General features: G+C 40.3%; 1 protein-coding gene across 5 annotated transcripts; it reads right to left on the bottom strand.

The window, feature by feature from the left end:
• Nucleotides 1–330: 330 nt before the first annotated feature.
• Nucleotides 331–125,233, bottom strand: ATP2C1 (ATPase secretory pathway Ca2+ transporting 1). Of its 5 annotated transcripts, none has more exons than XM_082625186.1 (29): nucleotides 110,554–110,660; nucleotides 110,112–110,293; nucleotides 72,889–72,952; nucleotides 71,489–71,599; nucleotides 69,919–70,035; nucleotides 67,441–67,530; nucleotides 65,409–65,444; nucleotides 62,079–62,140; nucleotides 61,406–61,514; nucleotides 49,802–49,957; nucleotides 48,983–49,051; nucleotides 47,920–47,995; nucleotides 45,012–45,078; nucleotides 33,749–33,873; nucleotides 32,563–32,660; nucleotides 29,109–29,204; nucleotides 28,930–29,019; nucleotides 26,937–27,041; nucleotides 21,870–22,026; nucleotides 18,718–18,888; nucleotides 17,532–17,629; nucleotides 9,245–9,295; nucleotides 8,142–8,308; nucleotides 6,782–6,850; nucleotides 6,033–6,149; nucleotides 5,081–5,228; nucleotides 4,456–4,551; nucleotides 2,846–2,987; nucleotides 331–1,124 (listed from the first exon to the last, which is right to left on the bottom strand). In XM_082625186.1, the coding sequence occupies exons 3-29, from the start codon at nucleotides 72,922–72,924 to the stop codon at nucleotides 994–996; spliced, it is 2,790 nt and encodes a 929-aa protein (XP_082481312.1). In that variant the 5' UTR covers nucleotides 72,925–72,952; nucleotides 110,112–110,293; nucleotides 110,554–110,660; the 3' UTR covers nucleotides 331–993. The 5 variants fall into 5 exon arrangements, with proteins under 5 accessions (XP_082481312.1, XP_082481313.1, XP_082481314.1 ...); XM_082625187.1 differs by having other exon boundaries at nucleotides 110,112–110,179; nucleotides 110,554–110,638; XM_082625188.1 differs by lacking the exon at nucleotides 72,889–72,952.
• Between the last annotated feature and the right edge of the window lie 109,178 nt (nucleotides 125,234–234,411).

Genomic DNA, 234,411 nt, shown 5'->3' with positions numbered 1-234,411 from the left:
ACACATAAAAAGATATTAAAAAGTAATAAAATTCAGACATTCAGGTGAGGTACTTAGATTTATATTTAGGACATGACTTTGTCAAGGTGCTGCTTGACAAAGTATGTATTGATATTTAACTCTAAAAGAAGGCATAACACATTAACATAATCTGCTATAAATATCAGCCCAACCAGTCTTAAATTTTTTTGACTCCATGACTAAGTGTTAATTACAGAAATGGCTACCCTACCTAGAATGCCACTCCACAGCCCTGTATTAACTGTACTAGACCAAAGACTCATACCAAAAACCAAAAGAAGAAGAAAAAGAAAAGGCAACCATTTACACTTACTAAGAAAAAGCAAACATTTACTTCAAATTGCAGTATAAGCTTTTCAATCACAAAAAGAAAGAAAAGAACAGTAATCTGACAGTGGTCACACCCTGTGCAAAAAAACTTGAGATGACAAAAATGGTAACACAAGGTGGCTGAGCTGCTTACACTGCAGGACAAGGAAATACAGTAGCTGAAATATGGCGCTCCTGGGAGTCAACGTCTAAACCAAACAGAACGCCTTTGAAAGGATTGAATTTATTTGTGTAGTATAGTAGTAAGAAAGCCCCACCACCATAAATAGTACAATATTTAAAAATTAAAAAAAAAATCATATTTATCTAGGATAGATTGTGTATTTGAACTGTTAGACCTCTTTAAGTGCAGAAGGTGGTTCAGGTTTTGCCTGTTTTTTAAATTAAATAACTGCCCATACACTTTACGAAGTTCCACTCAATCGCAAAAGCCAATTTAAATCAAGGAATATGTTATCAAAGTTGCATAATTTCATTTGCGACTGTCAGCAGGTTAGAATCTCAAATCAAGTCTTCAACACTCATTTTTAGTCAATAAAAAGTTCAAAAGTTCTCAAATCTTCATTATCCTCTTGAACTTGCCCTTCTAAATGATCCTCAGACTGCAATTCCTAGTTTGCAAATAAAAGAATGCAATATGCATCATACTTCAAGAAAAGACGACGATGTCGAGCTAACAGGCTTCTGGATCTTCTCCCTGCTTCTTTCAACCTTCTTGATAATTTCTGCCACTATGCACACTGACGAGGTGAGACCCAGAAGAAACAGCAAATCTGCAAGAGAAAGTAAGTTGGGTTTTACAATTCTTTAAACTTACAGTTGCAGAGCTTAATAACTTATGTTTTTCTAGCATTTTACCACAGCTTTTAAAATACATTATTTCTCAACCATTCCACAAAGTAGCCACAATTGGCCTCAGTTTAAAAATAAGGGAAGTAGGGCTTCCCTGGTGGTGCAGTGGTTGAGAGTCCGCCTGCCGATGCAGGGGACACGGGTTCGTGCCCTGGTCCGGGAAGATCCCACATGCCGCGGAGAGGCTGGGCCCGTGAGCCATGGCCGCTGAGCCTGCGCGTCCGGAGCCTGTGCTCCACAACGGGAGAGGCCACAACAGTGAGAGCCCCGTGTACCGCAAAAAAAAAAATAAATAAATAAAAATAAAAAAATAAAAATAAGGGAAGTAGGGGTTTCCCTGGTGGTGCAGTGGTTGAGAGTCCGCCTGCCGATGCAGGGGATACGGGTTCGTGCCCCGGTCTGCGAAGATTCCACATGCCGCGGAGCGGCTGGGCCCGTGAGCCATGGCCGCTGAGCCTGCGCGTCTGGAGCCTGTGTGCCGCAACGGGAGAGGCCACAACAGTGAGAGGCCCGCGTACCGCAAAAATAAATAAATAAATAAATAAGGGAAGTAAGGCTCAAAGGCACTAAATGACTTATCTAAGGTCACACAGCTAGGACAGGCAGCAGCCAGAGAACTAGAACTCAAGTCCTGACTGCTTCCCCTGAACCATAACCGAGAACCACAACCTTTAACAGCAACACAAGAGGAGTTTTCTATTTAATAGATCACACAGCCTTTTTTAAAGGCTCTTCAAGCAGTGGTGACTAATTTGATTTTTTAAATGTCTATCTGAAGATTACTTAGAAATCTGCATCTTATTCCACTTGAAAGTCACTGTTTAAAGACCATATCTTTACAATGGTATCCACACTATCTCGTTCTTATTTACTGCTTCAAACAACTGCACCGGTCTCCTTAAAACTCCATTTTTTTTTAAAGAGGAAGGAATATGAATATGAAATTAAAATCTTGAAATTAAACTAGTTCAACTCTAAGGTACACTTTAACTTACAGCAAAAAATACAGTGATTTGTAAATATCCAAATTACCTTTAAAAACCCAAGAAGTAGAACTAGCATTATCATAAAATGCGTCCGTTCTCACACTTACATAGGAAGATGAACTTTTAAATGTACTGTATGGTGATGCATTTAATGCACAGGCTGTGAAAGAATAATGACTGTCTTCACATCAGCTTAATAAAACTCTCTGCTATTAGGGCTGTTATTTCATAAAATAAGAATGTGCAAATTAGCAAATAAGAATAGGAAAATATTAGTTTAACAAGCAAAATGGTAATTTTAAAGAAGAGCCATTTGGTTTTCAGTGAGCTTAAGTCTAGTTTCTTCTTCATACAAGATTAAAAACAATTACTCTGTAACACGTTTTGATTTGCTATCTTTCAGAATCACCAAATAGGATTTTGACAAGTGACAACCTATAAAAAATTAACAAGAAAAAAATTACAAAAAAAGTTTAAAACCTAGAGTTGGGAGAGTGACTCCCCTAAACATTTCCAAATGAGAAAACAGAGCACACACATTTTTCAAAGCAAGCCACTTATTTCACTTTTTAAAAGAAAATTTTTCTTAGAACAAATGCATTAGAAAATACAGCTCATTTATAATATGTAAATTATAAAGATAACATTTCCTTTACCCAGTATACTTAGGCTCTCGGTCTGAAAAACTTTCTGAAGTGGAGGAAAGTAAATAACTAATAACTGTCCCATGATGGATCCAAGAACTGCGTAGCAAAACATTTTATTACTGCAGAGTCCAATCTCAAACACAGATTTCGTCTGTTGGGAGAGCACAGAGTTCAGTTATTACTCCTTGGTCACAGAAACAACTTCTTTATTATTACACCCACCTCCAATTTTTAGTAAGCTGGACTGAATTCTACAATAGTAGTACCATGAAATCTCTAAAGTTTAACTATTATTTTGGAATAATACAGATGGAATAGGGTAAATTTTAAAGCAGCTTCTCTTCATCAGGGGCTTTAAGAGTGATGCTATTAAAAACATAAAGATCACAGAAAATTCTTTTAGTCCTCCAAAGCATAAGAAACTTTATTTGTATATGATAATGTTGCTAAATCATTTCTATCATTCATTGAGGTACATAGTCTAAAAACCTTTCTCGAAGAATGGACTTAGTTACGTGTGTAGTGAAAAAGTAAAAATGCCTTTCATAAAACAAAAACCAAATACTAAAGCGTCTTCAAAAATTAGTCTAAATTAATGACAATTCCCTGTACTTGGGAAGTTCTAGCACGGTGAATGGTAATAGATACAGTTAAGGATTTATATGGTGCTCTTAAATTGAAATGAACAGTCAGCCTCAAATGTAGCTAGTTTCTAAGAACAACATGCTCTGAAAAAGTACCATGAGGTTCTAGCCCATTATTTTCTAACAAAGCACTTCAGTCAAGAGAAGGCAATCCAGGGCTTCCCTGGTGGCACAATGGTTAAGAATCCTCCTGCCAATGCAGGGGACATGGGTTCAAGCCCTGGTCTAGGAGGTTCCCACATGCCGCGGAGCAACTAGGCCCATGCGCCACAACTACTGAGCCTGCGCTCCAGAGCCCGCAAGCCACAACTACTGAGCCCGCATGCCTAGAGCCTATGCTTAGCAATGGGAGAAGCCACCGCGGTGAGGAGCCCGTGCACCACAACGGAGAGTAGCCCTCACTCGCCACAACTAGAGAAAGCCCACGCGCAGCAACAGGGACCCAACTCAGCCAAGGATAAATAAATAAATTAATTTTCAAAAAAAAAAGAGAGAGAAGGCAATCCACCTAAAGATAAAGCATGGGAAGAAAAGAAAATTTTAAATGTCCTAAGCTTTGACACACTGATGGAAATAATGAGAAAAAGTTAATATGCACAAAGCTGTTCCCGGACTTCTAACAATACTTGCTTCTATAATGAGGCGAATACCATCTTAGCACAAGCCATGAGCTTTGTCCTATCCTCAGATAATGTTAACTTGAACCTATCATATAGCTACAGATAATAAGAAAATGAAAAGAAGATAAATCAGGTGATGACACCTGTGATTTACTTTGATCTCCTAGCCAAAGTTAAGGCTTATCTCCCCAAATGCCCCATCCCTCTTAGGACACATTTTGGAGGCACATGTTTGTAGAAAGGCTATATCCGGGGCTATAACCATGGCTACAAAAGCAGCTAAAAACCCTGCCTACTTACAATTAGAGAGTACCTTACCCAATTGAATTAGTCAGCTAAGATCACCTAAGCCTACCTGGGATCTGGAACTTAGTGCATTGAACATGTCAAAAAACACAAAGCATGTGAAGGTCATTGTTGTATCCCGAGGTGTTATCACATTGTCTCGCAGCTGTCAAGAGGAAAAAAGATTTTCAGCTGGCTGAATTTAATGAACAAATACTATATGCTTTTAAAGGGTTAATATTTTCTTCCTCTCAGAATGAAATAGCTTTAGTTTAAGATATAAAACAGATAAGCAACCTAAATTTCCCATACACCATTTAAATAAGTCAGCTAATGAATAGCTGTAGTCTACATAAAGTAGAAAGTCTTTTCCCAAACCATAAACTGGATACTAAAAGAACTTTTTTGATGACATGAAAGTAGCTATATTAAAGACTCAGATTTTCTACCTTCTTCCCGAGTTTTCATGTTAATTTTATTGTATCTGATATTTCTCTGCAGATTTAAATAACTCTAATATATAAATCAGTGATTCTATTAACCCATAAATGCTGAAATCAAACTATTTTTACATGTTTTTATTCTATTTTTGAAAGAGCTCTCCTAACTTCCAGCCTTCTGCTTAATACACAAAAATAACCGAGTCCTATTGTACAGAATGAATATTAATAAGGCAGCTTATCCAGTGAGTATACCTCTCGCCAGAAGACAAACAAAGTCCCACAAACAATGATTATTGAGGAAACAAGTATTTTAAGTATCAGGTTTTTGGTCAAAATGCTGTCCTTCCAGTTGCGTGGAGGTTTACGAATGACATCTTTATCCACTGGTTCTACTCCAAGGCTTCAAAACAAACAGAAAAGTGAATTAAAGTTTTAAGTAAGATTTGGATTTATTACTTTCACAACTTCATTGACCTCAATTATCCCAGAAACTAAATGTCTTTTGGAAACAAAATGTTGAATCATGAAGAAAACCTTGGCTATGATCACTTGAAAATAACCAAAGATTTTATCACTTTCCTTTTTTGTTTATTTGGCACAGTTTGGGAGGCGACTGATAATCAAATTCAAAAAACTGCCCTATTTCATTTACATATAGCTTTACTTATTCCAAATATGGCCTGAAATATATGACCTACCAACTGGACTTTGAACTATCTTTCATGCAAGGAAGTTTCAACTAGGATAATCTGTTGTAACGGTCACTGACATGTATCACTCTGTGTTGGGAAAGCAACATCTAGGGCCCCATTATTATAAAAGAAGATACTTCGATGCTTAGGTCCTTCAGTACTTTCCCAAAGTCTCTAAGACTGACAACAGAACCTTGGTAATAGCACTAAAGCCAGAGAATTCTCCATTACAACCTATTCTAAGAAACAGAAAGCTTACTTCGAGGACAGGGACTGCAACTGTTCCCTCCCCTGTTCTCAACTTAAGGCTGGGCATCTAACAGCCTAAAAGCTCAGATCATAATGCATGAATGAGCACTCCAAGAGAATAAATGATATGCTCACATCACACAATTTATAACAAACACGATGCTGCAGAGATTTCCAACGCTATCCGTGATGAAGTCTTAGAGCTTAATTATCAGGATAGCATGCCATCCTTGTCTTTCTAATTTACATGAGAAAACTCTCACCTCTGAGCTGGAGGTCCGTCCATAATAATATTGATCCACAAAATCTGCATGGCATTGAGAGGATTGGGAAAGTTCATTAATGTAGCCAGTGAGATTAAAGTTAATGCTGCTATACTCCTATCGAAAGAAAGAGTCATTTTAAAAAATGTGTCAGCATAGTATAATTCTTGCTAATTTTATGAAATCACTTTCTTAGCATTTAAAACTCTCATGTTACTATTGTTCTTTTAAAGGAAGCCCATATTTCCACGTAACCTACTGCTTCATTAGTGTGAACATTTTGAAGCTAAGAGTTAACCCTTATGATCCATAGCATTTTAATAAAGGACTTTCAAATAGAGGAAGATTTTTTTTTAAATTGAGTTCAGATAACAGTTAACAGTTTCAGTGATATTTTCGTAACTGTTTTTGGACTACAGAAAAGCCCTTCTACTTTTAGAAAAAGATACCAAGAAGAAACATTAAAATTTGACACCCCTTTCTTAGTTATTTCAGGAGCTATTAAATAAGCCACAAAGGTTTATATATTTTGATGATGATACAGACAAATAATTATCACATTTAGAACCTCTTTATCATGCCGTTTTTAGATTTAGGACAGAATTCAATTTTCACACTGGAAAACTTTTACATATGGAGAACCCTCAGAAATAGAGCCCAAAAGCTTGTAGGCATTCTGCTTGAATTCTACTTTGCAAATAATTTATCTGTAAGACCCATAAGTTTGTCACAACTTCTTACAAACTTACGTGCTCAGCTGGAATCTAACAAAATTTTTAATGTTATTATAAATCCCTTTACCCTCCTCAATTGCAGACCTGAAAGTTAAAAATAAAATTAGGTGAGAAAATATTATCACAGAAAAATAAGGATATATCAATACTGTGGAACTAATTTTGAAAACAAATTTCCAACTGATAAAACACATACATCAATAAGAGAATCTATTATTTTCTTCACATAATTAAAACTAGAAAAAAAAAAGGAAACACTACTGTGGCAAGGAATTGAAGTCTGGCCTGCTACACTCTACCAGAACTAATTTCATAACAGTAATTTTTATTCTTAAAAAGACATTTCAACATTAAAATCACATCTTGTGTTTCTACACGAGACAATAATACACATTTATAATACTAAAATAATGATCTTCTTTACCCCTCCAAGTTTATTTTTCTTCAAGATACAAGAGGCATGCATGGTAAGGGGTTAATTTAATGTAGGTCAGAAATTAAAAGGCAATGAGACATATAAAACTTATAGAATTTAAGCCATCTGTTCCTCCTACACACAATCAGATATATGTTGTACCAGAATTATAAAAAGAATATGGTTTACAAAGATCCATGTAAATTCTCTCATTCATTTTGCTCAACCTAGGAAAATATGTGTTTTATAAACATATTGCCCTATCTTCCAAGATTTTTATACAATTCTAAGAATGGAAATTAAATATCTTATATCTTTTTAAGAGCCTAGCAATTCTGGGTCCTGAGGGCCCACATGCTCCACTTGAGGCCACGATGGGTTAATGAGGCACACAGGGCATCGCTGAACTAAGACTTAGATCACTCAAGAGGTGATTATCAAGTGACCTCCACCTGAACACTGTGAAACAACCAGCAGGTATTGCAGAATCGTAAAGCAATTAGAAACTGTGGATGAAACAAATTTATTCAAATGACAAATTGCGTCATTAGTAACATGAACAATTCCTGACATAAGGAAACAGATATGGATGGGATCTTTATTTATAATACTTACTGTAAGGCCAGGCACATGCTTATTCCTGTGAGCCTGAATTTAACTAGAATAAAGGCCAGCAGTGAAGGTTCACTGCTGTATCACAACACTAGTGGCCAGGAAATGTGACACTTGGCTGGTACTCAGTAATACTTCTTAAATGAATAGTCCTGCCACTTATTATGTCCATTCCATACAAGTAATTTTCCCCCAAACTACACACTAGTACACAAAATAAGGTAATTAATCTAGTAAAAAAGTTTAGTTTATCCTATGTCTAAAACCGCTAAACTCTTTTCTATGAATGGGGTGCAAGAAAGGACGGGAGGAGACTCTCTGATGTGCATTCATTGAAGGAAAACTTACATGATGGTTTGGAAATCATCATCCACCAGGATCATGTCTGCTGCCTCTTTGCAAACATCTGTGCCAGTCTGACCCATTGCAACTCCAATGTCTGCAGCCTTCAGAGCGACTGCATCATTTACTCCATCTCCTGTCATGGCCACAACCGACCCGTTCTTCTGCAGAGACTGGGGGCGGGAGGGGAGAAGCGGGAGGGAGGAGTTCTGATTAAAATGTTGCTTCCACACAGATAAGGGGATAAACAAATCCTCTCTCTTTTTCTTTCCCACATAATTAAAGACTGGAAATAAAACAGACAGTCACTTTTTCAATAAACTTCAATAAATATATGGAGGTCTGAAGATAAAGCTTAGAGAAAGCTGCCATTAATATTTCCATGTGTGAAAATTCTATGTGTAGAGCCTGATGAAGAGTCAACTACACAGTTGTTCTCAGGGCAATTTTGTCTCCCAGGGGACATCTGGCAATGTCTGGAGACATTTCTGATTGTCATGACTTCAGGGACGCTACTGGCATCTAAAGGATAGGAGCCAGGGATGCTGCTAAACTTACAACACACAGGACAGCCCCTCACAATGAAGAATTATCCAGCCCACAGTGTCACAGTGCCAAGGCCAAGAAACCGTGACCTCAGCACAACGGAGCACTACTGTGATTAATAAGTCCATGAACTGATGGTACCATGTCAGCTGCTTTGTATATATTTGACTAATATAAACAATCATAGCCCTTTAAACATTGTTCACACTCTCAAAACATTTTTTTCTTGCTGTGTTTATTCAGTTTCTCAGTAATTATTCCTATTCACACTGGGATGATTTGGCTATAGCCTCCTGTCAGAACATATTTCTACATTATTCAAATGTTTAAAGAAGGTTGTATTTGCAGATATTTCCTTAAAGTTTTCTTCTACATCTTCCTTTGCAAACTAAATTCTCTATTAATGTTTCCATCTCAGGCTTTAAAAAACCACCTGTTTTGCTTCACAATACTTCTGACTTTAATGCTCTATCAATATTCCCAGTAGTAATGCAAACATGATGAAAGACAAGCAGTAGCATTTTGGATACAGAGATAAAACAGTGTGATTCTTAGACACCCACCTTAATAATTTTCATCTTGTGCCTTGGACTAGCTCTGTAAAATACCGCAACCTGTTAAAACACGGGATACACTAAAAATCTTCAACATTAAGAAATATCAGAATAACCTATGCACTTATAACTAAGAATATTTTTTAAATTATCAATTTAAACTGTCTGTATTTTGCCACAGAGATCAAACTTAAGAATATGCCATACATTTGTTAGGACACTCATTTGACAGGGTCATTTCAAATTTTTAGGTACTATAAGAAATGCACAATCTAAACAATTTACCCAGTTTATCCCATTATATTTAAGCTCTGAAGAGAAAACAGCCTTATTCTTGAAACGTTCAGAGACAGACAAAGGAAAAACTCTCCTGCATCAGTTTCCTCGACACTGACACAACTAAAATGGCCTTTTCCCTTTGTCCTGTCTTCAGGAGGTTTAAAGAACAATGTCCCTCGAGCCTTTTTTTGTTGTTAAGCACCATGGAGTGTCTGCTCATGCTCTTCTACTCAGCTTAACTCATTAGGCTCTGTCTCTTACACTATGTCTCCACCTGCTTATACCATCTTCTCTCTCCAAAGAATATATTTAATCCCTTTTCCTGATCCCACCTCCTGGTCTCCTGAAACCCTCCCACTGTGCCCCAGTCATCGACAAATGCCCTGGCCCTCCACTCTTACCCACACTGCTCTAACCTCATTTATCCACAAGACAGGGACTGTTCCCACAGTCCTCTCCAATAGCACCACCAGGAGAGCACAGAGGGGGCAGGTGCCCTCCATTCCCTTCTTCAGTCACAAATCCTCGGTTCTGAACATCACAGAAGACTGTACTTCACTGCCTGTGCCCAGTCACTGCTCCCGAGGCCACCCTCCATGTTCCACAGGAATTTCTAACCACTGCCTCCCATCCGTCTTTCCAACACCCCCGAGCCAGGTGACCTTAATACCCACGTAACCCACCGTTCTCTTTCCTGCTCTCCTAGAGGACAGGTTACAATACATGCTTCCAATTTATCCCCTTCCCCAGCCTCACTCTCAGCTGACAACCTTGTTTTCTACTTCAAAGAAAAGAGAGTCTGGAGAAAACGTTCACAACTCCCACCATCCAACAGCTGTATCCAGACAGTATCCCCTCCTTCTCTCCTTTTACTACAAATGAAGAACATGAATATGTTTCTAGTGCAGGTCAAATATCCCACCTTCTTACCAATCAGAAATTCTCCCCCCCTTGTATCAAAATTTTTCCCTTGCTGCTGCACCTTTACCATCATTATACAAACATGTTGTCATTCCTTCCATTTAAAGAAAAACAAAACCAAAAACTTCCCTTCCTATCTCAGCTGCTACCCTCCTTTCCCCTTCTCTTTATAAGCGGAACTCCTCTAGGGAGCTGCCTGTACTGATGTCTCCCATCTCTCTCTTCCACTCTCTCCTGAATCCCTCCTGATTAGGCTGCTACCCCCACCCCTGCCCTGACACCCCTCAGCAAGAGCACCAAAGACTCCCCGCATTGCTGACACCAGTGCCACTTCTCCCCTGACTTACCCCCGCACACAGCCGACCGCTCCCTCCTCCCGAGGCGCCCTCTCCTCCCGGCCTCAGGACCACCCTACTCTCTCCTGCTCCCCCTCCTGCCTCTCCAGCTGCTCCTCTTGTGCAGGTTCCCCCAGGCCTCCCTGAAGTCTACACGCTGGAGGTTCTAGAACTCAGTTCTTGGGCTCTTTATAATATAAGAGGTCTCTCCCTAGGGGATCTCACCCCACCTTAGAAATCTGGCTTTTATTTATATGCCTTTTTGTCTCTTCTGAAATCCAGATTGATAAAAATAACCCACCTACCTACTCCACATTCGCTCTTGGACATCCCATCTCAGACGTCAACATGCCAAACAGAACCTCTGTTACTTCCCCAAACACATGCTCCCTCACATCCTCTGCCAATGGCAAGTGCACTCTTGCAATGGCTCAGGCTCTAAATCTGGGGAGCCACCTTGATTCCTCCTCTTCTCCCACATGCCACACGCAGTTAGGCCCCATCCTCAAATATATCCACACTTCAACCTCCTTACTCAAACATCGAAACCCACTGCCAACACACTGGGTTAAAAACACAAGTGAAACCACACTGTCCTCTGCTGAAAACCCTCCAAAAACCTCCCATCCCTCTCAGGACAAGCCAATGGTGCCCAAGTCTTTTACTGTCCACCAAACCCCACAGGAAGTGCATGCTCCCAGGTTAGTCTTCTCCCCCCACCGCACTACACTGGCCGCCTCATAGTTCCTGAAACATGCCAAGCGCACTTCCCTTGAGGCCTCTGCCCTTGTGTTCCCTCGGATATTACACAGCCGCCCCTTTCATCACACAGGACCTTCTCAGTGATGCCTTTCCTAGGCATGCTGCCTAAAGATCTCATCCTCTCTGTTCCCTGCTTTTGTCAGTGCTCTCCCCTCCTGCTCCCATACTACAGTGATTGTATTGTGTGCTTATCTTAAACCAGTATATTCCCCCCTTTTTAGCTGGAGAAAGACATAAAGATGAAAAGAGTATTAACAGAGGAATTTTCAGTTACCCCCAAGTTTAGTCCCAGCTCTGTGATAAAATGATACAGTTCAATTTTTAGACACTTCTGTGGGTTTTTTTAATACCTAATTTCTTCAAGCCATAATTTGTGTCACTAAATTTCAATATTTTTATTCAACCAAAAAGAATGACCTGCTCATCCTGGTGCTTTAAGGAGAACTTTTACTCTGTGCAATGCTATACTCCACATGAGTCTTATCTCAGACTATAAGCTCCATGAGGCAGAGATTTTGGCCCAGTACATCCAGTGCTCTAGAAACACGTGTAAGATGAATGAATAAATGACTGAATCTTAGGACCATCATAAAGACTATTCCCAGGTTCTCTCCCAATTTTAAAAAAGGTCTAAAACAAAAGAGGATTATTTTCTTAGGTAAAAAAATTCAGTTGACTTGTGCTATCACGTTACTGACTACACTTAGTTCCTCTACGTACCATGAATCACATAACTCATATGTGGAAAGCATTCATTCTTCCTTTAAAACGGTTCAAAATCCATTTGGAAACTCTTTATCGTGTCCTTAAAAAGTACTAAACATACAGATGGTCAAAAGGCACATGAAAAGATGCTCAACATTGCTAATTATTAGAGAAATGCAAATCAAAACTACAATGAGGCATCACCTCACACCAGTCAGGATGGCCATCACTAGGAACTCTACAAATAATAAACGCGAGAGAGGGTGTGGAGAGAAAGGAACCCTCCTACACTGTTGGGGGGAATGTAAATTGGTGTAGCCACTATGGAGAACAGTATGGAGATTCCTTAAAAAACTAAAAACAGAGCTACCATATGATCCTGTAATCCCACTCCTGGGCACATATCCAGAGAAAACTGTAATTCGAAAAGATACATGTACCCTAATGTTCACTGCAGCACTATTCATAATAGCCAAGGCATGGAAGAAATCTAAACGTCCAGACAAGTGAATGGATAAAGAAGATGTGGTATATATATATAATGGAACATTATCAACCATAAGAAAGAATGAAATCATGCCATTTGCAGCCACATGGATGGACCTAGAGACTTTCGTACTAAGTGAAGTCAGGCAGAGGAAGACAAATATCACATGATATTGCTTATATGTGGAATCTAAAAAACAAACAAAAAAACCCATCAAAGTGATACAAATGAACTTATATACAAAACAGAAATAGACCCACTGACATAAAAACCAAACTTATGGTTACCAAAGGGGAAAGAGGGAGAGGGCAAATTAGGAGTTTGGGATTAACAAATACACACTACTACATATAAAACAGATAAGCAACAAGGACCTACTATATATTGATAACACAGGTAACTATACTCAATATTTTGTAATAACCTATAAGGGAAAATAATCTGAAAAAAAAAGATATATAGGAACTTCTCTGGTGGTCCAGTGGTTAAGAATCCACCTTCCAATGCAGGGGATGCAGGTTCGATCCCTGGTCAGGGAACTAAGATCCCACAAGCCGCGGGGCAACTAAGCCCACATGCTGCAACTACAGAGCCCACGTGCTCTGGAGCCCTTGCGCTACAACTAGAGAGAAGCCCGCACACTGCAACAAAGAGCTCACACGCCACAACGAAAGATCCCATGGGCTGCAACTAAGACCTGACACCGCCAAAAATAAATTAATTAATTAAAAAGTGTTCACTTAAAAAAAAAAAAGATATATATGTATGTATAAATGAATCACTTTGCTATACACCTGAAACAAACACAACATTGTAAATCAACTTCAATTTAAAAAAAATTTTTAATAAAATAAAAAGGACTAAGCTGCATACATATTTAAAATGTACTGGTTACCTTCTAAGTGAAAATTCTACATTACTGCAGAAATTAATCATGTAGCACACAGCACTGAGCAAAGACTGTGGATTTTACAGAATATTTTACAAGAGCATCTAGCAAAGACTGTGGATTTTACAGAATTTTTAAATAAAAGGCTAATTACTAATTACAAATACTCAGGTTGTACAGAGTAAAATTTTGCCTTTGTTCCACTATAAATCATTCAAACCACTGCAAATCACTCCTTTACAGCCAATGCAGCTTATCACTGACAATGGCAATAATAATAACAAACCAACTGTTGGGCTGAAAACATACTTCTTTTGTATAGTAACAAACTACTTTGGCATGCATCCAGTATACCTATTACTTGATATAAATTTCAGCATTTCAAAGCTTTGATGGCAACTCAAAAATAAAAGCAGTTTCTTTGAGACTAAGCAGATCTCAATTCAAAGCTGACGAATCATGTGGAATATAATATTGCTCGGAGTAAAAATTCTCCTTAAAGCATCAGGACTAGCAGGTCAATCTTTTTGGTTGAGAAAAAATATTGAAATTTAGTGACACAAAATGATGGCCTGAAGAAATAAGGTATTAAAAAAAAACACACACAGAGAAGTGACTAAAAACTGAATTATATCATTTTATCACAGAGCTAGGATTAAACTTGGGGGTAACTGAAATTCCTCTATTAATGATCTTCTCACCTTTATGTCTGTTTCTCTACCTAAAAGGGGGGGAATATACTGATTTAAGATAAGCACACAATATAATCACTGTAGAATGGGAGCAGGAGGGGAGAAGACAGAATGAGGACAACAGGATGGTGAAAGGACAACGGGAAAGAAGTAGAACTGCGTCAGCAAAGAGAGTTCAGGGAATATTACGGAGGGAAAGGGAGAAAGGCTGTGTACTTTCAGAAGGAACCTGCAAGAGGATTTTTCTCTTCTCATGGGTCCATCTTTTCAGTATCATATTTGTGGTCAACACTCACAGTTCTTTTGATCAACATTAACAGAAAGTAAGTTATGAAGAGAAGAAAGTAGGTAAATATGAAAAGGAGAGGCTAATAGAAAAAAACTATTCCTGGCATTAAAATAACCTCCCAAAGGTCCCCAAATCTTCCAGAACAGATTAAAAGATACCTGATGCACTGCAATAAGTACTGACAACATACCAAAAATTAAACAGCACACAAATTGGGATTTTATTATAGGGACTTGGTTAACAGGTTTGGTAAAAACAAAAATGGAGGCAGTGCTATAAAAAACAAACAAGAAAAGAAAATGTCCATTTTTATCAACAGGAAATGTAGAACACACTCAAGAAATCATAAACAAAAAACACTGAGAATTCCCAGATGGACTTTATAAATAATTAAGCAAAATTCAGTTTCCATACTACTTTCTAACTGGCTCTAGGTCAAAAGGACAGAGAAATGTTAAGGGATTTGGAATGTGTGACAGAATTATGGAAACAGGAAAGCCAAAAAACGTTTTAATGAGGAACAGAATTCATTAATATGATTTTTAATACATGTGGGAAAACCTCAGTGAGCTGGCAATTTAGAAGTTTTGTTTTGTTCTAACACTAATAAAAGAAAAACTTTTCAAAATGATCTGAAGTAAAAGCATAAGACCAAGATTTAAGAGTTACATGAACACAAGATAAAAATGGGAAAAAAGACAAAGTAGGGGTTGGGGGACTAAAAGGACCTAAAGGAAAGAAAAGACTTGGGTTTTCAAAAGACACGATAAACCAAAAAAAGCCCTGGTATTTATGGAATTCCTCCGCAGAGCAGGATGACGCCAAGCAATTCAATGAGCTTTTCTCTTTGAAAAGCATCAGAGCATCTGCCATTATTGATGCACAAAAACTCTTATTTGAAAATGACCAATGATGTAATTTGTCCAGGCTGATGATGCAATTTGTAACTTACTTCTTCCTTCCCTAACTGCCTTTACATTGGTTTTCAGAGTTCATTAGCATTTTTATCAGAGAGCCAGAGAGTGAACTGAATAAAGCAAATAAAATGAAATTTCAAATCTGTCCAATGTCACTACTTGTTAGCATCTCTGGGAAAAGGTTTGGAAGAAAAGGTTGAACAAAGGTTAATGGGAAAATGTTTAATTAACTGCAGATTTCACATATACTTACTAAATGTACATTCTGTCTCAATATCCCCAGGGAACTTAACACAGGATTTATTCTTTCAGAAATAAATGTCAGGAAGAAACTATCAGGATAGGACACACACACACACACACACACACAGATACACAGAGTCCTGTTCAAATATGGAAAAACCTACCCCTAAATCTAAAACAAATCAGACACCCACACTGCTCCCAGATGCTCTGAAAAGGCATTTCAATGTAAAAAAAAAAGGACAGTCTTTTCAACAAAAGGTACTGGAACAACTGAACACCCATACATAAAACAAATGAACCTTAACCCACTTCTCACACATAGACAAAAATAATTCAAAATGGATCACAGATGTTAGTGTAAAACCTAAAAGTATGAGACTTAAAAAAAAAAAAAAAAAGGAAAAAAATTTTTGTGACCTTGGGTTAGGCAGAGTCCTTAGATAACATATCAAAAGCATGATCCATAAAAGAAAATGATAAACTGGACTTCACCAAAATTTAAAACTTCTGTTCTTTAAAAAACAATGTCAATAGAATAAAAAAATAAAACCAGACTGGGAAAAAATATTTTCCAATCAAATATCTGATAAAGAACTTTTATCCATAATATATAAGTAACTATCAAAATTCAAAAATAGAACATTTTTTAAAAATAGGCAGGGTAGACTGTTCACTAAAGAAAATATATGAATGGCAAATAAGCACATGAAAAGGATACACAAAATCAATAGTTGTGAGGGAAATGCAAATTAAAACCACAATAAGATACCATGATACACCTATTAGAATGGGAGTGGGGAAACTGACAATGCCATGTGCTGGGGAGGATATGAGCAATTAGACCTTTCAAACATTGCTGGTTGGAATGCAAAACAATAAAACCACCCTGTAAAACAATTTGGCACTTTCTTACAAAGCTAAACATACAGAACCATATGACTCAGCAATTACTCTTAGGTATTTATCTAAGAGAAATGAATATTTATTTTCATATAAAACCTATATACAAATGTTTAGAGTAGATGTAATCATAATCAGCAATAACTGAAAATAGTCCAAATGCCTTTAAACTAGTGCATAGGTAACACAAACCCAATACAGTGGAATACTACTCAGCAATTAAATTAATGCATTATGCTAAGTCAAAAAAGCAGATTCAAAGCCCTCATACTATATGCCTCCATTTTTAGAGCATTCTAGAAAAGGCAAAACTATAGGGACAGAAAACAAATCAATGGTTGCCAAACAGTGGAAAAAGAGGGAGGAGCTGACCACAAGAGGATTTGGGGTGGGAGGAACCTGTACCCGATTGTGTGATGGTTACAAGGACCACACACATTTGTCAAAACTTAGGGCTGTACATTAAAAAGGAAGAAGTTTACTGTTTGCAAATGATATCTCAATTTTTTAAAAAGCATTATACATGCATTCAATTAAAATAGAACACAAGGGTAAGAAGTATGAAGTGATGGTCTCTCTCCACTCTGTACTTTATAAATACAAAACACCACTGTTAATTTCCACAGTACCTTCCTCAAAGGAAACTTGGCTCTTGCTAAAGTACTGATATTCCTAACAATCACATCATAAATACTCTTAATGATAAGACTGATTTCAATGATAAGATTTCATCTCATGATTTGGACCAACGAATCTGGTGGTCATGTCCCAACTGTTTTCAAATGTTTCAAACAGCTTCATTAACACAGCAGCAGAAGTTGTCTAACACCTAGAATAAGGCCTTTCAGTCTGAAAGGCTCTGGTTTAGGCCTACCTTTGGCACCATCTGTGAGAGCTGCTGGACATCCATCGCATCTATTTCTTCTCCTGAGACTGACTGGGAGGTTTTGGAATATAATCCCAGACGACTAGCTGAAGTGAAATGGGAAAGAAAACATAATTAACCAAATTGGTTTTGCTTGATAGGCTAGTCAACATAATGCTCACTTAATATGATTTGTTATCAACTCACTTTCTCTTTAAGTATAAAATGTCTTTATATGAAGGGATCACAAGACAGACAAACAGAACTGAATTAGTAAATACTGTGGCGTTTTCTGTTTGACTACTTTATTTTTGTTTAAATTTAAGAATAAAGAGTTTTCACAATTTAACCCACCACACCTAAGAACTGAAACAAGGCCAAGCAGGCTCTGCTTGGGAGCTCAATTTTAATGAAGATCAGAGTGCATTTTAAATAAAGTAAACAAAGCCAGGCAAAATGGTGGCTCATCTGTGGTATCATGCAGTTGTATGTAAATGAAAATAAATGTTGAGAAGTTTCTCTAGGAACAATCTTCCCAACAATATTATGTTTCCAGTGACATATTTTTCTTAGATCACATAAAGTGTGAAATTCCTGTCTCAGTCTCTTTCCATATTAATAAGATAAGAATTAATGAACTTTAGCAAATTTTAAATTTATCAGTATGAATTATAGTTTATAGGTTCTGGGAGATTAACTTCCATGTTCATTTTATTTCCTTATACTTGTTAAGTAATCTTAAACAGCATTCAAACAACATAGGAATATATGTATTAGACAACAGAAATACAGACACAAGTTACTTTCTTTCAAATTAGGTACAAAGTCTGCTTTTAAAAAATTATACTCAAGTTGAAAGAAAAAACTAAATTTCATATTTTCTTTCACATTCATGATCTAGCACTTTTATCTGTCAGCATAGTGGACTATGAGGTTAAAAATAATCAACTATTCTTTTGTAAATAAAATAATGTGATTTCACAATGCTTTAGTTATTTTCAACTAATAGTATTATTTTTTTTAACTAAAATAAAATTTTGCCCACAATTTTAGAGTATGAGCAAACAAAAGCGTCAATTTTAACTGTATAACTCAGTATTATGTAAACACACTTCATGTCAAGTGATTCACAAAACTATGCACTGCAGTAATTTAAGAAAAACTATGGAAAACAAAGGAAGCAGCCTAGTTATACCGATTGCAATTGCAGTCTCCTGTGAGTCTCCAGTAATCATTTTTATTGACACTCCCGAGGCAATGAGTGTTGTAACAGCTTCTTTCACACCAGTTCTAGGAGGATCAATGATTCCCACCAAGCCAAGGAACGTCAGTTCTCCCAATTCAGGACCAGAAGCCAAAGCAAGAACTTGGGAAATAATAATAAAATCCGAAAAAGAAAATGTGAATCACAAAACCATTAGAATTTACTCCACAAAAGCTGGAGACCATAACACTCCTCAGATAAATGACTTAAGATGACAATGTCATTGTGGTAATTACAAAAACTCTAAAAATCAAAATTATTACATGCAAAGATATTCTAGTTTAATGGTTCTTAATATGGGGTTGCTTTAACTTATTAAAAATTAAAAAGAATAAGACTAAAGAACTGTTAAGCAGAGAAGGCAAGTGAGGAGCACATAAGAAATGTTTTCACATAGCAAACATGCAGCTCCTTTCAGCAGAAACTACTGACTCTTAAGAAAAATACAATTAATTATTTGGAAAACTATAGGTTTGTTGAGCTTTTTAAAAAAATTTTTTTTAATAGATTTTATTTATTTTTTGGCTGCGTTGGGTCTTCCGTGGCTGTGCACAGGCTTTCTCTAGTTGCCGAGGGCTTCTCACTGCGGTGGCTTCTCTTGCTACGGAACACAGGCTCCAGGCGCACGGGCTTCAGTAGTTGTGGCGCACGGGCTTAGCTGCTCCGCGGCATGTGGGATCTTCCCAGACCAGGGCTCGAACCTGTGTCCCCTGCATTGGCAGGCAGATTCTTCACCATTGTACCACCAGGGAAGCCCCAGTTTGTTGAGCTTTAAAGTCAGTTTTAAACAGACACCTTTGAAGGTGGCTTCTCCTAATGTATCTTCATCTTTCCATCTTATAGTCCTCCAGAACAATTCAATAGCTTGAAGAGAAGGCTATATTAATTATACACAACATGTAATAATTTTGTACACAACGAACCCTGGGAGGTAAAGTTAATTTGTAAAGTGATTGTAAAACCACTAATACCAACAATCGTTTATATTCTTTCACTCTTTCTATAACATTAATAGGATTTTCTTATTTGTTACTTTGGTTCTCTTAAAACTATATAAATAATACCACCATACCATCATCTATAGTTAGTTTCCTGTCACCCTCGGGAACTTAAGATATAGCGCAAAGTACCGTTCATTTCCAAATACCATTTAGCTTTTTCTCAGAATTCTGGAACCTCTGGTAGCTACCTTATGAGCCAGAGGGATGTGTCTCCATCTGGGATATTATAAGACTGAACAACCTACCAAAGAAAACACACCAAAAAAAGCACACAAACTAAACATATGTATCTCACAGGGAAACTGAAAAGTCCCAGAGAGATCACAGGAAGTAACCATTCTTATTCAAACAGAAGGTATGAAGGATGAGATACATTTGGAAAACGATGGTTAGAGGCAAATGACTTCTATTTTTCCAGTGTACGAGTCATACCTAACTATTTACGTAGATGTGAGCCCCAAATGCTTTCACTCTGGAGAGAATGAGCCACTTGACAGTCCCTGTGTTGGAACAGAGGCAGATGGCAACAGAAGGGGGGCACTGAGTATCAATCTGTGTGTCAGCAAATCCTAAGAAAGGGACACCAGCTCCTGGCACTCTCAGTGAAGGGGTGGTATTAGCCCAGAGGTCAGTATCCTGTATTTATTTGTTTGCTTCTTTAGCACAAATGAAGATCTATTGTTACTGTTTGGGACAAAGGTATGTAGACCTTTTCTGAGTGGAGGGTCCCCAACTTCCTCCTTTATATTTAAAACATAAAAACGAAACGTACTCTAATTTTAAAATTAACGACATGTATTTTAAGAAACTTAAGTTTTATAAACTATAAAATAAGTTCATATCAAGTTAAACTTAAAATCTTTATTCATTTATTCTTTACTCTTCATTACGGTAACTTCAGCAGGAGGAGGAAAATGGAGCATAAGCAGAGAAGAGGAAAAGATGTGAAGCAAGGGACAAATGCCCAGAATGTTTCCCAAAGCCCTGTGAAACAAAGATGTTCTCCTCCACCAAGTCTTGTCTATTTTACAATGTTACGACACCAAACCACACATACACAAAGCTCCACAATCTTTCAGATGAAGAGAATTAGTCAAAAAAAAAAAAAAGTGTGAAACCTATGTTACAAAAATTAAGGAAAACAGGGAGCACATACCAGACCTTTAAGACTCTCTAAATGCAAGCCAACTTTGAAACCCTTTTGCTGTGAGCTGCTAAGAATAACAAAACACTGCCCTCAAATGAAGCCACAAGAATACCTTTCTAAACCTATCTTATTATAAGAGCAGAAGTCCTGTAAATTATACTTGTTTCCTGCTCCCAGGAACTGTGGTGCTTGACTTCCATTTTGTAAATAACAATAAAATTAAGGAAGCCAACTCTTCCAATCTCCTTGAGAAAGACTACATAAGTGCATGGGTGTGTGTGTGTGTGTGTGTGTGTGTGCGCGCGTGTGTGTGTGTGTGTGTGTGTGTTCATTCTCCCCACAAGCCAGATACGACCCCAAGCCCTGCTCTTCAACCCTATATACACACGATCTCCCTAGAAGACGCGGCCGATGTGTGTGTGGCACAGCAGACCCCCTTTCCCTGTCACTGTCCAGTCAGCGTCTGGGCACCTCTTTCCTCTCTGGTGATCAGCAAGGGAAGGAGTCAGCAGATGAGGAACAAGTAAGTAACCACCTCAGTTTAAAGAATTAGAGGCTTAAGTCTTTAAATATTTAGGAAAGTATTTTAGATTAACAAACAAGAGCCAGTGATAACATAAGGAAGGAGTAACACCACCTTAATCTATCACCCTTCTCACAAGATAAACTTGTCTAAAATAAAATTTCTATCACCTGCTCAGAGACCACAGCAGGTCTGTAAGAACTAGAGATTTCATATTTTGCTACGTTCCCAACTTTTTGTGTTTTGGGAACACAGAAACAATTAGCCAACTAAAACCTAACACTTCAGAAATGGCAAGCTTCTACGAACCCTGGAATAGAGCTGTGCAGCTCAGATGTGAAGCATGAATTCATCTGCAATTAAAAGAAGGCATTACCTCTCCACCTAGGGGACTGTGCTGAAATGGCCTTACCTCTGAGCCCTGCAGAGCCCATCTGGGCCTTCTCTTGTTGGTACAGATCTCTCTGCTGCTGGGTGAGTGTCAAGGTCTGCCCTTTGCTGTGATATGTAGTACAATACTTAATCACCTGTTCATAAGCACCCTTCATAAAACAAATCTCTGGTCTGTCCTAAGAAGAAAAAACACAGCAAATAAATTCAAGTTTATTTCAATTTGTATGTATCTGCCATTGGAATCAAAAACAAGTGGCATGCATTCCCATAATCCCCAGGGAAGTTACTCAAGCCTAAGGCTTTGAACAGCACTTGAACTCTGAAGATTAAAAGCTCACATGGGAGTTTTCTGCATCCTCTTTAGAACACAGCATCTACTCCACACCTTCAGCCCCACACTGAAGGCAAGGCTACACTCAGCTCCGCACTAGGCACTCTGAGCTCACGATGTAACAGGAAAGGGAAAAAGATCTAACGTCAGCCCACAAGCAATGGTTTAGGCTTTCTACTACTGCTATTATATGTATACACGTGACCCCATTTAATTCTCACAACCACCTTGCAATTATGGGTATTATCAGACTTTTTATTTTTTACCCTAGTAAAGTAATAAACAAAAACTTACAATGAAAACCCACAGTCCCCTGCCCAAAACCTCCTCACCTCCAGTCCTACTCCACAGAGGCAAACCAATTTTATTTTATTTCTTTATAAATTTATTTATTTATTATTTATTTATTTATTGGTTGGGTTGGGTCTTCATTGCTGCACATGTGCTTTCTCTAGTTGTGGCGAGCGGGGGCTACTCTTCACTGTGGTGCGCGTGCTTCTCATTGCGGTGGCTTCTCTTGTTGCGGAGCACGGGCTCTAGGCACGTGGGCTTCAGTAGTTGTGACACGCGGGCTCAGTAGTTGTGGCACACGGGCTTAGCTGCTCCACGGCATGTGGGATCTTCCCAGACCGGGGCTTGAACCGTGTCCCCTGCATTGGCAGGCGGATTCTTAACCACTGTGTCACCAGGGAAGCCCTTAATTATGTTTTTATTGCTACTTGTTCACTTACCAATTTTATACTCTGTCTACTGTGACCGTCCGGCCACCCCCACTATCTATTCCTTCTCCTTACTGTTATAATACGTGCAGAGCAAAACTCACCGGTATTCTGCTCACTTTCTAACTCCTCACTGCTGAGCCAAGTGGCTACCAGAGCAGTTCACAAACGTCCCAGCTCTCCTTGCAGGCACACGGTAGAAATGTATTTCCCTGCACCTCTTACCACTTTGAAGTCAGATGTGATTTGCTTTGGCCAATAAACATGAGCAGTACTTGCGTCACTTCCAAATGGCAATTTAGGAACTAGTGCATAACGTGGTCCTCCTCTGCCTTGGTACGACAGTGTGAGCTCATGTTGAGAGGAGCGTCCATCTCTGTGGTCCCCAAGTGAGCAGTAACCAGATGTTACGGGGAAACAGGGAGCAGAAAGGTACGATGTTGTTTCCATGGCCTACAGAAGCCCAATATATTTCTTCCTGTTCAAGTTTTATCTTTCATAAAGTTAATAACTGTCTTTTTTATTTGCTTAGTTTTCTTTACACCTATTACTCATTATTCCCAAGCTCCTCCATGTCATATAAAGCCCTTCTCAATGTATTTTTCACATGATCCAATAAGTAGATAAGCCATTACTCCCATATTATGACTGAGACCTCCCTCCTCGGGCTGTGCTCTCTCTTCCTTTTCCAGTGTGAGCTGGCTCATTTCCAGGCTTGCTGCATGACTGGCATCCAGGAGCTTCCCTCCACCCCTCTGCTGGTTAGAACTCACGAGGTTCTAAGTCTCCCTGTTCCTTGATTTATACTCTTACCTTGGAATAACACATCCATCAGTATCTAAGAAAAGCTGTGTGGGCTATACACTTTGAGACTTGTGTGGAAACATTTTTATTTTACCCCCACATATGTAAGCTCAGCTGGGAAGAGATCACCTCTCAGTTGAAGGCTCTCCTCCACCATCTTCCAGCCTCCAGTGTGCAGAGCCGCATTTGGAAAGTCCTAAACTTTGGTGTAGGACCTCCTCCCCCTTGCCCTTCCTTCCACCCCACAACCTCTGGAAGCTTTTAGAATGCTAAGTGCCCTCAAATTACTTGATCGTGGGCCTTGGTGTGTTTATTCTCTCACCCCCACCCCTCTTTAACATACACATTGTGCCGAGCAGCTGGTGGGCAATTTTATTCTAGAAGCTGAAGTTCTTCCTCTAGAAAATTTCCTGATGTTATTTGCTAAAATCTTCCAATTTTCTGTCACCACTATTAGGTGGATATTGGATCTCCTACATCAATTTTCTGATTTTTACACCTTACCTTTTATATTGTCCACCTCTTTGACTTTTCTACTTTCTGATAGATTCCTTGACTTTATTTGAAAAACATTCTATTTAAAGTATCTTGTCATTTTTTGCGGTCTTTGGAAATTTTCTTCAGCATCCAGCACTATCTTTGTTTCTCTGAGACCCTTTTCTCTGTTGGCTTGGTCTGTGTCTTTCATACTGAAGACTTTCCCCAAGTATCTCGCAATCCCTGTCTGTCCATTTACATTCAAGATCAAAGCAAATAAAGGTCTAGAAACTCCATGGGCACTGCAGGGTTTATCAACTGGTAGCCCTCACAGTAGAGTGACAAGACAAAGACCAGGAGCAGGTAAACTCTACCAATGAGCAAAGAGCTTATTTAGGACTACTCCATACTGTAGGGATCTCCCCGGGACCAGTCAGCTTCTCTAAAACTCTGCGATCTTCTGACTTGGAGAATGAGGATATGGGGATACCTACCTGCAAGCATTCTGAGAAAATGGAGTTAGGACCTAGGACAACGGCTTGCCCTTAATCACCCTGTGTTTAGTCTTAAACCTTAATTCTGCCTTCCACTCTTGTCCCCAAGGTGACATTTCTGGTCTGGCCTCAAGAAACAGAAAAGTAAGTGCGGGAGTTCTATTGGTTCCTTATTAGAATTTTAACCTGCTCTCCTCTTTTTAGCCCCATGCCTTAGGCCCCACCTTCAAATATACCTGCCCCCCTAAGTCTTTCCCATACTTCTTCTTTTTTAGTTCATCTTTTATTCGTTGGTTGTCATTTTGGTAGGTTCCAGGGAGAGCAGAGATAAATGCAGATTGTCATGTTCAAATGAAAGTCCTCTAAAGACAAACTATTTGAGCCTGGGGCTGTTTTTTGTTTGTTTGTTTCTGGCTGCATTGGGTCTTCATTGCTGCCCGTGGGCTTTCTCTAGTTGTGGTGAGCAAGGGCTACTCTTCTTTGCAGCGTGCAGCTTCTTGTTGTGATGGCTTCTTGTTGCAGAGCAGGGCTCTAGGCACGCGGGCTTCAGCAGTTGCAGCACGCAGGCTCAGCAGTTGTGGCGCATAGGCTTAGCTGTTCTGCAGCATGTGGGATCTTCCCGGACCAGGGCTCAAACCCCTGTCCCCTGCATTACCAGGCAGATTCTTAACCACTGTGCCACCAGGGAAGTCCCGTGGGGCTGTTTTTTGGGGGGTTTTTTTGTTTTTTTTTTTTGCGGTACACGGGTCTCTCACCGTCGTGGCCTCTCCCGCTGCGGAGCACAGGCTCCGGACGCGCAGGCCCAGCAGCCATGGCTCACAGGCCCAGCCGCTCCGCGGCATGCGGGATCCTCCCGGACCGGGGCACGAACCCGCGTCCCCTGCATCGGCAGGCGGACTCCCAACCACTGCGCCACCAGGGAAGCCCCGGGGCTGTTTTTAAATTGGTACATTTTTCATATCTGTGCCAGGCTGACCTCTTCTAGATCCTGAGTCAGGTCAGCGGGTTTGGGTTTTGTTAGTTACATCGGTTGATTCTGTTTTCTAAGAGAAACTCTTCAAGTCAGCAAATGGAAAGAATAATCACGCCCTTTCTATACTTATATCCCGCCACTCCCTACCCCTACCCCCAACTGAAAAGACTCAATGTACAACTTTGGTGAGGTTAGATTCAAAATTGCTGAAGTCAAATCTTCAAACTTTACATGAGCCACATTATCTTGAAGTAGTGTGTGATCATATATAAAATGTAAAGAAATACACCTTCCAAATAAACTCATATATATATTCTTGCTATGTAACTATATAGACAAGGGACATCAGCTAAAAATTACCCAACTCTGATGCAATTTTTGAAAGCTTTACATTACAAGGTTTAAAGTAATAGGCATTTTATTTTTATAGTTTTGTTTCCAACTGTATCCCTTCCCTGAAGTTTATAAAAGTTCCTTTAAAGACTAAACAGAAATCTTTTTTCCCCTCAACATCAGAGTTCCTGGCACAAGTTCAATGTTGAGCAATTTAAAACCAATGTTTCCTACTTATTATGGGCAAGGGGGAATCCTCTCACTAATTCCCATCTACAGAGATGTAACTGGTTTCTAAAGTTTGCTCACAGGTAAAAACACATAACTAATAAAGAAAATGTAAAAACAGCTATATATTTTTAAGGCCAAAGTAAGTGTAAGCATCAAGCTGGTAATAGCAACTATGAGTGATATGATTATACACTGTAGATAACTATTGTACAAACTCTTACTGCACTGTGTAAAAATTTCTAAAGTACCCAGAGATAAGGTAGTAGCTTGAAATATCAGTGCATTTCGTTTTGCCAGTTTGTAAGCTGGATCAACTAACATGAATTATACACATTTGGTAACCACGTTTCCACAAAATAATGTAGTTTTTGTTCAGTCTGAAGACAAGACATTCTTCAGTGAAAAAACACAGACAACAGACAGCAGAAACCTGTCATCAAGAACAAAAAAGATGTCGAAAGATTGATGTCACAATCTCCAGGAGACTGAGACCAGGCTCAAGGTCATTTGAGCTGTTTGCTCATGCAGCAAAACTGACATGTCTATGCATAAATTCAAAGAGAACATGAAAACAACCAGGGATGAGTGTACTATGAATCATACACACTTCAGAGCTGGTCTGTGTTATGCTCAATGACTGCTTAAATCTTAAGGTGGATAATAAATGAAAAACAGTAATCTAGTTAAACAACACAGAGAAAGTTTTCTATAAATGGAAGGATACCTGCTGTGTTCGGTGCACACACTTAACAGCCATCCACTTCTGCTCAGAGCTAAAAGGGTATTCAGCTTTTCTGATATAATCCTGTTGAAGTCCATCAAGACCCATCTGTATGGCACAAAAGGAAAGTTAATTCTCACCAACACGCAACTACTTTTTCCTTTAACAAAGAAACAAGGGTCACAACTTGTAGGGAGGCTGGCTAGAGATACCTGGATTATTTTTCAAACAGCTGTGCTCCATCTATACCTACCATATTTCTCTGAACAGCAGCACACATGTTCAACATGAAAGCCTAGGTGTTTGATAAAGTCTAGGGCATGCTATTGAACTACATACAGAGCAAAACTTCAACACTGACTATATTAAAATCTCAACTGGCTCAAACTCTGGAAGGAAGCAGGATAAATAAAGGTGCCCGGCCAATACATACTTTATCATCAACAGAAGCTTCAGATTCAACTCCTCGCTTCTCTGGGATTCGAATTTACCCTGCCTGCTGCTGCCATGCTACTCCCTTTCACCCCACCCCTTGACATGCCGACTACTACCAATGCCATGTAGCTCTTCTCCGTCCTTACCCTTTGCATTTCCCACCAAATATTCAAAAATATTCTCTAAACTATTCAAAAACCTGGCTTATTGCTTTTTACTGTCTACTGAAACGTGTTCAGACTCTCCTTCCTAGCTTTCAAAAATCCTCCAGTAACCCCCGACCCAGCCTACTTAACCACCCTCGGAGCCACTCAAACTGTTCACTTCATCCAGGTTAACCAATTCATAAGCCACAATCCAGTCCATGCTTTTTTATTTCTCTGTGCTTTTATTCTTGCTCTTTCCTTAGCTTATCCCCTCACCCCCATCTAAATCCTTCCTCCCCTTCGAAGTCCAGGTCCCAAGTCCAAATGTGCACTCTTCTTACATACAGCTTGATGTTAAGACTGTCTACTACCTTGGTCTGCCTTTTATTTGTTCCAAGCATGTCACTATTAACTCCCTACCTAAATTGTGAGGTCCCCACACATAAAGAGGTGGTTTCACACACTTTGTTTCTCAAAGAGAAAAAGTTAAATATAACACAATAAATACTTGTTATTTAACTTTTGAATATCTTTTAAAAAGCTATACTATGCTGTTTTAGTTACAAGGAGAACAAATGATAAAGGAATGAGACTTTCTGTTAAGGAAACAGAAATAATGTATATATTACAGAAATACCAATTTTACTTTATCAAGTTAAATGTTACAACAACCTACATTTCTAAATTGAATCTCAATTCAAGCAACCTCATTTAGAGGCATCCTGTTTTATGTAAGTCTCAAAGTTTCCTAAGACTGCTCTTAAAAGTAGGTTTATTTTTGTTATGGGAATGCCAGGTTGGACTTTTAGGTTTCTCATTTAATCAACTGTAGGACTTAGAAGAGGAGATCAATTGGGACAGATAAAAGGGTCACTGAGAGCAGCACCCCTTCTCCCCAACACAAACTCTAACTCTACACTCATTGTAAGAAACTGATAATGAGGAAGGGGAAGGAAAGGAAATGGAAGACTGGAAAAAGAAAAGCTGACTTCTCATGCTGGCCTTAATACCTTCATGTGGAAATACTAAAGAATGCTGCCTCTTACGCATTTGAAAATTGGCATTTATCAGCAATTACGCACATTTATACAGCTTTTCACACTACACTGAATATTATGGAAGACAAGAACATTACTTCATAAGAACAAAACCGTCACTGGTCATTAGTTTGTATGCTGCATGTAGGAGATATAAAGTTATAGTGAAAAACCTCTATGCTCTGTATTTCCAGGAAGAATAAAATTGGTTCCCAAAAGGCAATAAAAACTATGAAATAATGTCATTCTTCTTCACTCTAATGTGAATCTTCTTCACTCTACACCTAAAAGCCAGTAATACTGAAATTTATGGCTTTACATTCTCTTGTGAGGGTGATATTTTCATATGTCAAAGAAGAGAGAAGACCAGGCACATACCTTCATTGCAAGAGCAATTAAGGCTCCTTCTGTTGGTTTCCCCATTAGAGTGTTGTTTCTAATTACAGCATCATTGCACACACAGCCCGCCTAAGAGAAATACACATAAACTATGAACCCGTCACTGCATCCTAAGTCTTTATGAAGAGAGCCACTTTCTTAGAGAATGCAGTACTTACCTCGACAATTCTGCTAACAGATGGGTTATAGAATCCATGAACAACATCACCACCAACAATCACTTCCCCAAATGGATTGTAGCCAACTCCAGTAACCTAAGGAAAGTAGAGTCATAATACCAGCAGACAGTGACAATACTTACAAAAACCAAAAGCTATGAGTTGCGTTCATTTCATTTTATACATCATGACACTGTTAGTGAGTACACCTAGAAAAGCATTTAGATTTGTCTAAAACAACATTAATAAAAGAATATAGATAGTAATTTTCACCACAATGGTAAACCTACAGTTAATTATACTAATAATTAACTACTAATTATGCTAATTAATAATTATAATGCATTGTATATTGTAAATAGAAACAACGTAATTGTTAATATAATTAATATAATCTTATATTGCGTCTACTTACAATATACTATAAAAAGAATAAATAAACCATGAAAATCTCTATATAAGAGTGAACTTAAATTTATATAACATTACATTTATGTAACATTACAATTTGCAAAGCATTCAAATCTATTACCACATCTAACATTCATGACAAACTTGTGACCTAGACAAAAGTAGAATTCTTTTTGCAAATATGCAGGCTCAGAGACAAGTGATTTACCCTAGCACTTACAAACTACTTTAACATAGTATATATTACATGCAAATTTTTAAAATCAGAGACAAGTCAGATACTTATCCTATACAGCTAGAACAAGCCAAGCCACATAAAAGTTAAATATCACAATAAAAATAGGACAGTTTAGAGGAATTAACAAACAGTTAATGTTTGTCATATAAAATTATGGGCTTAAAACAAAAGAGAAACCTGTATCTTACCTTTCATACCTGGACCATATAATATAAACACATGTAACCCCAATGACCCTTCTGAGTCATCCAGAAAAGGCACATTCAACACAGCACTGGGTATCCTTAACCAAATCTAACACCATAAATATCAACAGTCTCATTTTAAGACCTAGTAAAATGGAATTAAATAGACCTAAGTACAACTTCTGTCAATTTGTGAAATGCTTCCTTTGCTCAGACAATTGGCTATAAATACATTTTAAAATACTGTTCCCATCATGAATAGTGTTAATGAAAATTCCAGCCAGAAATCCCACAAGGTCCAATCCCAATCCAGAGATTGGAATGTGTCCTCACCCAGCTTCAAAATTAACCAACGCACATGCACTGACATGCACTTCAGGGGCTGCCAATGTATAATTTTTAAAGTAGATTAATTCATCCATTCATTTATTCTTTCGACAAGTATTTACCAGTATAAGGCAGACACTGGGCTGGGCAACAGAGTTCCTGCTCTATTATGTTGGGTTGGCTGAAAGGTTCGTTCAGTTTTTTCCCTTAGATGGCTCTAGTAGCACTTAGTTGTCTTTAACTTCATTCAAAACAATTCTGTTAGACTGTATGTGACAGCTGTTATACCAGCGTGCGTTTAAAATAAGGCTTATCAAAATTGGTGAATTTTTGTGTAGCCATTTTAATACTGAAGATTGAAGGAAAAAAGAAACATTTTCAGTATATCATGTTTTATTATTTCAAGAAAGGTAAAAACGCAACCGAAATGCAAAAAAAGATTTGTGCAGTGTATGGAGAAGGTGCTGTGACTGATCAAACATGTCAAAAGTGGTTTGCAAAATTTCGTGCTGGAGATTTTTCACTGGACGATGCTCCACTGTCGGGTAGACCAGGTGAAGTTGATAGTGACCAAGTCGAGACATTAACTGAGAAAAATCAACATTATACCACGCAGGAGATCACCGACATACTCAAACTATCCAAGTCAAGCGTTGAAAATCATTTGCACCAGTTTGGTTATGTTGATTGCTTTGATGTTTGGGTTCCACACAGGTTAAGCGGAAAAAACCTTCTTGACCGTATTTTCACAGGTGATTCTCTACTTATAAAGAAAACATTTCGTTTTTAAAACAAATTGTGACGGACAACAAAAAGTGGATACTGTACAACAGTGTGGAATGGAAGAGATTGTGGGGCAAGTGAAATGAACCACCACCAACCACACCAAAGGCCGCTTCATCCAAAGAAAGTGATGTTGTATATATGGTGGGATTGGAAGGGAGTCCTCTACCATGAGCTCCTTCTGGAAAACCAAACGATTAATTCCAACAAGTACTGCTCTCAATTAGACCAACTGAAAGCAGCACTCGACGAAAAGTGTCCAGAACTACTCAACAGAAAACGCATAATCTTCCATCAGGATAATACAAGACCTCATGTTTCTTTGATGACCAGGCAAAAACTTTTACCGCTTGGCTGGGAAGTTCTGATTCATCCACCGTATTCACCAGACATTGCACCTTCGGATTTCCATTTATTAAGGTCTTTACAAAATTATCTTAATGGAAAAAAATCTCAATTCCCTGAAGACTGTAAAAGGCACCTGGGGGCTTCCCTGGTGGCGCAGTGGTTGAGAGTCTGCCTGCCGATGCAGGGGACACGGGTTCGTGCCCCAGTCCGGGAAGATCCCACATGCCACGGAGCGGCTAGGCCCGTGAGCCATGGCCACTGAGCCTGCGCGTCCGGAGCTTGTGCTCTGCAATGGGAGAGGCCACAACAGTGAGAGGCCCGCATACTGCAAAAAAAAAAAAAAAAAAAAAAAAAAAGGCACCTGGGACAGTTATTTGCTCAAAAAGATAAAATGTTTTGGGAAGATGGAATTATGAAGTTGCCTGAAAAATGGCAGAAGGTAGTGGAGCAAAAGGGTGAATACGTTGTTCAATAAATTTCTTGGTAAAAATGAAAAATGTGTCTTTTATTTTTACTTAATAACCAAAGGCACTTTTTGGCCAACCCAATACTTAGAGTATCATGGGAGGAGGGACAGAGGATTTCACCTGAACTAAGAGGTATGGAACTATGAAAAGGTGTAACACGGGGTGAGTTCTGGGTGGTCAGCAAAGCTTTTCTGAAGAAGTGGGTTGGAAATGAGGTGCAAAGGTTGAAGAGGCATTAGACTGTCCTAAGTAGTGACAACAGCAGCAAAGGTCCTTTAGTAGGAGGAAGTTTGTCACACTGAAAGAACCATAAAGTCAATGTATTGGGGGTATGGCGAGCAAAGGAGAGATACAGGCTGAGGAAGGAAACAAGGGACAGAACACGTAGGGCTGTGAGCAGCCCCATTTCAGGACCCTGGTCACAATGGGAAGCCACTGAAACATCTTCATTTAGGCATCCAGAGTCTGGTAATAGATGGATGTAGGGGAGACAGAAAGAGAGGTGTCAAGGGGGATCAACGTTTCTGGACTGCACAGCTGGAGCGGGATCAAGACTTGGGAGAATCACGCAGGACAGAAAAGCTCAGCTGCTAACTTGCAGCCCTTCTAAAGACACTAGAATGGTTAGGAACGCTAAACACCAAAACTTCTGAAAGGGAATTCTGCTATTAAAAAAAAAAAAATCTATAGAGTACCTCAGCACGCAGGCCATCCGAAGTAAATACGTGGGTAACAGTCATTTCGTTCTTTGTCAGGGTTCCAGTTTTATCTGAACAAATCACATTACAGCAGCCTAAAGAATAAATCACAAGTCACCAAGAGTCAAAGAAAAATGCAAGTTCACATTAAAAACAAATCAAAGACTCTGGAAACCTGCCCTGCTTCTATGAAATTTTGTACATATCAAGCTCATGGATAATTTTAGGTTGTTTTCTCTCCTGTGCTTACTTCATCATGAGGTATGAACAGTTTCTAGAATTAAAATTAATTAGATACTGATAAATGCTGACTTTTTATTTCCAGTTGAATTTCTACAAAGCTACTTGATAATAGCTTTATGTAGTGACTTTATACATTTTCTAGAAAGTTTCAAGGTTACCTTAATATAAACCCATATAATTTTTTCAGCCATTATTTTAAGGAATTTTTGCCTTCTCAATATTAAAATGCAAACTAGAAGTTAAATTCAACATTTTTGAATTCCTAAATAAAAAGAAGTTTCATGACATACATAAAGTTACCACAATTTTCATATCACACATAAAATTATGTTACAGCAATATAATTACTGTATGCTACTGTTCTTAATAAATTCAACTCAAGAATGACACTTTAGGATCTATAATTATCAATTATCTTCCTTGAGATGTCAAAAGAAAACATTTCTTTGTCACTCTATGGTTTCATTTGTTACTTTTTTTTTTTTTACATGATTTAAGCATTAGAACAGTCCATGATGCAGAAAGATTTAAAGCTCCCTGACCTGAGTAATATGAATTTTTAATGACCTTTTTTGGTTGTTAAAACCATACTCAACATTGCTACAAGCCAGACACCACCATGTAAACCTCTAAGACAGGGGTCTCCAACCCCCAGGCCAGACCAGTACCGGTCCGTGGCCTGTTAAGAACAGGGCCGCACAGCAGGAGGTGAGCGGCGGGTGAACGAGCGAAGCTTCATCTGCTGCTCCCCATCGCTCGTGTTACCGCCTGAACCACCACCACCCTCCCCCCGTCTGTGGCAAAACTGTCTTCCGTGAAATTGGTCCCTGGTACCAAAAAGGCTGGGGACTGCTCTAAGACAAAAACTGTAAAACCCAAAGACCCCTGTTGATGTAAACTATCATGTCAATGGATAAGCATGCTCTAACCAGAGACTTACCCAGAGTTTCAACAATAGGTAGTTTTTTCACAATGGCCCTTTTCTTCACCATTCTCATAACACCAAGGGCTAGAGTCACTGTGACCACAATGGGAAGACCTTCAGGAATTGCTGCTACAGCCAAACTGTAACCAGTAAAGATATAGCATTGAAGTACAAATTCAGTAGTATCCATAGCAATAATTTCAATTGGCTGTTACTTAAAGTAGAGGTTAAAAATGTAAAATTGTTGCTGTCAAACCCAAAAAAGGCCTCAAAATGAGGGAAAACTGATTAACATTTATTGGACACCTACTAGCTACCAGGTTAAGCACAGTGGTTAAAGAATATAGGTTCTGACATCAGACTGCCTAGATTTGTACCCCCAGGTTCAATTTTCACCTGTGTGACCTCAAGCTATTATGCCTCCACCTCTGTAGTTTAGTTTCTCATCTATAAATATAGACAATAACAGGTGTTCAGACAAAAACTTGTACATGAATGTTCATAGCAGCATTATTCACAATAGCCAAAAGATGGAAAGAGCCCAAATGTTCATCAACTGATGAATGGGAAACTGTGGTGTGCCCATACAAGGGAGTACTATTCAGTCATAAAACAGAATGAAGTACTGATTCATGCTATGAATGGAAAAACCTGGAAAACATCATGCTAACTGAAAGCAGCAAGACACATGTTGCATGATTTCACTTATATGAGATATCAAGAATAAGCAGATCCAAAGAGACAGAAAGCAGTTTAGTGCTCACCAGCTGGTAGGGAGAGGGAAGAATGGGGAATGACTGTAAAATGGGCACAGCGTTTTCTTTTGGGGGTGATGAGAAAGTTCTGACACTAGATGGTGGTGATGGTGGTAACATTATGAATGTATTTAACTCCACTGAACTGTATACTTTAAAATGGAAAGTTTTATGGTATGTGCATTTTATCGCAACAAAAAAATTAATTACTTCACTATTTCCCTTCGTAATACTAAAAAAGAAAAACCACCTCAAATTAAATCTCTACTTTTGTCCCATTCCATATCTCCTGATTCTGCTACAGATAAGGACAGGTGCATGCGTATCCTTCATTCTAACAATGCTCCCTGAACTCCCTCTACTGCCCAGTTTCTACAATATAATCTAGATCCAATGGACCTTCTCATTCCTTTACATTTAAATCATTTTATAAATAACTTACAGAGGAATAAAATGGATTGTGAAAAACTTCAATAGAAATTTTCATTTAAATTTTAACCCCAAACTATATTCCTGGATTTGAAAGTATATATATCTGAAATGGACAACGCCCTTTGAATGCAACTGCTCAACTGTCATGAATAAACCTGGAACATATTCACCTTTTAAAACAGTGATTTCAAATTCAGAAACCATTTCTAACAAGTTTTAGCTTTATCAATTCTGGTTCTTCTTTTTGCATTTGTCTCTTCAAAATGCAACACTTCTGAAAATGTTAATGGTCTGTAACTTTTAGGACAGTCATCTTCTCAGTAATCCAATACTGCATGATAAATTCCTTGCTGTAGAATGACTAACTATAAGAGAATGCCTGTCCTTCCCTTTTCATCTCTAAAAATAAACAGTTCAGGGAATTCCCTGGCAGTCCACTGGTTAGGACTCGGCGCTTTCACTGCCAAAGGCCCGGGTTCAATACCTGGTCAGGGAACTAAGATCCCACAAGCCACGCAGCACACGCAAAAAAATAAAAATAAAAACCCAGTTCATGGGCCTCCCTGGTGGCGCAGTGGTTGAGAGTCCGCCTGCCGATGCAGGGGATACGGGTTCGTGCCCCGGTCTGGGAGGATCCCATATGCCACGGAGCGGCTGGGCCCGTGAGCCATGGCCGCTGGGCCTGCGCGTCCGGAGCCTGTGCTCCGCAGCGGGAGAGGCCACGGCAGTGAGAGGCCCGCGTACCACAAAAAGAAAAAAAAAAAAAAAAAAAACCCAGTTCACTCATTAAAATTCAGGAGTTTGAGAAAATCTAGAGGACCATCATCCAAGGATTCAGTGTTGAGATTACACATATATGATTCAATTTCACCTTCATCATTAGAGCCTACAGTGGTTGTCTCTTTGCAATCATCTTCTGGTTTGTCTAATAATTATGAAAATTCTTATGTCAATTCTTCTTTGCCATTATGGTAAAAAAAATTAAAAATTCTTAATTTCTCAATTTTGTTTAATGAATGCAAAAAAAAAAAACTACCAAGATTTTGTCTCCAGACTTTTTTTATACCTTTTTAAATGATAATGTAATGCTTTGGGCAACATAATAAGAAAATTAAAGGATAACAGAATAATAATGATTTATTTATTATTAGAGTAGCCTTATAAGCTACTTATCCTTCTGCTTTCTCATTGTTTTACTCATTTTTAGCACAGTTGGAAATAATTGTTAAAATACTTGCTAGGGGAATAAAATAGCCAAGATGTTTCAACATGCAGGAAAAATAAGTTCACTAAAGATCCCACATGTATTTTAGCACATATAAATGTACAGCAGACCCATATGGTTATTGCAAAATAGAATGAGTTTTATTTTATTAAAAAATTCCTAAATATTTGGTCCTTTGGAAGATCCTGAGGTAGGAATAAAAGTCATGAGGTATTAATCTTCACAAATAGTCAGAACTGCTCCAAAAAAAAAATACTCAAAAACATGAGTCCAATAGATAATAATATGCCAATGGTTAATAAAATTCATGCCCCATTTTAAATTCATTTCATATTTAACCCAAGTCTCCTTTACACATATTTAAGCCAAGAGTTTCAAGTTGTATTTTTGCTCCTCCAAGGACACACTATAGTCCTTCACTATATCACAAACATCTTTTAACTTCTTATTCATCCTACTTATTCCTTGTACTCCACTTGACTTTTTTTTAATCCACTGGTTTCTTTTCTCTTTTTTCTTTTTTCTTTTTTTTTCTCTTTGCGGTACCCGGGCCTCTGACTGTTGTGGCCTCTCCCATTGCGGAGCACAGGCTCCGGACGCACAGGCTCAGCGGCCATGGCTCACGGGCCCAGCTGCTCCGCGGCATGTGGGATCTTCCTGGACCAGGGCACGAACCCGTGTCCCCTGCATTGGCAGGCGGACTCTCAACCACTGCGCCACCAGGAGAGCCCCAATCCATTGGTTTTTATTCTGAAACTTGAACTATTACTTGCTAGGCCTATTACAGAGCTGTCATCCAGGGTTTCTTTTCCTTAGAGGACTAAGTGAGTTCTACTTTTTCTTACACCCTACACAACATCATCTTCCTTTCTTTCACCCTTGTTTTGCTGGAATTCATACAAGAATAGGTAAGGGATAAATTTTCTGATTACTTGCTTATCCATTTGTAATTACCTAAATTGATACTTTGGCTAGACCTAGATTTATAGATTTAAAATCATTTCCCCCCATACTTTAATTGTACTGCCCCACTGTCTTTTTTTTTTTTTTTGCTTTATAACAAATTTAATCAGTTATACATATACATATGTTCCCATATCCCCTCCCTTTTGCGTCTCCCTCCCACCCTCCCTATCCCACCCCTCCAGGCGGTCACAAAGCACCGAGCTGATCTCCCTGTGCTATGCGGCCGCTTCCCACTAGCTATCTACCTTACGTTTGGTAGTGTATATATGTCCATGCCGCTCTTTCACTTTGTCACAGCTTACCCTTCCCCCTCCCCATATCCTCAAGTCCATGCTCTAGTAGGTCTGTGTCTTTATTCCTGTCTTACCCCTATGTTCTTCAGGACATTTTTTTTCTTAAATTCCATATATATGTGTCAGCATACAGTATTTGTCTTTCTCTTTCTGACTTACTTCAGTCTGTATGACAGACTCTAGGTCCATCCACCTCATTACAAATAGCTCAGTTTCATTTCTTTTTATGGCTGAGTAATATTCCATTGTATATATGTGCCACATCTTCTTTACCCATTCATCCGATGATGGACACTTAGGTTGCTTCCATCTCTGGGCTATTGTAAATAGGGCTGCTATGAACATTTTGGTACATGTCTCTTTTTGAATTATGGTTTTCTCAGGGTATATGCCCAGTAGTGGGGTTGCTGGGTCATATGGTAGTTCTATTTGTAGTTTTATAAGGAACCTCCATACCGTTCTCCATAGTGGCTGTACCAATTCACATTCCCACCAGCAGTGCAAGAGTGTTCCCTTTTCTCCACACCCTCTCCAGCATTTATTGTTTCTAGATTTTTTGATGATGGCCATTCTGACTGGTGTGAGATGATATCTCATTGTAGTTTTGATTTGCATTTCCCTAATGAGTAAAGATGTTGAGCATCCTTTCATGTGTTTGTTGGCAGTCTGTATATTTTCTGTGGAGAAATGTCTATTTAGGTCTTCTGCCCATTTTTGGATTGGGTTGTTTTTTTTTTGTTATTGAGCTGCTTATAAATTTTGGAGATTAATCCTTTGTCAGTTGCTTCATTTGCAAATATTTTCTCCCATTCTGAGGGTTGTCTTTTCGTCTTCTTTATGGTTTCCTTTGCTGTGCAAAAGCTTTTAAGTTTCATTAGGTCCCATGTGTTTATTTTTGTCTTTATTTCCATTTCTCTAGGAGGTGGGTCAAAAAGGATCTTGCTGTGATTTATGTCATAGAGTGTTCTGCCTATGTTTTCCTCTAAGAGTTTGATAGTGTCTGGCCTTACATTTAGGTCTTTAATCCATTTTGAGCTTATTTTTGTGTATGGTGTTAGGGAGTGATCTAATCTCATACTTTTACATGTCCCTATCCAGTTTTCCCAGCACCACTTATTGAACAGACTGTCCTTTCTCTTTCTCTTTCTCTGTACATTCCTGCCTCCTTTATCAAAGATAAGGTGACCATATGTCCGTGGGTTTATCTCTGGGCTTTCTATCCTGTTCCATTGATCTTTCTGTTTTTGTGCCAGTACCATACTGTCTTGATTACTGTAGCTTTGTAGTATAGTCTGAAGTCAGGGAGCCTGATTCCTCCAGCTCCATTTTTCGTTCTCAAGATTGCTTTGGCTATTCGGGGTCTTTTGTGTTTCCATACAAATTGTGAAATTTTTTGTTCTAGTTCTGTGAAAACTGCCAGTGGTAGTTTGATAGGGATTGCATTGAATCTGTAGATTGCTTTGGGTAGTAGAGTCATTTTCACAATGTTGATTCTTCCAATCCAAGAACATGGTCTACCACTCCATCTATTTGTATCATCTTTAATTTCTTTCATCAGTGTCTTATAATTTTCTGCATACAGGTCTTTCGTCTCCTTAGGTAGGTTTATTCCTAGATATTTTATTCTTTTTGTTGCAATGGTAAATGGGAGTGTTTCCTTGATTTCACTTTCAGATTTTTCATCATTACTATATAGGAATGCCAGAGATTTCTGTGCATTAATTTTGTATCCTGCAACTTTACCAAATTCATTGATTAGCTCTAGTAGTTTTCTGGTAGCATCTTTAGGATTCTCTATGTATAGTATCATGTCATCTGCAAACAGTGACAGCTTTACTTCTTCTTTTCCAATTTGGATTCCTTTTATTTCCTTTTCTTCTCTGATTGCTGTGGCTAAAACTTCCAAAACTAGGTTGAATAAGAGTGGTGAGAGTGGGCAACCTTGTCTTGTTCCTGATCTTAGTGGAAATGGTTTCAGTTTTTCACCATTGAGGACGATGCTGGCTGTGGGTTTGTCATATATGGCCTTTATTATGTTGAGGAAAGTTCCCTCTATGCCTACTTTCTGCAGGGTTTTTATCATAAATGGATGTTGAATTTCGTCGAAAGCTTTCTCTGCATCTTTTGACATGATCATATGGTTTTTCTCCTTCAATTTGTTAATATGGTGTATCACGTTGATTGATTTGCATATATTGAAGAATCCTTGCATTCCTGGAATAAACCCCACTTGATCATGGTGTATGATCCTTTTAATGTGCTGTTGGATTCTGTTTGCTAGTATTTTGTTGAGGATTTTTGCATCTATGTTCATCAGTGATATTGGCCTGTAGTTTTCTTTCTTTGTGACATCCTTGTCTGGTTTTGGTATCAAGGTGATGGTGGCCTCCTAGAACGAGTTTCGGAGTGTTCCTCCCTCTGCTATATTTTGGAAGAGTTTGAGAAGGATAGGTGTTAGTTCTTCTCTAAATGTTTGATAGAATTCGCCTGTGAAGCCATCTGGTCCTGGGCTTTTGTTTGTTGGAAGATTTTTAATCACAGTTTCAATTTCAGTGCTTGTGATTGGTCTGTTCATATTTTTTATTTCTTCCTGATTCAGTCTTGGCAGGTTGTGCATTTCTAAGAATTTGTCCATTTCTTCCAGGTTGTCCATTTTATTGGCATAGAGTTGCTTATAGTAATCTCTCATGATCTTTTGTATTTCTGCAGTGTCAGTTGTTACTTCTCCTTTTTCATTTCTAATTCTATTGATTTGAGTCTTCTCCCTTTTTTTCTTGATGAGTCTGGCTAATGGTTTATCAATTTTGTTTATCTTCTCAAAGAACCAGCTTTTAGTTTTATTGATCTTTGCCATCGTTTCCTTCATTTCTTTTTCATTTATTTCTGATCTGATTTTTATGATTTCTTTCCTTCTAACTTTGGGATGTTTTTGTTCTTTTTTCTCTAATTGCTTTAGGTGCAAGGTTAGGTTGTTTGAGATGTTTCCTGTTTCTTAAGGTGGGATTGTATTGCTATAAACTTCCCTCTTAGAACTGCTTTTGCTGCATCCCATAGGTTTTGGGTCGTGTCTCCACTGTCATTTGTTTCTAGGTATTTTTTAATTTCCTCTTTGATTTCTTCAGTGATCACTTCGTTATTGAGTAGTGTATTGTTTAGCCTCCATGTGTTTGTATTTTTTACAGATCTTTTCCTGTAATTGATGTCTAGTCTCATAGCATTGTGGTCGGAAAAGATACTTGATACAATTTCAATTTTCTTAAATTTACCAAGGCTTGATTTGTGACCCAAGGTATGATCTATCCTGGAGAATGTTCCATGAGCACTTGAGAAAAATGTGTATTCTGTTGTTTTTGGATGGAATGTCCTATAAATATCAATTAAGTCCATCTTGTTTAATGTATCATTTAAAGCTTGTGTTTCCTTATTTATTTTCATTTTGGATGGTCTGTCCATTGGTGAAAGTGGGGTGTTAAAGTCCCCTACTATGATTGTGTTACTGTCAATTTCTCCTTTTATGGCTGTTAGTATTTGCCTTATGTATTGAGGTGCTCCTATGTTTGGTGCATAAACATTTACAATTGTTATATCTTCTTCTTGGATCGATCCCTTGATCATTATGTAGTTTCCTTCTTTGTCTCTTCTAGTAGTCTTTAAAGTCTATTTTGTCTGATATGAGAATTGCTACTCCAGCTTTCTTTTGGTTTCCATTTGCATGGAATATCTTTTCCCATCCCCTTACTTTCAGTCTGTATGTGTCTCTAGGTCTGAAGTGGGTCTCTTGTAGACAGCATATATATGGGTCTTGTTTTTGTATCCATTCAGCCAATCTGTGTCTTTTGGTGGGAGCATTTAGTCCATTTACATTTAAGGTAATTATCGATATGTATGTTCCTATTCCCATTTTCTTAATTGTTTTGGGTTTGTTATTGTAGGTCTTTTCCTTCTGTTGTGTTTCTTGCCTAGAGAAGTTCCTTTAGCATTTGTTGTAAAGCTGGTTTGGTGGTGCTGAACTCTGTCAGCTTTTGCTTGTCTGTAAACGTTTTAATTTCTCCATCAAATCTGAATGAGATCCTTGCTGGGTAGAGTAATCTTGGTTGCAGGTTTTTCTCCTTCATCACTTTAATTATGTCCTGCCACTCCCTTCTGGCTTGTAGAGTTTCTGCTGAGAGATCAGCTGTTATCCTGATGGGGATTCCCTTGTGTGTTATTTGTTGTTTTTGCCTTGCTGCTTTTAATATGATTTCTTTGTGTTTAATTTTTGACAGTTTGATTAATATGTGTCTTGGTGTATTTCTCCTAGGATTTATTCTGTATGGGACTCTCTGTGCCTCCTGGACTTGATTAACTATTTCCTTTCCCATATTGGGGAAGTTTTCAACTATAATCTCTTCAAATATTTTCTCAGTCCCTTTCTTTTTCTCTTCTTCTTCTGGAACCCCTATAATTCGAATGTTGGTGCGTTTAATGTTGTCCCAGAGGTCTCTGAGACTGTCCTCTGTTCTTTTCATTCTTTTTTCTTTATTTTGCTCTGCAGCAGTTATTTCCACTATTTTATCTTCCACCTCACTTAGCCGTTCTTCTGCCTCAGTTATTCTGCTATTGATCCCATCTAGAGTACTTTTTATTTCATTTATTGTGTTTTTAATCGATGCTTGATTCATCTTTAGTTCTTCTAGGTCCTTGTTAACTGTTTCTTGCATTTTGTCTATTCTATTTCCAAGATTTTGGATCTTGGGAATGGAATCTTGGATCATCTTTACCATCATTATTCTGAATTCTTTTTCAGGTAGACTGCCTATTACCTCTTCATTTGTTAGGTCTGGTGGGTTTTTATCTTGCTCCGTCTCCTGCTGTGTGTTTTTCTGTCTTCTCATTTTGCTTATGTTACTGTGTTTGGGGTCTCCTTTTTGCAGGCTGCAGGTTCGTAGTTCCCGTTGTTTTTGGTGTCTGTCTCCAGTGGCTAAGGTTGGTTTAGTGGGTTGTGTAGGCTTCCTGGTGGAGGGGACTAGTGCCGGTGTTCTGGTGGATGAGGCTGGATCTTGTCTTTCTGGTGGACAGGTCCACATCTGGTGGTGTGTTTTGGGGTGTCTGTGGACTTTTTATGATTTTAGGCCACCTCTCTGCTAATGGGTGGCGTTGTGTTCCTGTCTTGCTAGTTGTTTGGCATAGGGTGTCCAGCACTCTAGCTTGCTGGTCGTTGAGTGAAGCTGGGTGCTGGTGTTGAGATGGAGATCTCTGGAAGATTTTCGCCGTTTGATATTATGTGGAGCTGGGAGGTCTCTTGTGGACCAGTGTCCTGAAGTTGGCTCTCCCACCTCAGAGGCACAGCACTGATTCCTCGCTCCTCAATTTGGGATGATTTGTTGTCTATTCATGTATTCCACAGATGCAGGGTACATCAGGTTGATTGTGGAGCTTTAATCCGCTGCTTCTGAGGCTGCTGGGAGAGGTTTCCCTTTCTCTTCTTTGTTCTCACAGCTCCTGGGTCTCAGCTTTGGATTTGGCCCCGCCTCTGCGTGTAGGTCGCCGGAGGGCGTCTGTTCTTCGCTCAGACAGGACAGGGTTAAAGGAGCAGCCTCTTCGGGGACTCTGGCTCACTCAGGCCGGGCGGGAGGGAGGGGCACGGAGTGCGGGGAGAGCCTGCAGCGGCAGAGGTCGGCGTGACGTTGCACCAGCCCGAGGCGCGCCGTGCGTTCTCCCAGGGAAGCCGCCCCTGGATCCCGGGACCCCGGCAGTGGCGGGCTGCACAGGCTCCCAGAAGGGCGGTGTGGACAGTGACCTGCGCTCGCACACAGGCTTCTTGGTGGCGGCAGCAGCAGCCCCAGCGTCCCACGCCCGTCACAGGGCTCCGCGCTTTCAGTCGCGACTCGCGCCCGTCTGTGGAGCTCCTTTAAGCAGCGCTCTTAATCCCCTCTCCTCGCGCACCAGGAAACCAAGAGGGAAGAAAAAGTCTCTTGCCTCTTCGGCAGCTCCAGAGTTTTCCCGGACTCCCTGCCGGCTAGCTGTGGCACATTAGCCCCCTTCAGGCTGAGTTCTCGCCGCCAGCCCCAGTCCTCTCCCTGCGCTCTGACCAAAGCCCGAGCCTCAGCTTCCAGCACCACCCGTCCCGGCGGGCGAGCAGACAAGCCTCTCGGGCTGGTGAGTGCCGCTCGGCACCGATCCTCTGCGTGGGGATCTCTCCGCTTTGCCCTACCCAGGTATGTGGGGAGTTTCTTGCCTTTTGGGAGGTCTGGGGTCCCACTGTCTTCTAATTTAATCCAATGTTGCTGTGGATGAAGGTTTAATAAATGCTTTTTCCCTTCTGTATTTGGTTAAATAAATCTCTAGCTCTGTTCCCTTAGTGACGACAGTATAGCAACTATGTTGCTAGGCAACACTGCTTATGAAAAAAGGATCTCCTGACCGATAAATTATCCATGGACTGGGAGAATTATAATTATCTTACAGAAAGCTACAGCTTTGGGTTTCCTGAGTGTGGTGACTCTCATAACTGGGCATGTTTCTTGCAGGCATCCTGGAAAGTGTATATTTCCAGAGATGCTGGCTCCTGCAGATTATGAGGCATTTTAACCCAGGATAGCTCCTGCCCTTACATGGTCATCTCATCTGCTTGTACCTAAGCTGAACTGCTACAGGGACTGCTGTAGGAACTCTCTCAGAAGAGGACGTTGCCCTGTGGTGTTCAGGACACAGGTACCAAGTATGACCTATGAAAGTCTCATGAGTTGAAAATCTTAGTAGAGCCTAAAAAGACCCTGTGGTGGAAATTGTAGTTGCTAATGAGAAGTATGATACCAGTCTAATTTTCCTTCCTGTACAGATGACCTGACCTGTTTTCTTTAGTCTCACAATGATGTTATCTGGGTTGGAGTTTTTTTCGTCCTGCTTGGCACTTGGAGAATCCTTTCAATCTATAAAGATTCATGTCTTGCTTCATTTCTTATATAATTTCTTCTTACCTCTTTTTAAATCTTCTATTACTTAGATATGGCATTTATTGAATTATTCCTTGTCACTTTTATCTCATTCTCTGTTTTAGACTTTTTACTCTATTTTTGGGGAGACCACTTTGACTTTATATTATAGCCTTTAAACTGAATCTTTAATTCCAGCAATCATAACCTTAATATCTTAAAAATATATATTTTGGTTCTATGATCCTTTTCTACAGCAATCTGTCTATCATGAATGCAGTTTCTTCACAAATCTCTGAAAATATGAACGCTTTCTGTTTATTATTAATTTTTCGTCAATTCTTGCATATTTGGTTTTCCTCTGAGATGGATTATTCAATTTCTATATTGTGGTCTTTCTCTCTCATGCTCCTAGTTTTCAGTTTGGCAATCCTTAATTGTCTATTTAAGTATAAAAAAGCAATATTGGGTTGATAATACCAGACATGTAGTGTGGGGTTTCTCCACTGCATATACACAGGTTTTCATTTTCCTGGAGCTCATTTCAACATATGAATTCTGAACTATTTAAGTAGAGTTAATATACTCTTATGTGCTCGTATAATACCTCCATAATGGAACATAAGCTATGACTAACAAAGAAATGAGAGGCAAAAAGAGACTTCAAATTATAAACAAACTATCAGAACTTACCTTACACTAATAGTAAACATTTCCAGGATATCTTTTCCTAGTAACCAGCCAACCAACATGATGATACCTGTAACAGAATCAAACAGCTATTTTTCCCTTTTATATATAAAATCACCTGGGCATAGAACGGATAGAACAGAAAGCTGAGGGCAGCAAAAGTCCCTTGATATAAAAGGGAAAGTTTATCAGATCACAATTATAAGATTTTACAAAAATCCATTAAGCAGATGAGATTAATTTAATCTTAAGGTTAAAGCTGTGTACGCATGCACACGCCTACAGTTTCACCTTTTGTTGCCACTGCTGCCACCCATCCCTTAAAGTAATAATATCTGAGAGTTCCCAATATAAGAGGACAGTATTTTCGTACAGTGGGGGAAAAAAAAGAAGGCAGCATATACATATAGGTTTTCTCTTAACTATGAGGTTCGCAAAAATAAACCCTGGAACTTTACTTCTCATAACTCAGTATCCAGACACTGCACATTAAGTTTGTACTACAAACCAAGGAGTACTTAGGACTTGGCTCAAAGAATGATATAAGACATTGTTAAGACAGCCAAACTGCAATTAACATTTAAAAATTACTACCTTTACAGTGTTTAAAAGTTAGAAACAAATTAACATAAACCAAACAGCTGATTCTTTACTCTCTTCTTTATCTTTGAAAAGAAGGGGGGGGGGCGGCACAAAGGATGTACCACTGGTTTTGTGAGGAAAAACACTGTATCAGAGTTTTAATAAAATAACTTCGAGACTGTATTCTAGATCAATATGGACATTGAAAACAAGGTTTCCTTCATCTTTCTGCAACTACAAAATAATGATCCAGATCCCATCCCAAATACTATCCTGATAAAAGAAATTTTGTCCAGTGAATTATACCAGAGTCCAGCAAACTATACAATCTATGGCCCTCTTACGTGTTTTTGTAAATAGTTTGTTGGAACACAGCCACACCCATTGTTTGTAAATTGTCTGTGGTTGCTTTCGTGCTGATGGCAAAGTTGAGTATTTCCAACACAGAACGTACGAACCAAAGACTGAAACATTTACTATCTGGCGCTTTACCAAAAAGTCTGCTGACCCTTCATTTTGATCTTGATCCTTCTCCTATTCCATATACTATCCTAACAAGAAAAATTATGTCCAATGCATTTAAAACCAGGTAACCATAAAGTTGAAAATTTTTTATCACTAAATTTGACGTGGTTTAATGGTACAGTGCTAATATAAACTGGAAAGATTTAATTGGTTAAACTGCCCTTCAATTTACCAAATTCACTATAAAGTCTAAAAAATAAACAGCAATAACCAAATGAAGGGAGCTATGAGAACATACACACCATTTAAACAAAATAATGAAATACCTTCCCAGCTTCTACTGTATGTTTATGATAATGAGAAATGGATCAACAGGATTAATATTTAAGAAGTTATTTCACTGAAACTGTACAGCAGAAATGTTGTCTTAAAATTGCATTGTTATCTTAAAAGCTAGCAAGAAAAATTAAAATAACATATGGAAGAATTAAACAGAGAAGGACTCTCTCGCAGAGTTCATCCACGCATCTTTCCGCATGTGCTCTGCTTTTCCAATAAACATTTTACTTTTCTCTTTAAAAAAGGAAAGAAAGAAAGAAAGAAACAGAAAAGACTCCAAAATTGATGTGTTTAATGTCATGATAAAGATGTTGTTTCAACTCAGTGAATTAAGAATGGACTATGGAATTGATGGTACTAGGATAATTAACTTTTGAGTAATAAAGTAATAACTCTACCTAAAGTCTTATACTAAAATAAATTCTAAATAAAATAGTAAAATTAAGTGTCAAAAGTAAAAACTAAAGTAGTATAGTGATGTTTAAATAACTATAAACAAAAAACATTCTCCCACATGGGGTTGGGAGAGCCTTCATGAATAGAACACAGACAGAAACTTAACTGCACTAATTATCAACAGGAGGGTGATAATCTCAGGCAAGAGACCGTTTCATTACACACATCTCTCCCCTCCCTACCAAGTTTATTACACAGCCCTCAAAAGCAATTTAAAAATCAGGAGAAAAAAATACTTATAACTTAAACAACAAAAGGATTAATAGCCTAAGTATACAAAGAGCTGTGGCCAATCTAAGACTTATACCACAAAAGAAGAGGGACAAAAGAAATAAACCAGCAGGTCATAAAATAAAAAGGACTAACACATATGACAAAGTGTTCAGTTTCTCGAATAGTGAATTTTGAAATAAAACAATGAGAAGACTTTTCTTCACCTATTAAGTTAATGACAAAAAAGCTGGCAAGGGTGCTGGAAGAGAGACTTTTATCTTGTTGATGGAGGATATTTGGCAATATGAAACAAAAGCCTTTAAAAACATGCCAAAAATTTTAAAATCACACAGATACTCTTTGACCCAATAATTTCACTTTCAGGAATTTATCCTAAGGAAATGAGAGGTGTTTATAATAAGATACTTGCACTGAAGAATCACTTAACACAATTTTTTAAAACTTTAAAAACCTACACAAATGTCTAAAAGAGAACTGGCTTTTTATATATGTATACACACACATATTCACACAATGGAATACTATACAACCTTTAAATTTGTTTTAGAAGAGTAGTCATAACACAATACTATCATATTTTATTGAAGACAAGAAAGACAAATAGTAAAATGTTTATAGAAATGTTCTTTGATTACAGGAATTACAGAGTTCTATTTTATCTTTGTAGAAAAGAACAACAGCTGGGGATTAGTTTTATAGTTTAAAAAAAGTAATAGTAGCTGAATAAATGAATGAATGAATGGAATTTTTCTATGTATGTATCTAACTCCCCCTTCCCACTCAAAAAATAAACCTAAGTAAATATAGGAGATATACATACTCACTCTTCTCTTACCTATTATACCAAAGGAGTAAAAGGAAAGTTGTTTTCCTAAGAGGTCCATGCTCTTCTGCAGAGGGGTTTTTGGTGCCTTGACAAAGTGGAGAAGAATGTCACCACAATTACCCAATTACCTAAATTTAGTGAGCTTTACTAGGTGCCAGGGACTCTAAGTGTTTGACACACACATGCTCGTGCTTAACACACCCATGACATACACAACTCTCCCTTGAGGTAAGTTTTAGCTCCTTCACTGAGAAAACTGCGAGGCCTAGACTGTTAAAAACCCGTTTATTTGAAAAGGTCCGTGCTCTCTATGCCTCTATGAGGAAAAATCTGTTCTCCCTAGCAGCTTCCCCAGGACTTCATTATCATCAGCAGCCCCTCATTTTTCTACTCTTTCTCCTTACAAAGATGCTTGTAACCCAAGTCTTTTTACCCTGTTGGCTCCCTGATCTCTGGCGATCCCTTCACCCCCAAGCTTGGGACGGTTTTACACACTGCATCACATATGGGAGTCTTGGCAGGCTACCTGAGAAATCCAGATAATTTGAGAAGAAAATGATATTTGTAGAATGCAACTTCTTTTTTAAATATAAGAAGATATTTTAAATGAGAGAACTAATCTTCAATAACCTTCAACAAGGGCATCTTCCAAGTTATTTCACTTTGCAATCTTTTTTTCTCCAGATACTTGGAATTATGTAAAGTTGGGAATTTTGGTAGAAGACATGTTCTAAAGTACAAATATACTATTTAGTAATCTTTAAATTTAATATGATAAAGCTAATTTCTAAAAATAATAAGCCTTATAAATAACTGGCTAAACCTTCTTCTCCTATGAACAATCAATAAACATCAGAATATTTCAGAATATTACGTGTTAATTCAAACCCTTCCAATTACAGGCTTTCCAATTATGATTTTAAGCACAGACAACTGAGTGATATTCTGAATAAAATATTACCTCCAAAATTAACAAAATAATCCTCCAATATTCTCTTTTCCTCTACTTACAATGGAAAATATTTCGAATTTCAAACTAAAACATCATTAACAAACTAAGTTTGTTACTCACTTCCTCTGCTTGCATCATTTTAAAAACCTCTCCAAATTCAGAATTTTCTCCTGTTCCAATGACAATACCCTAAAGGGAAAAACAAGAAAACATATTTACATTCAGATGGAATCACCTCTCTCAACCAAAAAACAAAACCCCTTCATTCCCTTTCTCCAAAGCCACCCACAGTCAAGATGTCTGACATACGTATCCAAGGTTCCCTCAGCAAATTTACTTTTGATGTTACTACAGATTCTTGAAAACAAACATCTCATTAAACTTATTACTGACTCAATTCTGTGGCCCATTTTTTTGTCTAAGTTAATATTTCTGAAATTTGAACCTTTCTTATACTCAGTAGAGACATTTAATGTAGTTTCCCTCTGAAATGCTATTGAATGATGCCTTTTACATTTGTGTAATATTAAAATCCCGCAAATAAAATATTTGAAATCAATCAGTAGGAGAGTGATATGTAGTCCGAATATTATAGCCAGTATCATATCAACTAAATTGAAATTTTATTTAACCAATGGTGAACATATCCACAAGCCACTGGTTCTATCAAAAAAAGAAAAAAGAAAGAAAAGAACAGGTACTGAGGTCTATGATTTTACAGGATCCATTACCTGGTAAGTGGCAGAACTATGGATGTATTATACCTCAGGGACATGGCTTCTCCTTAGTCTCACAAATATCTGCCAAGGATTAGGTTCAATTCTGCCATTTCTTCGTCATATATTTTTAAAAGCTCCACATAAAACTAGCCAAAAAAGAACTGAGGAAATGGTTGAAAACAAAGGAACTGCTATCTTGAAAATGAGAAAGAAAATTTACCTTTGCTTTGCCACATCTGACCAGTGTTCCCATGAAGGCAATGTTACTTCTTGATGCAAGATCTCCATTAGTGGCAGCCAGCTGAGGAGCTGTCACCTTAGAACAAGGTGTTGTCTCTCCTGTCAAGCTGGACTCATCAATGGAAAGATCCACAGCCTTGGGGAACATAAAGACTCCAGTAAGTTCAAGTTTGAAGACTCTCTCTGCTAAACTTAACATCTAAGGAGTTTGTAACCATCACTCCTTCCACAGATATCCTCCCTTCTATAAATTAACCAAATCTTTTATCATATCCACTACTTTAAGACAGTAGACTAGACTAGTACAACCATATTTAAAAACGAAGCAAGGGACTTCCCTGGTGGCGCAGTGGTTAAGAATCTGCCTGACAATGCAGGGGACATGGGTTCAAGCCCTGGTCCGGGAAGATCTCACATGTCGCGGAGCAACTAGGCCAGTGTGCCACAACTACTGAGCCTGTGCTCTAGAGCCCGTGAGCCACAACTACTGAAGCCCATGCGCCTAGAACCTGTGCTCCGCAACAAGAGAAGCCACCACAATGAGAAGCCTGTGCACCACAAGGAAGAGTAACCACTCCCCCTCACAGCAACTAGAGAAAGCCCGCACACAGCAACGAAGACCCGATGAAGCCAAAAAAAACAAACGAAGCTAAGTCAACAAAAGCTACATACGAAGTAGACAGAACCATGAGACAAAATTAGCCTAAACTTCCAACTACAACTAGGGAAAAGGAGACACTAGCTGAGACAATCTTTATTTAGAAAAAACTCGACTCTCATGAGTTCTAAAATTATTTCCTAATTTTGCCATATCCTAAAGTCCTGAAAATGGGTTTGACAGATTTAAACCAACTATAACAGAAGAGAAATATGACTGAAAGATATAAAAGGTACTGAGAAATAAATAATTTCATCATTTTGGGTTTAATTTTCATGAAATTGTTTTTGCTATACATCCCTACATTTATTCTAAATTTATGTCAGCAAGAATCAAAAATGTATATAAATGTTTCCATGCAGATCATGAATATCATATCACCATCCAACTCTGCAATGGGGTTCAATACTGAAGGCTGCACTCCTAACACAATTAAGAATTCACCTACCCAAGCATGAAAAAAAAAAATCATCATTTTATACGTGGAAAATACTGCAGATGTGACCTGGCTCTGTTTCTAAGTATGGCCCACAGAACAACAGTTCCAAGGATGTTAATAGGCATTGTGTATAGTGTTATAGAGGGATGATCACTGATAAACCGACACACACATATATACACACACATCCAAGGGAGGAGTGCTCTGGTCAAGGAAGTTTTAGAAACACTGTGTTAACTAAACAGCTTCCCCTACCATAGTGCTTCTCAAAACTTACAATGCACCAGCATGAGGCACCTCAAAAGGAATACAGATACAGCAGGGGTTGTGGAAGTGTGGTCTTAGCAGAACCAGCATCACCTCTAACACCTCAGAGCTTGTTAAGAAATTCACTGCCCTACTGCAAACAAGGAGGTGGGGAGAGTGAACCTAACAGACTGCATTTACAAGCCCTCCAGGTAATTCTGATGTCGCACTCAGGTTTCAGAATCAACAGAAGAGTGTTTTCCAAACATCTTTGATCCATTTTATTCCAGAAGCTCTAGTTCAAGGATCATTAGGAGGTTCTTTGGGAAACTAGAAACTAGTTCATGATTTTACTCCTTTTATACGTTCATTCACTCACCTAAGCAACATTTACTGACTACCTTAACTATGTACCAGGCACTGGGTTAGATCCTAGAAAGAAAACAAGATAAGAAAATGAACCCAGAGCAGTTAAATGTGCAGTCTCACTGCTATTATAAACTGAGCTGGTGTTCTGAATTGGGCCTCCTGATTGACAATTCCTACTATGTACCAAGTACTCTAAATTTAAATCCTGTTTTTTCTTTTTTGTGGGGTGGGGAAGGGGAATAAATCTCATCTATTTAAATGGTTACTTTGTTATGACCATAAATACCTTAAAAAAATCTCACAGAAAATAATTATTAAAAATTGAGTTCATGAATTCTTTCTCCCCATCTACATAATAAAACTTTTGACTTGATCAACGCCACTGATTCATTCACTTAAAAAGTATTTATTAATACTTATAATATGCCAGGCCCTGTACTATATCACACAGAGTGAGAATCAGCAGTAAACAAAGTTTACTGCTGCCCTCAGCTTTTATTCTAATGGGAAACTGATTTGAAAAAATAAACAAGAGTGGATAATACAATGCTTGATAGTGGGGGAAAATACATGGTAAGAATGGAGAGTGACACTTAGATAGAAGGAGAACATCTCTCAAAAGCAGATGACCCTTTTGCAGAGCCCTGACTGGCGTGAGGGCCCCAGGTTGGGCCATAATCAGGGAGGAAGGGTTCTAGGCAAAAGAAGCACAAAGTACAAAGCCTGTAGGGGCAGGAACATGCTAGGTGCGTTCCTGTGCTAGGCAGGCATGTAACACTGCAAATATAATCCAAAGTTTATAACATTAGATCATAAAGTTTAAGAATGTTCAGAACAAAAATAAATTATATCATACAACTCCAGAGAGGCCAAACTGTGTTAGCATTTCCTGAAAGTTTAGTACCATGTAAATGTGATAGATTTTAGTATCAAAATAGGCTTATAAAAAGTATTCCTTAAAACACAGATCTGACAGTCCTTTAGTCTTTAAAAGGCTTCCCATTTTATATAATTATGTATGCAAAGATAAGCCAGGTAAATGTGGGTTCATTACTTCACCACAACTACAGATTCAAAAAAAAACACCTGCCATGTTCAAAAGCAATGAATTTTTTTTTATTAAAAGAACACAGTTACTTGACTCTTCTTCCCAAATTAATCTTAGGTCTATATAATTTTTCACACTAACACATTTATTACCAAGTAAGAAAAAAGTTAGATCTTTCTTCAAAGATGATGCTAATACTAACAACAGTCAGTTGACACTTCCTTGTTCACTATCTGCTAGGCACCATGCCACACACCTATACTAAGTTATCCACTAACAGCTACTTAGCTACTAGCAACTCCAGTGAGGCAAGCACTGGTAGTATTATCCCTATTTTACAGACATACTGAAGGATTAAGTGCCTCACCCAACATCACACAGCTTATAAGCTATGGAGATGAAACCCAAACGTTAAAATTAACTCCTATTCTTCTAAATTACAAAAAGTTTATTTTGTTTAGCAAGTTTCTCTTTAATGCTTGTTACAAAAATCAGAACTGCTTGTAATTTTCTAAGCTCTTAGTAAGAAAAACCTGCGAATATTTAAAAACAAATACTTGCATACAAGCTATAGAACTCCTTTGTCTGTGAGAAAGTTGAAATTTACGTTTTCCCACTGAAGAATTTTTATTTCAAATGTAAATCTTAAACAAGGATAAATACTAACATTAGGTGGTTGTCAAGGAATACAAAAAAAAAAATCTGACTTTTTAAAAAGAGGGGGTGGGCTTCCCTGGTGGCGCAGTGGTTGAGAGTCCGCCTGCCGATGCAGGGGACACAGGTTTGTGCCCTGGTCCGGGAAGATCCCACATGCCGCGGAGCGGATGGATCCGTGAGCCATGGCCGCTGGGCCTGCGTGTCCAGAGCCTGTGCTCCACAACGGGAGAGGCCACAGCGGTGAGAAGCCCGCGTACCGCAAAAAAAAAAAAAAAAAAAAAAGATGGGGGAAGCATGGCTTTTACTGACTCTGTCAGGGACCCAGCTCTTCAGTGTCAGCCTCAGCAGTGCAATAACCATTTAAGAGAGTAAGAATTTTTGTTCAAATCAGGTTTTTCTACAGAAAAGAGGCATGTAATTTTTTGTACAACAACAATCAGCCCTGTGTTAGTATACAAACTAATGTGGAAGGAAAGGGAGCTTTGGGTCCTTATCTTTTTTTCCTATATAATTATAAATCTGTTAAATTAACAACACATTATTAATGAAATTTGTCTAAATCATACATTGTAGCATAGCTCTCAACTGTCCCTTGAACAAGAGTATTTTCTAAGTGACAAGTCAGTTTCTCTTAATGGTGACTGCAAGTTTTCACAGGATGCAGTTTTGAGAGAGTAAGGGGAAGGAAGTCATTTCTAAGAAGGGTAGTACCTTAATAAAGTAGGCAAGCCTAATTATTACACTTTAACAAAGTCACAATTTAATTCACCTGAGAAGAAAGACATTAGAGTCATTTATCCATTGCATTCATGAGAGAAAGGTTAGGATAAAATTAGTCACAATTTAATTCACCTGAGAAGAAAGACATTAGAGTCATTTATCCATTGCATTCATGAGAGAAAGGTTAGGATAAAATTAAGTCAAAGAATCAGCCAGCTCCATGCCTTCCATCCAAGTTTAAACATAAAACCTTCAGAAAAGCTGTTAATAAGGAAACTGATTATGTTCTGCTTTCTCTTCATTCTTCCTCAGGCACTATGGTGGAGGTGTAAATAAGACACAACACAGTTCAAAAAGCAGAATGTAAATAAGAATCAAGATGCATACATAATCCCACAATCTGAATATTTAACACCTACAGAATTTAAATGGTTGAAAATAATTCACAGGATTATTCCTATAAAACATTAGGCAGAAATAAGGTAAATGCCAAAGTCACAAAGGTTTCCTGGAAAGCAAAAAGTGACTGCTTAAAAAAATTACAGTTAATATGGTACAACTGGTAACTACAAATAAGTTCATAAACTAGAGAACATCTTGGTATCCTGTATGCTGCTAGGTTAATCACCTCCAGTCCAGAATTAAAAGCAAATCAGAAATAGATTTCTTTCCCCAGAAATGAATCTTCCAAAATATTCATCTGCAACTGCCTGATCATGATAAAATTTCTTACTTATGCTCTCAAAAATTAAGATTCCTCTTACTGTTTATTCAAATGAAGGAAAATATAATTAAAAATTCTTCATGAGCTCTAGCTTATTAAGCAAAACCCAACCAACCAAGTGTTACATGAAATGAATTTTATCCCATGGTAAATGCTTGCAAACTTGACTTAAGAGTATGGATTCAGGGACTTCCCTGGTGGTGCAGGTGTTTGGTCCCTGGTCCAAGAAGATCCCACATGCCACGGAGCAACTAAGCCCGTGTGCCACAACTACTGAGCCTGCACTCTAGAGCCGCCCCCGAGCCACAACTACTGAGCCCGTGTGCCACAACTACTGAAGCCCGTGCACCTAGAGCCCATGCTCCACAAGAGAAGCCACTGCAATGAGAAGCCCGTGCACCACAACAAAGAGTAGCCCCCGCTCACCGCAACTAGAGAAAGCCCACGTGCAGCAACAAAAAGTGTACATTCAGTGGTTCTTATTTTTAAAAAAAAAAAAGAGTACAGATTGAACTTGATCAGGTTGTCAATAATTTAAAGGCAATAATTTAAATTCGGTTAACAATGATTTATAGGATATTTCAGTAAGACTATTAAAAGGAACAAAATTTCAAAAGGGGGGCTTCCCTGGTGGCGCAGTGGTTGAGAATCCGCCTGCCGATGCAGGGGACATGGGTTCGTGCCCCGGTCCGGGGAGATCCCACATGCCATGGAGTGGCTAGGCCCGTGAGCAGTGGCCGCTAAGCCTGAGCGTCCGGAGCCTGTGCTCCGCAACGGGAGAGGCCACAACAGTGAGAGGCCCGCGTACAGCAAAAAAAAAAAATTTCAAAAGGGGACCTATTTTTGCAACAGTCCTTTCCTACCAATGTAAAATGATACTCTTAAAACAAAGACACTAAGTCTCACTTCTAACCCACCCATATTGTCTTTTTAAATTCTAGTGACTTACTGAGGAAAAAAAGAGTTATTTCTCTTCAGCATTTTAAAATGAATAGCATTCCTCAGCTCACAACAGTTTTTAACCACTGAACTATAAAAATCAGACAACAAAACACTAAGCAGAGCTCCAGCTTATACAATCTTAGAGAACGAACACTCCTATTGCTCTAAGTATGGAATGGTTTTCTCAATTGTATGATACTATTAAAGAAAAATACATCTTTTCCAAAGTCAAACACAAGTGATTATATCAAATAGCTTTTAGTGAATATGAATATTTCCACATTCCACAAATACAACATACACCTTTTCCAACATTCTAGTCAATTTCTTTCAACAGCTAATTTAAAATCTCTACTTCCTAAGATGTTTGTAAATTGCTTTTTTACAAGTATGTATATAAGTTTAATAATTCAGAAATTTAAAAGCGAAGTTTCAGTGATAAATCACAATAAGGAGGGAGCAACATACTATAAATCAATTTATCAAATTTACCTGCCAAAAAAATACACTGAAGTCAATATAAAAACTTACAACTCAGGAGTAACATCACAGAAAATAGTAGAGCACGGCACTCAAACAACTGGTCCCTCCACTAAAAAATCATAAGCTGGCAAAAACTGACAGAATAAACTCTGGAATAAAAAAGCAACCAGGGAAATGCTTGAGAAGAAAAAGGCATTTTTATTTGCCTGTCTGCTACGCCTCATTCCCAAGAGAAGCAGCAATAGCTGTGGGGATGGAAGCTTCTGTTCCTGGACCCTGCTCCTAAAATACTATAGTTGTATGTTTTGACCTGTATGGCAGTTCTCTGAAGGACTGGTGCAGAGGCTGACTTTTAATTCACATCCCACACCCCTTTAATTCACAACTCCAGCTAGAGTAGCTTTCTAGGTATCTGCCAAAAGATTAAAGACATATACTAGCAGGCAAAGCACAGAACAGGGCAAGCAGCAGACACAACCAAAAGACTGAAAAGGAAGAGACTAAGGTGGAAGTTCTTTGAAGAAATAAAGGCTTGGAAGGGCTACCACATATACCAGGGAAGACAAAGTGTAAAATGCATACCAATTTAAGCATTATAAGAGTCCTAGAAGAAAAAAAAACTAGAAATGGGCAGAAAGAATATTTGAAGAAATATTGGGTGAAAACTTCCCAAATTTAATGAAAGACAGGAATCTATACATCAAAGAAGACAAATACACTCCAAACAGGATAAACTCATAAACATCTACACTGAGAGATATTATAACCAAACTGCTGAAAGACAAAGAAGCTTGAAAACAGAAAGAGCAAAGCAACTTATCATGTACAAGGGATTCTCAATAAGATTAGCATCCCATTTCTTATCAGAAACCATGGCAGCTAAAACCAGTAGAATAACATATTTAAACTGCTTAAAAAAAAATCAAAGAGAATTCTATATCCAGCAAAACTATCTTTCAAAAATGAAAAATTAAGACATTCCCATTTAAACAAAAATTGGGTTTGAAAAAAAAAGTGGTAACTGTACCCTGTGTGTAGATCTTGAAGACAGTTTCAAAGAATGATATGGGCTAATAACCCTAACACATGAGCCACAAAAGAAAGTATCAATAGAATTAATCATTCAGTACTCCAAGTGAAGGAAAATCTTGCTACATTTCAGGCAATATTTTGGGTTTAGTTAAAAACTTATAGCTAAGAGGTAAAATATTTTCAACAGCCAAAAGAAATCCTCTTTTCCTCTGACTCTTACATTGTTTTCCCTTACAAAGAATTCTTTGTTCAAATTTTGATATAGACTTTACCTGGAACATTATGGAAAATATGTTATGTTTCCAAAAAGGCAAAATGTACTGTTATGCAGATATGTATAGTCTATAAGATTGCTTCAACTAAAGTCACTGTCTGACCAATCCCTTGGCTGCCCCCAATTAACTAGCCAGAGGTATCTCTTCTCAACTACTACTAAAAAATTAAAATAAAAATCCTAAGGGAAAAAAATGGAGAACGTGCCCATAGCTCAATTCATCTAAGTTTTACTATCCCAGCTCCACAAATAATTCTGAGGTTCCTATGCTGGTAAGGTTACTGCCACCAACACATATTCGCTCATTCCTTGGCCATGGAAAACTGACTCAGGCAAGAAGACCAAATACAGAAATCCTTAAGTTAGCAATATTAATCTTCTTTAAAAAGGGTTTTACAAAGATAGACTCAGCCGGCTATGGACTGAATTCTGTCCCCCCAAAATTCATGCTGAAGCCCTAAACTCCAGTGTAATGTGATGATAACTGGAGATAGTGTCTTGGGAGGTAATCAGAGTTAAAGAAGGTAATGTAGGTGAGGCCCACATAATGGGATCAGTGGCTTTGTAAGAGGAAGAGAGATCACTCTCTCTACCATATAAAGACATAGCAAAGAGACTGCAAGACAAAAGAGCACCCTCACCAACAACCCAATTCTGCCAGACCCTGATTGTGGACTTCCCAGCACCCAGAACCATAAGATATAAACATCTGTTGTTTAAGCCACCCAGTCTACTGTATTTTATTACAGAAGCCTGAATTGACTTAAGACACAGCCAGAAAATACCAGATAAAAGTTATATAGCAGTGAGTCACTGAACTTGCTGACAAGATGCTACTACAGGCCCACGCAAGAATTACAGCCAAAGTCTGAACCACTGAAATTATGACAGGAACCCTAGAGTTGCAGCAATGACAATGCTGAAGTGGCAACCTTGGCCATGGGCCATGTCCAAACGAAAAGAACTATACTGCAAAAGTCCTACGCTTGCTTTTTCCAAAGTGAAATCCATGTGCTTTATTTGTGAAAAATCAATATATCCCAAGGATAACTGAGGAGTCTTCTGTTTCCTTTATACTGTAACAAAGAGCTTGTTTCATGTAGGAACATCGAATAACCAGCAAGTCTTACATAATTATTCACCACAACCAGATTCAGCAAACAACACTCCAATAAGCCAATTTAATTACAAAAAGTTAGTAACCTGTGTCCAGAAGAGAATTTCACTTTATCAGCTTTCTTATGTCTTCGGTCAGTACATTTAAATCTAGAAGCAGCAGGAAAGGCTCAATTCTTTTAGGAATGTTGTCTCAATCTACTATCAAAGTAGTTGCAAAAACATGCCTCTGGTACCAGGTAGGGGAGAGAAGTGACAGAAGGAATTAAAGATGTTCTACTATATATGTAAAGTGGATTAACTGGAACAAAATCAACCTAAGCACAGCACTGCCAAATAAAACGTGCTGATGAAGTGTCTGAAAAGTTAACAAGTAAGGGGAAAACAATCACAACTGATCAATTACTCCACAAAGCATACACTTCTAATTTTTACAGCATCAAGCTTTAAAATGTCAAAAATCACTCTTATTAAACTCACAGTAAGTCTTTGATATATACTTGCTCAATGGATAAAATATGTACTAATCCATATTCTGACAAGTATTTTTCTATATGAGAAAATTAATTTTATTAATTATCTGAGATAATTCTCAATTAACCCTTGTTTAAATGAAACCCTTAAATACTTTACCAAGTCAAAAGGTGTTTTGAAGTTTCTATGTCGTTATACTGCTCAAATTATTCAAACAATGGGAAAATCATCTTCTAACTATCCCACTGAGGAGGTCTGCTTCTGAATTAGAAGAGAAGCACTCCAGAATAAATGGTGACAAAAACTTCATGGATTCAAATTATGGTTCTTTGGGGGAGGGGAGATGATTTATATCAAGTGACAGGCCTACTACATCTCTAAGGAAGAATAATTCAAGGTCTTGTCATTAACCAAATATTAGGGATAGGAGGAAGGGACAAGAAATGAGTAAAAAAGATATAAAAAGACCTACTAAGAGGAGAAAGAAGGTAATAAAGTAAAATTAACATTCCCAATACTTGCTGTATTGTATTATTTGCACTCAACAATTAAAGCAATCTGATATCTTTCTAAGGATAAATTTTAAGTATTTGGAAGAAAGACCTTTCTTTATTTCAAGATTAAATGAAGCTTGTACTTATAACTCCAAATGTTCTTCAGGCTTTCCATAACCTCCACATGAGAATGCTCATGTTTTGGGACACACTAGGTATTCAAAGAATGACAGCTCTGTACATGTCAATTCCAATAACAGATGAGAGTGGCATTCTCATGGGCTATGAGGGCTTCTTATACTAGGTGCCTTCCTCCATCCCTTCAACATATTCTACACACGGTGGCAGGATTAAACGTAACATCATTGCCAGCTAGGTATGACCTTCAAAGCTAAATCCCAACCAATAAAATCTGAAGTGGAGCTTCATATCCAAGGCCCCCTGATTCTACCATACATTTTCTATCTTTAACATACTGCAGCTCTAATCACATACCAGAACACTCACAGGGATCTAAATACTGCTGCTGCTCCATCTCTGTTCAGTACTACCCTTCGATTATTAACCACCAGAGCAATGTTGTCTGAGGCATGCTCATTTCACTCAAATCAGAAGTAACCTCTTCCTTTTCTAAATTTTCTACTCCATTCTTTGTAGTTCTCTTTCACTTACGCAGTTCTATGTTATGGTGATTTGTGTACACCAACAGTCTGCTCCCTGGGGGCAAGAACTCTATCACACCATCTTTGTGTCTCCCACAATGCCTGACACTCATTTCCATAAAGATCTGCTGATTTACTACATGGATACCTCAAAAGACTCTATGGGAAAAACAGATACATTTTAAGGGAAAAAAAATGTTTAGATATGTCACTGTTTTAAATTGCATTTGCTTTTTATATCACTTTGATAATCTCAGTGTTTTAAGTGAATATTTAATCCATTTACAATTAAAATAAGCACTAATACAGTGGGGTTCTATAGCTCTTCCTACTATTTGTTCTCTATTTGACCCATCTATTTATTCTATGTTCCTATTTCTGTTCTTTTCTTATTTTTTGCCTTCTTTTAGATTAGAAAAGTTGTCTCCTTTCTTTATTAAATTAGTTATACATCTGTTACCATTCTTTAATTTTTTTATTTTTATTGAAGTATAGTTGATTAATTTCTGCTGTACAACAAAGCAATTCAGCTATACATATATATACATTATTTTTCCATATTGTTTTCCATCATAGTTTATTACAGGATACTGAATATAGTTCTCTGTGCTATACGGTAGGACCCTGTTGTTTATCCATTCTATATGTAATAGTTTGTGTCTTCTAACCCCAAACTCCCAGTCCATCCCTCTCCCCGCCCCCCACCTTGGCAACCACAAGCCTTTTCTCTATGTCTGTGAGTCTATTTCTGTTTTGTAGATACGTTCATTTGTGTCCTATTTTAGATTCCACATATAAGTGATATCATATGGTATTTGTCTTTTTCTTTCTGACTTACTCACTTAGCATGATAATCTCTAGGTCCATTGCTGCAAATTATTTCATTCTCTTTATGGCTGAGTCATATTCCATTGTATATATGTACCCCATCTTCTTTAGCCATTCCTCTGTCAGTGGACATTTAGGTTGTTTCTATGTCTTGGCTATTGTGAATAGTGCTGCTATGAACATAGAGGTGCATGTAACTTTTTGAGTTAAGAGTTTTGTCTGGATATATTCTCTAGCCCCTTCCACCATGTGAGGACATAGCAAGAAGGCACCAGCTATGAACCAGAAAAAGGGTCCTCACCAGGATGTGACCATGCTGGTGCCTCGATCCTGGACTTCCAGCCGCCGGGACTGTGAGAAGTACATTTATGTGTTATTTTGTTACAGCTGCTCAAACAGACTAAGACATCAAACTCACCTCAAACAAGCGCAAGTCAGCAGGAACTCTGTCCCCAACAGAAAGGCAAACTGTATCACCTGGAACCAAGTCTCGTGCAAGTGTATGTTCCAATTTTCCTTCACGCACACTGTAACATGAAACAGAAACAACCATGGCAGAAGAAAGCAAGCCAGGCCACTTATTTTAAGAAATTCCTTCCAGTGGGCTTGCCTGAGGGAAAATATATTGCATTATCACCACTTCTAAGGAGATAAGTCAAATACAGAAACCAAGAAAAGACTTATTCTTGTGCTCTCGGTAATTAAGATGCTCAGATGAATTTAAAAAACAAACAAACAAAGCACTGGAAAAGCTATCCAGTTGCTCAAATGTAAAATGCGAAAATTGTAGCAACCTTCTCAATCACCAGGGTCTGATTATACATCACTGCACCCACAACAGTGCTTGGCACATAGTCACACACAGAAAGTAACTGTTGAATAAATCCATGTCTCAAGAATCTCAAAATTAGAAGTAACGGAAGTTTTAATAGTACTATTTGCTATACTGAATAGGGCATGAATTTTTCATGTCAGATTAATGGTTTCTACCTTATGTTTAAACAAATATTGGGCCACAATGTACACTGTACTAGTCACATTTAATTTCTACTTTTAAGAGTAGAAATCCATATCAGAAACGAGGATCATACCAATGGCATTCTGGTGGCATAAGTTTACTCAGTTCTTCAAGAGATTTTTCTGAACGATATTCCTATTAAAAAAAAATTAAGAAAAAATATTTATAAAGAAATGCAAATATGTACATTCTTAAGAACATATACTATGTTAGACTTAACTAAATATTGACCCCAATCATTATTTTAACATTTCTCCCAATTTTTATCTTTTTCTTTACTTGCATTTATATTCCTACCCATAAAAGCTTGTCCCTTAGCTTAAATATATAGTGACCAATTTTTGATAATTAAGTATTCTCAATTTTATATATATGTATATATATGTGTATATATATATATATATATATTTATTTATTTATTTATTTATTTTGGGGGGGGCCGCACCACGCAGTATGTGGGATCTTAGTGCCCCAACCAGGGATTGAACCCACATCCCCTGCATTGCAAGTGCGAGTCTTAACCACTGGGCCACCAGGGAAGTCCCTCAATTTTATATTTCAATATTCAATGTGCAAACCTAAGGTCAAGTTACTTATAAGAAAGTGAAGAAAACTGATTAGTGTGTCCAAAGAGTAGAGTTTTCAGTCATTAAAAGTTAAGATCATTGAGCCTCATAATTAAGATCACTTTACTTTTAGTGTTTAATGACCAAGGAAGTCAAAGACAATTAACTGCAAACAACACTGGCGTTGAGGATTCAAGCCCAAGGCAACTGTAAAGGTTTGTGGTATGTTAAACAAGGAGAGAGATGTGGCTGCCCTACCCTGGACAGAAACCTTTCCCATGACTGAATTACCTGGAAGGGGAAATTCTCAGGGGCCCTAACTCTGTGAGGCTCCAGCCTTCCTCCAACCATACAATCACAGCTGAGAGTCAGAGACATCCTTCACCTCAGTAATGTGGGCTGTCTTGCGCTTCACACAACATCACTGCTATTTTTGTCTCATGTCTGCACTAAGTACACCAATCTTTTGATCTAAGGTTAAAAAGGGAGAAGAGGGCTTCCCTGGTGGCGCAGTGGTTGGGGGTCCGCCTGCCGATGCAGGGGACACGGGTTTGTGTCCCGGTCCAGGAAGATCCCACATGCCACGGAGCCGCTAGGCCCGTGAGCCATGGCCGCTGAGCCTGTGCATCCGGAGCCTGTGCTCCACAACGGGAGAGGCCACAACAGTGAGAGGCCCGCGTACCGCAAAAAAAAAAAAAAAAAAAAGGGAGAAGAAGGGGTAGGGAGAGTAGTGGGAGTGAAAGTCGGGGGGTGTTTTGAAATGACTGCAGTGCTAGCACTAATCAAAACTGCATACCCATCACAAACGTTTTCAAATAGAAAATGCAAAGCTGTATATGAATAACTTAGAGCTAAGTCTGCCTTTACTACTTAGGCAAGAGGAACAAATGTGAAAGTAAGGTAAATCTGTAACTATAAAAATCACAAGACACCCAGGGTAATATACAGCATCAGGAACCTTACAATAATCCTGTATGGGGACAGACGGTTACTAGGCTTATGGTGATCATTTCATAAGGCATGCAAATATCAAATCACTGTACACTGCACCTCAAACAATACTGCATCTCAACTATACTTCAATTTTAAAAAAATTACAAAGACACCCCTCCCCCAATCATACCAAGGATATTAAGGAATTTGGAAGTTTTACCCAAAAATTCCATGAAAGGCTAGAAAACACTCACTACTCCTAGATCCTACTAATAAATGACATAGAAGCTGCCCAATCTTTACCTCCCTATTCAGACTTCTTAGCCTTTACTCCCTACAACTAAAAAGATACCTCTATATCAAAATGATCCTTCAACACAAACTTGACAGCCATCTCAAATGAACACCTAAAAGTTAAATTTTAAATTTATTGTAAGGTGGCATCAATATATGACTATACAAAACAATTAGCTATTTTTATGACTGCAAGGGTGTACAATGAGGATGGGAAATTGAGATTAGAAAGGGGGGAAGGCAGATGTAAATAATAAAAAGCATCCTCCTCCTAAAACACAGGTAAAAACACAAATATAAATAATGAACCTATCAAATGAACCTATCATAAAGATATCTGGCAGATGGTTTCAGCCACTACATTTAAGGTGTGTAACACACTATCTTTGTGTAAAAGTCCACACTGAGTACGTTAAAATAGAAATTTTGTGGGATTTTTTCTGAGTAGGAGCTATTACCAAGCTACTAACGTCTTCCATACAAAGTGATAATACTGTAAGAATACTTCTGAAGCAAGCCACTCCATACATCTGTAGCATTATTAAAGATGCAAAAGGGTTCCAGTTACTGGTCCAGTGCGTCGTACCACCCACATGACCAAATGAATAGCTGTGTCCAATGAGGCTCAGCCTGGAATAACCTCTGCTAAACTAAGCCCGCCACCTGCCCTAAGGCAACTTTTATCTGTTCTAAGCAAAAGGATTCCCTAGATACAGGATCCCTGATGATGTACTGATGCAACTCACAAACTTGCTGCAGATAATCTGATTAAAACCGGCTTTTCTACACTGGGTGACTATAAAACAAATTACTAAATTAGAGATTACCACAGGAAAACTGGATGATGACAGGAAATACCCAAGGATTAAATCACAGATGTGAAAATAACCACAGCCACTTAAAATATAGTCTTAAGATTCAAATTAACATGAATTTCAAATGACATATTAATTTTTCCCTAAACTAGAATAATTCTTCTAGTCTTATTAACCATGCTTTAAAACTTTCAGCTAATCAAATGACACCTGCCAACACTGTTCTAAAACCTGAAGAAGTTATCAGATATTTAAATAAACATAAAACTAAGCCCACGTTTTTATTTATATCTATACTTGTCAACAGAAATCCAGACATTATCTCCACATTATTCACATTAATTTTTTAAAGGGGGTTCCTTTTTATATATCTTCTTTACTGTTTCAATGTCTATGCTGAACAGGGAGTTCAATCCAGATCAGAACATCCCTTCTACTGAGGAATGAGGAATTTGAACTCTGGCCCAATTTTTTAACTGGAAAAAATTTAAAAGCCTACTGCTGGATTTTATTTCTATTACTGTACTTTTTGTTTCCACCTGCTTCGGTTATCTTTAACATCATCAAATAAAAAACTAGATTTTCTTCATGCCACTGCCTAAACCAAAGCAGTCAAGTTGGTTCCACAAACTTCCTTGGAGAGTTATTGCTTTTGAAATTATTTCAAAAACAAAGAATAAATTGTTCTGACCAACATACCCATTAACTATACATTTTAACATAAGCCACCTTGATTTTTTTAAGCAATTAACTAAAATACCATTTTTATGTCATCAAAATCGGCTACTTACTCACCTGAACAAAGGCGACCGTAACGACGATAAGTATTGCCTAAACAAAACAAACAACCTTTTTAAATAAGACATTGTAATAACTGTTAATCATATCTTATTTTTCTGACTCTATCTGCAGCCCCAAAAAACCAGACACTAAGCACGAAACAGCCAGGGAAGGAATCATAACTCCGCCTTGAGGCCTGTGGGGAAAAACGGACAACTGACAGGGACCTGCCTCCCCAGGAAGGCTTCTCAAACTCTTTGATCTCAGGATCCCTTTATGCTCTTACAAACGGATGACCAGCTTTTGTTTATGTGACTTCCAGCTATTGATATTTACCATATTAAATACTTTTTCAATCACTCAGTTTTAATTTCTACTTATTATCTAAAAAAAAGTAAGCCCATTACATGTTAACACATACATTTTTTATGAAAAATATATTCCCCCCCAAAAATTGTGGGAAAAGTGGCAGTGTTTTCAATTTTTCTATCTTTAACGTCTGCTTTAATACAAAGCCAGATTCTCGTATCTGCTTCTGCATTCAATCTATTGATATGTGTTGATTAGGCTAAAGTATATGAACAGAATTCAGCCTCATTCAGATACTGTTGAAAAAGGGAGGAGTATTTTAAAAGCCTTTTCAGATGATTGTGGATATGATTCTTAGCTACTACACAAAAATTAGACAACTGTTACTTTAAAAGTAATTTGCAATATAGAACCTAAAACTATATCAATGAACTTTTCATAATCTGTTATATTAAAATCTACTGATCTCTTTTGCATGTTGAATGGCTCTTTTGTCATCAAATATTTTGTATCATCATGCACTGGTCATTTAGAAAAGATTGATTCACTTGGTTATTCAAATCTTTCAAGTGTTGACACATTTCATACTAGTTAAAAAAAATCACATTCACTACTGATCTCATTAGAATAAGGTCTTAAATACTGGGAAGCTGTCCAGCATAAAATAATGCATAAAATTTTTGCAAAATTCTAATTATCACTGAAAGCTTGAATTTTACCATTGGCAACAAATTCTGTCAGTTGTTTTTCTTGTAGTGAGAGGCTCATGTCACTCACTTTCAAAAAAAGTATGCCAGTTATCCAAGTCTTAATAACCATAGTTTGTCTATCAGTCATTCTTTCGAGTAAAAGGCTAGTTCAGCCCAGCACACAGCCTTTCCTTGAGACAACCATCATACTTCAATGCATACTTCCCATTTCATCACACAGAACATTAAAAAGGTATATATTTAAGGATCAAGACTTAATAAAATTAATTTTTACTGTTTTATCAAAAACACTGCTAAGAGAAACAGTGAAAGAAAACAATGACTACTAGACAGTTTGTTGCCATTATTTTGATTCAAGCTGAAGCTCTAACAGCTTTACCCACCATCACTTTTGCACCACTGATGCAAATGTCTATAGCAAAAAGACAAATAATGTTTTTAGTTTTATGAAAGTAGTTTTGACCTCATATGCTCCCTTAAAAGAATCTCAGAGACTCCTGGGAGTCCACAGCAAGAGCTGGTGAATCACAGCTAATCACGTTCATTTCTACTGTGTTCTTAAGCCTAACACACTTGCTTTAATCAATGCTTATACTTACTATAAATTTTTATACTACAATGAAACAGAAGGGCAAGGAAAAAAAAAAAAAGATGAAAGCCAGAATAACCTAACTGGAAAGATTAAAATACAGAATACACTGTTAAATAATACTTTTAATTTTTAAAATGTCAGGCTTCAGTTCACGGTTACTCAAATGTATTCTCAACTGGAAAGTAAAATAAATATTTAAATGGAAAATTATTATAAAATATTTCATATCTGTGAAATTATCGTACTGTTAAATAATTCTAGGGTGCCAATCACAGACCCTTGAATATTACTTGAGATCACTGCAACTAAAACCAGAATTTGGATTTTAACAAAAAAAACCTGAAGAAGCATTAAGGCATGTCTCAATTCATCTTCAATAAAAGCCAATCCTCATTTATATGATTAACAATGTTTAAAAATATATATTTTTTCTTACCACAGTGATACTGACAGCATCATCAAACTGATGCATTAAAACACTGATGACTGCAGAAGCCAGAAGCAGCATAATAAGGGGATTTTTAAACTGAAAGTGAAAAAGAAACAGCAATTCAACAGTTTTGTATGAAAGACAGTTGTGTACCAGCACAGCAAAAGCCTAAAAAAAACAACTATCAGGGCATTATTACTTAAAACTAAGAATTTACCAATTCCTTAGAGTACACATGTATTTTTAGTATACTATAAGCTGTTCTGAATTTCTACCTGGGCTAGAATAAATGGAAAATAACTTTTAAGCTAAAGGTTTACATTAAGCACTGGGTAGAACACCTAAATTATAAATTCCAAACATTCCTCAGCATTCCTATACTATAAGTAAGTGGGTGTAGATTACAATTCTGTGGTTGACCCACCCACCACAGGAATAACCACTCCCCACCAGGGGAGGGGCTGGGCAGCTAAGAGCAGACAGTAAGGTCCTCACCACAGAAGAAGCTGAAGATTTTCCCAACACTGGTTTTCCTGACATCTAGCTAGCAGAGACAAAAGTATCTAAAGAAACAAACCACAGCACCAACTCAATCAGGCAGCTCTTAAATGACCAAGCACCAGAGCCACCCCAAATTCTTCCAGTTGGACATCCTAGTTAAACGTCAGAGCTCTGCTGCCAGAGTGCCTTCCTCTGATGAAACAGTGCCAAATGCCGCCAATGTTGCAAAGTAACTTTGCAAAGAATCCATCCTAGCAGAGAGCCTCAGCCCCTGGATATCATAACTCTGAAGTTAGACGCCACCACCTCCCACTCTTTATGGCTCCGTTCCTTGGCACAGTGGTTGCAACCCTGCTTCACATCAGAATCATGTGAAGAGTTTCCAACAAATGCCCAGGTTCACACCAGAGCAATCAAATCAGAATCTCTGGGCACAGGGCCCAGGCTTCAGCATTTTTAAAGCACCCCCCAAGTGATTCTAATGCACAGAGGATTGAAAGTCACTGCTCCAGCAAAATAAAAGTGCAACCACAATGTGGCTCAGGGTTGACAAACTACACACAAACTGAGCCAGAGTACCTGGGTTTGAATCCAGCTCCAATTTTGTGTGACCTTAATTTTTTAAGCCCTGGGGGTGCTTCCCTACCTTGTACCAAAAACTGTGGAAAGGATTAACCAAGAATATATATTAAATCACTGTGTAAACTACAAACACCTCAAACATTAGCTGCTATCACCACACTTTGAGAGCAAGGCCCATGATCATTTTATTTCACCCTAAAACAGCTGTGCTGTGGTACTAAGGAAACCACCTGATAGATGGTAGGCTCCAAATGTTTGCAGAACAACAAATTCAGTGTTCTCTGTAGAGGAGTGAGGAGTCGTCCAGTGCTTTATGATTAACAACTGATATTTACTGTTAATTACTGCTTGCACTTAACTACATTACAGGCACTATTTCATTTCATTCTCACAGCAATCTCATGATGCAGGTACTCTAGCTTTGAAACAGGATCAAGAAAGCAAAACATTAAAAATCATATTGCCTAGTGATAAGTCAAATCACTGTAATTTATAAATCCAGAGTAAACTTCTGAAGTTTAAGGTAATGTGGAAATGTGGTAAATGTGAGAATACAAATATACATATAAAAAATATTCCAGGGCTTCCCTGGTGGCGCAGTGGTTGAGAGTCCACCTGCCAATGCAGGGGACATGGGTTTGTGCCCCGGTCCGGGAAGATCCCACATGCCGCGGAGTGGCTGGGCCCGTGAGCCATGGCCACTGAGCCTGCGTGTCCGGAGCCTGTGCTCCGTAACGGGAAGAGGCCACAACAGTGAGAGGCCTGCATACCGCGAAAAAAAAAAAAAAAAAAATTTATTTGTTTGGCAAACTAATCCTACTACTTGAAAACTGGCCATAAGAGTTTTTTAGCTTTTCACTAATATACTTGTCATAAAGATAAGAAAAATCCTACAGTAAATCTTTCTGAAAAGATTAGGACATTAATAAAATATAATTAAAAATAGCTATCATCTATTGATAGCTTACTATCTCCTAAGATTATTATCCCCATTTTATAGATAAGGCTCAGAGGATAATAAAGAGCACAGAGCTAGTAAGAAATAAAGGTGGAACTTGTACCCAGGCAGTCAAATGACCTAACTTTTACTAATTAACTAAGCTAGCCATATTACTTTAAAAAAAATTAGCATTTCTATAATAAAAAATATTTAAGTTAAGACACCTGCAAAGGAAACTACTGTTAATAGTATCACCTCCATGTAATATGTCCTTAAAGATTTGTAAACTAAAATCATAGAAATTCCAATGTAACAATAAACTCTAACAAATGAAAAAATTTAGGTAAAAAACATTTTTAAAAATTATTTCCTTTCTCCATAAATAATTTCACAAAAGTAAACAACTACATTTACAAAAATACATGTAAGTTACACAGCAGGAGAAAATAAAAATATCTCACCTGAGAAATATACTTCTTCCATAGTGGCTCATCTTCACTGATATCAAACTCATTCCAGCCATGGAAGGCTCTCCGATGACTTACTTCACATTTGTTTAGACCATTCTGAAGATCAGCCTATGAGATTTTACCCATAAAAGTCATTGAGAATATTAGCAGAGAAAAAAAAAAGAAAACACAAAAAAAGTACATACATATGATCACACTTACAGGAACTTCTATGACAGTCAAAGCTAATCTATGGGGACAGAAAGCATATCAGTGGTTGCCTGGGGCCAGAGCACTGGGAGGGATTGGCTGCAAAAAACATGTGGAAGCTTTTTGGAGTCATGAAAATTTTCTACATCTTAATTGTGGTGATGGTTACATCTGTCAAAATGCAAACTGTATATTTAATATGAGTACACTGTATTTTATATAAATTATACCTCAGTAAAAAAATTTTTAATGTAAGCAACAAGATAGAGTTTAATAAACAAAAAAATTATGATTTTCTTTGGAGAAAGAGAAATAACACAAACCAGTCAGGATGTACAGAAAGCAAAATACCAGTACATTTTAACTAGTTTTCTTCATTTTCACTGTTGTCTTGTTGTTTTCTAAAATTAGTTTCTCCAAAAGATCATGCATCTTTCTTGTTCTCTGAGTCTATCAAAATTCTGAGATTGGTGTTACCTTTTGTTCTTGGACTGTGTATTTATTCCAAGCAGAAAATCTGTGGTTCCTAAATTACTCAAAATAATGAAGTTAACATGAACTGGTTCTTGGGATATTTTATGCCCTATGAACACCACCTACATTCTTCAGTCACTGCCTCTCATGATTTATTATTTTAACTATCATTAAAGAATAAATTACTTGCATCTCTAAAATAATTAAGTTTCTCTGGCCAAAAGCTTTATAATAGAGTTCACTAATAGAGTCTTGTGACACAAATATATTTAGAGTAAGTGGTTTTAAAACAGAGTATAAATACAACTCGCCCCCCAAAAAAAACCTCAAAAAAAGGATACCCGATGTTTTTAATGCCGTTGTTAAAATATGTGAATTCTGAAGGAAGAATTTTAAATATTCTTTTCCCCATGTTTCATTAGACTGTGCTTTTTTAAAACTAGGAAGAGGTTAAATTACATAACCAAAGTTTATTTGCAGTTCTGAACTTGCACTTAGCTTTTACATTAGAAAACACATTAAAAAAAGATAAACTCCTAACTCTACTTATGTTAATAATTAAATTATTTTCCTAATCCAACTAATCCTCACACAGCACAAATAGTCCCTAGCAATACTAACGATCTAGAGTTGCACTGTCCAATCAGGTAACCACTAGCCTCATGCACCTATTTAAATTTCAATGAATAAAAACTAAATTAAATTAATTTCAGTTCCTCCCCTAAACTATCTGTACTTTAAATCCTCAATTGTCATGTTTAACTAGTGGCTACTGCACTGGACAGTGCAGAACAAAATATTTCTGTCATTACAGAAAATTCTGCCAGATAGCACTTATCTATAGAGTCTAAGTGACTCATTCTACTATCCACTCCCTTCCTCCCCACCAAGCACTTACTTGGAGAATGCTTGCAACTTCACTGACTGGTAATTCACTTGCTTTTTTTGATGTCAATACAGGAATCATTGTCTCATTTTCAGCATTAGGAATTTTTTGAAAACGTGCAACCTAGGAAATAAAACCAAAGGAAAAATATTTGAATATACTAAACAATTCTAATGCGGTCTAGAATAAATGAAAATTCAAACGTTCCCAGAAACCTTTTTTCACAGTTAGAAAACAAATATTTTCAGACTAATAATGAGTATCCAGTCCTATTAAGATAATTTTATACTAACCAGGTGCTACTCCAGAAAGCACATTTCAAAAATTAAGTCACCAGTGCTAGCTAGAACACAAAATAATTTTCACATTAAAAAAAAAAAAAAGATGCTATTTCTACACCAGTGTAATGAGTAAAAAGTAAAACAGATGTCCTGTCTAGCAGATCCCAATGATTACATGGAGTCATAATCCTCTAAACTCATTATGTTTAACACGAGGGACAAGGAACAGCTAAGCTCGCTCCATTTTAACTACTCCTGTTGACCAGCTCACTATCCAGAAACGACACCAGGCTACTCTACAGAAGCACCATGACAGAACATCAGACTTACAAACCCATTCTCAAACGAGGGGAAACAGAACGAGGGGAAACAGAAAGCAGAGAAACCAGACAAGCACAGGACACACAGGTGAGTGAAGGGGTTGTGAACAAGCAGAGTGAGTCACAGAGATGATGGTTGTAACCATAGCACCTACTTGATGCAGCTTCATAAGCAAATATCTACAGAAAAGTGTTTAACACATTTCTAGAAATAAATCCCCAGACTTGAATCTTTATAGACAAAAAGTTTTGAAAAAGTATGAGAAAGGGAGACAAAAGCTCCACGATGAAACTTTAGAGAAGAAAACATTTCAGCTGCCACACATCCACTGATGTAAACAATACTGAAAGTGAAGTGATCATCTTATTGCCAAGATACAAATCTTTAAGCTTTCAAGTGAAATGTTTTCAACCTTGGATAATCAACATATTTAGGATAAAATACTTCCCTAAAAATTGTTTTTGAGGCAGCACTTCTTTAAGACAACAAATAAGGTCAGAAAAATAATAATTTAAGTTTCTATTATTATTAAATTATTATTATAGAGACCTGTATCCATTAAAAAAAAAAAAAAAAAAAAAAACTTTGTACTTACTCCAAAAAAAAACAGTAAATAGCTATGGAAGAAAAAAAAAGGGGTTCCCAATGCGTCCAAGTTCTGGAATAATCATATACACATTTTCTAATCTCATCTATTACAAAGGCATTTTTAAATATTTAAGTATTTTAAAGAAAAGAGCATAAAGTATTTTTCTTTTAATGAGAAGATACTAGTGACCAAAAATTCTGAGGAAATTGGAAACAGATTACCTTTCTTGACATGTTTATTTTATCTTCTGAGATCATTAAGAAGGATCAAATATGTTTACACTGCCTGCAGTGACAATAAGATTAAGAAAACCTTTTATTTCTAAGATTCACGTACATCAGTTTCTTCACATATAATATGAGGATAGTGCCTACAGTTGTTTGAGGATTACATCCATTAATACAGCATTTGACCCACTAGTAATAAACACTGAAATAGCTATTTTCTCCCAAAACTGTTTAATATTTATACGCACATACTCAATAATATAATGAGCTCAATAAATTATTAAGGTTAGTAAAGCTAGATTTGCAGTAATTCTTCTATTAGACATACTTCTATTATTAAACATATCATTAATATATTGGAAACTGCCACCTCCGGTACAAGAGCCTTACTCATAAAAGTCTTTTTTAAAAGTTACCCTTTGGTAGTTGGTATATAAATAGGGTCTATGTTGGAACACACTTTACATAAAATCCCTCAGGAGCATTACATGGGCCCAAAAGAGCTCAAAAATCTCAACAGAAGGAAGTGAGACTATATTTCATTTAGTAAAGGATAAGATAACTCTCTACATATATGAAGGGCAAGAGGGCAACCCCAAACCCAAAGGGTGAGTTTACAGCAGACCAACTTCAGGACTTAGAATGAAGAGTGCCAGATGCTGTGGGTGGTGGCAGAGGCTGGATGGCCATCCACGATAAGGACCGGTTTCCACAACAGAGGGAGGCCACAGCCCAGTAAATTCTTGGCCAAAGGCAGTGATGCTAACTGTATTTATGCTTACTAGACTCTATATCAACTTAAAATTATGAAATCATTAAATTTTAATCCTATTTTCTTTTTAAGCAAATGTTACAGATATTTACCAACTCAGATGGGTTGTTAGTTATATAAATCATAAGAATATTTTAATTTGTTCATTCATTTACTCTTTTAACAAACACCTGCCATTTACTGAGAATCTGACTCTGTGCTAGGCCCTTAGAATTTAACAGAGAGCAAAATAAGGGGGAGGGCAGCTGGAGGGAAACAGAAGACAGGTATTAACAAAGAATAGCAAAAATGAATGGAAACTGACATGATCACTACTATGAAGGAGTCCACGGCTAAGGGCGCTTGCGATCAGAGACTACAATCAGGCCAGGAAAGGTCTGATGAGGAAGTGGTGCTTAGGGAAGTGAGAGGCAAGAAGTTGCCTGAGGGAGGGGATGGAAGAACAGAAGGAACTGAACATGTGAGGAAGGGCGAGCACAGTGAGAGTGAAGCACTAAAGATGGCCAACATTCATCCACTCATTCACTCAGTCCTTCGACACATAATCGATGCTTATTATTCTTGGTACTGGGTGACCCAACAGGTAAGAACTCTATCCTCATGGAGCTACATACCAATAGGAAGCAAAAGACCATAAATAATACATGATAAATGTTCTAGAAAACAATTAAGAAAAGAAGGATAAGCAAGGGAGGAGTTACTTCATTTTACATGGTGGGGGCTGGTGGGCACCACAAGGAAGACCTCTCTAGTCAGGTGACATTTGGGCAGAGACCTGAAAGAAGCAAGGGAACCAGCTATTAGACATCTAGGTAGATATGTCCAGGAGGAAGGTGGGTACACGTGCACCTAGAAGAGGTCCGGGCTGAAGCAAGCACGTGTCGTCATGAGCATATAAATGGTATTAAATGGTATTAAATCTGAGGATAAACATACACACCAGCACAGAAGAAAGGGAAGAGATCTGCAGGCTGACCCTAGGGCATCCTCCCAACAGACAGAAATCCAAGATGAGCAGTGACCAAGAGAAAAGACCAAGAAGGAGCAACCAGTGAGGTAAAAGGAGAACCAAGAGAGAAGCAAGTATTTCAAGGACAGTGTAATGGGCTGGGCCAAATGTTACTGAAAAAATAAGATAAGAACTGAGAACTGACCACAGGACTTGGTGACAAGGAGATAAATAAATGAGTTCAGTGTAGTATAGTGGGATCCAAAAATCAGGAGTGGGTTCAGCGGAAACAGCAGGAGAGAAGTTAAGAGACAGCCAGGTATAAGTAATTCCCATTCTGATGCAAAAGGGAAATGCAGGGAAATGGGATCATAGACAGAATGAAATGTAGGGTCAAGAGCTGGGGTGTTTTTTTTTAAGATGGAAGAAATAACATCATGTTTGTATGTTGATTAGAATGATAACTGACAACGCAGAAGAGAGACAGGACAACTGATAAAGCGACATTCTGGACTAAATGAGAGGGGTGGAATCTGGCCAATTTCGAATAGGGCTGGCCTTAGATAAAGGGATGGACAGTTCATTCAGTTACAAATGGGAAGGCAGAGTAACACAAGTAGGATGCAGGCACGCTGGTAGCTATGGTGGAGGGAGCATATTGAAACACTCCTCTGAGAAGTATCTGGATTGAAGAAATCAAGACAACATACAAAGCAAAAACAGGCTAAAGAAGTGGGTGGGGATCCTACAGGGTCCTATGGGCTATACTGTAGAATTTCTATATTTATCTTAAGAGCAAAAGGAAGACCCTGAACTGTGGTCTGAAAAATAATAATAATAAATAAAGGCTACAAGTTGGAAAATAAAAGGAGTGGAGAGTAAGAGTGGTGAGAATACGACCAGTCTGGAACCTATTACATAAGTCTAAACAACAGCTAAATGTAGCTTGGACAGGGTGATGAGGTGCAGAAATAGTAGAAGTAGAGGTAAAAGTGACAGGACATGATGATGAACTAGATTTCTAGCTTGTCTTATATGCTAAATAGTAACACTATTCACCCTGGTAAAGAATACTTGGAGACTCTTTTCAACAAATGGTGCTGGGACAACTCGATAACCACACAAAAAAGATTAAAGCTATACCCCTCCCTCACACTATATATAAAAATTAATTCAAAATGGATCAAAGACCTAAATGTAAGGGCTGAAACTATAAAACTCTTAGAAGACATGGGCTTAAATCTTCTTGACCATGGCATCCTAGACATAATGCCAAAAGTACAAGAAACAAAAGAAAAAGATTGCACATCATCAAAATTTTAAAATTTTGTGCTGCAAAGGACACCATCAAGAAAGTTAAAAAGATAACCCACAGAATGGGAAAAAGAATCTGCAACTCATTTATCTGATAAGGGGCTTATATCTACAATATATAAACTCTTACAATTCAACAATAAAAGAAAAAAGGACCAATAACCCAATTAAAAATGAGTAAAAGATTTGAACATATATTCCTACAAAGAAGATATACAAATGAGCAATAAGCACAAGAGAAGCTCCTCAACATCATTAATCATGAGGCAAATACATATTAAAACCACAGTAAGATAATACCTCACACCCACTAGGATAGCTAAACTTAAAAAGACTGCCAATAAGAAGTGCTGGAGAGAATGCAGAGAAACTGGAACGCTCATATGCTGTTGGTGAACTGCTAAAAGGTGCAACCACTATGGAAAAGTTTGGCAGCTATTACGTATTATTGTGCTATTATGCAAACATTTCAGCTTAAAAACAATCTTTGAGTGATTTAGTAATGCTTCAATTTTGAGACTTATAAAATACAAGTAAGTTCACAGAAGTTGAAGGTAACCATCTTAACCACCTGAAATAAACCATTTTAAGAGATAATATGTCTTTCACATGTTATTTAGAAGTTCGCTGTCTATAGATTCAGGTTTCAGGGAAAACTTCCCTGAGCTAAGCCATGAAGAATGGACAGCAGAGAATAGCTAAGATATGCCAAGGAAGTATTCCAAACAAGAGATGAACACTACTAAGAGTCACAGCAATAGAAATTTAATTTGTATGTAAGTAAGCCAATCTGGCTAAAATGAAAGAACTGTTTTATTATGTACCTCTACCTCTACTAAATGACTCAGATCTACCCAGACAGTAAGACAAGCTATAAATTTTTAATTGGATACATTTAAAAACTGCAGAAAGTTTCAGATCTTTAGGATGTTATAATTCAGTCAGATATGGGTCCTATAAACATAGTCCCCATAACAGACCTACTGAACGCATATTTCCATTTTACCAGGATTCCCAGGTGTTTCACTCCTATTTTTGAGTCTAAGCACCATTATCCATCAGTTTCCAATTCTGATACAAATCAGAATTACATGGGGGTTGCTACAGACTGAACTGTGCTCCTCTCTATTCATAAGCTGAAATCCTAACCCCCCAATGTAATGGTATTCAGACATGGGGCCTAAGGGAGGTAATTAGGTTATATGGGTGGAACCCTCATGATAGGACCAGGGCCCTTAAAACAAACACCAGAGAGAGCCTGCATGTGCATGAGCAGGGCAGGCAGGCAGGCTCTCCCCCCGACCCCCACCCTGCCCCACTCCCACCATGTGAGGACACAACAAAAAGATGACCAGCTGCAAGCCAGGAGAGGACCCTCACCAGCACCCTGATCTTCGACTCCCCAGCCTCCAGAACAATGAGCAATAAATGTCTGTTGTTTAAGCCATCCAGTCTGTGATAGCAGTCAGAGCAGACTAAGACAGGGGTCTTCTGTTTCTGTTTTAATCCAAGTGTCCAGGCCCCATCCTAGAGAGTGTGAATTATTAGGTCTGGGGTGAAGCCAAGACATTTATTTTTAAAAGCTCCCCAGGGCAGGTCTAATGTGCAGCCAATGTTGATAATTACTGGCCTAGAGAATGGGGCTGAAAGGCACAGTTAGATTAAATATGAACATTATAATATTTTATTTTTAAAAGGTAAATACCTTCTAAAATGAGCTACCACCAGAAGTTTATACACTATCCCTGGGGAAAATTTAGTTTTACAAATTCTGTTACTTCATTCAGCACATGAGCAGAAATCTGATTTTTAAAAGAAAGTCTGCAAAGGTAGCCCAAATTACCCAAAAGAAATCAAGCCATGGGGGAAAACTGAAAATACTTCATCCCTGCAAAGTTGTGGAGTTATTAAACAGAGTTATTAAAAGTTTTCAGGTCAACTCTTTGACAGTAAGTTTTCCAAGTTTCACTTGCAAGTAATCAGAAAGACCTCTAACACCCAAGAAAATCAAGTCTGCCAGGCAGTGAACTTGAACGAACCAGGCACCTCTCCACAGTTGTTTAATAACTGTAGCATGGGAAAGCAGGGCTATCCTGGGAACTCTAAAGGCCAAACCATACAATGCTATTATAAAAATGTGAAAAAGGTATACACAGGCAGAAGAAAACAACAGTGACAAAGCAGTTCCAACCACACTGAGGACAGCAGTTCCAAGAACTGCAGGTTCACAGTGCTTTACAGAAACCAAGTAGACCTGCCCAACCGCTTGTTGATTAAAGCTAAAAGTGAATGAGACTAAACAATCCCACCTAGATGTGGTTGTAATTACTAACACAGAGGAGCTTATGTGCATAAAACACTCTCCAGGTAGAAGGGAGAATTTGCACTTTTGGTACCTGCAAGTCATAATTGTAAGAAAGGCCCATGATACTATCATTAGAAATAGTAGCGAATTTTGGTCCCAAAGGTATTCACCAAATGACTCCTAGTTTCTTTAACTGACCTTCTGGTTGAGAACAAGGCAGCCAATATTTTTCTGTAACCCTGTATAAGTGTTTATATCCACACCACACCACACTCAGCAGGCGGGGGGCGGGGCTGGGAGGCGGATAACAGTAGAGTACAGCAGGTATCAAACCAAACATCCCCTTCAGAATGGCAAGACAGGACAAGGTCCCATGCCCACTCCAACTTCAAACAATAGTTTTGTTTTTATGTATTCTATGTTTTAGCTTTGGGGGAAAATAGTATTTAAACAAAGAGTTTTACAGCTTTAAAGGGGGGGTTGGGGGAGGGGGTGAAACACTCTAGTACAGTGATTTTTCAAACTTACTGGTTTCAGGTCAACTCTCGACAATAAAGATTTTCCAAGGTTCACTTGCAAGTAAACAGAAAGACACTGGTAATCAGAAAGATTACTAGTGAACCTCAGAATCACCTGGAGGGCTTGTTAAAACACAGGTGACTGGGCCCCAGCCCGAGTTTCTGAATCAGCTGGTCTTGGGTAGGTCCAGAAATTACATTTCTAACAAGTTCTCAGGGAATGTTGATGATGCCGGTCCAGGGACCACTGCTCTGGTCAAGGTCAGACTTGACTAGATCCCAGTTTATAATCCCAATTCTACGTCTTGCCATGTCTGTGTCCCAGAACAAGTTACTAACTTCTCCGTGTCTTTTTTTCTCAGTGGAAAATCAAAATATTACCTACTTTCATTTCAATAGGAGCTAAAAGAAACACCATTTATAGAAGTGTGTAGCATGGTGCCTAGCATGTGGTTCCCTTCCCCTAAGGTTAACACTAGTGATATAACATTTATGCATCTGTCTCGCCCCCACTCTAGATCTTCACATGAGTATGACATGGTTTTTGTCATCTTGGTACCCTCTGCGAAGCTCTTAACAATATCCAGCATCAGAAGTACTATTTGAAAAAAAGAAAATACTGGGTTTTTCTTAATGGACAATGACACAGCAATAGAATAGTGTTATCCTGAGACATACTATGCCTCTTAAATGATCTTTCACTGAAAGTACAAAAAGGTGACAGGACTGATCAGAAAGAGTGTATGTAATCATCCACAAATTTAGTCTACTGTCTTCTACAAGGACTAGGCAAGTCCATGTATTTCAACTTTGAAAGTGTTGAGATTAAGGTTTCCAACTGCCAGACACTGTATTTTATTGGCAAATGTAGCAGCCATGCAAGCAGGAAAAGTCCGCCTGTCCCGGATGAAGCTCTCCAAGGATCAGACTGATGGCACGGAGCGGAGCAGAAGCTGGCAAGGGTCTCCTGGTGGGCAAGTCTCAGTAACAAGTGAGGCGTTTATCAAGAATAGAGGTTCTAGAAGTATTCTTGGCAAAAAAATTAAAGCTGCACCCTGACCAGTGGTAACTAGGTCTAGGACAATGGTTCTTAAGCCCAACTGTATGTTAAAATCACCTGGGGAGCTTTTAAAAATTCCTACAACAGCCAGAACTCCAGACCAATTAAATAAGAATCCACAGGAATGGTGGGTCCCAAGGATAGGTGGGTACCAGGGATATGGTTCCTTTTTAAAAAAAACTCCCGAAGCGATAACATACAGTCAGTGCTCTTATTAACCCATCCATCAATTTACAAGAAATACAGGAGATAGAGAAGCACATTAAATTACCTCAAAAGAATGTACTCAGCAAATTCCAGGCTGTGGGAAAGTCTACAGAACAAACAACCTGATTTTGTAAACAAACTACAAGGAAAAGAAAAGAAGGAACATTCTTAGACTAAGAGATATTTAAGAGATATTTACGGCCCAATTACGGTGTGTGGGCTGTATTTCAATCTTGATTCGAATAAATAAACTTAGGGGGGAAAAAAATCAATCTGAGATCACAGTTGCATTTAACTGTTTTATCTCTTTCTTTAAATCTGGAACAGTTCCTCACTCTTTTTGTCCTTCAGGACCTTGACACTTTGGAAAAGTACAAGCAGGGAGTACTATAGTGATAGTCTACAAACTACAACTTGGGTTTGATTTTTCTAAATGGATGCAAGTGATGCATTTTGGGGGAAAGGGAAACACCACAGAAGTAATGTTGTATCCTCCTCAAAACATCATTATCAAGAGGCATATGATGTTTATGAAAAATGGAACACTGTCTGCCATATCAGTAAACAAAGGATTTCAGTCATCACTGACTGCAGCCACCAGCTTACAGTGAGCTGGTGAGCCCTGAGGAAACTCCGGATATGAAAGCACAGGACACTGGCCCCAGATAGCTGAGGTACGTATCAAAGGAATGATTTCAGTGTGCCCAGACTCTTACATCTTCCCATACAAAGAACGGTGCTAAATTCCTTAATTTGGGATATCTGGCTTTCTTTAATTAATAATCATCTTTTGATGTTCAGAATACCTGCCCTTTGTTGCAAAACTCCTATATATCCTGGATCCCCCCTCCGCCTCCTCGGAGCAGTTCTCTCAGGGTTACTTGGGATGCTGCCTCCCAGACTTCAAGTTCTAAAAATTCCCACTTAATAAAACATAACTCTCAACTTTTAGGTTGCGAAGAATTTTTAGTTGACATTTATTATCGATTTGTCTCCCCAGAATTCATATGTTGAAGCCCTAACCCCGACGATGTGACTATATTTGAGACAGGGCCTTTAAGGAGGTAATCAAGGTTAAATAAAGTGGTAAGAGTGGGGCCCTAATCCAAGAGGACTGGTGGCTTTGTAAGAAAAGGAAGACCAGGAGCAGGCACACACAGAGGAAGGGCCACAAGAGGTGAGAAGGCAGCTGCCTGCCGCCAGGAGGCCTCACCAGAAACCAAGCCTGCCAACACCTTGATTTTAGACTTCCAGTCTCTAGAACTGTGAGAAAATGAATTTCTGTTAAGTCACCCAGTCTGTGGTATTTTTGAGTACTTCCTAACTTTCTGGCACCAAAAGACGTTCAAGCTTATCTTTGCATCTTCCTTGCCCCTACGTTAGAATCAGCCCCTTCTCCAGGGAGCCTTAGTTCCTTTCATTGACAAACGTTATTCGGAAGTGTCATGGTGTTAAGGCCTTCACCACAGGCTGAGTTAAGGAATATATACATATATGCACAAACACATATCTATATTTTTAGATTTATCTGTAAATATGTTAAAAACCATGAGTCCATACTGAAGCTGCCAATACCAACCTAACTCTACAGAAGTTCATTACAGTCTTTTCCCTTTCCTTATCTGGAACACTTTTCTCTTACAGTGAAAAACCTGACTTTCATTATCACCATTATATATATTTATTTGCTCTCATCTAGAATACACAGAGTAGTTTTGGAGTTCTAACCTATCACTGTAAAAAAAAAAAATCTAACTCGAGTACAGTATTTGTTCTGTCTTTAGTCTCAAGTTTGTTTATAGTTCTTTTGTCAACAGCCTTATATAGTCAAAACCCTGTATTCCTAAATGACTTAGGTTAGCTCTTCCCATGCCCACCCTTCAGTGTGGTTATGTTGTTCATTTGAAATATAGTTAGGTTCATTTGTTTCTGTTTGTATTATTCCATTTGGGATTTGGGGCATATTTTTTTCCCATCCTTGTTAATCTTATTTATTTGAGTATATAAAACATTAATTTAGTTCTAACAGTTAAAACTACTCAAAACAGGTAAAGTCAGAGAAGTGTCAAGCCCTCTCCATCCTTTCAATCTCTCTGTACCCCACCCTCTTTATGTAACCAATCTCGTTTCTAGTTTATCTTTCCTATGTTTCCTTCTGTTCAAATGAGCATATGTGTGTATATTTTATTTCCTCTTCTTTTGCTTAGAGTAACATAACCTATATAGATATTCTCTTTTATCCTGGAGATCAATTTATCAGTCAGAGTTCAGTTCAGATATCTTCCTCATTCTTCCTATAGCTGCATACCATTCTGTTTTACACACACACACACACACACACATACTCTCTTCATACACCATAGTTTATTCAACCACTCTCCTACAAAGGAGATTGCACACAATGACCCATAAATAACCCTGCATATGGAATATCATATATTTGGAGTTGTACCTTCAGGGAAAATTCCCACAGTTGAAACTGATAGGTCAAAAGGCAAATGCATATGTAGGGCTTTGTTGCATATTGCCAAATTCTCAAAAAAAGTTGTACCAGTTTGCCTTATCAGGAATGTATAATATGTGTCTGTTTCCTCATACCCCTGCCAATAGGATGGACTGTTATACTTTAATTTTTGTCAATCTGACAGCTAAAACATGGTATCTCAGTGCGCTTAGATTTGCATTTCTCTAATTATGAATTTTAAATCATTTCATATGTTAGGGGCCATTTTCATATGCTGGGGGGGGATTATCCTTAATGTATTTTGATCATTTTTCTATCAGGTTACTGTAGTATATTCTCTCAATTTTTAAGAGTTAATTAGATATTAGAGATCTCAGCCCTTTATCTTGATATATTGCAGATATTTTCTTCTAATCTATCAGCTGTCTTCACTATACGTTTTTTGCCATGCAAAAAAAATTCATTTTAATGTAATAAAATTGATCAATCCTGTCTCTTACTTTCTTTGTATTTTGAGTCATTCTTCAAGACTCAATATTAAGAACATATTTTAAGAGCTAAAATGCCCAGTTCCATGAACTATCTGGTACTCAATAACTAAGGGTATAATAACTAAATACTACACAAGGTAGAACTTAGAAAGTAACTGCCAAACTTAACAATACAGAATCTTTAAAGGAAAAAAAAAAAGAGTATGTCTTGGTCATAATTACAAAATTCAATGATCTACCTCACACAATATACAAATATTAGATCAAAATGGATCAGCTACCTAAATGTAAGTACTAAAAGTCATAAAACTCTCAGAAGAAAACAGAGGATCAATCTTCATGACCTTGGATTCTTGACAATGGACACTTAAATAAGACACCAAAAGCACAAGTAACAAAAAGAGAAAAAATAGATAAACTGGACTTCATCAAATTTTAAAACATTTGTGTATCAAGACATTATCAAAAAAATGAAAAGACAACCTATGGAATAGGGGAAGTTATTACAGATTATTTATCAATAAGGGTTTAATATCCAGAATATATAAAGAACTCCTAAAACTAAACAACAAAAATACAAAAAACCCCATTAGAAAATGGTCAAAGGACCTGAATAGACATTTCTGTGTATGTATAAATGGCCAATAAGCAAATGAAAAGATGTTCAACATCATTAGTCATAATGGAATGCAAATCAAAATCATAATGACATACTACTTCATATATACTATTTTCTTCTTAATTAAAAAAAAAAAAAAAAAGGAAAATGAGAAGTGCTGGTGAGGATGCAGAGAAACGGAAACCCTTGTTTATTGCTGATGGGACTGGAAAATGGTGCAGTTACTGTGCAAAACAGTTTGATGGTTCCTCAAAAAGCTAAACATACAAAAATCATATGACCCAGCAATTCTACTCTCAGGTATAAACCCAATATATAATTAAAAACAGAGACTCAGGGCTTCCCTGGTGGCGCAGTGGTTGAGAGTCCGCCTGCCGATGCAGGGGACACGGGTTCGTGCCCCGGTCTGGGAAGATCCCACATGCCACGGAGCGGCTGGGCCCGTGAGCCATGGCCGCTGAGCCTGCACGTCTGAAGCCTGTGCTCTGCAACGGGAGAGGCCACAACAGTGAGAGGCCTGCGTACCGCAAAAAAAAAAAAAAAAAAAAAAAAAAAAAACAGAGACTCAGATATTTGTAGACCAATGTCTAACACAATATTATTCACAACAGCCAAAAGGTGGAAACAACCCAAGTATCCATCCACAGATAAACAGATAAACAAAATGAGGTATATACATATAATGGATTACTATTCAGCCACAAAAAGAAATGAAATTCTGATACATATACAACATGGATAAACCTTGAAAATATGCTAAGTGAAATAAGCCAGAAACAAAAGTACAAATACTGTATGAGTCCACTTACGTGAAATATCTAGAATAGGCAAATTCATAGAGGCAGGAAGTAGATTAGTGGTAACCAGGGGTAGGAAAGCAGAGAAAATGGGAAGTTATTATTTAATAGGTACAAGAGTTTCTATTTAAGGTGAGGAAAAAGTTTTGGAAATACACAGTGGTGATGACTGTAAAACGCTGTGAATGTAATTAATGCCACTGAATTATAGACTTAAAAATGGTTACAACAGCAAACTTTATATTAAATATATTTCACAATTTAAAAAATGGTTCGCACATAAAAATATTCCAATGATGTTACCACCCCTTTGAATCTAAAGACCTAGGTTACGACATTTATAAATTAACCAAGTGAATCTAGCTTATTAGTCTGGCACACATTACTACAAATGTATGCAAGCAACAGAGAACGTTGATGGTTTGGTCAACTCCCTGTAGCTGAAACCTGCAATTCAGACTACACACACCATGGTCACTGTAACATCCTCAAATACCTAAGAGCCTAAAGGTAAAGGTTTGTTCTTCAAGCATTCCTAAGACCTGAGTCAAAATGTAAAGGTGAAGGCTGTTCAAAATGAAAGCACAATCCGAAACAGTGGTTTCCATCAAAGTCCTGGTATTTCCTCCCCTAGTTCTATTCTTTCCAATTAAGTGTTTTATTGATAATTTAAATCTATCCACTCAATCTCAAGTTTTTGCCCCACATATTACAACTTTCTCCCTCTCCCAAGGGAGACATTTTCATTGCCAAGCTTATCTATTAATTCATCGTTACCAGATTGCTACATACTTTCTTAAAATAAAACATGTAAAAATAGTAAAGAATATGACAGCTACAATCCCACCAACCACCCTTTCTATGTATCTAGTTCATTATACATTCAATAATGTTTGACATGGTGGCAACTGTACTTTCTTCTGAGCCACTTAGTCAATGTTTAACTCTGGTATTAATGCTGGCAGCCCTCTGGCAATTCTTCTAACCCAGGAGACAGAATTCTTCTTGGTTCTTCCCTCCTTCCTTTGGCAGATATTTCTTATCCCATAATGACACAGAGCAGTAAAGAACAGAATCACTGACCCTTTTCAAGTTTACCTATATTAGCCGTATTACCTCCAACTTAAAAAAAACCTCCAAAATATACACTTCTTTGAACAAAAGTGCTTCTTAAAGTGCTTTATAACGCATATTTGTAGCTTTTTTCCTGCAACAATGTTGGTTAAAAAAAAAAAAAAAACAATCATACAGATTCTCCTGCCAACTTTCATCCATCTGATCCCAAGTTTTAGTAGACTTTTTAAGTGTCCAAGTAAAATAAGTATTTCATTTGAATTTTCAGCACACAGAACTCTTTTTCTTTAGTATCTTTAGTATTTGACATAATCATAATACAACAATGAGTATGTTGTACTATTCTATATAACGAAGTTATCCTATTGTAGGAGAGAGACTATAGAAATAATTCACTGTTTATAAGTTCAAACTGGGTTCAATACACACAGAAATATTTTTCTGGCCCTGTCCATTTAATAATCAAAAATTCTTGCCTTCAAAACTATGTGGTATAAAAGCAACTATACTCCAATAAAAATTAATTTAAAAAAATTAAAAGGAACGTGAATTCAAGAAAAAAAACCAACTATGTGGTATATATAGATTTTAGATAGCAAAAGTGAAGTGAGAAGACTCAAGCTTTTGTCTTGCTACTGAGAACTGATTCACCTTAGAGCCATATACTCGCCTGTTTCCATCTCAGTTATCTAATTCTCAAACCGTTCTCAAAAAAGAAGCAAAAAGGAAAAAACAAAAAACAGGATAAAGGATTCAAAGCTCTTTCAGAAGGTGTAGGTAGATACACTCCCCTTTCCACTGCTTTTTCACCACTTAGGTAGGCTATTTAGTTCTCTTAAGATTTAACATTGGCTCATTATTTTTAAAAATATTTTTCATATTCATAACAAAAATTTCAGCAGTAAAATAATGCATGAACGCCTTATAAATATGCAGTTGTTTCCCATGCCATAAAAGGTTTTTTTTAACATCTTTATTGGAGTATAATTGGTTTACAGTGTTGTCTTAATTTCTGCTGTATAACAAAGTGAATCAGCTATATGCATATGTATATCCCCATATCCCCTCCCTCTTGCGTCTCCCTCCCACCCTCCTTATCCCACCCCTCTAGGTGTTCACAAAGCACTGAGCTGCTCTCCCTGTCAGCACACAGAACTCTTTAAGCAAGATTCAGAAATAGACTCTGGCATTCATTCCCAGCTGTTGTCTGTTGAATACTGTTGTAAACCATCTGTAATCCAACAGAGACTAAAGTCTTACATAAAAAACAAAAAACAAAAAAAAACCTCTTACCTAGCTAGGTTTTTTTGGTTTTGTAAAATCCACTACTCAATACTTTGCTTCTGCTAACCACGACGGCAGCTGCTTCCAAGGACACAATTAGGGGAATGAATTCCTAATAGTACACGCCAAGAAAAGCCATATTTTGAAAAACCAATCCCCAACATGAACAAGAAGAGCAGGCAAGAAAACACCATTTTTGTATATGGATAATAAAAAGATAAAGAAAACTGGGGGATCAAGTTACACAGAAAAGGTAAGACATCATAGATTCAGTCTCCCACTTCATTAGCCAGACAACTTGATTTCTGCACTGGTATCAGCTGTTTCTTTTCCAAGCCCAAAGAAACTGGTACTGCAGTAATGTACAGTAGTTTTGAAAAGCAAAAAGAATAATAATAATAATAATAATACAAGTCTAAGCTTTGACTAACTCCATTAAACAATCACATTCTAAGCCCAACCCCCAAGGAAATCATAGTTCCTACCTCACTTTAAACACTCACAACCCATGAGTATCTCTAAAGGGAATGTTACCCAATAGGAGACCATAAGAATCCTATTAGCTATAATTAAATATTTCATTGCTTGACACAATTAAGTTTGATTTACATGTCCTAATAATGCTGCCTAACAGAGGATATAAGAATGGTGTATCCTCTATTATTAGTAAGATATATAACTGATACATTTAGTGACAACTGAATTTGGACTGACTCAGAAAGCCTCAGAGATGGCTAAATAAAAAGTCCAAACCCACACCTCTGTAAGTGGCCTACGTAGGCCAAGAAGTCTACCACTTAGTCCCCCTGCCTGAAATGCCTGCAGCATATCTCTACAGACAAGAGGAACCAGGTCCAGCCTGCATGCTCGACACCCCACTAAGCTTCAGACCCCATTCATTCCCTGAGACTTTTTGTGACAACTCCTCACAACACTGAACTAAGTTACTCACCCCCTAGTATCCTACTTAGCTACCACAGCTCCTCCAAATGTCTTTATCCCTCCACTACAATGTAAATTCAATGGCTTCAAGAACTGCAGGCCACACAAACCAGTATTGGCCACGCCTGGCACATACCTGGTTCTCAGTAACTGTTAAAAGGACAAATGAGGGCTTCCCTGGTGGCACAGTGGTTGAGAGTCCGCCTGCCAATGCAGGGGACACGGGTTCGTGCCCCAGTCTGGGAGGATCCCACGTGCCATGGAGCAGCTGGGCCCGTAAGCCATGGCCACTGAGCCTGTGCGTCCGGAGCCTGTGCTCCGCAATGCGAGAGACCGCAACAGTGAGAAACCCGCGTACCGCAAAAAAAAAAAAAGACAAATGAAAAATTAACAGACTTCTTTTCTAACCATTTCAACTAACACTATGTCCCTAAACAAAAACTGGACACTCCTATAATTAAGAATTAATTAATCCCTTTAAGTTCATACTTAAACTTTCTCTTTCCTGATCTATACTGGGGGGAAACCCTCTTGTCATCCAAAGTAACTAATGAGTCAAAGAAAGATTCAGTGATCTAACTGCTTTCACTTAAATGTCAATGCTCTATTTGCTCCGTATTATAAACAGCTGCAGAATATTTAGATGGTTTTTACATTTGTTTATGAATAACTGGGCTTCCTTCTATTGAAATTCATGTTCCCATGCTAAAACTATGCCCTGGAGAAGAAAGGTGAAAAATAAAAGAAGAATCAAAGTTCTCTTAAGTTCCTCAGCATCTCCTTGCATAAACCTTTTATAACTTCATCAGTAACTCACATGTATGTTTTTAATTCCTTGCTTCAATTTTCAATTCTTTTATTAAGGTATAATAAAAGACACTCCAAAATGATACCACTGAACTCAAAGTGGCAGAAAGTAATTTCAAAACGTAATTTGAATGAATTTTTAGTTGTAAACCTAATGGCTTTAGCCCTAAACTAAAAAGAACAAAAATTTCCAGTTACGAGACTTTCGCAGTGCACTTTCACGTTAAAAGATGAATTATTTGTCCTTAAAAGGTCCACAAGAAATATGGTATTTTTATTATTTTGAAGCTTTGAGTTTAAAAAAAGTCTAAAATTCCTGATACAGCATAATAGTTTATAAATGTTATCACAGTAGTAGTTGGAAGAGATATAACAGAAAAAGAACTAGTAGTAGTAAGAGTAAGGCGATACAAAACATAGAAAGAAACCAAAAGGTAATCCTGGAGCTCAAAAGCACAATAATTGAAATTAAAAATTCATTAAGGGGACTCAAAAGCTGATTTGAACTGGCAGAAGGAACCAGCAAACTTGAAGATATGACCATGGAAATTTAGAATTTGAGGAAAAGAAAGAAAAAAGATCGAAGTGAACAGAGCATTAAGGACCTGCAGGACACCAATAAGAAGGAAAAGACAGAGAGAAAGAGCAGAGAAAATATCTGAAGATATAATGCTCAATAACCTCCCAAATTTGATGAAACACATCAATATAAACATCGAAGAAGCTCAACAACCTCCAAGTAGAATAAACTCAAAGGGACACACACCAAGACACATTATAATCAAAAGATAAGACAAAGAATCTTGAAAGCAGCAAGACAGAAGTGATTCATTACATACAAGGGATCATTAATAATATAAACAGATTTCTCATCACAAACTATGGAGACCAGAAGAAGGCAGACTGATGTATTTAAAGTGTTAAAGAAAAAAACTAAACTAAGAATCCTGTATCTGGAAAAACTGTCCTTCAAAGTGAGGAAGAAATTAAGACACTCCTAGATAAACAAAAGTTGAGGGAGTTCATTACCACGAGACTTGCCCTACAAGAAACGCTAAAGAGAGTCCTGCAGATTGAAATAAGACGACACTTGACAGTAACGTGAAGTCATATGAAGAAATAAAGATGTCAGTAAAGGTAAATACACAGAAAATTATAAAACCTAGTATTGTTGAAACTTTGGTTTGTGACTCCACATTTTGTTTTCTACATGATTTAAGACACTAACGTATTTTTTCATGAGGTTTTTGGATACACAATGTATAACAATGTAACTTGGGTACATCAACAACTGAAAGGAGTGCGGGTGGAGATGTGGAGGAACAGAGTTTGTGTATGTGATTGAAATTACACTGGCATAAATCCAAATTATGGTGTTGTAACTTTATAATTATGCAGCACTCACGATAACCACAAAGAAAATAGCTAAAAAATATACACAAAAGTCAGGAAGATAGGAATTTCAATGTTTCACTACAAAAACATCAACTAAACACAGGCAGTAGTGTAGGAAATAAGGGACAGAAAAGCTATACGGCATACAGAAAACAAATAGGAAAATAACAGAAGTCCCTCATCAGTCTGCCTTAAAAAGGAAGGAAGTTCTGAACTATGCTATAATACAGACAAACTCTGAGGATGTTATGCTAAGTGGGGTAAGCCAGTCACAATAAATGACTCCACTTATATGATGTACCTAAAATAAACAAATTCATAGCGACAAAAAGTAGAGGTTACCAGTGGCTGGAAGGAGGGGGCAATAGGGAGTTACTATTTAAAGGGTACAGAGTTTCAGGCTGGGGTGATGAAAAAGTTTTGGAAATAGTGGTGATGGCTGCACAACATTGTGAATGTACTTAATGCCACTGAACTGCACACTTAAAATGGTTAAAATAGCAAATTTTGTTATTCCTTACCTTACAATTTAAAAGAAATAATGTAATAATACCAAAAACCATTGACTTGTACATTTTCTTTTTATACATTTATTTATTTTATTTATTTATTTATTTTTGGCTGTGTTGGGTCTTCATTGCTGCTCGCGGGCTTTCTCTAGTTGCCGCAAGTGGGGGCTACTCTTCATTGCAGTGCACGGGCTTCTCATGGTGGTGGTTTCTCTTGTCGCGGAGCACAGGCTCTAGGCACGTGGGCTCCAGCAGTTACAACACGTGGACTCAGTAGTTGTGGCTCACAGGCTCCAGAGCACAGGCTCAGTAGTTGTAGAACACGGGACTTAGTTGCTCTGCTGCATGTGGGAGCTTCCCAGACCAAGGGTCGAACCCGTGTCCCCTGCATTGGCAGGCAGATTCTCAACCACTGTGCCACCAGGGAAGCCCAACTTGTATATTTTAAGTGGGTGAATTTGTATCTGAATTTACAGCTCAATAAAGCTGTTTTTAAAGAAATCTAGGACTTCCCTGGTGGCATAGTGGTTAAGAATCAGCCTGCCAATGCAGGGGCAGGGGCTCGATCCCTGGTCTGGGAAGATCCCACATGCCGTGGAGCAACTAAGCCCGTGGGCCACAACTACTGAAGCCCGCGTGCCTAGAGCCCATGCTCCACAAGAGAAGCCACCGCAATGAGAAGCCCGAGAACAGAAATGAAGAGTAGCCCCCCGCTCGTCACAACTAGAGAATGCCCACGGCCAGCAACGAAGACCCAACGCAGCCAAAACTTTAAAAAAATAAAATAAAATAAAAAGTAAATTAAAAAATAAAAAATCTAAGAACAAAGCTTCTTTATAACTAAAAACAACCTTGGTGCAAAAAAGCTTCTCATCCTCCCCCTCCCAATACACACCCAAAAAATCTTGAACAGATACAGAGGTAATTTTTTTTTAATTGTGGAAAAGAGAAAACAACGACCATTTAAAAGCACTGCGTATCTGAGAATTTCTCACAAGGGTAGAATACTAAGACTGTACAGTCTCCTGATGCCAAAAAACATGATTTAAATTCTGTCACGTGCCAAAACCAGAAAACACATGGGCTAAACCTGGGTAGATTTCTGGCTAGGTGGGCCAAAAGTATTAATAACTCAGTGCCACTAGGTGTGCCACTAGGCTCTATCCACTTAATAGTCTCTCAACAACTCAAATACCTAAATAACATGCCTGTCCAAGATGACATCAACTCAAAAGCCAGAGAGGGGCAGCCACCTTGCCTCATAACTCAAACAAGCTTATCAGACTAAACCAATGGGTATAGACCATATACCACTATCTTCACATTTACAAAAGCATATATATACTTTATTAGAGATAAATGTAAAAACCAAAACTCAAAAACCAACTACTAGAGCACCAGATGCTAAGGCTCTATACTGCTGAAAAAGGTAAATATCATCTTAAACTGCATTATGAGAAGTACAACTTTTAAGCCAAGGGAGTAACAGCCCCAGAGTACTATCCGATCCAACCACACCCTGAGGATTCTATATTCAGTATAGAGCAACATTAGGGTCTGCCCCAAAGTGTGGCATACTATGGTGACATACTATGGAAGTGAGGTCTTAAGAAAACTGGTGGAATAAGTTAGGAATATTTGGCCTAGAGAAGAGAATTATGAAGGGCAGTGCATGACCATTAATTGGACTTCAATAAAAGTTTCTAAATAAATAAAGGATATGACAGGCACCTTCAAATATTTTAAGGCTGTTAAATGAAATACGACATTCTGCTGAGATTAAGGAAAGAACTAGTGTCAACAGACACAAGTGTAGAGTTTCCAATCACCAAAAACTTTCTAGGAGCGAATACTGGTGACTTTTATATGGGGTGGGAAGTTGGTCCCCCGAACTCTAAAATTCGACAACTTGGAAAAGTGTAGGGAGATACCACTGCCTCCTATCGCCTGTGGTATACTAAGGTTTCCGACAATGAACCGAGGTTACTACCTCGGTTAAGGAAGATACTGTGAAATGGCTACCTTCCACACTGAACTTTAAGTTCCAGAACATGGACCCAAAGAACACTGGCACAATCAGCCTCCAATGTAGACCAACACTTACATATTGCTCATTTGACAAAATAAAAACTAGCACAATCGCAAATCCTATTTTTCTCCCATACTTAGAATATTTGGGAATGATACAGTAGGTTCTAAATGCTATTAAATATTTGTATCCAAGAGCTAATTCTAATCCATTTTCAGTAAAGCAATACAAATCACACACCAAAAAAAAATCCATTTACCTCTGCAGACCAACAGGGATCATACACAAAATAATCAACTTGAGAGAAAAGGACAAATCTTTTACTCCTAAACTAGTATAAGTTCTTAACTATATTACTAAGTCATTTTTAATGATTTTTAAAAAAAAATAAAAACCTGCTCATTCTTTTTTAGAGTCAAGTAATAAGAAAGAGTTTAAAATAACAAGTGCATCTCCCCAGTCCTACTGCCCAGAAGTAACCTCTGTTAACTCTGTGTATACTGCCAGACATTTCTATGCCAATATGTTACCAGTTTTGTTTTGTTTTGTTTTAATTACAAATGGAATCACATAACCACACTTGCTTTTTTCACTCAGTACATCTTGGACCTCTTTCTATTTCACCACACATACTGATCTGCCCCAATTTTGTTTAATGGCTCACAAAGCATTTCATTATACAGTACTGCCCCAGTTTAACTAGTCCTCCTGATGACAGACATTTGGGTTATTCCCATTTTTGCTATTATAAATGCTGCTATTATATTTATGTTATAAATATACTATATCATTATACAAATCTCTTTATATGCTTATTCAAGTACAGATACAAGATACATTCCTGAATGTGGAATTGTTGGGTGTTATTTTTTATTCTGACAGCTATCACTAAGATGCTCTCCAAAGGAATTGTAGCAAATGAACTCCCAGTATCTGTCAGGAGCTTCTATTTTCCTTGCAATATAGCCAAGATTAAGCATAACCACATTTTTTCATCTTTGCCAGTCTGATGAGTGGAAAATGTTATTTTAGTTCTCATTTCTTCATTACTGAAGTTGGTGACCTTCTCGTATCTTTTGGCCTTCTGCAACCTTTTTCAGTGAAACATTTGTTCATGTCCTTTGGCCATCTGTCCCTACAAGTTACTGGCTATTTCTTATAGGTATAAAAAGCATTCTGTAGGAAGTAGACTTTTGTCATTTGTTTCAAGTGTTTTTATCATTGGTTTACAGTTTAGCTACTTACTTTTTTTTCTTTCTTTTTAAAATTTTATATGATCAATGTTTTGCATTATGGTTTTGGGGTTTCATCTCATGCTTAGTTTTTATAAAAAGCCTTTCTCATTCCAGCTTTACTTTTTTTTTTTTTAACCAGAAGTTAGCTAATTGTCCCTCCACCATTTATTGAATGATAGATACAGCTCCCCCCAACCCTGCCCGCTAACCACTAAGTAAGTTATTCTCTGGAGAAGAGGGCAAAGAAGAGAAGAATAAAATATTACTAACTCAAACTTTTAAAGCCATTCTGTACAGTTACCTAGAATAAAATGATACCCAAATGTTCAAGAAGATCTTCTTATGTTTGTACCTATGTAAGAACATTACATCCTTAAAGTAAAGGGCAAGTCAGCTCAATGCCTATGAAAATTCCAACTGCCTTTTTTATAGAAATGGACAAGCCGACTGATGTGGAAATACAAGAGGCTCAGAATAGACAAAACAATCTTTAAAAAAGAAGAACAAAGTTGGCAGACTCATAATCCCTACGTTCAAAACTTACTACAAGGGCCTCCCTGGTGGCGCAGTGGTTGAGAGTCCGCCTGCCGATGCAGGGGATACGGGTTCGTGCCCCGGTCTGGGAGGATCCCATATGCCGCGGAGCGGCTGGGCCCGTGAGCCATGGCCGCTGGGCCTGCGCATCCGGAGCCTGTGCTCCGCAACGGGGGAGGCCACAACAGTGAGAGGCCCGCATACCGCAAAAAAAAAAAAAAAAAAAAAAAAAAAACTTACTACAAAAGCTACACTAATCCAAACAGTGTGGTACAGGCACAAAACAGACACAGGTCAATGCAAAAGGACTGAGAGTCTAGAAATAGATCCATACATCCATGGTCAATTGATTTTTAACAAGGGTGCCAAGACAATTCAATGGAGAAAAAACAGTCTTCAACAAATAGTGCAGGGATAACTGGATATTCCATGCAAAAGAATGAAGTAGGACCCTCACCTAACAACATATATGAAAATTAACTGAAAATGAATCAAGTGAAAGCTATAAACTATAAAATTCCTAGAAGAAAACACAGATCTTTATCACCTTGAAGCAGGCAGTGGTTTCTTAGCTGTAACATCTAAAGCACAAACAGCAAAAGAAAAAAACAGATAAATTGGACTTCATCAAAATTTTAAAAGTTTGTGCTGCAAGACACGAAAGAAAGTGAAAAGACAATGTAAAATGAGAGAAATAGCTCAACTGGAGACTGGAGATAAGGGTGGCAGGGGCAGCAGTCTAGAGAACCTTTCAGCATCACCCGGACCTACTAGAAAACCATGAACTCTTCCTACTCTCAGGAAGCCCTTTCCTAAAGCCCTCCCTTTCCCTCCTCCCCCACCCTTTCTCCCACAATTCCCCCTGCAGCCATTCCGGCTACAACTCTCGGTACAATAAGGCTGAAGTCAGAGGGGGAGTCATGCAAAGGCTGTCCTAGACACACAGAATTAGAATTCCTACGTGGGATGTAGAGCCAGGGAATGTGAATTTACCAGAAACTCTCCGGTGATTCTCATTTGCGTGCTCTAGTGGAGGAAATTGTACCACACCATAAAAAGACTGGCAGGAACTTGAAAGTCAATTAAATATTTAGTTAAATGAAAATAACTGTTGTAAAAATGGTTACTAAACTGAATGCAAAAATCCAAAGCCAAATCTTGAGAAAGAACATTTATATAATAAATATAGCATAATAATTGAGTTTTATGACCCCAGATTACATTAGTAAAGACAGGAATTTGTGAGATGTAAAAGCAAAAACAAAACAAACAAAAACAAAACCCATAAAATGAGAGAAATATCTGCAAATACTAGGTCTGCTAAGGGTCTTATAAGTGCTGCAGTAAACACCTCTACACAAATCTGTTTGTATGCCTGTGCAAGTCCAGGTATAGTACATATTGTTACGCAGGATCCAGAATACAAAGAGAATCTTTACAACTCAACAATAAAAAACCAAATAACAAAATCAAAGGGGCAAAGGATTTAAATAAACATTTCCCCAAAGATATGCAAATAGCCAAAAAAGCACATGAAAGGATGCTTGATACCATTAGTCATTAGGGAAATACAAATCAAAACCACAATATGATACCATTTCGTACCCCATGGAATGGAAATTTTTTTAAAAAAGAAAGAAAATAACAAGTGTTGGAGAGGATGTGGAGAAATTAATCAGAGCCCTCAACACACTGCTGGTGGGAATGAAAAAATGATACAACCTCTGTAGGGGTTCCTCGATAAATTAAACATAGAATTACCATATAAGCCAGCACTTCCACTCCCAAGTATACACCCAAAAGAACTGAAAACATATTCACACAAAAACCTGTATAAGAATGTTCACAGCATTATTATTCATATTAGCCAAAAAAGTAGAAACAACCCAAATGTCCATCAACTGATAAATGTATAAACAAAATGTGGCATATCCATACAATAGAATATTATTTAACCAAAAAAAAAAGAAATGACACATGCTGTAACATGGCTGAATATTGGAAACATGCTAAAATGAAAAGAGTGAGACACAAAAGGTCACATATTGTATGAATCCATTTACATGAAATATTCAGAATAGGTAAATCCAGAAACAAAAAGTGGATTAGTAGCTGCCAGGGTTGGGGAAAGGAGAGAACAGGAAGTGACTGCTCACGGGTAAGGGGTTTCTTTCGGGGGTGACAGCAATGTTCTGGAATTAGATGAATGCATAACCTTGTGAATATACTAAAAAACATGAACTGTGTACTTTAAAATGCAGATTTTACAGTACATGAATTATATCTTAGAAAAGAAAAACAGTAAAGGACAGGATCCACAAAATAATTTAAGTCATGATTTACCCCAGCAATAAAAGAATTAGTATTCAGTCTGTAGGTGACTTTGGGTCTAAAACTATGCATCTAGAATAAAGAAGATTAATTGGGGGACTGATTTCAAGCACTTATAGTCATGGGACCATACACAGAACAACTTTCCAAGTGCAGATGTAGAAATGAGAGCTGTAACTAAGGAACCAGATGAGCAAGCCCAAGAGAATGATCTCCAGAGTACAGTTCCTTTCAAGTAAACTGCTATGAGCCAAAGCACACTACAGCTCTACCTAACTTTAATCAAATCCAGCCCTTTTATGAAGGTATATTCATTACAGACATGGAGGAGGGATATGATCACCATTTACTTCAAAAGGTTTAAAAAATTAAAAATCAAACAGGATGTGGAAAGAAACTAAAAGAGAATACAAACAGTTAATAAACATAATTTTATTACAAATGAGTAACACAACCTTACAGAAGTAGGTCGGGAAGAAAAGAACTAGCCTAAGTAACTTTGGAAAACAGATTTAGACTGTGTACTGTAAAGCTGAAGACAAATACTGTACTCTAGTTTAAAAATGTGTTTCTCAGACATCAGCAACATGGCAGAGTGAAAAGCTCCCTTTGTCTCTCCCTGTCAATCTACAACCAGTAAAACAGCCACAATACAACAAAAGTTGCCTCTGCCCAACACACCAGGACGCCAGAGAATTCCACACATTAGTACATATAAAGGTGAGTGGACTGGAACACACAGGGGAGGTGCTGCCTGCAGTGCCCACCCTACCACCTCAGCAGCTGAGCCCTCAGCCCCAGAGAAGCCAGTAATAGCAGGGGAGGCAGTACACACAATACAATTCCAGCCTCCCGGCCTCAACAGTCCCCAGATGAACTGGGCAGCAGCAGCTGTGGGGCCTGAGATGATACCCCTCCAGCCACTGAAGCACCCACATCTCCACGCCCCACACCCTACCTGCAGTAGCTGAGCTCTCACACCTTACAACACCCGACACAGCAGAGGCATCTGTGCAACCTCAACTCCCCCCACCCACTTCCTTCCTCCTCCCACAGCAGCGGAGCCTGCAACTCAGGGGATCCCGGACGCAAACGACGAGCCCACCATTGGGGCACACCACCAGGTAGCGACACCGTAACACCAGTGACACTGTCAGAAGCAAGGCACCAACAACTCTGGAGGCACAAGAGGAAATAATGAGGGCACTGAAGCCACACCACTGAAGCCACACCTCCGACAGAGGTGGTGGAGGATGGAAAGTGCTCAGAATCCAGCAGAAAGGCGGTCACCACTTCAAATGCACTGGCAGAGGAACAACTCATCAAGCACCGTGAATAACCACAGTAACACTGTACCACGAAAAAGAAAAGGACAATTCTCTAGAAACCAAAATTAAAGTCACAGAATACTGCAATCTGGTAGAGAATTCCAAATAGCTGTCATGAAGAAACTCAATGAGCTACAGGAAAACTCAAAGCACTTCAATGAGCTCAGGAATAAAATTAATGAACAGAAGGAACACTTTACCAAAGAGACTGAAACTCTAAAAAGGAACCAAACAGAAATTCTGGAGCCGAAGAACTCAATAAATAAGATGAAGAATGAATTATAAAGCACTGGAAATAGAGCAGACCATATGGAAGAGAGAATTTCTGTCTCAAAGACAGAAATCTAGAAATGACACAACTAGAAGAGGAAAGAAATAAGATACTTTAAAAATGAGGAAATTCTACAAGAGCTATCAGACTCTTTTAGGAAGGGCAACATTAGGGTAATAGGTATCCCAGGAGAAGAGAAGGAGAAGAAAACATAGAGTTTATTTAAAGAAATAATAACTGAGAAATTCCCAAACCTGGGGAAAGGAACCAGATACACAAGCCCATGAAGCTAAGAGAACACCTAATTACCTCAATGCAAAAAGACTTTCTCCAAGAAATTATATTAAAATTGTCAAAAATCAATAACAAAGAAAGAATTTTAAAGGTAACCTAGAAAGGAACCCCACTCAGCAGATTTCTCAGCAGAAACTCTACAACCAGGAGGGAATGGAATGACATTCTCAAAACAGTGAAAGATAAAAACTGTCACTCAAGAGTACTCTAGCCAGCAAACTTATCACTCACATATGAAGGACAAATACTTTCCCAGACAAACAAAAGCTGAGGGAGTTAATCAACACGAGACCTGCCATCTACCAGAAACAAAAAGGCAGAAGTACATAGAACTTCCAGTAGGGTGACAGACTCAGAAAATTGCAACTCTTTATCAGAACAGGTTCTTAAGCACTTTATTAGAGCATAAAGGTTAAAGGGAGAAAAAAGGTAGAAAAAATAACTATATCAACTTCAATTTGGTAACAAACTCAACATAAAAAGGGAAAATTAATTTGAGACAACAAAAACACATAAAAAAATGATGAAAACTGTATACATAATTACTTCATCTTACTAGAAAAAAAATTTTTTTTAATATGTTTCTCACAGGGGAAAAGGTTAGCAATTCTGAAACTACTTTTGTGTGTGTGCACAAAGATTGAACAAATAAGTAAATATACTGTGGATGAGAACAGATTTCTTACCTCTGGAGAAGGAAGTAAAAGCAAAGGGAAAAAGCTGGGGGGGTGGGGACTGGAATGAACCCTGAGGTATGGGATTGGAACTGGCAGCATCAGTATGAACTCATGGTTTTTAATCTACATGTAGATGGATAGATAATGAAATAAAAATATTTTTTATGTAAATTACAAATGTGTATTACTATACATGTATTTGCTAGCTCTGTCTACTGAGAAGACTTAGAAACAGTAACACCCCAACAGTACTGAGCACACCTGGCACCCAAATCTTGGTTTCTAGATACCATTCTCCAATAAAATGAATCTGCCTCCTTTAGAAAAATGGTTGATTTCATGGCTGCTGCAAACAGGAAAAACACAAGACGCATGGGGAACGCACTGTGGTACCAGAAAGTGAATTAGTACTCACAAAATGATGGGTACGCTGTAGAAAGGACACAGCAGGCAAATTTGAATGTGTTCTCAATAACCAAAGCTGGAACAATTTGAGCAAAAAAGCACTGGATTTTAACCCATATGGTAAAATAAATATCCACAGACCCATGTAAATAAATAATTGGACCACTGGTAAATGGAGGAAAAAGGACAATTCTTCCTTAACAGTAGAACTGCAATTAATAAATATAGAAGGAATGAGGGTGTAGGAGTTCTAATAGGTCTCCCCAAGATGTGCCACTTTGGCATGTGGATTATTTTGAGCTAAAGGCAATAGAGGGACTTCCCTAGTGGTGCAGTGGTTAGGAATCCACCTGCCACTGCAGATGACACGGGTTTGAGCCCTGGTCCAGGAAGATCCCACATGCCGCAGAGCAACTAAGCCAGTAACTATGCACAACTACCTAGCCTGCGCTCTAGAGCCCGCGAGTCATAGCTACTGAAGCCCACGTGCCACAACTACTGAAGTCCACATGCCCTAGAGCCCATGCTCTGCGACAAGAGAAGCCACCAAGATGGGAAGCCCTTGCAACACAACGAAGAGTAGCCCCCACTCGCCGCAACTAGAGAGAGCCCACGCACAGCAACAAGGACCCAACGCAGCCAAAGTTAAATAAATAAATTTATTTATTTATTTTAAAAGAAAAAGTATGATGAGATGCAGGATGTTTGCAGTTTCAAAGTACCTCCTCACAAGAGGAAGATATTAATTACAAATGAATTATTACAGGTGAAAACTTACATTTATTATTAAACATACAACTACTGTTTTTTTGTTGTTGTTGTTGTTGTTTGCCGTATGCGGGCCTCTCACTGCTGTGGCCTCTCCCGTTGCAGAGCACAGGCTCCGGACGCGCAGGCTCAGCGGCCATGGCTCACGGGCCCAGACGCTCCGCGGCACGTGAGATCTTCCCGGACCGGGGCACGAACCCGTGTCCCCTGCATCGGCAGGCGGACTCTCAACCACTGCGCCACCAGGGAAGCCCCATACAACTACTGTTTTTTAAAGCCTTCAGCTAGCAACAATTATTTTACCAGTAATATCAGAATTTAAAAGACTGTGGTCTTCCTTTATTAAAGGAATCACTGTCCTTGAAATCTATGGACTAGCCGGTAATTCAACCATACAAACAAATGGTAGATTCCTTAATTCCTTCTCCTACTACCTCCTACACCAATGGCATTCATTTCAGGCAGCAGTTAATTGATGGACTTAATTTTACAGGCTATGGCAAACCAACCCCTTATGAAATCAAAAACATGACTGTGGCCTTCTTCACACCCTGTACTTACCTGACCTACAGGGCTACAGGTACAACAGGGAGCTGTGCAAGCCCTTCCAGCAATCTGTGGTCAGATACAACGTAATGGCATCAAAAGCTACCAACTTTGAATCCTATAGATTTAAGTTGAATGAGAATTTCTTTGCTGCCACGAAATCAGCTTTACTTTATTCATCTCATGTGACAGATGGGAAAATTAATGCATAGGGAGACAGAACTGATTTTTTTCCTAAAGGAAAGACTCCTCAAAGTACCAGCAAAGGACTCCTCAAAAATGAGAATGCCACACAACTATGTACATGTAACTAAACATTAAATACAGTAAGGCTATGATTAGAATGCATTTTCAAGAGAATGGTCTCTTGTATTAGAATTGAAAATACATGTGTCCCGTCCCTAACATGAGTGGAACAGACGGTGGTAATGTCCACACTTTACAAAAGAGAATAAAAAGGTACTTGACAAGCAAAAGAAAGCCACCTGGGCTTCCCTGGTGGTGCAGTGGTTGAGAGTCCGCCTGCCAATGCAGGGGACACGGGTTTGTGCCCCGGTCGGGGAAGATCCCACACGCCGCGGAGCGGCTGGGCCCGTGAGCCATGGCCGCTGAGCCTGCGCATCCGGAGCCTGTGCTCCGCAACAGGAGAGGTCACAACAGTGAGAGGCCCGCGTACCACAAAAAAAAAAAAAAAGAAAGCCACCTATCCACACCCTAAATAAGTAAATCTGAAGGAAACTGCTGACTTCTGAGACGAGCCTACTTGAAATTTTGTAAATGGATAAAAAGGTAAAGGACATCACAGACATATGAGGTCTGGCATTTTCCAAAACAAGTAACTGAGAACATTTCAGTCTTAATTTCAAAGAACAGTAATACTGCTTTCAAATAGTAAAAGTTCTGAAAGCAAGTAAAATAATGAATTTAACCTATACGATTAGTAGGTAAAAACTTTTAATCCAGATTTTAACATTTTTGCCTACTGATAGAAACAAATCATGAAATACTCAAACCCCAAGCCAAAGTAGAGACAAAAATATAATTTGATGAAACCATGAGAAAAGCATTAAGATAATAAATGCAACTATAGTTTTGCTAGGCATCCCACTCGTCTCAGAAAAATATGTGAAGCCTTGAAATGAGAAGTTGTTTAAAAGACCAATGACAAAAATAATTTCCTCAAATCTACTCATCAACCAAGGTAAAGGAAATCAGTATTTCCTGAGCAGCTTTTTCATGCCAGGCACTTACACATCTTGCCCTATTTGATCCCAAAAAGCCTGAAGTAGAGTCATTACTATCTATTTATAAGTGAGGAAATCAGCGCTTAGAGGAGCTAACTTCCTTGCCTTTGGCTAGAACAATGTTTCTCAATCTCAGCACCACTGACATTTGGCCAGGTAATTCTTTGTTTTGGTGAGGACAGGGGACTGTCTTGTCAATCACAGGATGTTTACCAGAATCACTGGCCCCTGCCCACTGGATGGCAGAAGCATCCTCCCACAGCTGTGATTAACAAAAACCTCTCTAGACATTGGAAATGTCCCAGGGAGGGCAAAACTGTCCCCAGCTGAGAACCCCTGAGTTAGAGTGAAGAAGGCAGTATTTTCATTCAATAGACAAGGGCTACGTGCCAGACCCTGTTCAAACTGAATTAGGGACAACTGAGGGTCTTTGCCCTCAAGAGCTTGCTTTGAACCCTGGTCTTCTAGCCCAAGTGGTGTTCGATTTTAAAACAAGCCTCTCTGCACACACAGACAGTGTGACCTCCAACACCCTCCCTCTGGCCAGTGCCCACATGAGCTCACTCCTTCAGCCAGTCAGCAGCACCTCCACTCACCCATCTGCACTCGCTCAACAGTTTGTAGTCACTTCTGACTCAACCCTCCCCTTCATTCCCTGTTATCAAGATACTGCCCAAGCTCTGCTTGTTTTGCCTAGGAGTAAAATGTCTCTCTCATCCATCCCTATCCTCCATTCCCATCATTCTAATGTAGACACAAGGCCAACTCTCTGCCTTTTTTCTACTACCAGTAGAAATCAGAAGAAATTCACCTCTCTTGGTCCCTCAAATGAATTAAGAGTATACATCAAGATATCATAACTGAACTACCAACCTCTAGGGTAGGGGGCTGGCAGATATCAAAGAGTAGTCAGCAAAGACCACATCCTCTTTTTCTGGAGTGGGAAAGGAAATTGAAATTTCCCATCCCATCACAGACACTTTCACTCAGATGTTAACTTGCAGTAAGGAGCAGCCCTGACAAGCATTAAGAAAAGGACACAGGAGAGATTAGTTCACGTGACATTAAAAAGTGGCTTGCATGCTATTTCTGGCACTTGTGCCATGCACCACTTTTGCCTGCTCCAAGGGAATGGAGAACTGACACTCAAGAGGGAAGTGAGGTAAGATTCCCAAAGAAAGCTTGAACCAACGAGCATTTCTGCCCCTCCCAATGTTTAAACCCAGAGGTAGGTACAGCAAACATTCCACTAGGGAAACTCTAAAACAGATAGTCAAACAAAATCTAGTGAAATAACTGCATACTAACATATATAAACATATATATATATATATACATATATATATATATATATACACACACACACAACACATTCGTAGCATAATATACAGCACAAAAACATTAATTTATTTATACTGTAAATGAAAGGCTTTAAGATGAGAAAAAAATCCAGGATCTGTTTTAAAACTGATCTCTCGGGACTTCCCTGGTTGTCAAGAGGTTAAGACTCTACACTCCAAATGCAGGGGGTCCAGGTTCAATCCCTGGTCAGGGAATTAGATCCCGCATGCCGCAACTAAAATCCCACACACCACAACTAAAGATCCCGCACACAGCAATGAAGATCATACGTGCAGCAACTAAGTCCCAGCGCAGCCAAATAAATAAATAAAATTTTTTTAAATAAAGTTTATCTGTCTCCTAGGCAGAGAACAGAACTTCATTATATTAATGGTTCTTAGGAAGTGCTTTGTCCTTTTTGACTTTAAGACATCACAATCAAAATAACTTTAAATCCAATATCTGAAATTCACAACCTAATCAAAAGTCTTAATTTATACTTTACAGTTTCAAAAAAATAATGATCAAGAAAAGTATTATGGGTAATATCCTAAATACTTCTGCCTTATTATTTCTGAGTTTTCCTGTAAAGAACTGAAATCTAACACCAGTACAGGGTAGCAAATATATTCAGTGTCAGGGTCCTACTGCTATTCCAACTTTATCAGGTTATTCGTTTTATGTAACTAAATAAATAAATGAAAATAATTTCTACAAGGATCCTTCAACATCTCAGAGTTTTCTGAAAGAATAAAGAATGTGTTGTGCTAAATTTCTGTTATTTCCTCTTGGGAGACACAAGTTTAGGTCAGTAATTGATGAAATGATCAAAAGTCAAGCCAAAAGACCTCCCTTTACCAAGAAATTATCATTAACAGGAATATTAAAGACATAATTCCAGTTCACACATTCTCTAACATCTGATGCAGGAAGAAAGAGATTGAAGTTGAATTAGATGCCCAGTTACAACCATCTTAAAATGATGTTTCTGACCCCTGCTATTACTGTCTTTCTCTGTCCATAACCTATGATAGCCTTGTAACATTTCATTCAATTTTTTTCTAAATGTATCCAATAAGCTTAGTCTAAACCAATCTAACTGAACACAATTTGAGTAACTCGGTCCTCCTTATCCACAGGTTCTGTGTGGCAGATTCAACCAACTGCAGATCAAAAACACTAAAAAAAATTCCAGAAAGTTTCAAAAAGCAAAACTTGAATTTGTTGCATGCTAGCAACTATTTACATTGTTTTTTACAACTATTTATATAGCATTTAGATTGTATTAGGTATTATAAGTAATCTAGAGATGATTTAAAGTGTAAGGGAGGATGTGCACAGGCCATACGTAAATTACTACACCATTCTGTATAAGGGACTTGAGCATCCTCAGATTTTGATATCCATGGGGTTCCTGGAACCAATCCCCTGATACTAAGGAATGACAGTAATTCTAAGATGTATACCTTTGTCAATATTAACTTAAAACCTTGAAGACGGAAGACATATTAACCAATGCATATAAATACCAGCCATATAAAGGAAATTGCATTGATGGCCTGACATTTCTTTTTCTGAGAAATCCTTTCTTGTGTGAAATGATGGCATTAACCTAGAGTTCATCCAACCAGTTTTTACTTTACCGCCTTTTACTAACACTTGTCCATATGAAAACTGTAAAAATAATCTTGTCACAACTGATGCCTGAAATCACTATAAAAAGAACCTGTTATTTAACAAAGTAAACATGGGAGGAACTTTTGAACTTACAAAGAGATCTCTAAGATGTTACATGTAACAATGGTCTAATTCAAAATTTTCCCAGCTAACTTTACCATCAAGCTAAGGTGTTCTTTCCAGCTCTAAAACAAAATTTTACCTTGTTAATAAACAGATTATGGTTAACCAAGATCTCAAAAGAAAATCAGCCTTGAGCTCCAAGGGGAATGTTCCCTAGGAGACTATTCTGATTGATACTGCTTCAGTTAACAGAGTTGAGTTCTACTGACATTAAATGAATAATAAAAACATTAAGACAAATCATGTATTTAGGACTCAACTGTCAGGAGACCACTACTTACAAATATTCTCTGCAGCATCCTTCCTCTGGGTTAAATTACTACAGTTTATCAAATGCTATCACATAATCTTTTAGTTTCAACTCTTTTCTAGAAATACTGATTAAGAATATTATTTTAGGGCCTCCCTGGTGGCGCAGTGGTTGAGAGTCCGCCTGCCGATGCAGGGGATACGGGTTCGTGCCCCGGTCTGGGAGGATCCCATATGCCGCGGAGCGGCTGGGCCCGTGAGCCATGGCCGCTGAGCCTGTGCGTCCGGAGCCTGTGCTCCGCAACGGGAGAGGCCACAACAGTGAGAGGCCCGCGTACAGCAAAAAAAAAAAAAAAAAAAAAAAAAAAAAAAAAAAAAAAGAATATTATTTTATCAACAAAACTGCAAACATTATAAATTATATTTTCCACACCTAAAGATATAAAATATTTTTAAAACCTGGTTTCTTATTTTTAAAGAAATACAATTAATATGGTTTCTCATCCCTTTTTCCTTACCGTTCCTCCAACTATCCTAACACAATCTTTCCTTAACATATTTCTAGTGACTAACAATTTGAACTTGAGTAATAAACTATTTTAAAAAGTAAAGTGTAGGGGCCTCCCTGGTGGTGCAGTGGTTGAGAGTCCGCCTGCCGATGCAGGGCACATGGGTTCGTGCCCCGGTCCGGGAAGATCCCACAGAGCGGCTGGGCCCGTGAGCCATGGCCGCTGAGCCTGCACGTCCGGAGCCTGTGCTCCGCAATGGGAGAGGCCACAACAGTGAGAGGCCCGTGTACGGCAAAAGAAAATAAATAAATAAATAAATAAATAGTAAAGTGTAAAGAAACGTACTATCATTTTCAAATGCTATCCAAAAAGATCAGGGGAATTTATTCTAGATGGATTAGCCATGCCTCTAACCTTAAATTAAGCATGTCCTAAAATCTTGAAGATTATTATATTTCTATATTTAAGGCTATGTTAAATAGTTTCATGTGCATTAAATTTATAGTGGTTTTTCTATGAAACAGACCAAATTTATTCCAAAGAAAAAAATCCATTACTGGGAAGGAGAAATTATTTGCAAATTTCTCCAGCTAGAAATATCTTTTCTAATAAGCCATCCCTTTAAACATACAAATGATTAATTTTTTAAAAATCAGAAAAAGAGCCATTTACTTGTGCATCTCCAGTTCCTAAATGGTATCTGTTTAGATCTGTGATAAACATGCAAAAAGGAGCTCCAAAGGATGTGGATAAAATCCTAACCCATAAATGGAAGTCTAGAACCAGTCCCTGAAATTCCAGGAAACTAATACTTCAGATACTTCTAGTGACTGACTCTAAGTATTCATGATGCATCCTGGAGGCTAAGGCTAAAAACTGATCAAGGTTTGCCAAGAAAGTTTAAATGGGTCATGGGAGAAAGGTCCAGAAGAACTGAAACTGAAGTACCAAAAGAAATTAAGCACAGTGGTTGAAAGGAGCCACATGGATGAAGTTGTAGACACGACACACTCCCTAAGGACCTCCAGGCTCCCACTCCCAGGGCCACTAGCAATTCCATCCTATGCACACCTAGAGGTAGCTGGAACTTACCTACACACCAACTGGAGGAGTCTGTTTCTGGGGAACAGCAGCAACCACTCAGTCACTCGGCAGGCTAACTGTGTATCAACCATCCTTCTCTGGCACTTTACATACCAGGCTTCATTCTTTCCTCACACCCACCCTCCAAAAGAGGCCATTATCCCATTTCCAGATGGGAAAACTCAGCAGCTAAAAAAGCTGAGAAACATAGTAACTCATGAGATATTTACGAGAGGAAAAACATTACCTATTCCGATTCAAATCCAAGCCTGTCTCTTTCTACACTGTCCTCTGGTTTGTTGGTAGAGCCCCAACATCTCTACAGGCTTAAAGCCTTACACTATAGAAAATTCTGCACTTAAATCCACCCACTCCCTAACAATGAAAACTTCACACACAGCATTTTGGCCACTACTGTACCCCCTTTCAACATTCAATGTCATGGGCTTCCCTGGTGGCGCAGTGGTTAAGAATCTGCCTCCGAATGCAGCAGACACAGCTTCAAGCCCTGGTCCAGGAAGATCCCACGTGCCATGGAGCAACTAAGCCCGTGCGCCACAACTACTGAGCCTGCGCTATAGAGCCCGCAAGCCACAGCTACTGAAGCCCGTGCACCTAGAGCCCGTGCTCTGCAACAAGAGAAGCCACCGCAACGAAGAGGTGCCCCCGCTCACTGCAACTAGAGAAAAGCCCGCGTGCAGCAACAAAGACCCAATGCAGCCCTAAATAAATAAATTAATTAATTTATTAACCAAAAAAACATTCAATGTCGTAACAACATTAATGGCAGGTGGCATATTAGTATGCAAACACTGGGCTAGGCTATTTACAATTAACATTTATTGAGCACTACTATATATGCCAGATACTATTCTAAATGCTAACAACCTAAATGCTACTAATAAGGTAGGTTCTATCAATATCTTTATTTCACAGATAAAGAAATTGAAGCACAAGATGCTTTACTAATGTGCACAAGGCCAAATGATGGTAAGTGGGGATCCAGCATTCAAATCAAGTTGCCTGGTTCCACAGTGTGCTCTTAAATGCTAGCCATCCTCTCTCCCAAGAGAATTTATAGTTTCTCATTTAACCCTCCTAACTATGTAAGCCAAGTATTACCAATCCTGATTTATAGATGAGGAAACAGAGGCTTAGAAAGGTTAATTTGCTTAAAATCACACAACTTTTAGTGGTTAAGGTATAATTCCAGTCTGTTTTTGTTTCACACCCCTAAGATGTTACTATATCTCATATAAAAGAGAATACTAACTGTAAAAAGGAAAGAGACAGTAATCTATGTATTTCAAAATGGCCAATTGGTTTTGAAAATTTCTAGGCTATATACAAGTTCTTAAAAATGTTTAAGAAAAGAAAAAGAAGTGTTATGGTAATGAGAAACTGACAAAAATGGCCTCAATCATTATGAGGCGGAAAACCTCCACTAGTTTTTAAGAATTGTATAATCTTTTACTATGAGGCCAAATCATTATTTGGCCATAGAGTACAGAGACTCAGACACAAGCGTGCACCATGCTCCCATCTCACAACCACTCCCTACCACCTGAACAGACAATGAGAGCCAGCTTTATTAGTCATGCTCCTTTTCCTAAGAGATCAAGAAACAGAAAAGCAACATCTAACAATCCACTGACTTGAGGCTACACTCTTAAATCTGGTAACGTTCTAAAAGCAGAAGCTCAAGTTTAACATGTTATTTAAGATTCAACTACCAAGAAACAGGTATATGAATGCATTTAATATTCTTTGTCTCTTGTACAGAAAGGATCTGCCTTCCTTAAATCTATAAACTAAAAGACAAAGTGGAAAAAACCTCAGAAAACTGATTTTCCGTACCACCAGACAAAAATTACTGCTTTCGAATGCTGTTTCTAAAGATCCAGTTAGACAGTGGAAGTCCGCTGCAGTTATATACATGAGTATTTCAGAAAATGTCTTCCACAAATTATCCATCCAGAGTAAAATTAAGCAAGATAATCATGCCTTTCATCGTATTTCCCTCATATCCCAGGGGTCTCAGATAGCAAAACACATTATCGCATATAAGAAAAGTCTATTTTAAAATAACTAGTCCTACTTAGGACAATCAAGCTTACATTTTCAACAACAGAAAAACAAATTAGAAAGCCAGCAAGCCCAACTGCAGCTCCTTTGTACCAGATATAGATTTTAAAAACCAAAGATACATGAAAACAAAATGTAATTTGTAAATATCTTTCATAGCAACTTACAGCCCCACTCAAAAAAAACAAGGAATAAATGAAAAAAGATTATCACACACAAGTCATTAGTCCAAAGAATAAGCGTGTTTGTTTCGGGACGGGAAAAACAACACTGATTCAGAGTTGTTCAATGCTTTTAGAAAATAATCAGTGTATGAAAAGCATTAAATATTTTATAAGGCCAAAGGAATCAAGTAACATGTGAATGATAATCCAGTGCAGTTGCAGCATACAGTGGACAAACAGATTCCACTGTCAACCTCCCAAAGCATGTTTTGAAATGAGGAGGAACTTTAAGAAATCACCTCATAATATTTCGTTAAAATCAGAATTGATTTTTGTGAACTGAAAAACAACGAATTTTTTTCCCCAAAGCTGCATTTAATAAAAAATAGTTTTCTTTGTTATAAATGAATCCAGCTACACCAAATCAAGGCTTGATATGCAAATATACAGGGATGCAATGCAGAGCCTTCCCTCCCCATCTCCACTTCCCCTGGAGTGATTCCTCTCTCAGAGACTATGAAAACATGCAGAGATGCCATCTGAAATGAAAACTTCCCTTCCATCCCCTAAGCTAAAGAAGCAGGTTCCTCGGGAAAGCAGAATCAAGCTCAGTCACCCTACAGAACCTTAATTTCCGAAACGCCCCATGTTACCAAAATAAAAGCTAGATATCCTAGGAAAGCAATTCCTTGGACACTTCACAATCAAAGGAAAAATAAAATCAGAGAATTAAAAAGGTGGCGAAAGACAGACAACTTAAAAGCCAACCACCACACCCTCAACTCCGCGCTGCAACCCGCCTGCCGGGGGCCTTTACCTTCATCTTCCATCGAAACTGCACTTGGGTTGATGGCTACAAAGTCTTTAGTGTCAGCCACGGCCACACTGGGAAGAGAGAGGAGAGGAGGACAAGAAGAGAGGCCCCCGGAATCCCAGGCCGTCACCCCCGCTCCCGGCCACGCGACCCGCGGCTGCGCCCACCACCCCTAACAGCAGCATCTGCAAGAGAAACCGGAGAAGCGGCGCTGACGGGTGCGGGAAGGGACGTCCGCCCACCACCACCCCGGCCCCGCGCCCGCCCCCTGGCTGCCCGCATCCCCCCACTCACGCCGGCGGGGCGGGGCAGCGCCCCGGAGACGCCCCCAGCCGGGTACCTCGGACGCCCCCAGGACCTGGAAGTTTCTAGAAACGGGGGACAAGAGATCATCCGGGCGCCCCCCAAAGCCCCAGACCCCTTTTCTGGGCTGCGGGGGACTCACCCGCGGGCTCGCGGGAGAGGCTCGCCGAGCGGCGGCGCCGGACGGGCGCCTATCCCGGCGTGGGGGCGGCAACCGGGAAGGCGGGCGGGGCGGGAAGGGCAGCAGGTGAGGGGACTGGTCTCGGGCGGCCCGGCGGCTCGGTGCGGCAGTGCTGGTCTGCTCCCGCCTCCGCCTCCTGGGCTCCGCCCTCCCCACCGCCCGCCGACCCGGCGCGCCCCGCACCCCGGGCCCGCCCCGCACTCCCGGGGCCAGGCGGACCGAGCTTTGTCGCCACCACTTCCGCCACGAGGGGCGCGCGCGCAGGCGCACTTGCACGCCCGGGCACGGACGGCGGAAATGAGCGGAGCCCGCCCCAAGGGGCTTCGGCTGGGCGCGCCAGCCCAGGCCCCACCTGCCCTGCGGCGGCCCCTTGCCCATCCCGGAGACGTGCCCGGCGTTTCTGCGCACCCACCGGGCGCAAGCGTGGGAGAGCTGCCAGCTCCCCCGCGCCGGCCGCGCGTCCTCAGGAAGCAGCCGCTGGCCCAGACCGAACGGGCAGGCGCAGCCATGTTCTGGCCCCCCGAGGTGTCTGAGCGCCCCAACGATGCAGCGGGAAGCCGCTCCCGCTGGGCGGCCGTCACAATCTGGGCAGGTGACGCGGGGACCCCGCGGCCTCACTTGCAAGCCAGTCACGGCTGCTCTGCGCTGACCGCGGGGCGGGGCCCCGCGGGGCCACTTCCCAAAGTTCCATCCCGATGGGGGTTTGCCTCAGCGCCCGCGAGCAAAGAGAGCCAAGAGCTCCGAGAGCTCAGAGGAGGGCTTCGCATCCGTTCAAGTGTGCAACCCGAGAGGCTGGAACAATTAAAAGCCTCTTGTCCCCAGATGGAAGCTGAAGAACGGGCATTACCTTCAGCCGCAGGTTCTCTTTTGCCACTTGAACTTTTCACTTGCTCAGCACCTAACCCAGACCCCCAGCAGGTCACTTTTGATGGACGATTGAGTTTAATAATCCTTGTCAAGCCAGACACAGCAGACGTTGAACCTAAGTCGTCGCGCACCCAGATCCTCTAGAGGGCAGGTCTACACCTGCTGAGTTCCAGCACATCCTGCAAAGAACTCAGGGGACAGGATAACAAACGGACCGGGTTACCTGTTCTGTTTGGCCCAGGTTAAGTGGAACTAGTCTAGGATCAAAAATCCTGGGCAGGTTTCTTGATTGAAGAAACATTGAGATTTTATTCGGCAAGGTCACTTTTAAATTTCAGAAGTGAAACCATAAAAATGAAGATGAAACATTTCGAGTCTCGGAATTACTATGTATATGACCACCTTTGGCTTGCATGCTTAATGATTTTTGTCCACTTAGTGGTGATACACATAAGGCTATGATTGGTACAACAGTGAATGTGCTATCTCTTGCCCAGTGCCGTAATCAGTTTGTAATGATTATTACTATACTTACTGGACCTTGACACCACCACAGCATCACATTAAAAACACAAGAAAGCCTCTAAAGTAGGAAATGTATAGACATAGACGTTATTTGTTATTAACATATGATCTTACAAAATAGAGGGTAATTTTCTATTGGATTGCTTTAATGAGCTCAAACATTTTATCTCCGGCAACTTTTTAGAATTATCTGTTGTGAACTGCAATACTCCTGCACTGACACTGAATTCCTAATTACCCACCCCCCCAAGATTTATCACTCCATTGCTTATATCTAAAGTAACTTACACTGGAATTTTACTCTTTGGTTGCCTAAATTGTGAAAGCCATTATTCCTATTGCCAAGCCAAAAAAGAAACTGGATAACACCAGCTTTGTTCAGAAGAATTGTTACTTACTTCATGCATCACCTCACAAATTCCAAGGCACTGGAGCAGCAAAAACCCCTAAAGGATAGCTTTCAACCACTTAGCTGATCCTTAAGCTTCATCAACATATCTCTGCAGAGTGGTCTTCTGTTCTATGCCTGTACCAAGCTAGCTCCTCCACCAAGCTAGCCAATATAAGTAGCACAAACTTTGACTTCCTATGTATAGGAAAGGCAGCATTTATTAACAATATTCAAGCCAGAGCAGTGAGGAATGCTTGGGCCACAAGCTTCAGAAATCTTCCTTCTCCCAGCATTTCCTTCTCTGACCAGCTGACCCACCACGAAACTTTTGTGTAGCAATCTCCACTTCCTCATCTCGGGGAAAGAGGATTAAAATACAGGTACACTGCATTACATACACATACAAACATATATGTGTGTACACACATTCACATACATACATACATATATATTATGAGAATATATATAGATCTGGGCATAACAACTATCCTTTCTCCCTCAAAAGATCGTTGTGAGGATCTGGTAAAATGAAGACAGGTTGTGAATTATAAGCACTACAAAAGTTTAAGATTATCATACGGAGAAGTAGGCAAAAGTATGGACTGTTATGAGGTAGAATGAGATTGATGGCAACGAAATGTATTATGTTCAAGTTTCCTCTCAATTCTTTAGAAATCAGTGCTCTAAAAATCTTTACTCCCATTTTGTTCTGAATATTTAACCTGCAAAATTAAAGAGATCTGATGCAAAAAGTGGACATGTGAGCAATAGAGGGGAAATTTGTCAGGCATCTCTGCTTAGGGAAATATTACAAATAGGGAAGATTGAGGAAGGACAGACGTGATGTTCTAATTTTATTTATACTGTGCCTTATTACACAAAGGTTGTGAGGCATCCTGTTTTAATATCAAATTTGATAGCTGGCATTTTTAGAAACCTGGATGATAAAGATATATGTGGCCTTTAGGATTTAAAAATTAACTTAGAAAAGGTTATTTTAAATCCTCGATGTCTTTTTTGTGGCCTCTCCTGTTGTGGAGCACAGGCTCTGGACGCACAGGCTCAGCGGCCATGGCTCACGGGCCTAGCCGCTCCGCGGCATGTGGGATCTTCCCAGACTGGGGCACGAACCCGTATGCCCTGCATCGGCAGGTGGACGCTCAACCACTGTGCCACCAGGGAAGACCGATCCTCAATGTCTTAAAGACTCTTTTAACATTGTTTTAAGTATCAAAGGTTAATAATTAAGGAATTTTACATAGCTGCTAGAAAAAAAAAGTCATATTTTAAGTGGAATATTCTAAAAAATGTTGTCATATTTTAAGTGGAATATTCTAAAAGCATATAAAGACAATTCTTCATTTTGTAAGTCAACCTACTCCAACAGAACAACAGAAGTATTTTTCTTCTTATAAGATAAGGGACCTGCTACGGGTCAAGTCTGGGGAAATACAGTCTTACTGCAAGAAGTGTCCTATGAAATGAGTGTCATAACAACCACCTGCCAGAATTGCTATACATCTTCTTGGTTCCATGTCTTAGCAGTACTGGAAGAGTAAAAACTGGAAGCAAGAATAAAATCAAATGGGCTCAAAAATGAGCAGAAGAAACCTGGAAATTTAAAGTATATTCTTTTTATTTTTAAAGAAGTTTATTCCAAGTATGACTCAGTTTCCCCATTCAAGGGTTCTGAGCATGCAGTGACATTTGGGATCTTTGGTATGTAGTACTACCAATCTTCTGGGTTGGAGGTGAGGGTAGGTCAGGGGTGCAGGTGAGTGAGGGTTAGAAAGGGAAGGAGCAAAAGTGAGTGTGAGTTCATGTCCAAGAGCCAACTCTGCACTTCATTATTTCCATGGAAAATAGAATATTCCATATTACATATACCCCAAGATTTGAGATAAAAATGAACCCATTTAGGGCTTCCCTGGTGGCGCAGTGGTTGAGAGTCCGCCTGCCGATGCAGGGGACGCGGGTTCGTGCCCCGGTTCGGAAGGATCCCGCATGCCGCGGAGCAGCTGGGCCCGTGAGCCATGGCCGCTGAGCCTGCGCGTCCAGAGCCTGTGCTCCGCAACGGGAGAGGCCGCAACGGTGGGAGGCCCGCGTACCAAAAAAAAAAAAAAAAAAAAAAGAACCCATTTAAAAGCTATTCTCTCCAGTTTCCAAATTGGCATAATTCATCTCTGGTCCCAAAATATTTTGTCTATAGTATATATATAAGACCTATTGAATAAATGTGTAATCTGGAAAATGGTCATCACAAAAAAAATCTGTTGTTGAATGAATAAACATAATCCCAACTTTACTTTGCTTCTTGCTTTCTATGATCAAACTAAAACGAGCTGCTACTTTCCTTTAAAGCAAAGAAAAATTAAGGGATTTTCAAAGGTTTAAAAATGAACTCACATCTCCAAAGGGGTTAGCTATGACAACTTGATCTGAACGGGAATAAGTACTAATCATTGCAAGAAGTGTTAAATATTGAACACTGCCCAGAACAGATGAAATTTCAGACTTGGATTTTGAACTCAGGTAACCATTTGAAATTAAAAGATAATGATGTTGAGGTGGCTGCTTCTATGCAAGTAGGAGCTTGTGCTTGTGCTTGAGCTTGTGCTTTGGATTTTGATAGCATGCATATCAATGTCTGACAAAGTCAAAAACACTGTAATTCCCAACACAGTCTTGAGTTATTTCCTTAGGGACCACGGCATCTACTCTTAATTCTTAGACAAGACGACTAAGGTCTTAATGTTAAGACCTCATAATGGCTTTAGATAGTAGGGAGGACATAACAACTATTATACCTTTTTTATATTCCATAATTTAAATCAACAATTAAAATTGTCAATTGCTGCATCAGTTTAATCAGTAAACAGCTACAAAAGAACTAAAAAGATAAGAACATTTTCAGTTATACTCTTATAGCAAAGACACTAATGATTTCTTGCATTACTAAGCATTGTGTCATGCTACTAGGGCTGGGGCAGCTGTGGGCAGGAAATGGTCAATAAGGACCTGTGAAGCTGTAAGTCATCATCACTATCCCCCTGGCTTTAGCAACGACCTTCCATCTTCTAAAGGGCACATGCGCTATTCTTGAGAAGGTACAGCAAACCCTGTCAGCTTTGATTTTGAAAATATACGTCATCAAATGATCTACATCAGTAGTTCTCAAACTATGATCCCTGCCACCTTAGTACTTTTTAGAAATGCAGATTTGGGGCTCCACCTCAGACCTACTGAATTAGCAACTCTGTGGGTAGGGCCCTGCATTCTGTAGTTTCGTACTTCAGGTGCTAAAGTTTAAACGCTGATTTACAAGAAACATAAAACTTTCATGTAAAAATATTTTGATTGTGCTAATTGTCCTCAATTCTGAAGAATGATTGAGAGCGTATATCAGAATTTTAAACCTCCTCCAGCATTTTTAAATCATAAAGGGCTTTGAACTTTGAGTAATCACCTGTTGGCTTAAGACCAGTTATTTTAAAAGACCCAGGGAAAGGGCATTAAGACCTTAAAGAGATCATACTTCTCCCCTCTTAAGTGGCTCTGAGCATCACATCCGCATAGCCATGCTGGAAAAGAAGAGAACAGAAGTGCAGTGCAGTGGCAGTGGAGCTATGGTTATGTTCCCAGCTATGAAGTCAGCCTTTGTTTTCCTATATCAGCTCAGGACCTTTGGAACAATGCTTCTTTGACCAGGTGTATCAGGCTTTAGCAGCACCAGTTAGATGAAAGAAGGGGGGAAAAAGCTTCATAAATAAAAACAGCCATTCTCTTGAAACAGTGTATTCCTCAGAGAAGCAGTTTCATCCCTCAAAAACAAAACAACAAGCTGTGTAACATTTCAGAGGGTATAAAAAAAATTTTTAAGTGCGTTGTACAAAAATTATATGTCGGGGGCTTCCCTGGTGGCGCAGTGGTTGAGAGTCCACCTGCCGATGCAGGGGACGCGGGTTCGTGCCCCAGTCCGGGAGGATCCCACATGCCGCGGAGCGGCTGGGCCCGTGAGCCATGGCCACTGAGCCTGCGCATCCAGAGCCTGTGCTCCGTAACGGGAGAGGCCACGACAGTGAGAGGCCCGCGTACCACCAAAAAAAAAAAAAAAAAAAAAAAATTATATGTCGTGCAGAGGGTACTATTTCAACATTAGTGAAATAGGATTTTACACTAATCAATCACTTTAAACAATTTGATTATGCACTCATTATATAAGACCAAAATATTTCTATAATATGCTTTACTTATTTTGAGTTGTACATATAGGCCATAGTCCAGTTTAGTGGTAAATATTATAGTAGGGTAAATGGTACAGGACACAATGATAAGGACAGTTACTCATAGAACAAAGGAAGAGGAGTAAGATGAATCAAGAGTTTCCACTAAAAGGAAAATGTACACAAGAAGTCTGGGTATTCAAATACGTTACCAGTGAGAATAATTCAGTAAAGAAATCCAACATAAAGGTGATTTTATCCAGAGACAAGTTATAGTAACTATGTTATAATTGCTAATAACAGATGAGTTTACAAAAGCTTGATTACATCTCAATGAAATCTTAAAGTCTTTAGTGCTGCTATAATTTTTCTACTGTGTAGTTTTTAACAGCATTAACATGCTCTTTCTCTCTGTGTATTAAATGGCCTGCTTGGAAGGATAGTAAATGGTGTATTTAATATTAATTAGACCAATATAGGAGTTTTGAGATCTATTGTATTTGCAAATAATCCCATTACAAATAATGTCTTTTGTAAATATAAATGGGAATGCGGGTGGGGGACCTTTGAGTTTTAGCAGTACCAGAACATCTTCATCTGCATGGTACTATTTACTATAGAACAAAATACACTGAAAGAATATCCTCTGCTTCATTCAGTGGGTTTGGGAGCTCAAGCTGCTCAGAACAGGATCTCATTCATTACTTTGGAATCCACCCTATGGCATGGACTCTTGCATATTGTAGCAAAACACCTTTTTGTTTGTTTTTTGTTTGTTTGTTATACCATTCTTCCAGAGCTGGATATTCTTGGAAACCAAGGAAAATTATGTTTCAGGTCCCCTCACTTGCAGATGCCCCTTTTAAGGTCCTAAAAGAGACCCTAGCAATGGTCTCATGGTTTGGTAAAATTTGCAAAAGATATTTTAACTGCAGTTGATTATAGAGTACTCTTTTTGCTGAATTTTCCCACTTCACACTTCTCCTATCATGTAGCACTGGAACAGCCAAGAGCAAAATTCTGGATCTGGCTTAAAGGAAGTTGAGATGGGGATATATTTAGATTTTATTTGTATTTAGTGATATATAAAGGTGATTTGTAGTCATGTCTGTGTATGATTAGGTCAATGCTAGCTGTCCTGGTAGAGAAAGGACATCCAGGAATATTCCCACTACCTACTGTACTAAATCACAAGGCCTGAAATCTTTATATAAATGTGTCCAGTGGTGTCCAGCACCTGAAGTGTATGGCTGGTAAAGGAGAAACAGCCAGAAGCTAGTCTATAGAAATTTTCTAGACTCTAATAAAAACCAAGTATAAATTAACTATGCTAGGAGTATCTGAATTATCTTTCAATTATCGCCTTAGAAAATATTAGAAAGTCATTTTCACATAAAGTGGTGATTAAAGACTCTGAAGTCCAAAAATGTAGGAACAAGACACCTTAGGATGCATCCGTGAATTAGTAAAAATGCTTATTTTTTTTAATATTTTGTGATATTTATTGTATTTGTCACCCAAATTTGTAATTTGTTGTGATTTCATTCTAAGGCTTCACTTTGTATCCAATTTAATATTTATAATTTTGTATTCTTTTTCTTAAAAGAAGTTTCCCCGAATTGAATAACCTTCAGACCTTTCAAAAACGTGGATCTCCACCTAAAAGGATTTAAGGTGTCTTTCCTGCACAGTAGTTATGGTGGTTTTATTTTTAAAACCCCTTTATCCTTAATTAATGAGAGAACACACCAAGGAAAAAGGGAGGAAAAGAAGGGAGGAGGCAAGGGAAAGAAGGAGAGAAAGGGACCCTACCTATGGGAGGTATCTCAGTATGAGGCAATGAATCAGGCTGTAGAGTCAGACAGGCAAACCAGGAGCTAAGATCTTACTGCCATCACGTATAAGCTATGTACCAAGTTACCTTACATCTTGAAACCTCAGTTTTCTCATCCATGAAGTGGAGATAATACCACCAATTTTGTAAGGTTATTATGAAGATTAAATGACAATGTATATAAAGGACATTGCCAAGTGCCTGGCACATACAAGACATTTAGTAAAAATTTTAAATTCCTTATTCTTGAATGTATAATCCAAGTTGTATTACTAGAAATATCCTTACTAATATGCTGCCTTTAGGATGAATAGGAAAGAGATAATTCCAGCATCTTTCCTCCTCTCTTCACAGCAAATTATGAGCAGCACAACATATGCGGGAAGTCCATTCCTTTTTCTGTTAAGACGTGGAACTATTTGTACAAGGTGAGAAAATATGTCATCTTCCATTCTGAACAAAAGTTAGCAAATAAAATGTTACAGACAAACTGTGTAAGAAATAGGATAGGATAGCAAATTTAGAAATCTGCATAAAAAGCTACAACGTGGCTCACAAAAAAGGGTTTTACATTTGAGTTAATGTAGTTAATTATTTCAAAGACAAAGGTTTTGGTGTTCATCCAGTTCATCCTGTGTTTCAAAGACATCTGAGCACAGTAGATTAGGAAAGTTTAGAAGCAGATAACAAGATTAGAAGTAGCTCAGAAGTTAACTCAGGGTCCAGGTGTCTCCCAGGCGTGTCTAACAGTTCACAGCTGTGACAATATGGACAAGAAGGAGGGAATACCTTCAAAAGGGACCGTAATAAGCAACTAGTTGTCAGCACTAAATGCAGGAAAAAAGAAAGTAAAAGAGGTTTTTTATATTAAGGGAAAAAAAGTGATTAAGATGCCACTTAAATAACCTGAAATTTCTCCGTGTACCTGTTCATCAATGACTGCATAAGTATTCTTAGTTATTTACCTTTATACTGGAGAGGGTTATAAAACCTATAAAACCATGGGTACAAGTAGTTCAGTGGTGGATCAGGTGCAGAAAAGCTAGTCATTGGTGCATAAGCTTTTCACCTGAGGTGATTTCTGGATGTAGCTATATTTCCCTTCCTTGATGGAGGAATACATGCTACCAGAATCTCCAAAGACGTTTGATTCTGTCTTCTTTGGCCTTAGATTCTAGAGCAACATGCTCAGATTGTGGAGTACTTACCACTAACTGAATAAAACAAGTGAACTCTAGCTGCTGCATCTGTGCCCACTCTTTTTCCTAAGGTGTCTGAATCATCCATCTTTCTACTGCTCACTGCACAAGAATCTTGGGGCTGAAAGGGGTCTTGTGAGTCATCCAGTCTTCTCTTTCAAGATGCAGAAACTGTCACTACAACATCCCCTGAGGAGGGTCACATACCCCTCCCTCTGCAAAAGGTGGCCCATCTCTTTACCTCTCCTTTTTAGAAAGTCCATCCTTATTATTGTATCACAATCTCCCCCTGCAGTTCAGCCCATTAGTTATGGTTATTTCCTCTGGAACCTCCCAAATGCACCTCCATTTTTCTCTACAAATTAGCCCTGTGTGTCTTGTGAAACACACAAAAAACAAATGCATACACAAAAAAATCACCCCTTAAATTTCTTCCTCACAGAGCCTAACATTCAGGATTCCTTCAAACACCTCTGTCTCAGAATAGCATTCATTACCCCCTAGTCCCCTTGCCTCTGCCACCTACAGCACCCAGCCCCTGAGAGCTAACTCCACAAACTTGTTCTCAGTGCCTTCCATCCAATAGGTACTTTGCTTACCCTCCAGGACATTCTGGGAATCAAATAGTCCCACAAATAGGTGCACAATTGCTACTGGGATAAGTACAGCAACAGAGAGGCATAAGGTGCCTCCAAAGTACCACTGAGAGAGAGGACCAAGGTGGGAAAGTCAGAAGAGGCTGCCCTCAGGGACCTCATACTGAATTAAGATCAGAAGGAAGAGTAGGTATTAACGAGGGGAGGATAGTGAGGGGTCAGTGGGACAAAGGCCCTGACCAGGATGCGGCAGGGAAGCAGGGAGAGGAGAAGGGTACTGTACTTGGAGTGCAGAGAACAGAGGGAGGCCAGGCAAGTGTGCACAGCGCCCTGTGATGGGGAACTCTGTCTTCATCCTAAAAACAAGTAGAAGCCAGTGAAAGATCAGAAGCTTGGGTCTGGGGAGCTTCATGGTCAGGTTTGTCTCTAGAAGACCCCCACCACCACCGCCGCTAGCTGCAGTGTGGAGAATTCATTAGACAGGACAGCAGTGGCTGGAGGGAGACCAACGAGAAGGCTATCACAGTACTTCGGACAAGAAGGGAGATGGCCTCTTGGGCTAGGGTGGCAAGAGGGAGAAGTAGACTGAATGATTGGAGGCACATTTGGGGATAAAATTGAAAGGATTTGCTGATAAATTAGATATTGACCGAGGCAGCAGAAAGTGCCAAAGACGACTCGAGTTCTCTGCCCGAGTAACAGGATGGATGGTGGTGCATTTTCTCAGATAGAGAAGAGGTTTTGGGAGAGGGTATGAGTATGAAGAGTGGGTGCTGTGACCAGAAAGCCATTCATCTTCATGAAAGCCACCAGTTACAATCCTTGGGCATTTACAGGCTATGGAGTGCTGCAGACTGAATGTTTGTGTCCCCCAAGTTCTTATGTTGAAATCCTAACCCCCAGTGTGATGGTATTAGGAGAGGGGCCTTTGGTAGGTGACAGGTCATGAGGACAGAGCCCTCATGAATGGCATTAGTGACCTTGTAAATGAGAAGCCGGAGAGCTCCCTCCTCCCCTTCTGCCACGTGAGGACACAGCCTAGAAGTCAGCACCTGAAACCGGGAAGTGGGTCTCACCAGGCATCAAGCCTGCCGGCACCTTGATCTTGGGCTTTCAGCCTCCAGAACTGTGAGAAATAAATTTCTGTTGTTTATAAGCCACCCAGTCTATGATATTTTGTTACAGCATCCCGAACAGACTCAGGCATGAAGAAAACTGTTGGAGACTTTTTTTGGTTGAACAAATAGCTTTTTTTTTTTTTAATTTCTCCCTTCAGATAGAGGAGACTGTTGCATTTACCATGATAAAATAGTTCAACTTTTGTATCATATTTAATAGTCACAAATATTAAGGTTCAGCTTCGTGTTACCACAGCAATTTAACTGTCAATGTTACCTATATATAGTCATGCAAATTCCTCCACAGAAATGGGGTAGAATCTCTGCCCTCTATCTTAAATTATACAAGGATCATCATTTTCCTTCTGCTTCTAAAGAAATAAAGCTTTTTCTCTACCCAAGCACATGGGGCAAATGCCTTTAGTTTTCCCCTGAGATGTCATTTGAGCATTTCATGACTTTTTTTAGAGGCTTTTAAAAATGGATAACTTCGGTATACTCTCAAGATATAACCAACACACTTACTTTAAGGAGCTAAAAACTCAACATTTCTTAAACCAAGCTGTAGTAAAATTTCTATCCTTTTACCTAGAGAGGAAAGCCTGCATCAGCAACCCAACACCCTATGCAGTATTCCAAATCTCAACATAACTTTTTGGGCGTGTGTAAGAGAACTCCTTAACTTTTATATTGTTATTCAGAGCAGGTATAAGAGCCAAAATGAAGAACTAAGTTTCTAAGGTTCAAATTAAATCCAAATACGTATTTAACAACCCAGCACTGAGGTTAGCATTCACTAAGAAACAAAGCAAGAAATAAAACTTCAGTGATCCTGTTTGAACTGGAAAACTCTTCTTAAGCCATTGAAGGGAAACTTTAGAACAGCCTCCAAAACAAAATCTGGTTCTAATCCTTAATTAAAGTATAGCTACTAAACATAACCCCTGACCCCCAAAGACCATTCTCCTCATTTTAAACTATCAGGGCAGGTCTTGAGCCAGAAATACCTACCATGACTGCAGTGCATGGTTTTTGCCTCATATTATAAACACTTGAGTACAGCTCTTTCTACTAATTAAGACTGTAAGCATCACAGAGGGGTTACACTACACCTGATCCATTTTTACATCTTCATCACCTATAAAAATGTTCCACACACAATATATACGAAAAAACTTGCTTAATCATCAGAGGAATTTCACAAAACAAGATGACAAAGCAGAGCTCTGTTAGGGCAGTATTCAGTCCTATCTAGGTCAACATTGGTATCCATATTTATATACAAGGACATCAATGGTAACATGATTGCATTTTCAGATAACAAGAATATGGAAAGATAGTAAAAAAAAATATGTGTATTAATTTTGTTGGAAGATGACATTATACTAGTTCAAAGGTCTAATTCCAAAAATATATCTTTATATATAGCTATTGTACGTGCCCTCTGGCCCCCAAGACCACTCTCCTCCTTCTGAGCAGATTTACCATTAAATAGGCAAGACATGCCAGATCAGGGCTTAGGTCTTATTTCTTGTTCAGAAAGAAGTTTTCTATTCAAGAGAGAGCAAGGCACCAGATCATCCCAAGTTCTTGTCTATTAATTAGTCATCCTGTACTTTCTGATCCCTCATCTGTGGGACACATGGAAGAAGAGATTTAAGTTGATGAAGCCATAGCAGGGCAGTATAAGCTCTGTTGCTGTCACTAGATTGTTAAGAGATCGAGCATGGTAAAATGGGTCCAGTTTTAAGCCAGGCAGATGGGAATTCAAATTTGCCTTCAGTACTTTCTGGCTGGGTGGCCTTGGGCAAGGCCTCTTACAGTCTCAAAGTCTGCCTTCCTGTACCTTTGTAATGAGGATCCATCCCATGGGAATGTAAGGATTAGAGACAGCCAGTGCAGGTCCTAAAACTATAGGCATTACTAACCTCCTTTCTAACTTTCCAACAAGCTTCCCAAGGTTAGCCATGATTGACTCTGACCTCATTTCTCTAATTCTGTGAGACGTTATGCTGCAGAGCTGTTAACTGGTTTCAGAAAGGAATTGAATATGTTATTTTTCTTATTTTGTCCATTAGTTTATATAGCAAGTTAAGATATCAGCACAATGCTCATAGCTGTTCCAGGTCATCCCAAATGGTTGTCAACTGGGGAGGGGACCACCCATTCAGTCCAAGTCAGAGGATCCTGTTAAACTCTAATAGTCTTTAGTATGAATTTTGTAACATTTAAAAAATAAACTTAAAAAAATAAACTGTACAAGTAATATAGCCACATCTCTGAAAATTTATAATACTGAGAAGGGGGGGGAATCACTTAATCCACATTCCACAGTTCCAGCCCCATCATTTTAGCCTCTTCCCCCTCCCTGTTACTCCCTCCCCTCCCCCCATAATGAGGCCTGAAGGAGCCTGTGCCAGCGTGGCCAATCTAGAACAAGCACCTGGGTATCTGGCTTTCCACCTCAAAAGCAAGCATGCGCTGAGACCTGGAAACCAGGAGATCTCCTTGTAATCTCGACACCTTGCCTAAATAAGAGATAATCTGGACCAGCTTAGCTCCCTCCCTTAGTGAGCACAGTCTGAATTTCCATCACTTGTAAAATCATTAAAGCACTGAGTAAGAGCAGTTTCCCCTCAAACAGTAATAATAATTCTCATTTTCCAAATTATGCATCAACTTTTTGGGAAACCTGTCATTAGAGGATTTTCTGTCTGCTGACCTTTGCTTTCACATCTTGGAAGTGTTTTATTAAGTAGGGCATCTTGTTCAAATACAGGACACTGACACTGTCTCCCATGCGGTTTTGCAGTTCTAGTTACAAGCATGATACACACGCAATTTATGACTCTTTGGGTCTTCGATGTGGCTACACATTTGTCCCTTACCACTGCCATCCTTTTCCCTAAGTGAACCACCAGATTTGAGTGAATCAGATACAGCTACTTCTTCTTACAATTTGGTACAATTCAGAAAAGCAGTTTTTAGAAATGCTTTTTTCATAGATTGTAAGGGATAGAATGATGTAAATCTCAAAACAATAAAATGAATGCATGGTTTTTAAAAAGAAGTGATCAAACATTTTAGCAGGTTTTTTAATATTTAAACTCCCACTTGCTAGTCTACTACTAGAAATTCTAACTTTTGATTGGCTAAAAAGACTAAAATCAGCAGTGCTCCATCCCCTAACTTCCACCAAAAAAGTGACTAATTACTTCTGAAAGATCTTCACAGCTCATTAGTGATCTGTTTAAGGCTATCATACTTACAGTCTACACAATGTTTTTTTGTTTGGCAAATCCTGGTGATATCAACATAGCCATAAATATATACAAAAAGACAAGTGTATTTCTAGGGCCTGCTATTATTCTTTGTCGAGATATTAATAGTTTAAAAATTTGTATTTGATGCCTGAGAAAATTTTCAAGGAATCCACACAATTTAACTCTGATAGTTTAGTCCAGCTATTCAGAGGAAAGGAAAGCAAGAGGTTGTTGTTTTGGGGTTTTTTTGGTTTGTTTGTTTTTTAACTGAACTTGAGCTTAATCTCAGGATCCAAATGTTCCAAGTTCAAATAAATCCCCCACATGCCGGCTTGCTCCTTTGCCAAATCTGAACAGCTGAAAGCAAGTGCCGACTTGTGCCTACAAACAGGTAAACTAGCAGAAAATAAATCACCAAATGACATAAAGGCAACACCCAGAATCCAACCCCCATTAACCTTAAAGGTAATGTAAACAAAATGGTACCTGTTCTTCGTCTCTTTGGTTTCTCAGCATCGATAAATATTTTCTAATTGCATGGAGGGGGTATTTTTTGAAATAAGAGAATCTTGACTGAGGCAACAGATTATCCATGGTGAGGAAAGCACGAAGAGCCTTATGTGCCCCTCCCTGTCAGAAACCACATGAAATCTAGAAGCTGCACAATTCCTCAGATGCCTAGAGATTTGCTTGTAGCTTGACCACTTTCCTGCAAACAAAGCAGACCTTCTCCGCGCTGCTTCCTCTTTTGGGTAGAGTTCTTGGTGAAAGCAGACAGCCACGTCCCAACGCCGTCCTAAAAGCATCCAGAAATGCAATGCCCAGAGGGCAGCAGGAGCCAGGAGGAATCCAGGGGCTGGTCCGCCGAATGCAAATTGCTTAGTGGTAGTGGTGCGACTGTCCTATTTCTAGCAACAGCATTCTGTTGCAAGCTATGTTAATATTAGGTAGCTGGTGACTTTCCACACCCACAGACTCTCATGAGGTTTAATCTTAATTCTTCTGACAGCCTTTCTAGCTCTTAAAGAGGACATGACATGTGTTTTTTTCCTGTTTCCTTCCAGAATTCTTATCAGCATGAGCACACACAGACAACCCTCAGCGGCATCTCAGGTCTAAAGTGTTGAATCATTCAGCCTTGAGAAGCATTGTTTCAGGGGATTTCTAAAAAAAAATTAACAAATTACTTCACTCTTCATTGTTACCAAGGAGTTCAATGTCAGCACTTAAAACAGTCGGTTTACACTGTCATGCATTATGCAACATGCTCAGTAACCAGATACTTTACGTCAATTGAACAATAGCTGCAAACAGATTCTGTTCTGAGTTAAAAGGCTCCTCTCCAAGAATCCTTATCGCAAAGTCACAGGCTGAATCCAGGAATATTACATTTCCCCAGGCTTTATTCTGAGTTTAAGGAAGAAAAAATGTTATACATGTACTTTCTAACTGTTATAAAAAGGATTCATGCTTAAAAAACAGAACATGATAAGAGGTCTGTGGTCTTAGAGGACATGAAATCATAAAATTTGAAAGCTCAATATTTTCTTAATACTCCATAGAAGTCACAGGGTTTCTGAACAAAGTCCCCAAGTAGGCTTTGCTATTTTATTACCCTTTCTAACTTTGCAGTAGCTGGTTTATTTGATGAAACATTTGGCCACTTCTGTGAGGGGCTGTCATGTGGAGTCCAAGTGTACATCAGCCAAAAATCATGAGGCCCGGAGATTTGCTTTCAAGTGGAAAAGGAGAGCTGGTCTTTTCCCCTTCAGAGCTAGCACTGCAGGCTTGGGTGTAGGGGACAAGCAGAGCTTGGGGAACCAATGTTGCAGCCTGCGCCGTCCCTCTGGACAGCTTCCCTGACACCCTGGCTGGGCCACTTGCCTTCAGGGAACACACTTGATCAGCTAGCATGGGCTGTGCTGTGAGTAGCCCAGGCCATCTGTCAGGCTGGCGTCAGCCCACTTGCAAGGTGATCTTCCAGTCTCATCAGGGCCAGGCTGGAAATTCCGAGAAGTCCTTTGCATAATGCTGCTGGGGCCAGCTCCTCAGAGGAGGCCCTGCCCTCCTGCCCCCTCTCCAGGCACACAGCCACATGCTGACTGACAGAGGCTCTTGCAGCCCTGCTCCTCCGTAGGCTGAGGACAGCCAGCTCTAATGAGGGTCCCAGAGAAGCAGTGTGCTTTCAAGCCACCAGAATGCTAAGGGCACGTGTTGTGCCCTCCCTGCCGGCTCTGGCCCTGGGAAGAGGGGTGGCCCTGAGGGCACTGCGAACAGGCAGAGATCCATTTATACACACGCTCCAGGAAGCCACAAGCTGCCCTTTTGATTCTCTTTTTGAAAATATCTGAAACTTCAGAGCGGCCTCTTATCATGGGCAGAGCCACACCCTCACAGCACGGCTGGTGATCAAAGCCTCTTCCCAATGGAGCAGCACAAAGCAGACCTCATTTCAAATCGTTGTTTCACGGTCACCTTTTCCTGGGTTGAGGAGAGTGATGAAAAGAGATGACGAGGGAGGAAAAAAAAAAAAACCTAAACCCAAAACTCTATCCTGACAAGCATAAAAAGCATAAAAAGAAAAACTGGTGAAACAAATGCAACTAAAATTCCCTTAGGGGTTTAGTTGGTAATAAATACAAATCGTGTCTAATATTTACTGGGCCTTTGGGCCAGGCACTGTGCTAGATTCCTTACATGTATTATCTCATGTAATCCTATAGCACCCTCTGGGGCAACTGAGGCTCAGAGAGGGTAAACAACTTGCCAAGGGCACACAGCTACAAATCAGAGAAGGGATTCCAACCAAAAGCCCTGCCCCAGGGTCTCGGTTCCTGATCAGTACAATGCACAGCCTCTCAGCCCACATCCAGAAATGGATTCCTGAGGACCCCTCTAAGGATTAACCTGAAGAAGGAAAGGTGTGGATATGGCCTGTTAAAAGAAAATACAAATGTCGATGATGGGAATTTACAGACCAAGATGATTAGGTTAGAGGCCAGGTGCATCTTCACGAAAAATCATGCAACTTCCTATCCGGATTCTCTATAAATAAGGCTAATACTCATTATTTACCTCTTAAAGATTCCTTTATGAAATGATTCTAGTGATCTTGAAGAGTTTGTATCTGTAGACGTAGGTTTTCTGCTTCCCAAACTTGGAAAACTGCTGTAATCTGAGTTTCTGTTTGACATAGGTTGCAGTGGTCCATTTGTCTCAATATTTAACACAAATATGATGTGGGATTTTATATACCCGGTTTCTCAGGCGAGTGTCATCATCCCTTTGTTTTCACAGTGTGGCCACCTCTGCACCTCCACCTGGAGGGGTGCCGTGTCGATTGCCACTGTGACTCAGCTGCCTTGGCAAAAGGCAGTCGGCCACAGTGCTGGTATCTGCAGTGTGTGTCTGCAAGGACCAGAAGAGCTCAGTGTAGCTGCCTCAAGCAATAAGAGGTTTATCCTGCCCCCTGCAAAGTACACAGTAAAGAGCGGAATGATGACCTGTTATTTGTACAACTCCCTCCCACCCCTTGTCCTCTATTCAATAGAAACATAACCAGCAGAAACCACAAACCCAGGAAAGCCACTGATGGAGGCTGCAGTCCCACTGGGAAAGGATATTCCTGTGTTCTCTCTGATTTCTAAGAATTACCTTCTTTTTCACAAGTAGCTTAAAATACGGGGAATCTCAATCTCTTCACTTGAAGGGCAATATAAAGAGGCAAAACCAAAGCCGGAAAAAAGAGTTACGAGGGGGTGAAGAGAGAGGTTTTACAGTTTACTCCTTTGCAAATGTTGGAGAAGATGGGATGAAAATGTGGGTTTGTGAAGCCACCTAGCACCATGCGTTGCACACAGTAGGTATTTCATTAATGCATGCCAATGTATATTTATTAAAGGGGAAAGGCAAAGAGGAGAGAATGGGACCTAAGTATCAAATTTAGGATGAGAAAAAGGAAAGGAAAACAGAAAACTTGTCTCTAGGATACCTTTAAGTTGGCGGAGTTTACACATGGCATCAGAACAAAAACTAAAACCCCATTAATCCCCTTCTCTTTTTCTTTCCCGTCAGAGCTGAGAGTTTCCATCAAGAAAATGGTTCCATTCTCCGAGAATTAATCCAGCCCAGACATCAAGTGAAGGGCAGGCAATTAAGATGATGGAGAAGCAGCGAGCCCAGGAAACAGAAACCATTTTTCATTATGAATCTCACTGAGAAATCACTCTCTTCCCACTAGGTCTGTGGAAACTGGCCCAGCCTCCTGATCCCCCAAGGACAGTTTTAAATGAAATCAGGAGAGAGGAGAGGGAGACATTTACCGCTGATCACGCAACACCAACATTCTGCTTTTTTGTGCCATTAAAGCACTTGTGCTACTTCCTATGACATTTTCTCGGTGCCCCCACCATGTAGGGGGTAATTATATTTGCATATGGTGCATTTTTACTTTCCCAGAATGCATGTCCAACCCCCCCACCCATGTTCCTATTATAACCACCGTTCAACCATTGTTGATGTTTCTAGCTGCTCTATGAGCTACACAATTTTTATGCCTTCTGCTTCCCGGTTTCAAGGATTGATTTCTCAGATTTAACAATAACTGGGAATTCCCTGGTGGTCCGGTGGTTAGGACTCAGCGCTTTCACTGCTGTGGCCCAGGTTTAATCCCTGGTCGGAGGAACTAAGATCCTGCACGCCACGCGCTCAGCCAAAAAAGAAACAAAAAAACCACCAATAACAGCACCCATGGGACACTTGTCTTCCACCCCCAAAAAGAAACAGTTCTTTTCTGCATCATTTAGGACAAACTTGAACATGCCTCAGAATCACCTGGAGGGCCTGTGAAAGCCCAGCTTGCGGCCCCGCCCTCAGAGTTTCTGAGACGGTAGGTCTGGGGTGAGGAGCAAGGGTTTGCATCTGTAACAACTTCCCTGGTGAAGCTGACACTGCTGGTCTGGAGACCTCACCTTGAGAACCATTGGTTTGGGTGCTGTCAGGTAGGCACAGCTGCAGAGGGATTCTCAAGTGGTTTCAAGGACAAATACCCTGTTTGCTGGAGCACTTTGAGAGCTCCCATCAGATCCACATCTTAAAATGCACTCCCCTGGTGGTGGTGGTTTTCCCTGGACCCATCTCTTTCCTTGTAGCCACTCTTCCACAAGGGAGCCCCTGCACATGGCAAATTCCAAATGGGCCTCGCACCAAGTCCTGTCTCCTCAGTCATATCTTGACTTGATGTCCGGTTTCTCTTAAACTCTCTCTCAGCTCCTCTTACCAAGTCACGGGGGGCACTAACAGTATTCTCAGCTCAGATATCAACTCTCTCTAAGCCCAGGGCCAGAAACCACAGCCAGCTCTACCCAACACCCCCTCCTTCCCTCTTCTGCCTCTGACACCTTGTTCCCTTACAGCTGGGGAAGGAGGAATCTCACTTGGATCAGGAGCCCATCCCACCAAGAATCTCCCAAATCTCAGTCTTCCTCACACCCGCCCCAACTCTGTCTTCAGTGCAACTCTGTTTGGGGATGGATCCTCCCCTAACCCTGTCTCCTCTCATCCAGTCTTGAGTTTTCTCTCAGGATTTAACTGAAAACCATTCTTTTGTCAGAAACATGACATATCCCCAGCAAGCTGACTGTTCCTGGTGGGTTTGGGGCCACGTCTCTGGAGCCGAGTCACCTTCTCCTCAGGACACGGTTTCCTTCTAGCCTCCCCTTGGCCGCCGTGCTTTGCTCCTTCTGAGAGGATGAGCACCAACCCAGGAGAAGAAGAAAGAGGAGAGCAGGGATGGGTCAACCCGGAGGAACTTTCAAATTGGTGGTTTTATACACAATTATAAGTTTATAATTGTGTATAAAACTAATAATATGGTTTTAGAAATAAGGAAAATATACATTTTCCTTAAGTAAAATAGTTCTGCTAAGTAGGAGGCTGGAGGGATGGGTGGGTGGGGCAGGATAATGTGTTCTGCTCTAACGCCTGGTGGTTGGAAAATTAAGGATGTAACTGAAAGCAGATGTATAATTGAGGTAGGCTTCCGTTGGCAGGTGATGGCCCTTGGGATAAAGAAGGGGTCTAACCCCGCTTTCCCATTTCTCTGACTCCATTGCCTGGGAAAAAAACTAAGGGGCCAGAGAGCATGGTATCTCAGATGGTACTCAAATTTGTCTTGGGTTCTGGTGGGAAGGCCCAGGCCTGAGGTGTTTATTTGGGTAACTCACCCAATTTGGTCAGGGGGTCTGCAGGAGGTGGCAGCCAATGTTTTCTAAAAGAAAGATAATGTGCATGCAATTTGGGGTAGAGAAATTTCTTGTCAGTGAGGCATATAAAGTCCTGTTCTTCCACACTATTATCCTTGATTTTTTAAAATAACAATACAAAAGGCAATTACCCTCCACAGTGGAAATATGTGTCTTTCCTCAGTTGGATCACCAAAGAGCATTAATATTGGTGTAACCCAGACGCTACATAGGGTATAATGGGTGATTATGACCAGAATGTAAATTTGTCTTTATTGCTAAAACCTTAGGTAACAAAGTCAGAGGTATATGGGATCATTTATTTATTTATTTATTTTTGTGAGACTTGTTAAGTGTTTTTTAAAAATTTGCCAATCCTTTGGTCTACAGACCAGCACTGTTGGCATCACCCGGTCCTGTAAGCTTGTTAGGAATGCAGGATCTCAGGATCCACCCTTGATCCCCTGAATCAGAATCTGAATTTTGACAAGATCTCCAGGTGACTCATATGCATATGAAAATCTGAGACCACCACCTAGGAATAAACACAGAACTCCTACACACGCCCGTTGCACCCCACACATAACTTGATTCCACCACTTAACTCTCCAAGATACCTGTTTCTTGTCTGTAGCCTCTTGGCTGGGAACTTCTTCACTGACCTCCTTCAGGCCAATGACTGTATCTTGTCCATTGTTACATCACAGGGGCTCAATAGGGTTTTGTTTAAAGATGAATGACTGGGCTTCCCTGGTGGTGCAGTGGTTGAGAGTCCGCCTGCCGATGCAGGGGCCACGGGTTCGTGCCCCGGTCCAGGGAGATCCCACATGCCGTGGAGCCGCTGGGCCCGTGAGCCATGGCTGCTGAGCCTGCGCGTCCAGAGCCTGTGCTCTGCAACGGAGAGGCCACAACAGTGAGAGGCCTGCGTACCGCAAAAAAAAAAAAAAAAAAAAAAAAAAGTAAAGATGAATGACCGATTGTACATGTAATGTAGCATTTGGGTATGAGCTGCCTTGAGTTTTCCCAGGTCCTGTTGGCCTCTGAATCCAGACTGGTTATGTTAAGAGTAACAGCCCTCTGGCTCATGTCTTCATCTGTTCACGTAGGCCTTCCTGTTGCTGCAAACTGCCACCTGACTATTTCTGGGAGCTTTCGGATGTGTGTCTCCTACAGTTTCGAGCAAATCCTGGCCAGCTGCCAGGTAGCATTCACTGTTCCCTGTTTCTGTTCTGGTGCCCCAAGCTGTTCACATGTCACTGCTGTTGTCACCTGGTATGTCCCCTGTGTACCCACAGTGAGGCCTTGAGGCTCTTGACGTCCAAAGCATCTTCCAGTCTCCTCATTTAACTCACTGCTCTCTGTCCCTGCACATTTCTGGTCAGGAGCAGTCCTTCCAGGGGTGCTCCTATTCATACATTCTTGGAAGGCTCTTCAACTGCAGCTCCCAGGACCCCCTTTCAATCCTCCCCACCCTTCTGTCTTCAGCACAGCTTAGAGCCCTTACTGTGGGTTCCTCACCTCACCAAACACCCTTCTGGGCAGAATCCCCTTTACAATGACTCCAGGCCAATATTCCAACCTCAGGTTCCACACCTGGGTCCTGGAATTAAATACCCATGACCTGCCACCAAAGGAGAACCAAGTTATTTGCTAGATATAGTCTTCAGCCATGGACCACCTCCCTTTTTCTCAGGGGCAAGTCACATCCATATCTCCAAGTGCTTCCATGAAAGTTTGAAGTGAGGGCCACACTGCCCCTTTCTCCCATGCTGCGGTGTAGACCCATTAGCACTATAAGGGTCTCTGCAAAGTAATACATCTCACAGAATAATTTCTCTGCTTTTCCACTTGCTTGACTTTTTCTCAATTGACAAAGACTTGAGTCCTTGACCAAACTTGAGTCAGCTCCTTTGAGTTTTCACTTTAACTATGTCCCAACCTTGCCTGCTTAGTCCAGTTTTGGCAGAAGTCTTGCTGGGTCAGTTTAGATTAAATTTTTTATCCTTGATATCTTATCACCATGGCTTGTCTTCAGCAAGAATCCCGTTGAGTTGGTCTAGTAAGAATCCCCTAGCCTTGATCTTTCCTCTTAGTAATTTTCCATCCATTGACCCCCAACCCTGCTCCTTGGCTGTTGTTGGGATGCACCACACAGGCCTGCAAGCCTTGTAATTGCCCAGCCTCCAGACTGAAGAAACAGCTCAGAGACAGTGACAGAGACATCAACAGTTTATTGGATAGGGGATCTTACAGGTTTGAAACAAAAGGTCCTGGAGTGATATCCCACCATCTATGGCAGATGGGAGGCAAGACATGACAGCAATCTTTGCTCCTGTGGGAGAAGGAGGCTACCATTTATAGGGGCAATTGATGTCAGGTTGACTCATCAGTTACCAGGGAAACAAGAGGTTGGGGCAGGGGGCAAGCATGTAGGCAGTTACTGATTAATAAGCCCTATAATTAAGAGCATTGGCTAGTCATGTGAGTGAAGCAGGGACTGGTCGAGAAGAGCATGTACAGAGAGCAAGAGAACAGCCATCTTGAGTGGCCTTACCATACAGCGATCAACCTCCACTTGTCCTCGGTATTTTCGGAGTTCAGCACTCTCTCTCTCCCCCACTGCCAGACCTCCCTTGAAGTAGTCCCTCTTGAATAAAGTCTCCTTTACCATCTTTAACAAGTGTCATGAATAATTTTTTCTTTAACACAATAGGGGTAAGAGGCTCAAGAGGGTTGTAAAACATGTTTAGGTTAAAGCCTTTGAACCTTTTTATATGATTCTAGTACAGTGCTTCTCAATCTTTCTTGTGCATATAAATCACCTGGTAGGTCTGGCGTGGACAAAAGATTCTAGACTTCTGACAAGTTCCAGGGTAATGCTGATGTTCCATGCACTCCACTCTGATTAGCAAGAGTCCAGCACCTCTTTTGGAATGCAAAATCAACAGTATCACAGAGCCTCCATGGAAACTTCAATTTTAATGTCTTGTCACACGAGTGTCCCCTGTATTGTTCATCACAATTTGCTATTTTTCTATTCACTTGTTTCTTTTATTGTCTCCTCCCCTGGAATGTAAGCTCCACAAGGACAGGAAACACACCCACATATCACTCATCATTTTATTCCTAACACCCAGAGGAAACAGCAACAAAATTGGAAGCCGGAGCACAGGAGAACAAGTGACACGTGACTCAGCAGAGCAGAGGAGCTGAAGCCTAAGGCAGCAACACAGAAAGCTGAGAAGAAATCCAACGCGTCCTGCAGAATTCCCCAGAGGCCCAGGAATTGGCAGAGCAAATAACTCTGGAAGTGGGGGTGGACACAGGAAGGTCAGCTGAAAAGCTGTAAGAAGCATTTGGACCAGATCCCTCCTGACTCCATTAAGGAAGGGACTGAAACTACCTTGCAGAAGATTGGTGATTATCTTCTCTTTTGTTCATTTGGTCTTTTGGGTTTGTGCCCCTCCTCCTTTATTTTAAAATACATTGACTCTTATTTGAGAGGACACGGAAGGAAGATGAATCCTCCCCGTGTGCAGCTGCCTCCTTTTTCATTCTTTAGGTCTCAGCTTAAATAACACCCCCTTGGAGAGCGTTTCCATAGAATATCTAAAATAGGTTCTGTCTAGAATAGGTTCCCCCTGACTTTTTTTTCTCGCTAGCTGAGTCCTTTTCTGTTGTAACTGGTTCATTGAACACAGGGAACTCATAGGTTGACATAAAAAGAAACATTATTTTAGACGTTTACTGTCCCTTTAAATATGGGGTGTGTGTGTGTGTGTGTGTGTGTGTCCCCCTCACCTTCCTCTATATAGGAGTTAGCTTTGGGGCACTCCCCATGACATTTTTAGTTGCTCAAAGGAACTGGAAAATCCTACAGTAACTTTAATTCATGAGCACAATTTCAATTTGATACTGCCCAGTCTCAGAAAAAAGTTTTTAACCTGATTTACCTGTAAGTCTTCTCCCTTCCCTCCAGCTGAGACCTGCTAAGCTCTGACCACTTGCAATAGAAGAACAAGGAGTGATCCTCCTGCTCTCTTTCCCAGACTAGCATTTCTCCTCATCCCCTAGCTTGCTAACTGAGATTTCTGGATCTGCCAGTGCAAAGGCAGGGGGTAGGAAGAGAAGTAATAAGGATGGAAAGTTCTCTCTTGCCTGGTGCTGCTGTGAGATGTCCTCATTCTCTCTGGGTGAGGTGGTTGTTTAGAACTTTATCTTCCCCTGATGGTTCTCCATTCATTAAAGCCTTTAGCACCTGGCTCAAGTTATCCTCTCCACCTCAGGCCTGCCACCATCCTGTAATGCATGTCAAACCTGTCAGTATTTTGGCTTTGGGGCTTTATAACTTGCTTAATAAGACTTCCCTAGCCCTGAAGTTGTAAAAGTATTTCTATATATTTTCTAATGTGTTTTATTTTTTTTACATTTAGATACTTAATACCATTTAAATTTTGTTTTTGTACATTTGTCCCTTGGCATCCATGGGGGATTGGCTCCAGGATCCCCCCCAGATACCAAAATTTGTAGATGCCCAAGTCCCTTATATACAATGGTGTAGCGTAGTCAGCCCTCTGTGTCCGCACCCTGCGCACCTGCATATTCAACCAACTTTGGATTGAAAACATTTGGGGAAAAAAATTCTGGAAAGTTTGAAAAAGTAAGAATTGAATTTGACATGCACTGGCAACTATCTGCATAGCATTTATATTGTATTAGGAATTATAAGTAATCTAGAGATGATTTAAGGTATATGGGAGGATATACATAGGGTATATGCAAATACTATGCCATATTATATAAAGGACTTGAGCATCTGCAGATTTGGGTATCTGCAGGGTCCTGGAAAAAATCCCCTGTGGATCCTAAGGGACAACTATATTCAGTTCTAATTTATACCTGTGTATTAGTTTGCTAGGTCTACCATAACGAAGTACCACAGACCGAGTGTCTTAACAGAACAGTATTTTCTCACACCTCTGGAGGCTAGAAGTTTGGGATCAAGATGTCAGCAGGGTTGTTTTTTTTTTTAACCCTTTCTCTTTGGCTTGTAGATGGCCATCTTCACCCTGTCTTCACATGGGTTTCCCTCTATAAATGATCTGTGTCTAAATGCCCTCTTTTATAAAGATCCCAGTCTTTATTGGATTAGTACATGTGCTAATGATCTCTTTGTAACCTAACTACCACTTCAAAGCACTTATCTCCAAATACAGCCACATTCTGAGGGACAGGGGATTAGGACTCTAACTTATGAATTTGGGCAGGTCTGGGGGTGAGGCAGGGGGACACAATTCAGTCCTAACTTGGATCTGTTTTCAGATGCTCTATTTGTCCATTTCTGTGTTATCACAGGTACAAATTTATAGAGTACTTAGAAAACAATCTACTACTTAGAAGTTAACTTTTCTTAATAGTTTAGTTGTTACATCCTTCGTAAAACTTTCCTCAATCTCTTCTTTCTCCTACTAGAAAAAAAAAAATCTCTCATTGTATTTGATTTGAACCTCTATTATAACAATGTTCCCTTTATAAAGAGGTGTGTCAGCTTCTAGCTTCAAACTAGATTGCAAGCTCCCAGAGGTCAAATAATTAAATTTAAAATTATTAATTATTCATATTTGACATTATTAACAGCAGATTGTTAATGACTTACTATGCTGTAAACACTGTGTTGCGAGTTTTGCTTGCACCATCTCATAAGTACCCTGAAGTAGGAATAAGGCTCAAAGAAGTAAAATTACTTGCCTGAGGGAACATAGAATGTAAATGACCAATTGACAATTTCAACAGAGTTCTATTTCACTCCAAATCCCAAACTCTTAACCACTGCACAGTATTGCCTTCCTGGCTATTTTGTAACCTCCTCCATCTCCAAGCAGAATGCCTGGTGCACAGTAGGTCCTAATATATATGCTTATAAAATGAACTAAGCTGAAAAGCACACCAATCAATGTTTATGTTGTCATCCTTTCGTTTAAAGTCCTGTGACTAGTGAGCTATTTTAGGTCTGTATTACTGTGGTTAAAGTAACAGATATGTGGCTAGGGTCCTCTTTATCTCCATGACACATGGAGCCTGTACTTCCAAATAATGACAGTCACCTTTTCCTGTCTGTGCACTCCTGGTCTTTAACATAACTCTTGGCTCAAACCAAGCTCCATTACAGCTGTTTATTTAATGCTACCATTTCTCAGCACATCAATGCCATAAAAAGTTCTCATTTGAAGATAAAAAATAAAACAACTTTTGTGAAAGAGATTAGCACATAGTCAACCAACAATAATTCTCCATTATCACTGGAGAATTTATACACTGGTTTACCTATGAGTGGTATACTATATAACAATGTATATGATGTGGTGTGTATCTTAGCTTGGGCTGCCATAACAAAATACCACAGACTGGGTAGTTTAAACAACAGAAATTAAGTTACTCACACATCTGCAGGCTGGGAAATCCAAGATCAAGGTGACAGCAAATCTGGTTTCTGGTAAGAACTCTTCCTGTCTTGTAAACAGCTACCTTCTCACTATGTCCTCACATGGTCTTTCCTCCGTGGGTGCACACAAAGACGGAAAGACATTGAGAGCGCTCTGGTGTCTCTTCTTAAAAGGACACTAATCCTGTTGGATTTGGGCCCCACCTTTTTGACCTTGTCAAAACGTATTTACTTACTTAGAGACCACATCTTGAGGTTAGGCCTTCAACATATGAATTTTGTGGAGACACAGACATTCAGTCTATAACAATGGGTCAAGTTGCCTCAGGATGGAAACAGGCCCTGGAAGATCTTAACACATTGTTGAGCTCAGGAAGTATGACCAGAACAATGCCTGTTTCTACCTAAACTGTTTCATCTTCCTACATGTAAGGACCCACATCCTGAACCATACTAACCTACTCAGAGTTTATTTATAATTCTTGAGTTTCCTGGATGAAAGTTCTCTGTATTACTTAATGGTGTAAAAAATTTAATCAAAATGAATAAAGTCTCCATTACTCTCCATCTTCAGCATTAAAATATTGATATAATTCTCATCCTCATTCACAGTTGTTTTATTAAAAAAAAATTTTTTTTGAGTTATTTCCTTGAATTATCCCAAACAATTGAGACAGGCTGGGACCTGGGAGCCTCTGCTGCGGGGCTTTCACCTGGACAAAGCTCTCCTCAAGTAACAGAAGATCAATACAAAGAAACTCTAAGGGACTAAAAATAGCTGTATGCATGCACAGTTGGGGGAAATTATGGACAACAAGATACAAAAAGACCAAAAGCCCCCCAAAAACAGGGTTTTGGGAGCAAAAGCAGGGTACTGCAATGCACCCTGCACACAGCACCACCAAGGGGGTGGGCAGACCATGTAAGCCACCCTTCCAGCCCGACCCATGGACCCACCCCTACACTCACCCCATATAAGGGACCAACTCACATCCTCTCAGGGAGCAAGAAAGGGCACCTGTTACTTGTTTTCGCTCCCTCGTGCTTTTCCTGTCTGTGCACTCCCGGTCTTTAACATAACTCTTGGCTTGAATTTCTTAAAGCCTTGCTTGAATTTCTTGTCTGGCCTCTTACCAATTTCTATTGATTAAGGAAGCCAAGAACCCTGGTCAGTAACATACTTTGTGGCGACCATGAAGGGACATTGTCCCCTTCCTGGGAGAGGACCTGGGCACCTCCAGGGTCATCGCATGTAGCTTCCCTGTGGGTGATAAGTGGCCGCCTGAACCTCTTGTTTCAGCGTCACCATGTTTGGTAGTTCTGCCTTTCTGGCCCCTGGGGGCCTCAGTACCCTCATTCAGGCAACGTTTTCCCCCTCCCATTTGTCCTTTTTTCCTCACCACTTACCCTTTCCCTCTCCCAAAATCTCTCTACTTCTCTCTCCTCTCCTCTCTCTGTCCTATCCTTCCAAGAGAGTGGACGTCGGGCAGCTACAGTATCACTCCTCTCAGCTTGTGAGACCTGCTCCCTCTGGCCAGCAATGGCTCACCTTGACGGGTGACAAAGAGGTGGGAGAGGCTCGCCTCATACCGTGCAGATCTTGGTCCAGCAGGCTCTCCCTAATGGACGATTTCTGAGAGTGATAGAGGTTCAAACCTCATATCGTGTAGTGGCTAGAAGTCCAATCATCCAATATTCTCACCTTTATCTTCCTGCCGCCAAGAGAAGTCCCACTGGGAACAGGCTACAGCAGCAGAGATTTCTATATACTGGTGTGTGCGTGGGTGAGAGTCCCACCTGTAGGTTGGGGGCCCACAGACGATGTACAACTGTCTCGTTTCCAGGCTTGATCACCCCGGTGGGCGGTGGACAGGGTGCTCCCTCTTCCACTGGACTTTCTGGAATCGCACAGGTTGGTGCCTGAACAGACACCCTCGGGGGACAGGTCGAAATGACAGTCTCCTTCTGTCTCTTTCTCTTTTTCAGTCTTTTCTGTGCATCCTCCCTTTGCCTCTCCCTTGGTCCTCACCGCTACACTCCCATCCCCTTCATCCTGAAGACTACTTGTTTGTGTCTTTAAGTTTCTGTTATTGATACATGTTGAGTCTTAGTGAAATTAAAAGGATCTTTGTTTTATGTAGCTTTGTTTGTCCAACTGCTCCTGCAAGTCTCTGCTGAAATTGTGGGCATGGAGGGGCACTAACGCAGCCCACATTACCTGAGACTCCAGCCTTGGGTTACTTAGTATGAGTTTAAAGAACAGAAAAAAAAAAAAAAGGAACTTGCATTTCTCTCCCCTGCCTTTAAAGTGTAACTGTTCTGTGGGGCTCTCAGGAACTATCTGATCCACCTGTAGTCCCCTAGACTGAGGGAAAAAAAAAAAAGGCCTTTTTAAACTCAGGTAGGAAAACTATAAAATCTCTGGTTCTGTCTGTCTTTATGTAAAAATTGACTTGTAAATGAGCTGTATTTAATTGGCTTAAAGGAAATTGAGCACTTATATACATTCTCAGAGATATAAAAGAAACTCACCAGAGTACATTTCAGATTAATGTAAACATGGGAAACGCCCAGAGAATACCCCAAGGTTCTCCTCTGGGCTGCATTCTTAATAACCGGAGACAGTTTAAATTAGACAGTTTAAAAAGAAAGAAATTGATTTTCTTTTGCAACGCAGCCTAGCCCCAGTATGCCTTGAGTGACCAGGAGAAATGGCCACAGAATGGATCCCTTAACTTTAACAGCATTTTACGACTAGGTCTATTTTGTAAGCAGTCCCAAAACTGGGGAGAGGACCCATATGTGCAGGCCTATATGAAATTTTATCAAGACTCCAGTCTGAGGGATTCCTGTCATGTGTGTAGGCTCTGTTCCTGTGCTGCCTCCAAAAGATTCAGAGCCAGACCTTCTCACAGACCCCCTCTTTCAACGGCCAACTAGTCATCGGCACACCCAGCCTCCTTCTCAGGCCCCCGTTTCTTCCCCTTTACCACCTTCTTCAGCTCCCAGACCCCCACCTTACCCTGTCAAATCAGAAACCCCCAAATCAGAGCCCCAGTGTTTTCCCCAATGGGGCTCCAATCAAGTTCAAACTTAGCCCCCACTTTTGCCCCACGAGGCCTTTACCTACTCCAGGAAGTAGCTGATGGGAACAGAGGGATCACTAGAGTGCATGTACCCTTCTCAGTGGGAGACTTAGGAATCTAAGGAGAGGTTTGGCAGGTTCTCAGAGAACCCTGACAAGGTTAGGGACGAATTTATCAGGCTGGGGTTGACATTTCTCTCACCTGGCAGGACATCATGGTTATCCTGGCCCACTGTTGCACCCTGGAAGAAAAGGGGCATATACTGAGAAAGGCCAGGGAACACGCAGATGGCCTATCGGCCACCAATCTGCACTGATCTCGGAGAGATAGCAGTGAGCAGTCCTAGAGAGAGATCTTAGTTGCCTGACCAGGAATTGGACCTGGGTAGCCTGGATGAAAACCAGGAATCCTAACCGCTAGTCCACCAGGGACTAGAGGTTAGAAGAAAAGTGGCCCTAACTCTTTCCCCCGTTTGAAAGCAAGAATGTTTCAAGGAGGCAAAAACTGTAAAAACAGGTACAAAGTTCATTATTAGAGACACAGCACAATGTATGGGAGAGCACACAGAGAAACAGTTTATTTATTTAAGACAGAAGGAAGGCAGAAATACACACCCAGAGAAGAAGGGTATGGGCGGCCTCTCTAGTGAGGAGGAGCACAGTAAGTCAGAAACTAGGCAGATATACATACCCAGAGAGAAGTGGAAGTGTGGGCGTCCTGAATGAGGAGAGCAGTAAGGAGGTGGTTTAAATCACTAATATGGGACAGTCCTTCCAGGTCTTTGTTTACATTTGGCCAATTATCTCGTTTCTCTTTTCACACCTGACTGGTCCTAGGACCCTCCCCAACATGCATGTGCAACTTTTTGCTAAGATGGATTCCACCACAGAGGCCTATGGGTGCATGTCCACACTTATTATGGAGTGGGGCCCCCTCCCTTTTTGACCCCCAAGGCGCCTTCCTGTGCATGTGCAGACAGGGAAGTTTTCCTTCCCTGCCTCAGGAGTGGGCACCTTATCTCTTTACTTCAGCAGAGCTCAGCTTCTGCCACTGGCTTTGTCCTTGGAGTGTCTAGGTGAGAACAAAGCTTCAGTGTTACTCCACTTGACAAACGCCAGCTGTCCAGCCCAGGGGCCCATCTATCTTCTACCTCAGCACCACCAAATTTACCAAGTGGGTGGGGACACAATCCCAGAAAATGACCCACACTGGGACTATGAAGATCACGCAGGCCAGGCTAGGATGAGACATTATATTACTTGTCTATCATAGGGAATGAAAGGTGTGTGGCGAAGCCTGTAAATTATGATAAGGTCAGAGAGGTTACGCAGGAAAAGGCGAAAACCTGGCCGTCTTCCTGAACTGGGTGCAGAGGCATTCAGGAAGTACACCAATATTACAGACCCTGAGCTTGCAGAGGGGAGGACATTAGTAGCCATGCATTTTATCACCCAAGCTACTCCTGATATCAGGAGAAAATTACAAAAGCTTGAGGCTGGGCCCCAAACCCTGCTGTCGACCTTGGTAGAGGAGGGCTTCAAAGTCTATAACAACCGAGACTTAATAGAGGAGGCCAGTACCTTTTGGCTGCTCTGATTCACCCACCACCTCAAGGGGACCCTGGAGGGCTGAGAAGGCTGGACAGAAAGTCAAAAAGCTGCCTGGGCCCGAACCAGTGTGCCTTTCGTAGGAAAGGGGGGCACTGGAAGGGGGGGAATGTCCTGAGCGCCCTCCTGTGGGACGCCCAAGGGGCAACCCCGACCCACTCCAGTTCCTTGCGAATCTCTCAGATCTCTTGGATGAGAGATTCCCACACACCGACTGAGAGGCTTGAGTGCCTGCTCAGCTCCAGATCCTGCCTGATCCATCCTCATGACTCCAGCGGAGCCTCAGGTCACCCTCAGTGTGGCAGGTAGGAGAACTGAATTTCTCGTAGACACTGGAGCCACCTGCTTTGCTCTGACTTGGCCGGCTGGCCCCCTCTCCAACCGAGACTGTATCATGATGGGAGTTGATGAATGGCCAAAGGTAAGGCGATTTACCTGTGGAATCGGGTCCATTATTATTACTCACTCCTTTTTGTATATGCCAGAACGCCCTGTCACCCTCCTGGAAGAGATTTGCTAAATAAATTAGGAGCTAGTATATTCTTAGGACAGGGTGAAGTCCAAAGACGTAGAGAATTCAAACAGAGAATGCATCTATTAGCAGCCCCAGATGACCCACCTGCTGGTCATTAAAATATTCCCCAAGACATCCCCCAAGAAATTAGAGAACAAGGAGATCCTTCAGTTTGGGATACTTCAATGCCAGGAAGGGCAAAATGTGTTCCCCTGATAGAAATAAGATTAAAGCCTGGGGGAAAATACCCTGAAAAAGACAATATCCTTTAAAGCCTGAGGCACTGAGGGGGATCCAACCGCTGCTCACCAAATTCCCAAAACATGGACTCATTAGGCCCTGCCAATCCCCTTGCAACACCTGATCCTCCCTGTTCAGAAGCCTAAAGGGGAGTATCGGTTTATGCAAGACTTAGGAGCATTGAATGAGTCAGTCATACCTATTCACCCACTGGTGTCAAACCCATACACGCTCCTTGCCCAGGTGCCAGGAAGCACTCAATATTTCTCTGTTTTGGACCTCAAAGATACATTTTTCTGTCTTCCCCTCCATCCAGACTCTCAATACCTTTTTGCCTTTGAATGGAGGGACCCTGACACCCTGGAGGCTACCTGATATACCTGGACAGTGCTTCCGCAGGGTTTTCAGAACAGCCCCCATCATTCTGGAAACGTGTTAGCAAGGGAACAGAGGGAACTGAGTCTTTTTATTTGTTTGTTTATTTATTTATTGGCTGCATTGGGTCTTCGTTGCTACGTGTGGGATTTTTCTACTTGTGGCAAGTGGGGGCTGCTCTTCCTTGCAGTGCGCAGGCATCCCATTGAGGTGGCTTCTTCTGTTGCGGAGCACAGGCTCTAGGTACACAGGCTTCAGTAGTTGTGGCATGCAGGCTCAGCAGTTGTGGCTCTCGGGCTCTAGAGCACAGGCTCAGTGACTGTGACGCACGGGCTTAGTTGCTCTGCGGCATGTGGGATCTTCCCGGACCAGGGCTCAAACCTGTGTCCCCTGCATTGGCAGGTGGATTCTTAAACACTCTGACACCAGGGAAGTCCCAGGAACTGAGTCTTGAGAAGGGAACTCTGCTGCAATACATTGATGATTTATTGATAGGTAGTGAGACCAAAACATTCAGATGAAAATACTGTTAGGGTCCTAAATTTTCCGGTAAAAAAGGGATATAAAGTTTTCCCAACCAAGGCTCTGATCTCACAGCACTGGGTTCAATACTTAGAATTTGTTTTGACCCCAGGAGCACAAGCCCTGGCCATAGATCAAAAAACAGCAATTAGTGCATTACCATCTCCAACCACAAAGAGGCATGGCTGGATTCTGTTGTATCTGGATTCCAAATTATGGCCTTATAGCAAAACCCCTATATGAGGCTCTAAAGGGAGAGGAAAGGGAACCCCTTCAATGCAATAAGGACCACCAGCAGGGCTTTGAGACTCTAATGACTGAGTTGAGTGGAGCACCAGCGTGGGGGCGTCCATGTTTGGACAAGCCTTTTACCCTGTACATTCACGAGAGGTCAGGCATAGCACTAGGAGTCCTGACCCAAAAGCTGGGACCAGATCAGACACCAGTGGCTTACTTTTGAAAACAACTGGACTCAGTGGCTCTGGGATGGCCAAGTTGCCTGCGGGCAGTAACAGCCACAGCCTTGTTGGTTAATGAGGCTTCCACGCTCACCCTGGGACAACACTTAGATGTGTCGACCCCTCATCAGGTACAATCTGTGCTGGAAGTCAAAGGACATCATTGGTTGACTGGAGGAAGGTTAACAAGATATCAGGCCCTACTCATGGACACCCTTGCTATTACCTTAAAGGTGTGCCCAACCCTGAACCCAGCAACTCTGCTTCTGGCGGTTGAGAGTGGAGACTTATTACATCAGTGTACAGAGACCATAGAACAAACTTACTCCAGCAGGCCTGATCTTCTTGATGAGCCTCTTGACAGCCCTGAGGTCGAATGGTTTACCAATGGGAGCAGTTTTGTAGAAATGGGAACCCAAAAGGCGGGGTATGCCATAGTTAGTCTAGATGACATCATAGAAGCCAAGACCCTGCCACCCCAGACATCAGCCCAGAAGGCTGAACTCATCGCATTAATGAGAGCTTCGTAATTAGGGAAGGATAAGAAATTAAATCTTTTTAAATTTATTTATTTTATTTATTTATTTTTGTCTGTGTTGGGTCTTCGTTGCTGTGCACGGGCTTTCTCTAGTTGTGGCAAGCAGGGGCTACTCTTCGTTGCGGTGCGTGGGCTTCTCATTGCAATGGCTTCTCTTGTTGCGGAGCACAGGCTCTAGGCACACGGGCTTCAGTAGTTGTGGCACGTGGGCTCAGTAGTTGTGGCTCGCGGACTCTAGAGTGCAGGCTCAGTAGTTGTGGCGTATAGGCTTAGTTGCTCCACGGCATGTGGGATCTTCCCGGACCAGGGATCAAACCAGTGTCCCCTGCATTGGCAGGCAGATTCTTAACCACTGTGCCACCAGGGAAGCCCAGAAATTAAATATTTTTACAGACTCTAAACATGGATTCCACATGCTACATGCTTATGCTGCCATTTGGAAAGAAAGAGGAATCCGCTAGAAATTCCCCCATAAAACAAAGATTTGATTCTGGCTCTTTTAGAAACAGTGCAGCTCCCTAGCAGGGTAGCTGTAATCCACTGTAGGGCCATCAGAGGGAAGGATCTTTTGTGAGCCGAGGGAACAGTAAAGCTGATCAAACTGCAAAATAGGCAGCTTGATTGCAGGAACCTGAACAAGTTATGGCTCTAGTGATTGGCCCCCTGGACTCCCTAGTCTCCTCCAGTATTCCCCACAGGAACAAGAAAATGCTGAGAAATGGGGCTATAAGCAAGGAAGCACAGGTTGCTATTAAAGGGAGGATAAGGTTCTAATCCCTGAGGCCCAACTATGGAAACTCACTAAGAGCTTACATGAGGCCACCCACTATCGGAGCGATACACTATGGGACTTGACGCAAAAGGCCTTTTCAGGAAAGGGGCTTTAAAGAACAGTAAAACAAATAATGCTTGCCTGTGATTTATGTGCCTGTAATAACCCACAGGCCCATCCAATCCCCCCTTCGTTATTCAGGTCAGAGGGACATTCCCTGGGGAAGACTGGCCGTTAGATTTCACCCAAATGCCTCCACGATCAGGATATAAATACCTTCTTGTGTTTGTTGATACTTTCACAGGATGGGTTGAAGCCTTCCTCGCACACTCTGAAAAGGATAATTAAGTCTGTAAGTCCCTTTTAAAAGAAATATTTCCTCGGTTTGTTCTTCCAAAGTCTCTCCAGAGCGATAATGGACCCTCTTTTATAGCCAAAATCACACAGGGGCTCACAAGGGTCCTAGGGCTAGAGTACAAGCTACACACATCTTGGCACCCCCAATTTTCAAAGAAGGTGGAGAAAATGAACCATCCTTTAAAGAAAACCTTAGCAAAACTCTGCCAAGAAACTCACGAACCCTGGACCAACTTGCTTTCTATTGTACTCCTCAGGATCCGTGTACCCCAAGGAGTGGTCTGAGACTCATTTGTAACGACCTATGGGAGGCTTTTTCTTACTACTGACATTCTACTGGATGAGGAAGTGAACCAGGCCCTGAGATAAATGATTAATCTAGGACAAGTTCAGAAGACAATCCAGGACTAGGCCCACAAGGCGCTGCCAGCTCCCAGTAAAAATACAGACGAAGGAGCAGCTCCCTTCGTAAATAAACCCCAGGGACCAAGTTCTTCTTAAAACCTGGTAAGAGGGGTTTCCTGAAGACCAACTATTGCCAAAATGAAAGGGCCCCTATAGAGTGATTTTAGGGACCCCCACTGCTGTCAAACTGCAAGGGGTATCTAGTTGGATACATTTGTCCAGACTAAAGCTTTTACCTCCAGAAACCCTGCAGGTCACAACAGAAAGACAATACACCTGTGAGCCAGCGGAAGATCTGAGATCCCTATTCAGAAGACAGGCCCCATCGACAGATAAGTAAAATGATGCTGTGGGTTGGACTCCTGTGTGCCATTCTTGCCATTGTATGCTTGCCTGCATTCTACCTGTTGGCTCAGCCACACCCGCCAGGGAAGGAGCTCCTTTGTCTGCACGGCGTTTAAGGGAAACATTCCACCACAGAAATGCTCCTCCTATTGACTCTGTCCACATTATTGGTCCCTGTAACTAGGGGACAATGGGAAAAAAATACAATTATCAACATTTCCAGAATCATATCCGAAGGGAAACATTTAAAAGAATGCTGGATACGCCATCAACACCTCCAGCTGGCTACTGGTTCTTGCATTTCCCCTGAACCTGCCAGGCCCAATGGTAATAATTGCCACTCTCTCGACTACTGCTAGTTACACTTGCACCTTCCAGGGGGCTCATCCAGTGCTTTAATCTGACTCCCCCATACAACTTGACCGAGGCATGGGGCATGCTATGTTCAACTGCACTAATGGCACTTGTCTCACATGCCCCGAGAACCCCCTGAGGCATAATTACACCAGATATCTTGCCTCTTACATAGGGATAGACTACATCTACAACCTTACCCACTGATGCCCTGTTTCAGCTTATGGCCCCATGTCCTTAAACAACGCAGAAGCAGAATGTGAGCGGTGGGGAGGAAACATCCCATTCGCCTGGTCAACCCAATTCAAGCCACCTGTGGGATTCCAGGCAAACAGGGATCTGGCCTATGGAGCATGACTGTCTGATGGGGTCAGCAGGATCATACACAAGCATCTTGTTAAACATGTTGTAAATCTTTATATGTTTAATTATCAACATAGTGGTCTGCTGTCCCCTAATTGTTTAAGTACTGACAACAGTTATGTCCTTCAAGGACTGTCAGCTCTTAACAACAGTGAGACAGACATCAGGTCTGTACCCCTGAAGGGTTTGTTTTCCTCCACAGACACCCAAACCATCATATGTTACAGAACTATGGTCAGGCCCTGTTCTATTTCCAACCAAGCTATGACCTATAAATGCATTGATAATGTCCACTTCATAGAAGTGGAATAAGAGGGATTTTTATCTATAACAGCACCACTCAGGCTCACCACCAAACCCAGAGAGCACTAGGAATGATCTTAGCAGGGGTAGGGCTGGCCGCTCTATGGGGAGGCTTTACCTATCATGAAGCAACACTGAGAAATCTCACCAGACAGCTTGGTTTATGATGGAACAGACAGAAAAAGGCTTAATGGTAGTTAAGACCTCCCTTGTTTCTTTGGCTAATGTAGTTCTTGACAATCGTCTAGCTCTTAAGTACATTCTGGCAGAACGAGGTGGAGTTTATGTAATAACTAATCCTTCCTGCTGCACCTGGATCAATGCAACAGGACAGGTAGAGGTTCATATTAAGGAAATATACACCCAGGTAGAATTTTGGCAACAATTTTGGCAGGGGCGATATTGCCTCTACTTTCTGGTCAACAGTTAAGGAAGCCCTCCCAAAGTTAACCTGGTTCCTTTCCTTTCTAGGCCCTTTGGTGGCTATTGTTGTTTTCCTCCTTTTTGGCCCTTGTTTGTTTAACCTTTTGGTTAAGTTTGTGTCTTCTAGGCTCCAACAGTTTCAGGTAAGACTCGTGATGGCTCAAGGAATTCAACCCATTCCAGAGAAGGTGGCCCAGGTCCCTACAGGTCCTTGGAACAGCCAGTGAGGGATTTCTACACCTCTAGGATAGGCTCTAGGATGGGTCTGTGGCCCCAGTCCAGCAGGAAGAAGTTTCAGAAGAGACCTTCAACCCCTTACCCCTTAAGGATAAGGGTGCAGAGTCCCTCAGGGATGAAAAAGACAGGCTGGGACCCAGAAGCCTCTGCTGCAGGGCTTGCACCTGGACAAACATCTCCTTGAGTAACAGAATATCTATACAAAGAAACCATAAGGGACTAAAAATAGCTGCGTGCATGTGCAGTTGGGGCAAATTATGCACAACAAGATACAAAAAGACCAAAAGCCCAACAAAAACAGGGTGTTGGGAGCAAAAGCAGTGCACTGCACATGCCTTCTGCACCACCAAGGGGGTGGGCAGACCACCTAAGCCACCCCTCTGGCCTGACCCCTGGACCCACCCCTACCCTCACTCCACATAAGGGACCAACTCACATCCCCTCAGGGAGAGAGAAAGGGCACCTGTTAATGGTTTTCACTCCCTCATGCTGCAGCAGGGGCCTCAGTAAAGCCTTGCCTGAATTTCTTGTCTGGCCTCTTATCAATTTCTATTGATTAAGGAGGCCAAGAACCCTAGTCGATAACACAATCTCATTCCTTCCTTAATATTAGTTTTCAGACACTTACATATAACTCTATCTCCCCAGAGGCCTTTGTTTATAGTTATAAAATTTTTATTGCTACAGAATTCCTTTCGGCTCTTTATGATTTCTTTTGCTTTGAGGTCCCGTCTGGATCTGACATCCTACGATTTTGAGATGCTCCGTGATGAAAGCAATGTTTTAAACTCTAGTCTTGTCAAGAGCAAAAAGAATGTAAGGATGAAACAACGACGAGAGCAACAGAAGTGCTCTTATTGTTACTGTTCTGCAGAATTGTAAAAGTAGCTCAAAATGACAGCACTGTTGAGTCCCCTTCCTTCACATAGCTGTAAATTCATAAACAAGTTGTTTTCCAAGAGCATGTCAAGGTTTTCTCCTTCCCAAGAATTTTCCCCCAAGTGTTTCTGATGGCTTCATACCATGCATATCTTATCACGTTACCATGCATATCTTATCAAGGAAAAACTGCCTCCCCGCCCCCTTAAGAGCAGGTGCTCAACTCTCTACTTCCATCTGCCTTGTTTCTTACACTTCTGTCCTTGTTAGGAGCTTCCCTCCTTTGTTTTCCAGAGGCAAATTTGTAACAGGTGCCTTCACTCTGCAGGTTAACATTGCCAGAGCTGCTAAGTCCCCTGCAGCCTGTGGCTATGTTTCTTGCTATGGGTGCAAGCAAATGTACTACTGAGACTACCATTTGAATTTCAATATGCATCAGACTGACTATAATATCTGAATGAGGAATTTCATTTTGCTAATTTTAAACATGTAAGAGCTAAATAACACACTTAAAATTCTTTACTGGACAACACCTTTTCAGTAATTGTCCTAGCTTGGATGCCCTCTCCCTTTCTATCCCCAAATGCACAAAGTTCACCTTGTCCCTAGAAGAGAAGGGGTCACTATGATAGAAGTCACATTCTGCCTTCTTTTCTGAAAGTTTTACTGGACCAAACCCGGGTCCGCTTGCCCACGTGCAGTAAAGCCCAATCTACTGACACAAGGTTGTGGTGAAGGAAAGTGGAGCGTTTATTGCAGGGCACCAAGCAAGGAGTCCAGGTAGCTAGTGCTTAAAAGGCCCTAAGTCCCCAAAGGCTTTCAGGGGAAGGTTTTTAAAGACATGGTGAGGGAGGGGCATTGTGGGGCATGTGATCAGCTCATGGACATTTTTCTGGTTGGTTGATGGTTAGGTAATTGGTAGTCAACAACATCAACCTTCTGGTTCCAGTTGGTCTAAGGTCTGTGTGCTTGTGGGCAGCATACAGTTAACTTTTGCCACCTGCTGGGGTTTCAGTAACTGCAAAACAGCTCAGAGGACATGGCTCAGAATATTATCTATAGCCCTTGAGGAGGAACTAGAGGTCCTTGACTTTATTATTATTTTGTCTTGCTTGACTGTTTTCCTTTCTTTCTGCATTTTCTCACTTCTCTGATTACATTTACTCTTTGGAAGTTGGGGAAAGCCTAGGAGGCTAAAGTTTTTCTACAGACAAGAGGCAGGCGGAGGACATGGGAGTGGGGGTCTGTCCCGGAAGGCCCCATAGGGTCCTGCTTGGTTACAAAAGCACAACCAGCTCCATAAGATCACCAGGCAAAATTTAACACAACCATTTCTTGGGACAACAATTCTTGATCAGAGCCACAGGAAGAGAACAATAAGATGCCCCCTTCTGCCCAGGCAGAGTGTGCCAGATATTATGTAATTGCCTCTCAACTTCAAACACATCATTCTATACTCTACTTGGTGATGCTGGGTTTCTACAAATCATTCTACCCCTTTGCCAACTATTCCACCATTAGGCTCTGCCAGTGGAGGGTGATGGCGAGGTTGAAGGAATAAAAATGGACTTGTTCCTTTCTGTTCCAGTTTTGCTTCCTGTTCTTGAGAATCACACCAATGATGCTCCTTCACCCTGACAGCAGCACTCTGGAAGCAGCATTTATTTCTATCATTTCTATAGTGGAGGTTGAATCCAGCTTGCAAATTTCCAGCACTCTCAGAATCAGCATCATTTTCCCTCTCAGAGGTATCAGCACAGCCAGATATGTCCTCCCCTCAGAGGTCTGAGTCCCAGCCTCTTTCCTAACTGGGTACTAAGAATGTTTGGTGGACCCAGACTTCTTGCATTTGCATGCATGAGATTGAAATCCAGGTCATTTCGTTGGAATGTTAAGGATAAGGACATCACAAGAAGGCTGGGGGACTTGGGGACATTCAGTTTACATGTTAATGACTCACAAAACTGTAACTATATGCCAGACATCTTTCCTGCGTTTAAACAGAGGGCCTATATGTGCCTCAAACTCAGAATGTCTACAATTAAATCATTGTTTTCCCCCTTAACTCAGTGAATGTTGATACCATCTACCACTTCCCAGAAAGAATCACTTTTTACCTTCACAGACAGTCTCCAAGTAATGTCAATTTTACTTCCTAAATGTCTCCTAATCTCCATCTCTACTTCACAGCCCTAGTTCAGGTCCACTGATCTCACTGCATTACTGTAAAACCCTCCTATTGTCTCTTTGCTTTCAACTCTTTCCGTTCTAATCTGTCTAGAGTGTGTACGGCTTTTAAAAGATCTAAAAAGATAATAAAAATTTATCATTTCCAGGACATAATCCCAGATCTGTCCAGGGACTCTGAAAGACTCTCTTATGACTCCAAGTCATTTAAGATTTTGTTTTTTTTTATCACTGGCTCCGAGCAACGTGATCATTTGTCTTGTGTTGTTTACTTCATGTTTCTTGTGCCTACTGTTCATTGAACTTGGATCTGTGGGTTTATAGTTTTCATAGTTTGAAAATTTCGGGGCCATCATTTCCTCCAATATTTCTTCTGTGCCCACATTCGGGGACTCCAATAACATGTATATTGGACTGCTTGAAATTATCCCACAGCACACTGATTCACCCTTTTTGCATTCTCTTTTCTCCTCGAGTTTCACTTTGTATACCTTCTAGTGCTATGTTTTGAGTTCACTAGTCTTTTCTTTTGTCGTATCTAATCAATCATTAACTCCAGTGTATTTTTCATCTCAGTCATTATTGTTTTCCTCTCTAGAAGTTCTACTTTTATTATATTTTTATATTTTCCATGTCTCTACTTAACATTTTGAGCATGTATAATACAGTTATAACAACTGTTTAAATGTCTTCATCTTCTAATTCTAAGGTCTATGTCAATTCTGAGTTAGTTTCACTTAATTGATTATTCTCCTCATTATGGATCATGTTTTCCTACTTCTTTGCCTGTTAATCTTCGTTTGGATGCCAGACATTGTAAAATTTACCTTGTTGCATGCTTAGTATTTTTGTATGCCCAGTTCTCATTCCTTTGACTACCCAGCATCTGTACCTTCTATTGAGGCAGAGCTTGTATCCCATCATAGAAACTGACAATGCCAGACCCATTGTTTTCCAGCTCCTTGCAGTGAGGATGAAAGTCCATGACTTAACCATGACCATGACCAATACCAATACTTGTTCTACACTTTAAACAAGAAACAGGTGCAGGGAAGAAACAGAGATCACAGTGAGTTCATTCTAGGGACAGGAAGCAGCAGCAGCAGTAAGAGCATCTACACCCATTCTTTAGAGGCAACATTCCTAGTGACCATAGTCACAGTGGCCTAGCAGATGGCCACCTGGTACCCAGCAGCGTAGCAGTGGGGTTGTCACTAGACCTGTTCTGTAGTGAGATTTTGGGCTTTTTTCCAGCTGTGTAGTCTGCCAGCCTGGTTGTCCAGTTTTTCTAGAGATGCTGCAGGCCATCCAATATTCTTTAACATTTTTTATTATTGTGTGGACAAAGAATGTCTTTCTTGCAACATGTCTGATTTTCTTTAATTAACAATAATCTTTTGATGTTCTGACTACCTGGGTTTTTTTTGCAAAAACCCCTATATATCCTGGCTCCTCCTTACCTCTTCGGACAACTCCCTCAGAGCGATCTGAGAGGCTGCCTCCTGGGATTAAGTCCTCAGCAAGTCTGCCAAATAAAACATAATTCTCAACTTTTAGGTTATGCATTTTTTTCAGTCGACAATTGAAGTATATGTATGTGTGTGTGTGGTGTGTATAGTTATATTTATGTTTATATATATTTTTTTATATATTATTTTATATATATTATATATATTATTATATAATATATATATAAATATATAATATATATATTTATATATGTATATATATTTATGTTTATATATGTATATGTATATATATATCTCTCTCACATAATTGATGATTTTTCACAAACTGAATTTTCATGAACCAAACACATGTTTATAACCAATGCTCAAATCAAGAAACAGAATATTACCAACATCCTAGAAGCTTCCTTATTTCCCCTCCAGTCATTACCCTCTGCCATCCAAGGATAACCATAATCATGACTCCTAACATCAAAGATTAGTTGTGCCTGTTTTTTTAACTTTATACAAATTGCATCATACCACATATTCTTTTGTGTATGTCCATCATTATATTTATGAGATTCATTCTCATTGTTTTATGTAGTTGTGGCTTGTTTATTCTTGTTGGAATAGTAAAGCATTCCATTTTATAAGTATACTTTATAAATGCATTTATACATTTGTGTTGAGGGTCCTGTGAACTAAAAATGCCACCTGCCGTCTCAGTAAACAAGGGATATTACAGCCATCAGCCTCTACAGCTACCCCTGACGGTGAGCCCTGAGGGAATAGCTGAGGATCATTCAAAGGAATGATTTCAATGAGCCCAGACTCTTGCATCCTTCCATACACAGAAAAGCGCTAAATTTGGTGTTTTTAGCAACAATTTGGTCTTTGTTGCAAAAACTCTGTATATCCTGGCTCCCCCTTGCCTCTTCTGAGCAGTCCCTCAGAATGATCTGAGATGCTGTGTCCCGGGCTTAAGTCCTCAGTTTTGTCCACCAAATAAAATATAAGTCTCAACTTTTAGGTTGGGCATTTTTTTTTCAGTCTCCAAGAGCACACTCATGTTCAACGATTTGCTAGAGAGACTCACAGAACTCAGAAAAGTAACTGTTATATTCCAGTTAAGGTTTATTACAGTTAAAGGATACAGATTGAAATCAGCAAAAGGAAAAGGTACATAGGGCTGAGTTCAGAGAAAAACAGGCACAAGGTTCTAGGTGTCCTCTTCCAGTTCAGTCGCATGGATAGAACTTAATTTTTCCAGCCAGTATGGGTGACAACAGGTGCAAAGTGTTGCCAATCAGGGAAGCTTTTTCAAGACTTGATGTCCAGGGGTTTTGGGGGTTTATTTGGAGATCAGTCACTATAGGCATGCGGTGCCCACATGACAGAGCTCAGCTACTCAGTCTCACCCTCATCATACATCATGACATAAAGGCTCAGGCATACAGAAACAGGTATTCACATGAGTCACATTATTAGCTTAACCTAACTGGCATAGCCCATGGCTTTAGGCATACAAAGACACACTTTTCAGGAAGGATATTCCATGGGCTCAGAGAGCTGCTCCCAGGATCCAAGCCAAGGGCCCATTCTGAAGACTCTGGGAATGTACAAGGTTCAAGTAGTCCAGGCTTGCAGAATTAACCCATTCTGCATACTATTATACCGTTGATGGGTATTTAGGCAGTTTACATTTTTTATTAATATGAATAGTGTTGCTATAAACATTCTGGTACATATTTTTGGTGAAGATTTGGTGCATTTATATTGGGTGGTTCCTCAGTAGTGGAAATAATAGGTCATAGGATATGTATTCAGTTTTCATAGACACTGCCAAATCGTATTCCAAAGTGACTATACCAATTTAAACTCCCACCATCAGTGTATGAAAGTTTTCAATATCTTTCTTTTTTGTGGGGGCGGGCCTGCTGCATGGCTTACTGGATCTTAGTTCCCCAACCAGGGATTGAACCCGTGCCCCCTGCATTGGGAGGGTGGTGTCTTAACCACTGGATTGCCAGGGATGTCCCTGGTTATCTATTTTATATATAGTGGTGTGTATATGTTAATCCCAAATTCCTAATTTATCTCCCCCGCCCCTTTCTCCTTTGGTAACAAATTTGTTTTCTATGTCTGTGAGTCTATTTCTGTTTTGTAAATAAGTTCATTTGTATAATTTTTTTAGATTCCTCATATAAGCAATATCATATGATATTTGCCTTTGTCTGATTGACTTCACTTAGTATGATAATCTCTATGTCCCAGTATTCTCTCTATTCTTTTATTTTAAGATTTTTTTTTGATGTGGACCATTTGTAAAGTCTTTATTGAATTTTTTACAACATTGCTTATGTTTTTTTAATGTTTTTTGGCCCTGAGGAATGTGGGATCTTAGCTCCCTGACCAGGGATTGAACCCGCACCCCCTGCATTGGAAGGTGAAGTCTTAACCACTGCACCGCCAGGAAAGTCCCCCAATATTCTCTTAATGAATCTGTTTTTTGTTTAAATTAGCCAGAGTCAGTTTCTGTTGTTTACAAATGAGACTTCCTAGTTGATATAATCCCATCTTACATTTTCTTGCATTTGTGTCCAGCTTGGTCTTCTGCATTTCTTTTCATTTCGACAGATGTTTGCTGAGTATCTACACTGTGTGCTAGGAATGTAGACCCTGATCGTTGCCTGTGTAAGTCAGTTTGGCTGGACTCCAGGTCCTCTGACTGCAGCTTTGTCCTCAGGACTCCTGGTAACTCCACACTTCCTTTTATCCCCTATTGTCTGCGCATTCTTCTTCTTGAACCCCTATAGTTCTGGTCCTAGTCCTTTCTGATTGGCATAGAACCAAACTCCCCAAGCCTCAGCTCCAACAGAGGGTTTCCTAGTGTTAAGAGGAAGGGTCTCTCCCTCAGATCTTAATTAAGTTGCATAGACCAGTGTTAGGGGTTCAACTGTGTCCTCTCCCCAAAAAAGATATGTTGGAGTCCTAACCTCCAGTTCTTCAGAATGTGACCGTATTTGGAGATAGGGCCTTTATAGAGGTAACTGAGTTAAAATGTCACCATTAAGGGGCAGCCCTAATCCAATATAATGAGTGTTCTTATAAAAGGGGAAATCTGGATGCAAAGATACAACTGGAGAGATGACAATGCAAAGAGACACGGGGAGAAGATGGCCATATATAAGCCAGGGAGAGAGTCCTGGAAGAGACTCTTCCCTCACAGCCCTCCGGAGGAATCAACTCTGCTGACGCCTTGATTTTGGACTTTCAGCCTCCAGAACTGTGAGACAATATATTTCTGTTTAAGCTACTCCGTTCGTGCTACTTTGTTACGGCAGCTCTAGCAAACTAACAACCGGGTAAGATGGATCAGCTTTTCTTAATCGTTTTCAGATCACGTGGTGTACAGCAGCGGATCAGAGCATAGTGGCCACCCTTTTGGAGACACTGCTATAGAAACTGAGGTTGGGGACAGAAGAATTTGGGAAGAACAATCCCAAATCTAACTCCAGATTATCTGGCCATTCATGAGAACTTGAACAAGGCCTGGCTAAATCATGGAGTTCTACGCAACTTGTTCTTTCTGTTTTCACAAATTGATAAGCATGATTCACTTCTCAACAGCCATCTGTGGGAACACATGGACTGCTTCACTTAGTGGCTATTAACATCTGTTCCACAGTCTGGGGGGCACAATTTGGGAATGTTTTTCTCCCAGGTCCTTTTCTTGGGAACTTTTCCAAAACCAAAAGATTAATAAAATTTTGATAGATGCAGGTACAGCATGTCTTGAAAACTCCCTGAAACATCCTCTTCGCCTTTAATTTGGCAGGTTACCTTCAAAGAACTTCAAGCTGAATCCTTGTGAGGGATGGATTTTGGTTGTAGAATATTGTGACATTTCAGAACTCCTATTTCGCTTGATGGTCAAACTGTTGATTACAGAGGGAAAAGCAGGAAGAAAGAAAATGACATAAACAGAAAATACTTTGGGAATATTAAATGGATTCAGAGATGATGATTTACTGCCCTTCCAGCTAAACTTGGCAGTAAAGAATATAGTAAATGTGTCTCATGAGAAACTTCTTTTCTATTTCACGTCCTTCCTTTGGCTATTTTCACCCTTCAAACTCCACCCCCTTTATTTTGGTCTTTAGGTCTGGATTTGAATATATTTTAGCAAAGCTGAATAAATGACCCACTTGGTTGAGCCTCAGGGGTCAAGTTCTGAATACTGCCTGGAGGTGAACATGGTGACACACCCTCACGGACTTGTTCTGGTGACATTAAAGAGCATCTTGGTTTGCTGGAGATCAAGATCCTCTTCCACATCTCTGGTTCACTTCCTCTTGCTTCCAGGGACTAGTGACACTGCTCTGTCCACAGAGGTTACTTTGTTTCTTCCTCTTTTAAAATTGAAATGAAGTTCACATAACTTAAAACATACATTTTAAAGCATACGTTTCAGTGGGTTTTAGAATGTTCACAACGTTGTGCAGCCATCAGAACTGTCTAATTCCCAAACATTCCATCACCCCAAAAGAAACCTTGTACCCACCATCTGTCACCTCCTGATTCCTCCATCCCCTCCAGGCCTTGACAACCACTAATCTACTTTCTGCCTCTGTGGATTTGCCTATTCTGGACATGTTATGTAAATGGAATCATACAATAAATGGACACTGTGACTGGCTTCTTTCACTTAGCATGTTTTCAAGGTTCATCCATGTTGTAGCATGTATCAGGATTCCATTCCTTTATATGCCTGAATATTATTGCATTGTATGGATAGACCACATTTTATTTATCCATTCATCAGTTGATGGACATTTGGGTTACTTCCATTTTTTGGCTTTTATGAATCATACTGCTATGAATATCCATGTACAAGTTTTTGTTTGGATATATTTTCAGTTCTCTTGGATATATACCCAAGAGTAGAATTGCTGAATCATATGGTAACGCTATGTTTAACTTTTTAAGGAAATGACAAATGTTTCCCAGAGCTTTTTTCCAAGAGTAGGATGGTAAGACTGATCTCAGACACACTGTTGTTCAGGGGCAGCTTAACTATCAGAGAGAAATGTCCACCATAAAGTTGAAGATGCAGGAGTGGTGCCCAGATGAGATGCCAAAGTTGGATATTTCCACTTGGGCATAATGCAAATGCAGTGATTGTTAATGTTGCTGGGAGGTGAGGTCTCTGAGGGTGATAACAGGTGGAAAGAAGGGAGTACAAGAGACGTATCATAGGCCAAACACTGTCTAGGATTGTGCCTTAGCTGTGCTGCCAATTTAATCACCACAACACAATTAAGTGGTTGCTATCATTAGCCCCATTTTTAGAAGGGGAAACTGAGGCTCACCGAGTTTAAGCATATGAACTGGTTTCCATAGCTTGTATAGAGCAGGGCCAGGACTTAATGCTGGCAAAGCCCATAGATACAACCTGAAGAAAAAATTAAGGGATTAGAGGTAAATTTTTAAAAAGAGAGTACCATTAAGTGTATCAGGATGTGATAAGTAACATACAGTGTTCTAGAATAAAAGAGAGGTTTTTTGTTTGTTCTTTGTTTTAGGAGAAGGTTGTCAAATATGCCAGCTGTTACAAAGAGGTCAATTAAATGCAAAACATATGTGTATAATAATATCCAGTTGTCTCATTTCTGACCCATTCTATTCCATGGGATGTTTCCTCTTCAGACTTTAACTAATCCAGGCTGGGCTACATGCTGCTGGCCTATGTTCATTCCCTCTGCAGAGCACCAAGGACACCACTGTATCTCTGTTATAGATAATAAGTGCATTTCAGAAGGGTTAAGGAAATCCATTATTTATAGAGAAAACAGTTTCACAAAAGCTGGAATTTCAAAGCAAAATGAGATTTTTCTCACATTAAGCCGTGAATCAAAGTTCGAGTGCATAAGACTAAGTAACTCAGTACTAGAAGGATAAAAAAAATTATATTGCAGTGTTGAAATAAAACCATATTTTATGGAGGGAGACCTTCAAGATGGCAGAAGACTAAGATGTGGAGATCAGCATCCTCCCCACAAATACATCAGAAATACATCTACATGTGGAACACCTCCTACAGAACACATACTGAACGCTGGCAGAAGACCTCCCAAAAGGCAAGAAACTCCCCAGGTACCTGTGTAGGGCAAAAGAAAAAAGGAAAAGCAGAGACAAAAGAATAGGGACGAGGGCCTCCCTGGTGGCGCAGCGGTTGAGAGTCCGCCTGCCGATGCAGGGGACACGGGTTCATGCCCCGGTCCGGGAAGATCCCACATGATGCGGAGCCGCTGGGCCCGTGAGCCATGGCCGCTGAGCCTGCGCGTCCAGAGCCTGTGCTCCGCAACGGGAGAGGCCACAGCAGTGAGAGGCCCGCGTACCGCAAAAAAAAAAAAAAAAAAAAAAGAATAGGGACGAGGCCTGCACCTCTGGGAGGGAGCCGTGAAGGAGGAAAAGTTTCCACACACCAGGAAGGCCCTTCACTGGTGGGGACGGGGTGTGGCGGGGGGGCAGCTTCGGAGCCACGGAGGAGAGCTCAGCAACAGGGGTGCAGAAGGCAAAGCGGAGAGATTCCTGCACAGAAGATCGGTGCCGACCAGCACTCACCAGCCCGAGAGGCTTGTCTGCTCACCTGCCGGGGCGGCCGGGGGCTGGGAGCTGAGGCCCGGGCTTGAGAGATCAGACCCGAGGGAGAGGACTGTGGTTGGCTGCGTGTATACATCCTGAAGGGGCTAGTGCGCCACAGCTAGCCAGGAGGGAGTCCGGGAAAAAGTCTGGAGCTGCCGAAGAGGCAAGAGACCATTGTTTCAGCGTGCGCGAGGAGAGGGGATTCAGAGCGCCGTCTAAACGAGCTCCAGAGATGGGTAAGAGCTGCAGCTCTCAGCGTGGACACCAGAGACAGGCATGAGACGCTAAGGCTGCTGCTGCCGCCACCAAGAAGCCTGTGTGCGAGCACAGGTCACTATCCACACCTCCCCTCCCGGGAGCCTGTGCAGCCCGCCACTGCCAGGGTCCCATGATCCAGGGACAACTTCCCCGGGAGAACACACAGCGCACCTCAGGCTGGTGCAACGTCATGCCAGCCTCTGCCGCCGCAGGCTCGTCCCGCATCCGTACACCTCCCTCCCCCCGGCCTGAGTGAGCCAGAGCCCCTAAATCAGGGGCTCCTTTAACCCCGTCCTGTCTGAGCGAAAAACAGACGTCCTCAGACGAGCTACATGCAGAGGCGGGGCCCAATCCAAAGCTGAACCCCAGGAGCTGGGTGAACAAAGAAGAGAAAGGGAAATCTCTCCCAGCAGCCTAAGGAGCAGCGGATTATATCTCAACAATCAACTTGATGTACCCTGCATCTGTGGAATACCTGAATACACACCGAATCATCACAAAATTCAGGCGGTGGACATTGGGAGAAATGATATATTTTTTTTTTCCTTTTTTCTCTCTTTGTGAGTGTGTATGTGTATGCTTATGAGTTTAACTTTGTTTGTATAGCTTTGCTTTTACCATTTGTCCTAGGGTTCTGTCTGTCCGATTTTCGGGGGGGGGGGGGAGGGTGGTCTTTTTTAAATTACTTTTTAATATTTTTTATTTTTTTTTTATTTTTTATTTTTTTATTTTTTTTTTTTTTTGCTGTACGTGGGCCTCTCACTGTTGTGGCCTCTCCCGTTGCGGAGCACAGGCTCCGGACGCACAGGCTCCGGACGCACAGGCTCAGCGGCCATGGCTCACGGGCCCAGCCGCTCCGCGGCATATGGGATCCTCCCAGACCGGGGCACGAACCTGTATCCCCTGCATCGGCAGGCGGACTCTCAACCACTGCGCCACCAGGGAGGCCCAATATTTTTTATTTTTAATAATTATATTTATTTTTTATTTCAATAACTTTATTTTATTCTATTTTATTTTTTCTTTCTTTCTTTCTTTCTTTCTTCTCTCTCTCTCTTTCTTTCTTTCTTCTTTCTTTCTTTCTTTTTTCTCCTTTTTCTTCTGACCTGTGTGGCTGAGAGGATCTTGGTGCTCCGACAGGGTGCCAGGCCTGTGACTCTGATGTGGGAGAGCCGAGTTTAGGACATTGGTCCACCAGAGATCTCCCAGCTCCACATAATATCAAATAGAGGAAGCTCTCCCAGAGATCTCCCTCTCAATGCTATGACCCAGCTCCACTCAACGACCAGCAAGCTACAGTGCTGGCCACCCTAGGCCAAACAACTAGCAAGACAGGAACACAACCCCATCCATTAGTAGAGAGGCTGCCTAAAATCATACTAAGGTCACAGACACCCCAAAACACACCACCAGATGCAGTCCTGCCCGCCAGAAAGACAAGATCCAGCCTCATCCACCAGAACACAGGCACTAGTCCTCTCCACCAGGAAGCTTACACAACGCACTGAACCAACTTTAGCCACTGCGGGAAGACACCAAAAACAATGGGAACTACGAACCTGCAGCCTGCAAAAAGGAGACCCCAAACAGAGTAAGTTAAGCAAAATGAAATGACAGAGACACACAGATGAAGGAGCAAGGTAAAAACCCACCAGACCAAACAAATGAAGAGGAAATAGGAAGTCTACCTGATAAAGAATTCAGAGTAATGATAGTAAAGATGATCCCAAATCTTGGAAATAGAATGGAGAAACTACAAGAAACGTTTAACAAGGACCTAGAAGAACTAAAGAGCAAACAAACAATGAGGAACAACACAATAAAGGAAATTAAAAATTCTCTAGAAGGAATCAATAGCAGAATAACTGAGGCAGAAGAATGGATAAGTGACCTGGAAGATAAAAGAGTGGAAATAAATACTACAGAGCACTGTAAAGAAAAAAGAATGAAAAGAATTGAGGACCATCTCAGAGACCTCTGGGACAAGATTAAACACACCAACATTCAAATTATAGGGGTCCCAGAAGAAGAAGAGAAAAAAAAAAAGGGACTGAGAAAATGTTTGAAGAGATTATAGTTGAAAACTTCCCTAATATTTGGGGAGATTATAGTTGAAAACTTCCCTAATATGGAAAAGGAAATAGTTAATCAAGTCCAGAAAGCACAGAGAGTCCCATACAGGATAAATCCAAGGAGAAACACGCCAAGACACATATTAATCAAACTATCAAAAATTAAATACAGATAGCCTCATCCACCAGGGAGCAGACAGCAGAAGCAAGAAGAACTACAATCCTGCAGCCTGTGGAACAAAAACCAAATTCACAGAAAGATAGACATGATGAAAAGGCAGAGGGCTATGTACCAGATGAAGGAAGAAGATAAAACCCCAGAAAAACAACTAAATGAAGTGGAGATAGGCAACCTTCCAGAAAAAGAATTCAGAATAATGATAGTGAAGCTGATCCAGGACCTCCAAAAAAGAATGGAGGCAAAGATCAAGAATATCTTTGTTAAGCAAGAAATATTTAACAAAGACCTAGAAGAATTAAAGAACAAACAGAGATGAACAATACAATAACTGAAATGAAAATTACACTAGAAGGAATCAATAGCAGAATAACTGAGGCAGAAGGACAGATAAGTGACCTGGAAGATAGAATGTTGGAATTCACTGCTGCAGAACAGAATAAAGAAAGAAGAATGAAAAGAAATGAAGACAGCCTAAGAGACCTCTGGGACAACATTAAACGCAACAACATTCATATTATAGGGGTCCCAGAGGAGAAGAGAGAGAGAAAGGACCCAAGAAAATATTTGAAGAGATTATACTAGAAAACTTCACTAACATGGGAAAGGAGATAACCACCCAAGTCCAGGAAGCACAGAGAGTCCCATACAGGAAAAACCCAAGGAGAAACACGCCAAGACACATAGTAATCAAACTGGCAAAAATTAAAGACAAAGAAAAATTATTGAAAGCAGCAAGGGAAAAATGACAAATAACATACAAGAGAACTCCCATAATGTTAACAGCTGATTTCTCATCAGAAACTCTACAAGCCAGAAGGGAGTGGCATGATACACTTAAAGTGATGAAAGGGAAAAACCTACAACCAAGATTACTCTAGCCGGCAAGGATCTTATTCAGATTCGATGCAGAAATCAAAAGCTTTACAAACAAGCAAAAGCTAAGAGAATTCAGCACCACCAAACCAGCTCTACAACAAATGCAAAAGGAACTTCTCTAAGTGGGAAACACAAAAACAAACCCAAAACAATTAAGAAAATGGTACTAGGAACATACATATCGATAATTACCTTCAACGTGAATGGATTAAATGCTCCAACCAAAAGACACAGGCTCGTTGAATGGATACAAAAACAAGACCCACATATATGCTGTCTACAAGAGACCCACTTCAGACCTAGGGACACATATAGACTGAAAGTGAGGGGTTGGAAAAAGATATTCCATGCAAATGGAAATCAAAAGAAAGCTGGAGCAGAAATACTCATATCAGATAAAATAGACTTTAAAATAAAAAATGTTACAAGAGACAAGGAAGGACACTACATAATGATGAAGGGATCAATCCAAGAAGAAAATACAACAATTATAAATATATATGCACCCAACACAGGAACACCTAAATACATAAGGCAACTGCTAACAGCTATAAAACAGGAAATAGACAGTAACACAGTAAGAGTGGGGGATTTTAACACCTCACTTACACCAATGGCCAGATCATCCAAACAGAAAATTAATAAGGAAACAGAAGCTTTAAATGACACAATAGACCAGATAGATTTAATTGCTATTTATAGGACATGCCATCCAAAAACAGCAGATTGCACTGTCTTCTCAAGTGCACAGGGAACATTCTGCAGGATACATCACATCTTGGGTCACAAATCAAGCCTCAGTAAATTTAAGAAAATTGAAATCATATCAAGCATCTTTTCTGACCACAACGCTATGAGATTAGAAATGAATGACAGGGAAAAAAATGTAAAAAACACAAACACATGGAAGCTAAACAATATGTTACTAAATAGCCAAGATATCACTGAAGAAATCAAAGAGGAAATCAAAAAATACCTAGAGACAAATGACAATGAAAACATGTTGATCCAGAACCTATGGGATACAGCAAAAGCAGTTCTAAGAGGGAAGTTTATAGCTATACAAGCCTACCTCAAGAAAGAAGAAAAATCTCACATAAACAATCTAAACTTACACCTAAAGGGACTAGAGAAAGAAGAACAAACAAAGCCTGAAGTTAGCAGGAGGAAAGAAATCATAAAGATCAGAGTAGAAACAAAGAAAACAAGAGCAGAGATCAATAAAACTAAAAGCTGGTTCTTTGAGAATATAAACAAAATTGATAAACCATTAGCCAGACTCATCAAGAAAAAGAGGGAGAGGACTCAAATCAATAAAATTAGACATGAAAAATAAGTTACAACAGACACCACAGAACTACAAAGCATCCTAAGAGACTACTGCAAACAACTCTATGCCAATAAAATGGACAACCTGGAAGAAACTGACAAATTCTTAGAAAGGTATAGCCTTCCAAGACTGAACCAGGAAGAAATAGAAAATATGAACCGACCAATCAGAAGTAATGCAATTGAAACTGTGATTAAAAATCTTCCAACAAACAAAAGTCCAGGACCAGATGGCTTCACAGGTGAATTCTATCAAACATTTAGAGAAGAGCTAACACCCATCCTTTTCAAACTCTTCCAAAAAATTTTGGAGGAAGGAACATTCTCAAATTCATTCTATGAGGTCACAATCACCCTGACACCAAAACCAGACAAAGACACTACAAAAAAAGAAAACTACAGACCAACATCACTGATGAATATAGATGCAAAAATCCTCAACAAAATACCAGTAAACAGAATCCAACAGCACATTAAAAGGATCATACACTATGATCAAGTGGGCTTTATCCCAGCAATGCAAGGATTCTTCAATATATGCAAATCAATCAATGTGATACACCATTTTAACAAACTGAAGAATAAAAACCATATGATCATCTCAATAGAGGCAGAAAAAGCTTTTGAAAAAATTCAACACCCATTTATCATAAAAACTCTCCGGAAAGTGGGCATAGAGGGAACCTACCTCAACATAATAAAGGCCATATACAACAAACCCAAAGCAAACATCATTCTCAATGGTGAAAAATTAAAGCATTTCCTCTAAGATCAGGAACAAGACAAGGATGTCCACTCTCACCACTATTATTCAACATAGTTTTGGAAGTCCTAGCCAAAGCAATCAGAGAAGAAAAAGAAGTAAAAGGAATACAAATTGGAAAAGAAGAAGTAAAACTGTCACTGTTCGCAGATGACATGACACTATACATAGAGAATCCTAAAAATGCCACCAGTAAACTACTAGAGCTAATCAATGAATTTGGTAAAGTGGTAGGATACAAAATTAATGCTCAGACATCTCTTGCATTCCTATACACTAATGATGAAAAATCTGAAAGAGAAATTAAAAAAACACTCCCATTTACCATTGCAACAAAAAGAATAAAATACCTACGAATAAACCTACCTAAGGAGACAGAGGACCTGTATGCAGAAAACTATAAGACACTGATGAAAGAAATTAGAGAAGATACAAACAGATGGAGAGATATACCAAGTTCTGGGATTGGAAGAATCAATATTGTGAAAAATGACTCTACTACCCAAAGCAATCTACAGATTCAATGCAATCCCTATCAAATTACCAATGGCATTTTTTACAGAACTAGAACAAAAAAAATCTTAAAAATTTGTATGGAGACACAAAAGACCCCGAAAAGCCAAAGCAGTCTTGAGGGAAAAAAATGGAGCTAGAGGAATCAGACTCCCTGACTTCAGGCTATACTATAAAGTTACAGTAATCAAGACAACATGGTACTGGCACAAAAACAGAAACATAGATCAATGGAACAAGATAGAAAGCCCAGAGGTAAACCCACCTACCTATGTCAACTAATCTATGACAAAGGAGGCAAGGATATACAATGGAGAGAAGACAATCTCTTCAATAAGTGGTGCTGGGAAAACTGGACAGCTACATGTAAAAGAATGAAATTAGAACACTCCCTAACACCATACACAAAAATAAACTCAAAGTGAATTCGAGACTTAAATGTAAGACCAGACACTATAAAACTCTTAGAGGAAAACATAGGAAGAACACACTTTGACATAAATCACAGCAAGATCTTTTTTGATCCACCTCCTAGAGTAAGGGAAATAAAAACAAAATTTAAAAAAGGGACCTAATGAAAATTAAAAGCTTTTGCACAGCAAAGGAAACCATAAACAAGATGAAAAGACAACCCTCAGAATGGGAGAAAATATTTGCAAACGAATCAACGGAGAAAAGATTAATCTCCAAAATATATAAACAGCCCATGCAGCTCAATATTAAAGAAACAAACAACCCAATCCAAACATGGGCAGAAGACCTAAATAGACATTTCTCCAAAGAAGACATACAGATGAATCATGAAAAGCTGCTCAACACCACTAATTATTAGAGAAATGCAAATCAAAACTACAATGAGGTATCACCTCACACCAGTTAGAATAGGCATCATCAGAAAATCTACAAACAGCAAATGCTGGAAATGGTGTGGAGAAAAGGGAACACTCTTGCACTGTTGGTGGGAATGTAAATTGATACAGCCATTATGGAGAACAGTATGGAGGTTCCTTAAAAAACTAAATACAGAATTACCATATGATCCAGCACTCCCACTACTGGGCATATACCCAGAGAAAACCATAATTCAAAAAGATACATGCACCCCAATATTCATTGCAGCACTATTTACAATAGCCAGGTCACGGAAGCAACCTAAATGCCCATCGACAGACGAATGGATAAAGAAGATGTGGTATATATATTCAATGGACTATTACTCAGCCACAAAAAGGAACAAAATTGAGTCATTTGTTGAGAAGTGGATGGATCTAGAGACTGTCATACAGAGTGAAGTAAGTTTGAAAGAGAAAGCAAATATTGTATATTAACGCATGTATGTGGAACCTAGAAAAATGGTACAGATGAACTGGTTTGCAGGGCAGAAGTTGAGACACAGATGTAGAGAACAAACATATGGACACCAAGGGGGGAAAGCTGTGGGGGGGTGGGGGGTTGTGATGAATTGGGTGATTGGGATTGACATGTATACACTGATGTGTATAAAATTGATGACTAATAAGAACATGCTGTATAAATAAATAAATTAAATTAAATTTGAAAATTAAAAAAAATTAAATACAAAGAAAAAATATTAAAAGCTGCAGGGAGAAACAACAAATAACATACAAGGGAATCCCCATAAGGTTAACAGTTAATCTTTCAGCAGAAACTCTGCAAGCCAGAAGGGAGTGGCAGGACATATTTAAAGTGATGAAAGGAAAAAACCTTAAACCAAGGTTACTCTACCCAGCAAGGATCTCATTCAGATTTGACAGAGAAATTAAAACCTTTACAGACAAGCAAAAGCTAAGAGAATTCAGCACCACCAAACCAGCTCTACAACAAATGCTAAGAAACTTCTCTAGGCAGGAAACACAAAAGAAGGAAAAAACCTACAATAACAAACCCAGAACAATTAAGAAAATGGTAATAGGAACATACATATCGATAATTACCTTAAATGTAAATGGATTAAATGCTCCAACCAAAAGATATAAACTGGATGAATGGATACAAAAACAAGACCCATATATATGCTGTCTACAAGAGACCCACTTTAGACCTAGGAACAAACATAGACTGAAAGCGAGGGCATGGAAAAGGATATCTCATGCAAATGGAAATCAAAAGAAAGCTGGGGTAGCAATTCTTATATCAGACAAAATAGACTTTAAAATAAAGACTATTACAAGAGACAAAGAAGGACACTACATAACGATCAAGGGATCAATCCAAGAAGAAAATATAAAAATTGTAAATATTTATGCACCCAACATAGGAGCACCTCACTACATAAGGCAAATGCTAACAGCCGTAAAAGGGGAAATCAACAGTAACACAATCAAAGTAGGGGACTTTAACACCCCACTTTCAACAATGGACAGATCATCAAAAATGAAAATAAATAAGGAAACACAAGCTTTAAATGATACATTAAACAAGATGGTCTTAATTGATATTTATAGGACATTCCATCCGAAAACAACAGAATACACTTTCTTCTCAAGTGCTCATGGAACCTTCCTCAGGATAGAGAATACCTTGGTCACTAATGAAGCCTTGGTAAATTTAAGAAAATTGAAATCATATCAAGTATTTTTCCAACCACAACACTATAATACTAGATATCAATTACAGGAAAAAATCTGTAAAAAATACAAACACGTGGAGGCTAAACAATACACTACGTAATAACCAAGAGATCACTGAAGAAGTCAAAGAGGAAATCAAAAAATACCTAGAAACAAATGACAATGAAAACATGACGACCCAAAACCTATGGGATGCAGCAAAAGCAGCTCTAAGAGGAAATTTATAGCAATACAGTCCCACCTCAAGAAACAAGAAACATCTCAAATAAACAACATAACCTTACACCTAAAGCAATTAGAGAAAGAAGAACCAAAAAACCCCAAAGTGAGCAGAGGGAAAGAAATCATAAAGAACAGATCAGAAATAAATGAAAAAGAAATGAAGGGGGGGGGGAAGAAAGAAATGAAGGAAATGATCACAAAGATCAATAAAACTAAAAACTTTTTTTCTCATCAAAGAAAAAGGGAGAAGACTCAAATCAATAAAACTGGAAATGAAAAAGGAGAAGTAACAACTGACACTGAAGAAATACAAAGGATCATGAGAGTTTACTACAAGCCACTATATGCCAAAAAAATGGACAACCTGGAAGAAATGGACAAATTCTTAGAAAAGCACAACCTTCCAGGACCGAACCAGGAAGAAATAGAAAATATAAATAGACCAATCACAAGCACTGAAATTGAGACTGTGATTTAAAAATCTTCCAACAAACAAAAGTCCAGAAGCAGACAGCTTCACAGGCGAATTCCATCAAACATTTAGAGAAGAGCTAACACCTATCCTTCTCAAACTCTTCCAAATTACAGAAGAGGGAGGAACACTCCCAAACTCATTCTACGAGACCACCATCACCGTGATCCCAAAACTAGACAAAGATGTCACAAAGAACGAAAACTACAGGCTGATATCACTGATGAACATAGATGCAAACATCCACACCAAATACCAGCATACGGAATCCAACAGCACATTAAAAGGATCATACAACACGATCAGGTGGGGTTTATCCCAGGAATGCAAGGAATCTTCCGTATACGCAAATCAATCAATGTGATACACCATATTAACAAATTGAAGGAGAAAAACCATATGACCATCTCAATAGATGCAGAAAAAGCTTTTGACAAAATTCAACACCCAAATATAATAAAAACCCTCCAGAAAGTAGGCATAGAGTGAACTTAGCTCAACATAATAAAGGCCACATATGACAAACCCACAGCCAACATCATTCTCAATGGTGAAATACTAAAACCATTTCCACTAAGATCAGGAACAAGACAATGTTGCCCACTCTCACCACTATTATTCAACATAGTTTTGGAAGTTTTAGCAATCAGAGAAGAAAAAGAAGTAAATGGAATTCAAATTGGAAAAGAAGAAGTAAAGCTGTCACTGTTTGCAGATGACATGATACTATATATAGAGAATCGTAAAAATGCTACAAGAAAACTACTAGAGCTAATCAATGAATTTGGTAAAGTAGCAGGATACAAATTAATGCACAGAAATCTCTTGCATTTCTATACACTAATTGTGAAATATCTAAAATAGAAATTAAAGAAACACTCCCATTTAGCATTGCAACAAAAAGAATAAAATACCTATGAATAAACCTACCTAAGGAGACAAAAGACCTGTATGCAGAAAACTATAAGACACTGATGAAGGAAATTAAAGGTGATACAAAGAGATGGAGATATATACCATGTTCTTGGATTGGAAGAATCAACATTGTGAAAATGAGTATACCACCAAAAGCAATCTACAGATTCAATGCAATCCCTATCAAACTACCAATGGCAGTTTTCACAGAACTAGAACAAAACTTTTCACAATTTGTATGGAAAAGCAAAAGACCCTGAATAGCCAAAGCAACCTTGAGAAAGAAAAACGGAGCTGGAGGAATCAGGCTCCTGGTCTTCAGAGTATACTACAAAGCTACAGTAATGAAGACAGTATGGTACTGGCACAAAAACAGAAATATAGATCAATGGAACAGGATAGAAAGCCCATAGTTAAACCCACGCACAAATGGTCACCTTATCTTTGATAAAGGAGGTAAGAATATACAGTGGAGAAAAGACAGCCTCTTCAATAAGTGGTGCTGGGGAAACTGGACAGCTACATGTAAAAGAATGAAATTAGAACACTCCCTAACACCATACACAAAAATAAACTCAAAATGGATTAAAGACCTAAATGTAAGGCCAGACACTATCAAACTCTTAGAGGAAAACATAGGCAGAACACTCTATGACATAAATCATAGCAAGATCCTTTTTGGCCCACCTCCTAGAGAAATGGAAATGAAAAACCAAAAATAAACAAATGGGACCTAAGGAAACTTAAAAGCTTTTGCACAGCAAAAGAAACCATAAACAAGATGAAAAGACAACCCTCAGAATGGGAGAAAATATTTGCAAATGAAGAAACTGACAAAGGATTAATCTCCAAAATTTACAAGCAGCTCATGCAGCTCAAAATCAAAAAAACAAACAACCCAATCCAAAAATGGGCAGAAGACCTAAATAGACATTTCTCCACAGAAGATATACAGACTGCCAAGAAACACATGAAAGGATGTTCAACATCACTAATCATTAGAGAAATGCAAATCAAAACTACAATGAGGTATCACTTCACACCAGTCAGAATGGCCATCATGAAAAAATCTGCAAACGATAAATGCTGGAGAGGATGAGGCGAAAAGGGAACCCTCTTGCACTGTTGGTGGGAATGTAAACTGATACCACCACTATGGAGAACAGTATGGAGGTTCCTTAAAAAACTAAAAATAGGGCCTCCCTGGTGGCGCAGTGGTTGAGAGTCCGCCTGCCGATGCAGGGGATACGGGTTCGTGCCCCGGTCTGGGAGGATCCCATATGCCACGGGGCGGCTGGGCCCGTGAGCCATGGCCGCTGGGCCTGAGCGTCCGGAGCCTGTGCTCCGCAATGGGGGAGGCCACGACAGTGAGAGGCCCGCATACCGCAAAAAAAAAAAAAAAAAAAAAAAAACTAAAAATAGAACTACCATGTGACCCAGCATTCCCACTACTGAGCATATACCCTGAGAAAACCATATTTCAAAAAGAGTCAGGTACCACAATGTTCATTGCAGCTCTATTTACGATAGCCAGGACATGGAATTAACCTAAGTGTCCATCAACAGATGAATGGATAAAGAAGATGTGGCACATATATACAATGGAATATTACTCTGCCATAAAAAGAAACGAAATTGAATTATTTGTAGTGAGGTGGATGGACCTAGGGTCTGGCATACAGAGTGAAGTAAGTCAGAAAGAGAAAAACAAATACCATATGCTAACACATATATATGGAATCTAAAAAAAAAAAAAAACCGTTATGAAGAACCTTCGGGCAGGACAGGAATAAAGATGCAGATGTAGAGAAAGGACTTGAGGACACAGGGAGGGGGAAGCATAAGCTGGGATGAAGTGATTGACTAGCATTGACTTATATATACTACCAAATGTAAAATAGATAGCTAGTGGTAAGCAGCCGCATAGCACAGGGAGATCAGCTCAGTGCTTTATGACCACCTAGAGTGGTGAGATAGGGAGGGTGGGAGGGAGACGTAAGAGACAGGAGATATGGGGATATATTTATATGTATAGCTGATTCACTTTGTTTTAAAGCGGAAGGTAACACACCGTTGTAAAGCAATTATACTCCAGTAAAGATAAAAAAAGAAGCTAAAAAACCCCAAACAAAACCATATTTTATGGGCAGTGAGGCTGTACTGTAATGTTCCCTCAGTATTTTTTACCTTCAGCTTTTGTTTTTTATTCTTCAGATGGTGATGAGTGGACCTGAGATTAAAGTACCATTATTTCAGAGCACTGAAGCAAAACCATGTAATGATGACTTCAGAAATCTCCTGCAGTTTCAGCCAGCAATCTCTTTTTCATTAGCAATCTCAGTATTGTTGGGGCTAGAATCTTTCCCTACTTCAGATTGTTGGTTTGCTTGACACTTGAGAATATTTTCAAGGATAAAACAAGATTGGAGCTGGATCCATGTAAAGCCAGTCATGAAGCCCTTCTATGGAAAATTTCCATGAAAAGATCAGAAACAAATGTTTTTTGAAGAAAATTACAGTAAAAATAGTATGAAATTGATGCCATAGTAAGTCTATATTACTCACAAGCCAATGGATGAATTGATTCTAGTAGTTGTTTGATTGTTTTGCTTTCTGCTCAGATAAAAACAGCTTCTTTATTTTTTTATTGAAGCATAGTTGATTTACAATGTTGTTAATTTCTGCTGCACAGCAAAGTGATTCAGTTATACATATATACTCACCCTTTTTTAAAATATTCTTTTCCATTTTGGTTTATCACAGCATATTGAATATAGTTCCCTGTGCTATACAGTAGGACCTTGTTGTTTATCTATTCTATATATAATAGTTTGTGTTTGCTAACCCCAAACTCCCAATCCTTCTTCCCCCCACCCATCCTCCCCCTTACCAACCACAAGTCTGTTCTTTATGTCTGTGAGTCTAAAACAGCTTATTTTTTATAGAAAGGATTCTGCTACATAAACACTTTCAAGTGCAGGGATGAAGGAAGCCTCTTTGGTCCTTCTCTGAGGTGACCTAGTATCTGCTGAGATGCACTCCAGAGGATGGCTTGGTTGCTGCTGCTACTGAAATTGCAGGTATTGGTGCCTAAGAAAGTGGATCCTTTCCAAGTTGAACTGTGGGAATACAGACCACAAATGTATGAGAGAGCATTGGAGAAGGACAGTCATTGCTGCTTAGGGTCCATGGCAATCAGATATCCCTACTTAACTCCTGAGAGGAATATACATCCTTTCAGAAGATCTCAATATTTAGTAGGTGAGAATTTACTGTGCAGAAAGACTCTGAGGTGGCCCTCCATGATTTAGGTTTCCTGGAGTTCACAACCTTGTGTAATCCTCTCCCCCTGAGTGAAAACGAGACCTGGGATTTGCTTCTAACCAATATGGTAAAAGTAATGAGATGTCACTCTCATGATTATGTTATGTTGGATAAGCCTCCGTCTTGCAAGCAGATTTGCTCTAGAGATGCTCCTTCCTGGCTTGATGAAGTAAATGGCCATGTTGGAAAACCCACATGGCAAAGATCTGCAGGTGACAGCCTCTAGGAGTTGAGGGCGTTCTCCAGTCAATAGCCAGCAAGAAACCGGGACCATCTTCCTTAACAACCACAAGTAAATTAATTCTGCCAACATCTGATTGGAAGTGGATTCTTCCCCACTTGAGCTTCCAGACGAGATCACAGCCTCACCGAACACCTTGAGTGCAGCCTTGTGAGATTCTGAGCAGAGGACCCAGTTAAGCTGTGCCTGGACTCCTGACCTACAGAAATTATGAGATAAGAAATGTGTGCTTTTTTAAGTCAGTGGGTTTGTGGCAATTTGTCACGCAACAACAGAAAGTTAATACATTCACATATTTTACCTACTGATCCATAAGCTTAATTGTAAGTTTAATAAACAATTCTATTCTTAGATAACAGCACTTAATGAGACCCATTACTTCTTTGAGTAAGCACCATAGCATTTCAGAATCAATAAGTAGGTTCTGGGGGTTTTTTTCCCTATAATTTGTTAGTGGCCATGAAAAGGCTAAAGTAATGGGACATTGCTCTGTTCTAAATATGAAAGGGATGTTTGTATCAAACTGAACTAAAGGGGGATGCTGTAGGAAAAGAGAACAAGTTCATTGATGTCTTCCCATTGGTGGCCATTTCCTAACGTTAATTGCACCTATGTTGATTACTGCTTGTTGGCTATTCAAATTTATTCTTTCTATTTGGTTATCTATAAGTGGATTCCAGCTGTTACCCAAAGGGGATTTAGGGAGGAAAAATAGCTCTAGAACCAAGTTTAGGTGAACAACGGCAACAGCTGTTAATGTCCTGTCATCCTGCAGAAAACAGGGACCATGAATTTGGGCAGCAGAGATAATCTGGTTAATACAGGACTTCTCAGAGGCACCTGTGTTCACTCTTCATCTCTTCTGCAGTCATCTTTTTCTTCAGGGTTGCCTGTCTTCCTGTCACTGGTTCTTTTCGGTCTGTGATCTATTTAATCTCTTCTCTAAGGTTTCATTAGAGTTTTGACCTTGCCATTTGATATTTTGAACATTTTGACATCTCTTCAACCTTTTAAACATTTGATTAAGTAAATAATTCTTCAGAATTATACAAGCACATAAAATTCACTGAGTAATCATTGAGTAACTGCACATTCAGATTAGTAGAACATTCTTATAAACATTACATTAAGTTCAAAATAGAAGACATATTTTGACATATAACTCACAGAAAGTTCAAAACTAATTTTTAAAAGATTAAGTAGAGAAATGTGCAGGAACCAAGTTATTTCACATCTGTCACCTGCCAGTGCCTACAGTTATGAATGACCTAGTGTGATTTTCATTGCATTTGCATGCCTGTGCATGTACTGACCAGAATGTGAAACCACTCCAGCTAAACTTTGGGAGAAATCATGCCTGGCATTTCAGACAGAGAAGTCACCAGCCTAGGGAGAGAATCAACCATGATTTTTAATCTTTTAAAAAGATATTTACTGGGGGAGTTCCCTGGTGGTCAAGTGGTTAGGATTTGGCACTTTCAATTCCATGGCCCAGGTTCAGTCCCTGGTCAGGGAATTGAGATCCCACAAGCCACGAGGCATGGCCAAAACAAAAGAAAATCTACTGCCTGCCACCATAGGTGAGCTGATATGACCTAGGCCACCTAGACCACACCCCTTACCATGAGCACTTCTTGGCATTCAAGAAGACTCAAGATGGATATCTGGTCTCCTCTCCATTAGAAGGGCTAATGAGGCCTCAGCTATGACACTCAGGAAAGGGAATCATGGTACTGTATTATCAATGGGAAAATCAGTCTACAATCAGCCCCCCGTGTGTCAGCTTCTGGGACCACTGTGAGAACTCCCTGCAGCCCTTGCATCTAGTCCAGAATCTTCTTTATAGTTCATGACAATGACACTGTTCAGCTCTAACTTCACAAATAAATATGTTTTAGCCAGAATTTCCTGTATTAACCACATTGTCTCTGCTGCCCAAATGTATGTACTTTACCTTCTGCAGGAGAATGGAACCCCAACAACTCTGAGGATTCCTCACCCAAACTTGATGCCAAAATTTTTTCCTTCCTAAATCCTCTTTGGGTGAGAGCTGGAGTCCAGCTATTGTTTTGGAGCATTTCATCTCCACAACCAGCCAGTTCCTTATCCCTTCTCCATTTCTATTCTTAGCCCTCCTTCAGCCCCAAGGATCTTTCTCTCCTCTGGATGGTCACCTTTGCCCTTCCATGATGACTGCCTAGCTGGCTCCCTTCATCAGAGGGAAATTTGACCACAGAGCACATAGTGGCTAATGCTCCATCCTCCTACCTGTACAGAGTCAGGTGACAGCCAAATCCTTTCCTTTTCCAACAAAGACAGAAATGATATTAGAGTTCAGCACTTGGGCTATTATTTAATAAAGAGTTCAGTGCTTCAGCACAATTGTCTGATCTTTATCATCACAATTCAATTTTCAGGATGCAGTGGAGAGAGAGGAAATAAGTTCAAGTCATCTTCCTCCTTGTACGGGAACATCCGACAAGAGCCTCCTTCTCCCAATTCCCAGAAGAGAACAGCAGCCCCCAAAGCTACTGCATGCCATCAGAAACATCAAGATCAGTCCCTTCAGTTTTGAGACTTGATGGCTTTGTATTTTTTCAGTCACAGAGAGCTGACCTGACTTTTCTTCTTCTGACAGCTTTCTGCAGCGCCCTGCAGAATAGCTTTGACTTTGATTACCCAGTGATTGACAGCCCTTCTCATTTGCTTCTCCTATGTTGTTTTCCCAGGGTTTAGGGATCTTCCCTCTTACCCTGTTGCCTCAAAGCAATTTGCCTTATCATCTTCCAGAAGTCCAAGACCCATCCTTTTTATGTCCTCTGATTCTCCTGAATAATGATTGTCTGTTTTCTTTCTCTTTCTTCCTTCTAACTTTTCTTTCTCCCTCCTGCCCTCCCTCCCTTCCTTCTTTCCTTCTTTCCTTCCTTCCTAGCATCAGTGTTTTCATCATAGGGTCAGATATTTTATAAACACAAGTAGTCTCATTTTAATAATGATTCTTTAATAGAGAAAGAAAACAGCATTTTCTTATTCTCTGATTTGTCTGGTTAGACATCTGTAATTGTTTTTGTGGTACAGAGCTTTATGGTGAGAGTCACGTCAACATTCCTGATATGTTTGCAAAATAGTATGTCAACATTCAGATACAGAGACAAAGATTGAGCACATACAGTTTATTTGCAATATTGGGAGACGTGGGCAGAAGAGTGTGTGTGTGTGTGTGTGTGTGTGTGTGTGTAGTAATATAAGGAAGGGAAGGCAGTCTGTAAGGGGTACACTATTAAGGCAGCTACCACAATGTGCAACTAAAGTTCAAACCTTTGAAGAAGTTTTGGGAAATGGTGTAAAACACATACTTCATTATGATCCTGTTCAAGGGGCAAGGGAGCTGAGGTATTCATACATACAAACCCTATAAATTATTGGTTAAGGGATGGCCCTGGTGAGTTACAAATTACCCAAGCACTTTGAGTTGCCCTTACATGCAGGCAGAATGGGTTCCAGCAGCCTAAGGACCGTTTTCTGAGAAAGTTGTAGGTTTTGGCTATTAGAAATCAGTTTGACATGCATAGAAGTGAGGGCATTATTTTATCTGCCATAAGGGACCAAAGGCAAGAGCTCGGAGGGCTTAGTTTATCCCATGCCTACCTGATGAGCAGCCACTTTGAAAGTCACAGTGGTGGTAGCCCATGTTGTGATCCAAATGTTCTCCACAAACTAGTGGCTGAGGTTAGTGGTTGATCAGTATAGTAGACATTTGCCATTCTTCTGGGTGTCCAGCCCCTCAAATCTTTCCTATTTGGAGAACTATATGTCATCAAGGGACTTGGTAAAATGCTCTCACTCCAGAGGCCGAAAGGTCTGAATAAAGTTTTCTTTCCTTACCTCCTTGTAGTGGGTATAGGCAGGTAATCTGGCCTCAGGCCAGATCACCTGCCTGGGATTTTTTTTCTTAGTCAGTTCGGGTTGCCATAGCAAAGAACCATAGACTGGGTGGCTTATAAACAATAGATTTTTATTTCTCATAGTTCTGGAGGCTGAAACTCCAAGATCGGGGTGCCAGCGTGGCTGAGTTTTGGTTAGAACTCTCTTCTCAGTGTTAGACTGCTGCCTTCTTGTATACTCTTGTGGTGGAAAATGGGTGGGAGAGCTCTCGGGGTCCCTTTTATGAGGGTGCTAATCCTGTTTATTAGGGTTCCACCCTCAGGATCTAATCACCCCAAAGGCCTCACTTCCTCTACTATCAAATTGGGTGTTAGGATTTCAACATATGAACTTTGGGGGGATATGAACATTCAGCTCATTACAGACTTCCTGGCAACGCAGGAGCACAGGAGTCAGTGTGCAGACGTACCCGCATCCCTACCCCTGCCCCAGCCTGGCTCCCCGGGTTGGTACATGTTTCTCCAGCAAACTCATTTCCTTTCACTTAATGAGTGCTGGTTCCTACTGTCTGCAAGTCAGAACAATTGATCTTGACAGAATTATCAAAGTTTGAATGCAGACAATGCCCTGCTTTGTGCAGAGCACTTTTCTAGGACCTAGAGAGGAGACTGAGAGGAACAAAAGCAGCAGGTGACAAGCATTCAGCCTTCAACAAACTCACAATCCAGTTGGACAGATAAGAAGTAAACTGGTGTGAAAATCCCTGAAATAAACACACTTACTTTATCTCTTTTACTCAATTATCTCTTATATACTTGGGATCGTTTATCATCAGTATCCCTGTATGGGAGGTACTATTCCGTAGGTTTTGCGGGGGAAGAAGCTGAGGCATGGAGGAATTAAGTCATATTCCCAGAATGACAAAATGGAGACAAGTGCCACCGTGTCTACTCTGTCATGTGTCCTTGCCTTTAGAGTTCTGTTCAGGAGTACCTGGCTACACATGGTCAAAGGGCCAGAGCAGGGATTGGCAACCTATGGCTCAAATCCAGCCAGCCAATTCTTTTTGTAAATAACATTTAATTGGAACACAGCCACACTCATTTGCTTATGTATTGTCTATGGCTGCTTTTGAGCTGTGACCACAGAGTTGAGTATTGCAACACAGACCACATTGTCTGCAAGCCTAAAATATTTACTACCTGGCCTTTTATAGAGAAAGCTTGCAAATCCCTATAGCTATGCCTTAAACAAGCTATGCCTTGTTTAAGCCATAGCTATAAACAATTTAGTTTCACTGAATCAAGCTTCTGAGAGTCTTCTACCTGGTGTCACTTGGCCTGCACTGTCCCAGAGACATTAATGATTACATGGTTAACTGAAATCTAAGTACAAAGCAATAGCCATTTTAATGATAATAATAATAACAACAGCTGTTATTGATGAGGAATCTCTATATTCATGTGATGAATGCTTTACTAACATAGTTTTACTAGCCTGATTCCAAGATCAGAATGGTTAAAGTCAACTTGTGCAGTGGCAGAGCCGGATTTATCCTACATGTCGTCTCTAGAGGCTGGGCTCTTAACCGCCACACTTTACGGCCTTCAAATCCATCATGAAGAAGAAATCAGGAAAAAGACGAATTTTCTAAGACTCTGTGGAGACAGGCAGGTAGCCAAGGACCCCCTCATTGGTGCTAATGAGACAGTAGACATCAGGTTACCCAGAGCAGGAGAGTGTGCTCGTGATGGGCACTTCCACCTCTCAGGGTGTCAAGATTCCACTTGTAATTACCAGTGTTGCTTTCTATTTTCTCCATGAAACATGTTGACAAGCCACTCAGGATAGTTTTATTGTAGACGCCTCACAAAAGGGAAATAGAAGCCAAAGCTGCTAGTCCCATATCCACTAACATTTGATTTTCAAGAGTTTCTGAATTTCTATATTTTGAATGACCAACCTCTCAAGTCTTTACAACTTCAGTAGTAAGATTGAGATTACCCCTGCTCTTTGCACAGGAGCACAGCAAAGGAGTGGGTCGTGAACCCTCTTAAAAGAGGGTTTAAAATAGGCCTGCCTTGTCTTGGAACATTGTTTACAGAGTGCCCACCTTTGTTGGGAGACTCCAGCTGGTTTATGAAGTGATGCCAAGGTCCTACCTGATCCCCTTGACTTTAGCCCTGACCTTTTCCCTCTAGGTATGTTACTCACGTTCTACCAGGAAGCTCAGCCTTACCTACCCCAGGTGTCAGACAGCCAAGGATGCAAGCAGACTGAAAGCCCCCATTGCAACCCAAATATGCTGGAGCTTGGTGTTGGTTGCCCTCAGATTTTGGCATCCCAGAACTGAACACAGAACTGCAACGTTAGTTTTGGAGCCTAACTTGTGGCCACCAGCCTGGGCACTCTCCAGGGCAGGGACACCCTCCCCTTCCTCTCGGTACTGCCTGTGCCTAGCACACTCCTGGGCACACAGTAGGTGGTCAGAAAAAGATTTAAGAGACCATGGCATCAGCCTTAGAGGGAGCTGAATCTGAAGGACAGCTGGCTGCCTTTCCCTTCACTCAGGCATGGTTTTCCCTGGGCACCTGTGGACTAGGCCCCAGGCTGGACTTTAGCTCCTGACACCCAGCCTGGTGCTCTGGGCCTCATTATTCTGCCCTGGTCTGGCCACAGCTCACATAACTGCCTGCTACCAGATTTTTCAGCGGCACCCATTTGGAATTCTGACTCAGGGTTTCACCCACTCATTAGGACTCAAACCATTCCTCTCTGATCTTCAGTGCTGACCATTGGCTGTTGGATATATTGGCCCCATGCTTTGCCCTTTGCCCCACTTCTTCGGTTGGCCTGGGAGTAGGGCCATTTCCTCTAATGCCTGTCCAGCCATGTGGTATGTCTAGTAGGGCCACGTACCCAGACAAATAACTAGATTATTAATAATACAATAAAACAACTGCATGCTATCAAAAGCATTATTTCACTTGATGATTAAACCTACCTATAAGTGGGTATTATTATCCCTATTATACAGATGAGGAAACTGAGATTCAGGGGGAAAAAGCTTTCTCTAGACCGTTAACTTTCTGTTGCTGCGTAAAAAATTTCCACAAACAACACTCATTAATTACCTCAAAGTTCCCATGGGAGGCGTCTGAGCACAGATGGGTTAGGTCTTCTACTCAGGGTCTCACAAGGCTGTGTCAGGGTGTCAGATGGGCTACATTCTTGTCTGGATGCTTGGCTGGGGAAGAGTCCACTTCCAAGGTCAGTCTCTTTGTTGGCAAAATTCATTTCTTTGCAGCTGTGTGACTGAGGGCCCCAGCTTCTTCCTGACCATCAGCTGAAGGTCACCCTCACTCAAGGCTTCACTCAAGGCCACCGCAGTTCCCTGCTGCATAGGCAGCTCATATGGCTGTTTGTTTTTTCAAGGCCAGAAGGAGAATCTAACATTCTAGTCTACTAAGACACCGTCTTATATAAGGTGACATCACATCACCTTTTCTATATAATGTACCATAATTGCAGTGTTGACATCTCATCACTTTTACCATATTTAATTTGTTAGAAGTAAGTCATAGATTGTACCTGCCCTCAAGCGGAGAGGACTATACAGGGTGTGACCCTAAGGTGGGCCTGACACAGTCACAGAGCTGCTAAGTGGCAGATGGGGGACCAGAGCCCTGCCACACTGCCTCCCTGCAGGCCCAGGCTCCTTCCTTTTCCAGCTGCCTCTGTTGCCACATGCAACATTCTGTCTCATGAGTCTCAAGTTGTGCAGATTGGAGACACCTTTGACCTTGCCCTCAAAGTCATACTCACAGGTTTTGGGTTTTTTGTTTGTTTGTTTGTTTGTTTGCTCTGTGCAGGTCTCTCACTGCTGTGGCGTCTCCCGTTGCGGAGCACAGGCTCTGGATGCGCAAGCCCAGTGGCCATGGCTCACAGGCCTAGCCGCTCCGCGGCACGCGGGACCTTCCCGGACCGGGGCACGAACCCGTGTCCCCTGCATTGGCAGGCGGACTCTCAACCACTGCACCACCAGGGAGGCCCCCATACTCACAGTTTTTTATGATCAAGTCCTTTCAGTTTTCCAGTACAAAACATCTTGAAGAGGGTGTAAAATATGCCTGCTTGTTTTGGAATGCCGTTTACACAGTATTCAATCTTGTTGGGAGATTCCAGATGGTTTATGACAGTAAAACAACCAACAGAACCCTTGGAGCAGACCTGGGCAGATATACCATATAAACTCAATACTGTGTTACATGGGGCTGAATTCTATTTCTCTTGAAGACAGCTTCTATACATGCAAACAAAGACTTAACAAATATCCAAAGTAGAAGAAAAAGATGTAATGCTATTTTTCAATTTAATTCAATTCAAAAATACTTAAGTCTGGATGGAAATTAAATTCATTTCTCAACGAAATGCAAAGGAGATAGATTAGAGCTGTAGCATCCATGAAGAAAATTGTCAACACATTAGAGACTTTTCTGTCACAGTGTCACATTGTCCTTTATTTCTTAGGAGACAGACCCTGTCACCAATCCCACAAGACAACCTTATCATAGAGACTGTCACGTATCTGTGGACATGTCTGATTTCTTGGCCCTCCTTTGTTTTAATTTTCCAAATAATGATGCAGTAGAGATCTGATATGGTGAGCAGACACCACAGAGAGTTTTGTCTACCGTTTATTAGTTTGTGATGAAAAACAACTCTGCAAAAACATAAAGTGTGTTCTCCTCCTGAGTCTGAGATAGATTCTAAGTTCATTCAAACCCATTTTTAAAAAGCTCAGCAAAGCAATAGCAACACAAGCCAGTCGTGTTAGAGAATCGGGGTTGTTTTAGTAGGCAAACTTTTTTTATTATGGTAAGTTAGGCTTCCCAAATACAATTGTTTAATATGCCAGCACATTGTTGGGTGCTTCCATCAGGCACAGCAGAAGAATGTCACCATGAAGACAGAGCATGGGGAAAGCAAGGAATTTAGCTGACCTGAATTTAACAAGTGCTATAGAAGCAGATATGAGCTGTGCATGCAAAGCTCTATTCTTAAAAACATGTTGTGCATGCAAGAGAAGACAAGATATTTATGTTTGGCCACCCAAACGTAAAAATAAAAAATATATTCCATTGACAAAAATGTATTGTTCTTTGAATTGCTTTTGAACTGGGGAAAATATTTAAGCAGGTTAAACCAAGGAAATAAATAACAAAAGAATACACAGTATTTTACACAACTAGAAGCTGGATTGAGTTCCATAAAGAAGGAGGATTAGCGACCTGGTCTGTGAGAAGTTGCTGTTACAGTGACCTCAGGTCACAGTGGGAAAATTTAGCTGTTGTTTTGGAAAGTGGCTCCTGATTCCTATAGGGGTCTTTGTTTTCTGAGCTCACTGGAGTTAGGGCAGGGCTTGATTGCTCCGGGAGAGCGAGAGAGAGAGAGAGAGAGAGAGAGAGAGAGAGAGAGAATCCAGATGTGGAGAAAATTAGACCTGTAACTGAGCAATGGGCTCTTGTGCCTGAGAAGAGGGAAGAGGGCAGAGCGCAACCTTTAAAAGAATGGCATAGCCACTGAGGGTGCACAGAAACTGCTGAGAACCGATTAGGCCCAAGATGCAGCAGACTCAACTTCCACGAGACCTTGAGCCTCATGATATGCTCATCGTAATATATTAGCTAAATGACATGCCCACAGGTGCCATGACAGTTCTGAGGCTGACATAAAAGACCAAAAAGTGGGTGGTGGCCCAATTCCTGGAAATCCCCCCCCCCTCCAAAATAGTTAGAATAATCCTCCTACTCGTTAGCCTATAAAATTACCTAGACCATAAAAGCTAACCACGCCATATTTCTGAGGTGGCCTACACCCTGTCTGTGGAGTGTGTCTCTCCCAGGGCCTCTCTCCTTCTGAGATGGACCGCATTCTGTCTATGAAGTGTGTATCTTTCTCAATAAACCTGCTTTCCCACTTAGTTCTCTGGGCAGAACTCCCTTGCCTGACCGCTTCTCTCCCCCACAAGCGTCCTATATTAATGAATTTACTTCTTGCTTATCATTTTGCCTCTTGCTGAATTCCTTCTGCACCGAGACATAAACTGAGCCTCATTAAGTCCTGAGACCTGAGACCACGTGTGTGTGCAGTTTTAGCTGGGAGATTGTGGGTTCCAGCCCCATCTGAGGTGCGATTGTGTTCGAGTCCCAATCTGAGGTGTGTAGTTTCATGCTCACAGCACAGAAAATCAAAATCTTGATAGCAGGTGTTTGCAGCCAAGTAAGGGTTTATTGCAGGGTGTCAAGCAAGGGAATGGGAGACAAGCCTCAGCTCCACTCTCACTTGGTCTTTGAGTTCCGAGTTTTTTAAAGGGGAAGAACAAAGAAGCTGGGATTAATCATCATCTTGTGACATTTCTTAATCTTAGTTGTTTTTTTTTTTTTTTTTTTTTTTTTTTGCGGTACGCGGGCCTCTCACTGTTGTGGCCTTTCCCACCGCGGAGCACAGGCTCCGGACGCACAGGCTCAGCGGCCATGGCTCACGGGCCCAGCCGCTCCGTGGCATGTGGGATCCTCCTGGACTGGGGCACAAACCCACGTCCCCTGCATCGGCAGGCGGACTCTCAACCACTGCGCCACCAGGGAAGCCCTGGCAGGGGGATTCTTAACCAGTGAGCCACCAGGGAAATCCCAAGGAATAAAGTTTTGGATAGAAACATTAATCATAAACTCAGTAAGGGAACTTGGTTTCACACACACTATGGCTGGGCACCAGGTGAGGAGGTGAAATCATCCTCTATTCTCATCCCACCCCTTCCCCAGCCCAACACCAGGGAAAAGTTGTGGAAGAAAGAAAGAAAGAAGGTGAGGAAAGAAGGTAATCCCTGAGGATACCTTCTTATCTAGTAGGAAGCTAAATTGAAGCAGTGAAATAATTTAAGTATCTCATGTAAATGTAGAGGAAGGAGGTCCCAGAGTTTCTTCAGCATCTCAATGTGAGTTGGTACTCTGGAATTCTCTTGGCTTTCCCCTCCAGCTTCAAGTAGGCAGCTGCTGCTCTGGGCATCGTATCCTCCTGGAGTGGAGGTAGGGGGATGGGACACACAGAAACAGTAGCAGAGGTGAGTCTCACATGATCATGAGAAGCTAAAACACAGAGCAGAATTGGAAATGGAATATCCTTTTGCAAATGGAGGGAGTATGGGTGAGATTTAAAGAGGATGAGGGAAAGGGAGGAGAGGAAGGGGGAGTAATGTACAAATTCTGGTGAAGTGCTCTGATCTGTCTTTGACAGACCATTGTTTAGCGGAAGCCAAAGAGAAACCAATCACAAGCAATTTCCTTCCAATTCAAAAATTTGGATTTATAGAAAACTTGGACATGGGCCAGCCTGGGCAGAACGAGTTGACAGGATTGCAGTTAAGGCACGTCATCAGAGCGAGGAGTACAAGCCACACAATGGCTCAATTCAAACAGTTGTAGAAACTGAAAAGGAGTTCACTCCCATTATCTAGGCTTTCAGTAGAACCAAAAATTCCAGTTCACAAAGGCTCACAGTTTAATTCCACTCTGTGGTACTTGCCAGTTTCTCTTCCCATGACATTTATTTTCTTCTTCTTGTTAGAGCAACGCCATATTTTTCGGCCTTGTTTTTTTCATTCTAATTTTAAGCCTTAGCTTTCTTCTGTCTAGTTCAGTAGTGATGCTGGCCCACTTTTCATGGAAACAAATTGTTTCCATATAAGTACAAAGTTGTTAGACCAAGCCCCAGGAACATTGTTTATTATCAGGAAGAGAAGTCTAGCATGCAGCTGTGGCCTGCATGCTTTTAAATTTTTCCACATGTTTATATATAAGAACGGATAAGCACAGGTGACAATAGATGAGCTTTCAGAGGAGTAGAATAAGGTGATGAATAAGAAATAAGAGCACAGACGACAGACACGGACTGCTTGGGTTTAACTCCCAGCTTTACCACTTATTCCTTATGTGACATTGGAAACTATGAAATTACAATGTCTCAGTTTCCTCATCAGGAACACAGGCATGCTGTCATTAGATACCTCATAGGGTTATTGGGAGGATTAAATGAGTTAATGTCTCCAGAATCCAACTACTTACTATCTCCATAACTACCTACCAGTGGTGTCTGAGTCACCATCATCTTGTCGGGGAGGAAGAAATTTTCCTCTATCCCTCTAGGTTCTTCTGGCTGCTCTATGAATTAAATTGACATGAGATAGATTAACAGGAGAAAATCAAGCAAAAGTTTAATAACATGTATACAAGGGAGAGACCCAATAAAACTTTGTAGCTTGCCAATATGGCCAAAGCCCTCACCTTAAATACCATCCTCAGCTAAAGGCAAAAGGGGATGTTGAGGATGTTAGGAGAGGTTACCAGGAAAAGTACAGTAAACAAGGGTAAAGTCCTTATTCAGATTTAAGTCAGTGTCTTCTCTATTGTTAAGAGTTTCTGGAGACTTGGTGATCCTACTCTTCCTGGTACAGCAAGGGAGACACCCTTACAAATGGAGGTTTCCCTTACAAATGTGAATGTTTCTCCCAAAAGGGTAACTCCTACTTGGTTTTCAGAGTTGTCCCCATTTCTGCTGTTTCTTAGAAAAAAAACAGCTTAAAATAATAAACATGACAAAGAGACATATTTTGGGTTGGTAAATTCTGCTCCCCTACAATCTCTTTATGGATTACAGTCTCCAAACTAGACTCTCTGTCTCAACTTTTGACCTGCCATGCCATGGTCTATTTCCCAACATAGTATGTGATCTGAAACTGGGTTCTCCTCTTTTTTTTTTTTTTTTTTTTGCGGTACGCGGGCCTCTCACTGTTGTGGCCTCTCCCGTTGCAGAGCACAGGCTCCGGACGCACAGGCTCAGTGGTCATGGCTCACGGGCCCAGCCGCTCCGCGGCATGTGGGATCTTTCCAGGCCAGGGCACGAACCCGTGTCCCCTGCATCGGCAGGTGGACTCTCAACCACTGCGCCACCGGGGAAGCCCTGGGTTCTCCTCTTGATGGGTGTTGAGCCAAAAAACATACCCAAGCCAAAGATGGGGAGAGGGAATGTTTTATTACTTACAGCAAGTAAGGAGAACACCAGGGATCTTTCCCAAAGCAGTGTCTCCCCAAACAGCAAACTTGGGGAAGTTTTAAGCTAAGGGCACATGCATATTCATGAAGGGGTGGGTGGTGTATGCATATTCATGAAGGGGCTTGGGCAATTGACAGAGTCCAAGTTTTAGCTGATTGAAATCATGGTCAGAAAAAAGGGAAAGAGAAGCAAGCATAGCTTTCTTGACATAAGAGAAGCCATTTTTGGCCTAAGCTATTTTGGAATCTGGCCACTATGCTTGCCCTTGAACAGGTCTCAGTAATAATAATCTTAAGGGGACAAAAGAACAAAGAAACAATTGTTATCAAGCAAGAGAAGTAACAATAGCAAAGATAACAAATCAGTGGTAAGGCTCCCTGTTCTGTTTCAATGGTAAAGAGCAGTCTGAAGCACTTTCTAGAGCCGTTTGCAGAAGTTAAACCCTCTTCCAGCAGCTCAACCACCAGATCTACTGGAACCTAAGGGATGATGATGTTGACGTTTTCTAAGCCTCGTGGCTTCAATCAACTAAAGCTTGGACTCCGTCAACCTTTGCCCCAATTCTATGCTGAATTCTCCTCTGCTCAAGCCCCTTCATGAATATGCATGTACCCCTAGCTTAAAACTTCCCCAAGTTTGCTGCTTTGGGAAAGATCCCTGGTGGTCTCCTAACTTGCTGCAAATAATAAATCCTTCTTTCTCCTGCTCTTTGGCTTTGTTGTGTCTTTTGACTTGACATCCACCAAGGGGCAAACCCAGGTTTCAGGTAACAAATGTTCTTCCTTCAGATATCTGCACTGTTCACTCCATCGCCCCTCTCCTTTTTTTAAACAGCTTTATTGAGATATAATTTACATATGTAGTTGGGGAATGTCTCCTGTCATGTCAGTAAAGAAAGGATGCTGCAGCCATCAGGCCATCAGCTACTGCCGCCAAATCCAACTGTGCACCCTGAGGAGACTCAGGATGGAAAAGAACAAGATCCTGGCCCTAGATAGTTAAGGTGCATATCAGAGGAATGATTTCACTGAGCCCAGACTCTTGCATCTTCCCATATATAGAAAAGTGCTAAATTCCTTAACTTGAGATGTCTGGTTTCTTTAACAGTAATCCTTTGATGTTCCAACTACCTGGTCTTTGTTGCAAAAGCTCCTGTGTATCCTCTCTCCTCCCTTACCTCTAGGGAGCTGCCCCTAAGAGCAACCTGAGGGGCTGTCTTCTGGGCTTAAGTCCTCAGTATGTCTGCCAAATAAAACATAATTCTCAGCTTTTAGGTTGTACATTGTTTTATTCTAATGACAGTTCTGGACACCATGAAGGGACCTAGAGCAGACTTCTCTCCTTTGCCTAAACTCCATGAGGATTCAAAACCTGGTACCAACAGAGGCCTCTTGTGCCCTTCGGCCTCCTCCGAAAGTCCAGATGAGTTTGAGTGAGTCTTTCTTGGTTCTTGGATCTCCTGTTACTGGCTGCTGATTCTAAGTTTTATTTGGTGGTGTTAAACTTCTCTCTGGAGGAGTAAGTTATCCTTGAAACTTAGTTTCAAGAAGAGGTACCTGGGCTATCCTCAGGTGAAAGACACTGGGAAGATTTTGCTCAATTTTGATACAGAACGAGTTATCCTCAGTTAATTGGGAATTAAAGGAACTCTCAGAGACCTTCAAATGGCGGAGGAGTGAGACATGGAGATCACCTTCCTCCTCACAAATACATCAGAACTACATCTACACATGGAACAACTCCTACAGAATACCTACTGAACGCTAGCAGAGGACCTCAGACTTCCCAAAAGGCAAGAAACTCCCCCGCGTACCTGGGTGGGGCAAAAGAGAAAAGAAAAAACAGAGACAAAAGAATAGGGACGGGGGCCTCCCTGGTGGCGCAGTGGTTGAGAGTCCGCCTGCCGATGCAGGGGATACAGGTTCGTGCCCCGGTCTGGGAGGATCCCATATGCCGCGGAGCGGCTGGGCCCGTGAGCCATGGCCGCTGGGCCTGCGCGTCCAGAGCCTGTGCTCCGCAACGGGAGAGGCCACAACAGTGAGAGGCCCGCATACCGCAAAAAAAAAAAAAAAAAAAAAAAGAATAGGGACGGGACCTGCACCAGTGGGAGGGAGCTGTGAAGGAGGAAAGGTTTCCACACACTAGAACCCCCTTCGTGGGTGGAGACTGCGGGTGGTGGAGGGGGAAGCTTCGGAGCCACGGAGGAGAACGCAGCAAAAGGGGTGCGGAGGGCAAAGCGGAGACATTCCTGCACAGAGGATTGGTGCTGGCCAGCACTCACCAGCCCAAGAGGCTTGCCTGCTCACTTGCTGGGGGTGGGGGTGGGGGCTAGGACCTGAGGCTCTGGTTTCTGAGGTCAGACCCCAGGGTGAGGACTGGGGTTGGCTGCATGAACACAGTCTGAAGGGGGCTAGTGTGTCACAGCTACCCCGGAGGGAGTCTGGGGAAAAGTGTGGAACTGCCTAACAGGCAACAGACCATTGTTTCGGGGTGTGTGAGGAGAGGGGATTCAGAGCACCACCTAAACGAGCTCCAGAGATGGGAACGAGCCACGGCTATCAGCGTGGACACCAGAGACGGGCATGAAATGCTAAGGCTGCTGCTGCAGCCACCAAAAAGCCTGTGTGCAAGTACAGGTCACTATCCACACCTCCCCTCCCAGGAGCCTGTGCAGCCCGCCACTGCCAGGGTCCCGTGATCCAGGGACAACTTCCCCGGGAGAACACACGGCACTCCTCAGGTTGGTGCAATGTCATGCTAGCCTCTGCTGCCGCAGGCTTGCCCCACATCCGTACACCTCCCTCCCCCCGGCTTGAGTGAGCCAGACCCCCAAATCAGCGGCTCCTTTAACCCCATCCTGTCTGAGCGAAAAACAGACGTCCTCAGACAACCTACATGGCACGCCTCAGGCTGGTGCAACGTCACGCTGGCCTCTGCCGCTGCAGGCTTGCCCCTCTCTCCCCACAGGCTGAGTGAGCCAGAGTCCCCCAGTCAGCTGCTACTTTAACCCTGTCCTGTCTGGGTGGGGAACAGACGCCCTCAGGGAACCTACACGCAGAGGCAGGGCCAAATCCAAAGCTGAACCCCAGGAGCTGTGCGGACAAAGAAGGGAAAGGGAAATCTCTCCCAGCAGCCTCAGGAGCAGCCGATTAAATCTCCACAATAAACTTGATGTACCCTGCATCTGTGGAATACCTGAATAGAAAGCAAATCATCCCAAAATTGAGGTGGTGGACTTTGGGAGCAACTGTAGACTTGGGGTTTGCTTTCTGCATCTAATTTGTTCCTGGCTTTATGTTTATCTTAGTTTAGTATTTAAAGTTTATTATTATTGGTAGATTTCTTTATTGATTTGGTTGTTCTCTTCCTCTCTCTCTCTCTCTCTCTCTCTCTCTCTCTCTCTATATATATATATATATATATATGTCCTTTTTCTCTTTTTGTGAGTGTGTATGTGTATGCTTCTTTGTGTGATTTTTGTCTGTATAGCTTTGCTTTTACCATTTGTCTTAGGGTTCTGGCTGTCTGGTTTTTTAGGGGTTTTTTGGGGGGAGTATAGTTTTTAGTGCTTCTTATCATTGGTGGGTTTGTTTTTTTGGTTTGGTTGCTCTCTTCTTTCTTTCATTTCTTTCCTTTTTTATTATTTATTATTTTTAATTATTTTTTATTTTAATAACTTTCTTTTCTTTCTTTCTTTCTTTGTTCTCCCTTTACTTCCGGGCCATGTGGCTGACAGGGTCTTTGTGCTCTGGCCAGTGTCAGGCCTGTGCCTCTGAGGTGGAAGAGCCGAGTTCAGGACATTGGTCCACCAGAGACCTCCTGGCTCCACGTAATATCAAACAGAGAAAGCTCTCCCAGAGACCTCCATCTCAATGCGATGACACAGCTCCACTCAACGACCAGCAAACTACAGTGCTGGACACCTGAGGCCAAACAACTAGCAAGACAGGAACACAAACCCACCCATTAGCAGAGAGGCTGCCTAAGATCATAATAAGGTCACAGACACCCCAAAACACACCACCGGATGCAGTCCTGCCCACCAGAAAGACAAGATCCAGGCTTATCCACCAGAACACAGGCACTAGTTCCCTCTACCATGGAGCCTACACAAACCACTGAACCAACCTTAGCCACTGGGAGCAGACACCAAAAACAATGGGAACTACGAACCTGCAGCCTGCAAAAAGGAGACCCCAAATGCAGTAAGTTAAACAAAATGAGACAACAGAGAAACACACAGCAGATGAAGGAGCAAGGTAAAAACCCACCAGACCAAACAAATGAAGAGGAAATAGGCAGTCTACCTGAATAAGAATTCAGAGTAATGATAGTAAAGATGATCCAAAATCTTGGAAATAGAATGGAGAAAATACAAGAAATGTTTAACAAGGACCTAGAAGAACTAAAGAGCAAACAAACAATGATGAACAACACAATAAAGGAAATTAAAAATTCTCTAGAAGGAATCAATAGCAGAATAACTGAGGCAGAAGAATGGATAAGTGACCTGGAAGATAAAAAACTGGAAATAACTACTGCAGAGCAGAATAAAGAAAAAAGAATGAAAAGAATTGAGGACAGTCTTAGAGACGTCTGTGACAAAATTAAGCACACCAACATTCAAATTATAGGGGTCCCAGAAGAAGAAGAGAAAAAGAAAGGTACTGAGAAAATGTTTGAAGAGATTATAGTTGAAAACTTCCCTAATAAGGGAAAGGAATAGTCATTCAAGTCCAGGAAGTGCAGAGAGTCCCATACAGAAGAAATCCAAGGAAAACATGCCAAGACACATATTAATCAAACTATCAAAAATTAAATACAGGGCTTCCTTGGTGGCGCAGTGGTTGAGAGTCCACCTGCCAATGCAGGGGACACGGGTTCGTGCCCCAGTCCGGGAAGATCCCACATGCCGCGGAGCGGTTGGGCCTGTGAGCCATGGCTGCTGAGCCTGCACGTCTGGAGCCTGTGCTCCACAATGGGAGAGGCCACAACAGTGAGAGGCCCACGTACCGCAAAAAAAAAAAAAAAAAAAATTAAATACAGGGCTTCCCTGGTGGTGCAGTCGTTGAGAGTCTGCCTGCCAATGCAGGGGATGTGGGTTCATGCCCCGGTCCAGGAGGATCCTGTATGCTGCGGAGTGGCTGGGCTTGTGAGCCATGGGCACTGAGCCTGCGCATCCGGAGCCTGTGCTCTGCAGTGGGAGAGGCCACAACAGTGAGAGGCCTGCGTACCGCAAAAAAATAAATAAATAAATAAATAAATAAATACAAAGAGAAAATATTAAAAGCAGTAAGGGAAAAACAACAAATAACATACAAGGGAATCCCCATAAAGTTAACAGTTAATCTTTCAGCAGAAACTCTGCAAGCCAGAAGCAAGCGGCAGGACATATTTAAAGTGATGAATGGGAAAAACCTACAACCAAGATTACTCTACACAGCAAAGATCTCATTCAGATTCAATGAAGAATTTAAAACCTTTACAGACAAGCAAAAGCTAAGAGAATTCAGCACTACCAAACCAGCTCTTTAAAAAATGCTAAAGGAACTTCTTTAGGTAGGAAACACAAGAGAAGGAAAAGGTCTACAAAAACAAACCCCCCAAAATTAAGAAAATGGTAATAGGAGCATACATAATGATAATTACCTTAAAATTAAATGGATTAAATTCTCCAACCAAAAGACATAGACTGGCTGAATGAATACAAAAACAAAACCCATATATATGTTGTGTACAAGAGACCCACTTCAGACCTAGGGACCCATACAGACTGAAAGTGAGGGCATGGAAAAAGATATCTCATGCAAATGGAAATCAAAAGAAAGCTGGGGTAGCAATTCCTATATCAGACAAAATAGACTTTAAAATAAAGACTATTACAAGAGACAAAGAAGGACACTACATAATGATCAAGGGATCAATCCAAGAAGAAGATATAACAATTGTAAATATTTATGCACCCAACATAGGAGCACCTCGTTACATAAGGCAAATGCTAACAGCCGTAAAAGGGGAAATCAACAGTAACACAATCAAAGTAGGGGATTTTAACACCCCACTTTTAAAAATGGACAGATCATCAAAAATGAAAATAAATAAGGAAACACAAGCTTTAAATGATACATTAAACAAGATGGACTTAATTGATATATATAGGACATTCCATCCAAAAAACAAGAGAATACACTTTCTTCTCAAGTGCTCATGGAACCTTCCCCACGATAGATAATACCTTGGTCACTAATGAAGCCCTGGTAAATTTAAGAAAATTGAAATCATATTAAGTATCTTTTCCAACCACAACACTATGATACTAGATATCAATTACAGGAAAAAATCTGTAAAAAATATAAACACATGGAGGCTAAACAATACAATATTTAATAACCAAGAGTTCACTGAAGAAATCAAAGAGGAAATCAAAAAATACCTAGAAACAAATGACAATAAAACATGACTACCGAAAACCTATGGGATGCAGCAAAAGAAGTTCTAAGAGGAAGTTTATAGCAATAAAATCCCACTTCAAGAAACAGGAAACATCTCAAATAAACAACCTAAACTTACACCTAAAGCAATTAGAGAAAGAAGAACCAAAAAACCCCAAAGTTAGCAGAAGGAAAGAAAACATAAAGAACAGATCACAAGTAAATGAAGAAGAAATGAAGGAAATGATCACAGAGACCATTAAAACCAAAAGATGGCTCTTTGAGAAGATAAACAAAATTGATAAACCATTAGTCAGACTCATCAAGAAAAAAAGAGAGACGACTCAAATCAAGAGAATTAGAAAAGAAAAAGGAGAAGTAAAGATTGACACTGCAAAAATATAAAGGATCATGAGAGATTGCTACAAACAACTATACGCCAATAAAATGGACAACCTGGAAGAAATGGACAAATTCTTAGAAAAGCACAACCTTCCAAGACTGAACCAGGAGCAAATAGAAAATATAAATAGACCAGTCACAAGCACGGAAATTGAGACTGTGATTTAAGATGTTCCAACAAACAAAAGTCGAGGATCAGATGGCTTCACAGGCAAATTCTATCAAACGTTTAGAGAAGAGCTAACACCTATTCTTCTCAAGCTCTTCCAAAATACAGCAGACGGAGGAACACTCCCAAACTCATTCTATGAGGCCACCATCACCCTGATACCAAAACCAGACAAAGATGTCACAAAGGAAGAAAACTACAGGCCAATAACACTGATGAACGTAGATGCAAAATCCTCAACAATATAGTAGCAAACAGAATCCAACAGCACATTAAAAGGATCATACACCATGATCAAGTGGGCTTTATCCTGGGAATGCAAGGATTCTTCAGTATACATAAATCAATGAGTGTGATACACCATATTAACAAATTGAAGGAGAAAAACCATATGATCATCTCAATAGATGCAGAAAAAGCTTTCAACAAAATTCAACACCCATTTATGAAAAAACCCTCCAGAAAGTAGGCATAGAGGGAACTTACCTCAACATAATAAAGGCCATATATGACAAACCCATAGTCAACATCGTTCTCAGTGGTCAAAAGCTGAAACCATGTCCACTAAGATCAGGAACAAGGCAAGGTTTTCCACTCTAACCATTATTATTCAACATAGTTTTGGAAGTTTTAACCACAGCAACCAGAGAAGAAAAAGAAATGAAAGGAATCCAAACTGGAAAAGAAGTAAAGCTGTCACTGTTTGCAGATGATATGACACCATACATAGAGGATCCTAAAGACGCTACCAAAAAACTACTAGAGCTAATCAACGAATTTGGTAAAGTAGCACGATACAAAATTAATGCACAGAAGTCTCTTACATTCCTATACATTAATGATGAAAAATCTGAAAGAGAAGTTAAAGAAACACTCCTGTTTATCATTGCAACAAAAAGAATAAAATACCTAGGAATAAACCTACCTAAGGACACAAAAGACCTGTATGCAGAAAACTATAAGACACTGTTGAAAGAAATTAAAGATGATACAAACAGATGGAGAGATATACCATGTTCTTGTATTGGGAGAATCAACATTGTGAAAATGACTGTTCTACCCAAAGCAATCTACAGATTCAATGCAATCCCTATCAAACTACCAATGGCAGTTTTCACACAACTAGAACAAAACATTCCACAGTTTGTATGGAAACACAAAAGGCCCTGAACAGCCAAAGCAATCTTGAGAAAGAAAAACGGAGCTGGAGGAATCAGACTCCTGGTCTTCAGAGTATACTACAAAGCTACAGTAATGAAGACAGTATGGTACTGGCACAAAAACAGAAATATAGATCAATGGAACAGGATAGGAAGCCCAGAGATAAACCCATGCACATCTGATCACCTTATGTTTGATAAAGGAAGCAAGAATATACAGTGGAGAAAAGACAGCCTCTTCAATAAGTGGTGCTGAGAAAACTGGACAGCTACATGTAAAAGAATGAAATTAGAACACTCCCTAACACCATACACAAAAATAAACTCAAAATGGATTAAAGACCTAAACGTAAGGCCAGACACCATCAAACTCTTAGAGGAAAACATAGGCAGAACATTCTATGACATAAATCACAGAAAGATCCTTTTTGGCCCACCTCCTAGAGAAATGGAAATAAAAGCAAAAATAAACAAATGGGACCTAATGAAACTTCAAAGCTTTTGCACAGCAAAGGAAACCATAAACAAGACAAAAAGACAACCCTTAGAATGGGAGAAAATATTTGCAAATGAAGCAACTGACAAAGGATTAACCTCCAAAATTTACAAGCAGCTCATGCAACTCAATATCAATAAACAAACAACCCAATCCAAAAATGAGCAGAAGATCTAAATAGACATTTCTCCACAGAAGATATATAGATTGTCAAGAAACACACAAAAGGATGTTCAACATCACTGCTCATTAGAGAAATGCAAATCAAAACTACAATGAGGTATCACCTCACATCAGTCAGAATGGTCATCATCAAAAAATCTGCAAACAATAAATGCTTGAGAGGGTGTGGAGAAAGGGAACCCTCCTGCACTGTTGGTGGAAATGTAAATTGATATAGCCAATATGGAGAACAGTTTGGAGGTTCCTTAAAAAACTAAAAATAGGGCTTCCCCAGTGGCGCAGTGGTTAAGAGTCCGCCTGCCGATGCAGCGGACACGGGTTCGTGCCGCGGTCTGGGAAGATCCCATATGCTGCGGAGCGGCTGGGCCCGTGAGCCATGGCCTCTGAGCCTGCATGTCCGGAGCCTGTGCTCCGCAACGGGAGAGGCCACAGCAGTGAGAGGCCCGCGTACCGCAAAAAAAAAAAAAAAAAAACTAAAAATATAACTACCATATGACCCAGCATTCCCACTACTGGGCATATACCCTGAGAAAACCATAATTCAAAGAGTCATGTACCACAGTGTTCATTGCAGCTCTATTTACAATAGCCAGGACATGGAAGTAAGCTATGTGTCCATCGACTGATGAATGGATAAAGAAGATGTGGCACATGTATACAATGGAATGTTACTCAGCCGTAAAAAGAAATGAAATTTAATTTTTTGTAGTGAGGTGGATGGACCTAGAGTCTGTCATACAGAGTGAAGTAAGTTAGAAAGAGAAAAACAAATACTGTATGCTCTCACATATATATGGAATCAAAAAAAATAGTTACGAAGAGCCTAGGGGCAGGTCAGGAATAAATAAGCAGACATAGAAAATGGATTTTTGGACACGGGGAGGGGGAAGGGTAAGCTGGGACAAGGTGAGACACTAGCGTTGGTTTATACACACTCCTACATGTAAAACAGACAGCTAGTGGGAAGCAGCCCCATAGCACAGGGAGATCAGCTCAGTGCTCTGTGACCACCTAGAGGGGTGAGATAGGGAGGGTGGAAAGGATCGCAAGAGGGAGGAGATATGGGGATATATCTGACTGTGTCAACACTCAGGGGCTTTTTGCCATCTTAACTTTCATCATGTCAGCCTATACAATGGAGGCCTTTACTTTCTTAGACTATTTTTGGAAGTAAACTTTCTGGATCTTGTTTATGTGACATCCTTTGCACTCTTTTGTGGAGATGCCTCTTACATCTTATTGGTTTGAGTCACTATTATCTCGTTAATGGACAGATAATGGATCCTTTGAATTGGAGAAACTTCTAAATTGGTACATTTTTAGAGAGCTCAGTATAAACAGCTGTTTTATTTGTACCTACCAAGAAATTATGTATATATATATATATATATATATATATATATATATATATATATATGATGGTGAACCTAAAAACTCCTTTAGTTTAAAACTAGCAAACTATATTTAAAAGGTTGAAAGAAAGAGCTGAACAACAACTACTTTGGTCAACAGTTAGGTCAATTATTCAAGTTAAAAGATTGACAAAAGGGTCTGAGTTCCTTGGCTCAACCCCTCACTAGGGACCCCAGAGCCTTTTATACAATATAGATTAAATGGTTGGGTGATAAAAAGTAAGGAAAGCTTCTAGAACTCCTTATTAGACCAAGACTTGTTGATTGGGTCTTAATGGAAACTAGAGTTAAAAGTATAAAAGTTGATAGAATTGAGATGAAAGTTTATAAAAATTGGTATATTTAAATGGGCTTTATATAAGAAGGTTACATCTCTTTTGCTTAGTTATATTGTGGGATAGACATGTTTTACTGGGGAATGCTTCACCTGCTTGGTGTTATAAGACAGGTCATATGAATCTGCCCCTGAGGAAATACTAACTAAACATGCTAAAGGAAGCCAGTAGGGTTACCTGAACCTGTACAGTATAGAGTAAAACTGAGAGCTAATATTCAGAGGCTAATAAAAATATTAATAGAGATTTTGCTCTGGGTCTAACCTGTGCACTCAGTTTGAGGGCCTTTGGTGAATGCCTCATACAAGGCTTTGAAGGCATGATAAATTAAACCCTAAAGTTCTAGAACATGGAACTCTTCATTTTCAGTTAAGTTGGAAATATTCTCACCAATATAAAAAACAAATTAAAGAAAGTATAGTTGGGCAAATCAATCTTTTAATGTCATTTAGGCAGCAGACCAGTTCTTTGGGGAATTAAATGCAACTGTCTTTGTCTTGCAAATCTCAACAAATCAGAAATGTAAATACAGCCCATTGTAACTGAATCAGAGCCTAATTAGCTTAATCAGTTAAAACTGAAACCTAGAGGAAAAAAATAGGGAGGGGAAGAGCTTATTAAAACTCAAACCCCTGAAAAGGCTTCCTCACCCACACTCTAATTCATTGTCTCCTTAAGGGTTTATCAAGGACAAATACAAATCTTAAGTCTTTTCCACAAATAACAAAGCCTTAGTCATTGGAGAAAAACAATTTTAACTTACTCCAACTGTTTTTATAAACTAGTAAGTTTATACTGTAATAACTGATTCATAACAAAGTTTTTAAAGTGAAGCTATGAAATCTCTAGTTTTGTCTGTTTGTATGTCTGTGTATACATTATACGTATGAGATGTCTCTACCTCCAGAAAATATTATCAAAATTAAATTTATAGAAGAGCTCTATTTAATTGATTTAAAAGTAAACACTTACAAATGAAATATTTCTAAATATGAAAGAAACTGGCCACAATGAATTTCAGGTTCACATGATCTAGGAAATAGTCAACATTAAATTAATATCTGGTATTAAAGCTAGCTGTTTTTTTGGGGTTTTTTTTGCGGTACACGGGCATCTCACTGCTGTGACCTCTCCCGTTGCGGAGCACAGGCTCTGGACACGCAGGCCCAGCGGCCATGGCTCACGGGCCCAGCCGCCCTGCGGCATGTGGGATCTTCCCGGACCGGGGCACGAACCCGTGTCCCCTGCATCAGCGGGAGGACTCCCAACCACTGCGCCACCAGGGAAGCCCAAGCTTCCTGGTTTGATCAATGCAGATATGTCTTACTTTTATTGTCCCTAAGTTTACTAAAAGTCAATAAGGACATGTTATTTCTGTTACAGAGTTTGTCAATAAGAAAAAAACTTTGCTTGGTATGGTAATGTTTTACATAAGGTATAAAGCAAAGGTAAATGAGATAAGAGTTTTTAGGTGAACTCTTTAGGAATAATTATGTCTTGGGTACCTATCTAAAATAATTTCTCCCGATTTTGGGTAACTTGAGTTTTGCTAAGTTAAGTTAAATGATGGGAATTCATTGACTATCCAGGTCATTTCAAATAAAAGAAAATACTGGAACATTAATTGCTAAACAGGTCTAAATTTCCCTAGTTTTGTCTCCTTACAAGAGGGAAACTAAAGATGTTTGGGTTTATTAGACACATGTCTTGTACCACATTAAGGAAAGAAATTATGGTATGAGAAATTTTAAGTTTCTAGAAGTTATGGGATAGTCAAATCAGGAAATGCTGATATGACAAACAGTTCACAATTACTTGCTGCTTGTCAGTTTTCACTAGAGATTAAGGTTTTTAAGGGTTAACATTGTAATATGTAATTAAAGCTACTAAAGATAATAAGGTAAACATTTCAGTATGCAAGAAAAGTAGAATGTGTGTTTTCAGCAAAGGAAGGTATGAGGAATGGACATACATTTTGCTAAGGGGAAGGAATAATTTTGTCTTAGAGCTGATTGTTTCCTGATGGAAAAATAAGGACCAAACTAATATGAATACAGAAAGTCATGGAAGGTTTGTAAAAAGGGAGCCCTTTAAAGGAGTTTTGTACCTGGTCAGGCTGGGATTAGATTTAATTAGGTAAATGGATTTTGTTATTAAAAGTAGGCTGGCACAAGACTGGATTTGGTTCCTCTCTCTCTTAAGAGGATAAAGTTTTCTTGGAATACTGCTTTTGGTAACAGATTGTGTGAGTTTCTTTGCCTTTAAGTAATCTGTATTTGTTTTTTGAACTGTTTTGTCACTTTGGTTAAGTGAATAATTATTGTTTCACAGTGACCTGTGATTCTATTTGACCAAGTTTTTTGAACTTTTTTGATAGATTGACAAATTTCCAAAATATCAAATTCTAACTAAAGTTCTTTTGACCTCCAGCTAACTCTGGGATGCTTCAAAGGAACCCTGAGATATCTCAGAGAGGAATACTAAACTAATTAGGCTTATTTGGTATGTTATATTCCTTGAGGAGCATTGTCAAGTGATTGAAGATAAACTTTCTTAGGTTATGTTGTATCGGTAAATGTCATTAATATAGATACTCCAAAATTTATACAGAATTCCTAAAAATCTGATATGTCTTAGTATAATGTCATAATTCTAGTTAGCATCTTAAAATGTTGTATGTCACAGAAATATGCAAGTTTCTTGTCAATTGTATTTTTTTAATTATTATTATTTATTTTTATTAGTTTCTGCTTTATAACAAAGTGAATCAGTCATACATATACATCTGTTCCCACATCCCTTCCCTCATGCATCTCCCTCCCTCCCACCCTCCCCATCCCACCCCTCCAGGCGGTCACAAAGCACCGAGCTGATCTCCCTGTGCTCTGCGGCTGCTTCCCACTATCTATCTACCTTACGTTTGGTAGTGTATATATGTCCATGCCTCTCTTTCGCTTTGTCACAGCTTACCCTTCCCCCTCCCCATATACACAAGTCCATTCTCAAGTAGGTCTGTGTCTTTATTCCCGTTTTACCCCTAGGTTCTTCATGACATTTTTTTTTAAATTCTGTATATATGTGTTAGCATACGGTATTTGTCTTTCTCTTTCTGACTTACTTCACTCTGTATGACAGACTCTAGGTCCATCCACCTCATTACAAATAGGTCAGTTTCGTTTCTTTTTATGGCTGAGTAATATTCCATTGTATATATGTGCCACATCTTCTTTATCCATTCATCCGATGATGGACACTTAGGTTGTTTCCAGCTCCGGGCTATTGTGAATAGAGCTGCAATGAACATTTTGGTACATGTCTCTTTTTGAATTATGGTTTTCTCAGGATACATGCCCAGTAGTGGGATTGCTGGGTCATATGGTAGTTCTATTTTTAGTTTTTTAAGGAACCTCCATACTGTTCTCCATAGTAGATGTACCAATTCACATTCCCACCAGCAGTGCAAGAGTGTTCCCTTTTCTCCACACACTCTCCAGCATTTATTGTTTCTAGATTTCTTGATGATGGCCATTCTGATTGGTGTGAGATGATATCTCATTGTAGTTTTGATTTGCATTTCTCTAATGATTAATGATGTTGAGCATTCTTTCATGTGTTTGTTGGCAGTCTGTATATCTTCTTTGGAGAAATGCCTATTTAAGTCTTCTGCCCATTTTTGGATTGGGTTGTTTGTTTTTTTGCTATTGAGCTGCATGAGCTGTTTATAAATTTTGGAGATGAATCCTTTGTCAGTTGCTTCATTTGCAAATATTTTCTCCCATTCTGAGGGTTGTCTTTTGGTCTTGTTTATGGTTTCCTTTGCTGTGCAAAAGCTTTGAAGTTTCATTAGGTCCCATTTGTTTATCTTTGTTTTTATTTCCATTTCTCTAGGAGGTGGGTCCAAAAGGATCTTGCTGTGATTTATGTCATAGAGTGTTCTACCTATGTTTTCCTCTAAGAGTTTGATAGTTTCTGGCCTTACATTTAAGTCTTTAATCCATTTTGAGCTTATTTTTGTGTATGGTGTTAGGGAATGATCTAATCTCAAACTTTTACATGTCCCTGTCCAGTTTTCCCAGCACCACTTATTGAAGAGGCTGTCCTTTCTCCACTGTACATTCCTGCCTCCTTTATCAAAGATAAGTTGGCCATATGTGCGTGGGTTTATCTCTGGGCTTTCTATCCTGATCCACTGATCTATCTTTCTGTTTTTATGCCAGTACCACACTGTCTTGATTACTGTAGCTTTGTAGTATAGTCTGAAGTCAGGGAGCCTGATTCCTCCAGCTCCGTTTTTCGTTCTCAAGATTGCTTTGGCTATTCGGGGTCTTTTGTTTTTCCAAACAAATTTTGAAATGTTTTGTTCTAGTTCTGTGAAAAATGCCAGTGGTAGTTTGATAGGGATTGCATTGAATCTGTAGATTGCTTTGGGTAGTAGAGTCATTTTCACAATATTGATTCTTCCAATCCAGGAGCATGGTATATCTCTCCATCTATTTGTATCATCTTTAATTTCTTTCATCAGTGTCTTATAATTTTCTGCATACAGGTCTTTTGTCTCTTTAAGTAGGTTTATTCCTAGATATTTTATTCTTTTTGTTGCAATGGTAAATGGGAGTGTTTTCTTGATTTCATTTTCAGATTTTTCATCATTAGTGTACAGGAATGCTAGAGATTTCTGTACATTAATTTTGTATCCTGCAACTTTACCAAATTCATTGATTAGCTCTAGTAGTTTTTCGGTAGCATCTTTAGGATTCTCTATGTATAGTATCATGTCATCTGCAAACAGTGACAGCTTTACTTCTTCTTTTCCAATTTGGATTCCTTTTATTTCCTTTTCTTCTCTGATTGCTGTGGCTAAAACTTCCAAAACTACGTTGAATAAGAGGGGTGAGAGTGGGCAGCCTTGTCTTGTTCCTGATCTTAGTGGAAATGGTTTCAGTTTTTCACCACTGAGGACAATGTTGGCTGTGGGTTTGTCATATATGGCCTTTATTATGTTGAGGAAAGTTCCCTCTATACCTACTTTCTGGAGGGTTTTTTCATAAATGGGTGTTGAATTTTGTCGAAAGCTTTCTCTGCATCTATTGAGATGATCATATGGTTTTTCTCCTTCAACTTGTTAATATGGTGTATCACATTGATTGATTTGCGTATATTGAAGAATCCTTGCATTCCTGGAATAAACCCCACTTGATCATGGTGTATGATCCTTTTAATGTGCTGTTGGATTCTGTTTGCTAGTATTTTGTTGAGGATTTTTGCATCTATGTTCATCAGTGATATTGGCCTGTAGTTTTCTTTCTTTGTGACATCCTTGCCTGGTTTTGGTATCAAGGTGATGGTGGCCTCGTAGAATGAGTTTGGGAGTGTTCCTTCCTCTGCTATTTTTTGGAAGAGTTTGAGAAGGATGGGTGTTAGCTCTTCTCTAAATGTTTGATAGAATTCACCTGTGAAGCCATCTGGTCCTGGGCTTTTGTTTGATGGAAGATTTTTAATCACAGTTTCAATTTCAGTGCTTGTGATTGGTCTATTCATATTTTCTATTTCTTCCTGAGTCAGTCTTGGCAGGTTGTGCATTTCTAAGAATTTGTCCATCTCTTCCAGGTTGTCCATTTTATGGGCATAGAGTTGCTTATAGTAATCTCTCATGATCTTTTGTATTTCTGCAGTGTCAGTTGTTACTTCTCCTTTTTCATTTCTAATTCTATTGATTTGAGTCTTCTCCCTTCTTTTCTTGATGAGTCTGGCTAATGGTTTATCAATTTTGTTTATCTTCTCAAAGAACCAGCTTTTAGTTTTATTGATCTTTGCTATCGTTTCCTTCATTTCTTTTTCATTTATTTCTGATCTGATTTTTATGATTTCTTTCCTTCTGCTAACTTTGGGATGTTTTTGTTCTTCTTTCTCTAATTGCTTTAGGTGCAAGGTTAGGTTGTTTATTCGAGATGTTTCCTGTTTCTTAAGGTGGGATTGTATTGCTATAAACTTCCCTCTTAGAACTGCTTTTGCTGCATCCCATAGGTTTTGGGTCGTCGTGTCTCCATTGTCATTTGTTTCTAGGTATTTTTTAATTTCCTCTTTGATTTCTTCAGTTATCACTTCGTTATTAAGTAGTGTATTGTTTAGCCTCCATGTGTTTGTATTTTTTACGGCTCTTTTCCTGTAATTGATATCTAGTCTCATAGCATTGTGGTCAGAAAAGATACTTGATACAATTTCAATTTTCGTAAATTTACCAAGGCTTGATTTGTGACCCAAGATATGATCTATCCTGGAGAATGTTCCATGAGCACTTGAGAAAAATGTGTATTCTGTTGTTTTTGGATGGAATGTCCTATAAATATCAATTAAGTCCATCTTGTTTAATGTATCATTTAAAGCTTGTGTTTCCTTATTTATTTTCATTTTGGATGATCTGTCCATTGGTGAAAGTGGGGTGTTAAAGTCCCCTACTATGAGTGTGTTACTGTCAATTTCCCCTTTTATGGCTGTTAGTATTTGCCTTATGTATTGAGGTGCTCCTATGTTGGGTGCATAAATATTTACAATTGTTATATCTTCTTCTTGGATCGATCCCTTTATCGTTATGTAGTGTCCTTCTTTGTCTCTTCTAATAGTCTTTATTTTAAAGTCTATTTTGTCTGATATGAGAATTGCTACTCCAGCTTTCTTTTGGTTTCCATTTGCATGGAATATCTTTTTCCATCCCCTTACTTTCAGTCTGTATGTGTCTCTAGGTCTGAAGTGGGTCTCTTGTAGACAGCATATATATGGGTCTTGTTTTTGTATCCATTCAGCCAATCTGTGTCTTTTGGTGGGAGCATTTAGTCCATTTACATTTAAGGTAATTATCGATATATATGTTCCTATTCCCATTTCCTTAATTGTTTTGGGTTCGTTATTGTAGGTCTTTTCCTTCTGTTGTGTTTCTTGCCTAGAGAAGTTCCTTTAGCATTTGTTGTAAAGCTGGTTTGGTGGTGCTGAACTCTGTCAGCTTTTGCTTGTCTGTAAACGTTTTAATTTCTCCATCAAATCTGAATGAGATCCTTGCTGGGTAGAGTAATCTTGGTTGCAGGTTTTTCTCCTTCATCACTTTAATTATGTCCTGCCACTCCCTTCTGGCTTGTAGAGTTTCTGCTGAGAGATCAGCTGTTATCCTGATGGGGATTCCCTTGTGTGTTATTTGTTGTTTTTGCCTTGCTGCTTTTAATATGATTTCTTTGTGTTTAATTTTTGACAGTTTGATTAATATGTGTCTTGGTGTATTTCTCCTTGGATTTATTCTGTATGGGACTCTCTGTGCCTCCTGGACTTGATTAACTATTTCCTTTCCCATATTAGGGAAGTTTTCAACTATAATCTCTTCAAATATTTTCTCAGTCCGTTTCTTTTTCTCTTCTTCTTCTGGAACCCCTATAATTCGAATGTTGGTGCGTTTAATGTTGTCCCAGAGGTCTCTGAGACTGTCCTCTGTTCTTTTCATTCTTTTTTCTTTATTTTGCTCTGCAGCAGTTATTTCCACTATTTTATCTTCCACCTCACTTAGCCGTTCTTCTGCCTCAGTTATTCTGCTATTGATCCCATCTAGAGTATTTTTTATTTCATTTATTGTGTTTTTAATCGATGCTTGATTCATCTTTAGTTCTTCTAGGTCCTTGTTAACTGTTTCTTGCATTTTGTCTATTCTATTTCCAAGATTTTGGATCTGGGAAATAGAATCTTGGATCATCTTTACCATCATTATTCTGAATTCTTTTTCAGGTAGACTGCCTATTACCTCTTCATTTGTTAGGTCTGGTGGGTTTTTATCTTGCTCCGTCTCCTGCTGTGTGTTTTTCTGTCTTCTCATTTTGCTTATGTTACTGTGTTTGGGGTCTCCTTTTTGCAGGCTGCAGGTTCGTAGTTCCCGTTGTTTTTGGTGTCTGTCCCCAGTGGCTAAGGTTGGTTTAGTGGGTTGTGTAGGCTTCCTGGTGGAGGGGACTAGTGCCTGTGTTCTGGTGGATGAGGCTGGATCTTGTCTTTCTGGTGGGCAGGTCCACGTCTGGTGGTGTGTTTTGGGGTGTCTGCAGACTTTTTATGATTTTAGGCCGCCTCTCTTCTAATGGGTGGCATTGTGTTCCTGTCTTGCTAGTTGTTTGGCATAGGGTGTCCAGCACTGTAGCTTGCTGGTCGTTGAGTGAAGCTGGGTGCTGGTGTTGAGATGGAGATCTCTGGAAGATTTTCGCCGTTTGATATTATGTGGAGCTGGGAAGTCTCTTGTGGACCAGTGTCCTGAAGTTGGCTCTCCCACCTCAGAGGCACAGCACTGACTCCTGGCTCCTCAATTTGGGATGATTTGTTGTCCATTCATGTATTCCACAGATGCAGGGTACATCAAGTTGATTGTGGAGCTTTAATCCACTGCTTCTGAGGCTGCTGGGAGAGGTTTCCCTTTCTCTTCTTTGTTCTCACAGCTCCTGGGTCTCAGCTTTGGATTTGGCCCCGCCTCTGCGTGTAGGTCGCCGGAGGGCGTCTGTTCTTCGCTCAGACAGGACAGGGTTAAAGGAGCAGCCTCTTCGGGGACTCTGGCTCACTCAGGCCGGGCGGGAGGGAGGGGCACGGAGTGCGGGGCGAGCCTGCAGCGGCAGAGGTCGGCGTGACGTTGCACCAGCCCGAGGCGCGCCGTGCGTTCTCCCAGGGAAGCCGCCCCTGGATCCCGGGACCCCGGCAGTGGCGGGCTGCACAGGCTCCCGGAAGGGCGGTGTGGACAGTGACCTGCGCTCGCACACAGGCTTCTTGGCGACGGCAGCAGCAGCCCCAGCGTCCCACACCCGTCACTGTGCTCCGCGCTTTCAGTCGCGATCGCGCCCGTCTGTGGAGCCCCTTTAAGCAGCGCTCTTAATCCCCTCTCCTCGCGCACCAGGAAACCAAGAGGGAAGAAAAAGTCTCTTGCCTCTTCGGCAGCTCCAGAGTTTTCCCGGACTCCCTGCCGGCTAGCTGTGGTACATTAGCCCCCTTCAGGCTGAGTTCTCGCCGCCAGCCCCAGTCCTCTCCCAGCACTCTGACCGAAGCCCGAGCCTCAGCTTCCAGCGCCGCCCGCCCCAGTCCTCTCCCAGCTCTCTGACCGAAGCCCGAGCCTCAGCTTCCAGCGCCGCCCGCCCTGGTGGGCGAGCAGATAAGCCTCTCGGGCTGGTGAGTGCCGCTCGGCACCGATCCTCTGTGCGGGAATCTCTCCGCTTTGCCCTACCCAGGTATGTGGGGAGTTTCTTGCCTTTTGGGAGGTCTGGGGTCTTCTGTCAGCGTTCAGTAGGTGTTCTGTAGGAGTTGTTCCACGTGTAGCTGTATTTCTGGTGTATCCGTGGGGAGGAAGGTGATCTCCGCGTCTTACTCTTCCGCCATCTTACCCGGAACTCCTTGTCAATTGTATTTTAAACAGATCCTTAACTATGCCATTTTAAGTTTTTCATTTTTTATAGACAATCACTGTTTTACTCTGGTGCTTTTACAAAATGAATATCTTTAAGAAGATTCATAAAAAAGGTTTTTTTGACAAATATAAGTTTCTGATAACTTTTAGATCACTTCACTGAACTGGGTAAGAAATTACAAAACTCTAATGGAAAACCTGACAACTTCATCCAGATAAACAGGAATTAATTACATGGGACTGAATGAACTGATAAATACGATTTATAATTGTTTGACTTTTTTTCTGAAATATACTGGCTTTTGAACTTTGTTTTCCAAAAAACCTTTCCTCTAACACTAACTATGACCTACAAGTTGATAAAATATACCTTTGTAAACAAAGATGAAACATTTATCTTTTTCTCTCTACCTGATCCTTCCAGAATTTGGCTTCTCCAGCTGGCTCCCCGTGCTCCCCTGTGGATTTGATGGTTTATTGCAACCAGATTACAGCTAGTTATACTAATTATTGTTTTAATTTGTTCTCTTTGTTTTCAAATTGTTTATGCTTTGTGTCTCTCTCTGCTGTACTATGACCTTATTAATATTACTAGCTATATTGCTTATCCTGTCTATTTTATAAGATTGTCTCTTGCATTACCCAATGGGGCCAGGTCTCCAACAAAATTAATGATGGCTAAAAGTCTTGGGGCAGTTTATCATATATATAACTCTACATAGAATAATTTTAATAATGCAACTCTAGATATGGGAAGAAGCAACAAGGGAAAACATTTCCTAGACCATAATAGAATAGTAAGACAGGACCTGATCCAAAAATTAGCACTTTGAGTGGCCTATTAACAGAATTTTCACCTGATCTAGGAATGAAACTTCCTAGCACAGTGAGAAAAAATTGATCATGAAGTGCTTCCCAAACATTGGTCAAATTTACGACCAAGAGGAGGAAATGTGGACTAAGAATGTCACCTGCCATATCAGTAAACAAAATATGTTGTGGTCATCAAGCCATCAGCCACCATAAGGGCCCCTCATGGTGCACCCTGAGGAGATTCAGGATTTAGAAAAGCAGGATACTGGCCCTAGATAGTTAAGGTGCATATCAAAGGAATGATTTCATTGAGCCCAGACTCTTGCATCTTCCCATACATAGAAAAGTGTTAAATTCATTAATTTGAGATATCTGATTTTCTTTAATTAACAATAATCTTTTGATGTTCCGATTACCTGTTTTTTGTTTGTTTTCTTTTGCAAAAACTCCTATATATCCTGGTTTCTCCCTTCCCTCTTCAGAACAGTCCCTGAGAGCTAGCTGAGGGGTTGTTTCCTGGGCTTAAATCCTCAGTGTTTGCCAAATAAAACATAATTCTCAGCTTTTAGGTTGTGCACTTTTTTCAGTTGACACATACCATAAAATTTACCTGTTTTAAATACACACTTCAGTGGTTTATAATTTTTTGTTTTTGTTTTTGTTTTTTGCAGTGCGCAGGCCTCTCACTGTTGTGGCCTCTCCCGCTGTGGAGCACAGGCTCCGGATGCGCAGGCTCAGTAGCCATGGTTCACGGGCCCAGCCGCTCCGCAGCATGTGGGATCTTCCCGGACCGGGGCACGAACCCACGCCCCCTGCATCAGCAGGCGGACTCTCAACCACTGCGCCACCAGGGAAGCCCGGTTTATAGTATATTTACAGAGTTGTGCAACCATCACCCTGTTGGGGCCCTGGGTCAGCTGCCCCAAAATGTGTCTCAATGGTACATGGATTATTTTAAATAAAGTACTTAAGAAATGGCCAACGCAGGAGGGACACTCTGACCCTTCTTTCTGTCTCCCTGAAAGCAGGCAATATATCTCTCATGTGAAAAGTGCCCTCCTGTTACTGAACCAGGTCTGTTTGCCTGACGCACAACAAACCAAACACTGAGACACCGAGGTGCAGCTGAGAAAGGGTTTGTTCTCGAGGCAGCCAAGGGAGGAGATGGGAGAATAAGTCTCAGGTCTGCCTCCCTGAGGGCAAGGGCACTGGGATAGTTATAGGATGAGCATGGGGAAAGGTGATTGGAGATAGGGAAAAAGGTGAGGTAACCAGTGTTCTGTGCCCATATGTCTGGGTTACATGCTTCTGCATATTCAAAAATGGAGGCCTTTAGCATGATCTGAGGGTGGAGTTTAAGAGGCCATTGTTCAGGGCCTCCCTGGTGGCGCAGTGGTTGAGAGTCCGCCTGCCGATGCAGGGGATACGGGTTCGTGCCCCGGTCTGGGAGGATCCCATATGCCGCGGAGCGGCTGGGCCCGTGAGCCATGGCCACTGGGCCTGCGCGTCCGGAGCCTGTGCTCCGCAACGGGAGAGGCCACAACAGTGAGAGGCCCGCATACCGCAAAAAAAAAAAAAAAAAAGAGGCCATTGTTCAGACACCTGTGCAGGCCCAGTTTTGGGGTCGGTGGTCCCAACCAGCCTTACCTGGCTTGCACTGGACAAGAGCTGAATCCAAATTCCTGTAAAACAACTGGGCTAGGTGAAGCTGGGAAGGTATCCAATTAAAGAGAAGAAAAAAAGGAAAAAAGAAAAAAATAACTACAGCAAGCTTAATCAGTAAGGCAGTTTACAAGTAGAGGGGTTTTAACAACTGGTTCCCCTCTCTGTTGCTCTGAAAGGCAAGCTAAAGAATTCCCGTTAGTCATCAGCTTCTGTTCACTCTACGGAGCATGGTTTCACTCCTTACACCTGGAGGTAGAAGGACACATTTATCACCAGAGGTAGGGAATGCAGGTGGAGAGGCCTGTATAAACAAACCTTATTACTTCTTTAATTTACTACCCTAAGCCCAAATTATGTTTAGATTCTTCACTGGATGGATACCCAAAACCGAAGTTTCATTGTCCTGTCAATTCCTACAAGTGTATTGTTTCTTTGTATAAAAAGTATAAAGGCTGCCTGCTTTGGCCACTTCTCAGGTCCCTTTTCTATGAGACCTCCATGCACGGGACTAAAATTTGTTTCTTTTTCTCCTGTTAGTCCGTCTTGTATAAATTTTATTATTAGTCCAGCCACAAGAACTCAGAGGGGTAGAAGGGGGAAATTTCCCCTCCCTAACAACTTTGATCCATTTAAAAATATTTTCATCATCTCAAAAAGCACGCCATACACTTTAGCTCTCATTCTTCTATTTCTCCCTCTGTCCCAGCCCCATACAATGTTTAATCTACTTTCTGCATATATATATATATATATATATATATATATATATATTTGCCTATTCTGGACATATCATTTAAATAGAATCATACAAGAATGTGGCTTTTGTGATTGGTTTCTTTCACTTAGTATGTTTTCAAGGTTCATTTATGTTGTAGTTTGTATCAGTACTTCATTCCTTTTCATTGCTGAATAATATTTCATTGTATGGATATACCACATTTTATTTATTCATTAATCGATTCATCGATATTTGACTGTTATCGCTAATGCTGTTATGGACTTTGTGCATAGGTTTATGTGTACACACACATTTTCAATTGTCTAGGGTATATAACCAGGAAAGGAATTGTTGGGTCATATGATAGTTCTATATTTAACCTTTTGACGAACTGCCCAGTAATTACCCAGAATGGATGCACCATTTTACATTCCCAGCAGCAAAGTATGAGGGTTCCAATTTCTCTACATTGTTTCCCACACTTATTATTGTCTGACTTTTTGATTCTAGTCATACTAGTGGGTGTGAAGTAGTATCTCATTGTGGTTTTGAATTGCATTTCCCTAATAACCCATGATGTTAGGCATCTTTTCACGTGCTTGTTAGCCATTTGTGTTCCTTCTTGGGAGGAATGTCTATTCAAATTGTTCACCCATTTTTAATTTTGTGATTTATCTTCTTGTTATTGAATTGTAAGAATTCTTTACATATCCTGGATACAAGTCTCTTATCAGATATATGGTTATCAGATACATATGATTTGCAAATATTTTCTTCTAATCCATGTATTATATTTATTGTTTACTGTGTCCCTTTGCTAAAACATAAGCTCTACAAGACCAGACATCTTTTTCTGTCTTGTCCAATGATGTATCCCAAGTGCCTAGATACACATAGCCATTGTTTAATAAATATTTGTTGATGAATATATTAATCTATTCTTCAAATAGTAACTGCTATATAAGTTGTTGTTGTTGTTTTTCCTGCATGGAGAATGCAATTCAAAACATGGTGCTAAAATCATCCTATGAGTCAGATTCATAGACCCTTGCTAAACAGGCTCCTAAGCTCCTTAAGTGTCTTTTCCTTCACCTTTAGGAGCTTTTGTTTCATCATTTATAAAGTAAAGAAAATAATATCTCAGTATTTACTCCACAGTTGATATGTTCGTGCAGTGAAATAATGTATGTAATGTGTGATTCAAACTAGATAGAAGTTTATTTCTTACATAATAGTCTGAACAATCAGGTCTTTCTGCTCCATGAGAAGACCCAGACATCACATTCCTTCCATCGTGTTCTTCTTCCACCTCTTAGAGTATTGTTTCTTTTTTTTTTTTTTTTTTTTTTTTTCTTTTTGCGGTATGCGGGCCTCTCACTGTTGTGGCCTCTCCCGTTGCGGAGCACAGGCTCCGGATGCGCAGGCCCAGCGGCCATGGCTCACGGGCCCAGCCGCTCCGCGGCATATGGGATCCTCCCAGACCGGGGCACGAACCCATATCCCCTGCATCGGCAGGCGGACTCTCAACCTCTGCGCCACCAGGGAGGCCCTAGAGTATTGTTTCTTATATCAGTTTGCTATTGGTGCATAAAAACTACCCCAAACTTTATGGCTTAAAACAATCCTTTTTTTGGCTCATGGTTCTTAGGATTGGGAATTTGGTTTGTGCTCAGGTGGGTGGTTCTTCTACTGGTCTCACCTGGGATCACTCATGCAGGTATAGTCATCTAGTGGCCTGATTGTGGCTGGATACTCTAAAATTGCCTACTCACTTGTCAACTGGGCATCTCTCTCCATGTGGTCTCTCATTGCCAAGGAGGCTAACCCAGGCATCTTTACATGGTAGTCACAGGGTTCCAAGAAAAAAACAAACAAACTAGAAGTTGAATAGTACCTTAAGACCTAGGCTCAGAACACTGTTATTATCACTTGCAGCCCACTGTATTTGCCAAAGAAGATTAAAGTGGTGGAGAAAGAGACTTCTCTTTTGACAGGAGCAGCAGCAAAGTCACATTGCAAAGCGATATACAGATGGGATAAATTTGTGGCTACTGCAATCTATCACACTCCCTCCTCTGTATAATTGGAGTTATCTCTTTTTTTTTTTTTGCAGTACGTGGGCCTCTCACTGTTGTGGCCTCTCCCGTTGCGGAGCACAGGCTCCGGACGCGCAGGCTCAGCGGCCATGGCTCACGGGCCCAGCCGCTCCACGGCATGTGGGATCTTCCCAGACCAGGGCACGAACCCGTGTCCCCTGCATCGGCAGGCGGACTCTCAACCACTGAGCCACCAGGAAAGCCCTGGAGTTATCTCTTGAGTGTCACATTTTCATTTCAATTCACCGTAGATCTAATGAATCAGGAGCCCTGGAGTGGGGTCCTGCAATATGCATTTTAACAAGCTGCACAGGTGACTCTGATGCACCCCAAAGTTTGAGAAGCATGCTCTGTTAAATATGGCAGTGCTGGGCCCAAATAACTCCTTGAAGGCCAAGGTACCCATCCTCAACCTGCAGGGAATCTTGGCTGCTGACATAGTTGTGTTCCTCACTAGGAATTGCCCTCAATTTCAGGGACATGCCTTGCTCAAAGTTACAGTCCCTACCAGCACGTGGTCCATGGCCAATAACTGGCTGAAGCAGGGATGCAAAGTCCAACCTCTCGTCTCAAATTGAGACAACTCTAAAGAGCTTTCTCAACTCCAGAGCTCTCCATGGATCAGCTAAAACCTCAGTGGTGACCACATTGCAAGTCAGCTTCTTTGCCCAATTTTACAGGCATGCCTCAGAGATATTGTGGGTTTGGTACCAAACTACTGCAATAAAGCATATATTGCAATAAAGCATATATTGCAGTAAAGCAGTCACATGAATTTTTTGGTTTCCCAGTGCATGTAAAAGTTATGCTTGGAGTGGGATAGGGAGGGTGGGAGGGAGACACAAGAGGGAGGAGATATGGGGATATATGTATATGTATAGCTGATTTACTTTGTTGTAAAGCAGAAACTAACACACCACTGTAAAGCAATTATACTCCAATAAAGATGTTACTGTAGTCTATTAAGTGTGAAATAACATTATGTCTTAAAAAATTACATACCTTAATTAAAAATAATTTATTACTAAATGGTGCCAAGCATTTTCTGAGCCTTCAGCTAGTCATAGTAGTAGCATCAAAGATCATAGATCACAGATCACCATAACAAATATAATAATAATGAAAAAGTTTGGAATATTGTGAGAATTACCAAAATGTAACACAGAGACTTGAAGTGAGTAAATGCTGCTGGAAAATGGCACCGATAGACTTGCTCAATGCAAGGTTGCCATAGACCTTCAATTTGTGAAAAGCATAATATCTGCAAAATGCAATAAAATGAGGTCTGCCTGTACTTTCCTTACTGCCTTACAGGTGTAGCTCTTGAGAACACCTCTAATATGTCTTTTACACACAACTCCCATCTCACAAGACATGTTTGAAATAACATATGCACAAAGATTTATAATAGCAGAAGATTAGAAACAACTCAAATGTGAACAGTAGAGGACTGGTGAAATAAACCACGCAGTCTCTGAAGAGAATTACAGCTGACATGGAAAGAGTGCTGAAACTAATAATAATAGTGATAAAAGGTAATAAGTATATAGCACTTACTATGTACCAGGCACTGTTCTAAGGTCTTTATGTGTAGGTGCTCTTCCTGTACCCAGGTGAAGAGTAAAGAACAGATCAAGGAAGAATCTTCCAGGTAAAGGAGATTGCATATTTTGAAGGTCCAGGGGCAAGACAGGACTTGGAATATTTTTAAAATTCATATTATACACACACATACACAATATACAGTACAACAGAAGTATATAGTGTGAGTGGAAGAAAGACCAGAGATGAGGCTAGAGACTTAAGATGGAACCGGTAGGAGGATGTAGCGTGATTGGGGCCCTGGGACCAGTTAGGAGGTTGTTATTCTGGTCCCAGCAAGAGTGCCTTGGGTAGGATAGTGTTAATAGACTTAGGGAACAGATTCATGAGATCAAGTTAACCCAATCTGGTAACTTGAACCGGATGTGGGAGGAAAGGCAGATTCGGGTTTGTTCGTATGTAAGTAGTGAGCGTGCTTTCAGGAATTGGGTTTGAATATAATCCCTAGTAGGCATCCAAGTGAAGCTGTCAAGTAAGCAGTTGGATATGTAAATTTTGGATTCAGTCTGAACTAGGGATTGAGTTGGCATTGGGTCCGTGTTATTTATAGGTAGAGATCAGATGAGCTTAGGAAATTAGTGTTGATGGAGAAGGCTTCCCTTCTGATTACCCTGAGGACTGACAGACCAGTCATTTTATATATATGTATATGTGTGTATATATAGAGAGATAGATAGATAGATATAAATCTATATCTATCTATATATATATAAATCAATATCTATGAATAAGTGAAACTCTGTGAAACCCTTACCTTTAAGGGGGAGATGGAAGAGAAGGAGCACAACAAAGGTGATTGTATAGCAGTGTGGAGATAATGAGAAAAGAGTGCTCTAGAAATTCAGACCAATTCAGAGAATTGGAAGCTGGGCCCTGGGGCTTGGTACTTGAGGTTATTAGTGATTTCAACAAGAGCAGTGCAGGGTAATAGAGACCAGACTGTGATGGCCTGAAAAATGAAGGTGGAGAGTAAAGGAAACAAGGGAGGAAGGGAAGGCGAGAGGAAAGGAGGGAGGAGGGAAGAAGGAAGGGAAAGAGGAAGGAGGAAGGGAGGGAGGGAGGGAGGGATGGTGGAAGGGAGGGAGGGAGGAAGGGAAGATGAGTATGGTGTGTTTGGAAAGAGGTCATTTAGAAAGAAATATTTAATATTCAATGACAAATTTCCCATCTAAAATGTCTATTAAGAACGTAGCTGTATGACTTTAAACAAGACACTTAACCTCTACTTCACCTAGTAGTTGAGTATTAAATACTTTAATACACTATTAAATGCTTATAATAGTATCTAGTGCATACTAAGCACTTAAAAATGAAAATTCTTGAAATGAAATAGAAGCTATCATTATTATTCTTAGCATTATGTAACTATCACAAACACCACACTCTCATAAGACAGGAAGTGCGCCTATACTTGAAATAGATTTTTTTTAAATCTCATTAGTACCAAAAAAAACATAGACAAATAATGATTAGAGAAGAGCCACAGGGGTGAGAATTTATGTCCTTATTACTTGTTATTTGTCATCCTAATTACCATCAATATTGTCTAACAGGTAGCCTGATCTCTTAGGGAATTGGGGTGACTGAGTTTCTGACTGGAAGTGAAATAAATGTTCACTCCTGGGAGGTGTTATTTCTTTCCACTCCAAAGAACCAGCTGGTGCTATGAAAGAGTTAATTGGATTTAAGCTTCTAAAAGAGCTCATTTTCTTTTCATATGGGAACATCTTATTCACAAAAATCTTATTTTAGGGACTATTCATCTAGTCAATTCTTTAAGGAGAGTTTGGTACTCCACTTATTGTAGCCATTTTCTCCAGAATGAATGCAAATGACTGAATGATTTTCCTTGTTGGGAGAGAGGGGAAATGCTTGCAAGAAAGTCAAGACATATTTTTTTTTTCTGAGTAGAAATAAATGTTACTGGTTCTGTGTACTGTAGACCTTACACAGAAAAACCATAGTTATAAGACCTCTATCTATATTGTGCTGTCCAGTACAATAGTCACAGTGGAATATGGCTAGTGCAACAAAGGAACTGAATTTTTAATTTTATTTAATATTTATTAATTTAAATTTTAAAATGAATACTCAATTATGTTATTGGAAAACTCTTAAGTAAGTTTTGAACAACTGGAGTATCTAAATTTACTTTTTTTAACTGCAAATTTTATGTAATATAAATACAGATCAAGAATTTTTAATGAAATTAGCATCTGAATTAAGATGTACTATAAGTGTAAGATACACAATGGATCTTGAAGATTTGTTATGAAGAAAAGAATGTATGATACCTTATTAATAATATTTCATATTCATTACATGTTGAAATGACAATCGTTTGAATATATGGGGTTAAATAAAATATATTATTAAAATTAATTTCACCTATCTGTTTTTGGCTTTTTTAAGATGGCTATTGGAAACATTTTAATTATACTTGTGGCTTGCATTATGTTTTTATATATACATTCCAAGCTTCATTGAAATCTATCAAAACTACCAGGTAAAAAGATTTAAAAAACAGGATGGCTATCATTTTATTTCAAGATAGTGAACTTTAAATTAAAGCTACTGTGCTAATTTTGAAGACATTTTTGGTAGGGACTACCTGAATCAGGCACATCTGAAATAAATTACAGTGGAATATTTGGGAATTAGCCCTAAGAAAATATCAAAATACAGAGAAAGTTTTATGTTAGATGAAATTCATGGTCCAGAAAAATATGTTAGAGTGAGTGGAAACATTTAAAAATTTCTTTTCGTGAATGAAAATGTTCCCGGTAAATCACAATATTTGAATTGAATTAATTGGGTATCTCCATGTAATATAGGATAAAGCTTCTTTTTCTTCTAAAACTGTACCATGGCCAAATGTTTTTCTCAGGGTCACATATCTTACTGACTCTATATTCTGTTGGTGGTTTTAGAAAAAAAGAGATCAGAAAGGCTTTGGAAATGTAATGAGTGCTTTGATTGTTAGAAGAAAGGCCAGGTTAAGACTGTCAGAAACATTTGCAAATGTGTGAATGCATTCCACCTAAAGAGAGAAGAAAAAAAGTGTCACCAAGAGGATAATTTTGTGCTAATGTTGGGTGACAGCACCTTGGAGTTTCCCTCTCTTTTCATGACCAGATTTTTCATTTTTCTTGCTCCAGTTCATTCTGACAATGGTGTGCAGCCTAATTACTTTTTTGGGCATGGCTTTAATTGAGGCTCTTTGTCTCTTAAACTCAACCTTACATAATTGTTTGCATTTTTTTCCCTTTTAACCCCTTCCAATACTGCTTTATTTAGTGAATCTCTACTGACTTTGAAAGCAAAAGGTATTCATTCTCCTGTATTTTGAAATCTAAGTAACCTTGTCTAAAATCAGTTAATCAGCAAGACTTGAGGTGGTGTTATAAAAATTTTATTAGCATATGCAAATCATTAATCATTTCTATATTGTAATGCATTTGACCCATATCACTTCATAAACTTGGCTATAGAGCAGAATTAAGTGATCTGGGGGACACAGTCTGAATACTGAAGAAGGATAGTTTGTCTTAATATGTTAACCTTGGAATAATTTTCAGGTGACAGGCTTACAAGTACTGGTGCTGACATTTATACTTACTTTATATTTAAATAATGTGCAGAATAATTTTTATTCACCAATTATACTCAGCATTGCTCAAGCTTAGACCATCAGTGTTTTAGAGGCTGTTTGGCTTAATGGAAGGAAAGTAGGCCTTGGAATCACAGAATACTGGGTTCTAATTCAGTCCCTGCTATGCCATGCTTTAGGGCAAGTTACTTAACCTCTTTGAACTTCAGTTTCCTAAACTATAAAATATAAGTAATATCACATATCTCATTGCATTGCTGTGAGTATTAAATTAGCTAAAGAATGAAAAATACATATACTTTACTGGCACATAATAGGTTCTCAATTAATGGTAGTGATAGCAAGCATTGGGTTACACTAGCCCAATGAGCTTGTTCCTCTACTTTAACAAGATATTCTGAAACACTTAAGAACATCCCGAGAAGAGAAATAAAAGTCCTGAAGTAGATAAATAGGTAATTCTCAAGCAGGTTTAAGAAATGAGAGGAACTCAAATTATTTGAAATAAATGTGTGACAATTTCATGCGTTATCTCATAGCCCTCTTAAGATACATGAGGGGTGTTAGGAGGGGAAAAAAGGAGTTCACGTCTTTCCAGATACATTTTCCAGAAAAATAAATTAGCTTAAATAGCAACAAGTGATTTAGGGTCAACAAAATGACTACTGTTTTAACTGTGAAATGTTAGAACCAATTCTTTTTTTTCTTTTTAATTGAAGTATAGTTGATTTACAACATTGTGTTAATTTCAGGTGTACAGCAAAGTGATTCAGTTATATATATATATATATATATATATATATATATATATATATATAATATATATGTTCTTTTTCAGATTCTTTTCCATTATAGTTTATCACAACGTATTGAATATTGTTCCCTGTGCTATATAGTAGATCCTTGTTGTGTTAGAACCAATTCTAAGAGAGATTTCAGAATTTCCTGGGTGGATATGAGCAGTTGCTTACACAATGTCCATTTCCCTTACCCCTTTCTTAACAGTGTCCAGATTCTCTTTTGCTTATCTAACCCTCATTCATGCAGCCTGAAAATTTTGGGGAGGGAAGCTCCCTCTTTCCTTAGTTGTAGGAGTGGATTTGCAATTGCCTTATGATAATGAACATATCCATCACCCAGGCAGTCATGGGAGTTAACATGTCTAATCAGAGTGAAGTTTAGGACTCTTACTTGAATTGCTGGGAAATAACCTCTTTCTTCAAGAATGGTCATTGTATATACACTACAATATATAAAATATATATAATATATTTTAAATATATATGTGTGTATATATACATACATATATAAAACTGAATCACTGTACTGTACATTTGAAACTAACACGACATTGTAAATCAATTATACTTCAATTAAAAACATTGTTTTTTTAAAAAGTTCATTGTGACGTTCATATGGGAAGCCTGGAACTGTGGCAACCATCTCAGTATTATGAGAGAAGCCAGCCTAAGAGACGAAGAGTGGAGAGAGGCCAGAAGAAATTAGGACCCTGATGACATTGCAGCACTGACCAGTCAAACCAACAGTAGCCCCCCTGACCTTTGGACCTTGCAGGTACACAAGCCCAAATACCCTCTATTCAAGTGGTTTTCTCTTACTGCAACAAGAGGATGTCCTAAAAGTTACACGGTGGCCTTCCATTCTGAAGGTTTATCTCATTTTCAAGTGTTTTTCTTCACCTCCAAATGGGCTATAAGTATCCTCAGGAGTAGCAGTTATGAGTTATTTTGGATTTCCTATCACATCTAATATCCTGCCCTTTGTGCAGTAGATCCTCTGGAAATGTTTACTGAGGATCGTGGCTGACTGGCTTATCTTCAAATCATATTGTATCCTACAAATCTCAGCAGGAGCACAGATTGGCTTTTTAGCTTATCTTCAAACCCCCTTCCCACGTTGGGCTCTCATGTCATTATCTTTCAGATGGAAAATGTTTCAGCAAATGAGTTTGCTACCTCTCATTTAGCTCTCTGCCCTTCCAGTGTTAGCCAGAACCTGGACTGTCTGGAAAAAAAATAAAAGATTTTAGGGGAATTCTACAAGACCATCACCGCAGTCACAGCTCATTTTAAGAATGTGCTAAATATCTATAGAAATAAAACTTGCAACTCCCAGAACTCTTAGAAATTTTATATTTTAATTCAACTTTATGCATGGCTGGCTATTGCCATATTATGTCAGTAATAGAAAAACTGAACCATTAACTAATTCTCCTTCAAGTAGCTTGTGATGTGAGCATTTGAAATATGTCTATGGTAGGAAAAATTATGTGTGGCGTATATGTGATTAGCATAGTTTATCACATGCCATGGGCTTCAAAAATCAGTGCTGGGTGATTATAAGATCCTAATCCTGTGTGGTTCCTAATGTCCTGCTATTGCTGGATGTTTCAGTGTCCCTGTCACTACTGTGCTTCTTACCAGTCTTCTCTTAAAGCTAAAGCATGGGAAGGCTTTCTTTTTCTCCTTCCAAGAACGCTCATGACCAAAAGCGTTTGTAATTAATTTATGCACATAATGATAATTTAGCTAACTCTTTTCATTTCTTTGAAGCTACTTTGACATAACAAAAGCTGTCTCCATTGTTTCCCAGTGAAAACAACAAACACCACTGAAATCACATTTCCATCCTTTCCCAAATGGGAGGCTCCTCTAGTTCCAGGTGGGAGCTTGTAGGACTCAGGACAGGTTACAGAAAATGTCCTGGTTTGTGAGACTCATGGTATTAACAGAATTGAAGTTCTTTGTGTTTGCATAGAATAAATAAAGAGCCACGGCTGACAAAGTGCAGGCTTATGGCCAAGTTTCTGACCTTTTTAAGACTTGCAAAGATGAGAATGTTTTCTCAAATACTGAGGATTCAAGGCCACAAAGAAAAATGAAACTCAAATCTGACTGATTTTTTATCACAATGTCCACAGTCCTTTTCTGAAGATACCCAACAGCCTTTGGTAAGATACTACATTAGTTCTGCACTTAAGCCTTTTTTCTAGCTCCCCATTTGATATAACTTGCCTGATTTTCTGGTCATGTAGTCCTTCCCCCCATACTACTTACAGCCTCCACCCTAAATAACACTTACATAAACTTTACCATATATGAACCACTCCAGCCTCTTCGCATGTATTGACTCAATCCTCCTAATAACCCTATGAAGTAGATACTATTATTAGCCCCAATTCACAGATGGGGAAACTGATGGGTTTGCCCAAGAGCATACAGCTAGCAAGTGGCAAAACCAGGATTTGAGCCCAGGAAGACTAGCTCTGGGAGTTTATACTTTAAACCTCTGTGTCCCATGGTCTCACAGCTGACCTCAGCATTGAGAATCATACTGACCAGCAAATAGGAACAATTCTACAGCCAGATCAGCAACATGTCAAAGCTGCAGTTTTGCCTTGGACCTCAGTTTCCATGATCAGGCCAGTATCTTGGTCAGGTCAGTACCTCAATGTCACCACTTACATTCCCAAGCTATGGTCTTTGTCAAATATAGCTAATCCTTTGGAACTGATGTCTGGAATAAAATTCCCAGGGCCTGATGTGGGAGCTGCCTGATCCTAGCTTGCTAAGCAGTCTTCACCTCCTCACCACCTTGCAGACTCTGCTGCTTACTTCTGCCTGTGTCCCATCACCAGGCCTCTCTGTACCTGACTTGGCCCAGTCTGCCCAGTTTGTTAGCATCTATCTTTCCCAGAGATGGAGGACAGCTCTCCAGGATTCTTTCATGCTTATGCTGGGAAATTCTCGATGTCTTGTCTGCCTAGTTGTAAGCAGATAGGTTAGAGGGTCCCCAGAGAAAGAGAACCAGGCACAGCTTTCTTGCCATAGGAAAAGCCAGTTTTGGCCTAAGCTATTTTGGGTCCTAAGCCTGGCCACAGTGCTTACCCTTGCACAGGTCTCAGTAATTAATGATCTTAAGGGAACAAAAGAGCAAACAAACAACTGTTACCAGGCAAGAGAAGTAACAGTAGCAAAGATAACAAATCAGGTATAAAGACTCCCAGTTCTATTTCAATGGTAAAAATTAGTCTGAAGCTTAACCACCAGATCAACTGTAACCTAAGGGATGATGATGTTGACATTTTCTGAGCCTCGTGATTTCAATCAACTAAAGCTTGGACTCTGTCGACCTTTGCCCCAATTCTATGCTGAATTCTCCTCTGCTCAAGCCCCTTCATGAATATGCATGCACCCTTAGCTTAAAACTTCCCCAATTTTGCTGTTTGGGGAGACACTGCTTTGGGAAGATCCCTGGTGTTCTCTTTACTTGCTGCAAGTAATAAATCCTTCTTTCTCCTGTTCTTTGGCTTGGTTGTGTCTTTTGGCTCAATACCCACCAAGAGGCAAACGCAGTTTTCAGGTAACATAATGAGTCTGTATGGATTATGGCCCTTTGTTATCCTCAAAACTGACCCACCAGCCTTAGTTCTGACCTTTTTTTCTTGCTGGGTCTTTACCCCGTCCACCAAACTTTCCTCTCTCCACCTTTCGACCTTTCTTTGGAACCACATCATTTTCTGTCTTCTCTCCATTTTGCTTATTTTCCCAACTCTTCATAATATCAACTAGTTTGGTTTCTCCTACAAACGTCCTATTTTCTCGTCGTATATTCTCTTCTGATTTTCTCTGTTTATCTCAATTTTCACATGCTCTTCTCCTATTAATAACTATCTGGTTTGGAATCACCAATTTTCTAAGATAATAGATCATTCACCAACTCTCTGTATGCTAGAAAAACATCCATATTTTAGAGTCATATTTGTCTGATTTGCAACTTTCAGAACTTCAGTTTCCTCATCTGTGAAATGGGATAATAATACAGAGATATAGTAGGAATCACACAAGATCATGCACTGGAAAGCACTTTGAAGACTGTATGACCCTAAACAAATGTTAGGCATTATTAGTTCAAAGAACACTAGGGAGTCTTTAAAATATGGAAAGAGTAAGTGATTTCCACTCTGCATCATAAACCAGCCCAAGAATTAGCCACTCTGTTCCTATTCTCTAATCTTTATAGCCAGTGTTGATATATAGAGCAGAAAGAAGCAAGTGCATTAGGAAAACTCAGAGTTTATAACAGCTGAGAGGATTATACACACAGGTCTCTGGAGTCTCTCAGCATCTTTGTCAAATTCCTCAGCACCCCTTCCAAGTCTCTGCTTTCTTCACTAGACTGGGAGTAAAACTTAGATTAAGCCAGAGATTGCAGACTGGTGGTTTACTGGCTAACTCTGGTTTTCTGATAGACTTTGTCTGACAGAAAAATAACCTTTTTAAAAAGCTGCATGTGAGTGCATTTAGATAATATCGTAGGGTGGGTTTTCCCAGAAGCAGTGTCTTAGCCAAGGATTTGGGTACATGAGTGCTTCCAAAAGAAACTGATAAAGGGGTCAGGAAGCAGAATAAGGTAGTAGAAGAAGCCAAGGCAGGGTGTGATTTCAGGTGACACCCCAGACTCAGCCTGATCCTACAGGGAACACTAGAGCATAACTGATATTTTCTCCACCTAGGGTTTATACTTCCTAGAGGTACAGGATGTGGGCTTTTTTACAACCCACCTCATTGGCTATGGATGAGCAGGAAGAGGGGAGGCCATCATCTCTAGGCACTTCTCCTGTCCTTATCAGGGATTAACCCTAAGGCCCAAGAACAAACCTCTGAAGGTCACAGAGGTAAAACACTAGTAGCAAAGCGTGTAGGAATTGGGAGATGGGCGCACAGAGCTGGTAAAACTGATCTGAGTTTCCTGTTAGGGTGCCAGCAAGGGTCCACTACAGATGGGCTACATGCTCTCCAGTTTGCCAAAGCCCAATACTTGCCCTTGGTAGCTGCAGCTCCATGGTTTCTATAATGGAGGGTCTTGGGCATGGCACTGTGGTTGGAAGCGGGGTGCTGGGGTCAGGGACCCTGACTTGAGGTTATGTTTACTTAGCACTTTATACAAGATGAAAAAACATCAGTTGTTCATGTCTAAGGATGGAAAATGTAATGGAGATCATGGGAGTTGGTACTAACGTCTTCTTTTCCCAATACCCACCCTTGTCTTCACCACCATATTTGGCACTTCATTTATTTGGCCTGGCCCCTTTAGGCATTTCAGTTTGGTGACTATATAACTTGTGTGATGGAAGATTAATGGCATCGTGGAAAGTGAGATCTAAAAAGACTTAGAGTTTTGGGTCCCTCCCTTAACTTTACAGATTTTGAAAAGATGTTCCAAGCAGTTATGACTTTCATAAGGTCTCAGAGTTAGTCATGGGAGAGACCATGGTAGCACCCAAGTCTCCTCTCTCCATGGGGTTCCTTACTGGAAGGTGGCTTCATCCAGCGCCTCTACACATGGGTTAGTACGCTGACTCCACAGGGAGACTGAGGGGGATGAACTTATTAAATTGCAGAACGCAATGTAAACGTTTGTGTGGTTATGACCTTGAGAATTATCTTGTCCTGCTGAAACTGATGAGTTTTGAGGGGTTGCAGCTACAGGTTATTACACAGAAAATGGAGGGCATTAAACCTAACTCTCTCTATGATGCCTTTCTAATATCTCCTAAATGTGTTTTATATCCTTAACTTTTCCCACAAATTCATCTGTGAAGGCCTTGCTTGATTTTAGTCCACTGCAGCTGATGACTGAGGTAGCTTAGGAAATTGGCTTATACTTTACATTTTAAAAATGTAAGTGATTCCATCATTGTAACCTTCTGAACTATTCCAAGCATTCGTTTGTTGAGGATACGTCCCTAGAAACATGGAAATGCCAATTCAATGAGATAATGCCCAAACCAACATTTAGCACTTTGCTTGGCATTAAAAAAAAGCAGCCGATAAAGTTTTTAAGCAACAGCAAAAATATGTAAAGGACCATGGACTTCTAATTTAGGTTGGAGGGCTATCCTGAGAGTCTGTTCATTTAAAAATTTTCCAAGATCTCCATGGGAAGTAGGAAGCTTGACTTGGCTGCTGACTGAGACTGTTCTCAAGAGGAGATCCAGGGAGGTCTGACTGACTGGTAGACATTCTTGGAACCTGAATCCAGGACAAAGTAGATGATGATGATCTAGAAGGCAAGTCTGTGAGCTGAAATATGAGGGTCCAGTTTGACTGGTGGGCTGAAGCTGGAGATTGGATGGGCACAGCAGGAACCTGGGAAGGCACAGCAGGGGAATAGAAAAAGAGAGGCAGAGAGGACATCGATTCCAGCACTTCTGTAGCATGGTCCTGATCTGGGGAGAGGGCTAAAAGCAGCAGGCTCTGGCCCGAAGAACTGAGGATCACACACTTTGAAAGCCTGCAAGTGAAGTGCTACCTGCAAATCCCCAGGTTATTTTAGGCAGCTAACAACTAGCTTGGCACCAAAAGCTCTCTCATTTATCTATCTTCACCGTTGACATCTGATGGACATTTGATTCACATCAAACTCTTTGACAAATGATGCTGGGTATGATTTATTTGGCTCTTAAACAATACAAGTGCAACAAACCCAGATGCATGGTCTCCCTCCCTTCCCCTTTCAGAAGGCACTATCATTTCAGCTACAGGGACAAGCAGAAGATTCCACACTACGAGAGCTGCCCCCAGCATCCAAAGTCTTTCCTTCTGTTCTGTTAGCCACCCTCCTCCTTCTGTGTGTGGTGCAGGTGTTTCTGAGTTTCAGGCACATGATGGGCTGAACTGGCATGAGGATTGGGTGGTTTAAGCCTTCCTTTTTTTTAATCTCCTACTTTTTTTTAACATCTTTATTGGAGTATAATTGTTTTACAGTTGTGTGTTAGTTTCTGCTTTATAATAAAGTGAATCAGCTATACGTATACATATATCCCCATATCTCTTCCCTTTTGCGCCTTCCTCCCTCCCTCCCTATCCCATCCCTCTAGGTGGTCATAAAGCACCGAGCTGATCTCCCTGTGCTATGCAGCTGCTTCCCACTAGCTATCTATTTTACATCTGGTAATGTATATATGTCCATGCCACTCTCTCACTTCGTCCCAGCTTACCATTCCCCTTCCCCCTGTCCTCAAGTCCATTCTCTATGTCTGCGTCTTTATTCCTGTCCTGCCCCTAGGTTCATCAGAACCTTTTTTTTTTTTTTTTTTAGATTCCATATATATGTGTTAGCATACGGTATTTGTTTTTCTCTTTTTTTTAACATCTTTATTGGAGTATAATTGCTTTACAATGGTGTGTTAGTTTCTTCTTTATAACAAAGTGAATCAGTTATACATATACATACATCCCCATATCTCATCCCTCTTGCATCTCCCTCCCTATCCCACCCCTCTAGGTGGTCACAAAGCACCGAGCTGATCTCCCTGTGCTATGTGGCTGCTTCCTACTAGCTATTAATTTTACATTTGGTAGTGTTTATATGTCCATGCCACTCTCTCACTTCGTCCCAGCTTACCCTGCCCCCTCCCCGTGTCCTCACGTCCATTCTCTAGTAGGTCTGTGTCTTTATTCCTGTCCTGCCCCTAGGTTCTTCATGACCAATTTTTTTTTTTCGATTCCATATATATGTGTTAGTATATGGTATTTGTTTTTCTCTTTCTGACTTACTTCACTCTGTATGACAGACTCTAGGTCCATCCACCTCACTACAAATAACTCAATTTCGTTTCTTTTTATGGCTGAGTAATATTCCATTGTATATATGTGTCACATCTTTATCCATTCATCTGTTAATGGACACTTAGGTTGCTTCCATGTTTTGGATTGTAAATAGAGCTGCAATGAACATTGTGGTATGTGACTCTTTTTAAATTATGGCTTCTCAGGGTATATGCCCAGTAGTGGGATTGCTGGGTCATCTGGTAGTTCTATTTCTGGTTTTTTAAGGAACCTCCATATTGTTCTCCATAGTGGCTGTATCAGTTTACATTCCCACCAACAGCGCAAGAGGGTTCCCTTTTGTCCACACCCTCTCCAGCATTTATTGTTTGTAGATTTTTTGATGATGGCTAATCGCCTACTTTTAAAAAAATTTATTTTATTGAAGTGTAGTTTACAACGTTGTGTTAATTTCTGCTGTACAGCAAAGTGATTCAGTTATACACACACACACATACACAACACATCCTTTTTCATATTCTTTTCCATTATGGTTTATCACAGGATATTGAACATAGCTCCCTGTGCTATACAATAAGACCTTGTTGTTTATCCATTCTCTACGTAATAGTTTGCATCTACTAATCCCAAACTCCCAATCTATCCCTTCCCTACCCCTCTTCCCCCTTGGCAACCACAAGTCTGTTCTCTATGTCTCTGAGTCTGTTTCTGTTTCATAGATAAGTTCATTTGTGTCATATTTTAAATTCCACATATAAGTGATATCATATGATATTTGTCTTTCTCTTTCTGACTTACTTCACTTAGTATGATCATCTCTATGTCCATCCATGTTGTCGCAAATGCAAGCCTTCTTTTTTTGCCCGATAGATCACTCAATTGTCCTAAGACCATCAGACCAGGCCAAGCAGGTAGAGGCAAATTTCATTTATGAGAGGCACAACTTTATAGTGAAAGAAGGTGAAGAGTCAATTTCTTCCTCTCCTGGATGAAGGGGTGATGGGAAGGAATGCTTCCTTTTGGCAGCTCCCTGTGTGAGGTACAGACAGACCACTTCCTTTTTGTTAACAGGCCTGTTATACCAAGTACAGATAGATATTCCAAACACAGACATTCTCTTGGCAGACTGGGAAAACAGCCCTTTTTGAGGAAGGAAAGTTTTTTTCAATTAGCAAAAAATATTGTCCAGCCTTTGGAGTCAGTGGGCTCCACTAATTGTGTGTGGAAGTGCATTTGATTTCTGTTCTGCTCTGTTCCTATACCCACCAAAATAATATAGGAGTTGTATTATTGGTCTTTAATGACTAATTTCCCTTTACAACATAGAACTCTGGATTAAATTCTTTTGGTTCAGCAGTGGGGAGCTATTTTAATTCCTCTTTGCATCTGCAACACCCTAAATGCAAAAAAAAAATGTTCCAAAAATGCTACTTATGATGTTAATTAGTAGGGGAGACTGACTTGGGTCTTTTTCAGTAATCATGCCTCTCATTTTACCAGTGCATCTCTTTCTGGAGAGCATTGGCTCTAGATTGAATTGCAAAATAGCTTGCTGTCTCCCAACATCACTGGGCGGGGGGCCTTTTCCCTCAGACTCTGGTGGTCTATTCCTCCCCAGTAAAACCTGCTCTTGGTTATGTGTAGTAGAATTCATAAGAGCTTAAAGAGGTACCCTTCCCAAGCCTGTGGTTAGCACAGAGGATCCCAACTAAGATTCTCACGGAGCAGACAGATGACTTAAGTTAGGAGATGGGGTGGATAGCTCCTCCTCAGCTCCAGTCAAATGTGACAGGAAGAGGATGCTGACCGAGTATTGCCAGGTCTTTTCATTTTTCAAGAGAAGCTGAAAAGCTCAATTTTATGTGAAATCTCCAAATTTTAAAAGTGATATATATATATATATATATATATATATATATATAAATTAAAAATTTTTTAATTTAGGTCAGTTAGACTATACATACAAACCCACTCCTAGCTATCAACCTAAGAGAAATGAGTGGACATATCTGTTAAAAATCCTATACAAGAATGTTCAAAGCAGCTTTATTTGTAAAAGCCAAACAGGAGAAACAAGGCAAATGCCCCTTGTTGAATGCTGGCTCCTAAATTAGCACCAAAATCACCCACTGATGAGACAAAACTGAGTCAAGAGCTACCTTGATAACATCTTTGTCTCAGAGCGGGAAGGGTGAAGTCTAGATATTTACTGAAATTTTGAATTCTGCTTTAAGGTGAGTCTTTAAATGTAAGGGAGTGGGTCATGGTTAGGACCTGGGAAGGGTAATGATAATAGCTTAGGATTGATGCACACAGCCAGGCAAGACAAGGGTTTAAAGGGACTAAGAGTGTAAATGATCGTTTGATGAGTTTCTTTCAGGAAATTCCCAGAATGAGTAAAAAAGTGGTTTGCAACCTTTATCTTCCTGGACAAGAGTTTCCTAAAGCAGTAAAATTATACTGATGAAGCTAGTGGAATAGTTAAGTCGTGTTAACGTAGACGGTGATGTAGCTGAACGTAGATGGTTTGGGTTCTCACCTTGAACAAGAGAATGGATAAATTGTGGTATATTTATAAAATGAATGCTACTCAGCAATAAAAAGTGAATAAATGATTACACATAATAATATGCATGAACTTTACAGGCATATGATGAGGGAAAGAAGGCAGATGCAGAAGAAAACATACTGTGTGGTATGTTCAAGAGCATACTAAAAGTCCAAGAACAGGCTAAGCTATAGAGATAGGTGCCAGAAACCTGGCCCCTGTGAGGGGAGGAGAAGGTGATAGTCATGGTACTGCCGCGAAATGTTTCTTATGGGGCGTTGGAAATATTCTATGTCTGGGTGGTGATTACATGGAGATTCATTGAGCTCTATACCTAAGATTAGTATACTTTTTCATTTAAAATATATATATCTCTTAACCTCAATTTAAAAACATATGAACACATTCAAAGAAAAAGGTATGTAGTATATACATTAAAATAATTGTCCATGGAGGGGGTAGGAGAGGAATGGGAGTGAAGTATGGGGATAAAAGGAAATTATGGAAACAAAAAAGGGACCTTGCAAGAACCAAACAATGCATCATGAACTACAACAGTGTAATGATTCACTCAACTGTCTCCTAATGATTCACTCAACTGTCTCCTCTTGAGATCCAAAATTACGTACATTTAAAAGATACTTTTTAAGAAAAGGTAAAATCAACTCTGTACATGTGTCAAATACTTTGTCCATTTGTCCTCGTTAATGAGGTACCCAGTAAGACATTACAAGCAGTTCAAGGGACAAGTTAAACAGCAGAGGTTAAAGGGAATAAAGAACTCTGCAATGAATTTCCAAGTAGATGCAAAACAGATCTATCCACAAAATGGATCTATCTATTCATCTATGTATAATTAATACATTTCACAGGATACAATTATTTTGCGTTTCTCTGGGCAAGAATCATTTATATTATCAGTTTTCTACTAACAGAATTATTTAAAAAAAGAAACAAAGATAGTGAAAGGAAGAGTTAACCTGGATGGGTGAGCTACAGAGGATACTACCATTTAGTATTTTAAACTTTTTCTGAGTATATATACATATCCATAAAAATATACACACACACACATAAATTTAACACTAGGAAGTCTGAATAAAACATATATACAGGTCTGTTTTAGCCCATGAACCTTGAGTTTTCAAGTGCTGATTTAGAATGTTAAAGGAACCTTAAAGATCATCTATTTTAAAAATGCCTCAAGCTACAGGAATGGCACTTTCTTGTAGATTCTTGGCCACCGATCAGCAGGATGGATACATTTTAAGAGACAGCCTGTTCTTCCAAATGTCTAGAAATCACCCCATCTCAGGCACCTCTCTTCCTGCTGGTGTGGTTGGCCCTGATTCTGGAATCTGGTTTCATTGTGTAGTTAAAAGAAAAAAAAAATCTCATATGAGAGGTGCTTGTGCAGATTTCTGATAGAATATAAAGATGCTGTTTTCATGGTTGTTTGTCTTGCTAGGTTTCTATCTCAGGCAGCAGGAGAAGGTGCAGCCCAATTCTTGATCACGAGCCAGAAGGAAAGGCAGAGCACACTCAGTTTCACGATAGGAAAAAAGCTCATTTATAGCACAGCACTGCGCACGATAGAATTTCATGAGTCAGTCGAAAAGGATAATTAAACAGTGTAGGTCAAGGACTAGACACAACCATTCAACCTCCTGCAAATTCATTAGGCAAAATATTGGGCTTAAAAGCTGCAATATTTAATCATTGTTGCATTTTTAAATGCTTTATTGCTGCTAAACAATGTTGAGAAAATAATAAAAGCCAAAAATCCTCAGCAACATTACTTTGTCAAAAAATTATCTTCAAAACATAGTAATGATGGTTTTTTTTTTCTCACTGCGTGAATTCCCTAATCTTCGGCTTTGCTCCTGTGGTTTCTTCTCCCTGGGCTGTTTTCTCTCTTCTCAAAATCCTTCTTCCAGGAAGCCCTCTCTGGGGATTGCAGCATGCTAATTTTTCCCCCTGTCCTAAATCCTGAATCCTTTTAGCATTTTTTAATACATAATTTCTTCTGGTACTTTTAAAAAATATTGACTTTACTGAACTGTAATTCATGTATCATAAAATGCACCCATACTGAATGTAAGTTTGACGGGTTTTGACAAATGTATACAACGCTATAACCACCACAACAAACAAGATAGAGAATATTTCCATCACGTCAAAAAGCTCCCTCATAATCTGTTTGTTTTCTGTCACTATAGATTAGTTTTTCCTGTTTCCAAGTTTCACATAAATGGAATCATGCAGTATATGCTTCTGGTGTCCAGTTTATTTGGCTCAGTTTAATGTTCTTGAGATTTATCTACGCTGTTGTGTGTGTCATTTTCTTCCTTTTGATGGCTGGGTCGTATTCCATTGTACAAATATACCGCATGAGTTGGTCCATTCACCTGTTGTTGGAGATTTGAGCTGTTACCATTTTTTTGCTACTACAAATAAAGCTAATACGAACATTTCTTTGGACATATATTTTCATTTCTCTTTGGTATATACACACATACACAGATACATACATATGATTGTATGGTAAATGTATGTTTAATTTTATGAGAAAACTGCTGAAAAAAAGTCGTACCATTTTCAGCCCCACCAGCTTCGTACTAGATATTCTGTTTTTCCACACCCTCAACAACACTTGGTATTGTCAGATTTTTAATCTTTTGTTACTCTAGTGGCCATGTAGTGATATCTTATTGTGGTCTTAATTTGCATTTGCCTGAATGCTGATGATGGTGGGTGTGTTTTCATATGCATATACCTTCCTTTGTGAAGCTCTAGAACTGTTATGCTTTGCAGCTCAAGGTCTTATGTTCTATGTCTTAAACACTTCTAGCTGGCTCCTCCTCACTCTCATTACCTTGCAGTGCATTTGCTTTGAAGTTCTTTCCCCAGATTGTCACGCACTGGCTCCTTCTCATCAGTGAGATCATGAATATCACCTCCTCAGAGAAGCGTTCAGTTACTCTTCAGCACCTTACCCTGTCTGGTTGCCTTCATAACACTTTTATAACTGTCTGAAATTATCTTATTTATGTACTTATATTTGCTTATATTCTTATCATCTATCTCCACTGGAATACAGACTCCACAAGAGTGAGTCTTTTGTTTGTTTGGTTCATGGTCAATAAAGACAATTAAACAGTACAGATCAAGGGCTGGACACAACCATTCGACCTCCTGAAAACCATTAGTCAAAAGCCTGGGAAATATTCTTTAAAAGCTGTATATTAAATTGTTGGTACATATTTAAAAGAGCTTTATTGCTGCTACTAGTAAAGTACATGGAACCCTGTAGCTTCTCAGTGGGTATTTCCTGAACAAACAGCAGTGTCGGTGTCACAAAGCATTCTCAAGGAGTCTCACTTCCATCATTCATTTATTCAATGCATATTTACTGAAAACTGTGGAAATACGCCAGGCATTGTGTAGATATAAGAAGAATAGGGATTCCCCTGGTGGTTCAGTGGTTAAGAATCTGCCTGCCAATGCAGGGGACACGTGTTTGAGCCCTGGTCTGGGAAGACGCCATATGCCACGGAGCAACTAAGCCCATGCCAGTGGCCTTGGTCTGGGGCCTCTCTCACTGGATGCACTTCCCTCCTCCCCGTGGCTGGGCCACGATCCACCCCGTGTTGACTGAAGGGCACCTGGGTGGTTTCCTGGTGTAGGCAACTGTGAATAAATCACTCTAAGTACTTGGGTTCTCATCCCCTTGGGGTGACATTGCCCTCACTGATGATGCGTGCTTTGGGGTGAATGTCTAGCGGGGGGTGGCCGGCTTGTGTGGAATTTAATGACAAGTCACTGATTGGAAACCCGCAGCTCTTCTCCAGGGCGGTGCCACCTTCCCTCCCCGCCACCCCGCATCCTCGCCAGCGCTTGCTACAGTCACTTTTCTGACCCTTTACGTAAAGGGACACCCTGGGGTGGGGTCCACAGTGGCTGTATTCCTCTTCTTTTTCTCTGGCAGACCCCGATACCCTGATTTGCTGCCTTGTAGCCAGAGGTGGCCGTGTGCCAACCTGGCCAATGAGGTCAAACCAGACATTTCAAAGGGGAACAGAGGCTCTGTCCCTCCTGCTGGCTTCCTCCTATAACACTGAGGTGATGACGTGATGGCTGCAGGGGCAGCCTCCTTGCAAACACGAGGACAAGAGTCATGAGCTGAGGTTGGCAGAGCACGGGGGACCCTCAGTGACATTGCAAGCCGCTCCAGCCACCAGGGCTGCCTGCCTCACCCTCGTGTGAAGCTCGAAGATGGAAAAAGTCTCTGTGCTTCCTTGGTGACCCCCTCACCTGAACACCAGCAACATGGGTACAGGAAAAGTGGGCCAGAAACACCATTAAGAACAGTTATCTCCAGATGGCGGCATTTGGGAGATCTTGATTTTCTTCGTACACCTCTTTCATTTCCCACATTCTGGGAACACACAGGACCCCACAAATCTCCAGGGAGCCCACATTCTCTGGAAAGTAGAAGTTAGAAACATTTGAACAACGTGAAAAATGCAAATGATGCTTTTTTTATATATAAATATATTTATGTATTTTTATTTTTGGCTGCGTTGGGTCTTCGTTGCTGTGCACGGGCTTTCTCTAGTTGCAGCGAGTGGGGGCTAGTCTTTGTTGCGGTGCGCGGGCTTCTCATTGTAGAGGCTCCTCTTGTTGTGGAGCACGGGCTCTAGGGCTCTAGAGCGCAGGCTCAGTAGTTGTGGCTCGTGGGCTTCGTTGCTCCGTGGCACGTGGGATCTTCCTGGACCGGGGCTCGAACCTGTATTCCCTGCATTGGCAGGCGGATTCTTTTCTTTTCTTTTTCTTTTTCTTTTTTTTTTTTTTGCGGTACGCGGGTCTCTCAAACTTGTGGCCTCTCCCGCTGCGGAGCACAGGCTCCGGATGTGCAGGCTCAGCGGCCATAGCTCACGGGCCTAGCCACTCCGCGGAATGTGGGATCTTCCCAGACCAGGGCACGAACCCATGTTCTCTGCATCGGCAGGTGGACTCTCAACCACTGTGCCACCAGGGAAGCCCGGCAGGAGGATTCTTAAGCACTGAACCACGAGGGAAGTCCTAAATGATGCTTTTGATAAATACTTGATACCTTTGGGAATTGCCCAGGTTATAAGAAGTGAAGAAAAGATACAAGAATGTATAGAATCCCAATTTTGTAAAAGAAAAATAGAGGGGGAAAAAGATTAAGGGAAAAGATACAGATGACTGCCCTTGGTGACCGCTGGGTGGAAAGCGTGGGTGGTGTTGGAGGGCCTCCCCTGTCCTAAATGTCTGATGGGAAGCAGGCGTCAGAGCCATCCCAAGCCAGGAGCTCCCATCCCCACCCTGAGGGGCCTCCCCAAGCCTTGCTCAGGCCCCTTCAAGGGCACAGCCAGTTGGTCCCCGTCGCCGTGCCCTCGCCCTGCTGTCTCCCTGGCCCTGGCCCTGCTGGTGCGCCGGTGGGGAGGGTCCGGCCCCTGGGGTGTGATCCTCCCTTGGAGGCTGCTTTCATCCTCCCCGACCGTTGCCTCTGCGGAGCTGGATGGGATACGGGGCCCTGCCAGGCACCGCGGCCCTCGAGGCCTCCAGCGGGAGGGAGTCCTCACGCCAGGTTTCCGGACAGCCAAGCTCTGCACGGCGCACCTGATTGCGTGTGAGTGACTTTGGCTAAACGGGGTCACGGGTTGGAGCCGTCAGGGCTGGTCCTGGAGGAGAGCAGGGGAAGCTGGCAGCATGAGGACAGAGCTGCGGGCGCCGCGGGAGTATATTCTCTGCAGCAGATAAAGCAGGGGTTGGGGAGGATGCAAATGTCCCAGCTGTACTCCAGGGATGGAGGATTTTAAAACTTGGGCATATTTTCCCCGACGTTTTGGGAAAACTGCTTGGACAGCAGCCTGCAGCTCGGAGGGACTCGTGCGTTTTGGAGCCGGGCACCGTGCCCAGCCCTGCTCGGCGTCTATCCTGCAGGATTCGGGATTTCCTCTTTCGCAGGACCTCGCCGTAGGGCGGTCTTCCCCAAGGTCAGGCTAGCACGGTGGGTTCTCCGTAGATGAGTGGCCACCCTCCAGGCCTCGCCTGGCCCGACGCCTTTCTGAGACGGCAGTGATGGCGGCGTCCCCCCGCGGGACCCCCGCTTTGCGGCACTTTCCCCTGGTTTGTGCGCTCAGCCGAGTAAACCAGACCGTAAGTTACTGACTCTCCAGCCCACAGGGGTAGAGCCTGTCCTGCCCGAGGGATGTTTTCTGGCTGTCTGGGCTCACGGTGGGCATTGGGTGCACAAACTTGTTGAGAAGCTAAATGCTGGCACAAGGGCCACCACGTTGGGGCCAGTCACCGGTGGCCCTGAAGTTCAAGGGCAAGGCCCACACCTTTCTCTTCTCCTCCCAGCGGCGGCCGCTTCCCTGACCTGAAGGCACCGCATCTGCTGGTCCAGCCCCTGCCCCTTATTCCACCCGCCAAGGCGCCTGGGCCACCAGCTCTGCCTCACCACACGCTCGTGACCAGCCCGGTGCTCCTTTAAGGCCCGAGTCAGCGGCCGGGACTTTTGGGTGCCTGCCGACCCTGTCGGTACCTTTGTCGACCGCCAGCCCCACCCTCACCCGGGACCACGTCTCTGTCATCCCCTGACCGTGCGCTTCTCCGTCCTTCCCTTC

This window comes from Mesoplodon mirus (genome assembly GCF_964341445.2).
Source record: "Mesoplodon mirus genome assembly, chromosome: 6".
Classification (NCBI taxonomy): Eukaryota; Metazoa; Chordata; class Mammalia; order Artiodactyla; family Ziphiidae; genus Mesoplodon; species Mesoplodon mirus.
This window is presented reverse-complemented; position numbering and strand designations above follow the sequence as displayed.

Excerpts from the sequence above, each read along its gene's own strand:
- ATP2C1 (XM_082625185.1), bottom strand. The coding sequence starts at position 125,202 with ATGGATAATCTGTTGCCTCAGTCAAGATTCTCTTATTTCAAAAAATAC. Across the intron at positions 49,958-61,405 it reads CTGACTTGCGCTTGTTTGAG|GCTGTGGATCTTTCCATTGA; the intron begins GTGAGTTTGATG and ends ATGTTCCCCAAG. Across the intron at positions 18,889-21,869 it reads GGGCTCTGCAGGGCTCAGAG|TTCTTGCTTTGGCTTCTGGT; the intron begins GTAAGGCCATTT and ends TTATTTCCCAAG.